The sequence below is a fragment of the Bos taurus genome, chromosome 29, assembly GCF_002263795.3.
Source record: "Bos taurus isolate L1 Dominette 01449 registration number 42190680 breed Hereford chromosome 29, ARS-UCD2.0, whole genome shotgun sequence".
NCBI lineage: Eukaryota > Metazoa > Chordata > Mammalia > Artiodactyla > Bovidae > Bos > Bos taurus.
This window is the reverse complement of record NC_037356.1, coordinates 1,380,820-1,669,177: the sequence shown is the minus strand read 5'-3', so window position 1 is coordinate 1,669,177 and position 288,358 is coordinate 1,380,820. Positions and strand designations below refer to the sequence as shown.

General features: G+C 40.7%; 1 protein-coding gene, 1 non-coding gene and 1 pseudogene across 7 annotated transcripts; 2 read left to right on the top strand and 1 right to left on the bottom strand.

The window, feature by feature from the left end:
- Positions 1-72,643: 72,643 nt before the first annotated feature.
- TRNAG-GCC (transfer RNA glycine (anticodon GCC)) lies at positions 72,644-72,716 on the bottom strand. Its single transcript has one exon. It is a non-coding gene; the product is annotated as a tRNA-Gly (tRNA).
- Positions 72,717-118,377: 45,661 nt separating this feature from the next.
- DEUP1 (deuterosome assembly protein 1) lies at positions 118,378-266,343 on the top strand. Of its 6 annotated transcripts, none has more exons than NM_001206892.2 (15): positions 118,378-118,433; positions 120,365-120,438; positions 153,978-154,149; positions 156,431-156,526; positions 169,381-169,515; positions 175,982-176,095; positions 179,946-180,188; positions 190,765-190,910; positions 198,289-198,394; positions 205,381-205,578; positions 207,462-207,548; positions 230,468-230,491; positions 234,031-234,182; positions 239,886-240,000; positions 265,378-265,554. In NM_001206892.2, the coding sequence occupies exons 2-15, from the start codon at positions 120,392-120,394 to the stop codon at positions 265,552-265,554; spliced, it is 1,812 nt and encodes a 603-aa protein (NP_001193821.2). In that variant the 5' UTR covers positions 118,378-118,433; positions 120,365-120,391. The 6 variants fall into 6 exon arrangements, with proteins under 6 accessions (NP_001193821.2, XP_015316585.2, XP_015316583.2 ...); XM_015461097.3 differs by lacking the exon at positions 118,378-118,433 and adding an exon at positions 119,185-119,297 and having other exon boundaries at positions 265,378-266,343; XM_059882983.1 differs by lacking the exons at positions 118,378-118,433; positions 120,365-120,438 and adding exons at positions 139,874-139,955; positions 261,840-261,891 and having other exon boundaries at positions 265,378-266,343.
- LOC784357 (GTP-binding nuclear protein Ran-like) lies at positions 209,725-211,503 on the top strand (annotated as a pseudogene).
- Positions 266,344-288,358: the final 22,015 nt, after the last annotated feature.

Below are 288,358 nucleotides of genomic sequence, written 5' to 3'. Positions count from 1 at the left end.
GTAATAGGCTCTAGGTTCATCCACCTCATTAGAACTGATTCAAGTGTGTTTGTTTTTATGGCTGAGTCATATTCCACTGTATACATGGACCACAGTTTTTTTATCCATTCATCTGATGATGGACATCTAGATTTCTCCCATGTCTTAGCTATTGTAAATCATGCTGCAATGAACATTCGGGTACATGTGTCTTTACCAATTTTGGTTTCCTCAGGGTATATTCCAAGCAGTGGGATTGCTGGGTCATATGGTGGTTCTACTCCCAGTTTTTTGAGGAATCTCCAAACCGTCTTCCATAGTGGCTGTCTCAATTTATATTCCCACCAACAGTGCAAGAGTGTTCCCTTTTCTCCACAGTCTCTCCAAAATTTATTGTTCGTGGATTTTTATGATGGCCATTCTGAGCGGTGTGAAGTGATATATCTCATTGTAGTTTTGATTTGCATTTCTCTAATAATGAGAGATTTAACACTTGTAATTATTCACAAGTCCTTTTTAAGGAGACTTTTCACTATGATCCCATTCAAGGATAGAGTTATTAACAATAGCTATAATAATGCATTCATTGATCAGCTGCTACATTCTAGGCAGTTTGATAAGTTAATGCAACAATGCTATGAGGTTGACATTATTATTCCCTAGCCAAGGTCTAGTTCCAGTGTCATCCACGTGGACAGAAATGAAAATCAAGAAACTTACAATTTATTCTATAAATTACAACCAAAGCAATTGATAGATTTAGAATAGGAAGATACTCCCTGCATACAAATTCCTATCCTAAATCAATAGCACGCATCATTTTTTATGGTCGAATACTGCAGGTATTCTGCAAATGGTAGGAGGAAGACAAGCCAGCCACCACTGTAATTATTTAATCTCATCCTAGAAGTTTTACACTATAAAATAAGAATATTTAAAAGATTAAATAAATAAATAAAAATCATGATTGTCTACCCACAAAAGGTTTTCAAATGAATTATTGCTAGCTCTAATAAAAGATTTTACCTATATATCCAGAAGAATAACCACTAGAAATTCCTAGCTGAGTGTTACAGGGGAGTTTTATTTTCTTCTTTTTCTTGCGCTACAGTTGACATGCTAGGGATTTGAAGGGGCCCAAAAGAATTATCCTGAGGCGCCCTTACGAGCAGTAACTTTCCTCAGTGTTACTGAGTGCAGTTCATTTAAGAAGGGTAATACAGTAAGTCCCCCACACATAAAACTTAAGCTGTGAACTTTCAAAGACGTGAACGTCCCCTGTATGCCAGCTGTTGAAGGACTCTATAATTATGCCAGGAGTCAACTACGTGGTCCCCAGCGAATGTGCTCACTGGGGTGTGTGTGCCCAGCCTGGCTGCCACTCTGCAGTGGCTGCTCCTTCTCGTGGTTCCGCCTGACCTTCTGGGATCAGGCTCCTGGTAAAACCTAGGAACCTCAGCTTTTCTCTCCTGGAGACATTGTTTGCTAATTCTTGGGTTTACATTGTAGGGAAGAACTGCATCAAATATATATTAGCAAATACATATATGCACTTTCAGCTTCTCTGATGGCTCAGCAGGTAAAGAATCTCCCTGCAATGCAGAAGACACAGGCTTTGATCCCTGGGTTGGGAAGATCTCCTGGAAAGGGGAATGGCTACTCATTCTAGTATTCTTGCCTGGAGAATCCCATGGACCAAAGGGACTGGTGCGCTATAATCCAAAGGGTCTCAAAGAGTCAGACATAACTGAATGACTACGCACGCACACATGTGTGCACTCATGTACGTGTTTACATGTATTTACAGAGAAGATACACGTACCTGTATTTTTAAACCTTCATCTAAAAACATGCCATTTCCATAGAAAGAGTACACTGAATTTTCCCAAGGCACATCAGTCTGTGTGTACTAATAAGGCTATTTTCTCATTAACTGCCAGTTTTCTCTGGCTCATTTCCCCACATTCCAATATCCACTAGCCTCTAAGAACCAACAGGAGACGTTCATATATTAACAGACTCTGCTATCTGAGCCACCTTTAGCTGATTTGTCAGGAGCCGACATATCTTCTGTGACTGCCGAGCACAGCGGTTCTCTCTGGGTGCCAAAGCTGCACAGCGTTGAAAACTGATAACTGTAGTTACAGTGGGTCCCTGTGGGGAACAAGTGGGAGGGAAAACTTACTTTTTTAACTGTATGCCCTGTTGTGCCTTTTGAAACTTTGTCTATACTTACAATTCTTTCAGATAGAGATCAAGTCCAAAAAATTAAATAGCTGTGCAGGTGCTGTATAGGAGACAGCTAGAATGGCTCTCTGGTTTCTGATAGAAAAAATCCAAAGCAAGCCTGCTTGTGCATCAGTGTGTTCCAGAACAGCCCTGGTATTTTAATTCTCAGTCCTTTCTCTGCTTGGGCCCAAGACCAGCAGGTAGGAGTCATTTAAGGGACAGTCAAAGGGCAGCCACTGGCCCCAATTCCCTCTTCCGGCTGATGCTTAAGGCTTTGTGCTGTGGTGAGTCAAACTCATTCTGTTTGGCTTCTTAGAAGACTCCACTGAGTCACTTAGAAATTCACCTCCACTCCCCAGACGGGCCACCAGCAGGGGACCCAGCCAAGGGTTAACAATCCAACCAAGGGAAAAAAGGTTTACAAAAAAGAAGACAAATGCTCTGAGAAACACCAGTTATAATTGAAATTGTTTATACAATCTTGTAAAGCGCTCTTGACTAAGCTGTAAAATGCTTAACCAAACTCCTCCTCTCCCAGGCAGCGTACTTAAACTGTGAGGACGTGTTTATGTAGTTAGCGCTATGGTTACAGGAGCAGCTTGGGAAAGGCTTAGCTCTTCATTAAAGGAGGGACTTTCTGTCCCTGAGAAGCCTTAGGAAGTAGAGCTGTCTCAAGGGCTCCGGAGCCTTGTAACAACACTCGACATGTAGCAAATGCTTAATAAATGTTAGCTTTTAAAATTATTGTTGTAGTTGTTTCCATAAATTCAAGTGACTTAGAGTGTCAAAAGCTAAAATTCATTTTTTAAAAATCTGGAGTTTAGCTCTCTCAAGAGACCAACCGTGACATCTCAAAGCCATGTATCATCGTTTTAGCAGTAATTACTCCCTCCAGAATGGCAGGATCTTCTTCCAGACGATTCTCAAACCTAGTTGTTGGGGGAAACAATGATTGAGGTAATACCACGGGCTCTGCTGTCACCTAGTGGAAAATTAGATTATTATAACCTGTTCTCAATTACAAGCTCAGTGTGAGAATAGCCAACTAGCTACCATTGACTTGCACTATATAGTTCTTCACAATTCCAAACTACGAACAGAGTCCGTGTCTGTGTTGACATGCTTTTTTTCTTATCCTCCTTGAAATCTGGAATATTCCCTGATATCAAGAAACAAGGATGTCACAGCAATTGCAACTCTCCAATATGAGCAGGTGAGCATGAGGGAATTCAGAAAGGAAAGGAATACCTACCATCGAGCAGTTGCAGGTCTGATCCCTGGATTGGGAAGATCCCTGGATTGGGACAATCCTCTGCCAAAGGAACTGGCAACCCACCCCAGTATTCTTGCCTGGGATATCCCATGGACAGAGGAGCCTGGTGGGCTACCGTCCGCAGGGTTGCACAGAGTCGGACACAACTTAGCAATTCCCTGCAGGCAATTTACTACAGTGAGCCCTGAGGAAACTCAGGACGTGAAAACACAGGACACTGGCCCCAGCTAGCTGAGGTGCAGGTCAGAGAAATGGTTTTAGTGAGTTTTTCCCATCTCCCCACACATTTTGTGCTTGTTGTTGTTGAGTTGCTAAGTTGTGTTGTCCCACTCTGCGACCCAATGGACTCTAGGCTCCTGTTAAAAACACTGAACTCCTTAACTTGGGATACCTGGCTTTCTTTAACAATCATCTCTTGATATTCAGACTACCTGCCCTTTGCTGTAAAACTTCTATATAACCTAGCCCTCCCTCCTTGCCTCCTCAGAGCAGTCCTCTCAGGGTTACTTGAGATGCTGCCTCCTGAGCTTAAGTCCTAAAAATTCCCACTGAATAAAATGTAACTCTGAACTTTTAGGCTGTGAATATTTTTCATATTTTAAGTATATTTTTCGTATTTTAAGTTTACACCCCAAAAAAGCAAAGGCACATGATCCTGTGTGAAGCTGCCCAGTCAGAAACCAGTGGCTGTAGAGAATGTTCTTGACAACTTCCGGGTCTCCTGGTCACTGGAACATTGCTGGATCCTGAGAGAAGAGGGTCGGGCACAAGGTGAGCCTTTGATAAATAACTGCGGGATGAATCTTTGCCACAATAATAACAAATAGACCAAAACGAGCAAACACATATACACACATCAAAAAATTAAAAGTGGAAGATGCTTAATTACATTTCCTTTAGAGTTTTTAAAGTGTCTTCATATATTAAGTTATTCTCAGAAAAACCTATGAAATAGAGTATATTTTCCCATTTTAAAGATGAGGAAATTGCTGCTTTGGAAGGATAACACAGTATGTCAAGCCAAAAAAACAAAAACAAAGCTGTCTTCTGACTCCAAATTCTGAGTCCTACCCATATCAGTCCTCTGCTTTGCGGGATCCTGTGAGGCTGTGGGTGGCTCATCAGGGGAGATATTAGGGAAGAATGGAATGCTCTGGTTTTATTTTGAGAGAGGAGAGGAAAACCCTATAGAAGAGAAAGGGCACCCAGGACAGAAGGCAAGACTCTGAGGACCACAGGCAACTGCGAGGAAGAGATACCCTTCTCACCTCCTCAGGGCTGACTCTGCCACCGTGCTGAGCTCCCCTGCCTGTGCATTCCTCTGTGTGAGCGACCCTGTGGTGCCTGCCAGGCTCCTATGTCCACGAAAGTCTCCAGGCAGCAATACTGGAGTGGGTTGCCATGCCCTCCTCCAGGAGATCTTCCTGACCCACGGATTGAACCTGTGTCTCCTGGTCTCCTGCCCTGGCAAGTGGGTTCTTAACTGCTAGCGTCACCTGGGAAGCCCGTGGATTCCTCTGGGCTGTTGCTAATCTAGGAATCCCTCTGTGTCAGTTCTCCAACCCTCCACTCTCCATAGGCAAATCCCTTCCAGCTTTAAAAACCAACAATATCAATCTGCCTTTACCCAATGGTCACTAAGATTCTCTAGCATTGCTCTCCTAGTCTTCAAAGTAGGCTTAGCAGAATTATAGACTCAGTAATTTCATCCCCACAATGACTCTTCATGGCACCCGACCATGGTTTTGACACCAACCCCACTGTCGCCCCCCTCCAGAAACTGCTTTGCCCAGGTCCCCTGGGACCACCTGCTTGTCAAATGTGGTCAACTTTTCAGATGTCTGCTTTACTCCTCTGAGCATTCACACTGTTGGCCATGGCCTCCATAACTGAAATTCTATCCTTCCAAACCTGAGACGTGGCGTTCCTGGGTTTGCCCTTCATGGGTGTCACTTCTTAGTCTTCTTCATTGTGATACTCTTATTCCCCAAGTTCCCCTAAGAAAAACTCCCAAAGGAGTGTCACCACCTGACACTTGATTCATGTCTCAGCCTAAACATCTCCTCTGAGTCTCATTGGATATCCCAGAGATGCTGCAAATGCACTGAATCAAAATTGTGCCCTTCACCTTCTCTCCACTTGTACAAGCCAGAGGAAGAAGAGTTATCAACAGAAAAGCGCAGCAGTAAAAAGGATTAATGGAAGACCTCTGGCTTAAAGGGGAAATGATTTTCTATTTCATCTAGTTGGGGAGAGAACTTCACCTAAAGACAAAAAAAAAATTGTTTCACCTTTTTCTTTTGCCAAAGTTTTAAGTTTTTAGAAAAATTGAAAAATTAGAGCAATAAATTATCATAAATCTTTGACTAAAATTCCCCAATTGCTAATACTTTGCCACATTTGCTTTCTCTCTCTCCATATATTTGTATATATATTGTTATTTTATTGATGAACCATTTGAGAGCAAATTGCAGACACTGCAACTGTCTACTCCTAAATACTTTAACATCTATCTTTGAGGAAAGAGACATTGTTTTACATGGACGAATAATGATTTAGAATTATATGATAATTCTATGATATAATACTATTTACTAGGCACTCAGATAAAAATGTTTAGCAGTTATGCCAATTATCTGGAGATCTTCATGCCAACGTGGAGATGTTTTCCTAATTGTCTGTCCATGAGAGAACCAATCATGCCTCGTGTTTAGTTGTCATAGTTCTTTTAACGTCCTTTCATCTGGAATGGTTCCCCAGCCTTTCTTTGTCTCTTCTGACATTGATATTTTTGAAAAGCATAAACCACTTGCTTGTGGATTTTCCTTGTATTTAGATTTCGCTGATAGATTTCTCATGATTAAATTCTGGTTATACACTTTTGGCAGGCATGTTACCTAAATGATGTTGTGTCCTTCAGCTCATCTAATCAGGAAACGTGTGATACCAGCTTATCCCATTGACTATGGTTATTTAGCTGTAGTGTTGCTTACTGTTAAAGCACATTTTTTTTTCTTATAGTTAATAAGCTCTGAGGAGAAATTTACTCAACAAACTTCCACCTAGTGGTTTTAACATTCCTTGGTAATTCTTATCTAAACCAAATATTAGTATGATGATTTAAAAACAGTGATTTTCTATTATTCCTTCCATATTTACTAGTTGATGTTCTATAGTACTATAAAGAAAGGCTTCTTGTTATCCTTATTATTTATTTCTTTTTCTTTTTTTTAGTATCATTAAGGACTCCTGGATTCCTGGCTGATTTTTTCCCCAATGTATTATAATCCATTACTGTCATTATTCTTTATTACTATTTTGTTCAAATTGTCAATGATTTGCCCAGTAGAAATCCATTCGTGCTTCTTCCTCTTCTTTTTCACATGTCCCATTTTGGGGTACATTTTAAAACTGAAGTTTAAAATAGTTGACTTATACAGTGTCGTGTTAGTTCAGGTGAACAGTGAAGTGATTCAGTCTATATATGTATTCTTTTCAGGTTCTTTTCCATTTAACTTATTACAAGATATTGAATATAGTTCCCCATGCTATACAGTAGGTCTTGTTATCTATCTGTTTTATAGGTAGCAGGGTGTATCTGTTAACCCCAAACTTCTAATTTACCCCTCCCACCTATCCCCCGTATTAAGCCATAAGATTGTTTGCTATGTCTGTGAGTCTTTCTGTTTTGTAAATAAGTTCATTTCTATCATTTAAAAAAAAATTCTACATGAGTGATTATCATATGATATTTGTCTTTCTCTGTTTGACTTACTTCACCTAGTATGATAATCTCTAGGGCCATCCATGTTGCTGCAAATGGCATTCAGTTCAGTTCAGTTCAGTCGCTCAGTCATGTCCGACTCTGTGCAACCGCATGGACCGCAGCACACCAGGCCTCCCTGTCCATCACCAACTCCCGGAGTTTACCCAAACTCATGTCCATCAAATCAGTAATGCCATCCAACCATCTCATCCTCTGTTGTCCCCTTCTCCTCCCACCTTCAATCTTTCCCAGCATCAGGGTCTTTTCAAATGAGTCAGTTCTTCACATAAAGTGGCCAAAGTATTGGAGTTTCAGCTTCAGCATCAGTCCTTCCAATGAATACTCAGGACTGATCTCCTTTAGGATGGGCTGGTTGGATCTCCTTGCAGTCCAAGGGACTCTCAAGAGTCTTCTCCAGCACCACAGTTTGAAAGCATCAATTCTCTGGCATTCAGCATTCTTTATGATCCAACTCTCACATCTATACATGACTACTGGAAAAACTGTAGCCTTGATTATGTAGTGATGTCTCTGCTTTTTAAAACACTGTCTAGGTTTTTCATAGCTATTCTTCCAAGAAGTAAGGATCTTTTCTTTCAATTTCGTGACTATAGGCACCATCTGCATTGATTTTGGAGCTCAATTGCTAGTGTTAGGTCTGTTCATTACCACTAGGGCAGCATTACTTCTCAGCTTTTTCAGCAAACTCAGCTGGGAAATGTGTATGTGTATCACAGAGGGTGAGATGGCTGGATGGCATCACTGACTCAATGGACGTGATTTGAGTGAACTCCGGGAGATGGTGATGGACAGGGAGGCCTGGCATGCTGCAATTCATGGGGTCGCAAAGAGTCGGACACGACTGAGCAACTGAACTGAACTGAACTGATAGATATATATATGTATATATTTAATTTTTAAAAGTAATGATTCCATACTTATATTTCTAGTTTTAAGCAAATAGCATAGGTTCTCCCTTACCTTCGGAGAAGGCTATGGCACCCCACTCCAGTACTTTTGCCTGGAAAATCCCATGGACAGAGATGCCTGGTGGGCTGCAGTCCATGGGGTCGCTAGAGTCAGACACGACAGAGTGACTTCACTTACACTTTTCACTTTCATGCATTGGAGAAGGAAATGGCAACCCACTCCAGTGTTCTTGCATTATCTCCTTTTCCCTATGTGGAAAATCTGGCCCTCCAAAAGCATCACTATATTTACTCATTTGCTGAGTCCTAAACTGCACACCACTCCAGTGTTCTTGCCTGGAGAATCCCAGGGATGGGGGAGCCTGGTGGGCTGCCATCTATGGGGTCACACAGAGTCGGACAAGACTGAAGCGACTTAGCAGCAGCAGCAGCAGCAAACTGCACACAAAATAGTTTCCGGATTGCTATACCCACATCACTATCAAAACAATGTACATTTGTATTTCTGTTTGTCTTTTGACTGAGGGTATATATCTAAGTACTGTGTTCCAAGCGATTTGGGTTCATTCTTTTTGCCCTCTTCCATATAGCTCTGTCATCCATTTATTCTTAATAATTTAATCCATCTAGCCATACTGTTAATTTAATTTATTTCTCTTTTTATTCAATTCTAGGATACTCTCCACAAACTTTTAAATTTAATTTTAAATATGAAAAATAGCATGCTTCCAAAAATGAAAGCTGTACACACACACACAAAACACTAGTATGCCCGAGAAGAGTGACAGGATCTCCTGTCCTTTCTACCCGACTCTAGGTAAACAATTCTCTTTGTTAGTTTCTGGTTTGTCTCTCCTAAGTTTCTTTTTGGCAATCAATGAAGTTAGATGTATATATTATTTCTTCTTCTTTCTTACAGAACAGGCAATATATTAAATATATTGTTATCTGCCTGCGGAATTTGATCAAGGAAGGCTCTGTAAAAAATGCAATTTGAAGCTTCTACATTTTCTTAAGGATGGGAAGCCAAGATCAATGGTTTTCATGTTAAGGAAAAAACCTTAATGATACTTTCTTAAATAGAAAAAAAAAAATGGTCTAGACCAATGATTCTCAGAGTCTGATCCTTGGGGCAGCTTCACGCAACACCTGGGAATTTGTTAGAAGTATGGATTCTCCAACCCCGTTCCACACCTACTGAATCAGAAACTCTGGAGTCAGGCCCACTATATAATTCTGTTGTATGCTAAAGAACTGATGATCTAGGAATCATCTAGGAAGGAGGAAGTTGAGAAAATAACCACTATCTTTCGCTGAGTGCTTGCTTGGTACCAAGCACAGGTATAAGCATCTGACTATACACTCCTTGTATGGGCTTCCCTACTGGCTCAGATGGTAAAGAATCTGCCCGCAATTCGGGAGATCCAGGTTTGATTCCTGGGTCAGAAAGATTCCCTGGAGAAGGGAATGGCTACCCATTCCTGTGTTCTTGCCTAGAGAATTCCATGGACTGAGGAGCCTGGCAGGCTATAGTCCACAGACTCACTGAGTCTGACATGACTGAGCAACTTTTGCAGCTGAAACAGAGGGATGGGAGGACAGTCTGAAAAGCTGAGCATTTTCCTGGTGATTCTGAGCGTTGCCTGATGGAGACTCATTCAAACTATTGGACTGAAAGGAGTTTTAAAATATTGGACATTTAGTTAATGCTCCCACCAACTAGAATTGGGGGTTTAATGGCCAAGATAGAAACTATAGACGATATGAAGCATTTCCCTTCTTTTCTTTATACTTAGCGTGAGTTAAGTTTTGTGTAATTGTTTAAATCCCACTTCCCTGTCTAAACTGTAAGCTCCTGAGGGCAGGGACCGTCTGTTTCACCCCCTTGCTCGAGCCCACGTGTATGAGAGCAGGAACCTGTTTGCTTTCATCTCTAGTATCTCCAGCAGCTGGAACCATTCCTGGCACATCATAGGCACTAAATAAATATTTTTTGTTGCTAGACTTTGCTCATAACTATTGTTTCAATGATCTGATTAGAAGGAAATGAAAGAAAGAAGGAAAAGGGCACAGGTTTGTCATTCCTTGGATTTTGTGGGTGACAGGCAGAGACAGCAAGGATTCCACAGCACGAAAGCACATTTTTAAATTGCCATTTCGTACATTTTTCAGACACGTAGGACTTAATGAGACTAATACTCTGTATGTGTATAGTGCATTAAAGTTTACAAACGACAGTCAATATATGTCCTGTTAGACAGGTAGAGTATTTTCATGTTTATTTTACAGATGAGTTAACTAAGGTTCAAATCCATTAATCAGCTAACCTGGGGTTAGATGATGGAATGACCCGAGCTGGGGTTAGAACCCAGGGATCCTGGCTCCCCGTGCCTCAGGCCACCCAGCGGTGGTCTGGGGGACTGGCCAGGAGACTCCATGAGGAAGAAGCTAGCACATTATTCCTTCCAGGGATGCTGATAAGAGCTTAACCATATTTAAAGCCCCCTGCAGAGGAGAGAGGTCTCCCCTGGTGGTTCAGTGTAAAGAATAGGCCCGCAATGCAGAAGCCACATGAGATGCGGGTTCCAAATACCTGGGTTGGGAAGATTCCCTGGAGGAGGGCATGGCAACACATTCCAGTAATCTTGCCTGGAGAATCCCATGGACAGAGGAGTCTGGCAGGCTACAGTCCATGGGGTCACAAGGAGTGGGACACGCCTGAGCATGCATGCACAGGTCCTGAGATAGGGCTTTCCTGGTGGCTCCGTGGTAAAGACTCTGCCTGCCACTGCAGGAGGCGTGGGTTTGATCTCTGGGTCAGGAAGATCCCCTGGAGAAGGGAATGGCAACCCACTCCAGTATTCTTGCCTGGGAAATCCCATGAACAGAGGAGTGGTGGGCTGCAGTCCATGGAGTCGCAAAAAAGTCAGACACGACTTAGTGGCTACAGAACAACAGGTCCTGCGGTGGGACTGCGCACCAGCGCCACCTTAACCCAAGACGGCTGCGCTCCTCCTCAGTCCGCGTGCTGGGGCCCTAGTCCCCGGTGTGATGATCTTTGTTGGTGGGGCCTTGGGAGATGATTCTGTCCTGTGGGTGGAGCCCTCAGGAGAGGCATCAGTGCTCTTAGAAGAGGAGACCTAGAAGAGGTCATCTCTCTCTCCATGCGAGGACACAGCAGGAAGGCAGCCAGCTGCAAACCAGGAAGCGGGTTCTGACCTGACTCTGACTGTCGTGGTTCCCTGATTTCAGATTTCCAGCCTTGGGAGCCGTGAGAAACACGTGTCTGTTGTTTAAGCGACCCTGTGCTTGACTTCTGGTCAAACCAACTTGAATTGAGTCAGTGGTCAACAAGGGGCTCTTCTGGGCCGTGGAAGGGGCGGGACGTACATATGAGGAGGGATGCGATTGCTTCTCTGTGTAGCCCAAGCTGCGCCGTGAGAACGCAGCTCCACTTACTCACCGGGCTGCCGGCCTCCCGGCACTGCGCGCCCGCGCCCTGCGGGAGGGCAGGTGGCTGCCCGCGGGTGGGGGCGCGGGGGACGAGGACCGGGCTTCCTGACTCCACCGGCCAGTCCGTCCCGCCCGCGCTTACAGCCCGGCGAGGGCCGTGCCGCGCTCCAGGGCCCGCCCGCCCCGGCACTGCGCGCCGCGGCCGCACAGCGGCAGCGCAGCCTCAGTTAGCGGAAGCTTCTCACCCGCTGCAGGAAGGGGCCTCTCCGGGCACTTAGCTAGGACGCCTCATCAGCCTGGGCCCTTTCCAGATAAACACCAGCACTTCTCTTATATACTGTGATTAATACTCCAGCCATTCTTTATTCACTCATTCATTTAAATCATCGATTTATTCCTTTTTCTTTTTTTCCCGTGTAGCTGTCATGCATTGAAACCCGACTATTTGGGCTTCCTTGGTGGCTCAGTGGATAAGAATCCGCCTGCCAAGGCAGGAGACGCAGGTTCAGTCCCTGAGCTGGGAGGATCCCATGTGCTGGGGAGCAGCTAAGCCCATGCGCGCAGAGCCCATGATCTGCAGCGACCGAAGCCCTGGTGACCCAGGGCCTGTGCTTCACAGCAAGAGAAGTCCCCACAGTGAGAAGCCTGCGTACCACAGCTGGAGAAAGCACGTGTGCAACAAAGAAGACCCAGCACGGCCAAAGATAAAAGCAGAGACAAAATCATATATATGTACATATATGAAATGACGTGAAGTCGCTCAGTCGTGTCCGAGTCTTTGCGACCCCATGGACTGTAGCCTACCAGGCTCCTCCGTCCACGGGATTTTCCAGGTAAGACTACTGGAGTGGGTTGCCATTTCCTTCTCCAGGGGAAATTCCCGACCCAGGGATCAAACCCAAGTCTCCCGCATTGTAGGCAGACGCTGTACCGTCTATACACACATATATAATGTTTACTACTTGCAAGGGCTGTTTTTTTAAAAACAATTTTACATCATGCTCTAAGACCTGCAGGAGCTCAATACTGAGTGAGAGATTTGAAAATGGCGAATACCCTGTGACTGTAGTGAGTGCTTAATATGGTAATGGTAGAATGTCGAATTGTGTAATGTAGGTCAGAACCCTTCAGGCCTCTGCTTCAGTGTGGCTTTTGCAGGCATGCCTTCCCAGGCACCCGGACCAGGTTACAGAGCCCCAGTCTGTGGTGTCTGGGAGCCTGTATCGGCTCTATTGTAACACTCTGCACACCGCAGTGTTATTCCTTGTTTGTCTTTCCTGATTGATGGAACCAGCTTCTCAGGGACAGAGACCATTGCAGCCCCAATGTAGTGAGAAACAAGTGCTTTGGTATCCTAAAGCAGGTTCACATTCCCCGTAGGTGCTCAATAAGTGCTTATTGAATGAGAACTTATCCAACTACAATTGTTCCATGACACCCAAATGCAAGAAACATTACATCTTTATAGTTCTTTGTTTAATTTTTATTTTATATTGGAGTATAGTTCGGGCGTGGGGTAGTTCTTCCCGGCTGCCGTCTCTGGCCTCGGGCGGGTATAGCTCCTCCCAGCCGCCTCTCCTGACCTCAGACGTGGGGTAGCTCCTCTCCGCTGTTCCTGCACTGTCGCAGCCTGAAACTCTCAGCCGCCGCCCCTGACGTCGGACGCCGGGTAGCTCGCGTCAAGGAGTAAGTCAAGGCTGTATATTGTCACCCTGCTTATTTAACTTATATGCAGAGTACATCATGAGAAACGCTGGGCTGGAAGAAGCACAAGCTGAAATCAAGATTGCCGGGAGAAATATTAATAACCTCAGATACACAGATGACACCACCCTTATGGCAGAAAGTGAAGAGGAACTAAAAAGCCTCTTGATGAAAGTGAAAGTGGAGAGTAAAAAGTTGGCTTAAAGCTCAACATTCAGAAAACTAAGATCATGGCATCCGGTCCCATCACTTCATGGGAAATAGATGGGGAAACAGTGGAAACAGTGTCAGACTTTATTTTTTTGGGCTCCAAAATCACTGTAGACGGTGACTGCAGCCATGAAATTAAAAGTCGCTTACTCCTTGGAAGAAAAGTTATGACCAATCTAGATAGCATATTCAAAAGCAAAGACATTACTTTGCCAACAAAGGTCTGTCTAGTCAAGGCTGTGGTTTTTCCAGTGGTCATGTATGGATGTGAAAGTTGGACTGTGAAGAAAGCTAAGCGCCGAAGAATTGATGCTTTTGAACCGTGGTGTTGGAGAAGACTCTTGAGAGTCCCTTGGACTGCAAGGAGATCCAACCAGTCCATCCTAAAGGATATCAGTCCTGGGATTTCTTTGGAAGGAATGATGCTAAAGCTGAAACTCCAGTACTTTGGCCACCTCATGTGAAGAGTTGACTCATTGGCAAAGACTCTGATGCTGGGAGGGATTGGGGGCAGGAGGAGAAGGGGACGACAGAGGATGAGATGGCTGAATGGCATCACTGACTCGATGGACGTGAGTCTGAGTGAACTCCGGGAGTTGGTGATGGACAGGGAGGCCTGGCATGCTGCATTTCATGGGGTCGCAAAGAGTCGGACACGACTGAGTGACTAAACTGAACTGAAATGAACTGGGGCCCCTGCTCTGGAAGGGTTATGCTAAACTCCTCACCCGCATCATTCTGATCCCTGCTAGAGGCATCCCCATCTAAGCCCTACCCTTCTCCACCATTTCCTGTGAGTGGTGCACAAGTACATGGTGAGGCCCAGGACACACACACCCTCCCCAGCCCCTGAGAAACCTTCTTGAGGGTGGGACCACTGCCTACGTTCCCTCCCCTCCCCACTCAAATAGACAGCAAGAGCAACTTTGTGGCTCTCCATGCTATGGTCTTGGGAGGGGAAAAGAAAAATACTTCCCAGATGAATACTGACAAATTTACAGCTTCAAGAAGACAAGATACCAATCAACTCCAACTCTTCCTGTTACCAAATAAATGAATGTATATTTTTGTGGAGCTATGTTTTATAAAGGCATTCCACATTTCTGTGTTCAGGCAACTGTGCACCCATAAGTCAACAAGCATCCATTTCTTCTGGGCTAGTAATTTCTTTTGACATCAGGAAAGTATACCTACTTCTGGTGAGGATTAATGAAGATAATGTCTTTGAAAGCACTTTGGGAACCAAAAGTACTATACAAATGTAGAAGAATGTTGGTATTAACTAGTGATTTCTGTATTTTGCAGTCTGAGAAGAGATTACAGGATAAATTATCTCTTTGGGGTCCTTTTCAATTCTCCCATGATAGTTTTTTTGCTAAAAACTGTCCTGCAGTGATCCATTATTCTAAAACAGCCTGTATTTCCTTAAAAAATAAAAGTAAAAAACCTGTGCTTCAGTGTTTACTTCTCTTTCTTTCTTTCTCACTGGCTCTTAATGCAAACTTGACATTCTGAGGTACTTAAGTTGAAACCACTTGTGAGGGGAATAGACAAAGGGACTTCTGGGGCCCATTTTATTTTTATTTTTTAAATTAATTTTTATTGGAATATAGTTGCTTTAGAATGTTGTATTAGTTTCCACTCTATACAGCAAGATGAATTAGTCACGTATATACATATATCCCCTCCCTTTTGGACTTCCTTCCCATTCAGGTCAAGGCAATATTGGGTCTCATTTAAATCTAACAGTCCATGATTTATCAAAATGCCTATATGCAAATGATAGAAAAAGTCTGATTTTTTTTTTTTACTTCTTTCCTTCATTCCTACATTCCTTTGAATAATATTTATTTAGCACTTGCTCTGTTTATACTCTTGCCTGGAAAATCCCATGGACGGACGAGCCTGGTAGGCTGCAGTCCATAATGTCACTAAGAGTCAGACGTGACTGAGCGACTTCCTTTTCACTTTTCACTTTCATGCATTGGAGAAGGAAAGGGCAACCCACTCCAGTGTTCTTGCCTGGAGAATCCCAGGGACAGGGGAGCCTGGTGGGCTGCCGTCTATGGGGTCGCACAGAGTCGGACACGACTGAAGTGACTTAGCAGCAGCAGCGGCAAGCATTCCTTAGATTTATAATTGGCCACGAACATACCTGTGTAATATTCTGATAACACCTGAAATTTGGCAGCTGACTTCAGCTCTCAGTTCTCTCCCCACGCCACAATCCCCACCATGTTCATTCTTCATTCGGAGCCCAGCTCACAGCTACGTCGTGCTTTTCTCTGCTCTATCTCCGCGTCCTTGGATGTCTTGCTGTTAATGTGCCTCCACTTCTATATCAAGTTTCTTGACTGTTAAACTGTTTACTGTGTTTATATCAGTTGTTGGAGAACATTCAGAAACTCTGAGATAAAACAGAAGCAGAGCATTGAAAGAAAAACCACAGGGGAAAAAAAACCCAGTGTGATACAAAATAAAAGTGTTGTTCTCATGGAGTGGGATCTGTTATTTTTTTTTTTTCCTAACCACAGAAATATAAATTTTGACTTGACTAAATACACAGTTAAATCTGGGACAGATACTGAGGTTTAATGTACACTTTGGCATTGTGTGTAGAGAAGGATGGTTTAATTTTGAGTAAAGGTGGCCCATCAATGGGCTATTTATACCGTACTCTTAACATTATCTCCCAAGTTATTCCTTACTTCTGTTGTTTTGGAAACTGACTTGTTCCCCTGTTTTTGAATTATGACCCCTAATTTGCATAGTTTGGGCTTCCCTGGTGGCTCAGTGGTAAAGAATCTGCCCACAATGCAGGAGACACAGGTTCCATCACTGGGTTGGGAAGATTCCCTGGAGAAGGAAATGGCAACCCATTCTAGTATTCTTGCCTGGGAAATCCCATGGACAGAGGAGCGAGCTTTCTACAGTCCATGGGGTCGCAAAGAGTCAGACACGACTGAGCAACCAAACAACAATTTATATAATTTGGTGTGAGTGGCCATTTTTTACAATGTGACTCTGTTTTCTAGTCACAGCTTTCATGTCCAAGGAAGATGTTTCCTGTGGGAACTTCAGAGCTTGGATTGGGAGGGAAAGGTTGGTGTCTCCCTGCATTCCAGTAAAACTCGGGAGTGCTGGTCATATGGATTGTGAAAGCAAAACACGGTGCTGATGGAGTAGTAACTGTGACTAATGTGTGCTGAGTTCCCTCCAGGGAACAGGCATGGATGGGAGTGCTTGACAAGTACCATACTCTGACTTTTTATGTGCATTTCCTGAATAAAGGTCCTGAAGCACAGAGAGTTTCAGTAACCTGCCCAAGGTGAAGCAGAAACTAGTGGATCTGGGATATCAACCCCAGGATTCTGGCTCACAGATCCATGTACAAACACACACACACACACACACACACACACACACGTGCGCAGAGTCTTGCAGCTACTTAAGAAAACAACACTCCCAGCCCAGGACTTTCCTGATAAGGAACAGAAGTGGGATTCACACAAAATCTTGGCAATGCAGCAAATATTCAACTTTTGTTAAGAAAAACTCTTTTTAGTTAAAAAACAGTACCCAAATCATAAATTTATAGCTTAGTGAATTATCGCAAAATGAACCTAGCTATGAAACTAGGTCTTGGTATAGAATGTTACCAACACCTAAAAGTCCCCCTGCCCTCCTCCAATTGCTGTCCTTCCTTCCTGCCCTAAAGCAAACCACTTCAAAAGTCTGCATTAGCTTTGCCTAGTGCTGAACTTTATATAAAAGGAATCATACCTTGTGCATTTTTGTGTCTCTGGCTTTTTTTGCTTGTTATTAGCTTGTGAGATTTATTCAATTTGCTTTTATGTAGTTTGATTTGCTACTTTCAAGAATATAGAGAACCCTGTCATATGAATAGACCACAATCTGTTTATCTGTTCTACTGCTGATGAACATTTGGGCTGTTTTTAGCTTGAACCTATTATGAGTAGTACCACTATAAATATTCTCTACATGTCTTTTGGTTAAAAAGAGTGAATAATTTGTGTTGGGTATATGCCTAGCATGTAAAAGGAAACTTTTTAACACAGAGAGCAGGGATTTGATGGCTCTAATACATGAGATATATTCGATAATGAGATCACTGCTGCTGCTGCTAAGTCGCTTCAGTCGTGTCCGACTCTGTGCGACCCCATAGACGGCAGCCCACCAGGCTCCGCCATCCCTGGGATTCTCCAGGCAAGAACACTGGAGTGGGTTGCCCTTTCCTTCTTCAATGCATGAAAGTGAAAAGTGAAAGTGAAGTCACTCAGTCATGTCCCACTCTTAGCAACCCCATGGACTGCAGCCTACCAGGCTCCTCCGTCCATGGGATTTTCCAGGCAAGAGTACTGGAGTGGGTTGCCATTGCCTTCTCTGAATGAGATCACAGGAAAAACAATTTCTGGCCAATCAGGATATCTTCAACCCATAATTCCTAAAAAAATATTATTTTTTCATTTGAATTCAAGAAAGCCAAAAAAGCCCTCTTCTTGGAGAACAGGATATTTTGTAGAAGGTGTTCAGGTGCAGAGAGCACTTTTTTCAGAATGCATTCATACTTGAGGGACACTAAGCCTACGTTATGTGGGTTTCTACCATTGTAACAACGGACGGGACTAAAGGAATACACCTACATGTGATGGAATGTGTGTAGTTACATTGCCAAAGTCTGAGGTTTCAGCCACCACAGGCACAAAGTCTGGGAACTCTGGAAAACTGGCTGGATTTTAGGAAGCAATTCCCTGCAAGCAGGCTGGTGTGGACTGAGATAGATGAGGGCTTACAGTGGAAGGCAGGAACAAAATCTACCAGCAGGGTGCGAGAGAACAAGCCCCAGACCGGAAGCCGTGCAGGCAGGACGCTAGGCACCTGGCTGCGGCTTTCACGGAGTTTCTCCTAGAGTGCAAGCTCCTTGAGGGCAGGGAGAAGAAAACGCAGGCAGGAGAAACGGAGAGGAGTGCTCAAGACGTGCTGTGTGATATCCTGGGGAAAGCGGTGCTGGGATCCAGCCGTGCCTGAGCCAGACAGATCCTGACTTGGAACAATACAGTTTCAGCTAGGTTTTCCAATGCTCGCATCCCAGAGGCTCTTCACTAACATCAAGAGATCGCTGACTTGCGGAAGTCAGAGCAGACAGCCAGGAGCCCATGCTCTGACTTCCCATGCTGCACTGCAGGATGGGGCCGATCTGGAGATGAATTGGGTGAAATATGTAAGATTAGAATTAATAAAAATAAAACAGACTTAAGAAGCAGAGCAGTGTTCAGTGTTTGTGATGAATCCTAGGCAAATAACGGCTGTGAGAGAAATAAAAGGGAAAGTAACCTTAAACAAATATACTAGATTCATTCCTTCTGGGGATCTGTGTACCTTTGCTTCAGATGCTTTGTATCTGGCGTTGCAAGATCTGTGTCCCTTTAAATTTTTGTGCGTGAATTTCTCAGCATAGAGACCACTGTAAAGACATTACTATGATGAAGTGATATAAATCAATGATTCTCAACCTGGGTACCACAGATGTATGCAGAGAGGACTTAGAAATATTGCCTGGGGTCCATGAACACATAGTCATGCTGGCTGCTGCTGCTAAGTCGCTTCAGTCGTGTCTGACTCTGTGCGACCCCATAAACAGCAGCCCACCAGGCTCCTCTGTCCCTGGGATTCTCCAGGCAAGAATACTGGAGTGGGTTGCCATTTCCTTCTCCAATGCATGAAAGTGAAAAGTCAAAGTGAAGTCACTCAGTCGTGCCTGACTCTTAGCGACCCCATGGACTGTAGCCTGCCAGGCTCCTCTGTCCATGGGATTTCCCAGACAAGAATACTGGAGTGAGTTGCCATTTTCTTCTTCAAGAGATCTTTCCAACTCAGGGATTGAATCCACGTCTCCTACGTCTCCTGCGTCTCCTACATTGGCAGGCAGATTCTTTACCAATGAGCCACCTGGGAAGCCCAGTCATAGTCTCGTCTCAAGCTAGAAGTAGATCTCAATAAGGCTTTGTGAATGAATGAATATGACATAAAGAATTACCAATGAAATTACACATGAAATATTTGACTCATGCAAATATATTCAACTCTTTCACAGATAGATGCTGCTGTGATTAATAAAATAAAAATTTACTAAAAGGTTTTATTGATTTAATAAAAGCTTCTTACCTCCCCTTAACAGCTACAAAAATGCCTAATTCCTGAGGCTGGAAATTTCTTTATATTAAAAATGTACCATTACACTTGGAAAGGTTGGAGACCCCTGTACATATATAAATTTCTTGAAGGTAGAAATCTGTCCCCTTGCATGAGTACATGCAGAGCACTCAAAATTATGTAATGAATAGAATACAATGCTGACAATAAATCATATTCATGAGAATAGGAGAGTAAAATAATACTCTCCTCATCATTTTAAATTTGTGATTTAAAACCATTTTATTGTCAACTGTAATCTACATTCATACAAGTGCAAACATATACATTTTCCCAAATATTTATACAGCGAACACCCTGTATTCACCTGCAAAATGAGAAACAGGACTTTGCCAGCCTTCCAGACCTCTTCTCCCTCCGATGCGTCATGTCCTGATCACAAACACCCCTCTTTCCCCAAAGATAAACTTGTCCAAGCTGTAATGATAATCACATCATCACTTCTAAAACAGCTCTTCCTTCTATGTGTGCATCCCTAAACCAGGTAATTTAACGTTGCCTGATTTTGAACTCTGTTTAAATGGAGTGTATCGTATGCATCCTTTGTGTTTCATTTCTTGCTCAGTGTTAAGTCTGCATGATTCATCCATGCTGTTGTCTAGCTGCAGGTTTCTAAAATAGTTTTCCCTTTATTTTTTGAAGTGTAATATTCCATACTGTGTCTATTCTATTGCTATCCATGCTATTACAGATGACATTTAAATAGTTTCTAATGTGGCATAATACAAGTTTAACAAAAGCATTTAGTTAACATATCTATTTCATGTGATTACTGATAATGTTTGGATTTAAATTTACCACCTTATTTTGTGCTTCTATTTGTCCTACCAGTCCTCTTTATTATTATCCCCTTTTTTGGACTTTTTTGGATTGAATATTTTTCATCTTTCTATTTTTATTTCTATAAGTTTAGAATATGTACCTTCTGTTTCCATTCTTCTAGTGGTATCCTAAATATTACAACATTTACATTTAAATTGTAAAACTCTAAAATTGCTTTAGACTTTGCTCCCTTCATATTATAACATTAAAACCTTAGAAAAATTTTAATCCATTTTTCTCACCAACACAACTTACATGTTATCATCATGTATTTTCATTCTTTCTTTGCTTTTCACTTAATGCATTATTGCGGTTTATACTCATTTATCACTTTCGTTGCTCTTGATCTCTTCTTGCTTCTCAGACCTTCCATTTAGGAATATTTTTCTTCTAGTTGAAGTATATTATTTAGCATTTCCTTTAGTTAGGGTCTGCTCAGAGTAAACTCTGTCTGATGTCCTTGAGCCAAAAATATTTCTTTTTTTCCTTATTTTTGAAATAAAATTAAGTGGCTATAATATACTTGATCAGCAGTCATTTTCAGCACAATTCAGATATTCTGTGTTCCATTTTGTGGCTGAGAAGTCAGCTTTGGGGCCAACTGTTGCTCTTTTAAAAGTAGTATTTTATTTGTGTCAGTTTTTAAGATTTTTCTCTGTACTCTGTGATTTCACTTTGATTTCTCTATGATTTATTTTTTCCTATTTTTCCTTCTTAAGATTGTCTATGCTTCTTGAAACCATGTGTTGTTTTCTTTAGTTTTGGAAAATTCTTAGCTATTATTTTCAGCCCACTTTCTTGACCCTCTTTTTTCTGAAACTCCGACTAATGTATGTTTGACCTTTCTTTTTTGAGATATAATTAATGTATCATTTTATTCTTCATGTTTCTTAATTCCTCTTCCATATTTTCATCTTTTTATCCATATGTGATTCATTCCTTTTCATTTCTTCAGGTGTATCTCCCAGTTTACTAATTTTATCTTTAGCTCTTTCCATCTTCTAAGTTCCTACACTGAGTTTCTAATATCAAATATATGTATACACATATATACACATATGTGCAATTTCTAGAAGTTCTCTTTAGGTCTTTTTCAAATGTGTCAGGTCACTTTTCATAGTTTCTATCTTTTATTTCTTTTAGAAAGGTCAGCATACACATTGCTACATATGAAATATATAACTAATAAGAACCTACTATGTAGCACAGAGAACTCTACTCAGTACTCTGTAATGACCTATATGACCAAAGAATCTAAAAAAGAGTGGATATACATATATGCGCATGTATGTATAATATATATATATATATATATCTGATTCACCTTGCTGTACTGCAGAAACATAACATTGTAAATCAACTACACTCCAATACAAATTAATAAAAATAAAAAAATAGAAAGGTCAGTATAGTTGCTTAATTATCCCTGTTTGGTAATTTCAATATTTGAACTCCCTGTGGGTTTCTTCCCCCCCTGCTCCAGTCACAGTGTGCCTATAGGTAAAATTTAGTTAAAATGAACAATATTGGTGTCGTTTTTCAAAGGAATTAAATAGGAAACAGCAAGCTGGAGTTAGGAATAATGTAGCCTGTGGCTATCACAGATGGACAACTGATGGACTGATAGGGTTAGCTGGAAAAGCAGGGAGGTTCTCCTGCCCATAAAAGTTTCTGAATTTTTGATTCTGACCCTAATTACATTTTATCTTCTAGCCTCTCCACCTCCCTTCCTCCCCAAAAAGTGACATCTAGAACAATCCCTCTGTTTTTCTCTGCTCTACAGAGCAATTGCTGCTATGGCTGTAAGATTAAGCCTGATCACAGCCCTGCAATTATTCATAGCTCTGAAAGTGGCCACTGTTAGGGGCTCAGGTTTCTTTCCTCTACTTTCCCATCCAGAGCTTCTTGGCACAACTGTACCTTGGACCTGGGGGCCATTCCATAGCTGCTCTCCGATGACTTAAGGGGCTCCTGCTTCCTCTCCATCAGTGCAGGATACTGTCAGCATCAGTGACTTTAAGGTCTATAAAGGTCTAGTTAGGTTAAAGGGAAGTCTTCATGGTGCTTAAGATAAAAATACAAAACAGCCTTTCTGGAACTTTCTTATGGGAGAAAGGGCACTTGAACAGCATTTTTCTGATCCTAATATAAAAAGGAAATCACAGTGGAATCCATGGTGAGCCATGAACCTTTGTAGGCAGCTATCTGTATAACGGCAACATCTATTCAACATCAAAACACTGTATTACAGCGTGATTTTGCCCATATGATGTCAGGCAACTGTCTGAATGAGGAAGATAAAGGCTGTGCTTGTTTGTAAAGATTTCTGCCTTTTAGATATTTCCAGGTTTCATTAGGCACCTATGATCTCAACAGCAGCATGTATTTTTGAAGGGCTTAACAATGGGGAGACCCGGTTCGATCCCCGGGTCAGGAAGATGCTCTGGAGAAGGAAATGGCAACACACTCCATTACTCTTGCCTGGAAAATCCCATGGATGGAGGAACCTGGTAGGCTACAGTCCACAGGGTCGCAAAGATTCGGACACGACTGAGCAACTTCACTTCACTTAACATTGAGAAAGAGACAAAGGTCATTTCCAAGGCTTATTTTCCTTGGCTCTATAAAAGAGAATTATGGGGCACCTGTCAGAGGAAACTATTCTCAGTCTCATCCCTGAATTACAAAGATGCAGATTTTGCACTTACAAATTATATGTTAAATCCAGGCTTCCCAGGTGGCGCTAGTGGTAAAGAACCCACCAGCCAATGCAGGAGACATAAGATACTTGGGTTTGATCCCTGAGTTAGGAAGATTCCCTGGAGGAGGGCATGGCAACCCACTTTAGTATTCTTGCTTGAAGAATCCCATGGACAGAGGAGCCTGGCGGGTTACCCTCCAGAGGGTCAGAGAGTCAAACATGACGGAAGCGACTTAGCACACATACACACATGTTAAATCTAGACTGATAGGGGCTTCTCTAGTGGCTCAGTAGTAAAGAACCTGCTTGCCAATGCAAGGGACACAGGTTCGATCCCTGATTCGGGAAGGTCCCACATACCGTGGAGCAACTAAATCTGTGTACCATAACTATTGAGCCTGTGCTCTAGAGCCTGGAAGCTGCAGCTACTGAACCCACATACAGCAACTGCTGAAGACTGTGTGCCCTAGGGCTTCCACTCTGCAACAGGAGAAGCTGCTGCGATGAGAAACCTGCGCGCTGCAACTAGAGACTAGCTCCCGCTTGCCACAACTAGATAAAAGCCCACACGGCAACAAAGACCCAGCACAGTCAAATAAATAAAGAAAATCATTTTTTAAAATCTTGATGATATCTTGAGGCCTGTTTTATGTGTGACTCATTTAAACAACCAGTGCTGATCACATCAACCTCTTCAAGGTAGCCTCAGTGAAGGAAGCCAGTCAAGGACATTGTTACCAGTCAGTAAAGCTCAAAGCATGAGCTATGAAAACAGTTCTAGAGTCAGATATACTAGCCCTCTCCCTCACCCCTACAACTGCTCCCCAGGATATTTCATATATTTCTCTTACAGTGTCACACAAACATTTCTCTCATAAAATCAGAAGCTCTGCCAACCCAAGAGCTTAGTTTCCATTTGGCAACAACTGACCGGTGTGGAGGGGCTGTCCCCTCCTTAGACGGGACACGCACTTTCTAGCTGTCCTGGCCTCAAGCACTCTCTGTTGCCTCGCTTACTTGGAAGCACAGCGTCTGAGGCTTCCCTTTTTCTTGCTCTACCACTTGCCTCGTCTCTGTTGCCTGCGGCCTCTCTGCTCATCATCCTCTGTGTCTCCGTCTAGACATTTAACTGGCACGTGGAGTGGAACCGTGGCCGGAGTTTGGCATCCGCAGCTCCTCACCCCTCAGGCTGCCTGTTGCCCGTTTGCACCCCTTTCCCTTCGGTTTCCTCTCAAAGCTAAAACTGTGTTCCTTTTATCCAATTTCGATGGCACCAATGTTTGGCTGTTGGGAAGCCCACAAACTGTCATTTACCCTGAGACCTATACCTTCTGGAGAGAGCACCATGGTCTTTTTATGAATTTCAGGGATTTATATTATCCTTTGCACAGGCTAAGGAAGTTACCTCGGTTTGGTAGTTACCTTCCTGCAATATAGGAAACTGAGAGATTTTTATTTCTTTTATTAACCTTGGTGTTTATTTCATGTGATCTTTATTTGAAACATTATCACTCCAGGTAATTCTGTTTAAAAAAGTCTGACTTTGACCCCCTGCTTATTCCTTAACCATTGATAAATCAGAAGAGGTGGGTTCAGCTTGTCAATGTTACTATTTTAGAACTGAGAGACAATTTCTTAAGTCTCCATCTGGTGTATTGTTGGGCAAGACAGCCAGTCATCACAAAACAGTCCTCTGACCTCCAGCTTTGAAACTGTGTACACAACGCTGAGGAAGCCAGAGTTCTTTTCCTCTGCCTTGATGTATGCAAGTTGAATCATGCTGTTATAGGCTATTTTAAGTACATGCTGCGGTTGATCTATTATTTCCCAGTTAATTCAAGTTGCTTCATCTGTGCATGCTTTATGTGCATGCTTTATTTCCCTCCTGTGGCTAGTGGCTACTTATTGGAGAGTGCATTTCTAGGCCATTGATTTTACTTGGGTTCGAGTGAAAGATTGAAAGTAAGAGAAACTTAAGGGAAGGTCCCTGGTGGAGACAATCGCAGTGGTCTAGGTGTGAGGGATCTTAATGACTTAGACCAGGCTGAGACCAGTGGGAATGGAAAGCAAGGCATACGTTCCTTACGCGATTGAAGAGCAATCAATTAGAAAAATCCTTGAAAGCTGGAGGCCAAGATAAATCTCTTTAAGCATTAAAGAGCTCCGGCCAAAGTTTGTTCTCCAGAGTTCTAGTTGCATGGACCATTAAAAGAAGAAAAGTTTTAGGTACGCAGACATTAGGAAACAATGTGTTATCCTGCCAGTCATCTCAGAGATTTAAATATGTTACTGCGCTTTCTGAGCCTGCAAGAGCAGCATAAGGTAGGCCACACTTCGTCAACTTGTTGGATTGTGGAATTCTTTTTGATGGACACCTCTTAGTATTATTCTGTAGGACAAGTTTTGAGAAAAGGAAAGCAGCCAGGATACTCACCACATGCTAATAAGGTACTAGCGGGAGAAGCTAGCACGAACGGACCAAAGGGCACAGGTGAGCTGAATGATGGGGTCATGTAGACTCCTGTGCCAGCCCCACTGCGGCGCTGGCACCTCTTCCTCAGCTCTGCTAAGATGGGTCATGCCAGACCCATCTTAGGGTCTGTTCTTATACTATAGGAGCAAGAAGGAATGTGTTTAGCATCTAGACACACCACTGCAGTGTCCCTTGTTACTGTCTTCTCTAATTTTAACGGTAGTCACGGCCTAAGAATTGCATGGTGACTAGCAGCTCAGACCGCCAGGCCATAACGGACCTGCTGATGAAAGACGAGATGGAATGAATTGGTTTGTTGGTGAGCCAGCTAATACGTCAGTGAGACTGAAACTAGGCTGCTATGCACGGCAGCCCCAGTCAAGAACGGCGCAAAAGGCAACAGAGAAGGGAAATTCTCCCCAAGAGCAAAGTTTCGGAAAACGTGTCTGATCAGACACTTCGTGTAGAAAGACAAAGGTCCTGAGATCCATGTGTGTGTGTGTGTGTGTGTGTGTGTGTGTGTGTCTGTACAAACTCACGGTCAGGGGCTTAGAAGGAGAAAGATTAAAAGGTCGCAGCCCAGGAGGACTGGGAAAAGGCGTTCACGTCCATGTACCTGGGGAGGGGATGAAAAGCTTGAAGGTTTTTGTTTGACGTACTAATCCGCACTGAAGACTTCCGCCATGAAAGAGGCGCTGAACCGCCACGCAGATAGAGTGACTCAGCAGCACAGGAGCGGCTCAGTGAGTGCTTGAGAGGAGGAGCCGTGTCCTCACAGATACAGGCTACACGCGGGCCGTACAACACGGGTTCCCACCCTCCAAGACCAGCACAACCACGACTGCTGTGAAGCGTCTAACCTGTTCACAACAGAGGCCAGGATTGAGCTCTTGATGTTACACCATTCCTAGGAGAGACTAACCTGCCATTTGATGTCAAAATGATTAAATGAGATCACTTCAACCCTGGCACTTCATCTTGACTAGAATCAATGAATATTCTGGGTGTGGGTTTGCCTTTCCTACCTGCATATCTTCAGCCAGCACTACTATCTGAAGGTTCACGGATTACCTGATCTGCTTACATGGGATCCCGCATAATGTGGAGACCTGATTCACGGCACAGGGACTCGTTCCATGAGATCCAATGGTCCTCTTCCACATTGCACCACCCAGAAGATGCTGGCCTGATAGAACAATGCAACAGCTCTTTGAAGGCACAGTTGAGACACCAGACTGGTGATGATGCTTTCTGAGTATGGTGTACTATTCTTTAAGGCCCAGTATATATGCTAAAGGTATTCACCCGTAGCTCAGTGGTAAAGAATACACCTACAATACAGGGGACGCAGAGACACAGACCCGTGGGTTGGATCCCTGGGTCAGGAAGATCCCCTGGAAGAGAAAATGGCAAACCTCTCCAGTATTCTTGCCTGGAGAATTCCATGGACAGAGGAGCCTTGGCGGGTTACAGTCCATGGGGTCCCGAAAGAGTCGGACATGACTTAGTGACTAATCAGCAACCACACGTGTGCTTAACCAATGATCGGGAGAAGGTACTGGACCCATTGTGTAGACTGCACAGTTCCAGGAAGGAGGATCCGTAGAAGTGGTCCCAGTTATCATCACCCCCAGGGGCCCATTGGAGTAATTTATTCTTTTATCTTCACAGCTCTAGGTTCTACATGTATAGACGTTCGTATTCCCAGCTATAGAATGCTTTCACCAGGTGATAAGTAGGGGTCCCATTGAATTTTAAGTTATGTGTGTCATCCAATTTCTTTGGGGTTTTGCGAGATCCAGAAGACAAGGAAAGGAGTCACCAGCCTGCCAGGAATAATTGACCCTTATCATCAGGAGGAGAGAGAGCTGTTCTTATGCAATAGGAGCGAGAAAGAATATGTGTAGCACCCAGATGGACCACTGAAGTGTCCCTTGTTACTGTCTTATCTAATTTTAATTAGTAGCCATGGCCTAAGAATTGCATGTTAACTAGGGGTTCACATCCCATGGGAATGAGAGTCCGAATTGCCCCACTAGGTCAGACACCAGGCCAGCAGAGGTGCTAGCTGGGGTGCGGGGAATTTGGAATGGGAGGTAGAGGAGGGAGCATCACTTGAACTATTATGACCATAAGCTGCAGGGGCTTATAGTTCAGCCCAGTAGCTTTCCTTTTGTGACTTTCCCCAAGGAAACAGACCAACAAGGATCTTCAGGTTGTTGTTCCAAGATGGGTAAATTTGTAAGAAGCAAATGGATCCATATAGCCCAGGAGATGGACTCTTGTGGATGCGCTGATATTCTCCACAGACCCCTTTTTCAGGACTGAGTACTTATCCTCTCGACTGCCAAGAGGCCCTCCTCATGAATCACCTCTGGTCAGAGGGAGCTGACTCACTCAAGCCTACACCCCTTCCCAAGGGCTGCATGTATCCTGTAACGAGTCAGTATGGAGGACAAAGGTCTTAGCCCCTTGCTGAGTTCAGGACATCTCTGAAGGTTCATCTCAGTGTCGGAGTCACCCAGGAATTCAGCTGCGGTCTCCCTTGCAACTGTACTGTGGTTCAACTTCTCTTGTTCAATTCTCCTTTCCTCACTCTGTGACAGCTATGGTAACTGAAAGTCCTCCCAATAAAACACAGGCACATAAATCTTGGTATCAGAGTCTTTTTCCTATGACAGATATGAAAAAGGGTTCTCTCTAGAGCTTAGGCAGCCTGACGTAGATCAGAATCCTGATCACACTCTGATGACTACGTGACACTCAATCAGCCTAGAATTAATGGACACTCTGTGTCCTTATCAATTTCCTACTAATGTGGTTGGAACCCCCAGATGTCCCTACAGTGTGGCAGAATAGCTTTGGGCTTCAGTGGCTAAGGGAATATACTGTGAATAAGAAGAGGTTTTGGAGAAATAGAGGAGACCGAGATCATGGTCCTAAGGTGGTGATCTAAGAAGGATGATTGCTTATTGAATATCAAGGAACCTCTGTTAGTTGATCACTCTTAACTGAGAGTAGGAAAGGTGTGTTGGACCCCTGGGTAAAAAAGTATTTGAGATGAGTAGGTACCAAAAAATACCAAAGCAAAAATTTTAATTGTTTCTTCCAATGGAATATAGGCTTTTTAGGAAAAAAATGTCTAAGTCCTTCATATTTTTTAATGATTATGTTGATTCACTGCCTTTAAACCATACGTGGCTGAAAATTACACTATATTTTGATGACCTTCAACATGTAGAACTTCACAGTAAGAAATTCCCGTGACGCAGTAACTCCATCTTCAGTAAATACTCCAGTAAACACTCTTGTACCTACAAAAGGATGTTTACAGCAGCACTACTTGCAGCATCAAAATTTTGAAGCAGGGCTTCCCTGGTGGTACTGCAGATAAGAGTCCACCTGCCAACGCAGGGGACATGGGTTCCATCCTTGGCCAGGGAACAATCCACATGACACAGAGCAACTAAGCCCATGTACCACGACTACTGAACCCACGCTCCAGAGCCCACAGACCGCAGCTACCGAGTCTGTGTGCCTCAGCTCCTGAAGACTGCATGCCTGGAGCCTGTGCTCTGCAACAGAGAAGCCACCTCAATGGGAAGCCTGTGCTCCTCAACAAAGAATGCTCCTGCTCACTGCAAGGAGAGAAAGCCTTACACAGCAAGAAAGACCCAGCACAGTCAAAAATAATTTTTAAAACATTTTTGAACCAGTCCAAATGTCGTTTAAGAGAAAAATGGATGAATATTCACATAATGGATATTGTCATATTCAGCAATAGAATACAACAGTTGAAATGAACTACAGTGAAATTTAAAAATATGGATGAATCTAGTAATGGGATATTCAGTGAAAAAAGTAAGAAGCAAATGTTGCATTGAGTTTGATTGTATTTTTATAGCAATACAGAAATTACTAAAATTTCTAAAAAGGCATTTTGTAATCATGCATACAGATGCAATAAAATGTGAAATTCAGGGTGATGAGTTCCTAGAATATGGGAGTATCAGGGGATATTTGGTTACAAGTAGGTTATTGTCAAGGACCTAGCTTTTATTTTGGTGGTGGGTGGGTCTGTGATGTTTGTTATTCTACTAAGAAATTTGGGGTCCATACATACATCACTGATATAAGAGTGTCATAAAACAAAGATTGTGATAAATACTATTCCAGTCCTGAAAGGGGAAAAATAAACCCCACAGATGGTCATATCTGATTTTCACCTTCAACTTTACTCCAGTTTTCGATATTATACAACCACATACCCATGGTTAGTACCCTAAATTGGCTCGTTCAACTCCCATTTCAGTTCCCCTTTAACATGCAGAATTCAGAAAGCTAAAAACCACACTTCTCAGACCTCCTTGCAGCTAGGGCTTCACGTAAGTGGAGTCAAATGAGACTTGATTCATAACCAAGCCATATGGGAAGAGAGAAAAGTTGGCACACCCCTTGGCTGGTATGGACAGTAGCATTGGTAGAGAGGCAGTGTGTCCAGGGGCAGGCAGCTAGGGTATCAGCTTCCTGAAAATGCATGAAGTCTCTTGACCAATGCAGAAGCAACTGCTCTGTTGACCCAGTTCCATATTTTCATCTTGGGAGTTGACCTTGGAAGTTCAGCCCTCAAAAAAGAGAGCAGCTGTTTTGGCCTCCCAATGGTACAGTAAACCACAAAAATTCCTTTCTCTTAAACTTGTTGAAGAGATTCTGCTCTTCAGAACTTAATCATGGCTGATACAATATCCATTACAGAACCTTTCCTACTTCTAGAAGTAAGATTTTACTTACTTCTAGAAGTAAGATTTTATGAAATGGAAAAAAAAAAAAAAAACTGTCACTGATTGGTTCTTTTCTGCTTGAGGCTTTCTTCTTATCAAGAAGGACCGTAAGCTTTCCTGTCCTTTAATTTAAATACAAGTGACACTTATAAATGGAAAATATGACAGATGAAAATTTTGTATCTCATAGTTGTTCATCTTATTTCAGATAGATAATATATGTCTTAGTAATACCAAATTGTTATGCACCTATCATACTTCTTTATAGTGAAACAATACTGTGCTTTTTGAGTATTAAAATTCTACAAAGGTAGAAAGGTGTGTGACACTGAAAATTTCTATTAAAGTCATATCTACTCAGATGTCCCTAATACATTACCATTAATGAAGAAGGCTTTTTTCAATCCTAAAGTGATAGGAAGTGTATGCGATATGAATACTTACTCATATAGGTCACTCATCCAGCAAAAATGGGACTTAGCAGGATATCTGTAAATCTTCAGAGAATGGTTTAGTCTCAAGGCAGGAGTCCTGCTTGATTAAGAAATGTGGCTCTTCATGGATGCCTAGATTAGACATAGTCGCTGCAAGTGGCCTTTCCTGGGGAGGAAACGTCCATGTGCTGCTGCTGCTGCTAAGTCGCTTCAGTTGTGTCCGACTCTGTGTGACCCCATAGACGGCAGCCCACCAGGCTCCCCCATCCCTGGGATTCTCCAGGCAAGAACACTGGAGTGGGTTGCCATTTCCTTCTCCAATGCATGAAAGTGAAAAAATAAAGTGAAGTTGCTCAGTCATGTCCAACTCCTAGTGACCCCATGGACTGTAGCCCACCAGGCCCCTCCGTCCATGGGATTTTCCAGGCAAGAGTACTAGAGTGGGTTGCCATTGCCTTCTCTGTCCATGTGCTGAGTAGGTGCAAAATGTCAATCAGGGAATGAGAATGTATAATAGCATAATTATAGTAGACCACTACTTACTACTAGGCTCATTTTTCCTGTAACTGTTTTCTGCTGTGTGTATAATTGAGTTATATTAAAACTGCACAATAGAAGACATGTCATTAGCTGCCCCAACACAGCTTGAGGGAGGGCCAGCCATACAAAATATGGGGGTTGAAGGGCATGCAAGAGTGTGGAGGGAAGAAGGAGAGGGGAAAGATTAGCTACAGCTGATTGGATGTATGGTGAACACCTGACTAGAAGCTGCTGTAGCAGAAAATTTGAACTCAGATCTGCAAAAAGCCAACATCACTGGTATGTATATCTGATGCTGAGTTGGGCTAGGGACTGTTGAGCTATGTGCAAGAGCTCAGCAAGTAAAAGAAGTTTGTGGAAAAAACTCTTTTCAGTCACTCAGTCATGTCCGACTCTTTGCGACCCCACAGACTGCAGCACACCAGGCCTCCCTGTCCATCACCAACTCCCGGAGCTTACTCAAACTCATGTCCATCAAGTCAGTGACGCCATCCAAACATCTCATCCTGTCGTCCCCTTCTCCTCCCGCCTTCAATCTTTCCCAGTGTCAGGGTCTTTTCCAATGAGTCATAAGGTGGCTAAAGTATTGGAACTTCAGCTTCAGCGTCAGTTTTCCAATGAGTGGAAAGAGCTAGAGTGAAGCAAACAGGAAAAAAGAAGCACAGAAGTAAAGAGGCTACACAGTCTCAATTTTCATTCTGCTAAGAGAATATAATCTAAGAAAAGCCTCAAAACCGTTTATAAGCACACATCAAAAACCTTCACCAAGGCATCTCCTCAGATACTGGTCATTCACCATGTTGAGCAGATCATTAATCCCATGGCCCTGTTTGATTTTCATGGGAAGTAGGCACTTGGGCCTTTGTGGGTCTTTTCTTCTATAAAAAAATAAATGGGACCCATGATATAAATATATATGTGTGTATATTATATATAATATATATATTTATGAATTATATTTATGACTATATTAGAATAAAGGCAAATATAATCCATGCTGGATTGATTATTATATATATGTTATTATTATTATATGTATAATATATGTATATAATGTATTTTATTATGTCATTTTTCTTCAGCTTTTAAAGAAAATTAAAATTGAGATATTTTCATGGGCCCTGAAAGTATCATGCATCAAAGCTTTTGGATACAGCAGCCCCAAGAATTTCTAATATTTCTAAGGATTAGGTATAGGGAATTCTGAAGGGCCTAGGTCATAATATCAATCATCACCATTCCTCTTAAGACCTCTTCAATTTTTCTTTTAAGGTGGACTTTAAATTCTCCATGTACATTGTTTAAAAATGCACGACTTACTTGTCAGCAGATACTTTGCTTCCGTGTACATCTGTGAGTTGGTAATTTGGCTGTCGGGTTTTAAGTGGCTGTCATTCTCATTCTAGAAATTGATGCCTTTACTTCTCTGCCTTACTTCAGGAAGCACATGACTTTGAACTGAGTCCCCTTAAGGACATGATTAGCTTGCAAAATTGGGACTATTTCCTCAGAGCACTAACTGAAGAGGAGTATTAAAAGAAGAAATGAATTCATGAGTGGTGGTGTGGTTTAGTCACTAAGTCGTGTCTGACTTGCAGTCCCATGGACTATAGCCCACCAGGCCCCTCTGTCCCTGGAATTTTCCAGGCAAGAACACTGGAGTGGATTGTCATTTCCTTCTCCAGGGAAACTTTCAGATTCAGGGATCAAGCCCGTGTCTCCCGCATACAGGAAATCTCCTGTACTGCAGGCAGATTCTTTACTGCCAGAGTCACCAGGGAAGGCCTGAATTCATCAAGGAGATTGCAAAAAGACTGAATACAAACCTCACAGACAAAAATGGAATACATATGAACAACTTGTTCCAGAATAAATTTTGATAAAGGGACTCAGCCTTTTTTCTGATGTCCTATAGAAGCCAAGTTTCCTTGTGAATCTCATTCAAGGGCCTGGAATAAAACAAGCAATGCCACTTAGCACTGTTTATAGGGAGGATAAGTAGTAAATATCAATATCACTTGCAGGAATCTGGTATATTAATAATTATAATTTTTATTTATTAAAGAATATTGTTAATGTTGATTTTAAGTTATATTAATATTTAGTTATTTAGCTCTTCTTTCTTACTCTGACAGATCAAGATGGAGAAAACTTTCTTAATGTTTTGAGTGTCAGATTCCTTTGAGGACTTGAAAAACCCATGAGTTTTCTCCTTAAAAAAAGTGCACATACATCTCCTGAGGCTCATCCATGGATCACCCATTTAAAAAAACAATACAGAGAAGAGAAATGTTTTAATTGTGAGGTAATGAAATAAATGTATATGTAGAATTCTACACCTAAGAAAATTAAAATACTGCACTTTTCTTTTTCATGTGCTCAGAGGATTATTTACAGAAATTGATTATATAGGAAACCACAAAATAACTCTCTATAAATAAACTGAGAATTTACCATTAATCTCCTGTGGTCAACATGCAATAGAAATAGAAATTATTAATGGAAATATGAACCAAAAGAATGCACCTTCCTGAAAATAAACTCTCCACAAAACTTAGAGCAAAGGAGAAATCAAGCTGTAATTATAGACTACTTAGAAAACAGCAATCATAACACTACACATCAAACACTTGCAATATGTCCAAATTTATGCTCAGAGGTAAATTGGTATTTTTTAATTCTTTCATTATTAAGTAATAATGAATGAGCACACTAACATCCACGTTATATGGGTCCCTGAAAGAAAAGAGAGTGAGAGAGGAATAAAAAATGTATTTGATGAAATTGTGTCTGAAAACTTTCTGAATCTGAAGAAGGAAACAGATATTCAAGTCCAGGAAGCACAGAGTTCCAAACAAGATGAACACGAAGAGACCCACACCAAGATACAGCATAATAAACATTGCAAAGTTAGAGATAAAGAAAGAATTCCAAAGGTTAAAAGAGAAAAATGAAGAATCATACAAGGGAACCCCCAAAAGCAGAAAAGTTGCAGGCCAGTAGGGAGTGGTATGATATGTTTAGGATGCTAAAAGGCAAAAGACCTACAATCTAGGATACTCTACCCAGAAATGCTAGTATTCTTAATTAAAGGAGAGATAAAAGACTTCTTAAATAAGCAAAAACTAAGAGTTCACCAATGCTTTACTGACACTAAAAGACACAATAAAGGGTCTTCTCTGAGTGAAAAAAAGTGAAAAATAAGAGTCTACAATAAGAAATAAGAAATTATAGGAAGGAAAAACTCCCCCAGATAAAGGCAAATATATACTAAAGGCATTGGATCAACCACCTAAATAAGCTAATACAAAGGTTAAAAGACAAAAATTGTAAAATCAACTAAAATAACAATAAACAGCTAAAGGATAGACATGAAGATATAAAATATAGTGACAAAACACAAAGTGTGGTTGAGGAATGAAATGTAGGGCCTTTAGAACTTGTTTGAACTTAAATAACTATCAGTTTTATACAAGTAGTAGATACAGTAATCGGAGAAGGTGATGGCCCCCCACTCTAGTACTCTTGCCTGGAAAATCCCATGGACAGAGGAGCCTGGTGGGCTGCAGTCCATGGGGTCGCTAAGAGTCAGACACGACTGAGCGACTTCCCTTTCACTTTTCACTTTCGTGCATTGGAGAAGGAAATGGCAACCCACTCCAGTGTTCTTGCCTGGAGAATCCCAGGGATGGGGGAGCCTGGTGAGCTGCCGTCTATAGGGTTGCACAGAGTCAGACACGACTGAACCAACTCAGCAGATACAGTAATAGGTCAATTTGTATGAACTCCATCAAAACCACACATGGAAACCTATAATAGATATGCAATAACTAAAGAGAAAGGAATACAAGCATATTTGATATTATGTTTATCAATTAAACCACAAGGGAAGAGACTAAAACAAGATAAATAGAAACAGAAAATAGAAATGTAGTTCAGTGTTGGTGAGTGAGGTCACTCAGTCATGTCTGACTCTTTGCAACCACGTGGATTGTAGCCTGCCAGGCTCCTCCATCCATGGAATTTTCCTGGCAAGGATACTGGAGTGGGTTGCCATTTCCTTCTCCAGGGGATCTTCCCAAACCAGGAATCTAACCCAGATCTCCCGTGCTGCAGGCAGATTCTTTACCATTTGAGCCACTAGGGAAGCCTACGGTGTTGGCAGGAATGTAAATTGGTACAATCACTCTGGAAAACAATACACGGGTTCCTCAAAAAATTAAAAATAGAAGTGCCATATGATCCAGCAAATCCACTCCTGAGTGTATACCCTAAGAAAACAAAACCACTAATTCTAAAAGATATATACACCCCAATGTTTATGGCAGCACTTTTTATAATAGTCAAGATATGGAGGCAACCTAAGTGTCTATCAACAGATGAACGGATAAAGAAGATGAGATACACAGCCACACACATACACAAACAATGGAATATTACTCAAAGGTAACAAAGAATGAAATTTTGCCGTTTTCATCAACATGGGTAGACCTGGAGGGCATTATGCTAAGTGAAATGAGTCAGACAGAGAAAGACAAATACTGTGTCTTCACTTATATGTGGAATGTAAAAAATAAAACAAATGAATGAATATAACAAAACTATAGACACAGAGAACAAACTAGGGGTTACCAGTTGGGAGAAGACTGGGGAGAGCGGCAAAGTAGGGACAGAGGTAAAGACCACCAGGTGCAAAGTCAGTGACACACAGGCATGTAACGTGCAGCACAGGGGTGTAGCCAGTACTTTACAATAACGCTAAGGAGAGTGTAATACACAAAAAAACGGAATCACTATGTTTTACACTGGAAACTGACATTTTAAGCCAACTCTACTCCAACAACAAAATAATAATAATGAATGAAAATAGATCAGTTAGGTGCTCAACCCAAGGAATTAGAGAAAGAGAACCACAAAACAGGGCTTAAGGAAAACATAGGAATGGAATTAATACTGATAAAAAAGAAATTGATTAATTAAAAAGAAATTAGAATCCCAGGGATGGGAGAGCCTGGTGGGCTGCCGTCTGTGGGGTCGCACAGAGTTGGACATGACTGAAGTGACTTAGCAGCAGCAGCAGCAGAATGAATAATTAAATTAACTAATTTATGTGCATTCAGTGAACATTAGTGAATCGTGTGTTCTCATCCTTTACGGTTTCTTTGTCTTTGGTTATGTTAGTATTGAGTACAATTATGCTTAGATTTTGAAACTAATAAAAATACTAACTAATGTTTATAAACAGTTTAGTGGCTTATAAAATTATTTTATACACATTATATCTCTTAAGACATAACAACTCTGGCAGGTAGGGATAGGGATTACTATTAACCCTGTGTTATAGTGAGAAAATTGAATCTTAGAGAGCTAGCATACTTATTTAGAGTATTTCTTTAAATTTCATTTGTAGTTATCTAACCCTCAAGCCTTTGACTGTGTGGATCACAATAAACTGTGGAAAATTCTGAAAGAGATGGGAATACCAGACCACCTGACCTGCCTCTTGAGAAACCTATATGCAGGTCAAGAAGCAAAGGTTAGAACTGGACATGGAACAACAGATTGGTTTCAAATAGGAAAAGGAGTACATTAAGACTGTATATTGTCAGCCTGCTTATTGAACTTATATGCAGAGTACATCATGAGAAACGCTGGGCTGGAAAAGCACAAGCTGGAATCAAGATTGCCGGGAGAAATATCAATAACCTCAGATACACAAATGACACCACCCTTATGGCAGAAAGTGAAGAGGAACTAAAAAGGCTCTTGATGAAAGTGAAAGAGGAGAGTGAAAAAGTTGGCTTAAAGCTCAACATTCAGAAAACGAAGACCATGGTATCTGGTCCCGTCACTTCATGAGAAATAGATGGGGAAACAGTGGAAACAGTATCAGACTTTATTTTTGGGGGCTCCAAAATCACTGCAGATGGTGATTACAGCCATGAAATTAAAATACGCTTACTCCTTAGAAGGAAAGTTATGACCAACCTAGATAGCATATTAAAAAGCAGAGACATTACTTTGCCAACAAAGGTCCGTCTAGTCAAGGCTGTGGTTTTTCCTGTGGTCATGTATGGATGTGAGAGTTGGACTGTGAAGAAAGCTGAGCACCCAAGAATTGATGCTTTTAAACTGTGGTGTTGGGGAAGACTCTTGAGAGTCCCTTGGACTGCAAGGAGATCCAACCAGTCCATTCTAAAGGAGATCAGTCCTGGGTGTTCATTGGAAGGACTGATGCTAAAGCTGAAACTCCAATACTTTGGCCACCTGATGCGAAGAGTTGACTCATTGGAAAAGACTCTGATGCTGGGAGGGATTGGGGGCAGGAGGAGAAGGGGACGACAGAGGATGAGATGGTTGGATGGCATCACCAACTCAATGCACATGAGTTTGAGTGAACTCTGGGAGTTGGTGATGGACAGGGAGGCCTGGTGTGCTGCAATTCATGGGGTCAAAAAGAGTCGGACATGAGTGAGCAACTGAACTGAACTGAACCTTGAAGAATGTGAAAAGGCAAAACAGATAGCACTCTATGTTTGGGAATTTTTCTATTCCTGACATTATTTTATACATTACCTCTGAAAAGAGAAATAAAATGCATGTGAATATGTTTAAAATTCAGGCAGTAAGTATGTTTGGGCTTAAAACTCTGTTAAGATTCAGGTACCTTAAGTCATCCAGGAGACGGTATGCTTCATTAACCCTGTCTTCCTGAACAGATAAAAACTGTGAGCCAATGAAAATCAGACCCTTGCTCTTCTGACTGGGTTTGAGGAGAAATAAACCAATGAGAAGCATGCCTCCGTGTCTGATGTTGCCAAGGTGGGCGGGGGGACCTGTGGAAGGTCACCCAGCATCTGGTGGCAACGTCTGGGGTGGCGTGACGGGAGACGAGCTCCACAGAAGCTCCGCAGTCATTCCTGCCACGTCCATGTCGTCAGGACAAACCCTGAGACCCAGGCCTGCCTACTTTCACAGCGCTTGTGGGTTAGGAAAAGTGGGATTCAACTAGCCCTGGAAAAATCGTGACATGCATTTCTGTTCATCACAGAAATGAAAATGCCTCCTCCCTAGGAGGGCAGGTACCCTAGTGCCAGGGGTAGGAATACACGTCACTGAACAATCAATATCATTTCTATTCTCTTACACCCATATCACCCAAATTACGAGAATACCTTCTTTCCTTGATTTTTAAGTGTTTTCGCTACACAGTGCTTGATTAGATGACAGTATATGGGTTTGTAGGCAAATTTTTAAAACATTATCTAAGAATGACTTGCTCTAGACTAGAAGACATTTGGTCCACCTGCCAAAGATCATACAGTTAACAAAAGGATGTTTTGATTCTGAATCTGACATTTTTTCCCACTTTTCTCCTATTCTGCTATGTGAACAATTTACCTCAAATTCAAAGTCAATTGTGATCAGAATCCCTGGTTTCTGCTTTTCCCATCAAATTTCTCATGACTGGTGCTACATCCTTTACACTAAAGAGGCTTCCTGGGCTTCCCTGGTGATCCAGTGGTTGAGAATCTGCCTACCAACGCAGGGGACTCGGTTTCGACCCCTGTTCTGGGGAGACCCCACATGCTACGGGGCAGCTAAGCCTATGCACTGCAACTGCTGAGCCCTTGTGGTGCAGCTGCTGAGCCTAGAGCTGTGCTGTGTGGCAGGAGAACACACACCACGGCCAGAGGAGGCCTCTGAGCAGCCGCAGAGCCCAGCACGGCCAGAACACAAGACACATAAATAATAAACCTTAAAGAAAGGCTTCCTGTTCCCCAAAGACCTTCCCCATTTGCTTTCCAAAGTGCCAAATGAGTCATTTAGATGAATTAAATGGAGTATAATCTTTTACCCTTGAAGCAATGGAAAATTTTATGGTAGAGAAGACAGATCCAGTGAAAAACAAGTAAAATGTACAATAAAAAAAAAATAAGAGAAAGAAAGCAGAGAAAGAACGTGGAAATATTTTTAATAAAACGATAGACACAAAGAAGAATAAGGTTTGCTCTAAAGCTGGTGGGATAGTTAATATAGGTCATCAGACTATTGTCATTTTTGAAGATAACCTACCCATATGTACTAAGATCCATCATATAGTCAAAATAACAACTGACATTAGTTTAGGTTCTCAACACCATAGCACAGAGAAGTGAAGGAACCTGTCTCAACTCACACAGCCAGGAAGTAAGACAGCTGGGACTTGATCCCACGTGGTCTGCTCCATAGTCTCTGCTCAGTGTCTACACTCCAATATGACCTAATAATCCCACTCTTAAACATTTATTCAAAGAAACAAACTCAAAACTTAAAGAAGTGCAAAAAAATGTTTGCATTAGCATATTTGAAACAAACAGAAAAAAAACTAGTACTAAACTAGATGTTGGAGAAGGCAATGGCACCCCACTCCAGTACTCTTGCCTCGAAAATCCCACGGACTGAGGAGCCTAGAAGGTTGCAGTCCATGGGGTCGCTGAGGGTTGGACATGACTGAGCGACTTCACTTTCACTTTTCACTTTCATGCATTGGAGAAGGAAATAGCAACCCACTCCAGTGTTCTTGCCTGGAGAATCCCAAGAACAGAGGAGCCTGGTGGGCTGCCGTCTATGGGGTCACACAGAGTCGGACACAACTGAAGCGACTTAGCAGCAGCAAACTAGATGTAAAAGAGCGTTAGTAATTTACTGAGCACACATCCTTCCCAGATGGTGCTAGTGGTAAAGAATTGCCTGCCAGTGCAGGAGACCCAAGAGACACGGTCTGACCCCTGGGTCAGAAAGATCCCCTGGAGTAGGAAGTGGCAAACTTTTCCAGGATTCTTGCCTGGAAAATTCCATGGACAGGGGACCTTGGCGGGCTACAGTCCATGAGGCTGCATAGAGTCAAACATGACTGAGCACACACATGGATGCCTTACATACCAGGCATGGTCCTTATGGACATCAGTGTGTTTTATCCTCACAGCAGAGAGGTGGTCCCCACGTTGTCACTGAAGAAACCGAGGCTTAGGAAGGTTAAGTCACCTGCGCAGGTTCATAGAGCAAGAAGTGACAGCGTAAGGATTCAAATGCCGGCTGGGTGATTCCAGATCCCCTGCTTTCCACCTCTGCTGAGGAGCGATTGCATCTTTCCCAGCCTGGCCCTGACCTTAACTAACTAAAAGTGCCTTCAGCAGCGAGGTGCAGGCAGGCAGGGCTTTGGGGAAAGCAGAATTACAGTCAGGGCAGGCAGGGCCTCTCCACTCCCAGCGGCAGAGTGCCGGGCACTTCCATGTCCCGTGGGACTTCCAGCCGCCATTGCTGAAAGATCATAGACGGGAATTTGCTCTGTCAGCAAGTGTGAAGGACAATGTCTGCGGTGAAAGTACCAGGCAGAGGGGGCAGGGCTGAATGCAGCAATCTAGAAGAGAAGAGAAGGGCATCATCTTTCTAAGCCCAAAGGAAAGCTATGTTTTCCCAATCTCTGCACTACTCTGCATATAGGGGGAGAACTGGACATTGAGTTGCCAGATACAGCAATTAAAAATGCACGATGCCCAGCTAAACCTGAAATTCGGATGAATAACAAATGATTGCATGAACCATGCAGTATGTTACCTGGCAACCTTAACTGGGCAGCATGTTTTTCTTTGTAAGAATGGGACTGCCACTTTCAAAGACCATGTGTACACACAATACTGCCTTGCCATGTTTAGCCTTCAAGCCTCACTCCCTCACCGTAGGGACAGTGCTGAGGTCTTCTTTGACCCAAACTCTGTGCCTACCTGAATGCCTGGAACACAGGAAGCATTCACTAAATTCATCTCAACCCTAAATGCATATTGATATGGATGAATGGAAGAGGAGTTGACAATTTATAATTATGAAGTTAATATTTAGAAATAGACCACCTATGGCATCAACATCTCTCTGAAAAAAGTGACCTCCTCTGTGAAGCCTTTCCAGATATGCATCTGTATTAGAGTTTCCAGAAAAAAAAAAAAAAGGACCAATAGGATGTGTATATAGAGACAGAGATAGAGAGAGATTGACTGATTATGAGAAATCAGTTCATACAACTATGGAGACTGATGAGTTCAAGGTTTACAGTCAGTAGCTGGAGACCCGGAGAGATGATGGTGTAGTTCTAGCCTAAAGGCCAGCAGGCTTGAATCAATGTCTCAGACAGAGCAAGAGGGCGAGAAAAAAGATCAATGTTCCAGCTCAAAGCTGTCAAAGAGGAGGAATTCTGCCTTATCCTGGGGAAGGTCCCCTTTTTTGTTCTATTCTAGCCTTCAGTTAATTTGGATAGGGTCCATCCACATTAGTGAGGGCAATCTGCTTTACTCAATCTATTAATTGAAGTGTTAAACTCATCCTAAAACATCTTCGTGGACACATTCAAAATACTTCAGTTCACTTCAGTTCAGTCACTCAGTCGTGTCTGACTCTTCACGACCCCATGGACTGCAGCAAGCCAGGCCTCCCTGTCCATCACCAACTCCTGGAGTTTACTGAAACTCATGCCCATTGAGTCAGTGATGCCATCCAAACATCTATCTGAGCACCCTATGGTTGGATCAAATTGATACATAAAAGTAGATACTGCACCATCCTCAAGCAGAATTAGCTGTCCCCTACAGGCTCATATAACACTATGATGGACAGGCATCTTTAAGGAAAGGTACAAGGCATAGCAACAGGCGCTTTAAAGTTGTTAGTAGCACCACGTATGCTTGCGTGCTAAGTTGCTTCAGTCATTCCAACTCTTTGCAACTCTATGGAAGGTAGCCCTCTGTCCGTGGGATTTCCCAGGCAAGAATACCAGGATGGGTTGCCACGCCTTCCTCCAGAGGATCTTCTGGACTGAGGGACTGAACCCAAGTCTCCTGTATTGCAGGCTGATTTTTTTTTTCACTGCTGAGCCACCAAGGAAGGCAATAACACTGTAACACTGGCTATGCTTGCTCCTACTAAAAGACTCTTCTAGTATTTTAGAAACTTTACCCATGTTCCTGTGATGGCTCTATGTCTATGCCCAGCTCATTGTGAGTTCTTTCAGAACAGAAACTTAGTGCCTGACACAAAATAAAGTCTCAACTGAGATTTATTTTTTCTTTTAAATCTGTTACCCTCTTCTCAGAGTACTGCTTCCATCAACAAGGAGCATTCGGTTCAGGTGTCCTCAGTTAGGAAGGCATCCTTCTAAAAACTCACACCAGCGCTTCTATTAGACTTGCTATCAATAGCCTCATCTTACAAACTAAGAAACAGAAACTGTATTAAGTTCCCAATGCTGCTCTTAGAAATTACCACAGGTCTAGTGCCTCAAAGGGTTCCTTGGTGGCTCCATGGTAAAGAATTCACCTGCCAATGTAGGAGATGCAAATTTGATCCCTGGGTCAGGAAGATTCCCTGGAGCAGGAAATGGCAACCCACTGCAATCTTTACCTGCAGAACCTCATGGACAGAGGAGCCTTGTGGGCTACTTGCAAAGAGTCAGACATGACTTAGTGACTAAACGACAACTAGGGGCTTAAAACAATGCAATTTGTTTTCCTACAATTCTGGAGGCCAGAAATCTAAAATTAGCTTTATGAGACTAAAATCAATCCGAAGGGCTGGTTCTTTCTGGAGGCTCCAAGGGAGTCTTTCCCTTTTCCCTTCCAGGTTCTAGAGACTTCTCGGCTTATGGCTGCACCACTCCCATCTCTGTTTCCATCTCCACATTGCCTTCTCCCACTTTATTTTCAAGCCACACTCTCACAAAGGGTTCCTGTGATTACACTGGGCACACCGAGATCATCAGTGTCATCTCCCTATCTCAAGATCCTAATGTAATCACCTCTGCCAAATCCCTTTTGCCCTTCAAGGTAAAAGTCAAGTGTTCCAGGGGTCAGGAAGTGGACGTCTTTGGGAGGTGTTATTTGACCTACCACAGGCACTAAATGACTTGCTGAGATTCATAACTGGTGAAGGCAGAGCAAGGGTGCAAACCAAAGACGTTGGTTTTCAAGCTGAAATCACCAGTGTTGTGTACTGACACGTTATTGAGCGTCAGTTCTTCAGATCAGCTTCAAGTGGGAACTTGGATTGACTGGACTGTTTGCATAAAGAAAGGCTATGGATGTGCAGGTGGAAAGCCACAGTGAGGACCCTCAGCTGCTGAGATGCAGAGGGCATTTAGAAGGATGGGGGAATGAAGGACCCCCCAAAACTTTGGCTAAACTGGAGCAGAGCTTAGATGTAATGCCACTGGTGTATGGAACTTTTGTATTTACTAGATGTGAGCCTTCTTCCAACTCCGAGTTGGAGTTCTTATGTATACTAAGGACTAAGGATTTGCTCAGTCATGTCCGACTCTTTGAGACCCCGTGGACTGTAGCCCACCAGGCTCCTCCATCCATGGGATTCTCCAGGCAAGAGTACTGGAGTGGGTTGCCATTTCCTTCTCCTTATGTATACCAAGGAGTATACAAAAGGGTTTATAGTCTGCCTATTCAAACTGTGGGCTCAGACCAACAGCACTTTGTTAGAAAGCAGAACCTCATTCCCCCTCCAGAGCAACTGAGTCAGAATCCATATTTCTCAGATAACTTGCATGCACATTAAATTTTGAGAAGCATCAGATTTTATCACAGCCTATCACCTCCATGTACATGGGATAGTGGAGATATTGATACATTTCAGACCCAGGGCCTCATTATGATCTGAAACTGGTCATTCTTAAAGAGAAGCTGTAAACTATACAAGCTGACTAATGTAAAACACAGAGGAAAGCTCTGAGTCACAATACCCTCAAGGTTATCTACTGTAGAATTAGGATAGATCCTAGGTTCATTAAAAGAAACAACCCAAAGCCAAGAAGGACAGGAGTCAAGGACATCCATTGAACATGGCCTCTATTCAATTCAAGAAATCTGGAAAACACTCAAGTATGATCTTAGAGCTATAGTCAGGCAATGCTAAAAGCTACTACTGGGTCAGAATAAGCTGAAAAGAAATGTAAATGTCACCTGAATATAATATAAGAATGTATGTCATCCAAAGGTTAGCACATTAATAGAAGACGTAAAATACGAGAAGTCATTATGAAATTTTATTCAGTTATTTTTAGAAAAAAATCAATTACTTGAAAAAACTATATATGAATTGTGTTCTAATTTAGTTAAGCCAGACATGGATACATTTATTCATTCAACTGGTAAAACATTTGTTGAATCCCTCCTATGTGCCAGGTACAGGTACAGTGATTATAAGGTAAATAAGACACAGTGTATTAACTCTCAAGAAATTCACAGAAGAGGTACATAGGCTTTTTTCTTTTAAAAAAGTGCAACACGAAGTAATAAGTGCAGGGCAGTCAATGTGGATAGTAAGTGCAGGGTAACAAATGCAGGACCGTAGGCACAGGGTATTAAGGCACAATCTATGACAGAAGTAAAGAGAAACAACAATGTTGTTGAGTAAAGTAGAAGCAATAGAAAATGTAGCAAAGACAAAAAGCAGGGAATAAAAATAAAAAGCATATATCGTCCCACTGCCATTTACCCTGTGCACGTACATGAGAAATATTTACTTCTGATTTATATTGGGATTGGGATTGCTCCTTCTGAAAGCTAAAATTGATTGACTATTGGCAACTTCAGATGGTTCAACCTAACACTTTAAAAATGTCCAAGGATAACTTATTATAGTAAGGCATATAAAACAGGTCATTTTTTTTAAGTAAGAATAAAAGGTACTTGAAACAGCAGCTATATAAATTTTCCAGCTTCTGAGATCCACCAGTTACTGCCTTTGTGCTTTATACTGTGAGTTTCCTGGCAGCTATGAAAAGGCAGAAAACTCGTTCTGTTATTAAATTTCTCTTTATAATTAGGGGAAGCATAAGTTATTCGCCTGGAAAAAATGAACTTTTCCTCCCAGTGAAACAAAATGAATTTTTTATTTCAAATTATAGTCCTTTACATGACTCTCTCCATTAGAGCAAAAACTATAATATTAAATCTTCACTCTACGGTGGCCTGATTTAATGCTGGGAGAGAGTTTCAAGGAGCTGAAGGGTCGAAAAACTAGCAACACCCTCAGACTCAGGCTCAGAAACTGCTTTAAGGAAGCTTTTAACAGGTCTCAATTCATGGTCCAATTAGTTCTTAAATTCTCTTGAAGTGCTGGTCGTCTGCATCATTAGTTAAAGAGGACTCCATGTGTTTTAGGTGCCAGTTACCTTTCTTAGGAAGCTTAGTGCTGCCCAAGCAGGAGACCATTTCTGTGTCACTCCTGTGCTCAGGGGCAAGGGCGGAGATGTGCGGAGTGACTTCTTTGAGTTAATGTCGCACCATCAGGTCTAACAAAAGCTAGAATGCTGACTATCTTTTGGTGCCTTTTTTTTTAACTATGGAAGAAAAACTGACAAACCTAGACAGTGTATTAAAGAGCAGACATCACTTTTCCAACAAAGGTCCATCTCGTCAAAGCTATGGTTTTTCCAGTGGTCATGTTTGGATGTGAGAGTTGGACCGTAAAGAAAGCTGAGCGACGAAGAATTGATGCTTTTGAACTGTGGTGTTGGAGAAGACTCTTGAGAGTCCCTTGGGCTGCAAGGAGATCCAACCAGTCCATCCTAAAGGAGACCAGTCCTGAATATTCGTTAGAAGGACTGATGCTGAAGCTGAAGCTCCAATACTTTGGCCACCTGATGGGAAGAGCCAACTCATTGGAAAAGATCCTGATGCTGGGAAAGATTGAAGGCAGGAGAAGAAGGGGGAGACAGAGAATGAGATGGTTGGAAGGCATCACTAAATCAATGGACATGAGTTTGAGCAAACTCAGGCAGATAGTGAAGGACAGGGAAGCCTGGTGTGCTGCAGTCCATGGGGTCACCAAGAGTCAGTCACAACTTAGCAACCAAACAACAACAATTTGTTTAATTTTCCTTTTTTAATTTTTGTTTTATATTGGAGCATAGTTGACTAAAAATGTTGTGTTAGTTTCAGATATACAGTAAAGTGATCCAGTTATACATATACACGCTCTATTCTTTTTCAAATTCTTATCACCTTTAGGCTATTACAGAATATCGAGCTGAGTTCCCTGTGCTATATAGTAGGTACTTGTTGGTTATATGTTTTAAACAAAGCAGTGAGTACATGCCCATCCGAAACTCCTGATCTATCCTATCCCCCACCCATCCCCACTGGTAACCATAAATTTGTTCTCTAGAGCTACCATATGACTCAGGAATCCCACTCCTGGGCATGTATCTGGAGAAAAACATGATTTGAAAAGATACATGCACCACAATGACCATTGCAGCACTCTTTACAGTAACCAAGATATGGAAGCAACCTAAATGTCCATCAACAGATGAATGGATAAAGAAGACATGGTATTTATACAGGGGAATATTACTCAGCCATTTAAAATGATATAATGGCATTTCATCTATATGGATGGACTTGGAAATTGTCATACTAGGTGAAGTATATAGAAAGACAAATTAAAAAAATGATACAAATGAACTTATTTTAGGGTCAATTAGGAGAAGACAATGGCAACCCACTCCAGTACTCTTGCCTGGAGAATCTCATGGACAGAGGAGCCTGGTAGGATGCAATCCATGGGGTCTCGAAGAGTCAGACACGACTGACGCAACTTAGCAGCAGCAGCAGCAGCAGCAGTGTGTCCAGCATTTCTGTGACCTTGCTTTAGCACTAATGACATAGTCATCATCTCAATCTTCCTGGTTTTGGCTAATGCCCAGTCTCCTAAGCCTTTTCTCTCTATTTTTACTTCTTTTATATTTCTGTTGCTTCCATATTCTCTCCCTAAAAATGTCACATTCAACACACCCTCCAGTGAGAGAGGATTGGATTGAGTAGAGTCATCCAATATGGAGTGCCCCTGCTGAGCAGACTCAGCTGAGCACTTGGGCTACGGGTGAGGAGTCATGTCTCCAGCATCAGGCAAACAGAAAGAGACTGAGTTCAAGCCCAGAAGCCCCACTTACCAGCCTGTGACATTGGGCCAGTTACTATGCCTCTGTGATGATGTGGGCTGCTCATGAGACATGTAGTCAAAGCTGGATGGTTATTGACAACATTCTGAATCCTGTCAGGGTATCTCTGTAACTATGTGTATTATTATTAAGATGAATTTGATAATATTTCAGCCAATCTCATAGGACTTGTGAAGATTAAATAAAACAATCCAGTGGAGGCCTCAGTGTAGCGCTTGACTCACAGACGCATTAAATATTTAGTTCTCATTCCTGTGCTCAGCTCTTGACAATTACTTTTGACCCTGATTTCTGGTTCAGTCCATTTTGGCCAAGTAACAGGGTCACATGACACTAATTCAGGTAGCTTTGGGGACAAGGAAACTTTTTTTCCCTGAAAGGGACAATGGCCATGGCATTTGCTTAGTTTTACACGTTGTTTGGGAAATGGGACGCATTTAGCATCAGAAGCCTGGAAGATATAGTTTGGGCTTTAAAAAATTACAGACATTATTACAAACTGTCCTTCCTGACCATAAAAGGAAAGAACCAGGAAAACAACCTCCTGAGGGAGTGTCCAGGATTTGTGTACTTTATTTCATAATTATTTCCTAGACAGAAATCTTGATGCCACGGTTAGATTGGGAACTTGGGAACAGAAAACCATACTTTTAAATTTCTTTTTATTTCCCAAGTTCCTAGGCGAATAAATAATAGATTCTCAATAAGCACTTGTGACCTGTCTTATTGAAGATAATTAAACACAAATAACCTGCATCTATCTTTTTCCCTCTCTCCCTCTCTCTCCTTTCTTTCCCCAACTTAAAAAAGTACCCACGTGAGAGCTGTGATTTGTTTTATTTGGGGCAAAATGAAGACTGCATCCTGGTAGACAGCACCTCAGATAGCTCTGAGGAACCACTCCATATATATATATATATATATATATATATATATATATATATATATATTGTTGTTGTTGTTGTTGTTACAAAAGATTTCTGCTAGTCTCATGAAGGTTACTACTAGTCATGAAAATCACCATGCAGGATTTTAGTGCTTTTCTAGATATGAGGAGATACAAGGATTGGGCTTATAAAATCATCTCCTGAAAACATCTAACTATATGAAGACCTGTCCTGCCGGTTCCCTCTCTCCCCGGAGCACAGAGTGCCCCATTTCTGCTCTCCACCCTGAACTTTCATCGGGTACTGAAAGTCAGCAGCTGCAGGAGCTCAAGTTTAATCCTTGTGGGTAGATGGTAAGTGCCAATGGCAAGTGCCAATTTGTAGTTGACACTTTATTTCTTTTTTATCACTTTCAAGGAGCAGAAATTCTCTTGGCGTCCTTTGAAAATGCCATTCCTTCCTAGCCTGAGGTGCCCTTTTCCACCACTTTTATCACAGCAACTTAACAAACCTTAATGATTACTTAGAAAACAATAGAGGCCCTGGCCACTTCCATTTTTTTGTGCATTAAAACGATTCTAAGTCAAAAGAAGACTATAAAACACAAAAGCAATGCAATATAACTCTATTATTTCTAAGATGATTCAAAATATATACAAATATTAATGAATGAAGGAAGTATAACAAAAATAATATAGTTGTCAGTTTATAGCATTTCTAGAGTTTATTCTCAAAATTATAAAAAGAAAAGGAGAAAATAGATAAGATAAATACATTAACTGACAGATTAACTACAGATGGCATGGTCTGGCAGTGAGATACATATATTTAAGTGGTATGACTTTTGACAACTTCTTTCAATCTTTTTAGGGTGTCTCTGCAACTCTGTATTATTATTTGTAATCAGTCTTAAGCTCCCTCCCTGACTCCCGGCCAAGTATGACAGTTTCATCAATCGCTGTGATTCGTGTCCACTCGTAGGTGCCCAGAATTTGAAGGCCGTTGGGAGTCGTCTTGCCTGTCTCCATTCTCCCATTCAGCTTTCCTCTCCTTCTTCCTCCCGCCCCCACTCTGCTACATCTGCTTTTAATATTTGAAGAAAATGAGCCCACATTTTTGATAATCAGAAAAATTTAGATTCAAAGTCTCTAAATTTTCTAAAGGTTGTAATCTGGCTCCTCCTTGCATTCTAAAAACTTCTCACTGCTGAAGGGCTATTCTATGACCAGCAGAAAAGAATATATAGACCCACGCAAAACTCGGTAGGACAAAGGAACTAGGGGGAAAAACAGGAGTGTTAGTAAGACTGGACCTGCCCTCGGCAGGTGGGGGAACTGAAGCAGGGGTCTGATCCCCACATCAGGGCAATTGTTTGAGTCAGAGGAGAAATATTTAAGGCTGAGAGTGAAACAGCTGACCTGTGGCAGCCTAAATGGAATGAGAATCAGACAGTCCTTGCCACAGCCATACATACCCCAGACAGGGACACAGGTCCCGTGGAAGGCACAGTGGCTGGGAGCTGGAGTTTAGGGATTGTGGGGCAATCCCAAAGCAAGGGCTGGTGTTGACTGCAGAGAGACGGATCCAGGGGATATGAGGGAGGAGATCATGGTGGGAAATGCGGGTGGAGGAAAGCCAGGCAGCCATGGAAGCAAAGTGATACTGCTGAGTCACATGTAGTGGGTGGAGCCATCACCATGGCCTCTCTCCCACCACAGACCAGCATCAGCAGCTGGACAATAGAGGGGCTGGCCCATCAAGCGCCTGATGCACTGAACTACAGAATAGGACCCCAGCCAGGGGGCCCCTCTATGTGCCTGACACACTAAACTACAGAGAAGGACCCTAGGCAAAGGAGCCCTCTAAGTGCCTGAACGAGTGGAGCTATGGAGAAAGACTAGCCAAAGAGGCCTTCTGATCGCCAACTACAAGAGGCTGGAAAAAAGACTAATTGGGCCATAGCTCCTGTGATGGAGGCAGTCCGTGTGCCTGCACACTTGGTGCCTCCAGGGTCCCCACAAGCCAAGCAGCTGTGCCACCTTCACACTCAACCCTCACTGGGTCAGAGCTGCCACAGGCCAAAAAAAAAAGTCTTGCGTCTATGCGCGCAGGGTGGTCTCCGACCTTGGTGATCTCTGACTCTTTGCAACCCTGTGGATGTGGCCTGCCAAGCATCTCTGTCAGAGAGAGGGTTCTCCAGGCAAGAATACTGGAGTATATTGGCCAATACTGGTTGCCATACTCTTCTAGAGCACTGTATTTCCTGCCACTGCCAACCCCTCTGAGTACCTGGTGCTGCCAGAACCCCTGTGACCCAAGCAGCTGCACCACCTCCTTCACTGGGGCAGACCCAGTTCTCCAGAGCTGCCTCAGGAGCAAACCCTAGTGGATGACCTACATGCAGAGGTGGAAATAAATCCACAATTGAAACTCAGGGGCAGTGTGGCTAAGGAAGAAGAACCAAAACCTTTGCACCAGCTGTACAATTTACAGATTAAATTCACATGATCAACTAGGCACTCTGTGTTTATGGAATAAATAAAAGTCTATTGAGAGCTCTGACAAAAGAAAACTCACTAGCTCTGATAGCTGTGGACATTGGAGGTAAGAACACACAGGAGTAGGACCAGATTAGAATCTGAGCCACCCCCACAGCAGGTCCAGAGACCAGTTCAGTGTTGGAGGGCATCCTAGGGAGGTGAGATGGACTGTGACTCCCAGCAAGGGAAAGGACTCTGACAGCAGTGACTCAAGAAAAACATTTATGACTCATGTTTTGACTTGTTCCGTAGATTCCTTTGGATTATTTTTCTCTTTTTTTCCCTTTTGTCTCCCCTCTGTTGTACTTGTTGATTTTATTGGCACTAAGAAATCCAATTAAGCTTTTGAGGTTTTTTTTTCTCAGTCACAATTTTTATTGTTGTCATAAACCTCTGCCTCTACATTGGCTTTTGCAGTTCTATGGAGATTTCCTCTTTTTTCTTTTTATCTCTTTTTTTAATTAAAAAAAATTTTAACCTATTATTATTTTTTCTGCATTTATTCCTTTGTTCACTTTTCCTACTGTTCTTTTCCCCTTGCAGTTAATCTTTAACATATATAAATCTTCTTTATGTATGTGAAGAAGGCTGAGCGCGGAAGAATTGATGCTTTTGAACTGTGGTGTTGGAGAAGACTCTTGAGAGTACCTTGGACTGCAAGGAGATCCAACCAGTCCATTCTGAAAGAGATCAGCTCTGGGATTTCTCTGGAAGGAATGATGCTAAAGTTGAAACTCCAGTACTTTGGCCACCTCATGCGAAGAGTTGACTCATTGGCAAAGACTCTGATGCTGGGAGGGATTGGGGGCAGGAGAAAAAGGGGACGACAGAGGATGAGATGGCTGGATGGCATCACTGACTCAATGGACGTGAGTCTCAGTGAACTCCAGGAGTTGGTGATGGACAGGGAGGCCTGGTGTGCTGAGATTCATGGGGTCGCAAAGAGTCAGACACGACTGAGCGACTGATCTGATCTGATCTGATTTAACTTTACATATCTATTCTTTCTTTTCTTTCTCTCCTTTGCTCTTAACATATTTGTTAGTCTTATTTTCATTGCTTTATTCCCCAATTGGCACCTTGATTTAGTTTTGTTTTCCAGTTTGTGCTTTAATTAGTTTTGTTCTTGTAGATAATTTTTGGTTTTGTTTGTTTGCTGGGTCAGTCTACTGTACTTTATTTTTGTTGGACTGTTTTGATTTTGTTTATGCGTGTATGTGTATATGTGTATATTCAGTCACACTTTCTATTGTTGTTTTAAACCTCTGCCTCTACATTGGGTTTTGACAGTTCTGTGTTTTCCTTTATTTTTCCCTTTTTTCTTTCCTCTTCTATTTTTTTTCTCTTTTTTATAATTTTAATTTTTAATTTTTTAACCTATTATATTTTTCTACATTTATTCTTTTGACTGCCTTTCCTACTGTTCTTTTCCCCTTGCAGTTAATCTTTAATGTATATAAATCTTTTTCATCTACCTCTATTTAACTTTGCATATCTATTCTTTCTTTCTTTTCCTCTCAACATATTTGTTAGTTTTGTTTTCATTGCTTTATTCCTCATTTGGCACCTTGCTTTAATTTTGTTTTTCCAGTTTGTGCTTAAATTAGCTTTGTTCTTAAGTGGTAAATAAAATTTTTTATTTCCTTTGTTCACCAGGGCAGTCTACTGTACTTTATTTTCACTGGACTCTTTTCACTTTGCTCATGGGTGTATATGTTTATGTGTATATTCCATTATTTTAATTATTATTTGCCTGATTTTGTAACTGCCATTTGTCTGGGGTTCATCTTTGGTTTTGCATTTTGGGATACTTGTTTTAATCTCACTTAAGGCCATAGCAAACCACTTGTGGACTCTTTGTTCCTGATCAGAGATCAAGCCCTGAGCCTTTGGAGTAGGAGCACTGACTCCAAGACCCTAGACTGCCGGAGAACTAACTCTAAAGAGTATCAAATAGTGAGAACTCACACAAAAGAAACCACTTGAATACAAGACCCTGTATCACCCAGCCACCAGTAGCACCCTGTGTAGGATGCCTCATCTAAACAACAAACAAAACATCTTCAGACAAATACAAACCCAATCATCAGCAGACAGGAGAACCACTTCACTCAGCCTTGCTCATCAAAGGAAAAACAAACAAACAAAAACTCAGCACAAATCTCACCCTATGTGAAGCTAACCCAAACCACTGGACCAATGCTAGGAGGCAAGAAGCCAAAAGGAAGAAGGAATTCAACCTTCTTAAAGGAAAGAATTCAACTTTCCTTGTAGCCTGGGAAAGGAGACCTCAAACACAGTAACTTAAAAAAAAAAATTAAAAGGCAGAGAAATACTGCACAAATAAAGGAACAAACTAGAAACACAGATGTCTAAACAAATGAAGAGGAAATAGGCAAGCTATCCGAAAAAGAATTCAGTATAATGATGGTAAACATGATCAAAAACCTTGAAAACAAAATGGAGAAAATGCAACAATCAATTAAGAAAGACATAGAAGAATTAAAGAATAAACATACAGGGAAAAGCAACACAATTACTGAAATTTAAAATACTTTAGAATAAATCAATAGCAGAATATCTGAAGCAGAAGAATGAATCAGTGAGCTGAAAGATAAAATGGTGGAAATAACTTCTGAAGAGCAGAATAAAGTAAAAAGAATGAAAAGAGCTGAGGACAGTCTCAGAGACCTCTGGGACCATATCAAACACACCAACATTTGGATTATAGGGGTCCCAGAAGAAGAAGAGAAAAAGAAAGGATATAAGAAAACTTTTAAAGAGATTATAGTTGAAAATTTCACCAACATGGAAAAGGAAATAGTCAATAGAGTCCAAGAGGCACAAAGAGTCCCATACAGGATAAACTCGAGGAGAAACATGCCAAGACACACACTAATCAAACTAACAAAGACTAAACACAAAGAAAGAATATTAAAAGCAGCAAGGGAAAGCAACAGGTAACATACAAGGGAAACCCCATACGCTTAACACCTGATCTTTCAGCAGAAACTCTGCAGGCCAGAAGGGAATGGCAGGATATATTTAAAGTACTGAAAGGGAAAAATCTACAACCAGGATTACTGTACCCAGCAAGGATCTCATTCAAAATCAATGGAGAAATTAAAAGCTTTTCAGACAAGTAAAAGTTAAGAGACCACAAAACCAGCTTTACAACAAATTTTAAAGGGACTTGTATAGTCAAGAAATACAAGAGAAGTAAAAATATCTACAAAATCAGCTGCAAACAATTAAGAAAATTGCAATAGGAACATATATATCAATAATTACTTTAAATGTAAATGCGCTATGTGCTCCAACAAAAAGACACAGACGGATTGGTTGAATGGATACAAAAACAAGACTTATATATATGCTGTCTATAAGAAACCCACTTCAGAACTCAAGAAATATATAGGTTGAAAGTGAGAGAACGGAAAATATATTCCATGCAAACAGGAATCAAGAGAAAGCTGGAGTAGCAATCCTCATATCAGACAAAATAGACCCTAAAGTAAAGAAGATTACAAGAGATAAGGAAGGACATTACATAATGATCAAGGGATCAGTCCAGGAGGAAGATATAACAATTGTAAATATCTGTGCACCAAACATAGGAGCAATTCAATACATAAGACAAACACAAACAGACAAAAGGAGAATTCACAGTAACACAATAATAGTAGGAGACTTTAAAACCCCACTCACACCAATGGACAGATCATCAAAACATAAAATTAATAAGGAAACATAACTCTTAAATGATACATTAGATGAGATGGATCTCATTGATATCTTCAGGCCATTCCATCCAAATACACCTTTTTCTCAAGTGCACACAGAACATTCTCCAGGATAGACCACATCTTGGGTCACAGATTGAACCTCAGTCAATTTAAGAAAATTTAAATTGTATCAAGCATCTTCTCTGACCACAGTGCTATGAGACAAGATATCAATTACAAGAAAAAAAGTGTAAAAAACACCAACACATAGAGACTAAACAACATGTTTCTAAATAACCAACTTGTTACTGAAGAAATCAAAAGGGGAAATAAAAAATTTTTTGAAACAAATGACAATGAAAACATGGCAACTCAAAACTTATGGGATGCAGCAAAAGCAGTTCTAAGAGGGAAGTTTATAACAATACCTCAAGAAACAAGAAAATATCAAATAGACAACCTAATTTTACACCTAAAACAACTGGAAAAAGAAGGGAAAAAATCCCAAAATTAGTAGAAGGAAAGAAATCATACAGATCTGAGCAGAAATAAGTGAAAAAGAAATGAAAGAAACAATAGTAAAGATTAATAAAACTAAAAGCTGGTTCTTTGAGAAGATAAACAAAATTGACAAACCTTTAGCCAGACTCATCAAGAAAAAAGAGAGTAGAATCAAATCAACAAAATTAGAAGTGCAAAAGGAGAGGTTACAATAGACAATGCAGAAATACAAAGAATTCTAAGAGACTATTATGAACAACATTATGACAATAAAATGGATAACCTGGAAGAAATGGACAGATTCTTAGAAAAGTTCAATCTTCCAAGACTGAACCAGGAAGAAATAGAAATTATGAACAACCCAATTACAAGTCTTGTAATTGAAGCTGTGATCAAAAATCTCCCCAAAAACAAAAGCCCAGGATCATTTGGCTTCACAGGAGAATTCTATCAAACATTTACAGAAGAGCTAATGTCTATCCTTCTAAAACTCTTTCAAAAAATTGCAGAGGAAGGAACTTCCAAACTCATTCTATGAGGCCCATCACCCTTATACAAAAAAACAGAAAAAGACAACACAAAAAAAGAAAACTACAGGCCAATATCACTGATGAACATAGATGCAAAAGTCATCAACAAAATTTTAGCAAACAGAATTCAGCAACACATCAAAAAGCTGATACACCATGATCAAGCTGGGTTTATTCCAGGGATGCAAGTATTCTTCAATATATGGAAATCAATCAGTGTGATATACCATATTAACAAATTGAAAGATAAAAACCATATGATCATCTCAATAGAAGTAGAAAAAGCCTTTGACAAAATTCAGCACCCATTTATGATTAAAACTTTTCAAAAAATGGGCATAGAAGGAACCTACCTCAACATAGTAAAGGTCATATATGATAAGCCTACAGCAAACATTCTCAGTGGTGAAAAGCTGAAAGCATTCCCCCTAAGATCAGGAACAAGACAAGGATGCCCAAGTTCACTACTGTTATTCAACATAGTTCTGGAAGTCCTAGCTACACCAATCAGAGAAGAAAAAGAAATAAAAGGAATCCAGACTGGAAAAGAAGAAGTAAAGCTCTCACTGTTTGCAGATGACATGACACTGTACATAGAAAACCCTAAAAATATTATCAGAAAATTACTAGAGCTAATCAGTAAATTTAGCAAAGTTGCAGGATACAAAATCAATACACAGAAATCACTTGCATTTCTATATACTAACAATGAAAAATCAGAAAGAGAAATTAAGGAATCAATCCCATTCACCATTGCAACAAAAAGAATTAAATATCTAGGAGCAAACCTACCTAAGGGGACAAAAGAATTTTACATAGAAAGACACTAATGAAAGAAATCAAAGATGACATAAATAGATGGAGGGATATTCCATGTTCCTGTGTAGGAAGAATCAATATCGTGAAAATGACTATCCTGCCAAGAGCAATCTACAGATTCAATGCGATCCCTATCAAATTACCAATGGCATTTTTCACAGAACTAGAACAAAAAAATTCACAATTCATACGGAAACACAAAAGACCCCAAATAGCCAAAGCAGTCTTGAGAAAGAAGAATGGAGCTGGAGGAATCAACCTTCCTGGTTTCAGATTATACCACAAAGCTAGTCATCAAGATAGTATAGCACTGGCACAAAAACAGAATTATAGACCAATGGAACAAGATAGAAAGCCCAGAAATAAGCCCATGCACCTATGGGTGCCTTATTTTTGACAAAGGAGGCAAGAATATGCAATGGGGCAAAAATAGCCTCTTCAATAAATAGTGCTGGGAAAACTGGACAGCTACATGCAAAAGAATGAAATTATAACACTTTCTAACACCATACATAAAAATAAACTCAAAATGGATTAAAGACCTAAATTTGAGACCAGAAACTATAAAACTCTTAGAGGAAAACATAAGTGGAATACTCGATGGCTTTAATCAAAGCAAGATACTCTATGACCTACCCACCTCTTCAGTTCAGTTCAGTTCAGTTCAGTCTCTCAGTCGTGTCTGACTCTTTGTGACCCCATGAATCACAGCATGTCAGGCCTCTTAGAGTAATGGAAATAAAAACAAAAGTAAACAAGTGACACCTGATTAAACTTAAAAGCTTTTGCACAGCAAAGGAAACTATAAGCAAGGTGAAAAGACAACCCTCAGAATGGGAGAAAATAATAGCAAATGAAACAACTGACAAAGGATTAATTTCCAAAATATACAAGCAGCTCATACAATTCACTACCAGAAAAATAAACAACCCAATCAAAAAGTGGGGAAAAGACCTAAACAGACATTTGTCCAAAGAAGACATACAGATGGCTAACAAACACATGAAAAGATGCTCAACATCGCTCATTATTAGAGAAGTGCAAACCACAACTGCAATGAGAGATCACCTCACACCAGTCAGAATGGCCGTCATCAAAATGTCTATGCCGGAGAGGGTGTGGAGAAAAGGGAATGCTCTTGCACTGTTTGTGGGAATGTAAATTGATTCAGCTGCTATGGAAGACGGTATGGAGATTCCTTACAAAACTAGGAATAAAAACACCATATGACCCAGCAATCCCACACTTGGGCATGTACCCTGAGGAAACCAAAATTGAAAGAGACACATGTATCCCATTGTTCATTGCAGCACTATTTACAATACCTAGAACATGGAAGCAACCTAGATGTCCATAGACAGATGAATAAAGAAGTTGTGGTACATATACACAATGGAATATTACTCAGCCATAAAAAGGAATGCATTTGAATCAGTTCTGATGAGGTGGATGAACCTAGAACCTATTATACAGAGTGAAGTGAGTCAGAAAGAGAAAGATAAATACAGTATTCTAACACATATATATAGAATCTAGAAAAATCATACTGAAAAATTTATTTACAGGGCAACAGTGGAGAAACAGTAATAGAGAATAGACTTATGGACTTGGAGAGAGGGGAGGAGAGGGTGAGATGTATGGAAAGAGTAACATAGAAACTTACATTACCATATGTAAAATAGGTAGCCAATGGGAGTTTGCTGTATGGCTCAGGAAACTCAAACAGGGGCTCTGTATCAACCTAGAGGGGTGGGGATGGGGAGAGAGATGGGAGGGAGTTTCAAAAGGGACAGGTGTGTGTATACCTATGGCTGATTTATGCTGAGATTTGACAGAAAAACAGCAAAATTCTGTAAAGCAATTATCCTTCAGTAAAAAATAAATTAATTAAAAAAATTATCCAGCTCCAATCTTTTCCCTTAACTTACTTATACATATCTTTTCCTCCCTCCCTTCCTCCCTCCCTCCCTCCCTTCCTTCCTTTCTTCCTTCCTTCCTTCATCTGGCTTGTATTTAAAAGGTCCGCCAAAGTCTGGACCCATCTTACCAGACGTCCCACTGGCCTCCAATTTGAAAACTCTCCTCCAGTTAATTCATTAATCCACCCACAGAAGCAGTATTTTGGAGGGCTCACGCCTTGGCCCACAGCATGGAGAGGGGAAGCAGATGGGTAAACAATCCGTTACAGTGTGGTGTGGTGAGTGCTGCATCAGAGCACCCACACCTGTACAGAGGGCCGTGGGAGCGCAAAAGAAGGAGTGGCTGACTCTTGCCCACGTGCCAAAGGAGATGGAGAAGCCTCCGGGGAAGGAAGTCAGCTTTGAACGAGACCTTGAAGAGGGATTCAGCCAGGCAGAAAAGTAGGGGGAAAATATTCTAGGCAGTGTGAGCAGCCCATGAATAACTTCATGACGCCTGTAATTTCTTATATGTCACAGGAGGTACATGTGTGTATTTCACATGAGGTGGAATGCTGTGTGTCTGGATCCTGGGAGTCTGCAGGCAGGAGTGACTTCCAAAATGATGCAATTTCAAGTTCTGTTCTGTCTATTAAGTCTTCCTGGTACCTGGTGATCTCTCCTTTCTTGTACATCTATTGCCCAAGTATTTGGCACTCAATTATTTCTTTCATTATTTCCTTATATGACCCCAACTGGTTTGCATCCTTCTTAAGAGCAAAGGATATGCCTTACCTTTGTTTCTCTAGTAGCCGTTCCCTAGTATTCACACCACTGGTGGCCCAGGGTAAAGAATCCACCTGCCACGCAAGAGACACAAGTTTAATCCCTGGGTCGGGAAGATCTTCTGGAGAAGAAAATGACAACCCTCTTCAGTATTCTTGCCTTGAAAATTCCATGGACAGAGGAGCCTGGCGGGCTACAATCTATGGGGTCACAAAAGAGTCGGACATGATTTAGCAACTAAAACAACAAAAAGAAGTTATTAAAGCTCCTCGCTGACTGATGGGTGGCCTTTAGCTTCTGTGTTTTGGGCTACAAGGCTGTATGAATAGCCACATGGAGATGGTTAATCCTGAAGGTGACTCCTGGCACATTTTGATATACCACTGAAATAAGTACTGATGCGCAATCACCCTAGACCATCTTTTGAATCTTCTCTTACAGCAAAAAGGACAGATGCATCACTGGTGCAGAACCAGAGTTTCTATAAATAAGCCCTGCTGTGGCCCCATCAGACCTTTCAGTACCGACTGGAGAGTTTGCTATGTTTACTAAACTCCTGAGATCACTAAAGTCTGAAGTAATCTCTCATGCCTCATTAATCTCCAATGTTTGAAGTAATCGCTGATGTATAATAAATCTCTAGTCTCTGAAGGTTTAAACCACACAGATGTGTTATTTCAGATGAATAATGACAAATATGATTTTGCCATTCAGCCAGCCATTCAATGCACGCATAGGGAATAGTTAAGCCCTGCATTGGGCTCTTTCCCTGTGACCCATGCTTCTGTGTTCTCATTGCTCTAAGTCATAGTGTCTCATAATGTCTCACACAAAAACATATGATGGACTGGAAGGTCTGTGCATGCAACGTGAGGAATATATTAGTGTTCAAGTAGATTAAGGACATTTTTCCCGTTAGTTTAAGGATAAGGGCTTAGAGATTCCTTCCATCCTTCCTTCCTTCCTTCCCCCCGCCCCCTCCCTTCCTTCCACAAATGTTTATAAAGAACCTATGATGTATCAGATACTTACTTGAAATCACACATATGATGATAAAGAAGGGACATATGGAAGTACGAATTGCCAGTTATATAAAATAAATGTCAGGGAGATGTAATGTACAGCATGGCAACTGTAGTTAATAAATACTGTACTGTATATTTGAAAGTTGTTAAAAAAGTAAATTTTCAAAGTAATCACAAGAAATAAGTTTTTTAGCTATGTGTGGTGACGAATACTGACTAGACTTATAATGGCAAGGTGCTAGGTATGTTCAGTATGTACAAGTTTGACTCATTACATTGCATACCTGAAACTAATATAGTTACATATCAATTATATCTCAATTTAATAAAAAGAGATGCCCATATAGAGCAGAAATACCTGGTGCATAGTATGCAGCATCATCTACAGCTTTACAATTACCATCTGTCACTGGATATTGATTGTATGCCAGCCATTAATATGTATAAAATATGCTGAGTGAATTATGTATGGCCATTAGCCTAAAATGTGTCTTTTATATAGATAATAATAATGTGTGTCTAGAACAAAGGATTTGGAGTTAAATGACTTAAGTTCTATTCTGTCTTATAGTAAGTTTGAGAGCTAAGAAAGTCATTTCCTTCTTTGTGATAAGTTTCCTTATCTATAAAATTTCAAAAGTGGCAAATACCTAATTCCTGGGGGTTTGGGACAGCCTCAGTGATAACTCTCTGTACCTTTTTACTTGCTTTTCTCATTCCCTGCATTGTCTTTCCCGTCTCCCCATTTCTTCTGCTTATAAAATTCTTCTTACCTTTGAAATCCTGGCTTTAGTGTCACTTCATGTAAGAAGTCTTCTTCATTCCTTCCCTGGTGGTCTGAGCACTCTCCTCCCAGCCATCATTGTGCCCATCCAGGCTTTTATGCTGCGGCTACCACATGGCATCACCATGCTAAAGGGCAGAGTCTACATCTTATTCACATGTTCCGTATTTAGCAAAGCGCCTTGCCCACAACTGGTGCTTTAAAGTCAGCTGAATAAATGAATAAAAAATGTGTTAAGAAAGTACTTCATGAATTTCAAAGTATTAAACAAAAGGAAGATATTATCATTATGTTTGCCATTTAACTAGGACTCCATTCACTTTTACAAAATACAAATTTATTTGAGTTTAATTCTGCTGTGTATTGGAGGTGGGCATTATACTGCTAACACACCAAAGCACCACTCTTTCTGGCCACGTAGGAGAATTATACTTACCTGTGCGCTCCACCCCCACCCTCCCTGGAACATAGGAATAAACGCGTGATTTGCTTCAGCCCATGAAATGTGCGGCATGCGTCACTTGCATGTGGAACCAACTAGTCGCTCTTGCTTGAGGGTCCAGGCCTTCTTTCCCCATGTGGTGGTCCTGGAGGCGCCTGCTGACATGGTGGTGCCCTGAGATTGACCCAGCCCAACAACCTAACCTTGTACCATGTGGTGAACATCTGTCCACAGGGCTGTCCAGACCAAAAGGAGACTTGGCATGACCGAAAAATAAACATGCATTCCATCAATCTTCTGAGATTTTGCCATTTTTTATTACCATGGCATAAGCAAGGAGAACAAACCCCTGAAAGGACTAATGCTGAAGCTGAATACTTTGGCCTGATGTGAGGAGCAGACTCATTGGCGAAGACCCTGATGCTAGGAAAGATTGACAGCAGAAGAAGAGGGCATCAGAGGATGAAACGGTTGGATGGCATCACTGATTCAATGGATATGAACTTGGGCAAACTCCAGGAGGTGGTGAGGGACAGGCAGGCCTGACGTGCTGCAGTCCATAGGGTTGCAAAGAGTCAGACACGACTTGGCTACTGAACAACAACAACAATCTATAACTTATCCTGAGTGATAAAATCACCAACTCATTTCTGGGAAAAAACATGGCAATTATTGGGAATAACATGGTAATAATCAAAACCAAAACCATGAACAATAGCAACAGAACATGGACAATAACACACAGGGACAGTAGCAACACAACATGAACAATAGCAGCACGATCTGAAAACTACACACCTGAGAATCCAACCACACTGCAGAGCATCTAGTTTACTTCATAGGGACGTTAAATCTGCCCTGTGTCTCCTCAAAACCTAGAGAAATTTCTCTTCTACTTGGCACTGAAGCAGGGGCCGAATCTTGTACTTCTGTACCTACATCAGAACGGAATTACACCCAACAAAAATATTTTTTAAGCAAAGCACTTGCTATAAGTTGTTTTAAACAGATGCGCTTAAGATCTTCCATCAGCATGATCACTGTAACCTGTTCTGTTCACTGTACCGTTTACCTAACTGAACGGTAATGAGGACTGCCTCATGATTTTCCACTCTGTGAGTGCAAAAGAAGGAAACACCTTTTCAAAATTAATTTAGTTATGTTTCATTTTTTGTTTTACTGTGAAATATATACATACACACACACAAAGTAGAGGAAACATATATTTACAGTTTAACAACAACAAAAAAACACTATATAAAGTGAAACTGATATAGCTACTACTCAGGCCAAGAAATAGAACATTGCCAAGATACTAGACATTTCCCTCCCTACCCTCTTTATATTCATCTAGCTGGAGAAAATTACTGGCCTGACTTTGGAGATAACCCTTTTCTTACTTTTCCTTGTAGTTTTAACACTGTGTTTAGTTTAATATTTGCTATATAAATGGTGGCATAATTTATGTGTAACAATATCAGCATTGGAGAAGGAAATGGCAACCTACTCCAGTATTCGTGCCTGGAGAACCCCATAGATGAGGAGCCTGAGCTACAGTCCATGGTGTCTCAAAAAGTTGGACATGACTGAAGTGACTTAGCACGTATACACCATATAAAGAATACAGCTTAGTGAGTTTTGCACATATGTGTACCTATGTTATCACGACCCCAATCAAGACATAGAATTTCCATCACTTCAAGTCTCCTTGTGTCCTCTTGCAATAAATGCCCCCAGTCCTAACCCCAGGCTGCCACAGACCTGCTTTGTATCTCGATAGATTAGTTTAGCATCCAACAGACTTTTATGTAAGTGGAACCATACTGGTTTCTTTCATTAATATAATCTATGTCTGATTTTGAACTGTATATGAATAGAATCATAATGTACATTATGATTCTTTTGAATCTTGCTTTTTGTTCAATGTTATATTTGTAAAATACATCCATAAATGTGTATGCCTATACTTTATTCCTTTTTATTGCTGTATATAAAGCATTATATGAGTATAGTATAATTTATCCATTCTTTTATTACTGACTATGGTATAATTTATCCATTCTATAATTTCACTGCTGTCATGTGTTGACTTTTTTCATAATTTTTATTTATTTATCTATTGCTGACTGTGCTGGGTCTTCGCTGCTGCTCGGGCTTTTCTCCAGTTCCACGAGTGGCTGCTGCTGCTCTCCAGTTGCAGGGCGCAGGCTTCTCCTTGCCGTGACTTCTCTTGTGGAGCACGGGCTCCAGGGCTTTCAGGCTTCAGTAGCTGTAGCTCCCAGGCTCTAGAGCGCAGGCTCAGTAGTTGTGGTACAAGGACTTACTGCTCCTCAGCATGTGGGATCCTCCCAGATCAGAGGTCAAATCTGTGTCTCCTGCTTTGGCAGGCGGATTCTTTACCACTGAGCCACCAGGGAGGCCCTGTCATGTACTGATTTTGTAAGTTGATTATTACATTCAGCTGTGTTGATAATCTTTCTTATTGATATTAACAACTCCTCTGTAGATTCTTTTGGATTTTCAGTGCAGGTACTCATATCTCTGTGAATGCTGACGATTTTCAATCCTTAAACTCTCTATAACTTGTTCATTTTTTTTATTTGTTTAGCTCCTTTCACAAGGACCTCCAGTACAAAGTTAGACAAAGTGTTGATAGAAGCGTATTATTTCTGATCTCAAAGGAAAATCTCTTTATTTGTTGTTGTTGTTTTAGTGGCTAAATCACATCCAACTCTTTTATGACCCCATGGACTGTAGCCCACTAGGCTCCTCTGTCCATGGGATTTCCCAGGCAAGAATATGGGAGTGGGTTGCCATTTCCTCCTCCAGGAGATCTTCTCAACCCAGGGATTGAGCTCATATGAGTCTCCTGAGTTCGCAGGCAGATTCTTTACCCCTGACCCACTGGGGAAGCCTTTACCCCTGAGCTACCGGGAAAGCCTTTTTTTAACTATTAGGTCTGATTACTAGGTATGATGTTTACTAAAAATTTTTGTGGGTTTTTTAAAATGAGAATATTTTTTACCAAAATGAAATTCTCTTTTAATCTCAAAAGTTTGGGGGGTGGATTATAAATGATGTAAATAAGAGTTTCAACATGACTGGTAAATGAATTTTCTCATATGTTTTTTCTGCAACTGTTGAGATGATCATATGAATAGTTATTCTATTATTAAATAGGTATTTAATAATATTTTTAGCAATATGAAAACTCAATATGAACTGAATATTTTTAGCAATATAAAAGTACCCCCTATTATTAAAGTAATTGTCCATTCTTTTTTTTTGTCCATTCTTGATCTAAACCAATTGGTAATAATATCTTCTTCATTATATATTTCGTTCATTTTTAATTATATCCAAGTTCGTATGTGAATTGGCCTGTAATATTCTTTTCTGATTCTCTCCTTGTCAAGTTTTGGTTTCAAAGTTTTGCTAATTTCATAAAAGCATAGGGGAGTATACCCTCTTCTAAAATTTAACCTTGCAAAAGATTGGACTTACTTTTTCCTTAAATGTTTGGTAGAAACATATCAGTTTTCATGGCTTCACTCACTAAATAAACCATCTGGGACAGCAGTTTGTGAAAAAACCTTCTTTGGGAAAAACTTTTGATCACACATCAAAATTCAGGCTTTTGACTTCTCTTCCTTTTTGAGTAAGTTTAGTAACATTTTTCTAAGAGTTGTTCTAATTTTTTCAATTTATTGATATTCTTCATTAAAATTCCTAAACAGTTAATATCTGTGTTCTGTATACCTTAAGTCGTTTGCTCACTGTGTCTATAAATATTCTGTATTCTTACCTTTTATGTTTTTTTTGTTTATTTGCTTATTTACTGACAGAAATGGATTAAAACCAGCCACTCTGATAGGACTTCAGTGTTTCTCTCTTTGTAGTGCTCTGGTGTTAGCTTTATGTCTTTAAATAATGTGCTGAATTAGTGCACATTAATTTATAATTATTATATACTCTAAAGAACTGAATATTTTTAGCAATATGAAATTACCCCCTATCTTTGGTAGTTGTTTTGCCATAAAGTCTATTTTTTCTAATATTAATGTAGCTACACCAGCTTTCTTTAGTGGATAATTTTGCAAGGTATATATTTCCCCAAGCTTTTGCCTTCAAATGTTCTATATTTGCCTTCAAATGTTCTTGTCCATGACAAGAATACTGGAGTGGATTGCCCTTGAATATTATAATTGCTACATTTTAAAATTCACTTGGCAGTATTATTATAGTTTTATGTAGTCAATATTCTTAACATATGGGGCTTCCTTGATGGCTCGGCAGTAAAGAATTCGCCTGCAGTGCAGGAGATGCAGTTTTGATCCCTGGGTTGGGAAGATCCAGGGAGAAGCGCATGGCAACCCACTCCAGTATTCTTGCCTGGAGAAACCCAAGGACAAAGGAGCCTGTTGGGCTACAGCCCGTGGGGTCACAAAGAGTTGGATGTGACTGAGCACACAACACACGTTGAGATACACAAAACATAAAAGTCACATTAAAAAAGTGATTTACCATACACGCATCCCTAGTATATGAATACCCCTCTAGCCTCAAGCCATATAAACAATGTAGCCAGTAAAAGCCCCAAATAAGAAGTTTGACAGAGGAGCAGGACTAAAAAGAGACCACAATCTTACCTGTTTACACTTAAAATATCTTACTTTTGCAAATTTTACAAACACACATGATCATGTTGTCAAAGGATGAAACCACCACTCAACATTTGAAAGAGAGCCTGCACAGAGGCTTGTATGTGCTCACGTGCGTGCGTGTACACACACACTAAATTTATTGCCTACTATAACCAGGCACATCCTCTCTGAGCGGGGCAGACAGATGATCTATATAGGGCTTTGATAAGGGTAGAGTTCTGGTACTGGTGATTTTCAGGGGATAAGGGGACTGAGATCATCTGTGGAGATGGTTACTGGGTAAGATTCTAGTTGCTTAGTTGACATTCAGAGGCATGGTCACTGGAGGGAGTCCCTGGTGGGCTGACTTTCAAGAGTAAGTGACTGACACCAGTGACTGACTTTCACTGAGACAAATGTCCTTGATCTATGGAACAGGGGTTCAAAGCCAGTTCTGATGGCTTCTTGCTACAAAGACTGCAGAACAACCAGTTTTTAGGTAGGAGTATGGGAACCTTTCTTTGTTCTCAATTTGAAACATATCCAAGGCTTTCTTAGAAGAGGCTGATATTAAAGAGAGGCTTCCAAGCTTAAATTTCATTAGCCTCTGAGGCCAGGATCATGACATTTTCACCTTGAGCCCATGGGTGTAGCCCTCTGGCTTATATGTGTGGGGATAACCTTCAGGCTGCCTGCCTCCAGCAGAAGACATGGAATTTGGTCCCCACTGGAATGCAAAGCTATCAGAACTGAGGCTCATTTTTAACGTCTTGTTTCTTCTGAATCAATAAAAATAATCTGGGTGAAAGTGACTTGAAGTTCTCCCTGAGTTTAAACTTGTCTTAGATTTTGACTTAGTAAAGACTTTTTATGAGTGACTGCTTTTTTATGCCTTTAAGAAGGTTATTTTTAATCTGGCATTTAAAATTCAAAGAGGAATAAGCTACAGCAGTCTTCTCTTATTCACAAGGAATACATTCCAAGAGCGTCAGTGAATGCCTCAAACTGTGGATAGTACCAAACTCTCTAAATATTGTTTTACCCTATACTTACTTACCTATGACAAAGTTTAATTTATAAATTAGGTGCAGTAAGAGATTAACAATAGGACTTTCCTCGTGGTCCAGTGCTTAACAATCTGTTGCCAATGCAGGGGACACAAATTTGATCTCTGGTCTGGGAAGATTCTACATGCTATGGGGTAACTAAGCCCACTCACCACAACTACTGAAGCCCATGAGCCCTGGAGCCTGCGCTCCACAAAGAGGGAAGCGGCCGCAATAAGAAGCCTTCAAACTGCAGTTAGAGAGTAGTAGTCTCTGCTCTCTGCAACTAGAGAAATTCCACACACAGCAATCAAGACACAGCACAGCCAAAAATAAATACATAATTACTGTTAAAGAAAGACGTTAACAGTCATTATTAACAAATAAAACAATTATAACAATATAAACAATTTTAACAATAAAAAAATGTGAATGTGGTCTCCCCTCCCCTCAATATCTTATACAAAGTTAATGACTTTTCCATCTTAACTAGGCACTTATCACATACTCTGGCCATAACTTTTGCAGTATGAGTTGCAACAGAAAAACTAGCATGAATTTCTTTTTCCTTCTTTACAATTTCACAAATAGAATATGTGCCTTTGCCATAGATCATAGCAACTTCCGCATGTAATTCTTTATCTTTCCTTGTAAGTCAAGAATGTTCACCTTTTCACTTAAAAAAAGCACTTTGCAGCTTCTCTTTGGCATATCTGAATTGCAAGCACCACTATTCACTTCGGAGCCACTGTTAAGTAATGGAATACCTTGACTATTGATTTGAAAACCAAGACAACAGTTAAGTGATTAAGGGCGGAATACACTGGACAAAGAGATGATTCACGTCCAGGGTGGGACTGAGAAGGACAGCACAAGATGTCATCATGCTGTTCAGAATAGCGCGAAATTTAAAATTTAGAAATTGTTTATTTCTGGAATTTTTCATTTGACTTTTTCCAACCTGGTTGTCCTCAGGTAAATGAAGCCTCAGAAAGCAACATCGCACATAAGGGGAGGGGACTACTGTACCATTTCATGCCCATTAGAATGCCTGCTATCAAAAAGCAAAATAACAAGGTGGCAAGGATCTGAAGAAATTGGAACCTTGGACACTGTTTAGTAGGAACGCAAAATTGTGCAGCTATAGTGTAAAAAATTATGGCGACTCTTCAAAAACCTAAAAATAGAACTATCACATGATCCAGAATTCTACTTCTGGGTATATATCCAAAATAATTGAAAGCAGGGTCTCAAAGAGATATCTGCATTTCTTCATGTCTAGCAGCATTATTCATAACAGCCAGAAGGTAGAAGCAACCCAGGTGCTCACTGACATAATGAATAGCTAAACAAAATGTGGTTTGTACATAGAATGGAATGTTGTTCAGTTTTAAAGAGGAAAGATACTGTGACATATGCTACAAAATGGATGAATCTTGAAGACATTGTGCCAAGTGAAATAAATCAGTCAAAAAGGACAAAAACTGTGTGATTCCATTTATATGAAGCACTTAGAATATTCAGATTCACACTTTCTACAGAAAGCAGAATGGTGATTGTCAGCAGCTAGGGGGAGAAGGAATGGGGAGTTGATGTTCAATGTGCAAATAACTCTAGTTTTGCTGGATAAAAAAGTTCTGGAAAGCCAACATCCATCATATAAAAACTCTCAGTAAACCAGGAACAGAGGGAAACCTCAAACTGACTGAGGCTATCTACAACTAACATCATGCTTAGTGATGAGAGACCTGAAGCTTTCCCATTAAGATTATGTAGAAGGTGAGGATATTGCCTCTCATTATTACTTTTCAACATCATACTGGAAGTAATTGCTAACTCAGTAAGATAAGAAAAGGAAACAAAAGGTACACAGACTGGAAAGAAAGATATAAAACTGTCCTCATTTGCAGATGACATGGTTGTCCATATGGGAATCCCCAAATAATGAACAAATCCAACAAACAAAAAACTCCTGGAACTAATAAGTGATTATGGCAATGTTGCAAGTTGCAAGATTATCATACAAAAGTCAATTGCTTTCCTACACAGCACAATGAACAAGTAGAATTTGAAATTAAAAATATGATACTATGTACATTATTATCCCTAAAAGTTAAATCAGTTCAGTTCAGTCACTCAGTCGTGTCCAACTCTTTGCAACCCCATGGACTGCAGCACGCCAGGTCTCCCTGTCCATCACCAACTCCCGGAGTTTACTCAAACTCATGTCCATTGACTTGGTGACACCATCTAACCATCTCATCCTCTGTTGTCCCCTTCTCCTCTTGCCTTCAATCTTTCCCAGCATCAGGGTCTTTTCAAATGAGTCAGTTCTTGGCATCAGGTGGCCAAAGTTTGGAGTTTCAACTTCAACATCAGTCCTTCCAATGAGCACTCAGGACCAATTTCCTTTAGGATGGACTGGTTGAATCTCTTTGCAGTCCAAGGGACTCTCAAGAGTCTTCTCCAACAACACAGTTCAAAAGCATCAATTCTTTGGTGTTCATCTTTCTTTATAGTTCAACTCTCACATCCATACATGACTACTGGAAAAAACAGCCTTGATGAGATGGACCTTTGTTGGCAAAGTAATGTCTCAGCTTTTTAATATGCTGTCTAGGTTGGTCATAGCCTTTCTTCCAAGGAGCAAGAGTCTTTTTATTTCATGGCTGCAGTTTCCATCTGCAGTAGATTTTGTAGCCCCCCAAAATAAAGTCTGCCACCGTTTCCACTGTTTCTCCATCTATTTGCCATGAAGTGATGGGACCAGATGCCGTGATCTTAGTTTTCTGAATGTTGAGCTTTAAGCCAACTTTTTCACTCTCCTCTTTCAATTTCATCAAGAGGTTCTTTAGTTCTTCTTTACTTTCTGCCATAAGGGTGGTGCCATCTGCATATCTGAGGTTATTGATATTTCTCCTGGAAATCTTTATTCCAGCTTGTGCTTCATCCAGCCCAGTGTTTCTCATGATGTACTCTGCATATAAGTTAAATAAGCAGGGTGACAATATACAGCCTTGACAAACTCCTTTTCCTATTTGGAACCAGTCTGTTGTTCCATGTCCAGTTCTAACTGTTGCTTCCTGACCTGCACAGATTTCTCAAGAGGCAGGTCAGGTGGTCTGGTATTCCCATCTCTTTCAGAATTTTCCACAGTTCATTGCAATCCATATAGTCAAAGGCTTTGGAGCAGTCAATAAAGCAGAAATAGATGATTTTTGGAACTCTCTTGCTTTTTCAGTGATCCAGAAGACGTTGGCAATTTGATCTCTGGTTCTTCTGCCTTTTCTAAAACCAACTTGAACATCTGGAAGTTCATGGTTCACGTATTGTTTAAGCCTGGCTTGGAGAATTTTGTGCATTACTTTGCTAGCGTGTGAGATGAGTGCAATAGTTTGAGCATTCTTTGGCATTGACTTTCTTAGGGATTGGAATGAAAACTGACCTTTCCCAGTCCTATGGCCTCTGCTGAGTTTTCCAAATGTGCTGGCCTATTGAGTGCAGCACTTTCACAGAATCATCTTTCAGGATTTGAAATAGCTCCACTGGAATTACATCACTTAAGTATAAACCTAACAAAATATTTGTAAGATCTATATGAGGAAATACGGTACTGTAGTGTTTTTATGAAAAATTAAAAGATAACAAAATAAATGGAGAAATATTCCATGTTCATGGATAGGAATACTTAATATTGTCAGGATGTCAGATCTTCCCAACTTGATTTATGGATCCAGTGTGATTTGCAATCAAAATCCCAGCAGATTATTTTATGGATATTGACAAACTAATTCTAAAGTTTATATGGAGAGGCAGAAGACCCAGAATAGCTAATACAAAACTGAAGGAGAAAAATTAAATTGGAGAGAACTTTCTCTACCCTTGCTATAAAGCTACAGTAAAAAAAAAAAAAAGAGAGAGAGAGTGAGTGACATTGATGAAATAATAGACAAATAGATCAACAGCACAGAGTAGAGGGCTCAGAAATAGATCCCCATAATGGTCAACTTATATTTGACCAAGGAGGAAAGGCAATATAATGGAGCCAAAATAGTCTCTTCAACAAATGGTGCTAAAACAACTGGACATCCACATGCAAAACAATGGATCTAGACACACACCTTATACCCTTCACAAAAATTAACTCAAAAATGGATAGCAGAGAGACCTAAATGTAAAATGCAAAAATATAAAACTCCTAGAAAAAATATAGGAGAAAACCTATATGATCTTGTGTATGGTGATATCTTTTTAGATTCAACACCAAAGACATGCTCAATGGAATAATTGATAAGCTTAACTTAGTTAAATTGTAAAACTTTTGGTCTGTTAAATTGTAAAACTTTTGGTCTATGAAAGACAATATCAAGAACAGAAGACAAGACATAGCAGGGAGAAAATATTTGCAAAAGACACATCTGATAAAGGCAATTACACAAAAAATTCTTAAAGCTCAATAATAAGAGAACAGACAAACCAATTTAAAAATGAATCAAACACCTTAACAGACGTCTCAGTGAAGAAGATGACAAATAAGCATATGAAAAGATGCTCCACACATGTCATCAGGGAAATGCAAATTAAAGCTAGACACCACCACACACCTATTAGAATAGCTGAAATCCACAACACTGAAAACACCAAATGGCAAAGATGTGAAGTAAAAGGAACTCTCATTTATTGCTAATGGCACAGCCACTTGGGTGGAATGTTTGGAGGTTTCTTATAAAACTGAACATACTCTTACACATGGTCCAGCAATCATGCTCCTTGGTATTTACCTCAAGTAGCTGAAAACTTACATTCACATAAAACCATGCACGTTGATATTTATAGAAGTTTATTCATAATTGTGAAAACTGGGAAGCAACCAAGATACCCTCGGTAGATAAATGGATAAACTGTGATGTGTCTAGATATTGGAATATTACTTAATGCTAAAAAGATATGAGTTAATTGAGACATAAAAAGACACAGAGAAATCTTAAATACACGTTACTAAGTGAAAGAAGCCAATCTAAGAAAGCAACACACTGTGTTATTCAAACTACATGACATTCTCGAAAAGCCAAAACACTGGAGACAGTAAAAAGGTCTGTGGTTGCAGAGCGGGTGAGGGGCAGAGGTGGGTGAAGGGAAGAGATGATAAGCAGAGCACAGAGGACTTCTTAGGGTAGTGAAAACACTCTGTATAGTATAATGGTGGATATATGTAGTGATATATTTGTCCAAACCCATAGAATATACAACACAAGAGTGAATCCTAAGGTAAACCCTAAGAGCTTTGGAGGTAATGTAGCTTCATCCTTGGTAAGAAATGTACCATTCTGGTGAGTGATGCTGATAATGGGAGAGACTATGCATGTATGTGGGCAGGAAGTTTACAAGAAATCTCTGCACCTTCCTTTCAAGTTTATTATAAACCTAAAATTTCTCTAAAATATAATAGTACTTTTTCACTGTGCCACATGCATGCAAGGTCTTAGTTCCCCAACCAGGGATTGAACCTGTGTCCCCTGCATTGGCAGCGCAGAGTCTTAACCACTGGACCACCAGGGACATCCCTAAAAACAATAGAATTTTAAAGTTAGAAAAAAAGAATTCTGGAAATGGATGATGGTGATGATTATACAATGACGTGAATATACTTAATACCACTGAAATATATATACATTTAAAAATGCTTTAGATGGTAAGTTTTACATGATATGTATTTTACCGCATTGAAAAAAATTCTAGGAGGAGGATTGGTCCTAAGAAACTCATTGATTATTACTGGAAATGGAAGTCGTGAACTCAAATTTATACTTAATACCTGCTCTGTGCCAAGAATGATGTCATGTGTCTTGCATTATTACTTCACATAATTAGTAATGATTTAAGTAAGAGCTACTTGTCTATTTGGGAAGCAGTCACTGAGCACTTTTAACGTGGGCATTGTGCTACGATCTCAACAGCAAACAGCCCTAGCTCGGTCCATGCCTGGAAGGGCTAACAGGTCCAGGTTCTAGTGCAGGATGCTGACTCCTCCCAGCACAAAATGGGGAGAACAGAAGAGGAGTATCTACTTCTGGGCCCTTCCAGGTCCTGTTAAACATTTACATACATTATATGTATAATCCCCCAGCAATCTCAAAGTTTGGAACTATTATCTGCATTTTACAAAGGATGACCTTGAATCTCAGATCTAACTTACCTAAGATTATACAACTGCTAAGTAAGTGGTAGAGCTGCAATGCAAAGACCAAGTTTATTAACAAAGCCTATGTCGTCTACATACATGAGTTCTGTGGATCAAGCTGCCTCAAGACAAAATTTTCCCATTGGGCTTCCCAGGTGGCTCACTGGTAAAGAACCTGCCTGCCAATGCAGGAGTGCCAATCCAGGAGTGCCAGTGCAGTCATCTCACACACTAGCAAAGTAATGCTCAAAATTCTCCAAGCCAGCCTTCAACAACACATGAACCATGAACTTCCAGATGTTCAAGCTGGATTTAGAAAAGGCAGAGGAACCAGAGATCAAATTGCCAACATCTGTTGGATCATCAAGAAAGCAAGAGAGGTCTAGAAAAACATCTATTTCTTTTCTATTGACTATGACAAAGCCTTTGACTGTGTAGATCACAACGAACTGTGGAAAATTCTTCAAGGTATGTAAATACCAGACCACCCGACCTGCCTCCTGAGAAATCTGTATGCAGGTCAGGAAGCAACAGTTAGAATTGGACATGGAACAACCGACTGGTTCCAAATAGGAAAAGGAGTTCGTCAAGGCTGTATATTGTCAACCTGCTTATTTAACTTATATGCAGAGTACATTATGCAAAATGCCAGGCTGGATAAAGCACAAGCTGGAATCAAGATTGCCAGGAGAAACCTCAATAACCTCAGATACGCAGATGACACCACTTTCTTATGGCAGAAAGTGAAGAGGAACTAAAGAACCTCTTGATGAAAGTGAAAGAAGAGAGTGAAAAAGTTGATTTAAAACTCAACATTCAGAAAACTAAGATCATGGCATCTGGTCCCATCACTTCATGGCAAATAGATGGGGAAACACTGGAAACAGTGAAAGACTTTATTTTGGGGGGCTCCAAATCTACTGCAGATGGTGATTGCAGCCATGAAATTAAAAGACTCTTGCTCCTTGGAAGAAAAGCTATGACCAGCCTAGACAGCACATTAAGAAACAGAGACATTACTTTGCCAACAAAGGTCCTTCTCATCAAGGCTATGGTTTTTCCAGCAGTCATGTATGGTTGTGAGAGTTGGACTGTAAAGAAAGCTGAGCGCCAAAGAATTGGTACTTTTGAACTGTGATGTTGGAGAAGACTCTTGAGAGTCCCTTGGACTGCAAGGAGATCCAACCAGTCCATCCTAAAGGAGATCAGTCCTGGATGTTCATTGGAAGGACTGATGCTGAAGCTGAAACTCCAATACTTTGGCCACGACATGCGAAGAGTTGACTCATTGGAAAAGACCCTGATGCTGAGAGGGATTGGGGACAGGAGGAGAAGGGGACAACAGAGAATGAGATGGTTGGATGGCATCACCGATTCAATGGACATGAGTTTGAGTGAACTCCAGGAGTTGGTGATGGACAGGGAGGCCTGATGTGCTGCGATTCATGGGGTCGCAAAGAGTTGGACACAACTGAGTGACTGAACTAAACTGAATGCAGGAGACCCAGGTTCAGTCCCTGGGTCGGGAAGATCCCCTGGAGAAGGGAATGGTAACACATTCCAGTGTTCTTACCTGGAGAATTCCATGAACAAAGGAGACTGGTGGGTTATAGTCCATGGGATTGCATAGTCCATGGGATCGCAAAGAGTCAGACATGATTTAGCAATTAAACAACAACAAAGATAAGAAAACAATAAAGACAATACGGTGACTTATCTATTAAAAAAACTTTATTCCATTCATAAGCTATTCTATGCACTATAATTTGTCCCCTTTTACCTTTTAGAACCAAATGTTTTATTTTTGTCTTATGAACTGATGGGGATAATAAATGGGAGTTGTCTCTCTCTTTTAGGATCCTAATAACCAAATCTTATTCCTATATTTGGAAAATCCTGTACTTTACGGAGCTCAGTAGGAACCTCTGCCTACCTCCAGCCCTGGAAGCTCACTTCGCCATTCTTCCTTGTAGTGAGGAAACAAGCCCCTGAACTTTGCTTCACGAATGGTAAGTTCACACCAGTCTTTGAACCGGAAGAGCATTATGAAGCAAGGACTGCCCAGCATCAGCAGAGGCTGTATCTGCTTCTAACCACGTGTCAGTTCTTGGACCTCCCCGCCGCAGCACTGGTGATCTTCGTGATTAAGCTATGGTATCTACTCCTTAAAGGGGCTGCAGGGGCTCTGGGGTCTTCATCACATCACAGATTTGAACTATGTTCTCAATAACTTGGCTCTAAGAATCCAGCCCTCCTTGAGATTCTGTGAACCCCACACAACTCTCATCATAAATTCTTTCCTCCTTAAGCCTGGCAGAATTAGCTTCTATTGCTTGCAGCTAAGAATCCTTGCTGTGTGAGTAGTTATTTGTTTGTTCTAATACACATTTCTGACAGCCTAAAAGGGAGCACATTAAGCAGTTCCCCCAATATTTGAAAAAAAAACATTGGTTTATGGCATAAAAAATATTTAGGCATCACCCTTATATACAATGAATTCTAAGTTGTGCATTCAAAACATTATCTAATGAACAATGAAAACAACTGAAACAGAATTGATATCATCTTGGACTTACGTGACTAAACAGAACTCTGGATAACCATATGGTCTGTATTATTCAGTTGTTAATATGGCCAAAGTAACCAGACTGACTTAATAAACAAACCAGATTGACTATGTGTCTACATAATTGCTTTCTCAGCTGCTGTGAAATGTTTGATCCAGTTAACAATATAGATAAGTTTCTCTTTTTTAAAGGTTAAAACAGCATGTAATTAATTAACTAATTACTGTACTGATTTATTATATTTACTTACTGAGTACAGCTACGGGTTTTTCACTAAGCCAGATGCCTGGCATGCAGCAAAGACACAAAGCTTATGATCTCAATTATCAACCATTCTTTCCATCTCCTCTGCAACCACCATTAGTGGCCAACCGCTATGACTTTTCATCTGGGCTTTTGTATTGCTCCCTGGCTAATTTCCTCTTTTTCTGCTCTTGTTCTCCTGAAATCCATTTTCCACTGATGAACAAGGGCATTCTTTTAAAACTTTAATTGGGTCATATTATCACTCTGCTATAATTTCTTGCAAAAAATTTCCAATATCCTTAGCTTTATGTCCAAAGTTCCTAACACAACGAGGAAAGACCCGTGTCATCAGGTTATGCATGCACACACGCCAAGTCGCTTCAGTCATGTCCGACTCTTTCGACCCGATGGACTGGAGCCGCCCAGACTCCTCTGTCCGTGGAATTCTTCTGGCAAGAATACTGGAGTGGGTTGCCATGCCCTCCTCCAGGTGATCTTCCCGACCCAGGGATCGAATCCACGTCTCTTGCAGCTCCTGCATTGCAGGCAGATTCTTTACCATTGAGCCACCAGTGAAGTCCTGTGATCAGATAATATTTCTAACATAAATTCACTCCTGCCATCTGCACCCTGCCGCAATGTCCCAAACATACTGTCCTCTCAGTTCCTAAGGTGCTTTCATCTCTTGCTGACTCAAAGTCTTTAAACATATGGTTCCTTGTGCCTGGAATGTTTTTTCTCCCCCTGTTCACCCGGCTAGCCCCTACTTAGACCTCTTATTTCAGATTTCACTTCCTCCGGGACACCTTCTTTGACCACTCAGCTTAAGACAGACCACTGATTTACTCTCTCAGTACACCTAAAAGCTTTCTTTCATAGCTTTGATGGCAGCCTGCAGTTCTATATTTACATGTTGTTTATGAGTTTAATGTCTGTTTCCTCCACGGTAGTCTGAAAGCTTTAAGAAGACAGGGACCATGCCTGTCTTGTTCACCACCTGGCATCCAACAAAGCATGTTGTACGGACTCCTTAAACATCTGTTGAAGGAATGAATTAGCAGATGAATCTCAGGCTTATATAATGTTGTCCAGAACAGGAAGTGCTGGAAATTACAGGAAAAAAGGAAACTCAGAGGAGCCTGGAAAGCTAAGGAAAGACTTCTGGGGGAGGTGGCCCTTTAGGGAGACCCCAGAGGATGGGTAAAATGTGAATAGTCTCTGAAGAGACCTGTGGGGAGAAGCTTCATTTCTCAAGGAAAAGGAAAATCTAGGAGAAGTGTGGCCACTTGGCAGGAGAGAGTGAGGGGTCCCACCTGGGTGTCACCTGGCTCTGGAGCTCATTCTTGGATGGCAGTGAGCAGTTGGCTTCCAAGTGCAGGGTGAAGCCATGAAGCAATTTCTTATGAACCCTATATCTTGAGCAGACACATTTATGCAGTGAAACTACTCAGGACACAGACTACCAGGCAGGTGGTGAAGGCACAGTGGCAGATACAGCAAGCTGGTTTCCTCGATTCCATGCCGACACCTGACAGGAGTGTGCTTGCCTCACGCGGGAACCTAGGAAAACTAAGACGACACGCCCAGGCTCCCTTGATCTAGAGACTCCCAGCAAACGGCCCCTGCCGGATTTGGGAGCAAGTGACATGATGATGCATAAGAGGCCACACTTTGCTGCTTTTTGCAAGCACCATTGTCAAAGCACTTGCTTTTTTGTGGCAGCTATAGCAAAGGTCCTAGAGTCCGGTCACTAGCTTCCTGGACATTGAGGGCATAGCGCAGAAGGTCCCTTTTGCTCATGCAGATTGTGGCCCATGTAAAGTGGTTCCAGGATGAAAACTCTTGGAGAACATGATTTGGAGAACTTCCCTTAACTCATACAAGGTTCAAAAGTCACTTTAGAATGCAAAAATGTGTCAATTCAGTCATTTAAAATATTCACCAGGGACTTCCCTGGTGGTCCAGTGGTTAAGAATTGACCAGGTCCGCTCACCTGCCAGTGCAAGGGATACAGGTTTGACCCCTGCTCCGGGACGATCCCACATGCCTCTGGGCAACTAAACCTGGGATGCACAGCTATTGAGCCCACCGGCCAAAACTCCTGAAGCCAGCGTGTCCTAGCGCCCAGGCTCTGCAACAAGAGCAGCCGGGCAGTGAGAAGACCACATGCCGCAACTGAAGAGCGGTCCGCCACCCCAGACACAGCTAGAGAGACCCTTGTGCAGCAGTGAAGACCCAGGGCAGCCAAAATTAATTAATCAATAAATTAAAAAATACAGCGTCCTCTAAACGTGATTTAAAGTCAACAAAGCCAGGTCCTGCTGTGGGCTGGCCACTTGCAGGGGACTCCATATATGGCCCTTCTTTCTTTCCTTGTTCTTTATCCAGTTTGTTTTCCAGTGTACGATCTCTTTGGAGAGTGGGTATTACAGAGGCTAGACAGGAAGGGGGAGAGGAGAGTTCTCATTTGACCAGCACTTTATAACACGGCTTCACACTTTCTGCATCTGGCTGATGTTTCAAGTTTACTTGCTGTTGGAGATTCCTTACAGACCTTGACATCACAATAGTTGTTGACCTGCAGTTTCTCCTATCTGGGCAAACATGTGCAGACATTTCTGCAAACATTTCTGCAACTCCTTCCTCTGCAAACTCTAGGGAATGGTGATCCACCTCAGTATCATTTCCGTTAAGGTCTCTTTGTTCCTCTGCTGATCCTAATGGAAAGCATCAAACGTGGCTCTCCCCCTGACTCTCAAGTTCACACACAGAGCCCCCATCCCAGCCACAGGAAGCATTCATACATTTCCTATCCCCCAAACACTGTGAGCGCAGGTTTATCATAGCATAGCAGCAACCCTCCTTCTCTCTGCCACCTGCACAGTTTGCCAGCCCATCTCCAGCCTTCGGATTTCCAGGAGGAGTCAAGCAATAGCCATACTGATTCTCTAACTGCAAGGGAAACAGTATGCTACCCAAATGAGTTCCTTGAGGCCCTTCTTAGTCTGTGTTAGGTATTGACAAAAAAAGAAAGAAAAAACCCACACAACCTATTTATTCTGAGACCTTACTGAGGACTATCCCCGGGGGATAAGCTTTCAGACAGATCTGAGGAACTATTCCAAAGAGGTTATGGAGAGAAGCCAGGAAATATAGGAGTTTTTGCAGGGAAAAAAAATGTAGTTGAACATCAAAAGATTACTTCTAACCACAAAAACGGATATCTCAAGTTAATAATTTTAGTGCTTTTCTAAGTATAGGAAAATTCAAGAGCCTAGGCTCATTGAAATTATTCTTTTGATATGCATCTTAATTATCTAAGGATAATATGCATATTTCACCATCAGAATTCCCTCCAGGGCACACCGTGGGGTGAGGGGGTGGTATCCCAGCAAAGTTTGACAGCTTGATGTCAGGCAACCTTCTTTGTTAACTGAAGTGCAGGTGCCACTCTTTCTACCCAGAGGAGGAGACACTCTTCCCCCTTAGGATGGGGACTCGAGACTCATAACACAGGAGCATCTCTTAAAAATCCTTCGCGCTAAATCCCCTCTCAATATCAACCCTCTCACCGTTTAAGTCCTCGATAGGAGTGACTCATCTAATCAGTTCACTGCCACTTCTGCCACCTACATTATCGTTTCTGCCGAGTAATCAGTCTTGCAATTCATGATTGTACTGCTGCCTCGGTTGATAATGCATTTTTAACATCTTTTGCACCAGAATTCATCTCTCCCCTCCTCTAACTTCTCCCACTCCTAGAACATTGCTTTCAGGGGTTTGCAGGGAGGTATTCATCCCTTCATCCCATCTTTAGTTCCTGACATGGATCCTGGTTAGTATAATCCACTCTTAGTATTTTTACCCTCTTATCAATGATTGAAATAGGAATTAAGGTTTGAGCTAATCAGGAAAATATTCTGGTCTTATTATCTCATATTAAACTTACATCCTAAATTGGCCCAGTTATATCAAAAGACAAAGAGTTTCCCTCTCTATTTCACCTGCTTGGTATGAGAAAGGAAGTGTGTTGTGGTAGTTGCTACTGGCAGCCCTGTTGTGATCATGAGGAAAAACATCCTGAGGACAATATCAACCTGTGGAAGAGGTGAAGCTGAGACTTGGAACCCTTATCATGATACAGCTGGGATTGCTCTCCTTTTAGACTTCTTGTTTCAAGAGAAAATAATTGCCCTTATTATTGATATTTTAGCCAATTTCAGTTAGAGTTTTTGTTAACAACGAAAGTCAGTGATCTTCTATAGATTCCCTGTTTCAATTCAGTTCATGAGTGCTAAACCATCCCCTGTAGAAATGGAAACATATGGTGATGGAAAACAATAATTAGGATAGCAAAGGTCACCTGTTTCTTCCAAGCGACTTTCAAGAGCTAAAGGACTGCTGCATACTTGGGGAAAGAGGAAGAGGTAAAAAAAATACCAGAGAGGCAGACACTCTACAGAAACTAAGAGACAAAAGCATTTGAAAGTAACTTCTAAAATAATTTTCCATTATAAGTCCAATTTTAATGTCCCAATTGTCTGCACCCTGTTAGCAGCACCTGAGCAATTAAAATTACTTGAGATAATTGCTTCAGATGAATTGCAGAAACCCACTATGCTTGATTATTTCCTTCCCAACAAAACAGTTAACCTATATTTTATTAATTTATGAGACAAGTATTTTGAAAAAATGCAAATGTATTTTATAGAAAGATACCAAATCCACACATGAACTTATAAACTTCATTTTTAATTAAATAAATGTCTTTATGGGAAATTGCTATTTCCAGCCAACAAGGCTCTTTAGTTAACCATTTTGTTTTTATCCTATTAGAGTATCCAGTGCTATCCTTTTGGTAAATTACCTATGCACTCTCTATTTCTGGGAAGCTCAGGATGTCTGTGTGAGTATTTTGATGTGCTCAATGTGAAGAAATATGATCATGCTATAAGCAATGCCACTTTGTATCTGGCTACCTATAGCAATAATGATAAAAATAGACAGGAGTGAGACACTTAGGATAGCATCATCTGTGTTATGGTTGGAGAAATGATCAATAACCTCCTGAATGTTTCTTGTCTCTTCCCCCTCCACCACTTTAGTTCAGACTTTCATTATCTTGCTGGATTACCACAAAGCCACTGAAGTGGTATCATTTTAATCTCCTGTCTTTCCTGTCTCCGGTCCAGTCTTCACACTGTTTCCAGATACATCCTACAGGTACACAGCTCCCATCACATCACTGTCTCACTCAAGAGCCTTTAGGGACCTTTACCACCAGCCAAAATCAATGGTATTCAGGGCCCTGTTGTTTAAGGGCTTAGTTCTAATGTGACCCGAATACATTTTCCAAACTTTTCTCCGTATCTTTGGCTTCATGCACTGTATGACATAACCCACTGGACTGTTTGCTGTTCCCCAGTGAGCCTTCCTGCTTCCACTTCTCTGAGCCTCGGCTGTGATCCTTCTCCTGTGATGACTGTTGTCTTAGTTCGTTTGGGATACTGTAACAAAAGTATCAGAGACTGGGTGGCTTCAACAACAAACTTTGATTTCTCACAGTTCTGAAGTCTGAGAAGTCCTCGATCAAGGCACTGGCAGACTTGGTGTCTGGTGAGGACCCACTTCCTATTACAGACAGCTATCTTCCTGCTCTGTTCTCACACAGGCTTCCCAGGGGGCGTGCAGGAGATGTAAGAGATGCTGTTTCGATCCCTGAGTTGGGAAGATCCCAGGAGGAGGAAATGGCAACCCACTCCAGTATTCTTCTTGGAGAATCCCATGGACAGCAGAGTCTGATGCAGTACAGTCCGTGGGGTCACACAGAGTCAGACTCAACTGAAGCCACTTAACACAAAGCCACATGGGTAGTACTTTAGAAAGGTTGTGTGAGAAGAGAAGTCCATTGGTGTGGAGAAAGTTAAGAGTCTACAGTGTGGGGTGGATGAGGGCAACGAACCTCAGAGGCAAGGATGGTAGGAGAGGTGATAAGTCTCTGGGTCAGAGAGCTCCAAAGGGCCATAGCAGCTTGGGATTTTTTTTTAATGTATTTATTTCTAACTGGAGGATAATTGCTTTATCCCATTACTTCCCATCACTTCATGGCAAATAGATGGGGAAACAACGGAAATCGTGACAGACTTTATTTTCTTGGGCTCCCAAATCACTGCGGACAGTGACTGCAGCCATGAAATTAAAAGACAAGGCTTGCTCCTTGGAAGAAAAGCTATGACAAACCCAGACAGTGCATTAAAAAGCAGAGACATCACTTTACCAATTAAGGTCCATAGAGTAAAAGCTATGGTTTTTCTAGTAGTCATGTGCGGATGTGAGAGTTGGACTATAATGAAGGCTGAGTGCCAAGGAGTTGATGTTTTGAACTGTGGTGTTGGAGAAGACTTTTAAGAGTCTCTTGGACTGCAAGGAGATAAAATCAGTCAATCCTAAAGGGAATCAACCCTGGATATTCATTCGAAGGACTGTTGCTGAAGCTGAAGCTCCAATCCTTTGGCCACCTTATGCAAAGAACTGACTTACTGGAAAAGACCCTGATGCTGGGAAAGATTGAAGGTAGGAAGAGAAGGGAATGACAGAAGATGAGATGGTTGAATGGCATCACTGACTTTATAGTAGATGTGAGTTTGAGCAAACTCCAGGAGATAGTGAAGGACAGGGAAGCCTGGCACGCTGCCGTCCATGGGGTCACAAAGAATCGGACACAATTGAGCGACTGAACAAGGAACAAAAATTGCTTTACAATGTTGTATTGGTTGTATTTGTTTACATGTTGACTCATTGGTCAACAAGAATCAGCCTCAGGTACACATGCTCCGTCCCTCCTGAGCCTCCCTCCTACCTCCTACCCCATCCTGCCCCTCTAGGTTGTTGCAGACTACCGGGTTGAGCTCCCCATGTTATACAGCAACTTCCCGTTAGCCATCCATTTTACATATGGTAATGCATGTATTTCAATGCTTCTCTCTCAGTTTTTCCTGCTCTCTTCTGCTGCAGCTTGTGATCTTATAACCACTGGGCTCTAGCTTATCATGACACCAGATGTTGGGTTAGGTATCACAGGGTGTACAAAGCAATCAGGTTTTAAAAGGCTAAAAATCTGCTTGGTGGTTTTTTAGTCACTAAGTCGTGTCCAACTCTCGTAACCCCATGGACTATAGCCTGCCTCCTCGGCCCATGGCACTTCCCAGGCAACAATACTGGAGTGGGCTGCCATTTCCTTCTCCAGGGGGTCTTCCCGACCCAGGGATCGAACCCGGGTCTCCTGCATTACAGGCAGATTCTATACTGACTGAGCTGCAAGGGAAGCCCAAAAATCTGCTTACTGGGGCTATTTTTAAAATAACTGGGTTTATAAAATTTTGAGTGTGATGCTAGTAAGCTTTTTAACTAATAGATATCAACCTGCAGTGAAGTGATAAACACCCCATGGGTCAATACACGAGGACCATCTTTTATAACATGTTTATATAATTCATTTTCATTTACATAACATATGCAGCAATAGCAAGCCGTCAGTGCCACAGCAACCATTTAAAAACTAAATTAAGTATTAAATATTCACGTTAGGAAGAATCCAGCAAGTGACAATATGAAACTGATTTGATTAGCGGTGACAGTAGTTAGGAATGGCGAACGGAAGTCCCACTGTGTTTTTACTTAGAGGGAGCTCGTTACTTAGCTCTCTCCCTTTTATCCCAAATAAACCCATGGGAACTCTCCAGAGTTCCACCCAAGACACCCATATTAAGGTGTTGCTCCGTATGATGGAGCACAGGTTTCCGATGCTATGACACACAAATGGTGTCCCGTCGTGGCTGCTGTGTAAGCTGTTTTCATGAAAGGGACTTCCCTTCCCAATGATAGAGATGAAAATGTTAGATAAAATTCTTCCATGGGGTGATGTAATCACAATTCAAAATGTCCAACAATTATGTTATTCCCCCGAAGAGTACATTTTTTTGAGGGGGGTGTGTTTCAATACAGAAAGCTCCTACAGTTTGGACTCATTTTCTAGTTTTGAGTTGATAAATACTTCAATTATCTGTTTGCATGTAAGTCTACAAGCACAATTAAAGACTCCTGCTCCTTAGAAGGAAAGCTATGACAAAGCTAGACAGTGTATTAAAAAGCAGAGACATCACTTTGCCAACAAAGGTCCATATAGTGAAAGCTATGGTTTTTCCAGTAGTCATATACGGATGTGAGAGTTGAACCAAAATTGAACCATAATGAAGGCTGAGCACCAAAGAATTGATGCTTTCAATTCATGGTGCTGGAGAAGACTCTTGAGAGTCCCTTGGACTGCAAGGAGATCAAACCAGTCCATCCTAAAGAAAATCAACCCTGAATATTCATTGGAAGGTCTGTAGCTGAAGTTCTAGTACTTTGGCCACCTGATTTGAAGAGCTGACTCACTGGAAAAGACCCTGATGCTGGGAAAGATTGAAGGCAGGAGGAGAAGGGGACAGCAGAGGATTAGATGGTTGGATGGCATCACTGACTCAACGGACATGAACTTGAGCAAACTCCGGGAGATAGTAGAGGAGGAGCCTGACATGCTACCATCCATGGGGTCGCAAACAGTTGGACAGGATTTAAAGGCTGAACAACAACAACAACCACAAGCACAAACAAAATTATTTAAAAACTGAGAAGTTAGCATATTAGAATTTCACCCTTAAGAAGTTTATGGGAAATGAGTCATAAGTATAAGATTTTAATTACTGCTTAAAACTCCCTGTGATGTTTCCTAAGTTAGCTTGAAGAGATAGTTTAATAATGTGACCCTTGAATCTCTTTTTTATTCAACAAATATTTACCGAATACTTGCTATGTGTCGGGCACTGAGACAGGAAATGGAGACTGGGCAGTAAACCAGTTCAACGTGATTGCTGCCCCAGTGGTGTGGGGAACAATGCAGTGGTCATAAAGCTGCCCAAACATTTGCCCCTGAAAGTGAAGATTCTGAAAAGGTAAGACAAAACTAAGGACTTCTGTTTTATTTCCTTCTAGTCTGGGCTTCCCTGAGGCTAGAACTGATTGACTCTGGTTGTAGATCCTGCTGGAGAGAAAGTGCTTTTTTTTTTATTTTTTTAAAAAAGGGAACTGATGGCCGTGTTAGTGTGTCGGTGGTCTGGGGACTTGAGGTTAAGCTCTGATTTGCTTCATCAAGTCCCTGATCAACCTTAAGAAGCCCAGTTCATAAAACCCACACTCTGGCTTTTCAAAATATTCACTTGACCTTGAAACCATTCTTGTGGATGTCATGCAGCTAGCAAATAATGTATTTGAACAAAATGTTTGCATCAGTGACTCCAAATTGACACAAGCTCTGTAGGTTGCCTAAGACGAGAAACCTCTCAAAAGCTTATTTTATTTAGCACCTGCAGGGTTTTGTGATTCTCTGTGCTAAAGATGACAAGCAGCGTGTTAATTACAGAACTGACATCCGTCAATTTACTCTTTTCTCACTACTCGCAATATTCTTCCTTCTCCCCCAGTTGCCATCCCCACTTCTGCCGTTCCCCCAAAAAAAACTGCAAATGAAAGGTCTCACAGTCCTCGTGTGAATAATTTGGGGGCCGATACAGTTCTCCTCATCAACCACTTTACAGCACAGTCAAATTGTATGCCCTGTTATGTTAAATTCTGATCTTTTTAACACAAGAAAAAATCATTTTGATAAAGGTTAATGCCTCCTTAATATTTATACACTTGAATCATGTTGAAAATGCATTTTGAAATTCTGAAATCTTGAATTAATATGACAAGGTGCAGAGACTGTGTGACACCACTTGTAATTCATTAGCACATACTTTACAATGTATTAGCATCAAATGCGGAAGGCTGTCATGGTCCTGGCAAGCCTGTGAGTTTCATCCTGGTTTAGTCTCTAGCACTTTAAGGGTTTGACACGGAGGTCCAGAGACAATTCCAAACGATTCTTGCAGATCAGGAATAAATTAATTTATCCAGCAACCTGCTGGATAACGAGCCTGAGAAACACGAAGCCATCCAGCATATGTTTGTCTGGCTGAGAGCAGATTTTGAGCACCAGGCTGCCGTAATGGGAATGAACTGTGACAGGAGCCTGGTAAATTGGAGACTGCATCTGCTGCTCTGCACCTGGCTTGTGTCTTCCTCACAAAGCGAGTCTGCAAATGATTAACAGTCCCAACGAGTCATATCATTTTGAAACAGAGCCTGGATAACCAAATGTGTCTCAGTAGTAAAGAATCTGCCTGCAATGCAGGAGAGGCAGGTTCGATCCCTGAGTGGGAGAAGATCCCCTGGAGAAGAAAATGGCAACCCCCTCCACTGGCGCCTGAGTCATCAAGTTATGTTCTAGGCAGCAGGTTGATGGAAGGAGTCCAAGAAGGGTAGAGTGTGCACTCCACTTAGTTCCACTTATGTCTTGTCCAAAATGACCTCATTTGTCCACACCTAGCTGCAAAACAGACTGTAAAATGTATATTTGAGTGGCAGCAGTGTTTCCTGCTAAAATTCAGCATGATACTACTGCTGCTGCTGCTGCTAAGTCGCTTCAGTCATGTCCGACTCTGTGCGACCCCATAGACAGCAGCCCACCAGGCTCCCCCATCCCTGGGATTCTCTAGGCAAGAATACTGGGGTGGGTTGCCATTTCCGTCTCCAATGCATGCCAAGTGAAAAGTGAACGTGAAGTCGCTCAGTCTAGGATGGGATAAAAGGGGCTTTGGGAAGCGATTTGCAGTGCTGACCCAGGCCTCTAGGGGGTGTAGCAATGTGACAGGGATGGAGCTGAGTGCAAAGACTCCTGTCATTGCTAAAAGGAGTAAGCAAGAAGAGGTTGACTTGTGCAACCAACAGTGATCACAAGGACAAGCCCATACTCACGCATTCACTAGTACATTTGCTTTGTTACATAAAGATCTGTACACGTACACATGTGTGTACATACATGTACACACACATGCTTACATGCACACACTACACAATGGATCAAAAATATTGTACACAGTTCCAAGTAGGTTGGTCACAGAGATTAATAATAAACATGAAGCAATCCTGTCAATTCCAAAATCCAGATGATTCAACTTTCTTTTTAATAATAATAAAACCAGAAACAGATTCAGAAATATTTTTTAGCATAAACTCCAGACTGTATTCCTTACAAAGGTTTTCAAGACCAAGGGAACACTGAATATTCTACTATGCCAAAGGGTTTTGAGGGATTTGGAAATTTTTAAGAGCTAAGATTTCAATATTTGAGGTAATAGCCAACTAAGGATAGCCATTAAATCACTGTTTTAGACACTGTGTATCTGTCAGTCAGAGACTGGTTTTCAAACTCCCAAGAGAACAAGCCATTAAAATAAATAGTCCAGCGGGTTCTTAGCATCAGCAAAGAACCAACTTATGAAATCTATGACACCATTAAATTTCCATCTGCTCCAGGAGCTGTTGATGATACACGTGAGGTTTTTGCTGTTTTTTAGTTCCTAAGTTGCGTCCAACTCATTCTGCAACTCTGTGGACTTTAGCCCACCCAGCTCTTCTGTCCATGAGATTTCCCAGGCAAGAACATCCTCCACTGGTCCCACGAGGCCTGTGCTGCTAGAAAGTACTCTCCTCACTTTAAATACATGCTCAGATGTGTCTGACTCTTTGTGACCCCATGGACTGTAACTTGCCAGGCTCCTCTGGCCATGGGATTTCCCAGGCAAGAATGCCAGAGCGGGTTGCCATTTCCTACTCTAGGGGATCTTCCTGACCCAGGGACTGAACCCTCATCTCCTACATTTCCTGCATTGATGAGTGTTTTGTTTACCACTAGTGCCACCTGGGAGTCCCATTCCACTTTAAGTAATCTAATCCCAATTCCTAGTTGCCTAGGTTACAGACCCTCAATGCTTTAAAAATCATATTAGAATTTTATAGCCTACTGTTTATTTTTTTAATGCTTTATCTTCTTCATCTTGAGTATTTTGGGGGTAAAAATGGAGTAGGAGTAAAAATAAGTACACTTTGTATTTAATTACTTGTCATAATGGCTACTGAGTGTTTAGCATCTTATAGTGGCAACTTAGTGGTGTGTACTTTCCATGCTTTGTTCTATTTAATTATTTTTTTGCCATAACCCGTTAGTTAGTATTGTGTTCAAATTCCTTTAGTTGTAAATAATAGGAACACAGTCATACTAATTTAAGCAAAAGAAATTTCCTGGCTCAATTAGCCAAGAGATCTGAAGGTAATGGTTCAGCTGGATCTAGGGCTCTAATGTGCCGTCAAGGTGCTATTCCCACCCCTATCTGTAACCTCATCTTTGTCCCTGTCCCTACCTCCAACTCTGACCCTATCCCTACTTCTAACTGTGATCCCATCCCCAACGCTACTCCTCTCCTCACTTGTGTCTCTATTCTCACCTCTGTCTTGATCCTTATCTATCTTCCTGTCCTATCTCTGAGCTTCCCAGGTGTTACAGTGGTAAAGAATCCACCTGCCAATGCAGAAGACATGAATTCCCTGGGTTGGGAAGATCTCCTAGAGGAGGAAATGGCAACCCACCCCAGTATTCCTGCCTAGAAAATTCCATGGACAGAGGCGTCTGGCAGGCTGCAGCCCATGGGGTCACAAAGAGTTGGACAGGATTGAGCATGCACACATGCACCATCCTTTTCTCTACCTCTCTCTCCAAAAGCCTCTTTCTAGAGCAAGAATGCTGGGCATTGATAGACTCAACTTACATTCTGTCTTTTTAGTAACCCACAAAGACAGGAAGCATCTTCTCCACAGCTTTTTCGGTAAACTCCCAGGGAGTTTTCTGATGGGTTGCCTTGGGTGTTCTGCCTCTCCCTGATGTTGGGATTGGTGAGTGAGATGGGTACTGTGGTTGCCACCCCTAGGGCATATCCTCCCGTGTGAATCGGGCAGAATGGGTTCAGCCTTTACTGAACTAACCACATGGAGTGAGTGTTCTCAGGAAAGAGGGGTTCCAAAAGAAGGGGGGAAATGCCTGGTAGGCAAAAATGGAAGATTTCTGTTCCCTCCTTACAGATGAGCAAACTGAGCTCAGGGAGATTACTTCATTTCCCCAAGGACACATGGGAAGTAATAGAACTGGAATTTAAATCCAGTTTCTGACTCCAGAGTCTTTGTCTTCTGACCACTCTGCTGAATTATGTTCCTTTATACAGTACTAAAACATAAACACTAGACCTTCAAAATTTAACGGATGATAAATCAGAAATGAAGAAAAATAGTTAATTTGCCCAAATTTGTGAGATACAGCTAAGGCTGTGACTTGACTGCACGTCCTCCATGTCCTACCAAACCAAGTCTCCTTATCAAAAAAAGGTTACTATTCCTCTCTACACATTGTCCCCAAACAACTAAAAACATATATGAGTCACTTACTGCCTTGAGGGAGTTTAGTTTTCATTTTTCTTGAAGCTTTGTTCTTCCTATCCATTCAGTTCAGTCGCTCAGTCGTGTCTGACTCTTCGCGACCCCATGAATCACAGTACGCCAGGCCTCCCTGTCCATCACCAACTCCCGGAGTTCACTCAGACTCATGTCCATCGAATCAGTGATGCCATCCAGCCATCTCATCCTCTGTCATCCCCTTCTCCTCCTGCCCCCCAATCCCTCCCAGCATCAGGGTCTTTTCCAATGAGTCAGCTCTTCGCATGAGGTGGCCAAAGTACTGGAGTTTCAGCTTTAGCATCATTCCTTCCAAAGAAATCCCAGGGCTGATCTCCTTTAGGATGGACTGGTTGGATCTCCTTGCAGTCCAAGGGACTCTCAAGAGTCTTCTCCAACACCACAGTTCAAAAGCATCAATTCTTCACTGCTCAGCTTTCTTTATAGTCCAACTCTCATATCCACACATGACTACTGGAAAAACCATAGCCTTGACTAGGCAGACTTTTGCCGACAAAGATATATATGTTTCATATATATATATGTCGGCAGAAAGTAACACCTGGCAAAAACTAAAAAAAAGATGCCCTTTTCATTATAGGGGACTGAAATATGAAAGTAGGAAGTCAAGAGATACCTGGAGTAATAGGCAAATTTGGCCTTGGAGTACAAAATGAAGCAGGTCAAAGGTTAACAGCGTTTTGCCAAGAGAATGCACTGGTCATAGCAAACACCTTCTTCCAACAACAGAAGAGAAGACTCTACACATAGACATCACCATATGGTCAATACCGAAATCAGATTGATAGTTTTCTTTGCAGCCAAAGAGAAGCTCTATACAGTCAGCAAAAACAAGACCAGGAGCTGACTGTGGCTCAGATCATGAATCTTTATTGCCAAATTCATACTCAAATTGAAGAAAATAAGGAAAACCACTAGACCATTCAGGTATGACCTAAATCAAATCCCTTATGATTATTCAGTGGAAGTGACAAATAGATTCAAGGGATTAGATCTGATAGACAGAGTGCCTGAAGAATTATGGAAGGAGATTCCTGACATTGTAGAGGAGGCTGTGTATAGGAGACCATCCCCAAGAAAAAGAAATGCAAAAAGACAAAATGATGTCTGAGGAGGCCTTACAAATAGCTGAGAAAAGAAGAGAAGTGAAAGGCAAAGGAGAAGAGGAAAGATATACCCATTTGAATGCAGAGTTCCAAAGAATAACAAGGAGAGATAAGAAAACCTTTGTCCATAATCATTGCAAAGAAATAGAGGAAAGCAATAGAATGGGAAAGACTAGAGATCTTCTCAAGAAAATTAGAGATACCAAGGGAACATTTCATGTAAAGATGGGCACAATAAAGGACAGAAATGGTATGGACATAACAGAAACAGAAGATATTAAGAAGAGGTGGCAAGAATAAACAGAAAAATTATTTTAAAAAGATCTTCGTGACCCAGATAATCACAATGATGTGATCACTCACCTAGAGCCAGACATCCTAGAATTCGATGTCAACTGGGCCTTAGAAAGCATCACTATGAACAAAGATAGTGGAGGTGATGGAATTCCAGTTGAGCTATTTCAAATTCTAAAAGATGATGCTCTGGGAAAGTGTTGCACTCAATATGCCAGCAAATTTGGAAAACTCAGTGGTGGCCACAGGACTGCGAAAAAGTCAGTTTTCATTCCAATCCCAAAGAAAGGCAACACCAAAGAATGTTCAAACTACCGAAGAGTTGCACTCATCTCACACGTAGCAGAGTAATACTCAAACTTCTCCAAGCCAGGCTTCAACAGTACATGAACCATGAACATCCAGATGTTCAAAATGGATTTATAAAAGGCAGAGGAACCAGAGATCAAATTGCCAACATCTGTTGGATCATCGAAATGCAACAGAGTTCCGGAAAAACATATACTTCTGTTATTGACTACACCTAAGCCTATCACTGTGTGGATCACAATAAACTGTGGAAAATTCTTCAACAGATGGGAATACCAGAACACCTGACCTGACTCTTGAGAAACCTATATGCAGGTCAGGAAGCAACAGTTAGAACTGGACATGGAACAAGAGACTGGTTCCCAATCAGGAAAGGAGAACATCAAGGCTGTATACTGTCACCCTGCTTATTTAACTTCTATGCAGAATACATCATGAGAAACCCTGGGCTGCATGAAACACAAGCTGGAATCAAGATTGCCAGGAAAAATAGCAATAACTTCAAATATGCAGATAACACCACCCTTACGGTAGAAAGTGAAGAAGAACTAAAAAGCCTCTTGATGAAAGTGAAAGAGGAGAGTGAAAAAGTTGGCTTAAAGCTCAACATTGAGAAAACTAAGATCATAGCATCCAGTCCCATCACTTCATGGCAAATAGATGGGGAAACAATGGAAACAATGACAACAATGACAAACTATTTTGGGGGGCTACAAAATCACTGTTGATGGTGATTGCAGCCATGAAATTAAAAGATGCTTGCTCCTTGGAAGAAAAGTTATGACCAAACTAGACAGCATATTAAAAAGAAGAGACATTACTTTGCCAACAAAGATCCATCTAGTCAAGGCTATGGTTTTTCCAGCAGTCATATATGGATGTGAGAGTTGGACTACAAAGAAAGCTGAGTGCTGAACAATTGATGCTTTTAGTTTATTTTTTTTTTCAATTGATGCTTTTAAACTGTGGTGTTGGAGAAGACTCCTGAGAGTCCCTTGGACTGAAAGGAGATCCAATAAGTCCATCCTCAGTCAGTTCAGTTGCTCAGTCATGTCTGACTCTTTGCGACCCCATGAATCCCAGCACACCAGGCTTCCCTGTCCATCACCAACTCCCGGAGTTTACCCAAACTCATGTCCATTGATTCGGTGATGCCATCCAGCCATCTCATTCTCTGTCATCCCCTTCTCCTCCTGCCCTCAAACCCTCCCAGCATCAGGATCTTTTCCAATGAGTCAACTCTTCACATGAGGTGGCCAAAGTATTGGAGTTTCAGCTTCAGCATCATTCCTTCCAAAGAAATCCCAGGGCCAATCTCCTTCAGAATGGACTGGTTGGATCTCTTTGCAGTCCAAGGGACTCTCAAGAGTCTTCCCCAACACCACAGTTCAAAAGCATCAATTCTTCGGCACTCAGCCTTCTTCACAGTCCAACTCTCACATCCATACATGACCACAGGAAAAACCATAGCCTTGACTAGACAGACCTTTGTTGGCAAAGTAATGTCTCTGCTTTTGAATATGCTATCTAGGTTGGTCATAACTTTCCTTCCAAGGAGTAAGCGTCTTTTAATTTCATGGCTGCAGTCACCATCTGCAGTCATTTTGGAGCCCCCAAAAATTAAGTCTGACACTGTTTCCCCATCTATTTCCCATGAAGTGATGGGACCAGATGCCATGATCTTTGTTTTCTGAATGTTGAGCTTTAAGCCAACTTTTTCACTCTCCACTTTCACTTTCATCAAGAGGCTTTTGAGTTCCTCTTCACTTTCTGCCATAAGGGTGATGTCATCTGCATATCTGAGGTTATTGATATTTCTCCCAGCAATCTTGATTCCAGCTTGTGCTTCTTCCAGCCCAGCGTTTCTCATGATGTACTCTGCATAGAAGTTAAATAAGCAGGGTGACAATATACAGCCTTGACGGACTCCTTTTCCTATTTGGAACCAGTCTCTTGTTTCATGTCTAGTTCTAGCTGTTGCTTCCTGACCTGCATACAGGTTTATCAAGAGACAGGTCAGGTGGTCTGGTATTCCCATCTCTTGAATAATTTTCCACAGTTTATTGTGATCCACACAGTCAAAGGCTTTGGCATAGTCAATAAAGGAGAAATAGATATTTTTCTGGAACTCTTTTGCTTTTTCAATGATCCCACGGATGTTGGCAATTTGATCTCTGGTTCCTCTGCCTTTTCTAAAACCAGCTGGAACATCTGGAAGTTCAGGGTTCACATATTGCTGAAGCCTAGCCTGGAGAATTTTAAACATTACTTTACTAGCATGTGAGATGAGTGCAACTGTGCGGTAGTTTGAGCATTCCTTGGAATTGCCTTTCTTTGGGATTGGAGTGAAAACCGACCTTTTCCAGTCCTGTGGCCACTGCTGAGTTTCCCAAATTTGCTGGCATATTGAGTGCAGCACTTTCACAGCATCATCTTTTAGGATTTGAAATAGCTCAACTGGAATTCCGTCACCTCCACTAACTTTGTTTGTAGTGATGCTTTCTAAGGCCCACTTGACTTCACATTCCAGGATGTCTGGCTCTAGGTCAGTGATCTCACCATCATGATTATCTGGGTTGTGAAGATCTTTTTTGTATAGTTCTTCTGTGTATTCTTGCCACCTCTTCTTAATATCTTCTGCTTCTGTTAGGTCCATACCATTTCTGTCCTTTATTGAGCCCATCTTTGCCTGAAATGTTCCCTTGGTATTTCTAATTTTCTTGAAGAGATCGCTAGTCTTTCCCATTCTGTTGCTTTCCTCTATTTCTTTGCATTGATCGCTAAGGAAGGCTTTTTTATCTCTCCTTGCTATTCTTTGGAACTCTGCACCCAGATGCTTACATCTTTCCTTTTCTCCTTTGCTTTGCTTCTCTTCTTTTCACAGCTATTTGTAAGGCCTCCCCAGACAGTCATTTTGCTTTTTTGCATTTCTTTTCCATGGGGATGGTCTTGATCCCTGTCTCTGTACAATGTCACGAATCTCAGTCCATAGTTCATCAGGCACTCTGTCTATCAGATCTAGCCCCTTAAATCTATTTCTCACTGCCACTGCATAACCATAAGGGTTAGGTCATACCTGAATGGTCTAGTGGTTTACCCTACTTTCTTCAATTTAAGTCTGAATTTGGCAATAGGGAGTTTATGATCTGAGCCACAGTCAGCTCCCGGTCTTGTTTTTGCTAACTGTATAGAGCTTCTTCATCTTTGGCTGCAAAGAATATAATCAATCTGATTTCGGTGTTGACCATCTGGTGATGTCCATGTGTAGAGTCTTCTCTTGTGTTGTTGGAAAAGGATGTTTGCTATGACCAGTGTGTTCTCTTGGCAAAACTCTTTTAGCCTTTGCCCTGCTTCATTCTGTATTCCAAGGTCAATGTGCCTGTTACTCCAGGTGTTTCTTGACTTTCTACTTTTGCATTCCAGTCCCCTATAATGAAAAGAACATCTTTTTTGGGTGTTAGTTCTAAAAGGTCTTGTAATCTTCATAGAAGCATTCAACTTCAGCTTCTTCAGAGTTACTGGTTGGGGCATAGGCTTGGTTTACTGTGATTTTGAATGGCTTGCCATGGAAACGAACAGAGATCATTCTGTCAATTTTGAGATTGCATCCAAGTACTGCATTTCGGACTCTTTTGTTGACCATGATGGCTATTCATTTCTACTAAGGGATTCCTGCCCACAGTAGTAGATATAATGGTCATCTGAGTTTAATTCACCCATTCCAGTCCATTTTAGTTTGCTGATTCCTAGAATGTCGACGTTCACTTTTGCCAATCTCCTGTTTGACCACTTCCAATTTGCCTTGATTCATGGACCTGACATTCCAGGTTCCTATGCAATATTGCTTTTTGCAGCATCGGACCTTGCTTCTCTCACCAGTCACATCCACAACTGGGTATTGTTTTTGCTTTGGCTCCATCCCTTCATTCTTTCTGGAGTTATTTCTCCACTGATCTCCAGTAGCATATTGGGCACCTACCAACCTGGGGAATTCCTCTTTCAGTATCCTATCATTTTGCCTTTTCATACTGTTCATGGGGTTCTCAAGGCAAGAATATTGAAGTGGTTTGCCATTCCCATCTCCATTGGACCACATTCTGTCAGACCTCTCTACCATGACCCGTCAGTCTTGGGTGACCCCACATGGCATGGCTTAATTTCATTGAGTTAGACAAGGCTGTGGTCCATGTGATCAGATTGGCTAGTTTCCTGTGAGTATGGTTTCTGCCCTCTGATGCCCTCATAGTAGGTAGTAACACCTACTGTCTTTCTTGGGTTTCTCTTACCTTGGATGTGAGGTATCTCTTCACAGCTGCTCCAGCAAAGCACAGCCGCTGCTCCTTACCTTGGACGAGTCACCCCTCCTGACCTTGAACATGGAGTAGCTCCTCTCAGCCCTCCTGAGCCCATGCAGCTGCCACTCCTTTGACATGGTGTTGCTCCTCTCGGCCGCCGCCCCTGACCTCAGATGTGGTGTAGCTCCTCTTGGCTGCCGCACCTGACCTCGGACGTTGGGTAGCTCCTCTCAGCCACCGCTGAGTCCATCGTAAAGGAAATCAGTCCTGAATATTAATTGGAAGGACTGATGCTGAAGCTGAAGCTCCAATAGTTTGACCACCTGATAGGAAGAACTGACTCAAATGAAAAGACCCTGATGCTGAGAAAGATTGAAGGCGGGAGGAGAAGGGGATGATAGAGGATGAGATGGACATGAGTTTGAGTAATCTCCATGAGTTGGTGATGGACAGGGAAGCCTGGCATGCTGCAATGTATGGGGCTTCAAAAAGTCAGACATGACTGAGCAACTGGACTGAACTGAACTGAACTGATATATATATGAAAAGATATATGCACCCCTGTATTTATTACAGGGCTTCCCTGCAGTGGCTCAGTGGTAAAGAATCAGCCTGCCAATGCAGGAGTCACAGATTTGATCCCTGGGTCAGGAAAATCTCCTGGAGAAGGAAATAGCAACCCACTCCAGTGTTCTTGCCTGAGAAATTCCATGGATAGAGGAGCCTGGTGGGCAGCAGTCCATGGTTTCACAAAAGTATCAGACATGACTCAGTGACTAAATGACAGTATTCACTGCAGCATTATTTACAAAAGCCAAGATATGGAAGCGACTGAAATGCCCATGGATAGATGAACAGACAGAGAAAACCTTATACACACACATACATATACAATGGACTACTTCTCAGCAGGAAGAAAAGAATAAAATTTTGCCATTTGTGACAACATAGAGGCAATTAGAGGTATTATGCTAAGTGTAGTGAGTCAGATAAAGACAAATATTTTATAATTTCACCTAAATGTGGAATCTAAAATGCAAAACAAATGCACAAACAAAACAGAAATGGACCTACATATACAAAAAACAAATAGGTGGTTGCCAGTAGGAAGGGATTGGAGAGCTGTCCACCCTAAAGCTGTTTTGGAAGTGATTTTTTTTCATCTATTTCTCTCTACATAAAGCAGTAGTACAAACTAGAAACTGTAGGCAGGGTTATTAGATCTCTAATTAGTTCTAAATTGTTCTACATTGCCTGAAAAGGTTGGAAATAAATCCAGTTCAACATTTTCTTTAATGCCAGGAGATTTTAACAGATGCTGTGCTTGATGGATTTAAGTATGCTTCTTGAATCTTGTACTGAAACTCATATTCATTATAGAGCAACGTGTAGTCATAGGAATGAAAGAAAGGAAGAAAGAAAACCATGATAAAAGACGGACAATAAGTCCTTGCAAATGAAGGTTACAGACTGTCCAGGCAATTCCAGTATTCTCTTTTTCTATCACAAAGCATTTCTGTTCTCTTCCTTTTAATAATTCCTTTCCTGAAGGTGCTCAAACCTCATTAAATTGTCATGTTGTCATGGTAGCCTCATCTCCAAATGTGAATCAACTACATGTTGACTCAAAACGACGTGGTTTTCTTAAAAATGCTACGCCAATGCTGCTAGTGAAGCGATTAAGCTCCTTTGAAAACTCTCAGGTAATAAAATTCTATTAATCATAGAGCTATAAAACTTCAAAGTATATCTTCATGTTAATGTTCGGAAACCTAAATGACTTCTATCAACTGTAGCAATTTCACTGGAATAATAGAGTTCTGTAGTGCTGCCTTGTAGTCTTTAATTATGGTATTTGTCAAAGTTAGGCGTACCAGCATATAAGTTCTAAATCTGTGTACCATAAAACGTATTCTGGGTTTTGCTTTCACTCAAGTTCAGAATGCAAGTTTAGGCCTATACCAGATTGAGCATTTCCTCTTAGGCCAACAATGGCAAAGAGTTTTCAACTGAAGACCTAACTCCAATATACATGGAAATAGGTATTGAGAAGGACTATGAATCTGTTTCCAGGCTCTAGAGGAAATGAGAGCTCTTATTAGTTAGCGGTGTCTCCTACAGACAGAAAAAGGAGAGGAAACACTCTGTGGTACAGTGCCTTTATACTCTCCAAAAGATAGTTCTTTACTGTCTTTTGCTCTCTTTTGTTTCAGTTTTAATTTTTATCAAACTTACATAGCTGTATTGCTGCTGCTGCTGCTAAGTCACTTCAGTCGTGTCCAACCCTGTGCGACCCCAGAGACGGCAGCCCGCCAGGCTTCCCCGTCCCTGGGATTCTCCAGGCAAGAACACTGGAGTGGGTTGCCATTTCCTTCCGCAGTGCATGAAAGCAAAAAGTGAAAGTGAAAGCGTGCAGTCGTGTCTGACTCTTAGCGACCCATGGACTGCAGCCTACCAGGCTCCTCCGTCCCTGGGATTTTCCAGGCAAGAGTACTTGAGTGGGGTGCCATTGCCTTCTCCAAGCTATATAGCTAGAAAGTCAAATAGTCATGGTTTAAAAGCCCAAGAGAAAGACCAAGTCTTATAATGAAAAACACTAGTTTCCTGATCAACCACTTGCCATCCTTGATTTTCACTCCCAGAGGGAACCATCTGAAGCTCTTTAGCTGTTCTTTAGCCTCTGTAGTTTTGAGTGTGGTTATGTAATTGCAAGCCGCAGACTAACTCCAGATGTTACTTAGTTCACAGGGATGCTAAGCTTCCAGGAACAATGTTTAAACCACACAGCAGCCTGCCCTGAAGAAAGAAACACTTTCCCCCACCGCATGCTCCACAGATGCCAGTTCCGCCCTGGAACTCAGTCTGGGGGTCACCCTCCCAAGCTGGCTGACTACGCCGCAGCCCTCACCAGCCAACTCTTCCTGTATGGGACAAGCTTCCTCAGGTCACACACTTCTAAGTCAAAATCTCATGTGAGTGAGTCGGCTGGCGGAGCCTAAAGGACACTGGAGGAGATTTTGAGTTTATTTTGGGGATACAGAGTTCATATGGAAGTGAATTCCCCAAATAAAAGAATATGCTGTTCAAAAGGACCTGCACAGCATGAAAAGAAATGGCAAATGTCAACCACAGCTTGCTTGCTTTCTTTTTTGGAAGACTAAGTCAGGAAATTTTTTTTTTTAGATTTATTTTATTTTTTGGCTTTGATGGATCTCTGTTGCTGCACACGGGCTTTCTCTACGCACGGTAAGTGGGGGCTTCTCACTGCAGCGGCTTCTCTCTTTGCAGAGCATGGGTTCTAGGCGCAGGAGCTTCATTTCCTCTTAACATGTGAAATCTTACTACAGTAGGGATCGAACCTGTGTCCTTGGCACTGGCAGGCAGTTTCTTAACCACTGAACCCTATCACAGCTTTCTAATGCACAAGTTTATTCTACTATTTATTCATTTTGTATTTTAGATAATTTCTAGGCTTTCCCCACCTGTTGAAGATATATCATAATTCCTACGGACAGTACTCAGACTCCTCCTTCATCTACCCATTACTTTAGCTGTATCATATCTTAAAATAGATCAGTATTTGGGTTTGCAAATACTGATTTGTCTACGTGGACATTATTTTTATCTTAGCCGGATACATTGTTATATTTTTCCTTATATAATGTTATGTTTTCCCTGGAATTAATAGTTAAACTTTTTCATTTGGTATCTTTCTATATGTATGCATGCATGCTAAGTCACTTCAGTCATGTCCTACAGTTTGTTACGCTATGGACTGTAGCCCTGGGGGCTCCTCTGTCCCTGGGATTCTCCAGGCAAGAGTACTGGAGTGGGTTGCCATGCCCTCCCCCAGGGGATCTTCCTGACCCAGGGATCAAACCTCTGTCTCTTGTGTTTCCTGCATTGGCGGGCAGTTCTTTACCACTGAGCCACCTGGGAAGCCCCACCTTCCTATATACCTACCATGAATGCATTCTAAACTTTATTCCAAAATTGTAATTTACTCTTTTAAAATTAATTTTAAAATTTTAATTGGAGGCTAATTACTCTACAATATTGTGGTGGTTTTGGTACATAGTGACATGAATCAGCCACAGGTGTACATGTGGCCCCCCATCCTGAACCCCCCTCACCTTCCTCCCCATCCCATCCCTCAGGGTTGTCCCAGTGCATTGGCTGTGAGCACCCTGTTTCATGCATCGAACTTGGACTGGTGATCTATCTCACATACGGTAATGTACATGTTTTAATGCTATTCTCTCAAATCATCCCACCCTTGCCTTCTCCCAGAGTCCAAAAGCCTGTTGTTTGTATCTGTGTCCCTTTTGCCATCTTGCATATAGGATCATCATTACCATCTTTCTAAATTCCATATATGTGTGTTAATATACTGTACTGGTGTTTTTCTTTCTGACTTACTTCACTCTGTATAATAGGCTCCAGTTTCATCCACCTAATCAGAACTGACTCAAATATGTTCTTTTAAATAGCTGAGTAATATTCCATTGTGTATATGTACCAAAACTTTCTTATCCATTCATCTGCCAATGGACATCTAGGTTGCTTCCACGTCCTAGCTATTGTAAACAGCGCTGTGATGAACTTTGGGGTACATGTGTCTCTTTCAATTCTGGTGTCCTCCGTGTGTATGCCCAGCAATGGGATTGCTGGGTCATATGGCAGTTCTATTTCCAGGTTTTTAAGGAACCTCCACACTGTTCTCCATAGTGGCTGTACTAGTTTGCATTCCCACCAATAGTGTAAGAGGGTTCCCTTTTCTCCACACCCTCTTCAGCATTTATTGTTTGTAGACTTTTTGATAGCAGCCATTCTGACCCGTGTGAGATGGTATCTCATTGTGGTTTTGATTTGCATTTCTCTGATAATGAGCGATGTTGAGCATCTTTTCATGTGTTTGTTAGCCATCTGTATGTCTTCTTTGGAATTACAATTTCTTGTAAAATATTTTAAAATTTCTAAGAGGTCTACCTTATTTTCTAAATGTTCTTTTTATAATGTTTGTGTGCATATGTCATGGATGTAATGCAAGGATGTATTCATCCCTGGAGATAATTGAAGTGTTTTTGTTTTTTCTGCTACCTATATTGTTTGTTTCATCTGTGCTACCTTTTTCTATTTGTTTTAGTCTCTCTGATGTTCAAAGTTTTTTCCCAAATCTCTTGTCATTTTTATTTTGCTTATATTTAAGAAAAAGGCCTCAAAATTGTGAGATAAAGAGTCAGTTTATTAAAGACTGGACTTCACTGAAGGATAACTGAGAAGAATACAGCATTTCATTAGGTATCTCCCAAGTGGAAATAGTTTATTTTCCTCATTTTCCTCTCTGGCTGATCACTTTTAATTATACCTCTTTTTCAATGTAATATGTAAAACTTACTCCCCTTCAGTCTACTAGGCTCATTTCAAACCACCTACTATACCTCTGTATGCATTATCAACATTTTGATCTGTAGGATTCTAGAAATCTTTATGTTTATACATACATATGCAAGGTTAGTTTTTACTTGTTCCCAAATGATCATGTTATACAGACCATTGCTGTGTGTGTGTGTATTAGGTGTCTTCAGTCACGTCCGACTCTTTGTGACCCTATGGACTGTAGCCCGCCAGGCTCCTCTGTCCATGGGACTATCCAGGCAAGAATACTGGAGTTACCATTTCCTCCTTTGGGGGATCTTCTTGGCCCAGGGATCGAACTCATATCTCCTGTGTCTCCTGTGTTGGCAGGTGGATTCTCTACCACTGAGCCACCTGGGAAACCCAGTCTCATGAGAGACCCTGAGCCAAAGCCACCCAGGAAGTTGCTTCCTGATTCTTGACCTGCAGCAACTGTGATGTAATAAATGGTTGTGATAAGCTGCTTATGTTAAGGAGTAATTTGTTGCACAGCAGTGAATAACTGATACTGATTCTGATACCTGAAAGTAGGGTGCTACCATAATAAGTACCTACAAATGTGGAAATGACTTTGAAACTGGGTAGCGGGTAAAGGCTATAGAGGCTTTAAGGAAGAGTGTCAGAAATTGTTAATAGAAGCTTGATTGCAATAGGGAGGCTGTGGTGAGATCTTAGAGAAGAGTGACGGAAAACTTTAGGGAAACTGGGCAAAAGGAGATCCTTGATACACGGTGGCAGAGAGTTTAGTGGGCTGCCCCTGTGGTGATGTGCAAAGTAGAGGAGATACCTGATGGGCCAGGTGGGCCAGCTCAGTACATGTCCAGGCGCTGACAGTGCCCCCTGGTTTCCTCTTGCTGGTGGTAATAACATGTGAGAGGTGGGATGGGGCGGGAGATGAGAGGGTGGTTCAGGAGGGAGGGGATGTGTGTGTACCTGTGGCCAACTCATGTTGATGTATGGTAGGAACCAGCACAATATTGTAAAGCAATTATCTTCCAATTAAAAAAAAATAGGATCTAGTCAAACTAAAGAGCTTTGCACAGCAAAAAAAAAAAAAAAAAAAGAAAGAAAGAAAAGAAAAAGAAACCATCAACAAAACAGAAAGGCAACCTAATGAACAGGAAAAGATATTTGCAAATAGCATGTCCAATAAGAAGTTAATATCCAAAACATATAAAGAACTCATACAACTCAGTAGCAAGAAAACAAGCAACCTGATTTTAAAAATGGGAAGACCTGAATAGACATTTTTCCAAAGAAGACATACAGAAGGCCAACACATGAATAAATATTAAACATCAGCATCCCTAATAATCAAACAAATGCAAATGAAAACCACAAGGATAGCTCACCTACAACCCATCAGAACGGCTATTGTGAAAGATAACAACTAGTGTTGGGGCGGATATGGAGAAAAGGGAACCAGTGTGTTCTGCATGTTTTCACTAATATGTGGAATCTAATAAAAGAAACAAATATAACAAAATAGAAACAGGCTCACAGACACAGAGAAGAAAGTTGTGATTACCAAGGGAAGATGGGTGGGAGAGGCCCAAAAAAGGTCAATGGGATTAAGAGGTACAAATTGCCTCTTATTTATAAGATAAATAAGTCATAGGATGTCGTGAAGAGAACAGGGAATATAGTCAATATTTTATAACAAATCTGTATGGGTTTATATGGGGAAACAGTGGAAACAGTGTCAGACTTTATTTTCCTGGGCTCCAAAATCACTGCAGATGGTGACTGCAGCCATGAAATTAAAAGATGCTTACTTCTTGGAAGGAAAGTTATGACCAACCTAGATAGCATATTCAAAAGCAGAGACATTAGTTTGCCAACAAAGGTCCGTCTAATCAAGTCTATGGTTTTTCCTGTGGTCATGTATGGATGTGAGAGTTGGACTGTGAAGAAGGCTGAGTGCCGAAGAATTGATGCTTTTGAACTGTGGTGTTGGAGAAGACTCTTGAGAGTCCCTTGGACTGCAAGGAGATCCAACCAGTCCATTGTGAAGGAGATCAGCCCTGGGATTTCTTTGGAGGGAATGATGCTAAAGCTGAAACTCGAGTACTTTGGCCACCTCATGCGAAGAGTTGACTCATTGGCAAAGACTCTGATGCTGGGAGGGATTAGGGGCAGGAGGAAAAGGGGATGACAGAGGATGAGATGCTGGATGGCATCACTGACTCGATGGACATGAGTCTGAGTGAACTCTGGGAGTTGGTGATGGACAGGGAGGCCTGGCGTGCTGCGATTCATGGGGTCACAAAGAGTTGGACACGACTGAGCGACTGATCTGATCTGATATGATCTGATAATCTATAAAACTATTTAATCAATATTATCACTATGTTTTATACCTAAAACTAATGTAAGTCAGTAGTACTTAAATAAATTAAGAAAAATAGGGGGGAAAAATGAGAGGAAAGAGATAAACCAAAGGAAAGATTGTTAAATATGAAGAAGCCAAAATTAGGTGGTTTTAAAAATATCCAATTTTTCCAGATGGCACATAAAACTAAAATTAAGAAACAGATTTGCAGCAAAGATCAATTCCAGGCCACTGGCAAGGAAGCCAGGTCTAGAGATAAGGCCAAGCATCGCTGTAAAATACCATATGCTCTCAGAAAGAGCTAAGATGGAGCCTCAGAGAACTGCTCAAACAACAGCGCTTTAAAGAAACTTAGGATACTGTCCCATATCAGCAGAAGCTCGAGGTAGAGAAGAATTTACCTTGAAGAGATTTGTGGGTATGGCTTTTCCCTAATGAAGTGAACCGTGATAAGGTTCATAGAAGGCCCACCAACTTTCTGAAAGTAATTATAATTACAGAAATAACAGCAACTGAAGGAAATAGATAGTACACAATGAAAACAGGCATTTGGAATTACTAAATTTTATTGGGAAAACTACACAGCTCTAAAATAGGTTCACTTTTTTTTATTTTAGAGGCTAATTACTTTGCAATATTGTATTGATTTTGCCATACATCAACATGAATCTGCCATGGGTGTACACTTTTAAGAGAAAGAAAGAATGAATCAGAAAAGAAGAATGAATCACAAAAGGAGACCAAGAACCCAGAGATAGGTTGAAGCCAAGAGCAATGGAAAATCATTCCCAGGCAGGAGTAGGAATATATTTGAATCAAGAAACCTGACATGTAGCTGAGTGGATTCAGAATTGCTATAGAACAGTGACTACTTTGGGCATTCCATTTTTCCTCTTTTAGAACAAGAATGTCTAGACTGGTTATCCTGTGCCTGTCCCATGTACATGTGTGCGTGTGTGTGTGGTTGGCCAAAAAGTTCATACTTAAGGAATGACATCTGAGAAGCTGAAGCCTGACCTGGATCTGATTAAGCTGATATGTTTCTGGACTTTAAGCTGATGCTGTAAATGGTTGAAACGGGGTTGGTGGAGGAGTGTTGGAAGGGAATGAGCGTATTTTTTATGTGAAAGTATTTTTAATCTGTAGCCAGAAAACAAGTTAAATAGTTGTAAAAATAGGTTTAAAAATTATCCAACACCCTTCCCTCCAAAAATTCACTAAAAAGGCTAATTCACTTTCCCTTGAGCTTAGACTGGATTTGGTGACTTGGCACTAATGAATAGAATAATATAGAAGCCATGATGTGTAATCTCCAAGACTAGTTCATAAAAGGCACTGCAGCTTCCTTCTTGCTCTCTTTTAGACCATTTTCCCTGAGCGAAGCCAGCTGCCATGTCACGAGGATGCGCAAGCAACTCCTGGGAAAGGTCATGTAGTCCATGCAGAGACTGAGATTCTCTGCCAATAAACACAAGTGAGTCATCTTGGAAGCAGAGGAGTCCAGTCAAGCTTTCAAAGACTCCAGTCCTGGTCAACATCTTGACTGTAATTTTATGAGAAACCCTGAGCCAAAACCACCCAACTAAGCCAAAAACCAAATTCATGACCCTTAATGAAATGTGAGATAATAGATATTTGTTGTTTTCAGGTAATAATTTGGGGGATAATTTGTTACATGGCAATATGTACCTAATACAGGCATAAGCAATTCTGTTGCTTCCCCCTAGCCTTTTTGCTATTATAAACGATGCTACAACAAAACTTCTTTGTATGTATATCTTTAAGTCCTCATGATATTATTTTTGTAGGATAAATACTAAAAATTGGAACTTCAGGCTTGCACATTTTAAATTTAGGTAGATTTTGTCAAATTTGCTCCCCAAATAATTGCAATAATTTATACCCAAACAGTGTATGAGAGTTCTCTTTATCTTTGCCAATTCTAACTGTTGTTCAGTTCAGTTCAGTTCAGTCACTCAGTCGTGTCCGACTCTTTGTGACCCCATGAATTGCAGCACGCCAGGCGTCCCTGTCTATCACCAACTCCCGGAGTTCACTCAAACTCATGTCCATCGAGTCGGTGATGTCATCCAGCCATCTCATCCTCTGTCATCCCCTTTTCCTCCTGCCCCCAATCCCTCCCAGCATCAGAGTCTTTTCCAATGAGTCAACTCTTTGCATGAGCTGGCCAAAGTACTCGAGTTTCAGCATCATTCCTTCCAAAGAAATCCCAGGGCTGATCTCCTTCAGAATGGACTGGTTGGATCTCCTTGCAGTCCAAGGGACTCTCAAGAGTCTTCTCCAAAACCACAGTTCAAAAGCATCAATTCTTTGGCACTTAGCCTTCTTCACAGTCCAACTCTCACATCCATACATGACCACAGGAAAAACCATAGATTGACTAGACGGACCTTTGTTGGCAAACTAATGTCTCTGCTTTTGAATATGCTATCTAGGTTGGTCATAACTTTCCTTCCAAGGAGTAAGCGTCTTTTAATTTCAGACGCTTAATTTCTTTTAAGATGGTGGCTGCAGTCACCATCTGCAGTGATTTTGGAGCCCCCCAAAATAAAGTCTGACACTGTTTTCACTGTTTCCCCATCTATTTCCCATGAAGTGATGGGACCAGATGCCATGATCTTCGTTTTTTGAATGTTGAGCTTTAGGCCAACTTTTTCAGTCTCCTCCTTCACTTTCAGGGTCTTTCTAATTTTTCTCAATCTTTTGGATAGTTTTATTAACTTGTATTCTTTTTTGGCGAGGATGAGCATATATACCTTTCTGTATATTTGTTATTTAGAAAAAGCACCTTTCTTATTTCAGATGAAGTTTTCTTTGCATGTTCCTATCCCTTGATCTGCCTTCTTCCACAACGACTGGCACACAGTTTACCTTATATAGATGTGCTGTTTTTAAATGGATAGTTGAGGGAACAGTAAATGAAACTCTGACACAGTCTTTTTTTAACCCCATGGGACTGACTTTTAATTGGGAAAAATTACCTTAGCAACCAATTAATTTATTGTTCCCTTTACCTTTATCAATATTTAATTATCATTCAAGTGTTCTCTAAGCTCTTTATTTTAACATGTTCAAGCTAATTTGCCTCTAAAAATATACTTTTCTTCTCTGAATATTTAAAACATAGCAGAATAGTTATATAACAATAATATTATTATAATAAAAACAACAATATAATGATGCTGATTCCAATATTTTTGGGTACCTACTGAGTGACAGCCCTGTAAATATTGTTATTTCCCACTACAGAAATGGGGAAACTAACATTCAATGAGATTAAATATGACAGCTATGGTCATACAGCTATTAAATGATAGAGTTGGGATTCAAACTCTTGTCTGTCTGAATTCAAAGTCAATCCTCTTTCTAAACGCTCAGCTGAATTTCTCAGATATAAAATCATTTGAGTAGTTGTATTCTCATATTGTATGTCCAAAGAAAAATGAGGGCTGAAGAGAAGAATTCCACAATTTTAAATGATGAACACTGAAATTATACTTTTCTCTTCCTGAAGGGAAAAATTCTCTTTTAAGAACAATGAATTTTTCTTTTCTTCATTGTTAAAAAAATAATTCAGCCATTAATGGGTAAGTGACTTAGACCCAGTTAAAGTGAGAAATATAATTGAAACGTTTATAATGATGAAAGAGAAGAAAAGAAAATGTGCCTTCTTCTCACAAAGATCATCAGTCTCTACCATCTAAGGATTTACAACAGGCTGAGAAAATTCTCTCAGTCAGTTGAGAAATAGAGAACTGCATAACGAATTTCAACACACCAAGATAATGGGATTGATGGCTTCTTTACAAAGCAATTCAAAAACTTTCAGAGATAATTTGGGTTTCTGGATGCTGAGCTTGGAGAAGGAAATGGCAACCCACACCAGGTTGGGTTTTTCTTGCCTGAAAAATCTCATGGACAGAGGAAACTGGCGGGCTACAAAGCAAAGAGTCACAAAGAGTTGGACACGACTGAGTGATTAAGCACACACGAAGGCGAGTATATTTTTCAGATAACATTCCAAAATGTTCCATCAGAATGATGCAAATGTATTTCTTAGAGATGGCCACTCCCCAAGTTGCCAAAAGTTGTTTTCTAACAAGCCTCCTGTAGAATCAAGCGCTGTAGAATGCAAGCAGGTGGGGGTAAGTGACTCTGTGCACAAGGGCACTAGGAATTAGGTTCCATGGTACACATTTCTCTGCTGCCTTTCCTGAGACATATCTAAGAGGTTTCATCATTTTTGTCAGGAAAAAGAAAAGAAAAAATGTTTTAGTTTTCTTTTTTCCTATTGAATGTGGAAAACTCATGCTCTCTCAATGCTGAACTCAGATGCCTCCTGGAATAGCGTTTTATTATAGGCATAACAACTCATATTCAGTGGCAACAGTGGCAGAGCTAACATGCTTTATACCAGGAACAAAAAGAGGCATGATGGTGGCAACATGATAAGTAGTCTTGCAGCACAAGCCTAAGAAATGAGGGCCCTGGGAGTCGTTTTTCTTCAACCTACGTGTTGTTTCACATGCTCATCGAAGGGTGAAACTAAAATCGATAAAACACTGGTATCTCTCTAAAACAGGTGCTGCAGTCTCTCATGGTAATGACAGAATGTTTATTCATTAAAATTTGTTTCTTCATGTTAACTCAGTTTAATTCAGCCAACTGCCCATTAACCACTGTTTATAGGATAACTAGGAAACATGACACTCAGAAATGCACAGAAAGTCATTCTCAATTCATAGAAGTCATTTCAATAAAATTAAATAAAAACAATTGAATTTCCTAATATAAAATCCTGTGTTCTAAATATATTTTAAAGACATATTCTCTTACTTTATAAATGGCTATTGTATTCTTTAATTTATCACTCACAACACTCTTTATAACAGATGTGGACTGATACTGGAGCATTATTTATTTAATCTATCCATAATTTTTACTTTTTCTGTTTCTAAAAATAAAGAGCTGAAGAAACATAAATAACATTTATATATAATGGAATATGAAAAAACTTAAAATAATGTAAAAATGACTTTCATTTCAGGCAGCATGTTTTATTAGGTATACTGAACAATACTCCTTATCAAAACAAAATATCACATAAAATATAAATATATTGTTGAATTGGAAAGACAGAATGGAATGAGTAGATTTATAAACCTGAGCAAAAACAAGACCTCTAACAAGGGAGTGAATGCTAAAAGCAGCTTTGCCCTGCGTGTTTCTTCTTCCAGTAGAACAGCTATGGGCAGAAGAACAATGGGATATAAGCCCAGCACCAGTCAAGGTAAGGATTCCATTAGAAGACCTCTGCATTAAACTGGGATCCCCAAAAGCTATTCTCATAACAGAAGTAAATGAGAGACAGAAAGTGAACCTTAATGCATATAAATTTCTAAAAAGTGCAACCTAGATGTCAATCAGCAGATGAATGGATAAGAAAGCTGTGGTAAATATACACAATGGAGTATTACGCAGCCATTGAAAAGAATACATTTGAATCAGTTCTAATGAGGTGGATGAATTGCTATTGCTAAGTCACTTCAGTCGTGTCCAACTCTGTGTGACCCCATAGATGGCAGCCCACCAGGCTTCCCCATCCCTGGGATTCTCCAGGCAAGAGTACTAGAGTGGGGTGCCATTGCCTTCTCTGGAGGTGGATGAAACTGGAGCCTATTATACAGAGTGAAGTAAGCCAGAAAGAAAAACACCAATACAGTATACTAACACATATATATGGAATTTATAAAGATGGTAATGATAACTTTGTATGAGAGACAGCAAAGGAGACACAGATATATAGAACAGTCTTATGGACTCTGTGGGAGAGGGAGAGAGTGGGAGGATTTGGGAGAATGGCATTGAAACATGTATAATATCATATATGAAACGAATCGCCAGTCCAGGTTCGATGCGTGATACTGGATGCTTGGGGCTGGTGCATTGAGACGACCCAGAGGGATGGTATGAGGAGGGAGGAGGGAGGGGGGTTCAGGATGGGGAACACGTGTACACCTGTCACAGATTCATGTTGATGTACGGCAAAATCAATACAATATTGTAAAGTAATTAACCTCCAATTAAAATAAATAAAAAATAAAACAAAATAAACAAAAAAGTGATTTAGAAGGTTAAAGGATCCCAGGATGGAATGCAGAATGTGACAAAAGCACATAAGTGTATTACAAATGTATGAAGAGATACGAGGAGAAGGCACTGCTCTATCTTTGAATGTGAATAGAATCTGTAAAGACAAAGGTTAAAATTAACTGTCATAAGTAAAGTACACTAAGTCCATAAAGTTAACTGTCATAAGCACTGTACAGTAATAGATAAAGTTGCTTTTCAGAGGGTACAAGCTAACACTTTTAATACTGTCATACCTATATACTAATGCAGTTGGATAATTAAGTAAATATAAGTTGGATAGTGGCAGCCAGTTTTTTCCTGTTGGAGTAGATGTTTACACATAAGCAAGGGGAGCAGGTCAGAATGATTCACCTGAGTAATGGATTAGAGCTGGTGATTACAACGGGAACTCACGTTTAGCCTAATAAAGAAACAAATGGTTACATAGAGAAATATTTATAGATACTTACAGATATAGATATTTATAGATACAGATGAGCCTGGGACATCTCATAATGCCAGAAAGTAATGAAGTGCTCCAAAACAAAGTTGACTAAAGCCCACAATGATGAGGGTATGTCAAAGGGACACAGAAGTTAAAGAATTCTCAATTTGAGAATCAAAATAAATAAACAAAATGGCTTTGGATTATAGTTCAAAGCATAAAATAAATATCCATGAGTCCATACTGATATAAATAAGTGGGCGAGATGGGATTCAATTCTTCCATACAGAAGAATCTCAAATAACTTATATAGTTACTCTGCCCTTAAGGAGGTGCTGGAGCAAAGCTCCTTGCTCCTTAAGTGTGGATTGTACACCATGACTTCCATGTAAAGAGAACAGAATGCGAAAGGAGAGAAGAGTAGCTTTACAGGGGAAACCTGCCAAACACTGTCTAAACCAGATGACCAAAAGCAACTCCACAGCCATAAGCTGTGCTGATAGTATGTATCCTGATACCACGTGAGGAAAATGGCAGTTTACTTCTGAGGTCTTCTTCCCTCAAACCCGTGAACTCAGTCTAAGGCATGAGAAAAACACAAGGCAAATTCCAGCTGAAGGATATTCTACAAAATACCTGACCAGCACTTCTCAAAATTGCCTAGATCATCAAAAACAAGGAAATTCTTAGAAAGTGTCATATCCAAGAGATGCCTAAGGAGACATGATAACTAAAGGTAATGTGTTATCCTGGATGAGATGTTGCAACAGGAAGAAAAAAGATGTTAGGTAAAAACTAAGGAAATCTGAGTAAAGAACAAACTGTAGCTAACAATAATATATCAGCATTTGTTTACTAACTGCAACATATGGACCATACTAATATGAGATGTCAATAATAAGGGCTACTGTGTGGGGGGTATATGGAAACTCTCCATATTATCTTCACAATTTTCATGTAAATCTAAAACTATTCTAAAATAAAAGACATTTATTTTTGAAGTCACAAAAATGGAACAGCAGAACACATACCTATCTCAAGTTTGACCCTGATTTAAGGAAAATTCTCTCTCTGGAAATCTGTATCATAAGTTATCCCTATACTTCTTTTTCATTCATTCATAGCACCTGTATTGTCTGGAAAAGCTCCTATCAAAAATTTAATTTAAGGTAATTTGGGATTGGTTATGCCCTAAGGCAACTCTCAGAAACAAATGCAAATCTTCTAGAAGAATTTAACCTCAATTCTACCCTTGGAAGAAAAGTTATGACCAACCTAGACAGCATATTAAAAAGCAGAGACATTACTTTGCCGACAAAGGTCTGTCTAGTCAAAGCTATAGTTTTTCCAGTGGTCATGTGTGGATGTGAGAGTTGGACTATAAAGAAATGTGAGCAACAAAGAACTGATGCTTTGACCTGTGGTGTTGGAGAACACTCTTGAGAGTCCCTTGAACTGCAAGGAGATCCAAGCAGTCTAAACTAAAGGAAATCAGTCCTGAATATTCATTGGAAGGATTGATCCTGAAGCTGAAACTCTAATCCTTTGGCCACCTGATGTGAAGAACTGACTCATTTGAAAAGACCATGATGCTGGGAAAGATTAAAGGTGGTAGGAGAAGGGGACAACAGAGGATGAGATGGTTGGATGGCATCACCGAGTTGATGGACATGAGTTTGAGCAAGCTACGTGAGTTGGTGTTGGACAGGGAAGCCTGATGTGCATGGGGTTGCAGAGTCGGACACACTGAGTGACTGAACTGAACTACGCTCAAAGATGTCTCAGAAATAAATTCCCCCTCCAAATTATCTTATAGTAAAAAACCATAAAACACACACAAAAATAAGATAATATGATAAGAGTAATAGCTCCCAAAATTTCAGAGATTGAAATTACAAGACACAAGATAGGAAATGACTATGATTAGTCACAATAGTAAATGACTAAAATTAAAAGAGAAACCTTAATAATTTATCAAAGTAATTGAAGTTATAAAAAATGACAAAGATGATTTGTGAAAAAACCAAATTAACTTTTCTATAATTTCAAATTCAACAAATACTTCTTGAGTGACCACTATACGCAAAGGCATGTAGTAGATACTTTCATATATATTAGCAAGTTTAATTTTCAAAACAATAAATAATTATGTTAATAAGTAAAAATGTTATAAACCATCATAAAATGTTTTCCAATATTTTGTGTTTTCCTTACTTCTTGAAAATTTCTTCTGATATGTTTTCCATTTCACAAATTCTCTCTGTATCTATATTAAATTTAATGTTACACACAACTTCTATGTTCTTAAATTTCATTTTTGTTTTTAGTTTTAGAATTTCTATTTGATTCTTTTTCAAAAATGCTAAGTCACTTTTTACATGTAGTGTTCTCTACAGATTTTTTTCAATCTTATTATTTCTTTAAACATATTATCCATATTTTGGAAATCTCTGTCTGATTCCAATATATAAATCTTCTGTGGTCCTATTTCTGTGGTCATTACTTTCTACTGGTTTTCCCTAATGGTATCTAGCTTCATGATTCTAGATTATATTTCAGTGTGTTCTGATCATTGTATTTGAGAAGTTCTCCTTAGGAAGATTTTGGGACTAAATGATTTTAATCTTCAACAGAGAAAAATTTTGCTTCCTTCCTCCAGCTATCTTAATCTACCAGCCCAGCACTGCCTCATCCATGCACAAAGACTGAGACTGTCCTGAATTACCTCGGTGATCCAAACGTGGGCGGCAAGTCAGTGAGAGCACTGATTTATTTCCACATCACTATTTTCCTGAGAACAAAGCTCTATGGGGTTCCAGCTTAAGGCAGAGGTATTTATTGAATCCTTACCTGGCATGAGCCCAGGCTTTGTATTTTGGCCCCTTTGCTTTGCAAGATTACCAGAACTGCTGCTCAGTTTTGTGGTTACTCCTCCAGAGCATTAAATGCCTTCCAAGCAAAAGCAGCATGGAGGTCAGGGCATGCTTCTGTAGATTCTTGCCTTTTATAGATTTTAACCCAATCAGTTCAGTTCAGTCACTCAGTTGTGTTCGACTCTTTTAGACCCCGTGGACTGCAGTACGCCAGGCTTCCTTGTCCATCACCAACTCCCGGGGCTTGCTGAAACTCATGTCCATTAACACAGTGATGCCATCCAACCATCTGTCCTCTGCTGTCCCCTTCTCCTCCTGCGTTCAATCTTTTCCAGCATCAGGGGCTTTTCCAGTGAGTCAGTTCTTTGCATGAGGCGGCCAAAGTACTGGAGTTTCAGCTTCAGCATCATTCACTCCAAAGAAATCCCAGGGCTGATCTCCTTCAGAATGGAATGGTTGGATCTCCTTGCAGTCCAAGGGACTCTCAAGAGTCTTCTCCAACACCACAGTTCAAAAGCATCAATTCTTCGGCGCTCAGCTTTCTTCACAGTCCAACTCTCACATCCATACATGACCACTGGAAAAACCATAGCCTTGACTAGATGGACCTTTTTTGGCAAAGTAATGTCTCTGCTTTTGAATATGCTATCTAGGTTGGTCATAACTTTCCTTCCAAGGAGTAAGCATCTTTTAATTTCATGGCTGCAGTCACCATCTGCAGTCATTTTGGAGCCCCCAAAAATTAAGTCTGACACTGTTTCCCCATCTATTTCCCATGAAGTGATGGGACCAGATCTTCGTTTTCTAAATATTGAGCTTTAAGCCAACTTTTTCACTCTCCACTTTCACTTTCATCAAGAGGCTTTTGAGTTCCTCTTCACTTTCTGCCATAAGGGTGGTGTCATCTGCATATCTGAGGTTATTGATATTTCTCCTGGCAATCTTGATTCCAGCTTGTGTTTCTTCCAGCCCAGCGTTTCTCATGATGTACTCTGCATATAAGTTAAATAAGCAGGGTGACAATATACAGCCTTGACGTACTCCTTTTCCTATTTGGAACCAGTCTGTTGTTCCATGTCCAGTTCTAACTGTTGCTTCCTGACCTGCATATAGGTTTTTTCAGGAGGCAGGTCAGGTGCTCTGGTATGCCCATCTCTTGAAGAATTTTCCACAGTTTATTGTGATCCACACAGTCAAAGGCTTTGGCATAGTCAATAAAGCAGAAATAGATGTTTTTCTGGAACTCTCTTGCTTTTTTGACAAAATCTTTGGTTCCCCTTATTATCCAAGATGGGGCTTCCAGCTGCACTATCCAGCTGGGGCAGTGGTAAAGAATCTGCATGCCAATGCAGGAGACACAAGAGACATAAGTTCAATCCTGGAGTTGGGAAGATCCCCTGGAGAAGGAAATAGCAATCATGGAGCCTAGCGGGCTACAGTCCATGGGGCTACAGTCCAAGGGGTCACTCACAAGAATGAAGTGAGTGAGCACAGAACTTATAATATCCAAGAGAAGATGATGCTTTCACAACTACAAAGCAAAAAACTATGGACCTCTAAGAAGGAAAAGTATAGGGAAAAAAACATGATACCATTTTCTAGAGAATTCAGTTTTGTTTACTGAACCTAAAATGACTTCTGGTGTTCCTAATTTCCATCAGGATGATAGGCGTCCATGGGCCACTGGCCAGATGATAATAAGAAGTAAAGCCCTCCCCTCAAATCTGAATCTTCTAAATTGTCTTTGGAAAAGCAGCCCGAATGGAAGAATTGACAGGACTGTGAGTCATGATGCAGTCAAATGCTTCACTCTGCCTGGGTATGGGGCCCAGTTATGCTTTTCTCTAACCCCTTTCCCATCAGAGAAGGTTAATAAGGATTTTGAGGGAAGAGACTCTCATAGTCCCTTTCGAATCATACCCAAATTACTTAGAATCCTCTTCATTGTATGACCCTTCACACTTAACAAAAGGCTTTATTACATTGACCAAGCACCCAAATTTCAGGCCTATGCTGTCCAGTATGGTAGCCACCAGTCATGTGTTGCTATTGAGCACTTGAATATGACTCTATGAACTAATTGTGCTGAAAGTCTAAACCACAGACCAGATTTTGAAGACTTGGTATAAAAGAAAAGAATGTAAAGTATCTCAATTTTTTATGCTAACTGTATGTTGAAAACATATTTTGGATATATTGGGTTAAATAAACTATTAAAATTAACTTCACTAGTTTACTTTTTAAATTTGACTACTAGAATATTTTAAATTACATAGGTGGATAGGTGGTATGTATTATATTTCTGTGGGACAATGCTATCTCTAGGATGGTGTTGGTTCTAAAGACTGAATCTCCTTTTCCTGAATGGCTATTTTCTCAACTGGAATATGCATTGAACCATCTCCAGAGAACTCCCTCAACCTGCTTCTACTTATAGAAGTGGAAACATACAATAAGGAAAAAAAAACCTGAATTCCAATCTCTATTTTTGTCATTGGGCTTCCCGGACGGCACAATGGTAAAGAATCCACCTACCAATGCAGGAGACACAAGAAATGCGGATTCAGTCCCTGGGTCAGGAAGATCTCCTGGAGAAGGAAATGGCAACCCACTCCAATATTCTTGCCTGAAGAATTCCATGGACAGAGGAGTCTGCAGGCTATGGTCCACAAGGTCGCAAAGTCAGACACTACTGAAGCAACTGAGCACACACACCCACATTACACATCTTGGCATGAAAACTGTGTTAATGAGGGATTTTCAATTTTAAAGTTCAGTCTATGGCAATTTTCTTCCATAGACTATCCCTCGATCCTCTCCTCATCCTTTTCAAAACAGTGTCACCTGAAAAGATATAATAAAGGTACATTTCAGGGTAAATTCAAGTTTTTGAAATTCTTACTTGATAGCAGGGAGTCATGGAGTGGTGAGGAAGGGAGTGTTTAGGTCTTTGCACTTTAAGCCTTAAGTCTCACCTTAAAATGAAAACTTTATTCCTATTAAATTGAACAGGGTATTTCTAAACTATATTGAAATTTTCTTAGACTCTGTCACAGTATGTGAACTCTCATATACCTATGATTCGCAAGTCCTGCTCACATTCATTCATTCTTGTGAAAATATGGCTTTTAAATACATCTACAGTTACCTATGCAAGATTCTGACTGCTAAAGAAACCCACTCAACCTTAATTTTTGGATCGAATTTCAAGAGCACTAGACTTGAAGTATGGAGAAGACAATGGCACCCCACTCCAGTACTCTTGCCTGTAAAATCCCATGGATGGAGGAGCCTGGTAGGCTGCAGTCCATGGGGTCGCTAAGAGTTGGACATGACTGACTTCACTTTCACTTTTCACTTTCATGCATTGGAGAAGGAAATGGCAACCCACTCCAGTGTTCTTGCCTGGAGAATCCCAGGGACGGGGGAGCCTGGTGGTCTGCCTTCTATGGGGTCACACAGAGTCAGACACGACTGAAGCGACTTAGCAGCAGCAGCAGACTTTAAGTAACATGATCTTGGTTCATAACTTAGCTGCACTTGAACTGAACCAGATGCATCTTCTTGGACATATTTTTTTTTTTTATTCTAAGCCTTTGGTTCCTAATCTGCTAAAAGGAACTGTAATAACACCTGTTACACTTGTGTCACTTGGTACACCTGAGCAGATAAGGAAACAATGATCCTGAAAATACTTACCAATTTTTTACCAATGGTAACAAATTTCAGTGTGAGTGATATTAGGCATCCTGAAACTTCATTAAATTTCATTCCTAGTTTTATTCTCCCCTTCCTTGGGTCAGAATAAAACATTGACCTGTTCAGTTTAGACAAGAATAGAGAATATGACTAAGATTTACAGAATAACGGAAGGTTTCAAGTTAAGATAAAATGATCACTTTCTTCATTCAATCATAATGAGAGCTATGAAACACTTATTAGAGTTAATAACCTGAGTTACCTTACACAGTTCATTTATGAAGCTCAATTTGTGAAGAAACAGCAAATGGTTTTTTGAAATTCAGGTGGAATTGGATGGAGGAATTTGGGTCAGTATTAAATTCACGGCAATATTAAAATATTGGGCTCAGTGGTAAAGAATCTATCTGCCAGTGTAGGAGATGAGGGTTCAATCCCTGAGTTGGGAAGTTTCCTGGAGGAGAAACTGGCAACCTACTCCAGTGTTCTTGCCTGGGAAATCCCATGGACAGAGGAGCCTGGCAGGCTACAGTCCATGGGGTTGTAAAAGAGTGGGACACAACTTAGCAACTAAACAACAATATTAAAGTAGCCAATTAATGTTAATATTATGAAAGTGGAGTGCAAATAAAAACTTTAAGGATTAGAGATTAATCAACTGAAAGAACTGGGAAGGAATTCTGTCCTTAAAATAGATGCTAGAATATTTTTTTAAACATAAAATTTAAGTGCTTAAAATATCACTCATGGTAAATCAGTAGGAAAAATGTGTATATATGTGTATATGTACGTACAATATATATGTGTGTATTCTTTCCTATCATTTCTTTGACATCAGAACCATGTGACAGAGCTACTGCTGTCAACTTTAAAGAATAATCACAACCTTAAAACTTGAGAGTTATGTTTTATTTGGTGAGAATTTTTAGGACTTCAAGCCTGGGTGACAGCATCTTAAATGAACATCAAGAGATTTTGTTGTTGTTGTTGCTAAGTCACGTCTGACTCTTTTGCGATTCCATGGACCGTAGCCTGCCAGGCTCCTCTGTCCATGGGATTTCCCAGGCAAGTATCCTGGAGTGGGTTGCCATTTCTTCCTCCAGGGGATATTTCCCACCCAGGGATCGAATGAGTCTCTTACGTCTCCTGAATTGGCGGGCAGATTATCTACCACTGAGCCACCAGGGAAGCCCCTATCAAGAGATTATTGTTAATGAAAGGAAACCGTATTTCCCAAGTTAAGGAATTTAGTGCTTTCCTATGTAGGGGAAGATATAACAGTCTGGGCTCACTGAGCTCATTTCTTTCATATGCATCTCAGCTATCTGGGCCCAGTATTGTGTGTGTGTGTGTGTGTGTGTGTGTGTGTGTGTGTGTTTGCTCAGTGCTCATCTTAGGGAGTGGCTGCAGCACCCCACTCCAGTACTCTCGCCTGAAAAATCCCACGGATGGAGGAGCCTGGTGGGCTGCAGTCCATGGGGTCGCAAAGAGTCGGACAGGACTGAGCGACTTCCCTTTCACTTTTCACTTTCCTGCATTGGAGAAGGAAATGGCAACCCACTCCAGTGTTCTTGCCTGGAGAATCCCAGGGATGGGGGAGCCTGGTGGGCTGCCGTCTATGGGGTCGCACAGAGTCGGACACAACTGAAGCGACTTAGCAGCAGCAGCAGCAGCAGCAGCAGCCTAATGGCTGCAGTATTATATGTATTGTTTCCCTTCCTGGTTGCCCTTAGGGCTCAGAAATTCACAGGTTCATGACTGTGACATCCTTGTTTACTAATATGGCAGGAATGTTCCATTTCTCAGTCATCAATTATTCTCAGAATTTAGTGAACAAAAGAATTTAGAATCAATCACTCAGAGTTCTGTTTGGGTTTCCCCACTTCGGAGCTATTTCCTTCTCCCTCAAAGAGAGGTAACACTGTCTACTCCGGCTTATTTGAAGTTGTCGGAGGGACCAATGTGCTCCACCGGAAAGACAGATGCAGTTGCTTCTGTTAGAGCGACCAGAGTAGCTGAGCACTGAGCAATGCAGTTAAAGTAAATCCAGCTCTTTCCAGCTGGAGGACACGTCGGCGACTAGAAAGGCAACTCTCTTTGTCCTAAGTCTATTTCTGGTCATCTTAAAAGTGGTTAAGAGGGGGGAAAAGAAGTGAAGTGAAAGTCGCTCAGTCGTGTCCAAGTCTTTGCGACCCCATGGACTGTAAAGTCCATGGAATTCTCCAGGCCAGAATACTGGAGTGGGTAGCTGTTCCTTCCTCCTGGGGATCTTCTCAACCCAGGGATGGAACCTGGGTTCTTTACCAGCTGAGCCACAAGGGAAGCCCAAGGGGGTGAGGGGGCAGGGCAGAGGCCAGAGGCATTTAAGGAGGTTGGATGCAGAACCCCTCTGCCCGCAGCTGTTTAAACTTTGCTCCTCTGATCGTTGGTTCATTCATCCATCCGACAAGCCCTCCTTGTGCGCCTGTCGGGCAGTGCAGTCCACGGAGAGGAAATGACCGAGAGGGCGGCCCCGGGGAGCCCCGCGGCTACTGAGCCGGCACCAAACCAGGACTGCGGGCGGCGCGGGCTCCCCCAGTCCGTCCCCTCCCCCTTCCGCTCCCCGCCCCGCGCCCCCGAGCCCCTCCCCCCCGCGGCGGTTCGCGGCCGCGTCTCCATGGCGACCGCGGGCGGCGGGCTGCAGGCGGGCCCGGCGGCGGGTGCGGGCCCTCGCGGCTGCCAGAGGCCCGGGCGCTGCCACTCTAGGGGCCTCGGACCCGGAGAGCGCGGCACAGCGCAGGTAATCCCCCCGGAGCCCGGCCCGTCCCGGCTTGTCCCGGGGCCCTAACGGGCTGGCCGAGCTTGAGGTGTGGGCGCGAGCGCGGGGCGGGTGGAGACAGGCTTGGTCCGATTTTGCGAGTTCAGGACAGGTTCGCTCTAAATTGGAAGGTCTAGGTTCTAGGTGTGTGACTTTGGGCGAGTCACCTGGCTCGTCTATCCTGACTTTCCCTGATGTTAAAGTGAAGGATTTCAGAACCTAGAAAATCAACTCATTCCACCTGAACGGGTCAAATTTCTGTTCCCATTTCTGCTCCTTGCCCTTCCGCTCCCTCGCAGTTTTGGATCTCTCTTAAATTCCTTTCAGGGTGGCTTAAGCCTGCAAGTTTTCTCTTTCTACCACCTTGAATGCGGTTTAACGTTCATTCAGAGAAGTTGAAGTGGATTTCAGTACTTGACTATTTATCCTCATAGGTTATGTTTTAATTAAAACTTTGTTACTGGGAAAAAACTCTTTTCTTTCACTTTAGGCAAGTACGAACATCCTTATTTTGTTAAAAGGGTGAGCAGTGCCTACAAAGCCACTGAGGAACTGGAAGATTTCAGTCTGTGAGCAGTTCTTAACCTTTTTGTCCTAAATCTCACGGTATACTCACTGTAACCGAACCCAGACAGGGACAAAGAAAGAGTCTATTCAAACAATGGCAAACCTTTAGAGGACCCACAAGGAAGGAAATCTTGAGTACGTTCAGCTGAGAGTGGCCTGGAGCAGGAATTGGTTTTACTTACCTCATGTGCTGGCTCTTTGCGGAATACCTGGCACCAAGCTGTTGTTCAGTAGATAGTAAATGAATGTTCATCTAAGTCAGTAGGATCTATTTCAACTCACCACTAAGCCAGTATCATAAATACATGTGACACACACACCTGCACACACATGTGCAAGTTTCTACATTTTGTTGGAACCAAGAGCTACTACACTCAGAAAAACTCATAGAACAACATGGTTTGCCAGTAGCAAAATTTTCTTGTTTTAGAGGTTAATAATGTGAGCGTTTAAGGAATCTAGATCATTTTCCCCCCTCACAGGTTTAAAAATCAAGAAATACAAACCAGATGCAGCAGTTTCTTGACATGGAGAACCAAACCCATAATACATTGGGGTAAGTGCTGAGACATTTCTTTTGAATGAGTTGGTGCTTAACAATGCCAAAATCTCCCTGATGGCATGTGAACTTGGAAATCTAGTATTAATGGAGGATGTAGCAATTATTTTTGGTGAGGAGGCTGAGAGAAATAATTAAGAATCTATAGTTTGAGTCTTTCCAGTTTTGACTATGGATCTGTACTCAGAAATCACCATTTTCCATCTTTTAGTGAATGTCTCCAGTGTTTTGGGGTGATGGGTACCCACATGGGCCTCACATGCTCTTGCGTTTCCACAATGCAACAGCTCCCGGCTGGCTTGCTCCTTTTCTGCTGTACTGAGTGTCCAGGCACCCTCTAGGCTTGCTCTTGACAAAGTGAAAGTGAAAGTCACTGTCGTGTCTGATTCTTTGTGACTCCATGGAATTCTCCAGGTCAGAACACTGGAGTAGGTAGCCTTTCCCCTCTCCAGGGGTTCTTTCCAACCCAGGTCTCCCACATTGCAGGGAGATTCTTTATCAGCTGAGCCACAAGGGAAGTTTGCCTTTGAAATGGGACTCAAAACACACAGCTTCCAGACAGATTTGTGTGTGTGTTAGTCACTCAGTTGTGTTGGACTCTGTGATCTCATGGGGCAGGCTCCTCTGTCTACGGGATTCTCCAGGCAAGAATACTCAAGTGGGTTAGCATGCCCTTCTCCAGGGGATCTTCCTGACCCCGGGACTGAACCTAGGTCTTCTGCATCGCAGGCAAATTCTTTACCAACTAAGCCACCAGGAAGCTCCTCAAAACTGCAGCATGAACTGGTATTTTCTCAAAAGTTTCAGGAAGCAATAAGGAATAGAGTTTGTATGACATCTGCCATTGTAAAAAAGTAAATTCTTTTTGACAAATGTCTGTCCTGACCCCTTCCCTGCCACCAGCATCATAAAGATTCCTCTTTCTACTGTTTCATTAGCCAATTGACCACCAGTTGAGCCCCCAGAACTTGGAGGGTGGGGGGAGCAGAGAAAGTGAGGGCTGGATCGTGGTTACCATATGCTTGATATCGACTGTGACCACGACACTAGTCAAACCACTCCAGGTATCTCACTTTCAGTTATTCTGCTCAGACTGTGACTTTGACAACAGGCTAAAGCAAAGCTGCACAAGTCTGGATAATAAGCTATGCCTTATAAACTTCTACAGCATACTCCTCCTCAGAACAGCCCTCATTCTACAATAGAATTGAGTGTATTAGAGGTTGGTATAGTCTTAAGTTCTTGTTGACAAAGAGACCCCCAAATACAGGGTTTTAAAAAAGACTGAGGAGTATTTCTGTTTCATATACAAAGTCAGAGATGAACAGACCAGGGCTGGTAGGGCAGCTCTGCCCACCTCACTACATGATTTCCAACTCTGGGCCCAAAATGATTGCTTTAGGTCCCACCATCATGACCGTGCTCCTGCCGGAGGGAAGGGGGAAGAGCAGGAGGAGAGAGGAAGACCAGTCCTCCTAGAAGTATGACCTGGAAGTGGCAAGCCTCACTTCTGTTCACTTCCCATTGACCAGAGCTTAGCCCTGGGCAAGACCTAGCTGCAAGGAAGGCTGAGAAATGTGGTCTCTAACTGGGCACCCGTGTAGTCCGTTAAAGTTTAGAGGAAGTATAATGAAAGGAGTGAGAGATGGCAACCCACTCCAGTATTCTTGCCTAGAAAATTCCATGCACAGAGGAGCCTGGCAGGCTATAGTCCATGGGGCTGCAAAGAGCTGAATGCTACTGAGCAACTGAGCACACACACACTCAATGAAAGGAAGAAGAATGGATATTAGTGGACAGCTAGCAGCCTCTGTCACACTGAATTTAGAAAGGTAGAAAGAAAGAGAAATAAAGCAGGAACTTGCCCTAGAATACACAGCTGGGTTACTGAAGGAGGTAGGATTTGATTTCAGATAAGTCCGGCTCCAATCCCAGCATTCCTCGCTGCACTGTAAGTGGATGGCAGAAAGACGTGGGGAGTGGCCTGCCTGGTGTCCGTAGCACAGCCAAAGTAGGATTCTGGATTGAGAGGGGGTAGACCCCTGGTATGACAATGGCACTGAAGGCTCAGATGCAGACCGAAGGTCTTAAACCTCGGCTGGGTATCAGATAGCACTTCACTCCTGCAAATCTGAGGCCATGGAGACTGCTATTTCTCATCATTCATTCTTTTGGGAAAAGGTATGGAAGACTGACCATATGCCAGGCACAACACTAAGCTCTCTGACTCATACAAAGGCCTTTAAGGAACTCAAAACTTAGTAGGAAACCATAGAGCTTGTCTGGGTACAGTGTAATTGCAAACCAGAAGTGAATGAGAATTACTGCAGGTTTCCATGTGGAAGCCACAGCTCACCACAGCAGACATGGGAGCAGACCTCCTTGAGCATAGTCTCCAAAGAATGGACAACCAGGTCGGCTTTGCCTCTGTCCCGTGCACTATTGAGAAATATGTAAAAATTTAGATCATGAAGATAATGAAACCTCATTCATCAGGGATGTAGAATGTGCATATCAAACGGTGTCACCTACATAACAGTAGGTGTTTCATGGGGCAACCTTCATTTGACAAACATGTGTCTAAAGTCTTTGATGAGCCAGTCACTGGTCTAAGCACCAGAAAGACAGTGGTGAACAAAGCAGAGACCACTCCTTCAAGGGCTTTGTACGTTCGTGGGAAATAGAAACATGTTTCATGGGGCCATCAGATCAGATCAGTTGCTCAGTCGTGTCTGACTCTGCGACCCCATGAATCGCAGCACGCCAGGCCTCCCTGTCCATCACCAACTCCCGGAGTTCACTCAGACTCACATCTATCGAGTCAGTGATGCCATCCAGCCATCTCATCCTCTGTCGTCCCCTTCTCCTCCTGCCCCCAATCCCTCCCAGCATCAGAGTCTTTGCCAATGAGTCAACACTTTACATGAGGTGGCCAAAGTACTGGAGTTTCAGCTTTAGCATCATTCCTTCCAAAGAAAATCCCAGGGCTGATCTCCTCCAGAATGGACTGGTTGGATCTCCTTGCAGTCCAAGGGACTCTCAAGAGTCTTCTCCAACACCACAGTTAAAAAGTATCAATTCTTCGGCGCTCGGCCTTCTTCACAGTCCAACTCTCACATCCATACATGACCACAGGAAAAACCATAGCCTTGACTAGACGAGCCTTTGTTGGCAAAGTAATGTCTCTTCTTTTGAATATGCTATCTAGGTTGGTCATAACTTTCCTTCCAAGGAGTAAGTGTCTTTTAATTTCATGGCTGCAGTCACCATCTGTAGTGATTTTGGAGCCCAGAAAAATAAAGTCTGACACTGTTTCCACTGTTTCCCCATCTATTTCCCGTGAAGTGATGGGACCAGATGCCATGATCTTCATTTTCTGAATGTTGAGCTTTAAGCCAACTTTTTCACTCTCCACTTTCACTTTCATCAAGAGGCTTTTGAGTTCCTCTTCACTTTCTGCCATAAGGGTGGTGTCATCTGCATATCTGAGGTTATTGATATTTCTCCCGGCAATCTTGATTCCAGCTTGTGTTTCTTCCAGTCCAGCGTTTCTCATGATGTACTCTGCATACAAGTTAAATAAACAGGGTGACAATATAGGAGGAAGAATAAACAGGCTGAGGACGGAGAAATGGACGGTGAATGGGGTGGTCACTCACGGATTCCCTGGTAAGGTGGCGTTTGAGCAGAGCTTTATGTCTGTGAGAAGAAAGTTCCCAACAGGAGGAACAGAAAATGCAAAGGCCTCAGGTGGCAGCTTTTACACAGAGCATTTATGACGTGGGTGAGCCATTATTCTGTGACCTCTGGCTTATAATAGGGTTTGGTTTTTGTTTATCCAAGATTTCCTCCCCAGTATAGGTGTTTGTGTCATAATAATCAACTTGAACTCCTTCTAAATGAAACGATCACATTTAAGTTTGCCCTTCTTGTTTTTTGAGTGGTGTGCCCAGGACATAAATAATTATAGAATGAGTAAAAAATCTGATTTTTATAAGAGAACCATGTCTACATTCTTCTTTTTTTCTATTATTCCTGAATTTCTACTCTTGTTACTTTGTCATTTTATGTTTTATTTTACTTATCTTGCTCTGATTTCTGAGTTGAAAATATGATTCAGTTATTTTCATGATTTCTGGTTTTCATGATTTCTTTGAATAACATAAGCATTTAAAGCTGGAGTTCCTCTTGGGCTCAGCTTTGCTGCAGGCCATAGGATTAGTGTACCCACTTTCATTTTCTTAAATTGTCTATTATTTCAAGTTTGACTTCCTCTTTGACTCAGTAGATATTTGGGAGATATAATTTCCAGATATAACTTCAGGTTTTAATTATTTTTTTATTCATTACTTTTTAACCCCCCTACATCTATGGTCATAGAATATGACCTTTATGATATTTTGGTTTCATAAAGATTATTCTTATGATCTATTGTGTGATCAACTTTCATAAATGTCCTTTAGGCATTGAAAGCAAATATATATTCTCTTTTGCTTAAGAAAAAAGGTTTTAAAAGTTTTAGATATATAATCAAACTGTTTAATTGTTACATTCAAATTGTGTGCCTTTCAAATTCATTATTACCTTTTTGTCTATTTGAGCTGTCACATTTTAAGAAAGATCTTTACTATAATTGTGATTTTTGTCCAATTCTTCTTGTATTTCAGATAGTTTTTATTTTATGTATTTCCGTATTCTGTTGCTCAATATATTGAGGTTCACGGATGTTATATCTTCTTGGTGTATTGTATGATTTAGCCGTATAGAATATCTCACAAATATAAGTGAATGGTTTTTATTTGAATTTTACTTTTTTGTTGCTGATATTGCCATCTCTGTTTTCTTTTTAACTTGCTTTAGCCTGTAATAGCCTTGTTCATCCCTTTTATAAAGGACAAAATTCCATCTTCTCCTCCCTTTGTGGGGAAAAACCTCAGTTCTTCCCTGCTGTGTCTGTCTTCCCTGTGTGCCTCCTTTACCTTCATAGAAACACTTCACCTCTGACACTTGTGGTCACCATATATATGGATGTTTCTGGCCCAGCCAAGCAATTCTCTGGAACACAAGCTGGGAGTCCTATAATTCAACTTGATTCTGACACTGTCTATGCAGAAATAGCATTAGACCCAGCAGGCTGAGGGCTTGATCCTACACGACTTCCTGCCGCCCTCTTCAAACTCCAGTTGCAAGTCCAGGTTGTCATCTGTGCCTCTGACCAAACAGTTATAGATGACCCCCTCCCTGGATTTGATTAATTCGCTAGAATAGCTCACTAACTCGGGGAAACACTTAACTTTAAAATCTTACTTTCATCCAGTTTATTAAAGGATGCAGACGAGCATCCAGATGGAAAGGGTGCATAGGATAAGGTATGTGGAAAGGGGTGTACTGCTGTCCCAGCACCTACACCTGCTCACCGACCCAGGAGTTCAGTTCAGTTCAGTTGCTCAGTTGTGTCTGACTCTTTGTGAGTCCGTGGACTGCAGCACACCAGGCTTCCCTATCCATCACCAACTATGGAGTTTGCTCAAACTCATGTCCATGGAGTCAGTGATGCCATCCAATCATCTCATCCTCTCATCCCCTTCTCCTCCTGCCTTTGATCTTTTCCAGCATCAGGGTCTTTTCCAAGGAGTCAGTTCTTCACGTCAGGTGGCCAAAGTATTGGAGTTTCAGCTTCAGCATCAGTCCTTCCAATGAATATTCAGGACTGATTTCCTTTAGGATGGACTGGTTGGCTCTCCTTGCAGTCCAAGGGACTCTCAAGAGTCTTCTCCAACACCACAGTTCAAAAGCATCAGGTCTTCAGTACTCAACCTTCTTTATAGTCCAGTTCTCACATCCATACATGACTACTGGAAAAACCGTAGCTTTGACTAGGTGGACCTTTGTCAGCAAAGAAATGTCTCAGCTTTTTAATATGCTAAGTTGGTCATAGCTTTTCTTCCAAGTAGCAAGCATCTTTTAATTTCATGGCTGCAGTCACCATCTGCAGTGATTTTGGAGTCCCCCAAAATAAGGTCTGTCACTATTTCCACTGTTTCCCCATCTATTTGCCATGAAGTGATGGGACCAGATGCCATGATCTTCGTTTTTTGAATGTTGAGTTTTAAGCCAACATTTTCACTCTTGTCTTTCACTTTTATCAAGAGGCTCTTTAGTTCTTCTTTGCTTTCTGCCATAAGGGTGGTGTCATCTGCATATCTGAGGTTATTGATATTTCTCCCGGAAATCTTGATTCCAGCTTGTGCTTCATCCAGCCTGGTATTTCTCATGATGTACCCTGCATATAAGTTAAATAAACAGGGTGACAATATACATCCTTTACATACTCCTTACCCAATTTGGAACCAGTCCGTTGTTCCATGTCCAATTCTAACTGTTGCTTCTAAACCCTATACTTTGGAGATTTTCATAGAGGCTTCATCATGTAACCAGGATTGATTAGTAATTCCTTTTTCAGCCCATCTCCCTGTTCAAGAGAATGGAGCGGGTAGAGGTGGGACTAAAAATTCCAAACCTCTCATAGTGACTTGGTCTTTCAGGTGACCAGCCGTAATCCAGGAATCATCTAGGAGCCTGCCCAGAGTTGCCTCATCAGATCAAAAGAAACTCCTGTCACCCAGAAAATTACTTGGGTGTCAAGAACCAAGGTCTAAGACCAATATTAGAGCAAAGGATGCCCCTAGTGTTCTTATCACTTAGGAAACTGCAAGGGTTTTAGGAGCTCTGTGCTGGAATCGGGTATAGAGACTAATATATATTTTCTATTATCTCATACCCTCATTTTCAATCATTTTTTTTAATATTATATGTGTTTCTTATAAGTAGCATATGGTTAGATTAATGCATGTATACACCTCAGTTGGAAGGTCTTTGCAATTAAAGAGAGGATTTTTTTTTAATTTATTTATTTTAATTGGAGGCTAATTACTTTACAATATTGTAGTGGTTTTTGCCATACATTGACATGAATCAGCCATGGATGTAAATGTGTTCCCCATCCTGAATCCCCCTCCAACCTCCCTCCCCATTAAAGAGAGGGTTTTATAATCATTAATATATTAACATTGGATCCATTTTGCTTTCCCAATATTTACTAGTCTTATCTAGCTTTCTTCTTTTTCTCTTACAAGTTCTATATCCTAGTTTACACATTGTTAATTTACATTTTTTTACAAACATTTAAAATTGGATTCCTCTTCTGGCTTCCCGAATTTTAATTGTAACTTTGACCTCTCTCAACCCTGGTAAGACTTCACCTTTAGTACTGTTTTTGCTTCTGCATTTGCTTATTCCACCTCCAAGAAATAATCTGGATTTCTAGTCCTGATGACTATTAACTTATATATAAATGATTACATATAGGATAATGTTAATTATTTTATTCCTCTTTTAAGAATTCTCTTTAGCAGCTATAAATTTGATTGCATTGATTATTACTATTTTATAGAATCTTCCTTGTTCTTAATTTAAACTTTTTAAAATTCATTTTTAATTTGACTAAAGTACTTCCTTAATAAAGTACTACTTTAATAAAAATGACCAGAGGTGGTATACCTCTTAATTTTTTTCATGTCCAGATGTCTTCTTGTTCCTCTCATACAGGAACTCTGTAAGAGTTATTAGTCCCATGGTCTTGAAGTGTAAAGTGTTACATGGAAAGTCCAATACCAGTCTCATTTTCTCTTGGGGTTTTTTTTTTTTCCCTTTCTTTCTTTTTTAGCATCTTGATAATTATTGGATTTCTGTTTATCCTTGGAATCTACAAATTTACCAGGATAACTTTCTAGGTATAGATCCATTTCAATCCCTTCAAAGCATTTGGTGAGCACTTTTATTATTAAAGATTCAAAGTTTTTCAGCACAGTGAATTTTTCTTCTGTTTCTTTGGTTAATAATTCTCCCCATCTTGTTTCATTCTCATCTCCTAGAACACCTATATCTTTTTCCTTTTTTTCATAATTTCCATCATTTTATCGTTTGCTCTATGTTCTGGGGGGATTTCTTCCATTTTCTCATTTTTATTTCAGCAATGATTGCATTCGTTTTTTTTGTTTGTTTTTTGTTTGTTTTTTTTGCTTCTCTTGAGATTTTGAGTATTGACAATAATGTTTTTATTTCCAATATTTCTTTTTTGTATGTTTATTTCATTGTTCCTTTTACTTAGTAAATTGCTTTTCTTTATTAATATAATACACCATTGACTCATTAAAAATACAAGTAGAAGTGTTTGAAGTGATCTCTTCTTATATTAACTCCTTTATAGTCAGTCATTCTGTGGGGTGTAACTCTGGTATATTTCTCTACATCCTGCAATTTGTCTCTTTCCAAACCCCAACTGCTCCCAGCCCAGCCTTTCTCCCAACCTCTGCTACTCTCAAAGAGAAATCAATTAGGTTTTCCCAAGAAATCAGTCCGCCAATTACAGTGCAGCTACAACTTGCTGAGGGCTCAGCGTAACCACGTCCAATGTGCTGTGTAGTCTAATATATTTAAGATTATTAAATCTTGTGTTTAATAAACTTATCTCTAAAGGTAATTTCTAGATAGGAATTCTACAAATGCATTGAGCAACGCTAAGGTCAATAAAAACACATACGTAGAGTCTCCAAATGTCTGAATTCTAGAGTGACGTTTTTGAAAAATGTCATTTCCTTGTATAAGTGAATGCACATATGATGGATTTTTTTCTTTAAAATACCTTTTCTAACTGAAAAACACTTAGCTAGATTTTTCCTTTACTTAGTTATTCATGTGTGTAATTTAAAAACCATTCGGTTTCCACTGTCACCAAGAAGGAAAGAGTGCCGTCCCCTGTCCCTGCCCCCGTTCTCCACTCCCCAGGGGCAGCCACTTTCAGTTCTTTGGCTGATTCTTTTGATATTTATTCCATATCTCTAAATAACAACTTTACGTTGCTACTTCTTGATATTTCAGTTTCGATCAGTATCTGTTGACATCCACAATGCTTATTTTTCATAATCTTACCTGCTGCGTGTGTGAACATGGGCATATGTGCACATACAGACACACACTCATTTCCCATTCCTCATTCTACCAATACACTGTCGTTTTGGTTGGGTCAGTATTCGGTTTCCCTTGTTATGACTTTATAAATACCTCTAGCTTTGTAAATACTCTTCGCCTCTGAGCCATATATCACAGCATACCATGATTGCTTTTCCTTTCTTGCACATTTTGTTTTTTTCCTGGAGATAAGTATCTTAATTATAAATTTTTTTGAAGTTTTCCCCTTTCTGTGTAATTTTCTTCAAATAATGTCTTTCCACTTGTGTAAGACCTCGCTGTGTGAACCGCTTTCATCAGATGCCTGTGATCTCTGACTGCTTACTCCTATTTAAGAATAATGGCATCAAAAGCTGACAAGAAGCCCAGTGCACATGAGCAGGGCTTGTTGACCAGGGTCTTTGCTGTCTGGTCATTAGGCTAGTCTCTTCTGTCTCAGGCTGCTCAGTTTCCAGAGAACATGATTCTAAATTCTTCTGCTTACAAGGTGTAAGCTGGGAAGCCAGCATTCACCCCTGACTTCCGGAAATACCTAATAGGTTGCTTCTTGGTTTTCTCCAGTACCAGCTCCTTTGTTTTGTCCTTGTAGGTCTAACCTTTTAGGTTAAAAATATTCTTTTTATTTATTTTAGTAGGATTTGGGAAGGAAGCAAAATTTGTTTGTTCCTCCATCTTCAATCAAAAGTCTCATTTTCTCTACTGAATCATTTACTTCTTTTTACTCTGTGACTTATGTCTTATTCATTGATATTGTTCATAGAATCTTGTCAAATCCTTTCTAAAAATCTAGGTGCTACACGATTTACCAAAATTTTTTATCTGCTGTGAAAGTTGTATTTTCAGAGACCAAGTCAGATGAATATTAAAGCACATTCTCACATCAGAATTCAGAAAAACCCTTCAAAAGATTGCTCTTCTACATGAACAACTTTCTAAACCTTCAGAGTGTCCTTTCCCTCTGAGAGATATTCATAATCACAACTTTACTTGCCTGTTTCCTATGAGTTAAATACAGTTTTGATTAGTTTGTAAAAATTCTAATATTAGTCAGTATATACTTGTAGTTGAGTAAATTGTAATGTATTATTTTTGCACACTGAAAATTCTTTCTAATTTGATTGACTCTCATGGTATCTTATTCTCCCTACATCATACTTTATTTCCCACAAAATACACATATTCCTTTCCAGAGTAATCACATTTAACAAGTTCTTGTTTCTTATTTCTCTGAAGAAGCAAAGCAAAGTGGTGAAAAAGTGAAAGTGTTAGTCAGTCAGTCGTGTATGACTCTTTGCAACTCCATGAACTGTAGCTTGCCAGGCTCCTCTGTCCATGGGATTCTCCAGGCAAGAATACTGGAGTGGGTAACCATCTCCTCCAGGGGACCTTCCCAACCCAGGGATCGAACCCTGGTCTCCTGATTTCAGGCAGATTCTTTACAGTCTGAGCCACCAGGGAAGCCCAACCTAGGGTAAAATTTTGATATATCAGAGTTTGAAGTTAGATCCTGAAATGTTAGCACAGTGGTAAGTGATTGTAAGAATTCAGTGAGTGATTTTGAAAGGACAGGAAAACACTTCAGAAGGGGAGGGAAGGAAGGCGATAGAGGGAGGAAGGAAAGGGAGGGGAGAGAAAGATTCCTCTGAGAGACTTGTTAAGCTCCTGTTAAGGCAAAGGTTAAAAATTACCTCTCTGTGAGATAGTACTTTTTATAGGACAGTGTTTACAAAACGTTAGTTGTATTAGTTACAAGTTACATTTTTTTTTTAAAAAAAGGACAAAGCCATGATATGTGTAAACCTAGGCATATCTATGGGAGAAGGCAATGGCACCCCACTCCAGTACTCTTGCCTGGCAAATCCCATGGACGGAGGAGCCTGGTAGGCTGCAGTCCATGGGGTCGCTAAGAGTCAGACACGACTGAGTGACTTCACTTTCACTTTCCACTTTCATGCATTGGTGAAGGAAATGGCAACCCACTCCAGTGTTCTTGCCTGGAGAATCCCATGGACGGAGAAGCCTGGTAGGCTGCAGTCCATGGGCTCGCACAGAGTCGGACACGACTGAAGAGACTTGGCAGCGGCAGGCATATCTATGAGGACCCAGGCACACTCAGCCTGACCTGACATTCCAGGCATTTGGGGGTCTGGCACTTTGGAATGCTTGCAAACCTCTTGTCAGAGAATTGGTGAAACAGAGAGGTGCCAGAACATGAAGGGGGTGGAAACAGAAGCTTGTCAGTTCTCTTCCCTGGCAGGGGTGTGGGGGGAGGAAGTGGTTTCATTAGACGGCATTCATGTAAAAGCTATGCACAAAAAGAGCTTAACAGAGCCAGCTGCCTTATAGAATCATGCAGGGAAATGGCTTCCAGTTTTTCTCTAATAAAAGAGAAATAAATGCAAATATCTTATGCCAATCTTATGGTTTTCAAGTTATAGACTACTTTTTAAAAGTTCAAGAATATGAAAAATGGGTGGATCAGCAAAATAGCTGACTCGTAAGGACAGTCCGAGTACAGACGTAGTCTGTCCCCATCATGTGAGAAGCTGCAGAGTAGGGTGCTGTGACCCCAGAGCCCTGGACGCCCACATCGGATCTCAGCTCATGGACAGTCCCAGGGGAGATCTGCATCGTTGCACACACTTACAATGGCAAGGAAAAGCAGGACCCTCTGAGGGGTGAATGCTAACAAGGCTGCCCACCTTCTGCAGTGTCCCTGGGGCCATGGAGGCACACCTGCCGTCCGCTGTGGCGGTGTTGGCCCCTGGCCAGTGGGCCGCCTGAATCCCACCACCCAGCAGTGACGCGAGTCCCATCCCCAAGTAGCAGCAGAGGCGCAGGCATGGGTGTGGGGTTCCCCGTCTGGCAGTGATGAGGTAGTACCCACTCCTCTGCCGGAGCCTTCTCAGAAAAGGCATTAAACACAGCATTCAAATAAGACCCAGAGTCTTAGAACACAGTACCCAAACACATTAGGGTTTTATCTTTCTGGAGGTTGGCAGTTCATAGCTACGCTGTGGCTGTAGGGTACCATCAGGGATTTGTGCAGCTGACGATGGAGCAGGGGGACAGATTATCACACATCAAAGAGGATATATTCTATCAGGGGGTGGTGATGACGGCTCTGAGGAAAAGTTCCACATGTCATGGGGCTAGAGAGTTACAGAGCAAACCTGGTAAGGTGACATTTGAAGAGAACTGTCTTTGTATGGACATCCTGGGGGTGGCCTTCCAGACAGAGGGAACAGCAAAAGCAAAGGTTCTGGGGCAGGAGCATGCTTAGTATTTTGAAGGAACAACAACAAAAAAAGGCCAGCGTGTTTAGAGGAGAAAGCCAGGAGGAACATCAGAGAGGCAAATACGGCTTTGCAGACCTAGTAAAGACTTTAGATTTCACTGTGTGGGATGGGAAGTCCTTGGAAGACTTCGAGTAAAGCAGTGACATTTTCTGACTTAATGTTTTGAAAGGCTTGTTCTGGTTGCTATGTTAAGACTAGGCCATTGCAAAGCAAGGGCAGGAGAAAAAGACAAGCTGGACTAATTCAGTGGGAGATAGCAGTGATTTGGATCAGGTTGGTAGAAATAGTGACAAATGGGGAGGTTGTGACAGAAAAGCTGATAATATTTAGAAATCATAGACTAGATATGGGGTGAGCAGGAAGAAAATGAGATAGTGGACTTCTGGCCCATCAATTGGAATAATAAGATTGTCATTTATTAAAATAAGGGAGACTGGAGAAAATGCAAGCTTGGTTGGAGATGCCTGTTAAATATCCAAATGAAGCTCAGATAATTGGCTGTATGTTCAGGTCTAGATGTACCTTCCCGCTTTATTACCCTCAGTGTGCTTTATTGTCTGGCATCACCTTATGATTGCAAGATGGTTGAACCACCTCCAGCAGCACATCTGCCTCGAGGAAGGGAGCAGAGGAAGGGTGGTGAGTAAATGCACAACAGCGCTGCCAGCATTTTATTTGGAGCTCCTATGGAAGCCAAAGCGCTGAAATAAAGATGTGGATACAAGTTGTTTATTTGGCAGATGAAAGTATGGACTATTAGTTTCCTATGACTGCTGTATCACAAACTTGGTGGTTTAAAACAATCAAAACTTATTCACTCACAATTCTGTGGTCCAAAGATCTGAAATCAGTATCACTGGGCTAAAATCATGGTGTCAGCAGGACTACATTCCCTCTGAGTGCTCTAGGGAGAATCTGTTCCTTGCTTCCCAAGCTTCTGGTGACTGCCGGCATTCCTTGGCTTGTGGCTGCATCACTCTGATCATTAAGGCCACAGCCTTCACCTCTCTCTCTGGTTCATCTTCATATCCCCTTCTATTGTGTGTGTCAGATTTCCCTCTGCCTCTTTCTTAGGGCCCACCCAGATAAAGTAGGATAATCTCCTCATCTCAAGACACTTAATTTAGACAAAGAACTTTCTTCCAAATAAAATAACATTTATAGGTTTCAGGGATTCAGATCTGATATCTTGGGGGCCATTTTTCAGCCTGTCACCTACAGGATTGAGGAATTGAAACAAGGAAGGGCAAGTTATCAAACCAAGTTATGGCTGAGGGTGACTGGGGCAAAACCCTGATGGGGAAATTCTGAAGCACTGTATAAGTCACACCCCTTAGAGTTATTCCATCCAATAAGCAAGTGGGAGTTTATACACCAGTAGCCAACAGTTATTGGTTGAAGGTTGCTCCCAGAAGGGCTTCAATTCCCCATCACTTCTGACCTGTCTATCACACAGGAGTCAAAGAGGAAGAGAACCACTCAGGCAAAGAAATGCAGGTTCTGTCCACTGGAAATCAGGCTTAGTGTCCGGAAGTGGTGAGCATGAGAGATGAGTGGGACATCGACAGCAACTGCTGTGGCCTTCCTTTCAACAGCTTCATGATAACTTCCACTTAGATTTCATAGGCCAGCTTTTGTTACATGGCCAAGCACAGCTTCAGGGGAGACTGGGAGATGTAGCCATGTCCTCAGCCAGACACAGTTCCATACTGAATAACACACTGGAGCTCTGTTAGCATGGGGGAAAGGGAGGAGGGATGTTGAGGAAACAGCCAGCCACGTAGGCGATAAGGATCGAGGCAGACACGTGGTAAGGATGACTCAGACTAGGGTTTTATCACTGGATATGGTGAGAAGTGGTCAGAATTTAGAATACTGGAGGCGGTGCCGATAGACTGTTGTTCTGGGGTTTGGGGAAAACACAAATCCGGGATCATGAAGGGTTTTATCTGGAGCAGCTGTAGCAGTGGTGCCCATTAAGGAGATGGACGGACTGGAGTGGGAGCAGGCTTGTGGCACAGAGTAGCAGTGGTGCCCATTAAAGAGATGGACGGACTGGAGTGGGAGCAGGTTTGTGGCACAGAGTAGCAGTGGTGCCCATTAAGGAGATGGACGGACTGGAGTGGGAGCAGGCTTGTGGCACAGTCTCTCACTCTGTTTTGAACTTGTAAAGACTGCCATGCGTATAGATGTCCTGTGGGAAAGTCAGTGTTGACTAGGTAGTTGGATAGTTCAGCAGCTCAAGCTGCAGACACCGATTAGGAAGTTACAGGAACAAGCTGGCACTCAAGTTTCATTAGAAATTTTCACTATTTAGGAAACGGTGTATTTCTTAGTTTTCTAGCACTGGAAAAACAGATTTTATCAGTGTTTGCCTAATACTCTACTGTTAGGATCTAGTGAAATAGCTGGCTGTATTTTTAAATTGAAAAAGAGTAAAATGACTGTCCTCATATGGTACTAACTCTACAGTCTTTCATTAAATAGACCTTTTGGCAGGAGGGAATTTTAATTATCTTAGAGATTGGCTTATGGAATCCAAGCTATGGTTATTGGTGGAAATCAATGATTAAATGTTTAAGTAATCAAAAAAAGTACCAAGGGTAATTTTAGATTTTGAAAATGGGATAACAGTATACTTTAGATACAAATTAGATTTGGAGTTTATTCTTTTTCAGTGGCTTAATAAAGTGTCCAGATATACTTTATTTTCAGCCTCTCCCATAGGCTTAAGAAAGGAAATATAAAAAACAAAAAGGAATCTAAGCTAATGCATGTGTAAGCATTTATTTACTATTAATTGCACCATATGTTTCTATATATTAACCTGAAATTATTTTTCAGATAATTATTTAAACTTTAAATAGCAAAATTTGAACCACGTCTTCTAAGTGCCATTCTTCACAAATCTATTTAGAATCAAGCTTAAAAATCACCACCAGCAAATCATTTTCATAGCCTATATGGCAACTGAACATTCTGCTATTTAATTTTTCAGCACTGCTTTATTATAAGACATAGGTTGCAAAAAATAATAAGCTATTTGTATTTTAAGCTGAAAAGAATGAGAATCATAGAGTAGATCTGCAGTAATCTCTTCTGAGGATGGCAAGAAAAATAGACATTTCAGCTGTGCCTTTAGATTCGCAATCAGGTTGATGGAAACAGATAGCCCCAGGTCATTCACCTTAAAACCTAAGTAAAGAAACAAACAGTCGGCCAACCAGAGGTGTAGAATTGGTATAGAATTTAAAGGCTCAAGAGACAGTTTTCTATGACAGTTAACCTGGGGTATCTTCTAATGCACATTAATGAAGTCTCCTTTATGTACAGTTGGGAAGGTCCCCTGGAGGAGGAAATGGCAACCCACTCCAGTATTTTTGCCTAGAGGAGCCTGGGGGGCTACAGTCCATGGAGTCGCAAAAAGTCGGACGCAGCTGAGCAACTAATATTTACTTTTTATTTAAACTTTTAGATGATTATAGAGATCATGCTGAAGAAAGAGGGTTAGTGCTTGCTAACATTTCACTGTCTGTTTACCTCATTTGATCTGTGAACCAAGATGTTACTTAGAATGTGAATAATTATAGAGAAGTTTCTAGAAAAACTTTATCTGTAATGAAGGCTTTTTAACAGAACTTCCATTCTCTTAATTCCACTCATGGCTTTTATATTCATCATATCATTTAATCCCCACAACTTAATCCCTGTGCTACAGGTCAGAAAATGGAGTTTCAGAAGGTGAAATAGATTATCCACAATCTTATGCCTGGTGGAAAGCAGGATCCAGGGAATTCAAAGTGTTTTTTGTTCCCCATCATCACAACTCCCCTTATTTCCACGCACATGCTTTCACCAGGGTCTCTGGTCACATTTGCTTCTGACTCTATAATAACAATGAAGATAAAGAAATAACAATAGTCGCTAAACTTTTTTGAGAGGTATGTCCCCCCTTGCTCTCTCATTCTTATTTAATCACCACAAAAATCCCATGAAATATATTGTCCTCATTTCACAGAGGAGGATCACCAAGTTCACAAAACTGGAAATTGGCGAGTCCAGCATAAGAAAAAAAAAAAAAAAGAAAAGCATGTTTTCAAAAAAAAAAAAATGAGAATTAGACTTAAAAAAACATTGAGACTTGAAAGTTGTGACATTGCATTTTATTTCTGTAAACTTCTTTCTTTGATTATTATGATGAAGGCTTTAGGATAAGGCCATTATAGGTACATCTAAGCATGCTTTATTGGAATAGGGGATATGTACTTTCTTCACATCCTAACACTAAGCTTATCACAAATGAGAGTGAAGAATGGACTGAATATGAGCCCCCACCTCAGGTATAGAGTAAAAGCAGGCACAGCAACGCCTCTATGTCAGCAAACCTCATGGTGACAATAAATTACAGTTTTTGGACAACAAAAAAAGTGCTTGAGAAAAAGTTGCTTTAACTATAATATAATAATTAATTTGGAACAAGGGCAACCATGAAGCTATGGCCTGAAGATCATGAGGTGATAAATTTTTCCTTTACGTTTGAGGAGAGACGATTGGCTAAAGAACAGACTGACATCACAGACACGTCTGTGAAAGTGGGTTCTGGGACCTCTCCTGGAGCCTCTCCCTTGGGCTTTAATCATGTTTCTGCTGAGCACTGTGTGATGTGCACGTGGGGACTGTGAGCCACCAGAGGAGAGCTAAATTCTGTTTGTTATTATTTTTACCCATTTCTCCTAACCTCTGGCAGCCACCAGTCTGCTATCCGTATCTATGAACCCAATTTTATATATATATATATCTACATTCCTGGGTCAGGACGATCCGGTGGAGAAGGGAGAGGCTACCCACTCCAGTGTTCTTGGGCTTCCCTGGTGGCTCAGCTGGTAAAGAATCTGCCTGCAATGCAGGAGACCTGCGTTTGATCCCTGGGTTGGGAAGATCCCCTGGAGAAGGGAATGGCTACCCATTCCAGTATTCTGGCCTGGAGAATTCCATGGACTGTATAGTCCATGGGGCCACAAAGAGTTGGACCTGACTGAGTGACTTACACTTTCATTTTCGTATCTGTATCTTAGATTCCACATATAAGAGAATATATATAGTATTTGTGTTCCAGTGCCTGACTTATTTCACTTAACATAATACCCTCAAGTTTCATCCAGATTGTTGTAAATGGCAGGATATCATTCTTTTTTGTAACTGAGTAATATTCCATTGTGTGTATGTATGTGAACATACATACATGTATACCTCATTTTCTTTATCTGTATATCCACCAATGGACATTTAGGTTTTTCCATAACTCGGCTATTGTAAATAATGTTTTCATAAATGAGGATGTGTGTATCTTTTCAAGTTAGTATTTTTATTTTCCTCAGATAAATGCCCAGAAATAGAATTGCTAGATTGTATGATAGTTCTACTTTTAATTTTTTGAGGAAACATCATACTGTATTCCATAGAAACTGTACCAATTTACATTTCCACCAGCAGTGTACAAGGGTTCTTTTTTCCATATCCTTTCCTTGTCAATACTTTTTATTTCTAGTCTTTTTGAAATTAGCAATTCTAGCACATGAGGTGATTATCTCATTATGTTTTTAATTTCATTATGTTTAATGATTAATGAGGTAGAGCATCTTTTCATGTGTCTTTGGGCATCTGTATGTCTTTTTTGGAAAAGTGTCTATTCAGATCTTCTCATTTTTTAATCACTTTTTGTGTATTAAGTTGTATGAGTTCTTGATTTATTTTGGGTATTTGCAAATATTTCCTCCCTTTTTCTTTTGTTGATGATTTCCTTTGCTATACAGAAACTTTTTAGTTCATTGTAGTCCCACTTGTTTATTTTTGCATTTGGTGTGAGATTCCAAAAATCACCATCAAGGCATATGTCAAGGAGCTTTACCACCTATGTTTTCTTTTAGGAATTTTATGGTTTCAGGTGTTACACCCAAGTCTTTAATTCATTTTAAGTTAATTTTTGTGCATGGTGTTACAATGTTGGTCCAGTTTCAATCTTTTGCATGTGGCTGTCCAATTTTCCCAACACCATTTATTGAAAAGACTGTTCTTTCCCCATTATTTGACCGTATATATGTGGATTTATTTCTGGGCTCTCTATTTTGTTCCATTGATCTGTGTGTCTGCTTTTCTGTGAATATCATACTGTTTAAATTATTATAGCTTATAACATAGTTTGAAATTTGAGAGTGTGATGCCTTCAACTTTATTCTTTCTCAAGACTGATTTTTAAGCTATTTAAGGGGTCTCTTATGGTTCTATATAAATTTTAAGATTATTTGTCCTATTTATGTGAAAAATCCCATTGGTATAGGGATTTTGATAGGGATTGCATTGCATCTGTAGATTGATTTGGGTGGTATGGACATTTTAACAATATTCATCCTTCCAATTTGTGAGCATGGGATATCTGTCCATTTCTTTGTATTGTTTTCAATTTCTTTAATGTTTTATAGTTTAAAATATACAGATCTTCCACCTCCTTGATAAATTTATTGCTAGGTATTCTTTTTGATGTAATCATAAATGGAATTGTTTACTTAACTTCTCTTTCTAATATTTCATTATTAGTTTATTTAAATAAGCAAGTTCTTGTGTATTGATGTTGTATCCTGCAACTTTACCAATTGTTAGTTTTTGATGTAGTCTTTAGGGTTTTATATATATATAATATATACACACACATATACATATTATGTCATCTGGGTATATTAATAGTTTTACTTCTTCCTTTCCAATTTGGATGCCTTTTATTTCTCTTTCTTGCCTAATTGCTCTGGCTAGGACTTCCAATACTATATTTAATGAAATTGGCAAGAATAGGTATCCTTATTCCTGGTCTTAGAGGAAAAGATTTCGGGTTTTCACCATTGAGTATGATGTAGGCTTATCATATGTGGCCTTTACTATGTTGAAGTACGTTCCCTCTATACCCACTTTGTTGAGGGATTTTGTCATAAATGGATGTTGAATTTTGTCAAATGCTTTTTCTGCATCTGTGTATTGAGATGATCACATGATTTTTTCCCTTTATTTTGTCTCTGTGACATGTCACAATGACTGGTATGTGGCTGTTGAACCATCCTTGCATCTCACTTGATCACAGTGTATGCCTGTTGAATTTAATGTTTTGTTGAGGATTTTTGCATCTGTGTTCACCAGGTAATTTTCTTTTCTTGTGGCATTCTTACCTGGTTTCAGTATCAGAGTAATGCTGGCTTCATAAATGAGTTTGGAAGAGTTCCATCCTTTTTTTTTTTTTTTTTTTTTTAAGAGTTTGAGAATGATGGTATTTTTGACTGTTTGGTAAACGTCACCAGTGAAGCAATCTGGTTCCAGACTCTTGTTTGTTGGGAGGTTTTGAATTACTGATCCAATCTCCTTATTAGCAGTCAGTCTGTTTAGCTTTTTTATTTCATTATGATTCAGTCTTGGTAGATTGTATGTCTCTAGGAATTTATCTATTTCTTCTAGGTTGTCCAATTTGCTAATTTATAATTGTTCATAGTAGTCTCATGATCTGTTTGTTTCTGTGTAATATGTGTTGTTGGGCTTCCCTTGTGGCTCAGCTGGGAAAGAATCTGGCTGCAATGTGGGAGAGCTGAGTTCGATCTCTAAGTTGGGAAGATCCCCTGGAGAAGGGAAATGCTACCCACTCCAGTATTCTGGCCTGGAGAACTCCATAGACTATAGAGTCCATGGGATCACAAAGAGGCAGACATGACTGAGCGCCTTTCACTAACTTCACTTCACAATATCTGTTGTAATTTCTGTTGTAATAGCTCCTCTTTCATTTCTGATTTTATTTGAGTCCCCTCTCCTTTTTGTCGGTGAATCTAGCTAGAGGTTTGTCAATTTTATTTATCTTTTCAAAGAACCAGCTCTTAGTTTCATTGATCTTATTTACTTACTCTCTTTTAACCCTTATTTTACTTATTTCTGCTCAAATCTTTTTATTCTATTTCTTCTAGTTTTTTTTTTTTCCTCTATTTCCGTGAGGTGTAAAGTTAGATTATTTATTTGAGCCTTTTTGTTTCTTGAAGCTAAGTATCTATCATGGTAAACTTCCCTCTTAGAACTACTTTTGCTGCATCCCATAAAGTTTGGTGTGTTACATATCCATTTTCGTTTGTCTCAAGGTATTTTTTTTGTTTCTCTTTTTATGTCTTCTTTGAACCTTTGGCTGTCCAGTAGCATCTTGTATAATGTCCACATATTTGTGAATTTTCCGGTTTTCCTTGTGTAATAAATTTCGAGTTTCATACCATTGTGGTCAGAAAAGCTGCTTGATGTGATTTCAGCCTCTTTAAATGTAGTAAGCTTGTTCTGTGGCCTAACATATAATATAGCTTGGGAAATATTGAGAAGAATGCATTTCTGTTGCTTTTGGATCGAGTGTTTTATAAATATTTGTGATCTCAAATGTTGTTAAAGGCTGATGTGTTTTAGTTGATTATCTGTCCTGTGTATCCATTGATGTAAATGTAGAGTATTATAGTCTCCTGCTGTTGTTGTATTGCTGTCAATTTCCCCTTTAGGTCTGTTGATATTTGCTTTAGTTAGATGCTCCTCTGTGGGCTGTGTAAATATTTGCAAACATTACATCTTCTTGTTGGATCGACTTCTTTATCATTGTATAATGCCCTTCTTTGTCTCTTGTTACAATCTTTGTTTTAAAGTCTATTTTGTCTGATAAAAATATAGCTATTCCAACTTTTTTTTTTGTAGTTTCCATTTGCACGAGATCTCTTTTTCCATCCCTTCACTTTCAGTCTATATGTGTCCTTACATCCAAAGTGAGTCTCTTGTAGGCAGCATATAGATGGGTCTTATTTTCTTATCTATTCATCCACTCTGTGTCTTTTTTTCTTCACTCTGTGTCTTTTTTTCTTCACGCTGTGTCTTTGGATTAGAGAATTTAGTCCATTTGCATTTAAAGTGATTATTGATAGCTGTGCACGTACTGTACTGTCATTTTGTTAATAGTTTTCTGGCTGTTTTTGTGTTTCCTGTCTGTTCCTTTCTTCTTCTTTTGCTCTCTTCCTTTTTTGAGTTGATGACTTTCTTTCAGTTCAGTTCAGTTCAGTCGCTCAATCCTGTCCGACTCTTTGCAACCCCATGAACTGCAGCCGCCAGGCCTCCCTGTCCATCACCAACTCCCGGAGTTCACTCAGACTCACGTCCATTGACTCAGTGATGCCATCCAGCCATCTCATCCTCTGTCGTCCCCTTCTCCTCCTGCCCCCAATCCCTCCCAGCATCAGAGTCTTTTCCAATGAGTCAACTCTTCGCATGAGGTGGCCAGAGTACTGGAGTTTCAGCTTTAGCATCATTCCTTCCAAAGAAATCCCAGGGCTGATCTCCTTCAGAATGGACTGGTTGGATCTCCTTGCAGTCCAAGGGACTCTCAAGAGTCTTCTCCAACACCACAGTTCAAAAGCATCAATTCTTTGGCACTCAGCTTTCTTCACAGTCCAACTCTCGCATCCATACATGACCACTGGAAAAACCAGAACCTTTACTAGAAGGACCTTTGTTGGCAAAGTGATGTCTCTGCTTTTGAATATGCTATCTAGGTTTGCCAGTATGCTTATATTTCTTTACCTTTTATATATTTACTGGAGTTTTTTTGCTTTGTGGTTATCATGAGGTTTGCATATTAACAATTTATATCTATAACAATTGATATAAAGTTGTAAATAACTTAAGTTTGATACCACTGTAAAGCTTAACCTTCATACTCTTCCCTCTGCTGCATTTCATGTTTTTGATGTCACAGTTTACATTTTTTCATCTTGTCTATCCCTTAATTAGGAGAAGGCAATGGCACCCCACTCCAGTACTCTTGCCTGGAAAATCCATGGACGGAGGAGCCTGGTAGGCTGCCGTCCATGGGGTCGCTAGGATTCCGACATGACTGAGCGACTTCACTTTCACTTTCTTTTTTTTTTTTTTTATTCTATTTTAATTAAAAAAAATTATACATGTGTTCCCCATCCTGAACCCTCCTCCCTCCTCCCTCCCCATACCATCCCTCTGGGTCGTCCCAGTGCACCAGCCCCAAGCATCCAGCATCGTGCATTGAACCTGGACTGGCATCTCGTTTCATACATGACATTTCACATGTTTCAATGCCATTCTCCCAAATCTTCCCACCCTCTCCCTCTCCCACAGAGTCCATAAGCCTGTTCTATACATCAGTGTCTCTTTTGCTGTCTCGTATACAGGGTTATCGTTACCATCTTTCTAAATTCCATATATATGCCTTAGTATACTGTATTGGTGTTTGTCCTTCTGGCTTACTTCACTCTGTATAATAGGCTCCAGTTTCATCCACCTCATTAGAACTGATTCAAATGTATTCTTTTTAATGGCTGAGTAATACTCCATTGTGTATATGTACCACTGCTTTCTTATCCATTCATCTGCTGATGGACATCTAGGTTGTTTCCATGTCCTGGCTATTATAAACAGTGCTGCGCTGAACATTGGGGTACAAGTGTCTCTTTCCCTTCTGGTTTCCTCAGTGTGTATGCCCAGCAGTGGGATTGCTGGATCATAAGGCAGTTCTATTTCCAGTTTTTTAAGGAATCTCCACACTGTTCTCCATAGTGGCTGTACTAGTTTGCATTCCCACCAACAGTGTAAGAGGGTTCCCTTTTCTCCACACCCTCTCCAGCATTTATTATTTGTAGACTTTTGGATCGCAGCCATTCTGACTGGTGTGAAATGGTATCTCATAGTGGTTTTGATTTGCATTTCTCTGATAATGAGTGATGTTGAGCATCTTTTCATGTTAGCCATCTGTATGTCTTCTTTGGAGAAATGTCTATTTAGATCTTTGGCCCATTTTTTGATTGGGTCATTTATTTTTCTAGAGTTGAGCTGTAGGAGTTGCTTGTATATTTTTGAGATTAGTTGTTTGTTGGTTGCTTCATTTGCTATTATTTTCTCCCATTCTGAAGGCTGTCTTTTCACCTTGCTAATAGTTTCCTTTGATGTGCAGAAGCTTTTAATTTTAATTAGGTCCCATTTGTTTATTTTTGCTTTTATTTCCAATATTCTGGGAGGTGGGTCATAGAGGATCCTGCTGTGATGTATGTCAGAGAGTGTTTTGCCTATGTTCTCCTCTAGGAGTTTTATAGTTTCTGGTCTTACGTTGAGATCTTTAATCCATTTTGAGTTTATTTTTGTATATGGTGTTAGAAAGTGTTCTAGTTTCATTCTTTTACAAGTGGTTGACCAGATTTCCCAGCACCACTTGTTAAAGAGATTGTCTTTAATCCATTGTATATTCTTGCCTCCTTTGTCAAAGATAAGGTGTCCATATGTGCGTGGATTTATCTCTGGGCTTTCTATTTTGTTCCATGGATCTATATTTCTGTCTTTGTGCCAGTACCATACTGTCTTGATAACTGTGGCATTGTAGTAGAGCCTGCAGTCAGGTAGGTTGATTCCTCCAGTTCCATTTTTCTTTCTCAAGATTGCTTTGGCTATTCGAGGTTTTTTGTATTTCCATACAAATTGTGAAATTATTTGTTCTAGCTCTGTGAAGAATACTGTTGGTAGCTTGATAGGGATTGCATTGAATCTATAAATTGCTTTGGGTAGTATACTCATTTTCACAATATTGATTCTTCCAATCCATGAACATGGTATATTTCTCCATCTATTAGTGTCCTCTTTGATTTCTTTCACCAGTGTTTTATAACTTTCTGTATATAGGTCTTTAGTTTCTTTAGGTAGATATATTCCTAAGTATTTTATTCTTTTCGTTGCAATGGTGAATGGAATTGTTTCCTTAATTTCTCTTTCTGTTTTCTCATTATTAGTGTATAGGAATACAAGGGATTTCTGTGTGTTGATTTTATATCCTGCAACTTTACTATAATCATTGATTAGTTCTAGTAATTTTCTGGTGGAGTCTTTAGGGTTTTCTATGTAGAGGATCATGTCATCTGCAAATAGTGAGAGTTTTACTTCTTCTTTTCCAATTTGGATTCCTTTTATTTCTTTTTCTGCTCTGATTGCTGTGGCCAAAACTTCCAAAACTATGTTGAATAGTAATGGTGAAAGTGGGCACCCTTGTCTTGTTCCTGACTTTAGAGGAAATGCTTTCAATTTTTCACCATTGAGGATAATGTTTGCTGTGGGTTTGTCATAGATAGCTTTTATTATGTTGAGGTATGTTCCTTCTATTCCTGCTTTCTGGAGAGTTTTTATCATAAATGGGTGTTGAATTTTGTCAAAGGCTTTCTCTGCATCTATTGAGATAATCATATGGTTTTTGTTTTTCAATTTGTTAATGTGGTGTATTACATTGATTGATTTGCGGATATTGAAGAATCCTTGCATCCCTGGGATAAAGCCCACTTGGTCATGGTGTATGATCTTTTTAATGTGTTGTTGGATTCTGATTGCTAGAATTTTGTTTAGGATTTTTGCATCTATGTTCATCAGTGATATTGGCCTGTAGTTTTCTTTTTTTGTGGGATCTTTGTCAGGTTTTGGTATTAGGGTGATGGTGGCCTCATAGAATGAGTTTGGAAGTTTACCTCCCTCTGCAATTTTCTGGAAGAGTTTGAGCAGGATAGGTGTTAGCTCTTCTCTAAATTTTTGGTAGAATTCAGCTGTGAAGCCGTCTGGACCTGGGCTTTTGTTTGCTGGAAGATTTTTGATTACAGTTTCAATTTCCATGCTTGTGACGGGTCTGTTAAGGTTTTCTATTTCTTCCTGGTCGAGTTTTGGAAAGTTGTACTTTTCTAAGAATTTGTCCATTTCTTCCTCGTTGTCCATTTTATTGGCATATAATTGTTGATAATAGTCTCTTATGATCCTTTGTATTTCTGTGTTGTCTGTTGTGATCTCTCCATTTTCGTTTCTAATTTTATTGATTTGATTTTTCTCCCTTTGTTTCTTGATGAGTCTGGCTAATGGTTTATCAATTTTATTTATCCTTTCAAAGAACCAGCTTTTGGCTTTGTTGATTTTTGCTATGGTCTCTTTTGTTTCTTTTGCATTTATTTCTGCTCTAATTTTTAAGATTTCTTTCCTTCTACTAACCCTGGGGTTCTTCATTTCTTCCTTTTCTACTTGCTTTAGGTGTAGAGTTAGGTTATTTATTTGACTTTTTTCTTGTTTCTTGAGGTGTGCCTGTATTGCTATGAACTTTCCCCTTAGGACTGCTTTTACTGTGTCCCACAGGTTTTGGGTTGTTGTGTTTTCATTTTCATTCGTTTCTATGCAAATTTTGATTTCTTTTTTGATTTCTTCTGTGATTTGTTGGTTATTCAGCAGGGTGTTGTTCATCCTCCATATGTTGGAATTTTTAATAGTTTTTCTCCTGTAATTGAGATCTAATCTTACTGCATTGTGGTCAGAAAAGATGCTTGGAATGATTTCTATTTTTTTGAATTTACCAAGGCTAGCTTTATGGCCCAGGATGTGATCTATCCTGGAGAAGGTTCCATGTGCGCTTGAGAAAAAGGTGAAATTCATTGTTTTGGGATGAAATGTCCTATAGATATCAATTAGGTCTAACTGGTCTATTGTATCGTTTAAAGTTTGTGTTTCCTTGTTAATTTTCTGTTTAGTTGATCTATCCATAGGTGTGAGTGGGGTATTAAAGTCTCCCACTATTATTGTGTTATTGTTAATTTCTCCTTTCATACTTGTTAGCATTTGTCTTACATACTGCGGTGCTCCTGTGTTGGGTGCATATATATTTATAATTGTTATATCTTCTTCTTGGATTGATCCTTTGATCATTATGTAGTGACCTTCTTTGTCTCTTTTCAGAGCCTTTGTTTTAAAGTCTGTTTTATCTGATATGAGTATTGCTACCTGCTTTCTTTTGGTCCCTATTTGCATGAAAAATCTTTTTCTAGCCCTTCACTTTCAGTCTGTATGTGTCCCCTGTTTTGAGGTGGGTCTCCTGTAAACAACATATGTAGGGGTCTTGTTTTTGTATCCATTCAGCCAGTCTTTGTCTTTTGGTTGGGGCAATCAACCCATTTACGTTTAAGGTAATTACTGATAAGTATGATCCCGTTGCCATTTACTTTATTTTTTGGGGTTCGAATTTATACACCATTTTTGTGTTTCCTGTCTAGAGAATATCCTTTAGTATTTGTTGGAGAGCTGGTTTGGTGGTGCAGAATTCTCTCAGCTTTTGCTTGTCTGAGAAGCTTTTGATTTCTCCTTCATACTTGAATGAAATCCTTGCTGGGTACAATAATCTGGGCTGTAGGTTATTTTCTTTCATCATTTTAAGTATGTCTTGTCATTCCCTCCTGGCTTGAAGAGTTTCTATTGAAAGATCAGCTGTTATCCTTATGGGAATTCCCTTGTGTGTTATTTGTTGTTTTTCCCTTGCTGCTTTTAATATTTGTTCTTTGTGTTTGATCTTTGTTAATTTGATTAATATGTGTCTTGGGGTGTTTCTCCTTGGGTTTATCCTGTTTGGGACTCTCTGGGTTTCTTGGACTTGGGTGATTATTTCCTTCCCCAGTTTAGGGAAGTTTTCAACTATTATCTCCTCAAGTATTTTCTCATGGTCTTTCTTTTTGTCTTCTTCTTCTGGAACCCCTATGATTCGAATGTTGTAGCGTTTAATATTGTCCTGGAGGTCTCTGAAATTGTCCTCATTTCTTTTAATTCGTTTTTCTTTTATTCTCTCTGATTCATTTATTTCTACCATTCTATCTTCTAATTCACTAATCCTATCTTCTGCCTCTGTTATTCTACTATTTGTTGCCTCCAGAGTGTTTTTAATTTCATTTATTGCATTATCCATTATATATTGACTCTTTTTTATTTCTTCTACGTCCTTGTTAAACCTTTCTTGCATCTTCTCAGTCCTTGTCTCCAAGCTATTTATCTGTGATTCCATTTTAATTTCAAGATTTTGGATCAATTTCACTATCATTATTCGGAATTCTTTATCAGGTAGATTCCCTATCTCTTCCTCTTTTGTTTGGTTTGGTGGGCATTTATCCTGTTCCTTTATCTGCTGGCTATTCCTCTGTCTCTTCATCTTGTTTAAATTGCTGAGTTTGGGGTGTCCTTTCTGTATTCTGGCAGTTTGTGGAGTTCTCTTTATTGTGGCGTTTCCTCGCTGTGTGTGGGTATGTAGAGGTGGCTTGTCAAGGTTTCCTGGTTAGGGAAGCTTGTGTCGGTGTTCTGGTGGGTGGAGTTGTATTTCTTCTCTTTGTTCAGTCGCGCTGTGGGGAGGGAGGGAGGGATGCTGCAAACAAATAACACTGGCGTGCGCTCGCAGTGCTTCAGCCACACTGGGTCTGCCCCCGCTCACCGCGGCGTGTAGCCTCCCTGCCCACACTGCTCGGGCTCTAGGTTGTTCCGCCGGGAACAATCCGAGGCTGGCCCTGGGTTGCATGCACCTCCCAGGTCCAAGCCGCTCAGGTTCAGGCACTCGGGTAGTCCTCAGAGGCGCAGACTCAGTTGGGCCTGAGTTTTGTGCTCTTCCCAGGTCTGAGCAGCTCAAGTGATGAGGTGTTTGGCGAGCGCCAATGCTGCGACTTATCGCCTCCCCGCCACTCGGTTATCTGGGTGTAAAACCAGCGCACCTTCTCAGGCAGATGTTAACCGTCCAGACCCCCAAAAAGTTTTAGTTAGCAAAGAAGCCTGCTTACAGTTTTATAGATAATGTCTCTCTGGGGCTGCGATTGCCCCCTTCCGGCTCTGGCTGCCTGTCACCGGAGGGGGAAGGTCTGCAGCCGGCTATCTCTGTTCAATTCTTTGTTCCGTGCGCGGGCCTGGCGGTGTCTTAGGTTGGGGCTGGCTTTTCGCGTGGTAGATATCCCACAGTCTGGTTTGCTAGCCCAAATTATTTCGCTCAGATAGTGCTCAGGGTATTCAGTCCAGATTCTTACTCTAAGCGATGCAGCCCACGCCGCGCCTCCCTGCCCAGCCCCCGCTTGCTAATGGCGCGTGCAGGCGTCTGCGCTGCTTCTCCGCTGGGGGAGTTACCCTAGGACTCGCAATCTTCGAGTTTTAATTGTTTATTTTTTTTTTCTTCCTGATATGTTGCCCTCTGTGCTTCCAAAGCTCGGCACAGATTCGGCAGTGAGAAGGTTTCCTGGTGTTTGGAAACCTCTCTCTTTTTAAGACTCCCTTCCCGGGACCGAACTCCGTCCCTCCCTCTTTTGTCTCTTTTTTTGTCTTTTATATTTTTTCCTACCTCCTTTCGAAGAGTTGGATTGCTTTTCTGGGTGCCTGATGTCCTCTGCCGGCATTCAGAAGTTGTTTTGTGGAATTTACTCGACGTTTAAATGCTCTTTTGATGAATTTGTGGGGGAGAAAGTGTTCTCCCCGTCCTACTCCTCCGCCATCTTGGCTCCTCCCTCACTTTCACTTTTTACTTTCATGCATTGGAGAAGGAAATGGCAACCCACTCCAGTGTTCTTGCCTGGAGAATCCCAGGGATGGGGGAGCCTGGTGGGCTGCTGTCTATGGGGTCGCACAGAGTCGGATACGACTGAGGCGACTTAGCAGCAGTAGCAGCAGCATCCCTTAATTATTGAAATCATATTTTTGTGGTTTGTGTTTTTAAATCTTCATGCTAGCTTTATAAGTGATTAACCCACTACCTTTACTATATATTTACCTTTCCAGCGAGATTTATTATTTCAAACGTGTACTTGTTAGTGATCAGTGCCCTTTCTTTTCAGCTTAGAGAATTTCCTTTAACATTTCTTGTCAGGTCAGTTTAGTGGTGATGAATTCCTTTAGCTTTTCTGGAAAACTCTGTATCTTTTCTCAATGATAACTCTGCCAGTTGGTTTTCTTTATTGAAAAATTTTTCCTTTACTACTTTGAATATATTGTGCCATTATATATTTAGTACAGCTAAATAATAGTAATATACCTAAGACAAATAATATGTTAATACAGTTTAAAAATGAGTTTTATTGAAACATTTTGGAAAGGTTAAAATCTGATAAGATTGCTCATCAGTTTTTTCGAAACTCATTTTCTTAGGCTTATCCACGGTGCATGAAGCAGTCTCCTCTTTATTCCTTCTCCGTGCTTCCTTTCCCCTCTCTCCTTTCTCCATGGTGACTTCTATATTTGTCTTTTAAGCCAAATCCCCTCTTCTCTTTCCCAAGCTAAAGATCCATTTCTGTCAGATATCTCTCATGTCCTGAACTAAGCTCACTCTTTTTTTAAATAAACAACCTGATATCCACTTCTGTTTTCCCAATTGTTGATGGATGGACTGGCCCTACATTTCAGTTTGCCTAGAACTGTCACTGTTTGTATCTGTTGTCCTGAAATAATAATTAATAGTTACCCTTTCACTTTTAAAATTATCCTGGGTTAATAACAAATCATATGTCACCATAGCTATCTGTCTGATTAAGTTCTGCCTTTTAAGAACCATCCCTTCAGCCACTGTTAAAGGACTTTGGAGTGGCAGGCATGTCCATGAGTCTTACCCCAGCTCCTGTTTCTCTCTCCACATCCATCCCCCTGCCGTTCCTCCCTGACACACTTGCCCCTACTTCCTCCGTTTATATCATCAGCTTTCTATTTTGCTGTCCATCTCCAAGTAATGATGTCCTGATTGTTTTAACTCTAGGATCCTCAGACTGGTATGTTACCCTACGAGTTTCAGTGTGCCCCTCCCTTTCTGGCTTAATGCCTTTAGACCTCTAGCCTTCCTCAGAACCCTGCACTTGTGAATCGCTCCCACGGATAAGCCCAATAGTTAGGGCAGGGTTTACCTGCCTTACGCAGTGTATTAGACACAGTCCACCCAGTCTCCAGTGCTGAAAGCCTTAGAGAAATGACTTTTTTCTCATTCAGCTCCTCAGTCAACTTTTATAAAGTTGGAATAAGATCTGCTTTATGGGATATTGTGAGGATTCATGAGAGGAAGTACAGCAGAGTAATTAGCATAGTGTTAGCATTTAGCTAAAGAAAGAAATGAAAATATAAATGTTAGTGTCCAGACAATGAAGGAGGCTAAACTAGTCCTTTGTCTTTTATTTTAAAGTTCACTAGATTTAGGAGCAAATATTGATACTGAGGGGGCTTCCCTGGTGGCTTAATGTTAACAAATCTGCCTGCAATGCTGGAGACGTCCTGCAATGAGGGTGACAGGGGTCTGATCTCTGGGTGGGGAAGATCCCCTAAAGAAGGAAATGGCAACCCACTCCAGTATTCTTGCCTGGGAAATCCCATGGACAGAGGAGCCTGATGGGCTACAGTCCATGGGGTCGCCAGAGTCGGACACGACTTAGTGGCTAACCAACACCGAACGGCACGTACTTGATGCCTTTGTTACCAATGCAGAACCTGGTGTCTGTCCTAGACTTGCTGAATCTGATCAGTGGGGGTGTGATAGACGATTCTCTCCAATCTGTGCAAGGTGTGCAAACACCGAGTGGGTAGTTGAACTAGATGGCTTGTAAAAGTCCTCCCACCCTGAAGTCTAATATTCTTACTTTTGTATAGCATAGTCATACCCAGGAAATAAACCCTTCATTCATTTATTTCACAGTATTGGTTGAGTGGCTCATAGCAATGCCACTTTCTTCTTTAGGCCTGTGTTTTACTCCCACAGGCATGGCTCCCTCCTAGATGCCCGGGAGATAGTAATGGAGAACACTTGTTTGTTGACTCAGAGATTCGCTGAGCGCCTGCCATGTACTGCGGCGCTGTGCCCAGCCTTGGTGAGGTGGTGATGAGCAAGACTGACAGAGCCCTTCCCTTCAGAGTTTACACCAGCGGAAAAAATAAACCAATTGTGTTTACAGTAAAGGGGACACGTGCTGTTACGAAAAAGAAAATGGTGTGAAAACCATTCTTTTTGTTCTGTTGTTTTTCCCCACATCAGGATTCCAATTAAAATCCAGTCACATTATTCATAGAGAAATTAGTAATTCCTCTCCTCAGACTGGCTTTAGGTTTTAAGTAAAAACTGAGAGCCTTTGGGCCCTAGCCCAGGAATACTGGAAGACTCAGGATGCATTTTTGTACTTCAAACCGCTCTGGTGTCACAACTGGTATGAAGGCTGTTGAATAAGCCAGTCAAAGGTACATCCCTTGTTCAGGTTGACTCTGGGTATTTTAGAAAGGGATTCCGGAAGTTCTGAGTCCTTTGAGTTCATGTACCCGTTTCAAACCTTATCGCAACAGAGCTCATTTGTACTACATTTTTCAAGGAAGTTCTTATTCAAAACATGAAGATGTTGTTAATGTAGACCCTGCAGTAACTGCAATAGTAACAAAAAAGTCCACCAACTCTGCTATCAGTGTTCCTTATCACCACTGTCCTCAGCACTTTAATAGAGAAAATGAAAATTTTCAACTTTGCATGTTACATTACAAACAAAACCATAACTAAACAGAGAGAGGAAGAAGAAAAAACACCCTGTCTTTTGCTGTGGATACAGGAAGGCACTTAATTTAGAAGCAGCTGTCTAGGATCTAGTTCTGGCTGTTCCATTAATCAGTGTGTGACCTCGATGGGTCTGGGCTTCAGTTTTTTAAAATGCTAAATGATCCTTAATTAGCCCTAAAATTCTCATTCAGTGAAACTAGATGGAGGAAATGGTGTCATTTTATACTTGCCTCTCCTGCCTTCCTCCCAGCTACACAGATACGTCAGAAGCCCCATCACCACTGAACAGATGGATACTGAAGCAACTTGCTTCTCTAACCTGGACGTTTGTGCATGCCTTAAGCTGAAGCCTGAGACCTCGATGTCCACCTGCTTATCTGGACTGAATGAGTGAACTGACACCAGGTCCTTGGGGAGTGCTGCACTTCTCCCTGCCCCGGGAGCACTCACAACCTCAGCAACTCTCAGCCTCAGTAATGCTAGTTCGCAGCAAGGGTCCTGTTTCAAACACCGTAGACCTTCCTAGGACCAACTATTCCTACGTTTCTGACTAATAATATCTGCACTGTCTAAAATCTTACATTACCCTGCCCACATCTGCCCAGTCAGCTTTCTTCCAGCAGACATCACCGGCCAGATGGCATCAAGCTTCTGTCCTGAAGGAGCAGCAGTGTAGCCCAGGTGCCTGTGAACCTGGTCCTGCCTCGCCTGGGTCTGTTCCTCTGCCCCTGGCAGGCCTTGTGAAGCCCCAGTTACCTGCCATCAAACCTCCTTAGGTTATGATAACCACATAGGCATATGTAAGAGGTACATGTAAGAGGATGGAATTATTTTCTAAATATTTATGTATTTATTTGTTTTTGGCTGCATTAGGTCTTAGTTGCAGCATGAGGTCTCAGTAGTTGTGATTCATGGGCTTTAGTAGCCCTGCTGTATGTGAGATCTTAGTTCCCAGACCAGGGATCGAACTCTCATCCCCTGCATTGCAAGATGGATTCTTAACCACTGGACCATGAGCGAATTCCCTGGGATTATTTGTTAGAATTCTCCTCGAATTAGCCCACTCTAAAATTTATTATTTTTCAGTTCAGTTCAGTTCAGTAGCTCAGTCGTGTCTGACTCTTTGCGACCCCATGAATCTCAGCACGCCAGGCCTCCCTGTCTATCACCAACTCCCGGAGTTCACCCAAATTCATGTGCATCGAGTCGGTGATGCCATACAGCCATCTCATCCTCTGTCGTCCCCTTCTCCTCCTGGCCCCAATCCCTCCCAACATCAGGGTCTTTTCCAATGAGTCAACTCTTCACATGAGGTGGCCAAAGTATTGGAGTTTCAGCCTCAGCATCAGTCCTTCCAGTGAACACCCAGGACTGGTCTCCTTTAGGATGGACTGGTTGGATCTCCTTGCAGTCCAAGGGACTCACAAAGGTCTTTTCCAACACCACAGTTTAAAAGCATCAATTCTTCAAATTAACTTTATTTACTGTGGCCTTATTTCTGATGTAATCCAGCGGTACATAGGAAGAGAAATGCAGATTATAACTATCAATATATTAACTTTATCAATATATTGCATTAAATTATGGCACAGCTGTACTTCTTAAAATGCCAGTGAAAAGTATATACTCTGTTAGCTCTGAAATTAGCTTTTAGTTTTAATTTAAAATGTTAACCTCTAATTTTCAGAATTCTTCCTATTTAAATAATTGAAAATTTTGAGAAAATAATGATCAAGATATTTAAAGCAAAATCATAAGTTTTCTTGTTCTCACATTTCAGTCTTTTAAAATATATTTCACTTTTCTACAATTGCCAGAGCTTCTCCTTGTGAGGCAGAGCTTCAGGAATTAATGGAGCAAATTGACATCATGGTAAACAACAAAAAATTGGATTGGGAAAGGAAGATGCGGGCTCTGGAGACACGATTAGATCTTCGGGATCAAGAGTTGGCAAATGCACAGACGTGTCTGGAACAGAAAGGTCAAGAGGTACTGTGTAGCTGTGTTAATAAATTGTTCATTCCTCAGACTGTTACAAATAGTGCTAGTTCCGTCAGAATGCATTTTTCATTACACATACTTTGTATAGGCATCAGCAATAGCTTGAAATGCCCTGAAATTCTGTCACAATGTGCTAAATGTATGTGTTCTATCAAATAAGTGGCAAGCAGAGCCTAAACCTATAGAAATTTGCCGATGCAGACAGACAGAGTCCAGTAGATGCCATCTAGGAAAGTAAACATTTGACATGTATGTGAATACTGTTTTCAAGCAAGGATGTCATTGCTTTTGTTGCTACAGAAACAAAGTAGCCATCAGAGCTGTGCCTTTGGAGCAGGCAGAGTTCAGGAGCATTTGCCTTTTCTCATCTGCTAGAAAAGTCTTTCCTAAAAGAAGTGAAAGATAAAGCCTTGATTGTAGATCAAGAGAGAAGAGAGTTCGGTGAGGGGGGTATATGTATGCCTGGGTGCCCACATGGCTCAGTGATACAGAACCTGCCTGCCAATGCACGAGACACAAGAGACGCAGGTTTGATCCCTGGGTTGGGGGGATCTCCTGGAATAGAAAATGGCAACCCACTCCAGTATTCTTGCCTGGAGAATCCCATGGACAGAGGAGCCTGGTGGGCTACATACACTCCATAGAGTTGCAAAGAGTCAGACCTGACTGAGTGACTGAGCACGTGCACCGCTTAGGAGGAGTGTCCTGGGCCCGGGGAGCCTGCTTGCAGCCAAGCTAGTGAAGCTAGAGGGATGTCTGAGTGCTCTCGGGCCTGCTGCGGAGTTCAGCAAAGTCATACGCTTCACCTAACGTGGACTTTCATGTCTGAATTTTCTTTGGGACCAGGCGTAAGGCAGGTTTACTCATCATATGCTAATAACTAAAACGTCAGCAGTCAACTTGTTCCGCAGCTGTTTTTCTACCTCTGCTGGACTCAGTAGAACTTAACTTTTTGTCTTGGTTGACTATGTTATTGTTTGGCCCAGTTAACGTGGTTATCAGTAGAGGCGGGTCATGAGATTGCACATGCAAGGGACTACTTTCTGACTTTTGGTCCTGTCACAACCCAGATGTGCAAAGAAGCCTCACGTGCTGTTTAAGCAGACAAATTCTGTGAGCCAAATCCCTATGAACTCCTCTTAGACATTTTTTCTTTTTATGTTTTTTACTCTGCTGGGTCTTTTTGGCTGCTCCGGTGCTTTTTCTAGCTGTGGCGAGCCGGGGCTACTCTTGACTGCACCAGCTCCTCATTGTGGTGTCTGCTCCTGTTGCAGGGCACAGCCCCTGGGCCCATGGGCTTCAGTAACTGCAGCATGAGGCTCTGCAGTTGCTCATTGCGGTGTCTGCTCCTGTTGCAGGGCACAGCCCCTAGGCCCACGGGCTTCAGTAACTGCAGCATGAGGCTCTGCAGTTGCTCATTGCAGTGTCTGCTCCTGTTGCAGGGCACAGCCCCTAGGCCCACGGGCTTCAGTAACTGCAGCATGAGGCTCTGCAGTTGCTCATTGCAGTGTCTGCTCCTGTTGCATCGCACAGCCCCTAGGCGCACAGGCTTCAGTAACTGCAGCATGAGGCTCTGCAGTTGCTCATTGCGGTGTCTGCTCCTGTTGCATGGCATAGCCCCTAGGCGCACAGGCTTCAGTAACTGCAGCATGAGGCTCTGCAGTTGCTCATTGCAGTGTCTGCTCCTGTTGCAGGGCACAGCCCCTAGGCGCACAGGCTTCAGTAACTGCAGCATGAGGCTCTGCAGTTGCAGAGCCCGGGGTCTCGAGCGTGGGCTCGGTAGTTGTGGTGCAGGGGTTTAGTTGCTCTGCAGCACATGGAATTTTTCCAGACCAGGAGTTGAACTCATGTTCCCTGCATTGTCTGGTGGATTCTTACCCACCGCACCACCAGGGAAGTCCTATTTTTCTTTTCACTTTGTTAGTTTTTAATTTAAAAAAAAAAAAGGTAACAATTATTCCATAACACCACTACAACAGAGCTCCCGTTGAAGGCAGCAGAGCCTGAAATAAAGGCTGAAATGTGTTGGCAGGAGTTCTGCTGCAAGAGTGATAACATAATGCTCCCAAAAAGACAATGTGAAGTAGATTTTGAATCTTGCTTTAATGTGCAGTAAGAAGACTCAAGATCTATACCATACTGTGCTAATGTGTACCCAGTGGAATAGCCCTAGCAACATCTGGTTTTTGTGAATTTAATTATTAATGACTATTCTAAGATTTTGCCAGGCAAGATTTAGAAAAATTAAAATTTTTTATTCTTAATGCAGGTGGGTTTACTTAGACAGAAGTTGGACAGTTTGGAAAAATGTAACTTAGCAATGACTCAGAATTACGAAGGACAACTACAAACCCTGAAAGCTCAAGTAAGGAAACTTATTACAATTTAGTATCATGTTTTGATATGTGTTTTGACCTATAAAGTGTTGTTAATTTTGCTAAAGACCTCTGGATGAAAGTGAAAGAGGAGAGTGAAAAAGTTGGCTTAAAGCTCAACATTCAGAAAACGAAGATCATGGCATCTGGTCCCATCACTTCATGGCAAATAGATGGGGAAACAGTGGAAACAGTGTCAGACTTTATTTTTTTGGGCTCCAAAATCACCGCAGATGGTGACTGCAACCATGAAATTAAAAGACACTTACTCCTTGGAAGGAAAGTTATGACCAACCTAGATAGCATATTCAAAAGCAGAGATATTACTTTGCCAACAAAGGTCCGTCTAGTTAAGGCTATGGTTTTTCCAGTGGTCATGTATGGATGTGAGAGTTGGTCTGTGAAGAAAGCTGAGCGCTGAAGAATTGATGCTTTTGTTTAATTTTCTTTTTTTTTTTAATTTATTTTAATTGGAGGCTAATTACTTTACAATATTGTATTGGTTTTGCCATATATCAACATGAATCCGCCATGGGTGTACACGTGTTCCCCATCCTGAACCCCCCTCCCATCTCCCTCCCTGTACCATACCTCTGGGTCATCCCAGTGTACCAGCCCCAAGCATCCTGTATCCTGCATTGAACCTGGACTGGCAATTCGTTTCTTATATAATATTATACATGTTTCAATGCCATTCTCCCAAATCATCCCACCCTCTCCCTCTCCCACAGAGTCCAAAAGACTGTTCTATACATCTGTGTCTCTTTTGCTGTCTCTCATACAGGGTTATGGTTACCATCTTTCTAAATTCCATATATATGCGTTAGTATACTGTATTGGTGTTTTTCTTTCTGGCTTACTTCACTCTGTATAATAGGCTCCAGTTTCATCCACCTCATTAGAACTGATTCAAATGTATTCTTTTTAATGGCTGTGTAATACTCCATTGTGTATATGTACCACAGCTTTCTTATCCATTCATCTGCTGATGGACACCTAGGTTGCTTCCATGTCCTGGCTATTATAAACAGTGCTGCAATGAACATTGGGGTACACGTGTCTCTTTCAATTCTGTTTTCCTTGGTGTGTATGTCCAGCAGTGGGATTGCTGGGTCATAAGGCAGTTCTATTTCCAGTTTTTTAAGGAATCTCCACACTGTTCTCCATAGTGGCTGTACTAGTTTGCATTCCCGCCAACAGTGTAAGAGGGTTCCCTTTTCTCCACACCCTCTCCAGCATTTATTGCTTGTAGACTTTTGGATCGCAGCCATCTGACTGGCGTGAAATGGTACCTCATTGTGGTTTTGATTTGCATTTCTCTGATAATGAGTGATGTTGAGTACCTTTTCATGTGTTTGTTAGCCATCTGTATGTCTTCTTTGGAGAAATGTCTATTTAGTTCTTTGGCCCACTTTTTGATTGGGTCATTTATTTTTCTGGAATTGAGCTGTAGGAGTTGCTTGTATATTTTTGATATTAGTTGTTTGTCAGTTGCTTCATTTGCTATTATTTTCTCCCATTCTGAAGGCTGTCTTTTCACCTTGCTTATAGTTTCCTTTGTTATGCAGAAGCTTTTAATTTTAATTAGGTCCCATTTGTTTATTTTTGCTTTTATTTCCAATATTCTGGAGGATCCTGCTGTGATGTATGTCGGAGAGTGTTTTGCCTATGTTCTCCTCTAGGAGTTTTATAGTTTCTGGTCTTACGTTTAAATCTTTAATCCATTTAGAGTTTATTTTTGTGTATGGTGTTAGAAAGTGTTCTAGTTTCATTCTTTTACAAGTGCTTGACCAGTTTTCCCAGCACCACTTGTTAAAGAGCTTGTCTTTTCTTCATTGTATATGCTTGCCTCCTTTGTCAAAGATAAGGTGTCCATAGGTGTATGGATTTATCTCTGGGCTTTCTATTTTGTTCCATTGGTCTATATTTCTGTCTTGTGCCAGTATCATACTGTCCTGATGACTGTGGCTTTGTAGTAGAGCCTGAAGTCAGGCAGATTGATTCCTCCAGTTCCATTCTTCTTTTTCAAGATCGCTTTGGCTATTCGAGGTTTTCTGTATTTCCATACAAATTGTGAAATTATTTGTTCTAGCTGTTGTGAAAAATACCGTTGGTAGCCTGATAGGGATTGCGTTTAATCTATAGATTGCTTTGGGTAGTATACTCATTTTCACTATATTGATTCTTCCGACCTATGAACATGGTATACTTCTCCATCTATTAGTGTCCTCTCTGATTTCTTTCACCAGTGTTTTATAATTTTCTGTATATAGATCTTTAGTTTTTTTAGGTAGATATATTCCTAAGTATTTTACTCTTTTCATTGCAATGGTGAATGGAATTGTTTCCTTAATTTCTCTTTCTATTTTCTCATTATTAGTGTATAGGAATGCAAGGGATTTCTGTGTGTTCATTTTATATCCTGCAACTTTACTATATTCATTGATTAGCTCTAGTAATTTTCTAGTGGAGTCTTTAGGGTTTTCTATGTAGAGGATCATGTCATCTGCAAACAGTGAGAGTTTTACTTCTTCTTTTCCAATTTGGATTCCTTTTATTTCTTTTTCTGCTCTGATTGCTGTGGCCAAAACTTCCAAAACTATATTGAATAGTAGTGGTGAGAGTGGGCACCCTTGTCTTATTCCTGACTTTAGGGGAAATGCTTTCAATTTTTCACCATTGAAGATAATGTTTGCTGAGGGTTTGTCACATATAGCTTTTATTATGTTGAGGTATGTTCCTTCTATTCCTGCTTTCTGGAGAGTTTTTATCATAAATGGGTGTTGAATTTTGTCAAAGGCTTTCTCTGCATCCGTTGAGATAGTCATGTGGCTTTTATTTTTCAATTTGTTAATGTGGTGTATTACGTTGATTGATTTGCAGATACTGAAGAATCCTTGCATCCCTGAGGTAAAGCCCACTTGGTCATGGTGTATGATCTTTTAATGTGTTGTTGGATTCTGCTTTCTAGAATTTTGTTAAGGATTTTTGCATCTATGTTCATCAGTGATATTGGCATGTAGTTTTCTTTTTGTGTGGGATCTTTGTCAGGTTTTGGTATTAGGGTGATGGTGGCCTCATAGAATGAGTTTGGAAGTTTACCCTCCTCTGCAATTTTCTGGAAGAGTTTGAGTAGGATAGGCATTAGCTCTTCTCTAAATTTTTGGTAGAATTCAGCTGTGAAGCCATCTGGACCTGGGCTTTTGTTTGCTGGAAGATTTCTGATTACAGTTTCAATTTCCATGCTTGTGACGGGTCTGTTAAGATTTTCTATTTCTTCCTGGTTCAGTTTTGGAAAGTTGTACTTTTCTAAGAATTTGTCCATTTCTTCCACATTGTCCATTTTATTGGCATATAATTGCTGATAGTAGTCTCTTATGATCCTTTGTATTTCTGTGTTGTCTGTTGTGATCTCTCCATTTTCATTTCTAATTTTATTGATTTGACTTTTCTCCCTTTGTTTCTTGATGAATCTGGCTAATGGTTTGTCAATTTTATTTATCCTTTCAAAGAACCAGCTTTTGGCTTTGTTGATTTTTGCTATAGTCTCTTTTGTTTCTTTTGCATTTATTTCTGCCCTAATTTTTAATATTTCTTTCCTTCTACTAACCCTGGGGTTCTTCATTTCTTCCTTTTCTACTTGCTTTAGGTGTAGAGTTAGGTTATTTATTTGACTTTTTTCTTGTTTCTTGAGGTGTGCCTGTATTGCTATGAACTTTCCCCTTAGCACTGCTTTTACAGTGTCCCACAGGTTTTGGAAAATTCTGAAAGAGATGGGAATACCAGACGACCTGATCTGCCTCTTGAGAAATTTGTATGCAGGTCAGGAAGCAACAGTTAGAACTGGACATGGAACAACAGACTGGTTCCAAATAGGAAAAGAAGTACGTCAAGGCTGTATACTGTCACCCTGCTTGTTTAACTTATATGCAGAGTACATCATGAGAAACACTGGGCTGCAAGAAACGCAAGCTGGAATCAAGATTGCCGGGAGAAATATCAATAACCTCAGATATGCAGATGACACCACCCTTATGGCAGAAAGTGAAGAGGAACTCAAAAGCCTCTTGATGAAAGTGAAAGTGGAGAGTGAAAAATTTGGGTTAAAGCTCAACATTCAGAAAACGAAGATCATGGCATCTGGTCCCATCACTTCATGGGAAACAGATGGGGAAACAGTGGCAGACTTTATTTTTGGGGGCTCCAAAATCACTGCAGAAGGTGATTGTAGCCATGAAATTAAAAGACGCTTACTCCTTGGAAGGAAAGTTATGACTAACCTAGAGAGCATATTCAAAACAGAGACGTTACTTTGCCAACAAAGGTTCGTCTAGTCAAGGCTATAGTTTTTCCAGAGGTTATGTATGGATGTGAGAGTTGGACTGTGAAGAAGGCTGAGCACCAAAGAATTGATGCCTTTGAACTGTGGTGTTGGAGAAGACTCTTGAGAGTCCCTTGGACTGCAAGGAGATCCAACCAGTCCATTCTGAAGGAGATCAGCCCTGGGATTTCTTTAGAAGGAATGATGCTAAAGCTGAAACTCCAGTACTTTGGCCACCTCATGCAAAGAGTTGACTCATTGGAAAAGACTCTGATGCTGGGAGGGATTGGGGGCAGGAAGAGAAGGGGACGACAGAGGATGAGATGGCTGGATGGCATCACTGAATCAATGGACGTGAGTCTGAGTGAACTCTGGGGACAGGGTGGATGGACAGGGAAGCCTGGCATGCTGTGATTCATGGGGTCGCAGAGAGTCGGACACAGCTGAGCCACTGAACTGAACTGAACAGGTTTTGGGTTGTTGTGTTTTCATTTTCTTTTGCTTCTATGCATATTTTGATTTCTTTTTTTATTTCTTCTGTGATTTGTTGGTTATTCAGCAGCGTGTTGTTCAGCATCCATATATTGGAAGTTTTAATAGTTTTTCTCCTGTAATCATGCTTGGAATGATTTCAATTTTTTTGAGTTTACCAAGGCTGGATTTATGGCCCAGGATGTGTTCTATCCTGGAGAAGGATCCATGTGCACTTGAGAAAAAGGTGAAATTCATTGTTTTGGGATAAAATGTCCTATAGATATCAGTTAGGTCTAATTGGTCTATTGTATCATTTAAAGTTTGTGTTTCCTTGTTAATTTTCTGTTTAGTTGATCTATCCATAGGTGTGAGTGGGGTATTAAAGTCTCCCACTATTATTGTGTTATTGTTAATTTCCCCTTTCATACTTGTTAGCATTTGTCACATTGCGGTGCTCCTATGTTGGGTGCATATATATTTATAATTGTTATATCTTCTTCTTGGACTGATCCTTTGATCATTATGTAGTGTCCTTCTTTGTCTCTTTTCACAGCCTTTGTTTTAAAGTCTATTTTATCTGTTATGAGTATTGCTACTCCTGCTTTCTTTTGGTCTCTTTTTGCATGGAATATTTTTTTCCAGCCCTTCACTTTCAGTCTGTATGTGTCCCCTGTTTTGAGGTGGGTCTCTTGTAGACAACATATATAGGGGTCTTGTTTTTGTATCCATTCAGCCAGTCTTTGTCTTTTGGTTGAGGCATTCAACCCATTTACGTTTAAGGTAATTATTGATAAGTATGATCCCATTGCCATTTAATTTATTGTTTTGGGTTTGAGTTCATACACCTTTTTTGTGTTTCCTGTCTAGAGAAGATCCTTTAGCATTTGTTGAAGAGCTGGTTTTGTGTGCTGAATTCTCTCAGCTTTTGCTTGTCTGTAAAGCTTGATTTCTCCTTCATATTTGAATGAGATCCTTGTTGGGTACAGTAATCTGGGCTGTAGGTTATTTTCTTTCATCACTTTAAGTATGTCTTGCCATTCCCTCCTGGCCTGAAGAGTTTCTATTGAAAGATCAGCTGTTATCCTTATGGGAATCCCCTTGTGTGTTATTTGTTGTTTTTCCCTTGCTACTTTTAATATTTGTTCTTTGTGTTTGATCTTTGTTAATTTGATGAATATGTGTCTTAGGGTGTTTTGCCTTGGGTTTATCCTGTTTGGGGACTCTGTGGGTTTCTTGGACTTGGGTGATTATTTCCTTCCCCATTTTAGGGAAGTTTTCAACTATTATCTCCTCAAGTATTTTCTCATGGTCTTTCTTTTTGTCTTCTTCTTCTGGGACTCCTATGATTCGAATGTTGGGGCATTTAGTATTGTCCTGGAGGTCTCTGAGATTGTCCTCATTTCTTTTAATTCGTTTTTCTTTTTTCCTGATTCATTTATTTCTGCCATTCTATCTTCTAATTCACTAATCCTATCTTCTGCCTCTGTTATTCTACTATTTGTTGCCTCCAGAGTATTTTTGATCTCATTTATTGCATTATTCATTATATATTGACTCTTTTTTATTTCTTCTAGGTCCTTGTTAAACCTTTCTTGCATCTTCTCAATCCTTATCTCCAGGCTATTTATCTGTGATTCCATTTTGATTTCAAGATTTTGGATCATTTTCACTATCATTATTTGGAATTCTTTATCAGGTAGATTCCCTGTCTCTTCCTCTTTTGTTGGTTTGGTGGGCATTTATCCTGTTCCTTTACCTGCTGGGTATTCCTCTGTCTCTTCATCTTGTTTATATTGCTGAGTTTGGGGTGTCCTTTCTGTGTTCTGGCAGTTTGTGGAGTTCTCTTTATTGTGGAGTTTCCTCGCTGTGGGTGGGGTTGTATGGGTGGCTTGTCAAGGTTTCTTAATTAGGGAAGCTTGTGTCAGTGTTCTGGTGGGTGGAGCTGGATTTCTTCTCTCTGGAGTGCAATGAAGTGTCCAGTAATGAGTTATGAGATGTCAGTGGTTTTGGAGTAACTTTGGGCAGCCTGTATATTGAAGCTCAGGGCTGTGTTCCTGTGTTGCTGGAGAATTTGCATGGTATGTCTTGCTCTGGAACTTGTTGGCCTTTGGGTGGTGCTTGGTTTTAGTGTAGGTATGTTGGCGTTTGATGAGCTCCTGTCAATTAATGTTCCCTGGAGTCAGGAGTTCTCTGGTATCCTCAGGATTTGGACTTAAGCCTCCTGCTTCTGGTTTTCAGTCTTATTTTTACAGTAGTCCCAAGACTTCTCCTCCTATACAGCACCGTTGATAAAACATCTAGTTAAAGATGAAAAGTTTCTCCACGGTGAAGGACACCCAGAGAGGTTCACAGAATTACATGGAGAAGAGAAGAGGGAGGAGGGAGTTAGAGGTGACCCGAATGAGATGAGGTGGAATCAAAAGAAGAGAGAGCAAGCTAGCCAGTAATCATTTCCTTATGTGTGCTCCACAGTCTGGACTGCTCAGAGATGTTCACGGAATTATACAGAGAAAAGAAGAGGGAGGAAGGAGACAGAGGTGCCCAGGAGGATAAAAGTGGGGAATGAAAAGGAGAGAGACAAATCCAGCCAGTAATCAGTTCCTTAAGTGTTCTCCACCATCTGGAACACACAGAGATTCACAGAGTTGGGTAGAGAAGAGAAGGGGGAGGAAGGAGACAGAGTTGACCTTGTGGAGAAAAAGGAGAGTCCAAAGAGGGAGAGAGCAGTCAAGCCAGTAATCTCGCTCCCAAGTAAAAATGGGTACTGAAGATTGGGTTCTTAAAGGTACAAAATTGATAACAAATACCAAAAAGCAAAGATTAAAAATCTAGAGTAGAGGTTGGGTTTTCAAAAATACAATATTAAATAAAAGAAGAAAAAAAAGTCAAAAATTATAAAAGAAATATATATATATATGAAGTTTGCTTTAAAAAATAGGGCCTTTTTTTTGCTAAGTAATAGTAGGTTACAAAAATGAAAATTAAAAGAGTAATAGAGGACTTAAAAATTTTTTTTAATTAAAGAAAAGAATGATCGTAAAAATAGTAAAAATATATCTAGGACTTTCTCTGGTGTTGTTGTGGGCAGTGTGGGGTCAGTTCATTTTTGGATAGTTCTTTGGTCCGGGTTATATTTCTCAAGATCTATAGGCTCCTTCCTATGTAGTTGGTACTAACTACAGGGTTGTAATCTGTTTACCTGTCACTTCCAAGGCGGTTCCCTCTGTTTTAGCGTCTTCTGTTTGCTGGTTCTTCAGTGTCTGATTTCCGCCCTGACACAAGGGGGTGGTGGTGGACACTTTTTTAGGCTCACTTTTTCAGTCGTGCTGTGGGGAGGGAGGGACGCTGCAAACAAATAACACTGGCGTGTGCTTGCAGTGCCTCAGCCACACTGGGCCTGCCCCCGCTCACGGCACATGTGTCCTCCCTGCCCACACTGCTCAGGCTCTAGGTGCTCTGCCGGGAACTGTCCGAGGCCGGCCCTGGGCTGCCTGCACCTCCCAGTTCTAAGCCGCTCAGGTTCAGGCACTGGGTAGTCCTAAGAGGCGCAGACTCCATTGGGCCTGTGTTTGGTGCCCTTCCCAGGTCCGAGCAGCTCAGGTGATGAGGTGTTTGGTGAGCATGGTCGCTGCAACTTATCGCCTCCCCTGTCCTTGCCGCTCGGTTTCCTGGGTGTACTACTGGTGCACCTTCTCAGAAGGATGTTGACCGTCAAGAACCCCAAGAGTCTTAGTCAGCAAAGAAGCCTGCTTGCAGTTTGGTAGATAATGTCTCTCTGGGGCTGCGATTGCCCCCTTCTGGCTCTGGCTGTCTGTCACCGGAGGGGGATGGTCTGCAGCTGCCTATCTCTGTTCAGTCCTTTGTTCTGTGAGTGGGCCTGGCGATGTCTTAGGTTAGGGCTTTTCGCGTGGTAGCTATCCCACAGTCTGGTTTGCTAGCCCAAGTTAGTTCGCTCAGATTTCCCTCGGGGCATTCAGGCCCAGTCCTTACTCTAAGCAATGCAGCCCACACCTTCCTGCCCAGCCCCCGCTTGCTAGTGCAGGCGTCTGCGCTGCTTCTCTGCTGGGGGAGTTATCGTTGAGCTCGTGGGGAGTTACCGTTGGGCTCATAATCTGTGGGGTTTAATTATTTATTTATTTTTCCTCCCTGTTACGTTGCCCTCTGTGGTTCCAAGTCTCACCACAGACTTGGCAGTGAGAGTGTTTCCTGGTGTTTGGAAACTTCTTTTTAAGACTCCCTTCCTGGGACAGAGCTCCGTCCCTACCTCTTTTGTCTCTTTTTTTGTCTTTTATATTTTTTCCTACCTCCTTTCGAAGACAATGGGTTGCTTTTCTGGGTGCCTGATGTCCTCTGCCAGCATTCAGTAGTTGTTTTGTGGAATTTACTCAGTGTTTAAATGTTCTTTTGATGAATTTGTGGGGGAGAAAGTGGTCTCCCCGTCCTATTCCTCCACCATCTTAGGACTGCCCCCCGAATTGATGCTTTTGAACTGTGGTGTTGGAGAAGACTCTTGAGAGTCCCTTGGACTGCAAGGAGATCTAACCAGTCCATCCTAAGGGAGATCAGTCCTGGGTGTTCATTGGAAGAACTGATGCTAAAGCTGAAACTCTAATACTTTGGCCACCTCATGCGAAGAGTTGATTCATTGGAAAAGACTCTGATGCTGGGAGGGATTGGGGGAAGGAGGAGAAGGGGACGACAGAGGATGAGATGGCTGGATGGCATCACCGACTTGATGGACATGAGTTTGAGTAAACTCTGGGAGTTGGTGATGGACAGGGAGGCCTGGCGTGCTGTGATTCATGGGGTCCCAAAGAGTCAGACACAACTGAGCTACTGAACTGAACTGATGTCATTTTTTCTAACCAGAAAATGATACCTTGTGGCAAACGTGCTTTTGTTGCTGCTAGTTCACTCTACTGCTTCCTTCTTTGAAATTCTTCATTTATTTATTCTCTTCACAACCTTATTTTCCTAAAATACCTTAAGGATATGTTTTACAACATTTTGCCTTAAAAAACTGGCAAAACTTTCTTTTGAAATTGCTTCCTTTTTTAAAATGGTGCGTTTTCTTTTCCTTCTAAAATTAAAAACTATAATTATATATGTATATATATTATATGCATTTGAGATTTATTCTTCTGGAAAGGTGAGTCAATGTACTTTCCCCTATTCCTCCTGCTAAATGCAACTAGAAATCCTGGACATCATTTATAAAACAACATAAGACTGAGAAGTGGAGAGGAAAGACAGACCAACTAGGACCTTGGGTCCCAAGGCAAACATGGTGTTGAATTCCTGGAATTTCTTTTTGCCTCTCATATCATAGACTGGATAACAGAGAAGCCTGCAGGCCTGACTCTCCAGTGGGCACAAACAAACCAAAAGAGGAAGAAGGCCTCTTCCTTGCAACTGAAAGACCTGAAGAAAGACAGCCAACAAGATTAAACGCTTTTTGATAATAACTGCTTGACTCTAGCCAAAGGGCACAGAAGAGGACTACAGCTGCAAACCAACTTCACCAGCAGATCCAGTAGACAGCCTCAGTTCCACCCTTGCCTTCTGTAATGAGGTAGTCCAGGCCCCAGCCTCAGGGGAGTCAGAGCAGACTGAGTGGAAACGCAGTCCGTGGTGTCAGGGGCAACCGTAGCAGAACCTGGGCTTCTCTGTGCCTCTGCTGGTGGTGCAGCATCCTTCTCTCTGCAGTGGCGTCTAGGGAAGCCTAACGAGGGTCTGGACACTCACCGCCTCTGTGGTAACAGGGCTCCTTCCCTCACCACAGTACCGCTGAAGGCCATGCGAGAGGCAGTCATGTGGCATCTGTGCCCCTTTGGTCAACGTGGTGCCAGTGAAAGATGTGCAGATCCTGAGCTCCCACTCCCACTCAGCAGTAACGAGGAACACTGACCTCCTCCCAGTTACGAGCTGAGGCCAAGTGAAGACCTGGACTTTCAGTACCACAAGCAGCAATGAGGTGCCGTTCCACGTTTTCCTGCTGGAGCATTGCCAGAAGAAGAATGCTAAAACACAGGATTTCTATAAACTGTGGATTCACATCACAGTACCCCAAAATGGTTTCAGTTTAAAAAAACTCACTCATCATAGCAAAAACAAGGAAGATCTCATGTGGAATGAGAAAAATCAATTAAGAGACACCAACACTGAGTTGATATAGATGTTAGAATTACCTGACAAGGAGTTTAAAGTAGCTGTTATAAAAATGCTTCCATGAGCCATTACAAACATGCTTGAAACAAATTAGAATGTTTTAGCAAAGAAAACTATAAAGAACAAGCAGCTAGAAATTTTATAACTTAAAAATACAATAACCAAACTAAAAAATTCAATAGATGGGTTCAAAAGCAGAATAGAGAGGATAGAAGACATACACAATGAGTGAACTTGAACATAGCACAATAGAAATTACCCAATCTGAACAGCATATTAAAAAGCAACCAAGACAAGCTAGACAGCATATTGAAAAGCAGAAACATTACTTTACCAACAAAGGTCTGTCTAGTCAAGGCTATGGTTTTTCCAGTAGTCATGTATGGATGTGAAAGTTGGACTACAAAGAAAGCTGAGCACTGAAGAATTGATGCTTTTGAACTGTGGTGTTGGAGAAGACTCTTGTGAGTCCCTTGGACTGCAGGGAAATCTGACCAATCCATCCTAAAGGAAATTAACCCTGAATATTCATTGGAAGGATTGATACTGCAGCTGAAGCTCCAATACTTAGGCCACCTGATGCAAAGAGCTGACTCATTGGAGAAGATGCTGATGCTGGGAAAGACTGAGGGCAAGAGGAGAAGGGGGCAACAGGGGATGAGATGGTTGGATGACATCACTGACTTAATGGATATGAGTTTGAGCAAACTCAAGGAGATAGTGAAGGACAGGGAAGCCTGGTGTGCTGCAGTTCATGGAGTCGTAAAGAGTCAGATATGACTTAGCAACTGGACAACAACAAAGACGTTTTGTTACCAATACATCTACCCTAAAAGAATAGCTAAAAGAATTTCTCCTTGGTAAAAAGGAAATGATAAGAAAAAGTTGGAAATGTGAAAGCATGGATAAATGCAGTAGATTTTACTTCTCTTGAGTTTTCTAAATTTTTTTACAACTGAAGCAAAACTTATAATAGTAGTTAAAGTAGTTTTTAATGTACACTGAGAAAATAGTTAAGATAATAATGTCAGAAATGGGTCTTGGCAAAGAGAAGTAAGATTCTAAACTTCACTTGAACTGGTAAAATGTCAACACCAGGAGACTGTAATAAGCTATGTATGTATAATATTATACCTAGAGCAATAACTAAAAAAGCTAAACAAATAAATACATTCAAAAATACTCAGTTCGGTTCAGTTCAGTCGCTCAGTAATATCTTTGCAGCTTCTTGTGAATCTATAATTATTTCAAAAGAAAAACAAATTTTGTAAACAGTTATTTAGAAATATCCTAACAGATGTTGATAGACTATGCTGCTTTTAATCTATTATTTGAAGGTAGAACGAGAAAAAAATTATAGTCTAAGTTATAACAAGAATTACTTATAGGAGAAAGATTATACCAAGCTTTATATTTAATTTTATTTAAACTTACATCGATGTAAGTGTGTTTGTATTTTTTCTGTTAAGTCCTCCGTTTCCTTAAAAAGAAGTGTAAGTTGGTCATTTTGTAGATTGAGTTATTGAAATTAAAATTGTCAACACAAGATGGCACTAAATAAAAGAAAAAAAACTTGGTTGTTTTCAATTGTGAGCTTTTCTATATATGGTTAAGATAAAACTGAACAAAACATTTTATCAAGTGAATTGTTGTTAAACTGTGCAGTCAATGAAGTTCCAAATTTACTTGAAAACGGAATTGTGTTCGGCTTCAACAATTTAGTTTTAATAACTGGTTCTATCTTCTCTAATTGGAACATTTAAGCTTTATTGCATTTCCTAATCATGACTTCAATTTTGAAAGAGGTATGCAAGAGAACTATCATGAAATCAAGTTAGAAATAACCAGTAGTAAAATGTTAGCATTCTCTATTATTTACAGTTTTCCAAACTAACTAACAGCTTTGAAAAACTGAGATTACACCAGCTGAAACAAAATAAATTTCGACGAAAAGAAGTACCACACCTCAAAGAAGAAATGCCCTTTGAACTGAACAGTTTGAACCAGAAATTAGAGGTAAGCTGTACTGTCTTAGTTTATCCCTATATGTATTAAGATTGGTTTTGTTGTTGTTGTTGAGGGCTATTTGTCTGCAGAATGCACAGTGGCATGTACCACTGAGGTAACAAAGCACCATTAGAAACCTGCTTCCCATTGAAGGTATTTCCTTAGTGCACCTTCCTTCAGGCACTTAGTGAATTAAAACATCACTTTGATTTATACATCTTTTATACATATCAGCATTTTGGAGAGCAAAAAAATGTTCAAAGAAACTGCAGCTGTTGAGTGAAATTGAAGGACATCCCTGGGGTCAGTTAAAGTGAGTGTCTAATAAATCTTTTAATGGCTATTTAACTATTAGGTACTTAAGTCCTGATGAGGCCTCATAGCAATTTTCAGAACAGAGCTTGGAGTTTCAGGACTTTTCTTTAAAGAGGTAGTTTCACTCCAATATAGCGACCCTGTGTCACCCAGAACTCCTAAAATCTCAGTCCCTAAAAAGGTTAACCATGTCATAGAAACACTTATTTCAATCCCCTTAACTTTCCAACCTTGGAAAAAATAAATAAGCTATTTTTCTTCCCTGTGCCCTTGTGCATTCCTGCTACTGGCCACGTAACAGCAAATAGAGTCTACTGTGAATTCCTTTTCTAACCTTAGCTAAATTCCCACTGTGGCTCAATTATTGTTTTCTAATTGACCTCAAATTGACCCCTATCATGTTATCCCACTCATTTTTTCCCCCCTCCACTGTTCTCAAGCCCTAAACAATGGTTTCTCCCCACAGCCAGCCAATGATTTCAGTTTTTTCTGCTTTGTTCATAGTTCATGGCTCTCTATGTCCCTGATAGCTCATCTGGTAAAGAATCTGCCTGCAGTGCAGGAGACCCGGTTCAGTTCCTGGGTCAGGAAGATCCACTAGAGAAGGGATAGGCTACCCACTCCAGTATTCTTGGCCTCCCTGGTGGCTCAGATGGTAAAGGATCAACCTGCAATGCAGGAGACCTGGGTTCAGTCCCTGGGTTGGGAAGATCCCCTGGAGAAGGGAAAAGCGACCCACTCCAGTATTCTGGCCTGGAGAATTCCACGGGCTCGCAGAGTCAGACATGACTGAGCGACTTTGACTTCACTGACTGTGCGTCCCAATCACCCAGGTAGAAACCTCTTAGGAATCTTTGATCTGTTCCTTTCTTACTCCTATTCCAGCCCAGATTTGCCCCTTTTCTGTGTCTAATGCCTCTTATCTCTGTCTTCCTCCTGTCATTGTCCTGTTTTATACTTCTTCATCTTTGTCATCTAACTCTTCAATTAACAGCCCTTCTCAAAATTTTCCTCCAAAATATTTTTCAGAGCAGGAAAAAAAAAAAAAAAACTGGAACCACAGCCCTAAAACCAGCCTATTGCAAGAATTTTGTTGGAAGTGTTTGGTTTTAGTTTTTAAATTCCTGTAAATTTTATATTGTACTACATAAGGAACATACATGTTTAAAAATATAAAGTTACTACCACTAAGTAAGGATGGCCCTCTAGGAAAATGCACTATGTATAACTCCCTACCTCTTGCAATGGTGTAACTAGACTAATTTTTAGAATATTCTGGTCTCATAGAAAATGCCCAAAGTTTGTGATATAATATACACAGGCTTTCACTGAAAATGCAGTTAAATCACTGACTCTTCATTAGATTGACTTCTCATGGGAATTAGTGGGAGAACTACATTCATATAAATTGTTCAAACAAAGAAAAAGCCTTAAATTAGTATCAAGTACTTTGTGCACATTTTACATTTAGAGATCTAAATATGTAAAATGTACCTCTGAAATTATAGGGGAAATTAGTAGCAAATATGTGATATATTTGTATTTATACAAAATTTTTTAAGCATAATATGTCAATACAGTTTCATCTATATCATAAAGGAAACACTTCATGTACCTGTCTTTGTTTAGAGGCAGCTGAAAAATTAATGTGTAGGAGATGGACTGTTCCAGTTTTAGCCTACATCTAAGCATGTTTCTCCTTTGGGACAAACATTTAATACACTGATACAGTGATTGAACAGTGGGAAACAGCTTGCTCCAGTGAAATAACTTGACAGTTTACAACTTAAAATAGGGCCTGCTTGTCTCGCTTATTTGCCCTGTGACTGTTGGACTAGCTGATGACCTCACAGAGATTACATTTTTCACCAATAAATGGGGGCTAAGATTATCTTATAAGTGACATTGTGGTTATGGAAGAGGAAAATATGTTTGTGTATGTGTGTTTAGGCGCTCTCTGAAGTATCTGGGGTAAAAACACATGAGGTCTGAAAGTTGCCTTAAAATACTCCAGTGAAAAAGGTAGAGATGAGATACAGATGGTCTGACTTGACAGGAGTTAAACTGGGTGAAGGGTACATGGGAGTTTGTTTTACTCTCTGCTTTTATATAAGTATGAAAATTTTCATAAGAAAAAGTTAAAACTATCTTTCAAATGAAGGTTCATAGAGTCCTTGACCTATAGTAATCACTAAAGAAATGTTCATTCCACCTCTCAAGATTTAGTAGAGGGATTAAAATATATTTTTAACAATGTAACTTCTGCTATAAACTGATTTTAATGCCTCTGATCCACTCTCAACCATAAAGACCCAGAAAACGTTTCTAGCCATGGAGAACTTAATCTGGAGGGTTAGACAAGTGTACAGACGTGCCAGAACTGGACCCTGAGCTGACATCTCCAGTCTCTACAAAATTCTTACAGTCTCTTTCTCAGTCTCTGCATGGCCCCATAACTACTGGGTAGTGTGTGGTTGAAACCAATACATCTAAGACCAAGAAAGCCAGGACTATTATAAGTACCAGCTGACATGTTCATGATACACATTTTTATCCCTGTTTGGCCTCATTCTTGGCCTCATTTCTACCTGTTGTAGAATTTGTAAGGGAGAGATTGATGTTCCTGCCTTCTCCTATAGCATGCTGGGAAATGTGTATTTTCAAGATTGAGGTTGTTGGGTGTATGTATTAGTATTATTGCATTTATATCTATAAGTATTAGTATTATTGCACAGTTCATATATTATTGCAAGATATGAACTGTGCAAATCAACCTTAGCCACATTTTGACTTCTGACTCCAAAAACTCCTTCCTAAATTAAACATTTTTAATAATCCACCTTGTATTGATTTGCGATGTTAACCTATTTTTTTTATTAGAGCCTAGTTTTGTAAATTTGTCACTATTTCTGAAGACCGTGTTTTCATGTACCTTATTTAAAACTGTCAAATGTCAGAATCAAAGTCAGTTACTTTCAATGAACTGTCTCCATTTATCTTAATACATATAGTCTATTTATCAGGGTATTATTATACATTTAAAACAGGGTCTGTCTATAGTTCTCCAACTTTATTACCCCCACTCAATTTCAGGTCACTTCTAATTACTATAAAAGCCTACTCATTTAGTAGTGAAGTCTTCCCTCACTGATTATTTGGGAGCTTGTGGATTTATAAAATGAAGATTTCCCCCCAAATTCTTTAAAATCATTACTCTGTAGAAAATGTGAAATGCCATATTCTCATTTTAAACAAGATATAGCTTTCATTCTCTACATTAGTCTATGTATTTTCCTGCATGGCCAATCCAGTCATTTCAGCCATCTTTGAAACACCACCAGTCTCTCAAAATAGTTCAAATGAACTGTTTTCTAATTTGATGTATCATTGGAGACGGCTGAGAGATTCGTGGCGTCATCTGTATGGCTTTTATGTGGCGCTGTTATTGTACTAACACTGTAAAATCATTTGTTTACATGTACATTTCCCTACTTTATTATGTGCACGTGTGCTCAGTCGTGTCTGACTCTTTGTGACCCCATGGACTGTAGCCCTCCAGGCTCCTCTGTCCATGGGATTCTCCAGGCAAGACTACTGGAGTAGGTTGCCAGCGCCCTCCTCCAGGGAGTCTTCCTGACCCAGAGATCAAACCCGCATCTCCTGGGTCTCCTGTATCGGCAGGCAGATTCTCTACCACTGAGCTACCTGGGAAACCCTTGGTCCTTGTTTTTTGCTTTTTTTTTTTCTTTCAAAAATTTGTTTCTTTTAAACATGTATTATTTTTAAATCCTCCTCTTTCCACAGTACCTGCTGGACACTAGATGCTTAATACTACTGAATTGATGATTGGAAACATCCATATGTTCATGCCATGTATCTACATTCAGTAATATCTCATATGGACTCAGTAGCTATAGAGTTTGTTTCCAGCCATGTTATTTTCTTTGCAAAATTTAGTGAGAAATGTTTATATTTCTGGAAATACTAATACTGTGCTTTTCTTTGTACATTCAAGAAATGTAAGTGGTGCCTGGCACTTTGTCAGGCACTGTGAGCAATATAAAAGTAATGAAATCTGTAGTACTTAGTCTTAAGTTGCTTACAGCCTGAACAGAAAGAGAAGATATAATGGCCAGCCCTAGGCACAATAGAGAAAATGGAAGTTGCTCGTTCGTGTCCAACTCTTTGCAACCCCATGGACTATACAGTCCATGGAATTCTCCAGACAAGAATCCTGGAGTGGGTAGCCATTCCCTTCTCCAGGGGACCTTCCCAACCCAGGGACTGAACCCACGTCTCCCACACTGCAGGCTGATTCTTTACTAGCTGAGCCACCAGGGAAGCCCAAAGCTGTGAAGTTTTCTTCAGGGTCCCCAAAGCCACATCCTTTTGTCTTGTAAATCTGTGAACAGATAATCATTCTCCATGAAGACACAACCTGAGCAAAAGTGTGAAGAACTGAGTGTCGCTTCTTTCCCAGCTCAGCCCAGTTGGTTCCGCCTAAGTAATGCTTAAAATTATCCAAGCCAGGCTTCAGCAATACATGAACTGTGAGCTTGCAGATGTTCAAGCTGGTTTTAGAAAAGGCAGAGGAACCAGAGATCAAATTGCTAACATCCCCTGGATCATCAAAAAAGCAAGAGAGTTCCAGAAAAACATCTATTTCTGCTTTGTTGACTATGCCAAAGCCTTTGACTGTGTGGATCACAATAAACTGTGGAAAATTCTGAAAGAGATGGGCATGCCAGACCACCTGACCTGCCTCTTGAGAAACCTGTATGCAGGTCAGGAAGCAACAGTTAGAACTGGACATGGAACAACAGACTGGTTCCAAATAGGAAAAAGAGTACGTCAAGGCTGTATATTGTCAGCCTGCTTATTTAACTTATATGCAGAGTACATCATGAGAAACGCTGGGCTGGAAGAAGCACAAGCTGGAATCAAGATTGCTGGGAGAAATATCAATAACCTCAGACATGCAGATGATACCATTGTTATGACAGAAAGTGAAGAACTAAAGAGCCTCTTGATGAAAGTGAACGAGGATAGTGAGAAAGTTGGCTTAAAGCTCAACATTCAGAAAACGAAGATCATGGCATCCAGTCCCATATCTTCATGGCAAATAGATGGGGAAACAGTGGAAATAGTGGCTGACTTTATTTTGGGGGGCTCCTAAATCACTGCAGATGGTGACTGCAGCCGTGAAATTAAAAGACACTTACTTCTTGGAAGGAAAGTTATGACCAACCTAGATAGCATATTGGAAAAGCAGAGACAATATTTTGCCAACAAAGGTCCATCTAGTCAAGGCTATGGTTTTTCCAGTAGTCATGTATGGATGTGAGAATTGGACTATAAAGAAAGCTGAGCACTGAAGAATTGATGCTTTTGAACTGTGGTGCTGGAGAAGATTTTTAAGAGTCCCTTGGACTGCAAGGACATCCAACCAGTCCATTCTAAAGGAGATCAGTCCTGAATATTCATTGGAAGGACTGATGCTAAAGCTGAAACTCCAATACTTTGGCCACCTGATGCAAAGAGCTGACTCATTTGAAAAGACCCTGATGCTGGGAAAGATTGAGGGCAGGAGGAGAGGGAGACAACAGGATGAGATGGTTGGATGGCATCACGAACTCAATGGACATGGGTTTGGGTAGACTCCAGGAGTTGGTGATGGACAGGGAGGCCTGGAATGCTGCGGTTCAAGGGGTCACAAAGAGTTGGACATGACTGAGCAACTGAACTGAACTGAACTGAAGGGAGGCCTGAGACGGTGGTGGCTCCGTTCTTGAGAACAGATTGCTCTTGGCTTCCCCTGAAAGCCACAGGGGACAAAGTCACTAAATTAGCCCAGGCCCCACCCCTCACAAACAAGGTAGCAGGTTTGGTGACTGAGTATAAAGAAAGGAAAAAAAACTTCTGGTGTCAGCTTAGGAAATACAAGGAAGTACTGGTTGATGCAAAGAATTGTGTGAAACTCCATTATCAGTAACCAGTATTTGTTACAAGAAAAAAATTCTTAACAAAATCCTTATTTTTTAAAAAAATGCAGATTAAGTTCCATACTTTTTTCTCAGAACAAAGGTGCAAATGAAAGGTCTTATGTATTGTGCTTTAAAATGAATCATTTTTTTAGCTTCTATTTCTCTCTCTATTAAAGGAATTTAGAGCAAAGTCAAGAGAATGGGACAAGCAGGAGATACTGTATCAGACTCATCTAGTTTCTTTAGATGCTCAACAGAAAATATTATCTGAGAAATGTAATCAATTTCAGGTACGTTTTCTAATACTGTCTAATACTAAATTAGAATAAATTAGAGGTTAAACACTATTACTCTCTTTACCGTTCAGCATGTAATCTTTCTACAGATAGAAATACCAAGCAACGGAAGATAACCAGAGTAGGTCCAACGCTAGGTAGAGTTAAAGGGGCATGAAATATAGTTAATGACTTTATATGTCCCAGAAGGTGGTGTATTAAAAGTCTCCATTGTTATTATGTCATTATATAGCATGTTTTTGCATGCCTGTGGTGTTGGAGAAGACTCTTGAGAGTCCCTTGGACTGCAAGGAGATCCAACCAGTCCATTCTGAAGGAGATCAGCCCTGGGATTTCTTTGGAAGGAATGATGCTAAAGCTGAAACTCCAGTACTTTGGCCACCTCATGTGAAGAGTTGACTCACTGGAAAAGACTCTGATGCTGGGAGGGATTGGGGGCAGGAGGAGAAGGGGACGACAGAGGATGAGATGGCTGGATGGCATCGCTGACTCAATGGACATGAGTCTCAGTGAACTCCGGGAGTTGGTAATGGACAGGGAGGCCTGGCATGCTGCGATTCATGGGGTCGCAAAGAGTTGGACATGACTGAGCGACTGATCTGATCTGATCTGATGGGCAAGTCATTTACGTTTAAGAAGGCTTGGTCCCTGCCCCCTAGTACTTTACAGTCTAGACACAGAGATAATACAGGTACAGGTCGACAGATAATGACAAGTGAATGGAAAGGATTCAGATCCTTTCAGCGGTCACAGGAATGAGAGAAAAATTTGAACTGAGATAGTCAGGAAACATCCTCCAATAGGAGTGGAATGAGGCGTGGACCTTGAAAAAGGGAGGTATTTTGAGACAGAAGAGAGTGTATTCGGGGTAGTGGAAATAACGAAAGCAAAGTCACTGAGGCATGAGAGCAGAAGGCAAGTGCCCAGAATAGGGGGTGGGCCGGCTGGGTGGAGGGCGCGTGGGAGGCGGGGCGACGGCGGGAGGCGGGGCCTGGGGGCTGGTGCGGGTGGTAACCGAAAGCTTACCTAGGAAGTTGGAACAAAATAGAAAGCCCAGAGATAAATCCATGCACATATGGACACCTTATCTTCGACAAAGGAGGCAAGAATATACAATGGATTAAAGACAATCTCTTTAACAAGTGGTGCTGGGAAATCTGGTCAACCACTTGTAAAAGAATGAAACTAGAACACTTTCTAACACCATATACAAAAATAAACTCAAAATGGATTACAGATCTAAACGTAAGACCAGAAACTATAAAACTCCTAGAGGAGAACATAGGCAAAACACTCTCTGACATACATCACAGCAGGATCCTCTGTGACCCACCTCCCAGAATATTGGAAATAAAAGCAAAAATAAACAAATGGGATCTAATTAAACTTAAATGCTTCTGCACAACAAAGGAAACTATAAGCAAGGTGAAAAGACAGCCTTCAGAATGAGAGAAAATAATAGCAAATGAAGCAACTGACAAACAACTAATCTCAAAAATATACAAGCAACTCCTACAGCTCAATTCCAGAAAAATAAAATGACCCAATCAAAAAGTGGGCCAAAGAACTAAATAGACATTTATCCAAAGAAGACATACAGATGGCTAACAAACACATGAAAAGATGCTCAACATCACTCATTATCAGAGAAATGCAAATCAAAACCACTATGAGGTACCATTTCACACCAGTCGGAATGGCTGCTATCCAGAAGTCTACAAGTAATAAATGCTGGAGAGGGTGTCGAGAAAAGGGAACCCTCTCACTGTTGGTGGGAATGCAAACTAGTACAGCCACTATGGAGAACAGTGTGGAGATTCCTTAAAAAACTGGAACTAGAACTGCCATATGACCCAGCAATCCCACTGCTGGGCATACACACTGAGGAAACCAGAATTGAAAGAGACACGTGTACCCCAATGTTCATCGCAGCACTGTTTATAATAGCCAGGACATGGAAGCAACCTAGATGTCCATCAGCAGATGAATGGATAAGAAAGCTGTGGTACATATACACAATGGAGTATTACTCAGCCATTAAAAAGAATACATTTGAATCAGTTCTAATGAGGTGGATGAAACTGGAGCCTATTATACAGAGTGAAGTAAGCCAGAAAGAAAAACACCAATACAGTATACTAACACCAATACAGTATACTAACTTTCTATATATGGAATTTAGAAAGATGGTAACAATAACCTGTATACAAGACAGCAAAAGAGATACTGATGTATAGAACAGTCTTTTGAACTCTGTGGGAGAGGGAGAGGGTGGGATGATTTGGGAGAATGGAATTGAAATATGTATAATATCATATATGAAACGAGTCGCCAGTCCAGGTTCGATGCACGATACTGGATGCTTGGGGCTGGTGCACTGGGACGAACCAGAGGGATGGTACGGGGAGGGTGGACGGAGAGGGGTTCAGGATGGGGAACAAATGTATGCCTGTGGCGGATTCATTTCAATATATGGCAAACCAATACAATATTGTAAAGTTTAAAAATAAAATAAAATTAAAAAAAAATATTAGTACTGTAAAAAAAAACAAAGTTTATTCACGCTAGTAAGATGCCCTTTTGTTTGTTTCTTATATACTTCTTTTTCATTCTTTCTTTAAGTTACTTGAATATGTTATACGTGTTCCCTGAATTTACCAGCACAAAATAATCTGACAAAAGTGCTAACCTCATCCTCTACTCCATTCTTATCCATTTAATACAAACACTAAACAGCTAGGTGTTTATCTTCACATAATTTTTCTTTTGTTTGTACACATATGAAAATCTTTTTGGATGGAAATTATATATGTTTCTTTTTAAAAATTCGCCTTTTTACTTAATAAGCTATGGATAGCCTTTTGAGTTATTGCTTAATTATATTTCAGAGTATTTAGTATATATATGTGTGTGTATATACATATATATATACCATATACACCATAGTATATAGTAGATATACCATAATTCTTTCAAACATTTATTAATGAACACTCAGGTTGTTCCCAGTTTTCTGCTGTTACACAGTATTGTAACAAATGTCCTTGTATAAACATCTTTAAATACCAATACTCTCATTTTGTTAAATAAAAATCTTGGAAATGTTTGTTGAGCTGAAGGGTATGTTCATTCAAGTTTATAATAAATATTAGATTGTTTTATTTAAAAAATTATAGCAATTTACAATTCATGAACAGCCAAAGACGACTACTGTCCTGCCACCATGGAATATCAGTCTTTTGATTTTCACCAGCTTGAGAAAATGATAGTTATGTTGGCTTGCTTTGCTTTATGTTTCTCTGGCTGCTTGTAAGGTTGAGCATCTCTTTATGTGTTTCTTAGCCGTTTTCATTTCCTGTTCTGTGAATTGCCTGTGCACAAACTTTGCCCACTTTTCTTTTCTGGTATTTGTCTTTTTCTTATGATGTATAGAAGTTTTTGTACTTCGGGAATTACATGTGTTATATGTGTTGACAACTTTTTTCTACAATCCAGATTTGTTTATTTTGTTTATTTTTGGTCATATAGACATTTTCAACTATTGTTAAATTAAATCCATACTTTTTTCCTCTTTTTCATATCTTCTATATTTTATTTTTTGCTGAATAAGAATTTTCTACCCTACTCTGCATCTTTGCTCTGAGATTATAGAAATATGACTTCTCTTTACACCATCTGAAATTGAGGTTTTAGAATAAATACAAGTCTGAATTATGAAGGACAGAGCGTCATTATTTAATAATATATTTAAAGATTTTTTTCTAAATTTTTTCTGTCACTCTTGAACTTTATCTATAAGCTTAGATATTCCCCGCTTCACTGACACAGGTTTCAAATTTCTCAGAAACAGGCACAAAGTTACCACACTCAGCTAAATGGTAAGAAACAAAGCATAGAAGACAGCAGCCCTGAAATTCCGCGGCTGGTATGTGAACCGGATTCGACTTGCGAAACCAGTGAAAGAGATGAATTCATTATTGAAAAATTAAAGTCAGCTGTGAGTGAAATAGCACTAAGCAGGAATAAGTTACAAGATGAAAATCAGAAGCTCTTACAAGAACTGAAAATGTACCAAAGACAGTGCCAGGTAAAAATTTATTTATTTTTCAACTGATACTGCCCTGGGTTATACAAATGATGACTCAATAGGTATATGGATTAAAAAGGTAATTTTTTTATTACACATGTAAATTCAGTTCACATTTCCTCTTAATAAGTAATTCTTACTTGATGAGTGAATTTAGTGATCCTGTGCGTACTGTCCCCCACTAGGTGCTCTTGGGATCTTCAGCAATGCAGTAGGAATTACCAGCACAGTAGGTCAGGAGTCTCTCACAGACCTCTGTTCCTAAACACCGTGGCTCTTTAGGCACTCCACACCCTCTGAACCCACTGTTCATTCTGTGACCCTTGTGCCTCTGACTCTCAGGAAACCATTAAGGGTTTGACCCTCTAATCACCTCGGTGAAAGGCATGCAGATCATTCCCTGTGATTTATCACTGTTAGGTTTATCATCAGTTCAGTTCAGTTCAGTTGCTCAGTCGTGTCCAACTCTTTGTGACCCCATGAATTGCAGCATGCCAGGCCTCCCTGTCCATCACCAACTCCTGGAGTTCACTCAGACTCACATCTATCGAGTCAGTGATGCCATCCAGCCATCTCATCCTCTGTCGTCCCCTTCTCCTCCTGCCCCCAATCCCTCCCACCATCAGAGTCTTTTCCAATGAGTCAGCTCTTCGCATGAGGTGGCCAAAGTACTGGAGTTTCAGCTTTAGCATCATTCCTTCCAAAGAAATCCCAGGGCTGATCTCCTTCACAATGGACTGGTTGGATCTCCTTGCAGTCCAAGGGACTCTCAAGAGTCTTCTCCAACACCACAGTTCAAAAGCATCAGTTCTTTGGCGCTCAGCCTTCTTCACAGTCCAACTCTCACATCCATACATGACCACAGGAAAAACCATAGCCTTGACTAGACGAACCTTTGTTGGCAAAGTAATGTCTCTGCTTTTGAATATGCTATCTAGGTTGGACATAACTTTCCTTCCAAGGAGTAAGCGTCTTTTAATTTCATGGCTGCAGTCACCATCTGCAGTGATTTTGGAGCCCAAAAAAATAAAGTCTGACACTGTTTCTACTGTTTCCCCATCTATTTCCCATGAAGTGGTGGGACCGGATGCCATGATCTTCATTTTCTGAATGTTGAGCTTTATGGATATGATCAATGGTTTTTCCAAGGATTAATTTTTTTAACTCAAACATCTTTCTTTTTTTATTTTTGTCTCTCTCCTGGAACCACTAAGGTTATGTAGCATTCGTTAAAATTGTTCATCACCAACTTCTTGCCTAAGTGTGTGCTTGATATTCGTGGCTGTCCCAGTCACTTGAGATGTTCCATGGTTTTCTCTCTCAGTCTCCATCAGATCTCCCGCCTGCAAACCTTTGGCCTCTTTCTACCGATTCCTCCGTGTCAGCCCATTTCTGAGTCCCACTCTCTTCCCCCTCAGGTGGAGATCATGGCTCCCGGTCACCGCCTGAGCACTTCTCTAAGATACTCCACCTCAGGCTCTTCTTCCAGGGCCATTTCTCAGTGTTTGGTCGACTGCCTCCCTCCTCCTGCCGCACTGTCTGTGAGATGACACATGGGCCTCATCCTAGCCCTTCTTTCTCCACATCCATCTTCTATGTCCCCCGTCCCCAGGCTGGCAAGGAGTCGAACACAGACTCCCAGCTTCTCCTGCCCTGTGGCATTTCTCAGAGATGCTCCCCACCCCAAAATCCGGCTCCATTGGAGGAGGGGGTGTTATTCTAATGCACAGGAGAAAGCAGATGTAAACAAGCAAGCCCAGCTAAACCACAAATACTAAATGCTGAGGAACTCATACAGTTTCTAGAAACAGAAAAGACATTGATGCTGTTTTCTCTGGCTTCTCTAGAAGGTAAATGAGACAAGCACCTCCTCTTCTGCTCTAGAGCTCGTCTGGTGTTCAGCTCACTGTCAGCCTCACAGTGCTGGCGGAGCTGGGTTTGCGGTTCAGGCAGTTCTCACGGGCTTCCCTTCACCTGGGGCCTGCTTCCCCTTTGTCTCCCGGGATAGGAGCCACCGGTCACGCCTCTGGCTCTGCATTAAAGGCAACTTATATTTACATCTTTGTAGCTGTCTTTGTCAGAGAAGGCAATGGCACCCCACTCCAGTACTCTTGCCCGGAAAATCCCATGGATGGAGGAGCCTGGTGGGCTACAGCCCATGGGGTTGCTAAGAGTCTGACACGACTGAACAACTTCACTTTCACTTTTCACTTTCATGCACTGGAGAAGGAAATGGCAACCCACTCCAGTGTTCTTTCCTGGAGAATCCCAGGGACACGGGAGCCTGACAGGCTGCCGTCTATGGGGTCGCACAGAGTCGGACACAACTGAAGGGACTCAGCAGCAGCAGCAGCAGCTGCCTTTGTACTGGTTGGATCCTGCACCAGGGTCACAGTCAATAAATGAAATTGGTTTTCTGGGTATTACCTGAATATTCTCCCCTTGTTCTCAGACTGAGGACTTCTCTTTGCCGCTTCTTGAGGTCTTTTTGGCTCTGGTCCCTAGGAATCTGTTTTCTGCTCCGACCTATTTTGTTCTGTTTTCATTGGTTTGCCTGAAACATATTTCTTCTGTAGCTCTAGTTATGAAGCTTGGTTCTACTTTTTAGTGAGATCCTGATTCTTCAAGAACATTAATTCCTTTTAATCTCTCCAAAAAGAGTTCTGTTTGAATTTATTACAGCCCAAGAACATTGTCTTTTATAGACAGAGATTCAGCTTTTGGTTCTTGGCTCACATGTGGAATAGAAATCTCTATTCCTGCCCAGTGTTCTAGGAAGAGGTTCTGTTCCCCTTTCATGGCAGCGTGACTGACTTTCTCTATAATGCTTTCCTTCATCAACCCCACTTTTCTCCTTCTCAGAACTTCATCTTTTATACTTTTCCAAGAAGTACACTGGAGAATCTTGTTAAAAGAAAGAAGGCTGCAAATGGAGGAAGTGTGTGCATTGAGAAGCATTAATAAATTAACATTCCCGGTCCAGATCACAACCCCTGCTGTCTCTGCATGAGCACCGTAAGCCTGTGCTGCTCACCCTGTCACACTCGGGCTCCTGTGCACAAGTGAGAAAGTGCAGCCTGAGAGTGAATGCATTGCCGGAAGGTAGAGGACGTCACCTCCTGATGGCCAACGCCATGGTATCCATCCTTTAGCACAATTGTCATATTGATTGACCCTTCTAATGCATGATATGACTCATCCCTCACCCACGATTTTTACAGACTTGCAGGGTGGGAGTGGGGAGCTTACCTGTACTCCTGAGAAGGCTCTGTAGGTTGTCTGGGCTAAGGAAGGTCCATGTTAGCAGGAATAGAGACACAGATGTAGAGAACAAACTCCTGGACCCTGCAGGGGAAAGGGAGGGTGGGATAAACTGGGAGAGGAATGTTGCCGTATATACATTACCATGTGTAAGATAAACAGCTGGTGGGAAGCTGCTGTGTAGCTCACGGAGCTCAGCTTGGTGCTGTGATGATCTGGACGGATAGGATGGGTGTGGTGGGGAGAGAGGCTCAAGAGGGAGGGGCTCCAGTATACATATAGCTGGTTCACATTGTTATACAGCAGAAACTAACAGCCTTGTAAAGCAATTATATTCCAATAATAAAATTTCTTAAAAAATGAAAGTTCATGTCACCCACTTTGACTTTTCCTTATAAATATTTATTAATGTACTTAATTTATTAACATTCCTAAATATATACCAACAGAATAAAAACCCAACTACTCATAGAAGTCAAAATAATTATAAAATATTTTGATTGATACTTATACTAAAGTTTATAAATATAACTATCTTAATTTCCTAACTGTTCTGAAAGAAAGGTGTTAGTTGCTCAGTCCTGTTTGCCTCTTTGAGATCCCGTGGACTGTAGCCCGCCAGGCTCCTCTGTCCATGGGATTCTCTAGGCAAGAATACTAGAATGGGTTGCCATTCCCTTCTCCAGGGGATCTTCCTGACCCTGGAATCGAACCCAGGTCTCCTGCATTGCAGGAAGATTCTTAACCATCTCAGCCATGAGCCACCAGGGAAGCTGATGTTCCTTTAAATCAGTGATTCTCTACTGAGGTGATTTTGCTTCCCCAGTGACACTTGGCAATACTTGTCATATGTTAGTGCTCCACAATACAGTCTTTGGTTATCACTACAGGGAAGAGGGGTGTTATTGGCATTTAGTGGGTAGAGGTTTGGGTTGCTGCTAAACATCTAAAACAATCTCACAATGTACGAGACAAACCCCACAACAAAGAATTATACAGACCAAATTGTAAATTTTGCTGAGGCTGAGAAACCTTGCTTTAAATTTTGAAATGTTATTTTTCTCATAGACTTCACCAGTAATTCTCTAAGTGTACTTGTGATGTTTTCCAGAGTTAATGATAAATTTTGCTGTGACTGGGTTTTATTTATTTATAATCCACCAATTTCTATGAGAAAGTTTCCCAAAATTAGTTTTACAGATTTTTGTTCATGTAAAAACTAATTTATTTATCCTTGGATCTAAGAGCATTAGTAAATTTAAACATCTCCATTTTATACTTTACAAGGGATTGACTTGTTTAAAAAAAGCAATTCAAATTATTCTGGATTAAGTTTCACACACCAAAAAGTGTTATAGTTCTAATGAAAAGACTTTTGAGAAATAATTTGCTTCAAAACCTTCAAGATGTCTAAAAATTTTATAACTAAACAGATGGGCCTTAAACTTGTTTTACAAAAATTATGTTTTACCAAATGGGAATAATTAGAGGTGAATGATCACTATAACCAGTGCGTGTTTTTAGAAACAAGTTTCTCGTCTCTTTTTGAGAAACTGTCATGTGTTAGTGCTCCGCATCTTGCACATACATTTAAAAAGACAACCGTTTCAGCCCGCAGTACTGTCACTTACTGTATATAAAATTCTCTTTCGTTTACAACGCACTTTAATGCCAGCTGCATCTGAATTTCCACAGAATCACATCTTCTCACTTGTCTTTCTACAACCTTGAAATGTGTCAGCAGACACATCTATTCCATTACATGTATTTATTTTCTGTGCTGCACTACACTCACATTTTGAAAGTGTGCAATATTTCCCATTGGTAGTCAATGACAGAAATAAATTGTTCTGTATTTTTTCTAATATCTATGCCAAAAAATATGACCTTTCTTTGCTTGTTAATGTGTCATTAAGCTATTAGAGCCGCACAGTCCTATAGAAATATAATACACAAATGTAACTTAAACTTTACTAGGAGAAGGCAATGGCACCCAACTCCAGTACTCCTGCCTGGAAAATCCCACGGACGGAGGAGCCTGGTGGGCTACAGTCCATGGGGTCGCTAGGAGTCAGACACGACTAAGCGACTTCACTTTCACTTTTCACTTTCATGCATTGGAGAAGGAAATGGCAACCCACTCCAGTACTCTTGCCTGGAAAATCTTATGGACGGAGGAGCCTGGTGGGCTGCAGTCCATGGGGTCGCTAAGAGCCAGACACGACTGAGCAACTTCACTTTGACTTTTCACTTTCATGCATTGGAGAAGGAAATGGCAACCCATTCCAGTGTTCTTGCCTGGAGAATCCCATGGACAGGGGAGCCCTGATGGGGTGCCATGTATGGGGTCGCACAGAGTTGGGCATGACTGAAGCGACTTAGCAGCAGCAGTAGCCACATTAAAAAACGTCATAAGAAATGGGTAAAATTAATATATAATAGTAATAAATTTTATTCAGCACAACACATATCCAAAGTGTTATCATTTCAACATAAAATCAATGTCAAAAAATTATTAATGAGATATTTTACATTTCTTTTCATAATTAGCCTTCAAAATCCAGTGTATATGTTACACTTGCAGCACATCTCAATTTGGATATTAAGTATCACCAGGAATACCTGATCTGTATTTAGATTTTATAAAATTTACAGTTAAAATTTTAGACTTGCATACACACACAAGTTGTTCCAAGTAAACTTGACAGTGTTCCAATAACTGAATCAAGTACCAAAGAATCATTTTCCTGAATATTTGCATCCACATTGGCAAATAATTGATTTGACTTTTTATACAAAAGCATGCTAATTTTAAAACTACATCTAAGTTAAATCCCCAATTCTTGTGTCAACCCAGTACTATTGACTTTGAATTCAAAGGGATATTACGTAAGTCAAAAAAGCAACTCAATTTATCAATAGCAATAAAGCTTCTTTTCTTATACTCTATAGTAAATTTACATAAGGCTGTCAATTAAAAACTTTCACATATTCCTACATGTTAGAAAAACGTGTCGAATCATTATTTATTGTAAGTTTCAGGTTTAACTTCTCTTTTCTGTGTCTCTGGACACAGAAATAAGCCTTTTATCCCTTAATGATATCTCCAAATGTGACGCTTTTAGGTATTATTGTCTAATGACAGTACATAAATGACTCATTATTATCAGATTTTATAGAATTTTTGTCAGTTGTCACCCATGGTGATACTACATTTTGCTGGTCTGGAGTTAGAGCCCTCTTGTGACCCCTCTTCCCCAAGGAAGGCAGGCCCACTCCTCTACATGCAGTTTCACGTTCGATTGCTCCCTGGTGGCAAATTTGCAATGCAGGGAGCCCAGAGAATACCTTCTTAAATTGAGTAAAGTAATGCATGACATCCACATAAAGTTTATTTCAGTTCAGTTCAGTTCAGTTCAGTCAGTCAGTCGTGTCCGACTCTTTGTGACCCCATGGACTGCAGGACACCAGGCCTCCCTGTCCATCACCAACTCCCGGAGTCCACCCAAACCCATGTCCATTGAGTCAGTGATGCCATCCAACCATCTCATCCTCTGTCGTCCCCTTATCCTTCTGCCCTCAATCTTTCCCAACATCAGGGTCTTTTCAAATGAGTCAGTTCTTCGCATCAGGTGGCCAAAGTACTGGAGATTTAGCATCAACATCAGTCCTTACAATGAACACCCAGGACTGATCTCCTTTAAGATGGACTGGTTGGATCTCCGTGCAGTCTCAAGGGACTCTCAAGAGTCTTCTCCAACACCACAGTTCAAAAGCAGCAATTTTTCGGCACTCAGCTTTCTTTATAGTCCAGCTCTCACATCCATACATGACCACTGGAAAAACCATAGCCTTTGTTGGCAAAGTAATGTCTCTGCTTTTTAATATGCTCTCTAGGTTGGTCATAACTTTCCTTCCAAGGAGTAAATGTCTTTATTAGCAGTGCCCTAAGAGCAGCCCTGCCCTCATCTTTACCAATAAGCTGCAGGTTTGTTTTAATTATTTTTCATGAAAAAATTATTTTTGAGTCTTAAATGTTCTACCTAGACTAGTAGACAAAAGATTTTAATTTTTCCATTGCAGAATCTGCCACTTATGAGCTGTGTAACTTTGGGCCAACCCTGGCCCTCAATTTGCTCATCTGTAAAAATGGAAATTTTTACAATTGTTGACCATTACCAGATGGTCAACACTGAAATCAGATTGATTATATTCTTTGCAGCCAAAGATGGAGAAGCTCTATACAGTCAGCAAAAAGAAGACTGGGAGTAGACTGGCTCAGATCATGAACTTACTGCCAAATTCAGACTTAAATTGAAGAAAGTAAGGAAACCCACTAGAGCATTCAGGTATGACCTGAATCAAATCCCTTATGATTATACAGTAGAAGTGAGAAGTAGATTTAAGGGATTAGATATGATAGAGTGCCTGATGAACTATGGACGGAGGTTCGTGACATTGTACAGGAGACAGGGATCAAGACCATCCCCATGGAAAAGATGCAAAAAAGCAAAATGGCTGCCTGGGGAGGCCTTATAAATAGCTGTGAAAAGAAGAGAAGTGAAAAGCAAAGGAGAAAAGGAAAGATATAAGCATCTGAATGCAGAGTTCCAAAGAATAGCAGGAAGAGATAAGAAAACCTTCCTCAGCGATCAATGCAAAGAAATAGAGGAAAACAACAGAATGGGAAAGACTAGAGATCTCTTCAAGAAAATTAGAGATAACAAGGGAACATTTCATGCAAAGATGGGCTCAATAAAGGACAGAAATGGTAGGGACCTAACAGAAGCAGAAGATATTAAGAAGAGGTGGCAAAAATACACAGAAGAACTGTACAAAAAAGATCTTCATGACCCAGATAATCATGATAGTGTGATCACTGACCTAGAGCTAGACATCCTGGAATGTGAAGTCAAGTGGGCCTTAGGAAGCATCACTACGAATAAAGCTAGTGGAGATGATGGAATTCCAGTTGAGCTATTTCAAATCCTGAAAGATGATGCTGTGAAAGTGCTGCACCCAATATGCCAGCCAATTTGGAAAACTCAGCAGTGGCCACAGGACTGGAAAAGGTCAGTTTTCATTCCAATCCCAAAGAAAGGCAATGCCAAAGAATGCTCAAACTACTGCACAGTTGCACTCATCTCACACGCTAGTAAAGTAATGCTCAAAAAAGCCAGGCTTCAGCAATACGTGAACCGTGAACTTCCAGATATTCAAGCTGGTTTTAGAAAAAGCAGAGGAACCAGAGATCAAATTGACAACATCTGCTGGATCACGGAAAACTCAAGAGAGTTCCAGAAAAACATCTATTTCTGCTTTATTGACTATGCCAAAGCCTTTGACTGTGTGGATCACAATAAACTGTGGAAAATTCTGAAAGAGATGGGAATACCAGACCACCTGACCTGGCCCTTGAGAAACCTATATGCAGGTCAGGAAGCAAGAGTCAGAACTGGACATGGAACAACAGACTGGTTCCAAATAGGAAAAGGAGTACATCAAGGCTGTGTATTGTCACCCTGCTTATTTAACTTATATGCAGAGTACATCATTAGAAACGCTGGGCTGGAAGAAGCACAAGCTAGAATCAAGATTGCTGGGAGAACTATGAATAACCTCAGATATTCAGATGACACCACCCTTATGGCAGAAAGTGAAGAAGAACTAAAAAGCCTCTTGATGAAAGTGAAAGAGGAGAATGAAGAAGTTGGCTTAAAGCTCAATGTTCAGAAAACTAAGATCATGGCATCCGGTCCCATCACTTCATGGGAAATAGATGGGGAAACAGTGGAAACAGTGTCAGACTTTATTTTTCTGGGCTCCAAAATCACTGCAGATGGTGATTGTAGCCATGAAATTAAAAGACACTTACTCCTTGGAAGGAAAGTTATGACCAACCTAAATAGCATATTGAAAAGCAGAGATATTACTTTGCCAACAAAGGTCCATCTAGTCAAGGCTATGATTTTTCCAGTGGTCATGTATGGATGTGAGAGCTGGACTATGAAGAAAGCTGAGTGCCGAAAAATTGGTGCTTTTGAACTGTGGTGTTGGAGAAGACTCTTGCGAGTCCCTTGGACTGCAAGGAGATCCAACCAGTCCATCCTAAAAGAAATCAGTCCTGTGTGTTCATTGGAAGGACTGATGTTGACACTGAAACTCCAGTGCTTTGGCCACCTGATGCACAGAGTTGACTCACTGGAAAAGACTCTGATGTTTGGAGGGATTAGGGGCAGGAGGAGAAGGGGACGACAGAGGATGAGATGTCTGGATGGCATCACTGACTCGATGGACATGAGTTTGAGTAAACTCCTGGAGTTGGCGATGGACAGGGAGGCCTGGCGTGCTGTGATTCATGGGGTCCCAAAGAGTCAGACACAACTGAGCTACTAAACTAAACTGAACTGAAAAATGGCAGTAGATTTGATGACTGATTCACTGCAGGCCATCTCGAACCTTCTCCACTCTCAGAAATTCCCTTTTCAAGGCCCACTTCCACCTCTCCTTCCACTGGCATTGCCTTTGTCCTTCACAAGGAAAATACAAGCCAACAGATGTCCGCCCTCCTACCCCTCCTTCCAAATGCGTGTGTCTCCATTCCATCTTCCTCCCTTCTTTCCTGTTGACATCTTCCTCCCTTCTTTCCTGTTGAAAGGGCAGCGGGACTCTCTTCTCCTTTAGGCAACTCTTTCACTTGTGCTTTGGGACCCACCTCACCCACCTTCTCTGGACCGTGACAGCATCAGTGTTAACCCTTCTCTGTCCCAGCTGGATCCTTCCCAACAGCTTCTAAACTTGCTCAAGCCTCTGCTATTATCCAAATAAAACATGGGGCTCACAGGATTGCTGGTGTTTCTAGTTACCAGCTAAAGTAGGGCTACTGTTGGGCAATAATGGAACCATAAACCACAGTTTATAATTCACGTTGTTGGCCAGCTTTGAAATTAGGTTTTTCTTGGCCATTCACAATTATTTGCATTAATCCAAATTTTAGGCATTGGTACTCATGCTTTTATGTTTCCCTCTTTCATATAGTATGGCCATATGTGGATGATTCTTTGTCTTTATTACTAGACTGTGAGCTTGTGAGGACAGATCCTGTGTCTGTATCCTCAGTGCTGAGCAGAGTTAAGAGTTCAGTAAGTATTTGTTGAATAAATGAATGAAATTCTGTAAAGCTAAGCCAGCAAAGGACTAGGTATCAGGTCATTTGAAATTAGGATGCTTCATATATATTAAATATTTTAAAATGTATTGCATACATCATGATATCCAAATGTGAGCATTGAAAAATTTTGATGTTTTTATTTAGGCCATGGAAGCAGGACTCTCAGAAGTGAAAAGTGAGTTACAGTCACGTGATGATCTCTTGAGAATTATAGAAATGGAACGATTGCAGTTGCACAGAGAACTGTTAAAACTAGGAGAGTCCCAAAGTACTCAAGAAAATAAGAAAAGGTATTTTTATATTCAGCAACCTGAGAAGAACTGTTCAAAACATGATGCTTAAATATTTTTAAGAGTTTTATGTTTGAAATTGGAATTAAAAGTCTGTTTTGTATTGTTATGCTATTAATTATAAGGTATTATTAGATATTAAAAATAAAGGTAGTGATTATTTTATCTTCAAAATCTATGTCTTTACTTACCTGGAATATTATAGCATGTTCTGATATTATGGATACTTATGAAGTCAAAGACTTTCTTAGAACATTTATTCTTCAGAATATTGTATGAACAATAGTATCAGTTCAGTTCAGTTCAGTCACTCTGTCATGTCCGACTCTTTGCGACCCCATGAATCGCAGCATGCCAGGCCTCCCTGTCCATCACCAACTCCCGGAGTTCACTGAGACTCACGTCCATCAAATCAGTAATGCCATCCAGCCATCTCATCCTCTGTCGTCCCCTTCTCCTCCTGCCCCCAATCCCTCCCAGCATCAGAGTCTTTTCCAATGAGTCAACTCTTCCCATAAGGTGGCCAAAGTACTGGAGTTTCAGCTTCAGCATCATTCCCTCCAAAGAAATTCCAGGGCTGATCTCCTTCAGAATGGACTGGTTGGATCTCCTTGCAGTCCAAGGGACTCTCAAGAGTCTTCTCCAACACCACAGTTCAAAAGCATCAATTCTTCGGCGCTCAGCCTTCTTCACAGTCCCAACTCTCACATCCATACATGACCTCTGGAAAAACCATAGCCTTGACTAGACGGACCTTTGTTGGCAAAGTAATGTCTCTGCTTTTGAATATGCTATTTAGGTTAGTCATAACTTTCCTTCCAAGGAGTAAGTGTCTTTTAATTTCATGGCTGCAATCACCATCTGCAGTGATTTTGGAGCCCCAAAAAATAAAGTCTGACACTGTTTCCACTGTTTCCCCATCTATTTCCCATGAAGTGATGGGACCGGATGCCATGATCTTTGTTTTCTGAATGTTGAGCTTTAAACCATCTTTTTCACTCTCCACTTTCACTTTCATCAAGAGGCTTTTGAGTTCCTCTTCACTTTCTGCCATAAGGGTGGTGTCATCTGCATATCTGAGGTTATTGATATTTCTCCCGGCAATCTTGATTCCAGCTTGTGTTTCTTCCAGTCCAGCGTTTCTCATGATGTACTCTGCATAGAAGTTAAACAGGGTGAAAATATACAGCCTTGACATACTCCTTTTCCTATTTGGAACCAGTCTGTTGTCCCATGTCCAGTTCTAACTGTTGCTTCCTGACCTGCATACAGATTTCTCAAGAGGCAGGTCGGGTGGTCTGGTATTCCCATCTCTTTCAGAATTTTCCACAGTTTATTGTGATCCACACAGTCAAAGTCTTTGGCATAGTCAATAAAGCAGAAATAGATGTTTTTTCTGGAACTCTCTTGCTTTTTCCATGATCCAGGGGATGTTGGCAATTTGATCTCTGGTTCCTCTGCCTTTTCTAAAACCAGCTTGAACATCAGGAAGTTCACGGTTCACGTATTACTGAAGCCTGGCTTGGAGGATTTTGAGCATTACTTTACTAGCATGTGAGATGAGTGCAATTGTGTGGTAGTTTGAGCATTCTTTGTCATTGCCTTTCTTTGGGATTGGAATGAAAACTGACCTTTTCCAGTCCTTTGGCCACTACTGAGTTTTCCCAAGTTCTAGCATATTGAGTGCAGCACTTTCACAGCATCATCTTTCAGGATTTGGAATAGCTCAACTGGAATTCCATCACCTCCACTAGCTTTGTTCGTAGTGAGGCTTTCTAAGGCCCACTTGACTTCACATTCCAGGATGTCTGGCTCTAGGTCAGTGATCACACCATCGTGATTATCTGGGTCGTGAAGATCTTTTTTGTACAGTTCTTCTGTGTATTCTTGCCATCTCTTCTTAATATCTTCTGCTTCTGTTAGGTCCATACCATTTCTGTCCTTTATCGAGCCCATCTTTGCATGAATGTTCCCTTGTTATCTCTAATTTTCTTGAAGAGATCTCTAGTCTTTCCCATTCTGTTGTTTTCCTCTATTTCTTTGCATTGATCGCTGAAGAAGGCTTTCTTATCTCTTCTTGCTATTCTTTGGAACTCTGCATTCAGATGCTTGTATCTTTCCTTTTCTCCTTTGCTTTTCACTTCTCTTCTTTTCACAGCTATTTGTAAGGCCTCCCCAGGCAGCCATTTTGCTTTTTTGCATTTCTTTTCCATGGGGATGGTCTTGATCCCTGTCTCCTGTACAGTATCACAAACCTCATTCCATAGTCCATCAGGCAGTCTATCTATCAGATCTAGGCCCTTAAATCTATTTCTTACTTCCACTGTATAATCATAAGGGATTTAATTTAGGTCATAACTGAATGGTCTAGTGGTTTTCCCTACTTTCTTCAACGTAAGTCTGAATTTGATAATAAGGAGTTCATGATCTGAGCCACAGTCAGCTCCCGGTCTTGTTTTGTTGACTGTATAGAGCTTCTCCATCTTTGGCTGCAAAGAATATAATCAATCTGATTTCGGTGTTGACCATCTGGTGATGTCCATGTGTAGAGTCTTCTCTTGTGTTGTTGGAAGAGGGTGTTTGCTATGACCAGTGCATTTTCTTGGCAAAACTCTATTAGTCTTTGCCCTGCTTCATTCCGTATTCCAAGGCCAAATTTGCCTGTTACTTCAGGTGTTTCTTGACTTCCTACTTTTGCATTCCAGTCCCCTATAATGAAAAGGACATCTTTTTTGGGTGTTAGTTCTAAAAGGTCTTGTAGGTCTTCATATAATTAAATATTAGCTCCATACTATAAACAATCAGTGTTTATAAATAAGATTTACTACATGTTTTTCAAATGTTTTTATGTTGATGGTCTTAAGCATCAACTTTTCACTCATAAATGTTTTATTTATTTTGGCCTCCAAACTCATCACCTTGTCAGTTCCATTAAGAGTTTTGTTAGGGCAGATGTTTTATCCTCTTTTAAAGTCAGGAATTGTGTAGCATATAACCACAAAGGAAATGGCACTGCTGAGGATTATTAAATGTCTATATTTGTGAATAAGACTGTTCTAACTATTCCCTGCTGTTCCAATTCTCAGTAGACCTTGAGTCCTTCTCACATCTGAAGGCTAATGCCAGATCAGTGATAGGACTTTAGAAACTGAATGGCCAAAAGAGGATGGATATTTATTGAAAGATGATTACATTGTTTTAAAGTGTTAGTTGCTCAGTCATGTCTAACTCCTTGTGACCCCATAGACTGTAGCCCACCATGCTCCTCTGACCATGGGATTCTCCAGGCAAGAGTACTGGTGTGGGTTACTATGCCCTCCTCCAGGGGATCTCCCTGACCCAGGGATCGAACTGGGGTCTCCTGCACTGCAGGCAGGTTCTTTACTATCTGAGCCACCAAGGGAAGCATTATTTTTTCAAAGCTGTAGGACCTGCTAGCATTCCTTTGAGGTCTTCAAATGGCAAATTAATATTCCCCAGAGTAACCTCTTGTCCATCTAACCAAGAGTGGTAGAATGCCTATTAGCCAGTACGAGCTTTAGAGTGGTCAGATATACAAGCTATATGTCATCACCACTGATCATTAATAAATCCACTGGAAATATATTATGTGCAAGACACTGTTCCGGTGTGGTGAGTTGGTGAAAAATGTCTTCACATATGGAATGTATATGCCTAAGAAATTTCCTATAAACATAAGAAATTTCCAAGAATAGCAAACCATTCAGCCCATGTCTAGCTTTGGTTTATGAAGAGCATTATAGGTATTTTCTCTGGAGCTGTATCTCACACAGTCAATTTTTAATTCCAGACATGGCCAACTTTCCTTGAATATATGATTTAATCTAAAACCTTACAGTTATTTGCATATTTGGCCAATACAACTCTTCTGTTATGCCTGCTTACATTTTCTATTTAAGCTGGTATATATTTTGGTCTCCAAATTACAGCCTTCTCATTTGGAGGATAGTCTTCAGTTCTAGTATTCTGAGATTCGATGAAAAATAGGTATTTAACTTTTCACAGCTTCTGTTGTATTTTAGACTTCGGGCATAGTCTTCTCAGCCTTCATCTTTCCCATTGAAAATTTCTAATCCTTTTAGTTTGTGTTCATTTGAACATGATTCTGTCCTCTTTATCGTTTTTTTTTTTGTTTGAATTCTGTTTGTTTTTTACAGTTGTATTAGGGTGAAGCAGCCAAGGCTACTGAGTGTAAACACACAATAGTTTTATCACAGTAGCCTTGTAGTGTTTTTATTTATTTTCAAAACTTTTTTCATTAATGCCAAGATTTTGTTAGCTTTTTCTTTTCTTTACTTATAGAAGCATCTTGGGATGACATGTTCTGAGAGTTATTAAAAATAATTCCTACATTCCCTTCTTACATGATAAATGATAGTTCCTTTGTGTCTTTATGTTAACATGATTATTATTTTCTTCTTGAACTTGTCCACATTAAAGCTTGATGTTTATTCCACTCACTCACTGAAATTTATAAGATCATTATGAGGTTTTTACCATTCAGTGCAGCATTCCACTCCCTGAATTGCTTGGAAAGAATTAACAATAGGAAATTTCATTTTTCACCATTTTAAAATCATAGCAAAGAAGACAAATTTAAGATTGATCCTAAAATAATGTTTTAGAATACTGGATAAAATGCTCACAATATATTACTGAGGGGAAACAAAAGGGGCCTGAAAAGCAGTGTGTACAGTACATGCTAATTGTATGGGAAACATGTGTTTATACACATATGCATAGACAAAAAAGACAGTATACACAAAAATGCTGACAGTGGTTTTCCCTAGATGACATCTTATCGCAGTATATGTACTGTGATAAACTATGTTTTCTACAGAGTTAATATGTATATTTGATGACCAAAAAAAGTAGTCCAGTCCAGACACATGCACCTCAAGGATATCACTATTAATTTATACCTTTTATTTTTTTAACTTTTTGTTTTATATCGGAGTATAGCCAGTTAACAATATTGTGATAGTTTCAGCTGGACAGGAAAGGGACTCAGCCATACATAAACATGTATCCATATACACTCTGCTATATTAAAATGGATAGCCAACGAGATCCTACTGTATAGGACAGGGAACTCTACCTGAATGGGAGAGGAGTACAGGGGAGAATGGATACATGTATAATTTATACATTTTAAAAGAGCCCTTTATTTTCCATCTTTTCATTAGTTATTTCTCTCGTCTCTCAGATTTTGTTTTGTTTGTATGTGTGGCTTAAGTTTCTGATTTGTGGAACTATTTTAAAAGCTGTTTGGAAATGTAAAATCATGCTCAGTTACAGGTAGGTACATTCCTCAAAACCCCAGACACTATCAGGTTAGCCCAGCAATAGTGGAAAGCATGCTGTGTTTCTTGCATGGTTATCTTTATTTTTTTTTAAGTTTTTTTTAAATTAATTATTTTAATTGGAGGCTAATTACTTTACAATATTGCATTGGTTTTTGCCAAACATTGACATGAATCAATCACAGGTGTACATGTGTTCCCCATCCAGAACCCCACTCCCACCTCCCTCCCCATTCCATCCATCAGGGTCATCCCAGTGCACCAGCCCTGAGCACCCTGTCTCACGCATCGAACCTGGACCGGTGATCTGCTTCACATATGATAATATACACATTTCAATGCTACCCTCTCAAATCATCCCACCCTCGCCTTCTCCCACAGATTCCAAGAGACTGTTCTGTACATCTGTGTGTCTTTTGCTGTCTCACATACAGGGTTATCGTTACCATATTTCTAAATTCCATGTATATGCGTTAGTATACTGCATTGGTGTTTTTCTTTCTAACTTATTTCACTCTGTATAATAGGCTCCAGTTTCCTCCACCTCATCAGAACTTGATTCAAATGCATTCTTTTTAATGGCTGAGTAATATTCCATTGTGTATATGTAGCACAGCTTTCTTATCCATTCATCTGCCAGTGGACATCTAGGTTGCTTCCATGTCCTGGCTATTGTAAACAATGTTGCAATGAACATTGGCGTACACATGTCTCTTTCAATTCTGGTTTCCTCGGTGTGTATGCCCAGCAGTGGGATTGCTGGGTCATATGGCAGTTCTATTTCCAATTTTTTAAGGGATCTCCACACTGTTCTCCATAGTGGCTGTACTAGTTTGCATTCCCACCAACAGTGTAAGAGGGTTCCTTTTCCTCCGCACCCTCTCCAGCGTTTATTGTTTGTAGACTTTTTGATAGCAGCTATTCTGACCAGCGTGAGATGGTACCTCATTGTGCTTTTGATTTGCACTTCTCTGATAATGAGTGATGATGAGCATCTTTTCATGTGTTTGTTAGCCATCTGCATGTCTTCTTTGGAGAAATGTCTGTTTAGTTCTTTGGCAGCATGGTTATCTTTATTTTTCATGTTTCAACGATTTTTTATTTTACCAATCTCCCTGATGTGGAAGTGAACATTACCTGTTTCTAGTTCTCCAAATTTCCTGTGGAAATTGTACTTTTCATACTAGTTCCTGCCTTTCCTCTCTAGTGCCCATGCTGCTGCTGCTGCTGCATCACTTCAGTCGTGTCCAACTCTGTGTGACCCCATAGATGGCAGCCCACGAGGCTCCCCTGTCTCTGGGATTCTCCAGGCACGAACACTGGAGTGGGTTGCCATTTCCTTCTCCAATGAATGAAAGTGAAAAGTGAATCCTTCTCCAGTGAATGAAAGTGAAAAGTGAAAGTGAAGTCACTCAGTTGTGTCCGACCCTCAGCGACCCCATGGACTGCAGCCCACCAGGCTCCTCCGTCCATGGGGTTTTCCAGGCAGGAGCACTGGAGTGGAGTGCCATTGCCTTCTCTGTCTAGTGCCCATATGTGGTTGCTATTCCATTTTATAAATTGAGCAGCTGAAGAATAGACTATTTGAGCTTTCTCTGGGCAGGCTGTCAGATTTAATCATTTTGGATCACTTTTATGGAGTAGTTGCTCCCCTTGGACATATCCTGACATAGTTCCTTTCCACAATGTAGAAGCAGGTCAGGTGTATTTCCTTTTTTAAACTGGCTCCCAAGCTATTTTATTATATGAAACAATCGTTTTCTTCTTATCCAAAAATCTTATCTACATGTGCAAATTGGGTATTCAGCCAATTTTTAATGTATAATTGAAATTCCATATTAATTACTGTGTTTTATTTTCACTAACACTATTATTTGCACTCAGTTAAATATGTAAATACTTATGGGACCTGAATGTATTAGAACTTTTCATGTGTGTAACTAGAAATGTCTCCAGCAGATTAATAATCTGTCTCTGCAGCCTAGTATGGCCTAAATTAACAATGTAATCATAACAATTTATCAAGTTTAACTTTTATTCATTTTAATTTGTAGACTTGAATTATCTTATTCATCGTCTATTAAAGAAACAGAAAAAAAAAGGAAAGAGCTATTTTCAGTGACCCCAGATCAACCAGATCATGAAAAAGAGTTGAACAAGGTATGGTAAATAAGGAGCTCCATTCTTCCAGGCAGATCTGAAATCTTTGAATACAAAGGGAAAAAAAATCTTCCCTCTCACTCCCTTCTTCCTCCTGCTATTGATGTATTTTCTCCTAAGACAATAACCTACCAAGCTGTAATTTTGACACTTCTCAGTGTGAAGCTATAGGGAACACAAACTTCAGGTCATCACTCTACTGCTGGGACACTGCTCGTGACAGGTAGAGGGCCTCGGGCTCCGTGAAAGGCAGTTGATGGCAAGAGTGAGAGCTCAGCCAGGCACTCAGCCACATGCCAGGTGCATAAATGAGGAAGTTGCCTGTGCCAGTTGCTCAAAGTCCTGTTTCCAGGATGGGGCTGGGCTAATTAGTCCTACCTCATAAGGTCATGGGGCTTCCCTTGTGGCTCAGCCGGTAAAGAATCCACCTGCAACGCAGGAAACCTGCCTTCGATTCCTGGGTTGAGAAGATCCCCTGGAGAAGGGAAAGACTACCCACTCCAGTGTTCTGGCCTGGAGAATTCCATGGACTGTATAGTCCATGGGGTTGCAAAGAGTCAGACATGACTCAGCGACTTTGATTTCACTTCAGTTCACTTCATAAGGTCATGATGAGTAAACGAGCTAATACTAGCTGCTACTTAAACAACTCTTGGGCTTCCCTGGTGGCTCAGACGTAAAGAATCTGCCTGCAATGCAGGTGACCCCGGTTCGATCCCTGGGTCAGGAAGATCACCTGAAGCAGGGAATGGCTATCTACTCCAGGATTCTTGCCTGGAGAATCCCATGGAGTGAGGAGCCTGGGGAGCCCCGGTCCATGGAGTTGCAAAGAGCTGGACACAACTGAGCAACTAACATTAAATTGCTCTTGCCATGTGCCAGAAGCTGTTCTAAGGGCTTAGCAAAACCTGATTCTTATATTCCTCACAACCGTCTGATAAAGTGAAAGTCGCTCAGTCATGTCCGACTTTTTGCAAGCCCATGGACTACACAGTGCATGGAATTCCCCAGGCCAGAGTACTGGAGTGGGTAGCCATTCCCTTCTCCAGGGGATCTTCCCAACCCAGGAATCGAACTTGGATCTTCTGCATTGCAGGCAGATTATTTACCAACTGAGCTACCAGGGAAGCCCTCCCATCTGATAAAGTAGGTACTAATACTATCTTCTTTTATATTTGAGGAAACTAAACCACAGAGAAGGTCAGTAATTTCCACCAATATTATAGCTATTAAGTGGCAGAGGCCAGATCTGAATCCAGGCAATCTGGCTCTAGAGTTCATACTCTTCCTTTAAATCCAGAAAATAATGCAAGTAAAGTGCTTAGAACAGGGCCTCCCTAGCTCAGGAGAAGCACCTAATAGATGTTCGCTGCTGTTACTGTTGGTTACACCAAACATGTAGCAAGTACTTTGCCAGCAGCTGGGAACAGGAGTATGAATAAGACCTGGACACTGCCATGGAAGACCCTGTGGGTTTCAACTCTCCTACAAAAAAATACCTCTGTTCTTCCTCTAGTAAAATTCCATTGTGGGGTTTTTTTTCCCATAAGTTTATCCTGGCTGCTACTCACTTTCCTATTCTTTAGGTTTAAGGATTACACAGCATATTCATTAATGTATAGTCTAAACAATTGTTAAAAGTAGGAAAAACCTGGGCATGGCTTTGAATTATCATCCATTGCCCAGAACAGTGCTGAACACAATGAGGGGAAAGAAATATTTAGCGGCCAAATCAATATTAATGCTGAGGTCTCCCATAATTGTATAGGGTCATAAGTTCAACAAACATTTATTGAGTATCTAGTAGGATCCCTGGTGGTGCAGCTGGTAAAGAATCCACCTGCAATGTGGGAGACCTGGGTTTGATCCCTGGGTTGGTAGAATACCCTGGAGAAGGCTGCCGTCTCCAGTATTCTGGCCTGGAGAATTCCATGGACTGTAGTCCATGGGCTCAAAAAGAGCCAGACATGACTGAGTGACTTTCACTTCACTTCAGGACTAGTGCTATTCTGCTTATTTCTGAGGAAATACAATAATGTAAAAGACAAGTCCCATCTCCTGAAAAATTGACTATGAGGCAACTATTAAGTGTAGAAAAAGTTGTTATGAATTAATGAACATTTTTCTTATGTTTTTCACATAATCTCCTGAAACTAATTTTACTGATATTTTAAAATATAATTTGTAAAACTATTCTTTACTGAAAACCCCAGTGAATACCTTATGATGAAAGGTTGATTAAAGACTCCCAAAGTATAGTTATACTGTTCTTAACCTTATAGATTTAGGTAGAGTAATACAACTTAGTGACAGACGGAATCTACTGGTTCTGCCTAGTTTTGATATGGAGGGAGAGAATGCCAGGCACAAATCTCTGCACAGGCTCTGGGAGGCCTCTAGATGACACACTGCTGTGCAGAAAAGCTAGCAAATAAATTGTGTATAAATAGCTAGAGTTTCCAGGAAGTGTTTGGAGAGAGCATTTCATTCTGTAATAAAACCAACAAGAGCCATATATTATGACTCTTGCAAGTATTTTATTTTTCTCTTTTTTCAATATAGAATGATTTTTAGTCACTAATTTTGTGATAAAATTGACATTTTTAATAAACCCAAAAGTCATTTAGAGCTAGGTAAATTAAGCTCATTTAAAGAGTTTTGAAGTATAGCATGCTTTAATATCTAAATGTTGAGAAAATAATAAAAAATAACTTACTCCTTCTTCATGACAGTATATTCATTTTTTCCCACATTTTAGAAGTACTATTTTAAGAACATGTTAAGCTACATCAGTCCAGTTCAGTCTCTCAGTCGTGTCTGACTCTTTGTGACCCCATGGACTGCAGTACGCCAGGCTTCCCTGTCCATAAACATCTCCTGGAGCTTGCTCAAACTCATGTGCATGGAATCAGTGATGCCATCCAACTGTTTCATCCTATGTCATCCCCTTCTCCTCCTGCTTTCAATCTTCTCAGCATCAGGGTCTTTTCTAAGGAGTCAATTCTTCGCATCAGGTAGTCAAAGTATTGGCGTTTCAGCTTCAACATCAGTCCTTCCAATGAATATTCAGGACTAATTTCCTTTAGGACAGACTGGTTGGATCTCCTTGCAGTCCAAGGGACTCTCAAGAGTCTTCTCCAACACCACAATTCCAAAGCATCAGTTCTTCAGTGCTCAGCTTTCTTTATAGTCCAACTCTCACATCCATACATGACTACTGGAAAAACCGTAGCTTTGACTAGATGAACCTTTGTCAGCAAAGTAATGTCTCTGCTTTTTAATATACTATCTAAGTTGGTCATAGCTTTTCTTCCAATGAGTAAGCATCTTTTAATTTCATGGCTTCAGTCACCATCTGCAGTGATTTGGAGCCCAAAAAATAAAGTCTGTCACTGTTTCCATTGTTTCCCCATCTATTTGCCATGAAATGCTGGGACCAGATACCATAATCTTAGTTTTCTGAATGTTGAGTTTTAAGCCTACTTTTTCACTCTCCTCATTCTCTTTCATCAAGAGGCTCTTTATTTCTTCTTCACTTTGTGCCATAAAGGTGGTGTCATCTGTGTATCTGAGATTACTGATATTTCTCCTGGCAATCTTGATTCCAGCTTGTGCTTCATCCAACCTGACATTTTACATGATGCACTCTGCATATAAGTTAAATAAACAGGGTGACAATATACAGCCTTGATGTACTTCTTTACCAATTTGAAACCAGTCTGTTGTTCCATGTCCGGTTCTAACTGTTGCTTCTTGACCTGCATACAGATTTCTCAGGAGGTAGGTAAGGTGGTCTGGTATTCCCGTTATTTTAAGAATTTTCCACAGTTTGTTATAATCCACACAGTCAAAGGCTTTGGCATAGTCAATAAAGCAGAAGTAAATGTTTTTCTGTAACACTCTAGCTTTTTTGATGATCCAACGGATGTTGGCAATTTGATCTCTGGTTCCTCTGCCTTTTCTAAATCCAGCTTGAACATCTAGAGGTTCACTGTTCATGTACTGTTGAAGCCTGGCTTGGAGAATTTTGAGCATTACTTTGCTAGCGTGTGAGATGAGTGCAATTGTGCAGTAGTTTGAACATTCTTGCATTGCCTTTCTTTGGGATTAAAATGAAAACTGACCTTTTCTAGTCCTGTGGCCACTGCTAAGTTTTCCATATTTGCTGCCATATTGAGTGCAGCATTTTAACAGCATCATCTTTTAGGATTTGAAATAGCTCAACTGGAATTCCATTACCTCCACTAGCTTTGTTTGTAGTGATGCTTCCTAAGGCCCACTTGACTTCACAATCTAGGATGTCTGGCTCTAGGTGAGTGATCACACCATCGTAGTTATCTGGGTCATGAAGATCTTTTTTGTACAGTTCTGTATATTCTACATCAGAGGGATGCAATCATAAAATCCAAATTGAGACACATTATAGAACAACCGCAGTGTTCATCAGATAAATTATAAGGAAAAAAATTGGAGAGAGGAGATGGGAGACAAAAGGAGATGTGTAATACTGTGCTGGGCAAATGCGCTTGTACTCCAGCCTCCTACTCTATGCTTCTGCTCTTACGACTGGGTAATTTAGACCCAGCCAGTTCCTTCCCTGAGAGTCTTTTTTTTTTTTTTTTTTTCATTTATATTTTTAAATGATGGAGTTAGACCACGTGATTTCCAAGGTTACATCCAACTCTGAAATTCTAAAAATGTTAGTATAAAGAATAGATCCAGGTAAGGGATTGGTGGGATGAAGCCTGAAGCTGGACCACCTGCCTTCCTGACCTGAGTATTTTCCATGTTAGGTCATCCCACTCTGGCTTTTTTCCAATGTGGGAACCACATTCCAGGGCTTTGCTCAGACAGGTTACACAGCAGAGTGTAATCAGACTGCCTGTTACCAGGAATGTGATTTATGAACAATTGCATATCTTACTTTTCTATCTAATCTGGAAAATAGAGATTGTGGGGATTAAATAAGATGATGTATGTAGAGTATTTAGAGAACACACACATGCATGCAGGCACAAAGAGAGGCTTTAAAAATATAGGAGCTGGTCTCAATGCATGCACCACATTTAAATCTCTATTCAAACAAATAAATTTAAAAAACATTCATCACACCTCTGATACAAATATAAATTTGATACTGCCTGGGTATTATATGATATTGAGGAATTGTTAGTATTTTTAAGACATTATTCTGGTTACATTTGAAGAGAGAGAGCACACTCATAATCTTTTAGAGATTATGTCTTGAAATTTTTAAAGAAGAAATGAAAAAAAGTTTTCGAAGTAAGTTCCCTGGTGTAAATTCATATAAATCTCTTTGTGCATGGCCCCTGCTTAACCTCCAGCCTTACTTCTCACAGCGCACTGAGTCCAGCCTCGTCAGGCTGCTTGTGGCTCACTGAGCGTGCCCCTCCCTCTGACCCCTTTCCTTTGCTGCACTCGTTGCCTGGGAGCCCATCCCCGTCTCTCTCTCCCCTCAGGCTTCTGTTCATCCCTGTGTCAGTCCCAGGCCCCTTCCTCTGGGACCTGTCCTGATACCCACAGGCTGGAGTAAGCGCTGCTCCACCATGTGCTGCTGGCACTGGTTGCTGCACTCTGTTGTAACTGTGTATTTTCCCACTTCCTCTGATGGACTGTGATTTTCTTTTTCTGAGAACAGTAATTATGTACTTTATCTCAGAACCTCAAGAATCAGAGACAGTGAATTAGAAATGGTGAATGATTTCTAAGGGCCTCCCAGATGGCTCAGTGGTAAGAATCTGCCTGCAATGCAGGAGACACAAGAGACATGGATTTGATCCCTGGGTTGGGAAGACCCCCTGGAGAAGGAAATGGGAACCCGCTCCAGTGTTCTTGCCTGGGAAATCCCATGGACAAAGGAGCTGGAGGGCTGTGGTCCACAAGAGTGCAGATGATTTCTAGGAAGATGAGAGGAGGCTGAACCAAGACGGAGGTAGTGGGAATGGAGAGCAGAGGCAGGACTCAGGAGAGGCTGAAACAGAAGGACCATGGTTTCCTACCTGACTTGATTTGGGAGGGTGAGGGTGGGGAGGAGTCCAGGGTGACCCAGCAGTTTCTACCATGGGAGGTTTAGTGAATGTTAAGAATATGAGATTCCACAGGCTAAGAAAAGTGGGTGATGCTTTTTCATGAACACATGAAGTTTGAAATTTATTATAACATGATTCTGAAAAACACAGTGTTCAGTCACAAATAGTACAGCACAATTTAGTCCCCCAAAAAGCACGGAATTTAGAGCCAACAGTCCTAAGTTCTGTACCTCGTCCTTCCAGTTCATAGTTTATGACTTTGAGCAAGTCCCTTCTCTGAGCCAACTCTTTTCTCCCTAAAAACTGGTTCGTCAGTCTCTTGGTGGTAGGGCCAGCACTCGTCCATGGCACCAATCCCAGAGTGGTGGTTTGATGGGTATAAAGTAAGTTCCGCATCTGCTGTACAACCCAGTGCAACAGTCAACAGTACGGTATTGTGCGGATAAAGATTTGTTAGAAAGGCAGAAGAGTGTTCTTACCATACACACAAAATTATTAATAAAACCACAAAGGGACACAGAGAAACTTTTAAAGACAACTATAATGGTTATTATGTCTGTGTCCAAACTCACCAGATTTTATCCATGAGCTGTGTGCAGTTTTCCGTATACCAAGTATACGTCAGTGAAGCTGGGGGAAGTGCTAGATAATACATTCCCCACCTTCCCGTCAAAGTAGTCACTGAAGTGGTATCAGTAGTTGGTGATGACTTGCACACAGTAAGAAGTAGAAGTGAAAAAGAACTTTTGAAAGTGGAAGGAAAAAGTAAATGAATCATTATTGTATCTTTTTAATTCAACATTGATCAGAAAAGGGGGGTTAGGTGGGGTCTGCCTAAGTTTAAGGTAGGACAGAAAGACAGCACATGGTCAGTGAACCCTTTCAGCTGCCTCTCTGAAGGATTTGTTGCTGTTTTCTGGAAAATATCTGCTGCAGATAAGAAGTCATCTCTATCAGGAGGAAGAGTACCATAGCTCTGAGCAGGAAAGAATGAGGAATGAAATCTCTGACCTAACACAGGAGCTTCATCAGAAGGAGATCACTATATCAACTGTCATGAAGAAAGCTGCCCTTCTGGAAAGACAGTTAAAAATGGAGCTAGAGATAAAAGAGAAAATGCTGTCGAAACAACAGGTATGCGAGGGGCAGGAGCGCCTGTCCAGGTCACCCTTGTTCAGTGCAGAGTCACCTTGCTTACTGACTGGGGGAAGTGTTCTCTTTCTTCTACGGTTTCTGAGTCTAGCAGCACAGAAATGCCTAGTGGAGTCACATAACACCTGGGTGAGATAACGCAAAGTGTCATCAACCAAAAACCGGGGAAGCAAGGGGCAGCACAGGACGATTTCTGTAAATCTCACGCTGTCGTCTTCTGGCGACCCAGGTGATCGCCCCCACAGCAACAGCACGCGGTGGTCACAGATTGCTTCCTGGATTTGTTTTCCTTAGTTCGTCGATTAACATTTTTAACTTAAGAAGAGCTTTTACTCCAGCTTTTCGTGGACATTTCTCACTCCCATTTCATATATTTATTTTAGAATTTTGAAAAATGGATATTGAAAATGAAGATTAGCTCATATGCACTGAATATTCACCTAATGCATAGCATGGTTCATGGAAAAAAACAGCGATTATAACATTCTACTGTTCAGATACTGCAAGTGACTTCTAAGTCTTCCCTTCCTTCTTCCCTCCCCTCCTATTTATTTTGAAATTCCCTCAATCCTTTGGTGGTGGTGGTGGTTTAGTCACTTGGTTGTGTCCGACTCTTTGCAACCCCATGCGCTGTAGCCCACCAGGCTCCTCTGTCCGTGGAATTCTCCAGGCACGAATACTGGAGTGGGTTGCCATTTCTTTCACCACCTCAATCCTGTACTCATTATCAAATTGGTGACCTGCTACTGAAAGTGTAGGGTTTCTCTGCATTATTACCCCAAATATAGTTTTTGAGAGCACCATTCAATAATTTTCTAGATCTGTGATGGTTACTGGGGCTTCCCTGTTGGCTCAGATGATAAAGAGTCTGCCTGGAATGCGAGAGACCCAGGTTTGATCCCTGGGTTGGGAAGATCCCCTGGAGAAGGGGATGGCAACCCACTCCAGTATTCTTGCCTTGAGAATTCCATGGACAGAGGAACCTGGTGGGCTACAGTCCATGCAAAAAGTCAATAACAGGGCTACTTAAATCCTGTGTATTGTAAAAATAAGAAAATATTCTGGCTTTGCCCTAGTATAAGCCTTAAACTGTGATTAACCTGTAAAATACACATGAAAACTACAAAAATGAGATGATAGCATTGGCTGCACTGTATAGGAATTGATATTTTACAGGTGTTAACACTGATCTAGGTAGTTGGATTAAGAATGGTTTTCATTTTAACCTTTATACTTTTCTATATTTTTAGACTTTTGTCAAGGAGAATATATTTTATAATTTACAAAAGTAAATCTTTTTAAGGAAAGTGCTTTATGTAGAAAAGAGCCCTAGACAAATAAAAGGTCAGATGCCATGTCTAAATACTGTCAAGTAGAAGAAATTAGGGAGAAAATAAATTAGGAGACAAAATGAAGTAGTCACAAAAAAAGAAGGAAATTTGGCAGGAAGAACAAAACTTAACATGAAATCATATTTGCATGTTGTAAAAATTAATCAGGTAATGAAGAAACTTAATGGACTGTTATTCAAGCATGTTTTTAAAATTGTGATTTTTTTTTTTCTGGTGATAATTTGCATACCATAAAAAAACAGAAGTGAGAAATGGAATTTGGGAATGGGAAAGGGTAATCAATCAGTATAGTTTGTTTTTAATTTGGCAGCAATCAGGAAAGGAGGGTACAGTGGGGCCTGCCGAAGATCAGAGAACTGAATGAGAATACCTGATTACGATGAGCCTGCCTAAGTGTCTCCCTTTGCTACTCTTAGAAAACATTTATATTAACAAAGTAAAATTAATTTTCATAGAATTGTGGGCTCTTATTACGAATTTCACATTCACTTTTAACTACTAATCTCCTTTCAGATGTTGGATACGAGGTACAAAGCTGTCAGGACTGAAAACACACACCTGAAAGGCATGATGGGAGACTTGGACCCTGGACGGTACATGGTAATGTGCTGACGCCACTCAGTAGCTTGAACAGAGAGCTTGCCTCCTTGGCCAGATACTGTTTACTGAACGCCTCCCGCCTGTCAGGCGTGCAGGAGTCAGGCTGACAAAGTATCTCGTACTTGGATGGAATTTACTTTTATCTGCAGGCTGGAACATTTGAATTTCTGGTTTTCTCCTTGTTCTTTTCTTGAATTGGGCTCAATTCAAATTATTTCCTCAAACATATATTACTGTCCTTGCCTTTGCGTCTGGACTCCTACACCCTGCACGGCCCGACTCCTGTCAGTTCCACTTGATGACCTGCCCCTGAGACTCCAGTCAGAACAGGTAGTTCCAGCTGCACTTGGGCCGATTTGTCTCATAGCTTGTCACTCTCCCCCACATGGGGAACAAGGGCCGAGTGGTGCCTTATTAACGTGTCACCAATACTTCCCAACGTCAGGGGGAAAGTCTTCAGTGAATGCTGGTTGAATAAAAAGAAGAATGGATCAGTGAACGATTGAGATCTGGCCTTGTGGTTTTAACTGGTGCCTTTACAGGCTCACACAAGACAGCTTAAACAGGCTACATGCCTTTCTTTTCAGTTGTTTCATAGAACAGTTGAGGTTTGCTTTTTTACATGTGAAATAGGAGAACGTTTATTTATTGAACTAATAAAATATCATAGTTACTTGTTTATCATTTATTTGCTTTGAGTAAATATTCTGAGATAAAATAATTTACTGCCAGTGCAGGGAATGCAGGGGATCCGAGTAAGGCGATTGCTTAACTTGGCCTCAGATTCCTCACTGTAAAGTGATAAAGTTGGATCACGCATTCTCCATAGTCCTTTCTTAAGTCAGGATTCTGTATTTCTTTCTTTGTCAGTATTTTTATTTTTGAATTTTTAATTGAAGTATAGTTGGTTTACAATATTATGTAAGTTACAGGTATACTACTTAGTGATTCACAATTTTTAAGGTTATTCTCTATTTATAGTTATTACAGAATATTGGCTATATTCCCTGTGTTATACAATATATCCTCATAATTTATTTTATACATAATAATTTGTGCCTCTTAATTCCCTCCTGCTCTCTATCTGCGACTGTCTTTTTTGTTATATTCACTATTTGTTTTATTTTTTGTATTATACATAGGAGTGGTGTCACACAGTGTTTGTCTTTCTCTGACTTATTCCACTTGGCCTCATACCCTTCCAGTCCATCCATGTTGTTGCACATGGCAAAATCTCACTCTTTTTATAGCCAAGTAGTATTCCATTGTGTGTGTGTGTGTGTGCGAACCACGCCATCTTTATCTATTCACCTGTTGATGGACACTTAGGTTACTTCCATATCTTGACAATTTTGCTGTGAACATTGGGGTATATGTATCTTTTTGAACCATGTTTTTGTTTTTTTCAGATATTTATATACCCATGAGTGAAATTACTGGGTCGTAAGATAGTTCTATCTTTAGTGTTTTGAGAAACTTCTTTACTGTTTTCCACAGTGGCTGCACCAGTTTGCATTCCCATCAACAGTGTATGAGGGCTTCCTTTTCTCCATGTTCTCACCAACACTTGTTATTTGTATTCTTTTTGATGATAGCCATTCTGACAAGTGTGAGGTGATAACCTCATTGTGGTTTCAATTTGCATTTCTCTGATGATTAAGAATGTTGAGCAATGTTTCTTGTGCCTGTTATCCATCTGAATGTTCTCCTTGGAAAACTATTCAGTTTTTCTATTTTTTAACTGGGTAGTTTGTTTTGTTGATGTTGAGTGTATGAGATGTTTACATACTTTTGATATTAACCCTTGTTGATCATATCATATTTTCTTGCATTCAGTCAGTCAGTTCAGTCAGTTCAGTCACTCAGTCGTGTCCGACTCTTTGCGACCCCATAAACTGCAGCACGCCAGGCCTCCCTGTCCATCACCAACACCCAGAGTTCACTCAGACTCATGTCCATTGAGTCGGTGATGCCATCCAGCCATCTCACCCTCTTGTCCCCTTCTTCTCCTGCCCCCAATCCCTCCCAGCATCAAGAGTCTTTTCCAATGTGTCAACTCTTTGCATGAGGTGGCCAAAGTATTGGAGTTTCAGCTTTAGCATCAGTCCTTCCAAAGAACACCCAGGACTGATCTCCTTTAGAATGGACTGGTTGGATCTCCTTGCAGTCCAAGGGACTCTCAAGAGTCTTTTCCGGCTTCCACCATCTTTCCAGCCCTCAGTCAGATGGGCGCAGAGACGCTTCTGGAAGTAACATCACGATGGCTGCCCAAGGAGAACCCCAAGTTCAGTTCAAACTTGTTTTGGTTGGTGATGGTGGTACTGGAAAAACTACATTTGTGACGCATCATCTGACTGGTGAATTTGAGAAGAAGTATGTAGCTACCTTGGGTGTTGAGGTCCATCCTCTTGTGTTCCATACCAACAGAGGACCTATTAAGTTCAATGTATGGGATACAGCTGGTCAGGAGAAATTTGGTGGACTGAGAGATGGTTATTATATACAAGGTTAGTGTGCCATTATAATGTTTGACGTAACATCAAGAGTTACTTACAAGAATGTGCCTAACTGGCATAGAGATCTGGTTCGAGTGTGTGAGAACATCCCAATTGTGTTGTGTGGCAACAAAGTGGATATTAAGGACAGAAAGGTTAAGGCAAAGTCAACTGTCTTCCACCGAAGGAAGAATCTTCAGTACTATGACACTTCTGCCAAAAGTAACTACAGCTTTGAAAAGCCCTTCCCTGGCTTGCTAGAAAACTGATGGAGACCCTAACTTGGAGTTTGTCGCCGTGCCTGCTCTTGCCCCGCCAGAGGCGGTCATGGACCCAGCCTTGGCAGCACCGCATGAGCACGATTTAGAGGTTGCTCAGACAACTGCTGTCCCGGATGAAGATGATGACCTGTGAGAAAGCGAAGCTGGGGCCCAGCGTCAGAAGTCTAGTTTTATAGGCAACTGCCCTGTGATGTCAGTGGTATAGTGTGTTTGCCACTTTATTATACAGCTAAGCAGAACATGTGCTTAATCTTTGGATGCTGAAGGAGATGGATGGGCTTTGGAGTGAATGTGGCAGTTTAAAAAAAAAAAAACCTTCATTTTTTGGACCTGCATATTTAGGTGTTTTGGAATACAGTTGTTTCCTCCTTGAGTTTCAAATATAAGACTGCTGTAGTCACATGACAATATTGAGAGGTGGAATCTTGTTTGTTACTGTCATTCCTATTCTTTTTCATTTAGAATCAGAATAAAGTTGTATTTCAAATATCTAAAAAAAAAAGGGGGGGTCTTTTCCAACACCACAGTTCAAAAGCATCAATTTTTCAGTGGTCAGCTCTCTTCACAGTCCAACTCTCACATCCATACATGACTACTGGAAAAACCATAGCCTTAACTAGACGGACCTTTGTTGGCAAACTAATGTCTCTGCTTTTGAATATGCTATCTAGGTTGGTCATAACTTTCCTTCCAAGGAGTAAGCGTCTTTTAATTTCATGGCTGCAGTCACCATCTGCATTGATTTTGGAGCCCCAAAAAATAAAGTCTGACACTGTTTCCACTGTTTCCCCATCTATCTCCCATAAAGTGATGTGACCAGATGCCATGATCTTTGTTTTCTGAATGTTGAGCTTTAAGCCAACTTTTTCACTCTCCTCTTTCACTTTCATCAAGAGGCTTTCGAGTTCCTCTTCACTTTCTGCCATAAGGGTGGTGTCATCTGCGTATCTGAGGTTATTGATATTTCTCCCGGCAATCTTGATTCCAGCTTGTGCTTCTTCCAGCCCAGCGTTTCTCATGATGTACTCTGCATATAAGTTAAATAAGCAGGGTGACAGTATACAGCCTTGACGAACTCCTTTTCCTATTTGGAACCAGTCTGTTGTTCCATGTCCAGTTCTAACTATTGCTTCCTGACCTGCATACAGGTTTCTCAAGAGGCAGGTCAGGTGGTCTGGTATGCCCATCTCTTGAAGAATTTTCCACAGTTTATTGTGATCCACATAGTCAAAGGCTTTGGCATAGTCAATAAAGCAGAAACAGATGTTTTTCTGGAACTCTCTTGCTTTTTCCTTGATCCAGTGGATGTTGGCAATTTGATCTCTGGTTCCTCTGCCTTTTCTAAAACCAGCTTGAACATCTGGAAGTTCACGGTTCACATATTGTTGGAACCTGGCTTGGAGAATTTTGAGCATTACTTTATTAGCATGTGAGATGAGTGCAATTGTGTGGTAGTTTGAGCATTCTTTGGCATTGCCTTTCTTTGGGATTGGAATGAAAACTAACCTTTTCCAGTCCTGTGGCCACTGCTGAGTTTTCCAAATTTGCTGGCAGTAGGTTGTCTTTTCAATTTGCCATTAGTTTCCCTTTAATTAAAAGAAATGGTGGCCCACTCCAGTGCTCTTGCCTGGAGAATCCCGGGGAGCCTGGTGCTGGCAGTAGGTTGTCTTTTCAATTTGCCATTAGTTTCCCTTTAATTAAAAGAAATGGTGGCCCACTCCAGTGCTCTTGCCTGGAGAATCCCAGGGAGCCTGGTGGGCTGCCATCTATGGGGTCTCACAGAGTCGCACATGACTGAAGCGACTTAGCAGCAGCAGCATTTGTTTATTTTTGCTTCTGTTTGCTTTGTTTCAGGAGATAGATGCCAAAAAATATTGCTACCATTTGCATCAGAGTGTTCTGTGATGATACTGTATTTCTGTGAGAGTATGTCCTTAATTCTCCTAGTAGTCCACAATCTAGCCTCAAAGAATAGAATCACTCTGGACGCTTTCTGCATTCTTCTTTGCACCTCGTTATGGATCCTGTGATTGGAGTATGTGCTGTGCTATGCTTAGTCACTCAGCTGTGTCTGACTCTTTGGACCCCATGGACTGTAGCTCACCAGTCCATGGGGATTCTCCAGGCAGGAATACTGGAGTGGGTTGCCATGCCCTCCTCCAGGGGATCTTCCCAACTCAGGGATCAAACCCAGGTTTCCCTCATTGCAGGCAGATTCTTTACCGTCTGAGCCACGAGGGAAACCCCAATGGAGTATAGATAAAAATAAGGTATATGTGATTTCCCTGTCTGTTACAGAAAGTCTTGTGACACAAGGACTGTTTTTCCTAACTTGTATACACGAAAAAATTAAATTGGATCCTGCCTTCATCTATGGCTTTCTTCTCTCTCTCTCTCAAAAAAGTAGTTTTTGTGTTATTTTTCAGAATCTCAGTCTGAATGTCTGTAGTTGTGTGTTCTGCTTCATTACAGCCCCCACTAAGCCACTTCATTTTGACTCCTGTCGGCATTTGGCTCTGTTTGCTTTTTTGTTTTCAAATTTTCAAGAAATAAAACACAGAAAGATGTGTAAATAAGCAGCTAATTACCCCCGTGTCCATCCCCAATCCCAGTTTGGACTCCAGAGATACTCAATGCTAACCAACTACTGTACTTCATTCTATAAAACATTTTCCTTGCTTGTGCAAACACTTAGATGGGATGAGTTGAATGTTCTTTTACAGAAATACATGTATAACATTTACATTGGGCCTTCCCTGGTGGCTCAGTGGTAAAGAATCCGCCTGCCAGTGCAGGAGATGTAGGAGACTCAGGTCTGATCTCTGGGTTGGGAAGATCCCCTGGAGGAGGGCATGGCACCTACTCCAGTATTCTTGTAAAAAATAATAACAATTCAAACTTTATTATTATTATTATTATTTACAATATTGTATTGGTTTTGCCATACATCAACATGAATCTGCCACGGGTGTACACGTGTTCCTCATCCTGAACCCCCCTCCCAACTCCCTCCCCATACCATCCCTCTGGGTCATCCCAGTGCACCAGCCCCGAGCATCCTGTATCATGCATCGAACCTGGACTGGCCATTCGTTTCACATATGATATTATACGTGTTTCAAATCTCCCAAATCATCCCACTCTCGCCCTCCCCCACTCCAGTATTCTTGCCTGGAGAATCCCATGGACAGAGGAGCCTCGCAGGCTACAGTCCATGGGGTCGCAAAAAAGACCAAGTGATTAGATGATGACAGTAATGTTAGATGATGACAGTAACACACGACTAAGTGATTAGATTACAATAACAACAATATATACATTATTCTAAACTGCCTTTTGACTATATATCATGGATATTTCTACAAGTCAGTAGAGAAACATCTTTTAATTTTTCTTAATTTTTCAGAAAAAAAATATATACTCATGTAAAATACATATACGTTTTAGTGAATTGAAGCATAACTCATATACCAGTGATTTTAGTGAGTGTTGTAACTCTTTTTCTCGTTTCTCCCCTTCCCTCCATTTCTCCAGCCACCTCATAACCGATCCATTAGATAACATGTTAACTCTTCGGTATGCATCATTTTATGTTTTTTCGTGTGTGTGTGTGTGTGTGTGTGTGTGTAGTCATATACCTATTCAGGGGTTTTAACTTTTTTTAAAAATGGATTGCATTTTGTACACTTATCTGTGTCTTTTATCCTTTGTTAATCCTTCTAAGTCAGCAAGTTTAGGTTTTATCGGATTATATAGTAGCTTAAGAATATCTCATGATTTTCATGAAAAAATTCAGCTGTTTTTCCAGAATTACAGTTGGGGTTAGGGGTACTGACTCCATGCAGTCCAAAGTCTGCAGCTAACTTTACAGCCAGCCTTCCTCCATATCTGAGGATTCAACCAATTGCAGATGTGTAGTGCTGTAATGCATATTTAGGAAAAATGAAAAAATCCATGTACAAATCCACACAGTTGAAACTCATGTTGTTCAGGGGTTAACTGTAATTCATTCATAATTAACAACTCTATCTCTAGATTTTTACACAGAAACACAATACTATGAAAAACATCCTTGTCCATACGTCTTGGAATAGCTTCCTGAGAATGCAATTGCTGATTCAAAGGATATGTATCTTTTAATTTTAAAATATTTGTTGTCAAATCATATTTCTACCCTCTCTATAAGAGAGTAACCTTTTATTTCATCCTTACTGGCAATAGGTGTTATTGCTCTTTTAAATTTTTGCTGGTCTGATGGGTATAAAGTGATTTCTCAATAGTCTTTTAATTTACATTTTCCTGACTGCAGAGGGCATATTTTTGCATATTTATTGGCAATATACTATGACCTAGTTATATTTTTTGATCATTTTCCTTGGGCAAAGCTGAAACTCATTTTCTTTGGGCTTTCTTTTTTTCTTGTCAGTTTATAACAGCATTTTTCTAATTTGTTGTTTCTAACTTTTATATCTTTTGTCATATGAAATGTTTTAAACTTTTATTTGTCAAACATGTACAACTTTTTGTTTATAGCTTCTGAATTTCCTTCCTTGTGTAACATGGTTCTTCTAACTTCTGGACAATATGTATAATTTCTTCAAAGATTTTTATATTTTTCATCTAAATTTTTAATTCATTTGAATTACACTTTTGCATGTAGTATAAAATAGGAATCCAATTAAAGATTTTTTATGATAAATGTTAAGCTCAATTAATTCAGTTTCTCCTGATAATTTCCTGTTGGATTTTACTTGGAATTGAATTAAGCTTATGTATTATCTTTGAAAGAATTGGCATTTCTATAAAAGTAAATTTCCCTATCCAGTAATATGGCATGGCTCTCTATTTCTTCATCTCTTATTTTATGCTTTTCAATAAGACCTTACAGTTTTCTTCATATAGTTTCTGTACCTTTTAAAACTTATTCTCTTTTAAAACTTATTTTCTTTCTTTTTAAACTTATTCTCAAGTATTTTATAGTTCTTGTCACTATTGTAAGTGGAATATTTTCCATTTTCCATATCCAAAAACTTACGGTAAATATAGAAAAAAAAAGTCAAACTACCTTTTAATTGTAGTAGGCTTTTTACTAGAGGTTCTTAAGTGTTTTGACATATGTAGTTGTATCAACAAAAATAGTTGTATCTCTTCTAGTGTTCATGACAGTAATTTTTGTCATATTGAACTTGCTGAAACTTCCAAGAGAATATTAAGTAATCATAGTGATCATTGGCAAATTTGTCTAATTTCTGACTTTAGGTGAAACCATTTTAGAGTTTTACTATTTAGGATAATATTCTTGATTTATGGTCTTTATTATGTCTTTCTATTCCTGAAATTACTTAGAGTTTTTAAGATTTGCTTCTGTTTTATCAAATGCCCATTCAACATACATGACATCATGTAGTTTTTATCCATTAGTTTTTTGATGTGTAATACACTGTGATTGATAGATTTCCTGATATTGATCCACCTTTAAATCCATGGAATAAACCTTTTTGATCATTCTATTCATTTTTGAGTGGTGTCATAACAGACTGCCACAAACTGAGTATCTGAAGACAATAGAAACTTACTGTTGTATAGTTCTGGAAGCTAGAAGTCTAAACTCAAGGTGTCGATAAAACTATGAAAAGAAAAAGATAGTGAAGTAGCTTAGTCATGTCCAGTTCTTTGCGACCCCACAGACTGTAGCCTACCACACTCCTCCATCCATGGTATTTTCCAGGCAAGAGTTCTGGAGTGGGTTGCCTTTTCCTTCTCCAGAGGATCTTCCCGACCCAGGGATCAAACCCGGGTCTCCTGCATTGTAGGCAGATGCTTTACCCTCTGAGCCACCGGGGAAGTCTCCGTAGGACTGTGCTCCCTCTGAAGTCTTTGGGAGGGATTCGCCCTTGCCTCTCTGTAGCCTCTAGTGATTTGCCGACAGTCTGTCAGTCCTTGGCATGTCCATGCATTGCCCCAGTGCCCTGTCTTCACACGGCCATCTTTCTCTCTTTCTTTTTGTTTCTTCATACCATCTTCCCTCTATGTATGTCTGTTCTGGTGTCCAAATTTCCCCTTTTTGTAGAATCCCTGTCATGTTGGATTAGAGTCCACCTTAATGACCTCATTCTTTATTTGGTTACCTCTGTAAAGATCCTATTTACAAATAAGATCACATTCTAAGGTATTAGTAATGGCTTGGACTTCAACATATAACAGTCATACTCTTAACAGTTTTAATATATTACTGGCTTCTATGTGGTAATATTTTATTTAGAAATAAAGATTTTGTATATAAATGAGATTTGTGTATAGTTCTCTTTTTTCCAGCTTGTTATATAGTTATGTTGGCTTTATAACATAAATAGAGAGTTTTCCATATTTATGAGTGGTCTGCCATAGTTTAAATAATATTGGAATTACAGGTCTTTAAAGGTTAGAAGGAACTTAGCTATGAAACCATCTTGATATTGAACCAGTGAAGATAAACCAAAATGGAAAAGAATATAAAGGAGAATGTGTATATATAGATAGATAGATACCACTCCAAGATGGCGGAATAGAAGGACATGTGCTCATCTTCTTTACAACTCACTTTTGAACAACAATCGACAGGAGAATCTTGGACCCCACCAAAAAAAGATACCCCACATCCAAGGGCAAAGGAGAAGTACCAGAAAGATGGTTGGAGGGGTGAAATCAAGTATACAATCAAACTCCAACCCACCACAGATGCTCAGAAGGCTCACCATAAGACATCACAGAGACTGAGCCAGACCTGCCATTGAGTGGCATTTGAATGTCTCCTGCAGAGGTATGGATTGTCAATGGCCTGCCACAGGGGCAGGGTCTCTGTGTGCAGCAGACCTGGGTGTGGCATAAGCCCTCTTGGAGGAGGTCACCAATAACCCCACCACAGAGCCGCCAGAACTTACACAGGACTGGGGAAACAGACTCTTGCAGGGCACAAACAAAACTTTGTGCAAACCAGGACCCAGGAGAGAGGAGCAGTGACCCCACAGGAGACTGACCCAGACTTGCCTGTGAGTGTCCAGGAGTCTCGGGCAGAGGCATAGGTCGGTGGCCTGCTGCAGGGTCTGGGGCACCAAGTGTAGCAGTGTGTGAGGAGGTTGCCATTTTCTTCATTACCTCCACCATAGTTTGGTCTCAGGTCAAACAACAGGGAGGGAACACAGTCCCAGCCATCAACAGAAAATTAGATTAAAGGTTTACTGAGCATGGCCCTGCCCATCAGGACAAGACCAAGTTTCCCCCTCAGTCAGTCTCTCCCATCAAGAAGGTTCCATAAGCCTCTTATCCTTCTCCATCAGAGGAAGACAGAATGAAAACCACAATCACAGAAAACTAATCAATCTGATCACATGGACCACAGCCTTGTCCAACTCAATGAAACTGTGACCCATGCCATGTAGGGTCACTCCAGACAAATGGGTCATGGTGGAGAGTTCTGACAAAACGTGATCCACTGGAGAAGGGAATGGCAAACCACTTCAGTATTCTTGCCTTGAGAACCCCATGAACAGTATGAAAAGGCAAAAAGATATGACACTGAAATATGAGCTCCCCAGGTCGGGAGGTGCCCAATAAATTACTGGAGAAGAGAGGAGATATAACTCCAGAAAGAATGAAGAGAAAGACCCAAAGCAAAAACAACACCAAGTTGTTGATGTGGAAGTTGGTGATGGAAGTAAAGTCCAATGCTATAAAGAGCAATATTGCATGGGAACCTGAAATGTTAGGTTCCTGGATCAAGGTAAATTGGAAGAGGTCAAACAGGAGATGCCAAGAGTGAACATCAACATTTTAGGAATCAGTGAACTAAAACAGACTGGAATGGGTGAATTTAACTCAGATGACCATTATATCTACTACTGTGGCCAAGAATCCCTTAGAAGAAATGGAGTTGGCAGCATAGTCAACAAAAGAGTCCAAATGCAGTACTTGGATGCAGTCTCAAAAACGACAGAATGATCTCTGTTCGCTTAGAAGGCAAACCATTCAATATCACAGATCCAAATCTAGGCCCCGACCAGTAATGCTGAAGAAGCTGAAGTTGAACAGTTCTGTGAAGACCTACGAGACCTTCTAGAACTAACACCCCAAAAATCTGTCCTTTTCATTATAGGGGATTGGAATGCAAAAGTAGGAAGTCAAGAGATACTTGGAGTAACAAGCATATTTGGCCTTGGAGTACAGAATGAAGCAGGTCAAAGGCTAATAGAGTTTTGCCAAGAGAATGCACTGGTCATAGAAAACACCCTCTTCCAACAACACAAGAGAAGACTCTACACACAGACATCACCAGGTGGTCAATGTCGAAATCAGACTGATTATATTCTTTTTGTAGCCAGAGATGGAGAAGCTCTATACAGTCAGCAAAAACAAGACCAGGAGCTGACTGTGGCTCAGATCATGAACCAAACTCAGACTGAAATTGAAGAAAGTAGGGAAAACCACTAGACCATTCAGGTATGACCTGAATCAAATCCCTTATGATTATACAGTGGAAGTGACAAATAGATTCAGTGCTTTAGATCTTATAAGAGTGCCTGAAGAACTATGGACAGAGATTCATAACATTGTATAGGAGGTGGTGATAAAAACCATCCCCAAGAAGAAAAAAGGCAAAATGGTTTTCTGAGGAGGCCTTACAAATAGCTGAAAAAAGAAGAGAAGCAAAAGACAAAGGAGTAAAGGAAAGATATACTTATTTGAATGCAGAGTTCCAAAGAATAGCAAGGAGGATAAGAAAGCCTTCCTCAGTGATCAATGCAAAGAAATAGAGGAAAACAATAGAGTGGGAAAGACTAGAGATCTCTTCAAGAAAATTAGAGATACCAAGGGAACATTTCATGCAAAGATGGGCTCAATAAAGGACAGAAATGGTATGGACCTAAGAGAAGCAGAGGATATTAAGAAGAGGTAGCAACAAAACACAGAAGAACTGTACAAAAAAGATCTTCATGACCCAGATAACCACAAGGGTGTGATCACTCACCTAGAGCCCGACATCCTGGAATGTGAAGTTAATGCCTCCTTAGGAAGCATCACTACAAACAAAGCTAGTGGCGGTGATGAATTCCAGTTGAACTATTTCAAATCCTAAAAGTTGATGCAGTTAAAGTGCTGCACTCAATAAGCCAGCAAATTTGGAAAACTCAGCAGTGGCCACAGGACTGGAAAAAGTCTGTTTTCATTGCAATCCCAAAGAAAAGCAATGCCAAAGAATGTTCAAACTACTGCACAATTGCACTCATCTCACATGCTAGCAAAGTAATGCTCAAAGTTCTCCAAGCAAGGCTTCAATAGTACATCAACAGTGAACTTCCAGATGTTCAAGCTGGATTTAGAAAAGGCAGAGGAACCAGAGATCAAATTGCCAACATATGCTGGATCATGCAAAAGCAAGAGAGTTCCAGAAAAACATCTATTTCTGCTTTATTGACTATGCCAACGCCTTTGACTGTGTGGATCACAATAAACTGTGGAAAATTCTGAAAGAGATGGGCATACCAGACCACCTGACCTGCCTCTTGAGAAACCTGTATGCAGGTCAGGAAACAACAGTTAGAACTGGACATGGAACAACAGACTGGTTCCAAATTGGGAAAGGAGTACGTCAAGGCTGTATACTGTCACCCTGCTTATTTAACTTATATGCAGAGTACATCACGTGAAATGCTGGGCTGCATGAAGCACAAGCTGCAATTAATACTGCTGGGAGAAATATCAATAACCTCAGAAATGCAGATGAAACCACCCTAATGGCAGAAAGTGAAGAAGAATTAAAGAGTCTCTTGATGGAAGTGAAAGAGGAGAGAGTGAAAAAGTTGTCTTAAACTCAACGTTCAGAAAACTAAGATCATGGCATCCAGTCCCATCACTTCGTGGCAAATAGATGTGGAAACTTGGAAATAGTGACAGACTTTATTTTTGGGGTTCCAAAATCACTACAGATGGTGACTGCAGCCATGAAATTAAAAGACGCTTGCTCCTTGGAAGAAAAGCTATGACCAACCTAGACAGCATATTAAAAAGCAGAGACATTACTTTGCCAACAGAGGTCCATCTAGTCAAAGCTATGATTTTTCCAGTAGTCATGTATGGATGTGAGATTTGGACAATAAAGAAGGCTGAGTACTAAAGAATTGATGCTTTTGAACTGTGGTGTTGGAGAAGACTCTTGAGAGTCCCTTGGACAGGAAGGAGACCCAGCCAGTCCATCCTAAAGGAAATCAGACCTGAATATTCACTGGAAGGACTGATGATGAAGCTGAAACTCCAATACTTTGGCCACCTGTTGGGAAGAACTATCTCATTGGAAAAGCTCCTAATGTTGGGAAAGATTGAAGGCAGGAGAAGGGGATGACAGAAGATGAGATGGTTGGATGGCATCACTGACTCAATGGGCACTGAGTTTGAGCAAACTCCAGCAGTTGGTGATGGACAGGGAGGCCTGGCGTGCTGCAGTCCATGGGATTGCAGAGTCGGACACGACTGAGTGAACCGAACTGAGCTGTGTACATGTGTGTATAGCTGAAGTTTCAGTGAGGCAGATCTCAGTTACCTTTCCCTTCTCTTTTATGGTACTTGGTATATTCAGATTTCCCTTCTTCTTAGGTTGTTTTGGTGATTACCCATTCCAATATGTTTCTTGTTACCAAAGTTAGGAATATCCTAGAGTTCTTTGCATCTTTCCAGATCCTGGATTTATGTTTTCTTTCTTGTTTCTAAACATGTATAGTTTAGCTCTCTCTCTTTTTTTAAGTCTGGCACACAAAGGCATTGCTTATTAGTATTTAAAAGTATTGACTTTATTATTTCCTCTTTCCTAATTTAATTATTGCTGTCTTTTATTAATTTCCTCTTCCTGGTTTATTTTGTTGCACTTTGTCTGATACCTTTTTAAAAATTGTGCATGTGTTTATCTGTTTTTCCGCTGCTCTGGGCCTCTGTCGCTGTCTGCGGGCTTTCTCTGGTTGTGGCAAGTTGGGGCTGTTCCCCAGTTGTAGTGCGTGGCTGTGGTGGCTTTTTTCATCTTATGAATGAAAGTTGGTATTTTTTTATTCAATCTCTGCTCATTCCATTCCCCAACCCCCGACCCAGACTGCCCGTGACAACCACCATTCTACCTTCTGTTTCTGTCAGTTTGACTTTTTTTAAAATTCCACATATAAGTGCAAACATACAGTATTTGCTTTTCTCTGTCTGGATTATGTCACTTAACCTAATGTCCTCCGGGTTCATCCATGTTATCTTAAATGGCAGGATTTCCTTCTTTTATGGCTGAGTAGGATTATGTGGAATTTTCTCCATCCATTCATCCACTAATGGACACTTTCCATGTCTTGGCTATTGTGAACTGCAGTGAACATACTGGAGTGCGGACATGTCTTTGAAACATTGGTTCCCTTTCCTTTAGATACATACCCAGACGCGAGATCTGGGTCAGCACGGTGGTTCTGTTTTCAATTTCTTCAGCAGCCCGCATGCCGTTTCCCACAGTGGCTTCTCCAACTTCATTCCCATCAGTGGTGTGTGAGAGCTCGCTTTTCTCCAGATTCTCACCAACACCTGTTATGTTTTGCCATTTTGATGCAGACCGTCCTGTCGGGTCTTAGGTGGTACCTCACTGTGGTTTCAGTCTGCATTTCCTTGATGATTAGTGACGTCAGCAGCTTTCTCACGTGTCTGTGGCCATCTGTATGTCTTCTTTAGAAAAATATCTGTTTAGGCCCTTTGCCCAATTTTTAATTGTGTTGTTTGTATTTTTGCTGTTATGTTGTATGTGTTTGTTATATAATGTGGAAATTAACCCCTTATTAGATATATAGTTGACAAAATATTTTCTCGCATTCCATAGATTGCCTCTTCACTCTGTTAATTGGCTTCCTTTGCTGTGAAAGAAACTCTTTAGTTTGATGTAGTCCCACTGGTCTGTTTTTGCTTTTGTTGCCTGTGCTTTGGTGTTATATCCAAAAAATCATTGCGAGGGGCAATGCGAAGTAGCTATTTCCCCATGTTTTCTTCTGGGAGTTTGACAGTTTCAGGTCTTCCATTTAAGCCTTAATCTATTTTGAGTTAGTTTTTGAGTAGTCTAGGATAGAGGTCTGTTTTACTTGTTTTCTTGTGAATATCTAGTTCTCCAACAACAGTTATTAAAGACACCACCCATTCCCCATTGTTTTTGGTGCCCTTTTTAAAGATTAGTTGACCTACACGTGTGGGTTTATTTCTAGGTTCTCTTTTCTGCACTTATCACATGCCCCAGTCAGCACAGAATGTTTTCATTCACTCTATAATTATTTACTGAATGTCTGATATATGTCTAGCAGAATGCTAGGATTATGAGACTAGATCCTTGAACTCATGGAGATTAATGTTAGTGTCTATAAACATACATTAGTGGATATAAACAATTAACTGGATGGTTATGCTAGAGTGATAGGAGATTGTGGAGTGCAGGGGCTGTGTGGGGGCTACCTGATGCTGTACTAGGATCAGAAAAGGCTTCTTAGGAATAGTTAGCCAGACACACAGTGGTGGGAACTCATGATAAGGTGATATAATGCAGGTGCTGCAGTGGTAAGGACTCCACCTGCCAGGGCAGGAGACCCAAGAGATGTGGGTTCCGTTCCTGGGTTAGGAAGATCCCCTGGGGAAGGAAATGGCAACCCACTCCAGTATTCTTGCATGGAAAACTGCATGGACGGAGGAGCCTGGCAGATTACAGTTCATTGGGTCGCAGAGAGTCAGACATGACTGAGTGGCTGAGCACACAACGTAATATAATGTGCAGAGACAAGACAGAAAGTCAAGGAGACTGGTAGAATTTCGTCACAACAAAGAGCTGCTGGTCATCGCATGCGTACTGTATGCCTTGCTGTCTGCCGAGTACTTTCCGTACATTAACGTCTACGTCCTTATACTGTGTGGGGCGGCCAGGGAGGGGGGTGGGGCTGGGATAGGGACTATTATCCCCACAGAAAAAGAAATGAGATCTTTCAGTTTTAGAGTAACTTGCCCAAGATCATACAGCTTGTGACTGGCTTGGATAGCTCCAGGTGCGTAGTGTTGACTGTCAGACCCCATGGTCCTGCCCCTTCTGTTCTTGTCACTGATCCTGCCCTTGCATCTCTGCCCCTACTCAGCCCCTGCATTTCGTCCTTGGTTCTCTACTCTGGCTGTGTGCTTCCCCTTGAAGGGTAGAGGCACCTTCAGCTTCTCTCTTCTGCATCATACAACGGCTTCAGGTTCTCTCTTCAGAATGGCTTCCAAGTTGTCCATTTTCCACGCCAGGTATGCTTTCCTAATGTTGCCTTTCCTGGTGGAACATGTGCTCAGTTTCCCACAGGAAGCCAGAACCCTTCACGTCCCAGGCTTCCTTAACCTGGGTCACCTGCTCTGTTTCCCTGTGGAGACGGGCACAAAGCCTCCACTACAGTAGAACAGCTTATTCTCATCTGTGTATGTGATTCTCATTCTCATGCTCTTTCTTACTTCCTGACCTTGGCACATGCTTTTCCTTCTACCAAAAAATCCCCCTTCCCTCCTTCACATGGCCATGTCCTTTTAATGTTTCAAGTTTATCTGCATAAATTTTAAGCTATACCAAAATCTCCTCTGATTTTCCTGTTAAGTGTCACTCCTCGAAGCCATCATAGCATCCTTTCCTTAGCATCTGTCCTACCACAGTCTTACAATTGCCTGTTTTTCGTAAGCTGCCCATCCCCTTACCAGTAGGCTCAGTGCTCATGGCCCTAGTTTGCCACCGAACTCAACACTTAATGTAGTGCCTGAATATGGAAGGCACTGAAAAGTGTTTTGTTTGATGAGTAAATGAACAAAGGAATCAGTGAATGATGAATGGATCAATCTATTATATGTTTTCCACCTGAGTGCTTTTCCTTTACCAAAGTAAAGAAATTCCTTTTTCTTTACTAAATCCTACCAGTCCCTTAAGGGACTAGATTAAATTTTATCTCCTCCTTGAATTCATCTACCATTACTCTGGGGCCCAGTTAGTTTTCCTTTCTTTGACTTTCTTTAGCAGTTTTGAATTGTCTTCTTTTATTTTTTATTATGGGTATGTTTTGTCTCAGTCATATTTTTTGTGGGAGAAAGGGCTTATATTTCATGTTTTTTCTTCATATAAGATTTGGTATAGTATATGACTCATTGAAAGCTTCCCTGGTGGCTCAGACAGTAAAGAATCTGCCTGCAATGCAGGAGACCTGGGTTCCATCCCTGGGTCAGGAATATACCCTAGAGTAGGAAACGGTGACCCATTCCAGTGTTTTTGCCTGAAAAATTCCATGCACAGAGGAGCCTAGTGGGCTACAGTCCATGGGATCACAAAGAGTCAGACATGACTGGGCAACTGAGCACTCACACACATACGCAAGGCTCAGTGAATACCTGTGGATTTGTGGGACTTACCTGCTGTCTGAGAGACATGAATAAGTTATCAAGGAAACCACTGCTAATTAAAAGGTTAACCAAAGCTTTGTCTTATCGCACTTCCTACATGATCTGTCTCAGTAGTTGTTGACATTGATTGATTCAAAAAACATTTGGGTTCCTACTTGGTGCAGTATAATTTAACACATAAATTACATCATATCTATATTATTTACTATTTTTCATGCATGTTACTTTAGTCTACTCAGTTTTATTGTATTTTCAATAAAGGCAGAGTCACTTTTTGGTATTTGATTATCTCTGCAGAGCTTTTACATTAGCAAACACATATACATACATAATATATATGTCTAAAGGTTGCTTAATGGGCTGTCATAAAATAGAATGCCATTTGTTATAGCCTTCAACATGATGCTTATTAAAATAGCACTTAATCATTTATATTTTATGAGGATTATCCTTCATATAGGAAGGTTTTTTAAAAAAATTTTAATGTGGTTTTACGTATTTATTTTGGCAGTGCTGGGTCTTCATCACTGTGCAGGCTCTTTCTCTAGTTGTGGTGAGCCCACATCTCACTGCAGCATCCCCTGTTGCAGCACATGGGCTCAGGGCTCAGGGCACGCGGGCTCGGTAGCTGTGGCTCCCGGGCTCTAGGGCACAGACTCGGTAGTTGTGGCGCACAGGTTTAGTTGCCCTGGGGCACGTGGGATTTTCCCAGATCGGGGATCAAACCCGTATCACCTGTATTGGCAGGTGGACTCTCTATTGCTGAGCCACCAGAGAAGCCTAGGAAGGTTTTTTTTTTTAATTGAAATTTACTTGGCATAAAATACTATGTTGGTTTCAGGTGTACCTCATAGTGATTTAACATTTGTGTGTATTACAAAATGATCACCACATTAGTTTAGTAACCATCTGTCCCATATAAAGTTATTTCAGTTTTATTGACCGTATTCCATATGCTGTATAGTACATATGATTGCTTATTTATTTTCTACCTGGAGGTTTGTACCTCTAAATCCCCTTCACTTGTTTTACCTACCCCCAACACCCTCTCCTCCGGCAACTATCAGTTTGTCCTCTGTATCCTTGAGTCTGTTTAGTTTTGTTTTTCAGATTCCACATATAAGTGAGAATATATGATATTTGTCCTCCTCAGTCTGACTAATTTCACATAGCATAATAGCCTCTGGATTCATCCATGTTGCCCCAAATAGCAAGATTTCATTTTTTTATTGTGGCTGAGTAATATTCCATTGTATATATACACCGTATCATTTTTTTATTCATTTGTCTTTTGATGGACACTTAGGTTGTTTCCGTATCTCGGCTGTTGAAAATAATGCTTCAGTGAATGTTGGGATATATGTATCTTTTCAAGTTAGTCTTTGTGTTTCCTTTAGATAAATACACAGATGTGAAATTGCTAAATCATGTGACAGTTCTATTTTTAATTTTTTGAGGAAACTGCATGGTTTTTCCCATAGAAACTGTACCACTTCTATTCCCACCAATAGGTCACAAGCACTGCTTTTCTCCACATCTTCACCAACAGTTGTAATTATTGTCTTTTCTATGATAGCCTTTCTAACAAGTATAAAATGGTCACATTATGGTTTTGATTTACTTTTCTCTGATTAGTGTTGAGCATCTTTTCATGTCTTTTGGTCATCTGTATGTCTTCACTGGAAAAATGTCTGTTCATATCCTCTATTCATTTTTAATGAGATTTATTTTATGTTGAGTTGTATCAGTTCTTTATATATTTTGGATATTAAGCCCTCATCAGAAGTATCATTTGCAAGTATCTTCTCCCATTCATTAAGCTGCCTTTTTATTTTGTTTATAGTTTCCATCCCTGTGCAAACACTTTTTAGTTTGATACAAGCATATTTGTTTATTTTTGCTTTTTTATTCTTACCTGAGGAGACAGATCCAAAAAAAATATTACTAAGACCAGTGTTGATAAGTATATTGTGTTTTCTTCTAGGAGTTCTTCAGCTTCAGGTCTTACATTTAAGTCTTTTTTTAAGGTTTATTTATTTATATTTGGCTGTGCTAGGTCTTCATTGCTGCACATGGGTTTTCTCTAGTTGTGGCAGGCGGGGGCTCCTCCTTAGTAGTGGCGTGTGGGCTTCTTTTGCTGCAGAGCATGGCCTCTAGGTGTGCAGGCTCAGTCATTGTGGCCCACAGGCTTTGTTGTCCCAAGATTTGTGGGGCATCTGGGAATCTTCCCAGACCAGGGATCAAACCCGTGTCCCCTGCATTGGCAGGTGGACATGCCATTTTTAGCCACTGGACCACCAGGGAACCCTTACCTGTAAGTCTTTAATCCATGCTGTGTTTAGTGTGTGCATGGTGTGAGAGGAGTCCAGTTTGATTCTTCTGCATGTAGCTGTCCACTTTCCCAACACTGTTTACTGAAGAGGCTGTCTTTTTCTCATTGTATATTCTTGCCTCCTTTGTCATAAATTAATTGACCATCTAAGTGTGGATTTATTTCTGGATGCTCTAGTCTGTCCCGTTGGTAAATGTACTGTTTTTGCCCCAGTACCATACTGTTTCGATTACAGTAGCTTTGTTCTTGTTGTCATGTCTGACTCTTTGCAACCTCACAGACTGTAGCAAGCCAGGGTCCTCCGTCTTCCACTGTCTCCTGGAGTTTGCTCAGATTCATGTCCACTGGATTGACAGTACTATCTAACCATCTCTTCCTCTGCCGCCCACTCTTCCTTTTGCTTTGTAGAACAGTCTAAACTCAGGGAGGCATGAAATATCCAGCTTTGTTCTCCTTTCTCAATATTTGGTTATTCAAGGTCTTTTGTGTTTTTGAACAAAATTTAGAATTATTTCTGCTAGTTCTAAGAAAAATACAATTGATATTTTGATAAGGATTGCATTGAGTGTGCAGATTGCCTTGGGAGTATGGTCAGTTTTAAAATATTAATTCTCCTAATTTATAAGTACAGCATATCTTTCCATTTGTTTGTGATATCTTCAATTTCTTTCATCAGTGTCTTATAATTTTCCAAGTATATGTCTTTTACCTCCTTATGTAGATTTATTCCTAGGCATTTTATTATTTTAATGTGATTGTAAATAGGGTTGTTTTCCTAATTTTCTCTTTCTAGTTCATTGTTAGCATATAGGAATGTAAAAGATTTCTGTATATTAATTTTGTATCCCTCAACTTTACTGAAATAATTTATTATGTCTAATAGTTTTTTGGTGGCATCTTGAGGATTTTCTATATAGTTTCATGTCATCTACAAACATTGATCATTTTACTTCTTCCTTTCCAGTTTGAAATCTCTTTATTTCTTTTTCTTGTCTCATTACTGTGGCTAGGACTTCTAGTACTGTTAAATAAGTGGCAAGAGTGAGTATCCTTGTCTTGATCCTAATCTTAGAGAAACTATTTTCAGCTTTTCACTGTTGACTCTGATGTTGGCTATGTGTTTGTCATATAGGGTCTCTATTATGTTGAGACATGTTCCCTCTATGCCCACTTTCTGGAGAGCTTTTATCACAAATGGATGTTACATTTTGTCAAAACCTTTATCTATATCTATTGTGATGATCATATAACTTTTATTCTTCAATTTTTTAATGTGGTATGTCACATTGATTTATTTGTGGCTATTGAACCATGCATATATCCCGGGGATAAATCCCACGTAATCACAGTGTATAATCTTTTTAATGTATTATTAAACTTGATTTGCTGATATTTTGTTGAGACCTTCTGCATCTATGTTCAGCAGTGATACTGACCTGTTACTTTTTTTTGTAGTGTCTTTGTCTGGTTTTTGCATCATGCTGATACTGGTCTCCTAGAATGAGTTCAGAAGCATTCCATCCTCTTCAGTATTTTGGAATAGTTTGAAAAGGATCAGCATGAACTCTTCTTGGGTAATTTCCACTACTCTATCTTCCAGTTCACTGGTCTGTTCTTTTCTATCATATAATCTACTGTTTATTCTTTGTAGTGTATTTTTTTTATTTCAGTTGTTGTATTATTAAGCTCTTTTTTGGTTCTTCTTTGTGTTTTCTCTTTGTTAAACTTATTGTTGTATTCATCCATTTTTCTCCTGAGTCCATTGAACATCTTTAACATCATTACCTCTAACTCTTTACTGGGTGAATTGCTTATCCTACATCTTCTTCATGTGGATTTATACCTCTCTCACCTCATTTTGCCCAATTTTCTTTTTTATTTCTTCATACTAAGTAGGCTGGTTATGATTCCTGATTTTGGAGAAGTGGCCTCATGTTGGAGATGTCCTATGGGGCTCAGCAGGGCACTCCCTGTGTTCACTGGAGTCATATGCTCTTGGGTTGCCTCATGTTTGGGCTGTGTGAACCCTTCTCTTGTGGCATGGCCAGCTACTGTGGGCATGCTGGTTGGCAGGGCTGGCCCCTTGCAAAGGTGGCTGCCAGCCACTGCCTCATGTATTGGCTGCTTTCCCACTGGTGGGTGGGGCTGGATCCCAGCATAGCTGATCATGGGGCCTGTGAAGCCCAAGGCTGGTGCCAACCCTCTAATGGGTGGGGCCAGATCCTGGCACAGCTGAGTGTGCAGTCCATGAAGTCCTGGGACTGGTGCCAACCAGCTGGTAACCTCCAGCACAAAGAGGTTAAAGGGAGCTCTCCAAAATGGTGTTTGTCAGTGCTGGTGTCCACATGGTGGAATAAGCTCCCGAGAATGGTTGCCACCGGTACCTCCATCCCCAGGGGAGTCCTAGTTGCCACTCCCCTCTCCCAGAGGCTCTCCATGATGAGCAAGTAGATCTGACCCAGGCTCCTTTCAAACTGCTGAGACTCAGAGCATGAGAGATTTTGTGTGTGTTCTTTAAGAGCAGAGTCTTTGTTCCCTGTATCCCTCTGGCTTTCTCAAAGGTAAGGCCTGCTAGTTTTCAAAGCCAGACATCCTAGAGGCTCATCTTCCCAGTACAACACCCCCAAGCTAGGGAACCTGATGTGTGGTTCAGATCCCTTTGTGCTAGAGAAGGACCTCTGCAATTGTGATATTCTTTCAGTTTGAGAGTTGCTGATCCAGGGATGTGATTCTGACTACACCCTTCTTAGTCCATCCCTTCTACTCAATTTTATTATGGTTCCTTCTTTATATCTTTAGACATATAAAATCTTCTCTGCTAGTCTTCAGGTTGTTCCCATAGGTAGTTGCTATGTAAGGAGTTATTATGGTTTACCCCTGGAACAGGTGAGTTCAGGGTGTTCCTACTGTGCTATGCTATGCCATCTTGAACACACTCCCCCCTTTTAGGAAGCTGATTTTATAACTGCTCTCCATTTTTTATATGTGAAGATTTGGAATTAACTTTGCTAATTGACATAGTCAAGCCATTGCCCAAAGAGAAAAATCTCAAGTGTCTACTGAATAATCAAAAAAGAGTTCCGTATGACTCTTGTCTCTTTTAAGCTTTTATAATCTATTATGTCATTTATTTACCACTTATTAGTTTAAAGATTTCATAAAGAAAATTCATATCTGTTATGTGTTAAAATCCAATAATTAGTTAATTCTCTCTAAAATAATTGGAATGAATAAGTAAACATATAATTAAATAATTTGTGCTGAAATTTTACCTCGGGCAATAAAAACCATAATATTTACATCATTATTTTTAAGTCTTCTAAAATGTGTGGTATTTCTATAATATTAAAATAACAATTATTTTTTCCTTCCTAGACAAGTGGAATTACTGATATAAAGGTAGGTCATTTCTGAATTACTAGAGCTTTGATAACTTTTCTGCTTAAGTATGAAGCTTCCTGATCATTTACACTTAGGGGAAAAAGGTTGAAAGTTCATACCCACCCAGTAGTAGAAACAGCAGTCTTGCACTCAGTCCTTTACCTATTGCATACCCGGGGCTGTGACAACCCCCATTTTCCTTTGGAGAATTTACTAATGGGACTAACCACCTGGCATGTAAGTTTTTCTCTGGTCTCAGTGACATACTTAAGACCAGAATTAGCAAGAGGTTTTTGGTTTATTTGGATATTTTTTGGTGTGTGTTTGTTGCTTTGAAAAAGATGTTTTCCATGGATTTGTGCAAAAGCTTGACTATATAGAGAAAAGTGAGGGGTTTATCTTTATTCTGCTCCTGGGTAATTAACGAAGGATCAAGTTTATCATGATAGGCTTTTTTGTGACTCCATATTTACTTAGACTTATATTTGTATTTGTTAAATTTTCTTTCACTTAGGGAAGGTGTTATAAAATTAGATTTAGTCAGAACTCAGAACTTACAGTAATTTTTAAGACTAATTGGCCTTTCACTATCCATACAGTTTGCTAAATAAAATAACAGCATAAAAATTAGTACCCTCATAAGCATCTAAAGGGCTTCCCTAGTGACTCAGTTGGTAAAGAATCTGCCTGCAATGCAGGAGACCCAGGTTTGATCCCTGGGTCAGGAAGATCCCCTGGAGAAGGGAATGGCTACCCCCTCTAGTACTCTTGCCTGGAGAATCCCCATGGACAGAGGAGCCTGTCAGGCTACAGTCCTTGGGATCACAGAGTCGGACTTGACTATGTGACTAACTTTAAGCATCTAAAACATTCATTTACATGCTATAAATTAATATACTAACCTTAAAACATGACTAAAGTCAGCCCTTCTATAGAAATACTTTGTTAGTCTAACTATTATTTAAGAGAAAAAGTACTTTTATAAAATACTATCATTCAGACAGTTCAGTAACCCAACTGTGTGCTCAAGTAAACAGGCGCCATGAGGTTTCACCATTTCAAGAAGAAAAGTCAGTTAAAACTATGAAACCTTAAAATTTGGAGGGTGGGGGTAGGGAATAAGAAATTGATTGGGCCTGTAAAAAGAACCCATCAACAATACATAGGTAAAGTTTAATCAGTGCCTGTTTTCACATGATAACCATCTACTGGAGAATATATTTTTAAAATCATTGAAAAGTATTTAGGAAAAAATGAAATGAGAGAGCACCAAAAATGCTATCCAGAAAAATGGAAAATGTTTTAAAATACAAATTGTATAAATCCATTACCCGTGTAATTCTTTCAGGTCATACTTACAATACTTATTTAATTATGGTACATTTAGAAAATTGTGTTTTTTTTTTTAAAAATCATTACTATCATTCTTAAATACTTTAAATCAACACTGGGCAGAAAAGTCACAGGTGAAATCTAATTTTATGGAAAAATTTTGAATGAAATCATAACAGAGCAGCAGACTATCAAGAATTATATATTTTGACTAGGTGATGTCTTTTTAGGAGAAAATTTTGAATCTTTTCCAAGATTGTTTTTCAAACAGATCTGCCCATGAGTGTTCTCCTTTGGAGAGAAAAATTGTATTAGGTCTACCTTCTTTATATTTATCACAAATGGGCTCGAATTTTAGAATAAGCAAACCTGTCTCCTTTAAAGCAGATTATAGATTACTTTTTTATCTGTACTAGTATATCTCAGGAGAAGGCAATGGCACCCCACTCCAGTACTGTTGCCTGGAAAATCCCATGGATGGCGGAGCCTGGTAGGCTGCAGTCCATGGGGTCGCACAGAGTCGGACACATCTCAAGCGACTTAGCAGCAGCAGCAGCGAGTATATCTCAAATGAGCAAAGTTAACATATACTAAAGGCAAGGGCCTAACAAGCAGAGAAATACCTTGAATGACCCTTCTTTCCCAAAGGTCACATTGGCCAATATTGTTTTGAGAACGTTTGACCTCCTGGAGCATTTTTTTCCATTCAAAAGTAGACCTTTCTAAAGATTTTTAAACTTCTATAAAAGGATAGTGTAGGTGGCGCTCAGACAGTAAAGAATCTTCCCATAATGTGGGAGACCTAGTTTCGATCCCTGGGTTGGAAAGATACCCTGGAGAAGGGAATGGGAACCCACTCCAGTATTCTTGCCTGGAGAATTCCATGGACAGTGGAGCCTGGTGGGATATACTCCATGGGATCTCAAAGAGTCGGACACTACTGAGCAACTAACACATATACATAATAATTAGGCAGTAAACAGAAGTTTTAATGAACAGATTTGGCCTTTGAAGCAAAACATAAAACAGGTAAGCCTTTTTTTTTTTTTTCAGGTAAGCATTTTTAATGCTTTAATATATACATTTCTATTCCTATTTATCAATATTGATATTAATATAGTAAATGAATAATTTAAAATGTGCAATTAATCAAAAATTTTTTGAGTGACTTTATCACATGCCAGCCCATATGCAATGGCAGTCAAAGCCTTAAATTTAGAAACTTAAAAATGACAATTCTAAGCCATAATCATCTATAGTCTTACGAGCTTTTAAACATCGAAAATTGGAGCTTCAAAAAGATATTTTACTCATGTTATGCTTTTTGTACTAAAATATTACTCTTCTGTAAGCAGAGAACTATTGTTTAATCAGCATAATTCATGGGTATTCAAATCATAGTTCTATTATAAAGGACTTCATGGGGTTATTTAAAGCATTTTCATGAGTTTTCATGTCAGAATATATCCTGTTTTTTAAAATTTTGTGAGAAAAAAAGTTTAGACTTTCCCTAAGAAACTTCTTACAGCATTTAATTAACATAGCATCAGAAATCTTTAATCTTGCTCTAAATTTTTCATGTTGTGATTTAAATATGTTTTTTATTCTTTTATGACATTAACCATTGGGTTGCCCATACCAGACAATAAAACTTTTTCATGATGCTGCATTGCTCAAGACTGTGTTATTGGCACAGTCTCATCCAGGATCTAGTGATCTTGGTATAGAATGGCCCAGAATCAGACTGCCATCATATTGATTTAATATATAATTTTTCATACCACCCTACAGTGAGGGGTTGATATGTGATTTTCTATAATGACATATATTGTTTTAATGTGGAAAACAAATCTTTTAAAATTAAAAGATATGTTAATTCTGGTTCCATTACTAGTCAGCACTAGAAGGCATACCCTATTACACAGAAAGTCTTAAAACTAACAATTTGTTCTAGCTACAGAGAACAGTAATGCATGCAGTGAGCCTTTTCTGTACTGGAGCATGGGCATCCCCTTCACTGTGATGTGTTAAGTGGCAGCTGTCACTGAGGACCTGTGTTGTGAGAAGGTGGGAGGTGAAGAGAGACATTTAGGAGGTACACAGGAGTAAAGTCACATGAGTCAACTTACAGGAAAGGGTCTTTCCAACATGTGTCCAAATGCACAGAAAATATGCATCTCTTGTATGTAACAATTTTTTCAATGATAGTTTATTTTATTCTCTAGAGTGTAGACTTCACTAACAGGGAACATTCAAGGCATACATCTATTAACAAACTGGAATACGAGAATGAAAGGCTCCGAAATGATCTTGCAAAACTTCATGCCAGTGGAAAATCAACATGGGCTAATGTAAATACCTATGAAGAAGCAGGAAGGTATGCCTATCAAAGCCAAATAAAAATGGGGTAAAAATGAAGATGGGTATGCCAGCTCCACTTACATAAGGATATAAACATACAAACATTCAAGTGAAATTTGTTTTTAAATAATCAAATTGTAATTTTATACACTTTCTCTTCAGCTGCTTAAAATTTGTTTATGGGGACAATTCAATAGTCTAGATATACATGAAATTCTATGGTCTCAGTAGCTTTCCAAGGGTAACAGTGAAATGAGTAGACTGTTAAATGAATTTTTGTCAGTTCCGAACTTTCTTAGAACCTGATGTGGCATACAGAATATACAAAAGTAATCTTTTTTTTTTTTTTATGTCAGAGTACAGGAACGGCTACCTACTCCAGTATTCTGGCCTGGAGAACTCCATGGACTGTATAGTCCATGGGGTCACAAAGAGTCGGACACGACTGAGCGACTTTCACTCACTCATTCACAGGCAGATAGCATGTCTGGCTTAACTTCAGATACATGTACACTTTGTACTGATGCTCCATCAGTGGAGACAGACTGTGGTCTTTTCACAGGAGAGAACCTGGGGGTGTGTGAGAGGGGTCTTCTGTGAGTGAAGAGAAGCATGTGGAAAATCAATACCTGCTGCCTACATTATCCCCAGGCTCTTTAAAATGTCTTACTTCAAAATTTAAGTAAATATATCAGCCTTAACATTTGACTAATTTCTTCAACTTTAATAAAATATGTTTGGAGTCAGAACTGTCTCTGGAGTTCTTTCACCATTTTCCAGCACTGGGAAAATGCTCAGCAAAACAAACAAGTTTCTTTTCTACAGGATTTTGCAAAGCCATTAATGTGGTAATTACTTTGTGAGTTTCCAGGAACAGGTATGGTGTGCAGTATTCCCCAAACTTGTTTGATACGAGGTTTATTAACATTCCATGGTGCTGAGAAATGGTGAATCAATAGGTCCAGACCTAACATCAGTACAACTTTTGTTTAAAAGCTCATAATACTTAGCATGAAAACTTCACATACAGATAATTAATATTTGCAGCTTTGGGGAATTCAAATATTTAACCTTTATTTTCCCATCTGACAAGTAGGGATAATAATTATAAGGGTTTTCTGAGGATTATAGGAGAAAACCTATTTCTTTGTAAAATGTATAATTCCCTAAATGTTAGACATTATCATTGATACTATTATTCTAACAAAATTGTTAATATTTACAATAATATTGATACTTCTCCAACTCCCAGTACCTAAAAAGTATATTTTGGTGGATAAACAATGACTGAATCTGACATTTCCTCTAAAGATAGTGCTGTTGGGGAAGGGTGATGCCCGGCTCCCTAAGTAGCCCAGTGCTACAGGTACAGTCCTTAAGTCCAGGGGCTGTACTTGACACATCTGCTCAGCATCCTCGTGCGTGTAGTACATCCTTTCCCACTCTCACCACCCTGACCCTGTGTGTGCCGGAAGGATATGTTCTAACCCAGTGTTAGAAACAGCAAGCACTCAGAAGTGCTGAACTAATAGCTGTTCAGGTGGTCATGGGAGGGAATGAGAGAAGCCTGCTGCTGCTCCACAGGGGCGCTTCTTCGGTCGGTAGGGTGGTATGTTCCGGGCAGTGCAGCGAGAGTCCAAAAGGGATGTGGAGAGGATGAGGGGCGTGCACCCCAGCCAGAGGGCAGCTCCCTGCTGAGTATCCCCATGTTGACTGGCCAGGGTAACTGCAAATCTGTCCAGAAAACCTAACCTTGATCTGGGGGTAAGAATATAATTTCTAATATAGAATAAACCCTTTACAACGCACTTCTCTCCCCATGGATACATTTCTCCATGGGTCACATCCCCACCCCCTGTATGCGGTTTTCTCTCTCTAAGAGAAAATCAGCACCCCAGTGATGTTATGAAGGGTCTTCACCGCGTCTTCTCCAGCCACTGGTCTGTATTGCACCCCTGTTAATGCAGAACATTGTTTCCTATTCTTGCTTGTTGGGAATAACTTGGAAAGCCTCAGGTGAAGGTACTAGATGTTCTTCTTTAAACAAAAAGACAGCTCCTCTGCCTTTTCCTGTCTTTAATCAGTGTTTTTATTGTTTGGATTGCTTGGGCAGTACGGAATGTGTTAAGAGTGCCTAACGGAAACAAGGCGGCAGGGGGCACGGAGCAGTGTAAGAGGTAACATGCTCAGCGGGAGACTGTCTTAATAAGCAGCTTGGGCGACTGTTCCTACTGCAGAGCCCTGTGTCCTGCCAGTCTCATTTGTTCAAAGTTTCATTAAGTTTGTTTTAATGGCTTGTCTGATTTCAATGTTCTCCAGTGACCTGATTTTTAAAAGAAACAGCATTTCAAATGTTCTGAATAAATTAGTACCATGTAAAACCCACTATGGGGAAAGAATTGTTGAGAGGCAAGGACACTGTGAACTCACTGGTGGAGAACTGTAAAGCACATATCTATTAATTTTAGCAAGTGAAAAAAGGCAATGTCCTTTCCTTCCCTCACAACACAGCTCAGTGAAGTCAAATACTAAAAGCTGTATGTATTTATTAGGAAGAAAATAATCAAAAAACACACAGTCATATTTACATATCAATGGCTAATACAATAAGGTCTTATTAAAGTATTTTAGAAAGGAAAAAGCTTTTAGATAAAGGTATGGGAACATAATGTTCCACAACATTTTAAAGTCTGTAGTCTAATTTTTAACCCCTTCTTGCTTTTGACTGAGGAAGATTTGTATAATATATTATTAAAATAAGCTTTTGTCTACTTGGAAGTTAACTCGGTTTTTATTGCTTTTCACTCCTGTTAGAAGTGATAAGATGTTTGTGTTCATCCACTTAAAAAGTGAAGCATTTTAGGATATTTCAAAGGATTTCTTTTCCAATAAAAAGTTATTCAGCACTTTAAAAAACTTAATGGAGTTCCTTGGTGGCCTAATGGTCAGGATTCCAGGCTTTCACTGCTGTGGTCCCTGGTCAGGGAGCTGAGATCCTCAAGCAGTGTGATGGCCTAATGGTCAGGATTCCAGGCTTTCACTGCTGTGGCCCAGCAGGGAGCTGAGATCCTCAAGCAGTGTGATGGGACCAGAAACACACAAACAAGATTAATGAATGAGATGAGACTGAATCTGGCAATGGAAGTAGTCAATGTTTTCAGCGTTTTTAGAATTAAGTTAGAGTTTTGAAGTTTAAGGATCATTTGCAAGCTAACTTAGAATAGTGGTGTCCAGAACTATTAATATATAACTAATTTTAATGGCAAATCAGTTTTGTAGTGTATGATGGAGTTTTATCTCTATATACAGTTCATACTTAAAACTGAATATATGGCTTTAAGAATTATATCATGTGCTGGAAAGATATTGGTAATCACAAGCTAATCAATAAAATTGCTTCAGATCTGGTCAGGAAATTAAAAGTTTCTAATACTAAAACACCACAAAGTCAGGTTTGTCATAATCACTCTACAGGATCTCTTGTCAAGGAATGAATAGTTATTTATCTAGAAGCAAAAAAGTAAGCTGAGTCAGTTTTGCACCAGGGTCTTGCTCAGGAGAGAAAAACACAGTAGCCTGAAGAGTTCCAGGCTCGGAAATAATGGAATCAGGCGTGTTATGTGGAGTGTTAGAAGGGGAGGCCAGAAGTGGTAAATCAGCCTAGTTTGTCAAGGGATCCCCTTTCGTGCTGAAGACAGTACACTGTATGTAGCCCAGGGAGGCTTGTAAACTCAACGGAGGACCAGGGCTGTGTAGACGGACAGCTCTGTGAACTGTGCGGTTGGCTCAGCCCTCAAGCCAGCCCGAGTTGGGTAGAGCTCTCTCCAACAGGAGGGCTCCTGCCCTCCTGGCAAAGCAAGGAGAGGCCTTGCAATAGGGTCTATGGAACAGACCAGCTTGTGAGATGGTAGTAAAAGCTTTCTGAAATAATTTTTAAGATAGCTTTTAAATTGATATACTTAGCATTTTTTTTTGCAAGGTGGTTTTGGTTTTATGAAGTATTTGAATAGCTGTATTCTTGAAGAAGAACTTTTCTGTCATATAAAGATGATTTAAAGCAAAAGTGCTTTGCTTCATAATGTAACTTTCCTTTCATTCTCTGCACTTTATTGATCTTACAATAAAGAAAATGTTCATGTATAAATTTTAGTAATTAAGATCGTAAAGTTGTATCTATACATCCAAAGCAAAATGGATAATTATTTAGATAATTTAGGGCAAATAATACTTTCCCTGAAATCTCTGTATAATTGAGATTACAGAGGGATGTATATTTCTTGAACCATTTCTATAATTATCTTATTTTTTTCCACTGTGCTTTGAAGTATAGATGGACTCATTCAGATTAAAAGGTTCAACTGAAGATTCTATGCAGATGTACAAGGCAATTGTTATAATTCTATTTGAATTGTGGGATGTTTCATTTTATTTTGCACATCATAAACCATGTTATTTTAGTTTAATTTGCTGTTCTGTTTCCATGGTAATTATGGTTTGGAAGAATGGATTAAAAACAATCCATTTCAAGATAAATAAAAATGGAAACCACGTTTTGTTTTTATGTACTAGTTTACAGATGCCTCACTTAACTTTTATTGCTATTTGTATGCATAGCTTTGAAAACGTTTGCATAATAAAAGAAGTCTATATAGATAGATAGTCTTTGGATAAGAACAGAGAAAAATAATGTAAATTTTTAAAACTGTGTAAAGTTAAAATATGAAGACTTTGAAAATGGTTAATCAATACCTGTAGAGAATTTGAATTGTTAGTAAAAATAAATAACTTTAAATTGAAAGGATTTTTATGTTTCCATGGTCTTTGATGATTTTGATTAAACCCCATTTTCATGAATTAATATTCAGAGAAGATACTTATTTAGTTCCAAACAGCCCATACTGTTAGGACCTTTTTGTGTAAAATTTTAGGGTAAGTTGGTTTGTTTATTTTATTATTCATTTGTTTAGTCAGCACACCAAAATTTAAAATCCCACTGGTATTTTATTCAGTCTAATCTTCTACCCTATATTTTGGCACAAACAACCAATTCTATACTGTGCTTTTCATCAAACTGTGGAGTTCAATTCTCATAACAACCCTTTTTTATAAATGAAAAAATTAAAGTTACAGGTAAATATAGTTACCTGTTGCTCAAGGTCATACAACTAAGTGTGGAGGAGTTTAGGAGATAATGTAAATTGAAAACATACTATAAATTATTAAGCTCGACATAAATTATAATTATTATTATTGTACGGAGACTTATTCTAGTGTGAAAAAAAAAAGAGAACAATTATGTTAAGAAAGCCAGTGAGGTTAAGTAAAATGAGAATAGGAAAAGGGTGTCTGTTTAGAATTGTCAAGGGTAGCCGTGTTAGCTGTTTAAAAATTTTTTCTCATACTGGTTTAATGTCATTTAATTAAATAGCAAAGAGACAAAACAGTAAAACACAGAAAGAGAAACAATATAGGCAATAAGAATGGCAGAATATTTTTAGCAATTATGAAAGTTTCCTGCTTCATTATTAATTGTTCTAAGTCTTTTAAGTGGAATAGAAATTGTCAGCAAAATTATTTTCAAAGACATACCCAGATAACAACTCCAAATATTTTATTGTGCTTTCCCCACAGTTAGAAATCAGAGAAATTTAAATTCTTAGCTCCATAAATAAGCAGGTGACCTTGGTATCAATAATGACAACCAGTCCTTCTCTTTTAGATTTAACCACGATCGTGAGCCAAACAGAAGCACAACACCTCCATTGCCGTCTTCGCCATTTCAAACCAAAGAAATAACCAGTCCTTTGGTTAGTGATGAGGAAGTATTCCCCATGGTGAGTTGCTGACTATTGGTTACTATTTTCTCCTTTATGGAGTGAATACTCTTACACTGATACTGATATTACTGATATGTACAGAGTAGTTTAAAAAAATATATTGCTCTTTAAATAAGACTCCAAGATGGGTCTGCAAGTAATTCAGCAGTGACTATCTATAGAAGGAAAAGCATCCATAATGTTTCGTGAAGTATTTCACCTCAAGTACAGGCTGAAATTACTGGTGACTTTTAAATATGCAAGTCACTTCTGGACATTCCATGAGCCTTAAAGATCTGTATATTTTAAAGAGCTACAACTGATCTTTTGTGACTGTTTTAAAAAAAAAATCTCTTTTACTGACTCTGACATACATACAGAAAGATGCACAAATCAGAATTGGACAGCTTGATGAATTATTGAAAAGGCAACAGAGCAGTGCAGCTGCCACCCAGGTAATAAACAGAGCATTAGTAGCTTTCCAGAGGCCCCCTTCCCACGCCCTTCCAGTCACTCCAGCCTACTCCCAAGATAACCACTGTCCTGACCTTTTAAGTCATAACTTGGTTGTAGCCATTTGTAAATTTTAGATAAATCGTATCATGCTGCGTGTGTTCTTTTGTATGGATTCTTTCTCCCACTGTTGTTTGAACATTGTTTGATGAGAGTCATTATCCATATTGTTGGCTGTAGTTTATCCACTTTTGTTTCTCTATTAGTATTACATTATATATAAATACCATATATAATGATATGATTATCCATGATACAATTTATCCATTCCACTATTGACATCAGATCAGATCAGATCAGTCGCTCAGTTGTGTCCGACTCTCTGCGACCCCATGAATCGCAGCACACCAGGCCTCCCTGTCCGTCACCAACTCCCGGAGTTCACTCAGACTCACGTCCATGGAGTCAGTGATGCCATCCAGCCATCTCATCCTCTGTTGTCCCCTTCTCCTCCTGCCCCCAATCCCTCCCAGCATCAGAGTCTTTTCCAATGAGTCAACTCTTTACATGAGGTGGCCAAAGTACTGGAGTTTCAGCTTTAGCATCATTCCTTCCAAAGAAATCCCAGGGCTGATCTCCTTCACAATGGACTGGTTGGATCTCCTTGCAGTCCAAGGGACTCTAAAGAGTCTTCTCCAACACCACAGTTCAAAAGCATCAATTCTTTGGCGCTCAGCCTTCTTCACAGTCCAACTCTCACATCCATACATGACTAAAGGAAAAACCATAGCCTTGACTAGACGAACCTTTGTTGGCAAAGTAATGTCTCTGCTTTTGAACATGCTATCTAGGTTGGTCATAACTTTCCTTCCAAGGAGTAAGCGTCTTTTAATTTCATGGCTGCAGTCACCATCTATAGTGATTTTGGAGCCCCCAAAAATAAAGTCTGACACTGTTTCCACTGTTTCCCCATCTATTTCCCACGACGTGGTGGGACCAGATGTCATGATCTTCGTTTTCTGAATGTTGAGCTTTAAGCCAACTTTTTCAGTCTCCACTTTGACTTTTATCAAGAGGCTTTTGAGTTCCTCTTCACTTTCTGCCATAAGGGTGGTGTCATCTGCATATCTGAGGTTATTGATATTTCTCCCGGCAATCTTGATTTCAGTTTGTGTTTCTTCCAATCCAGCGTTTCTCATAATGTACTCTGCATATAAGTTAAATAAACAGGGTGACAATATACAGCCTTGATGAACTCCTTTTCTATTTGGAACCAGTCTGTTGTTCCATGTCCAGTTCTAACTGTTGCTTCCTGACCTGCATACAACTTTCTCAAGAGGCAGATCAGGTGGTCTGGTATGCCCATCTCTTTCAGAATTTTCCACAGTTTATTGTGATCCACACAGTCAAAGGCTTTGGCATAGTCAATAAAGCAGAAACAGATGTTTTTCTGGAACTCTCTTGCTTTTTCGATGATCCAGCCGACGTTGGCAATTTGGATCTCTGGTTCCTCTGCCTTTTCTAAAACCAGCTTGAACATCTGGAAGTTCACGGTTCACATATTGCTGAAGCCTGGCTTGGAGAATTTTGAGCATTACTTTACTAGCGTGTGAGATGAGTACAATTGTGTGGTAGTTTGAGCATTCTTTGGAATTTCCTTTCTTTGGGATTGGAATGAAAACTGACCTTTTCCAGTCCTGTGGCCACTGCTGAGTTTTCCAAATTTGCTGGCATATTGAGTGCAGCACTTTCACAGCATCATCTTTCAGGATTTGGAATAGCTCAACTGGAATTCCATCACCTCCACTAGCTTTGTTCATAGTGATGCTTTCTAAAGCCCACTTGACCTCACATTCCAGGATGTCTGGCTCTAGGTCAGTGATCACACCATTGTGATTATCTTGGTCATGAAGATCTTTTTTGTACAGTTCTTCTGTGTATTCTTGCCATCTCTTCTTAATATCTTCTCCTTCTGTTAGGTCTGTACCATTTCTGTCCTTTATCGAGCTCATCTTTGCATGCAATGTTCCTTTGGTATCTCTGATTTTCTTGAAGAGATCCCTAGTCTTTCCCATTCTGTTGTTTTCCTCTATTTCTTTGCATTGATCGCTGAAGAAGGCTTTCTTATCTCTTCTTGCTACTCTTTGGAACTCTGCATTCAGATGTTTATATCTTTCCTTTTCTCCTTTGCTTTTCACTTCTCTTCTTTTCACAGCTATTTGTAAGGCCTCCCCAGACAGCCATTTTGCTTTTTTGCATTTCTTTTCCATGGGGATGGTCTTGATCCCTGTCTCCTGTACAGTGTCACGAACCTCATTCCATAGTTCATCAGGCACTCTATCTATCAGATCTAGGCCCTTAAATCTATTTCTCACTTCCACTGTATAATCATAAGGGATTTCATTTAGGTCATACCTGAATGGTCTAGTGGTTTTCCCTACTTTCTTCAATTTAAGTCTGAATTTGGCAATAAGGAGTTCATGTCTGAGCCACAGTCAGCTCCTGGTCTTGTTTTTGCTGATTGTATAGAGCTTCTCCATCTTTGGCTGCAAAGAATATAATCAATCTGATTTCGGTGTTGACCATCTGGTGATGTCCATGTATAGAGTCTTCTCTTGTGTTGTTGGAAGAGGGTGTTTGTTATGACCAGTGCATTTTCTACATTTGAATTATTTCCTGTTCAGAGGTGATTACAAATACTTTTCCTAAAAACATCCTTGTAAGTGTCCTTTGGTGCACATGTGTACACGTTTCCGTTGGATCTATACCTAAGAACGAAATATTGTTGTTGTTGAGTTGCTAAGTTGTGTCTTTGCAAGTCTGTGGACTGTAGCCTGCCAGGCTCTTCTGTCCATGGGATTTCCCAGGCTAGAATACTGGAGTGGGTTGCCATTTCCTTCACCAAGGGATCTTCCTGACCCAGGGATCAAACCAATGTCTCCTACATTGGCAAATGGATTCTTTACCACTGAGCCACCTCACTCAGAGTTGCTAGGTCACAGAATATGTACAAGGTCAGCTTTAGCATGTACTGTCAAGCTCTCTTCCTGTTTGAGTCAGTTCACAGCCCTATAAGTAGTGTGTGAGTATTCTCCTTTTCTCTATTCTTTCCAGCAGTTTTTAACTGTTATTGGTCTTAATTTTAACTCTCATGGTCAGTGGGTGCATGCATGCATGCTCAGTCGCTCAGTCATGTCTGACTCTTTGTGACCCCATGGACTGTAGCCCACGAGGCTCCTCTGTCCACAGGATTCTCCAGGCAAGAACACTGGAGTGGGTTGCCATGCCCTCCTCCAGGGGGTCTTCCTGACCCAGGGATGGAACGGGGGTCTCTTATGTCTCCTGCATTTGACAGGCAGGTTCTTTACCACTAGTGCCATCTGGGAAGCCCATGGTCAGTGGGTAGTAACATCTTCTTGTGACTTTAATTCTTACTTCCTGGAGACTAATGAGGTGAGTGCCTCTCATAAATGTATTGACTATTTTGATATTTGATATCTATTTGATTTGCTTATCTAATTTTCTATTGAATTGTCTTATTGATTTATAGAAGTTCTTTGTATATTCTAGATTTAAACCCTTTGGTGGTTATAGGTATTACAAATATCTTCTCCCATTCATACTTGCCTTCTCACTTAATAGAATGTTTTGATAATCAGAAGTTCCTAATTTTAATGTGTTCATACTTATAAATTTTTTTTATGCTTGATATTTTTGGTGTCTTATTTATAACTTTTGCTTGTCCCAAAGTTATAAAAAATATTATCTATTTATCTTTTAGAAGCTTTGGCTCTTTTTTTTTTTTTTTTTTTTTTTACTTAAGTATAGACCTGGAATCAATTTTTGCATATGGTGCAAGGAACAACCTCAGTCCCATTTCCCATGGAAATATTCAATTTGATTTATATATGGTTTCCAATTCTATAGATTCTTTTGGATTGTCTATATTTAGAATCAAAATTCCCTGGTGGCTTGGACGGTAAAGAATCCACCTGCAATGCAGGAGACCTGAGTTCGATCCCTGGGTCAAGGAGATCCCCTGGAGGAGGGCATGGCAACCCACTCCAGTATTCTTGTCTGGAGAATCCCCATGGATAAAGGAGCCTGGCGGGCTACAATCCATAAGAATGCAAAGAGTCAGCCACAACTGAGTGACTAAGCACACAGTGTTTTCCAGTTCTAGAGATTCCTTTGGATTTTCTATACTCAGAATCAAAATAATGATAGCTAGACTTCCTACTTTCAGAGAAGGCAATGGCACCCCACTCCAGTACTCTTGCCTGGAAAATCCCATGGATGGAGGAGCCTGGTAGGCTGCAGTCCATGGGGTCGTTAAGAGTCGGACACAACTGAGCGACTTACTTTCACTTTTCACTTTCATGCATTGGAGAAGGAAATGGAAACCCACTCCAGTGTTCTTGCCTGGAGAATCCCAGGGACAGGGGAGCCTGGCAGGCTGCCGTCTATGGGGTCGCACAGAGTCGGACACGACTGAAGCGACTTAGCAGCAGCAGCAGCAGACTTCCTACTTTCAAATCTTTATACTTTTTTTTTGTTGTTCTTGCCTTATTGTACACAGGACCTCTAGTAAATGTAAAGCAGTAGAAGTGATATTGCCAGCATCTTTCTCTCATTTTCAATTGCAAAGGGAAAACATTCAGCATGCCACTATTGTGCGTAATATTTGCTATAAATATTTTGCAGGTTCCTTATTAAAAGATTAAGAAGTTCCTTTTATTCCTAGATTGCTAAATTTGTTTTCACAAATTGGTATTGAATTTATCAATTGCTTTTTCCTGTGCTGTTGAAATGACCATATAATTTCTTCTTTGATCTGTTAATGTAGCATTTTTTTTTTCCTGATGTTAGATTGTTAACCCAACCTTGGAATTCTTAGAATAAACCACACTCGATCACTGGAGTTGATCTGTTCATATTGGTTTAGAGTTTTGCTTTATGTTCATGAGAGAAATTAGCCTGTAATGTTTCGTTGTTATGCTTGTCAAGCTTTGATACTCGATTATGCTGTCCTGGTAAAACAGGTGGGAAAGGTTTTAAATTCCGCATTCCCTGTTCTCTTTCCTGTGTTGTTTTCTGTGCATAAAGAGCCACTGCTCCCAGCCTTGAGGAAGTGGCCTCATACTGTAGGTTAATTTTTTTTTTCAGTTCCTGAATTTTCATTTGATTTTTTTTTTTAAGTTTCCAGTTAAAATTTTCTACCTTGTGATTTGATTTATTGAACATAATCACAGTTTTTAAAGGTATGTAGGTTTTTTACCTCAGAAACTAGTAGTGCTCTTGCAGTTACCTTCACTTGTATTCAAAGTGTATTATGTAATTTTTCACTGCCTGTCCATGATATACCAATATTGGGTACAGTGATAAAAATAAACAACAATAACAAACAAACAAACAAAAGACAGAAAATGTTTGAGCTGGTCGAGGCATGTCATGAACACTTCTCTGCCTTTCTGGAATCTGTCAGCTGCTTTGGGAGAGGCTGGTAGTAAGATTTAAGCTGTTGTGGAAGAGGAAGACTTAAAACCATCAACTCTGGAAGTTTTAGAGATCTCAACCAGTCCATCCTAAAGGAGATCAGTCCTGAGTGTTCATTGGAAGGACTGATGTTGAAGCTGAAACTCCAATACTTTGGTCACCCAATGCAAAGAGCTGACTTATTTGAAAAGACCCTGATGCTGGAAAAGACCGAAGGCAGGAGGAGAAGGGGACGACAGAGGGTGAGATGGTTGGATGGCATCACTGACTCAATGGACATGGGTTTGGGTGGACTCTGGGAGTTGGTGATAGACAGGGAGGCCTGGTGTGCTGCGGTTCGTGGGGTCGCGAAGAGTCGGACCCGACTGAGCGACTGAACTGAACTGAAAGCCCAGCAATGCTCTTTTGTTTCATCTCAACATAAAATGTCAAAATTATCTGAACAGAATAAAATTCCATAACAATAAAGTAAATAAACTTCCTCATTTAAGCTAAGGGAACCTCCAAGAGGACTTAGCAAGTTCTGTATCAACAAAACTTCTCGCTTTAAGGACTCCAAAGTAAACACATAATCCAACCCAGCAAGAGGGGGAAAAAAAGTGATAAATTGCCAAAGGCTTCATTGCAACTCACTTCAGTATTCTTGCCTGAAAAATTCCCTGGACAGAAGAGCCAGGTGGGCTACAGACCATGGGGTCACGAAGAGTCGGACATGACAGCATGCACATGACGTGACTTCACTGTTCTAATATCAGGTGACTTTAGGATGATTAGTTTCTGCTTAAATATCACCTCATCAGAAACACCTGAGGAACAGTAGCACCTCCCTCATCATATTCTATTTTTTGTTTTATCCATAGTACTTTATTATAACATATTTTGTTTGCCTCCTTCCTCTAGAATTTAAGCTCCATTAAAGTAGGATTTTTTCTGTTTTTGCTTGCTGTTTTAACCCTAGCACCAAAAATAATGCCTGGCACTAGTAGGCATTTAAAAGACATGCAAGAGTGTCTATTGTATAACTTAATGAACGCTGGATTTCTTTCCACCTCTAAAATTCTACATTGTTACTTGAGGAGCTCATAACTAGAGAGTCATCCAGGAAAGAAAATTATCTATTGTTGTAGGTCTGGGCACGGGGAACGTTGGCTGTGATGGCAGCCCTGGAGGCTCCTGAAAGACACGGCCCAGACCGCCATTCTGAGTCCAGTGACTTCATCCACTGTTGCATTCTTTATTCCACATCAGTGCTGTTCCTGCTCAGACCACCAATGACATCCTCACTGTTAAGTAAATAGACAGTTTAAAGAACTCATCTTCCTTAATCTTTTTCTCTTGATATCATGTTCTCTGACTTCTAAGACACTACTCTCCACTGATTCTCCTGTTGCCTTTCTGATCACTCCTTCCCAGTCTGCTTCCAAAGTTCTCCCTCGGTATACCTGTCCCTTAACTACTAGTGTTTCTCATTCACTCAGTCACTGATGGAGTAAACATGTATTGAGCACTCACTATATGGCAGGTTCTGTTCTAAACACTCATTGATGAGATAGACAAGTCTACACTCTGGTGAAAAAAGAGGGGAACTCCATCAGTGGGTGAATGGATAAACGAAGAGTGGTGTGTATACACAGTGGAATACTATTCAGTTATGAAAAGGAGAGAAGTGCTGATACATGCTATAACATGGATGGACCTGGATAATATCATGCTACCTGAAGGAAACAAGACACAAAAGGTTATATATTGTATAAAAATGCCCATAATAGGTGAATCTGATTAAAACAGATTGCAGGTTGGTGGTTGCCAGGAGTATAAGGGGATGGGAAAGCCAGGGAGCAAGGCTTGATGGGTACAGCTTCCTTTGGGGATGATGAAAATGCTTTGAAACTAGATATTTAATACACTGTGACTATACTAAATCCACACCAAATTGTTCATTTTGAGATGGTTAGTCTTACTTTATATAAATTTTATCTCAAAAGAGAGAGAACAGTTAATGACTACAAACAAATTAAAAAATCAAAAAGTTATAAATACTATAAAAATTGATGAAAAGATAGCAAATGATGTGATAGGAACTGATGACAGAGTGGGGGATGACTTTAAGTGGCTAGGAAAATGATTACTGAGAGGGGGACATTTAGGTTGAAACTTAAATAACAAAAAAGGATCCAGCCTTACAAAAACCTGGAAGTAGAGAGTTTTGGGCAGATGGAATGACCGGGTCAAATCTGTTTGGCAAAACAAAGTTTGTTAAGTTTGAGAACCAGAAAAGGGGAAGTGTGTGGTGTGGAGCTAAGAAGTGTGTAATGAAATAGGGACAGAAAAATAGGCAGGAGAACTCCAGGTCTGTAGAGACAGTGGCCATGGGAAGCAGTTGGGAGTTTATTTTAAAGCAGTGGGAAGCCATGAGAAAGTTGCAAATGGTAGAAAATATAATCTGTTTTAAAAATCTTTTGAAGATCCATTTGACTGCCAAATAAATTATAGATGGGCAGAGGTAGAAGTGGAGAGAACAACTGTCAGGCTATTTCAATAGGCAAAGCAAGAGATGGTGCTGCTGGCTTTGGAACAGTTGCGGCGGAGCCAGGAGGTGTTGGATCCAGGAAATATTTTGGAGAGCAAATGAGACTTGACAGTGGATTGGCGGTGGAAAGAAAAGACTCAGAGATGACTCGTAGGTTCTCCGCTTGAGCCTCAGGTACATAGTAGCACCACTCTCTGACACGGAAGACTAGGAAGGAGCAGTGTTAGTGGAGAAAATTCATTATTTCCAGGTTAGACATTTAAACTTAAGTGTTTACTGAACATGCAAATTAAACAAGCAATAGGATATGTGAATCTGGTGTTCAAGGAATAGACCAGAGCTGGAAATAAAAAAGGAGCATTTTAATTAGCATGAGGCTGATACTTAAATCTATCAGACTAGATGATAATACTTCAGTTCAGTTCAGTTCAGTCGCTCAGTTGTGTCCGACTCTTTGTGACCCCATGAATTGCAGCATGCCAGGCCTCCCTGTCCTTCACCAACTCCCGGAGTTCACTCAGACTCATGTCCATCGAGTCAGTGATGCCATCCAGCCATCTCATCCTCTGTCGTCCCCTTCTCCTCCTGCCCCCAATCCCTCCCAGCATCAGAGTCTTTTCCAATGAGTCAACTCTTTGCATGAGGTGGCCAAAGTACTGGAGTTTCAGCTTTAGCATCATTCCTTCCAAAGAAATCCCAGGGCTGATCTCCTTCAGAATGGACTGGTTGGATCTCCTTGCAGTCCAAGGGACTCTCAAGAGTCTTCTGCAACACCACAGTTCAAAAGCATCAATTCTTCGGCACTCAGCCTTCTTCACAGTCCAACTCTCACATCCATATATGACCTCTGGAAAAACCATAGCCTTGACTAGACGGACCTTTGTTGGCAAGATAATGTCTCTGCTTTTGAATATGCTATCTAGGTTGGTCATAACTTTCCTTCCAAGGAGTAAGTGTCTTTTAATTTCATGGCTGCAGTCACCATCTGCAGTGATTTTGGAGCCCCCAAAAATAAAGTCTGACACTGTTTCCCCTGTTTCCCCATCTATTTCCCATGAAGCGATGGGACCGGATGCCATGATCTTCGTTTTCTGAATGTTGAGCTTTAACCCAACTTTTTCACTCTCCACTTTCACTTTCATCAAGAGGCTTTTTAGTTCCTCTTCACTTTCTGCCATAAGAGTGGTGTGTAAATGGAGATGCTGTCCCAAGACAAAGCCTTAGACCATAATGTTTAGTGCTCCAATGGGAATCTTCAAAGAGAGGAGGAACATCTGGTGGTGAAAGAGGTGGAGTGGGATCCAAGGGGTAAGGTTTATTTGTAGAAGCAAGGTCATTAAGAAGGTAAGACGGAATAGAATCCACAGTGTAGGTAGAAGGAAGGGTCTCTGAAACAGTGTGGCCTAAAATACGGCTCTAAGTGTGAGTGGCACGGAGGAATGGAGGTCCTGAGAAAGAGGCAAGGCTGTGTGGCCGTGATTAAGAAAGTGAGTATACTAGGGAAGGGCAGGAGAATGGCCAGGCGGTGCTCACTAACCATGTGAATTTGTGCTCATGAATTTTAAGTGAAACTAGTCCCTGTGTGATGTAATTTCTCCTCCATTCACTTGCCCAGCATTCAACCGCTCAGGTACATGCTTGGTGCAAGCAGTTTTAATTTGGCCTGAGTTTTACCATGTGTCTAGCATGGAGCTAGGATAAAGGAAGGGACACGTTGCTAAATGGCTATCATGATGGATATGGAATGTGAGCAGAATTAGAAAAGAGAGATATGAGAGAGTTAGATATGAGAGAGTGGGAATACTAGACTAAGTCAGTTGGAAGCATACTAGGTGGGTTACATAAAATCTCCATTAGTAAGTAATGCAGTTATCATGACGATAGTGTCAAGAATGTGACCGTGGGAGTGGGTGCCTAAAGTGAAGTGTTCCCCAGGATTCCATTTTTCCATTTCTTCCTCTTCTTTTATTTTCAGGTCTGGATGATTTCAATCAGAGTCACAGCTTTAATTATTACCTATAACTTTCAAATATACCTCTCTGGTCCACACCTGTCTTCTGAAATCAGGACTGATATATCCCACTGTCTACTTCACAATCTGTGTCCCAAGTCACCTCTAACTCAGCATTATTCAGACTTGAATATATTCCTTCATTAATATATTATTTCAAAAAATTATCGAAAGCATACCTGTGCTAGAATCTGGGGGATCAAAACTAACTAAGACATTACCCTTAATGGGCCTCTTTACTGTCTTTCCTTTCTCCCTCCATAACTAGCATTGATGTCATCCAGTCACTCGAGCCAGAATCTAGGAAGTGATGAGTCTGAAGTCAGGTTTCCTAGAGCCTGAGATGAAGATTCTTGTAAAAGTGATTTACTAAGGTAGTATTCTCAGCAGAAGGAATGAGGGAAGCAGGCTAGGGGAGGGGAGGAAGGCTAGATAAGGATGAGATCTTAGTTAGAGATTAGTATAGTCTGGTCTCACCAGGAGCTTGGAACATGGATTGTACAAAAGAGTTGGTTCCCCTGGAGATAAGAAGCTTGGCCAGTGTGGGTTTGTTTGTTTTCTATTGACGTATATTTATTTACATTGTTTGCAGTGAACAGCAGAGTGATTCAGTTATATATGCATGTCTATTTTTTTTAGATTCTTTTCCTAGGTTATTACAAGATATTGAATATAGTTCCCTGTGCTAAACAGCAGGTCCTTGTTGATTTTATACAAGTAGTCTTTATCTGTTAATCCCAAATTTCCAATTTGTCCCTCCCCCACTTTTCTTTGATAACCGTAAGTTTGTTTTCTATGAGTCTATTTCTGCTCTGAATGAATTCATGTCATTTTTTTTAGATTCCAGTAATAAGTGATACTGTGACATCTGTCTTTGTCTGACTTACATCATTTAGTATGATAATCTCTAGATCCATCCATGTTGCTACAAATTGAATTATTTCATTCTTTTTATGCCTGAGTAATCTTCCATTGTGTGTGTTGTGTGTGTTATGTGTGTATGTATATAGATACATGACGTATATTCTTTATCTAGTCATTATTTAGGTTGCTTCCATGCATTGACTGTGGCAAACTGTGTTATAGTGCTGCCATAAACACTGGGGTGCATATATCTGTATAAATTAGAGTTTTCATCTTTTCCAGATATATGCCCAAGAATAGGATTGCTGGATCAGATAGTAACCCTGTTTTTAGTTTTTTTAAGGAACCTCGATGCTATTGTCCGCAGTGGCTGCACCATTACATTGCCACCAACACTGTAGGAGGGTTCCCTTTTCTCCACACCCCCTCCAGCATTTATATTTATAGACTTTTTGTTGATGGCCTTTATGACCTGTGTGAGGTAGATCTCGTTGTAGTTTTGATTTGTATTTCTCTAATAATTACCAGTGCAGTCTATGGGGTCACAAAATGATGGACATGACCTAACAACTGAACGACAACAAATAATTAGCTATATTGAGCATCTCTTCACGTGCTTGTTGACCATCTGTATGTCTTCTTTGGAGAAATGTCTGTTTAGGTCTTCTACTCATTTTTTGCTTTGATTTTTTGTTTGGTCATTGAGCTGTATAAATAGTTTGCATATTTTAGAAATTAGGCCTTTGTTGGTCACATTGCTTGCAAATATCTTCCCCCATTCTGTAGGTTGTATTTCCATTTTCTTTATTGTTTCCTTTCCTGAGAAAGCTTTTAAGGCTTATTAGGTCCCACTTATTTATTTTTTCTTTTGTTCCATTGCTTTAGGAGATATATCCAAAAAGATATTGTTGCAATTTATGTCGTAGAATATTCTGCCTATGGTTTCCTATAGGAGTTTTATAGTATCTGGGTTTACATTTAGATCTTTAAACCATTTATATATTTTTTCTTTTTTTAATTTTATTTTATTTTTTAACTTTACAATATTGTATTGGTTTTGCCATATATCAAAATGAATTTGCCACAGGTATACATGTGTTCCCCATCCTGAACCCTCCTCCCTCCTCCCTCCCCGTACCATCCCTCTGGGTCATCCCAGTGCACCAGCCCCAAGCATCCAGTATTGTGCACCGAACCTGGACTGGCAACTCGTTTCATATATGATATTATACATGTTTCAATGCCATTCTCCCAAATCATCCCACCCTCGCCTTCTCACACAGAGTCCAAAAGACTGTTCTATACATCAGTGTCTCTTTTGCTGTCTCATATACACGGTTATTGTTACCATCTTTCTAAATTCCATATATATGCGTTAGTATACTGTATTGGTGTTTTTCTTTCTGGCTTACTTCACTCTGTATAATAGGCTCCAGTTTCATCCACCTCATTAGAACTGATTCAAATGTATTCTTTTTAATGGCTGAGTAATACTCCATTGTGTATATGTACCACTGCTTTCTTATCCATTCATCTGCTGATGGACATCTAGGTTGCTTCCATGTCCTGGCTATTATAAACAGTGCTGCGATGAACATTGGGGTACACGTGTCTTTTTCAATTCTGGTTTCCTCAGTGTGTATGCCCACCAGTGGGATTGCTGGGTCATAAGGCAGTTCTATTTCCAGTTTTTAAAGGAATCTCCACACTGTTCTCCATAGTGGCTGTACTAGTTTGCATTCCCACCGACAGTGTAAGAGGGTTCCCTTTTCTCCACACCCTCTCCAGAATTTATTGCTTGTAGACTTTTGGATCACAGCCATTCTGACTGGCGTGAAATGGTACCTCATCGTGGTTTTGATTTGCATTTCTCTGATAATGAGTGATGTTGAGTATCTTTTCATGTGTTTGTTAGCCATCTGTATGTCTTCTTTGGAGAAATGTCTATTTAGTTCTTTGGCCCATTTTTTGATTGGGTAATTTATTTTTCTGGAGTTGGGCTGTAGGAGTTGCTTGTATATTTTTGAGATTAGTTGTTTGTCTGTTGCTTCATTTGCTATTATTTTCTCCCATTCTGAAGGCTGTCTTTTCACCTTGATTATAGTTTCCTTTGTTGTGCAGAAACTATTAATTTTAATTAGGTCCCATTTGTTTATTTTTGCTTTTATTTCCAATATTCTGGGAGGTGGGTCATAGAGGATCCTGCTGTGATGTATGTCGGAGAGTGTTTTGCCTATGTTCTCCTCTAGGAGTTTTGTGGTTTCTGGTCTTACGTTTAGATCTTTAATCCATTTTGAGTTTATTTTTGTGTATGGTGTTAGAAAGTGTTCTAGTTTCATTCTTTTACAAGTGGTTGACCAGTTTTCCCAGCACCACTTGTTAAAGAGATTGTCTTTAATCCATTGTATATTCTTGCCTCCTTTGTCAAAGATAAGGTGTCCATAGGTGCGTGGATTTATCTCTGGGCTTTCTATTTTGTTCCATTGATCTATATTTCTGTCTTTGTGCCAGTACCATACTGTCTTGATGACTGTGGCTTTGTAGTAGAGCCTGAAGTCAGGCAGGTTGATTCCTCCAGTTCCATTCTTCTTTCTCAAGATTGCTTTGGCTATTCGAGGTTTTTTGTATTTCCACACAAATTGTGAAATTATTTGTTCTAGCTCTGTGAAGAATACCGTTGGTAGCTTGATAGGGATTGCATTGAATCTATAAATTGCTTTGGATAGTATACTCATTTTCACTATATTGATTCTCCCAATCCACGAACATGGTATATTTCTCCATCTATTAGTGTCCTCTCTGATTTCTTTCACCAGTGTTTTATAGTTTTCTATATATAGGTCTTTCGGAGAAGGCAATAGCACCCCACTCCACTACTCTTGCCTGGAAAATCGCATGGACGGAGGAGCCTGGTAGGCTGCAGTCCATGGGGTCGCGAAGAGTCCGACACGACTGAGCGACTTCATTTTCATTTTTCACTTTCCTGCATTGGAGAAGGAAATGGCAACCCACTCCAGTGTTCTTGCCTGGAGAATCCCAGGGACGGGGAAGCCTAGTGGGCTGCCGTCTATGGAGTCACACAGAGTCGGACATGACTGAAGTGACTTAGCATAGCATAGCATATATAGGTCTTTAGTTTCTTTAGGTAGATGTATTCGTAAGTATTTTATTCTTTTTGTTGCAATGCTGAATGGAATTGTTTCCTTAATTTCTCTTTCTATTTTCTCATTATTAGTGTATAGGAATGCAAGGGATTTCTGTGTGTTGATTTTATATCCTGCAACTTTACTATATTCATTGATTAGTTCTGGTAATTTTCTGGTGGAGTCTTTAGGGTTTTCTATGTAGAGGATCATGTCACCTGCAGCCACCATCACCTAATACCAAAACCTGACAAAGATGCCACAAAAAAATAAAACTACAGGCCAATATCACTGATGAACATAGATACAAAAATCCTTAACAAAATTCTAGCAATCAGAATCCAACAACGCATTAAAAAGATCATACACCATGACCAAGTGGGCTTTATCCCAGGGATGCAAGGATTCTTCAATACCTGCAAATCAATCAATGTAATACACCACATTAACAAATTGAAAAATAAAAACCATATGATTCTCTCAATAGATGCAGAGAAAGCCTTTGACAAAATTCAACATCCATTTATGATAAAAACTCTCCAGAAAGCAGGAATAGAAGGAACATACCTCAACATAATAAAAGCTATCTATGACAAACCCACAGCAAACATTATCCTCAATGGTGAAAAATTGAAAGCATTTCCCCTAAAGTCAGGAACAAGACAGGGGCGCCCACTCTCACCATTACTATTCAACATGGTTTTGGAAGTTCTGGCCACAGCAATCAGAGCAGAAAAAGAAATAAAAGGAATCCAAATTGGAAAAGAAGTAAACCATTTTTAATTTTTGTACATAGTGATAGAGAATCTTCTAATTTCGGTCTTTTACCTGTAGCTGTCTAGTTTTCCTAGCACCATTTATTGAAGAGGCTATCTTTTATCCATTGTATATTACTGCCCCCTTTGCCATAGATTCACTGATCATAAATGTATGGGTTTATTTCTGGGCTTCCTATCGTTCCACTGATTTATGTGTCTGATTTTGTGCCGGTTCCATACTGCCTTAATTACAGTAGCTTCATAGGGAGTATGATTCCTCCAGCCCCATTCTTCTTTCTCAAGATTGTTTTGGCTCTTTGGAGACTTTTGTGTTTCCATGCAAATTTAAAAATTCTTTGTTCTAGTTCTGTCAAAACACTATTAGTAACTTGATAGGAATTGCATTGAATTGGTAGATTGCCTTGGGTAATATGGTAATTTTAACAATGTTCATTCTTCCAATCTAAGAACATGGTATATCTCTCATCTGTTTGTGTGATCTTCAATTCTTTCAATATTGTCCTATAGTTTTTGAAGTATAGTTCTTTTGCCTCCTTAGGTAGGTTTATTCCTAGGTATTTTATTCTTTTTGATGTAATAGTAAATATGATTGTTTCCTTAATTTTTTTTCTTACATTTCATTGTTAGTGTATAGAAATGCAACAGATTTCTGTATATTAATTTCATATCCTGAAACTTTACCAGATTCATTGATGAGCTCTAGTTTACTGGTAGCATGTTTAGGATTTCCTATGTATAGCATCATGTCATCTACAAACAGTGACTATTTTACTTCTTTCCAATTTGGAATCTTTTATTTCTTTTTTTTTTTTCTGATTGCTGTGGCTAGGACTTCTAAAACTGTGTTGAATAAATGTGACAAGAGTGAGCATCCTTGTCTTGTTTCTGATCTTAGAGGGAATGCTTCCAGCTTTTCACCATTTAGTATGATGTTAGATGGGGGGTTGTCATGTATGCCCCTTATGCCACTGAGGTTTCTTTCACTTTCTGGAAAGTTTTTATCATAGATGAATGTTGAATTTTATCAAAAGCTCCTTCTGCATCTATTGGGATGATCATATGGTTTTTATTCTTCAATGTGTTAATGTGGTATATCACGTTGATTGATTTGAATGTATTGAAAAATTCTTGTATCCTTGGTATAAATCTTACTTGATGGTGGAATATTGTTGGAGCTGGTTTGCTAGTACTTTGTTGAGGATTTTTGCATACAAGTTCATCAGTGATATTGGCCTGTAGTTTTGGTTTTTTTGTGATATCTTTGGTTTTGTTATCAGGGTGATGGTGGCCTCATAGAATGAGTTCAGAAGTGTTCCTTCCTCTGTAATTTTTTGGAACAGTTTCAGAAGGATAGGTCTTAACTCTTCCCTAAATGTTTGGTAGAATTTACTGGTGAAGCCATTTGGTCCTGGACTTTGATTTATTGGAAGCTTTAAAATTACTGATTTAATTTCAGTACTTGTAATTGGTCTATTCATGCCTTCTGTTTCTTCCTCATTCAGTCTTGAGAGATGGTACCTTTCTAAGAATATTTTCTAGGTTTTCCATTTTATTTGCATATCAGTTCAGTTCAGTTCAGTTGCTCAGTCGTGTCCGACTCTTCACGACCCCATGAATCGCAGCATGCCAGGCCTCCCTGTCCATCACCAACTCCCGGAGTTCACTCAGACCCACGTCCATCGAGTCAGTGATGCCATCCAGCCATCTCATCCTCTGTCGTCCCCTTCTCCTCCTGCCCCCAATCCCTCCCACCATCAGAGTCTTTTCCAATGAGTCAACTGTTCGCATGAGGTAGCCAAAGTACTGGAGTTTCAGCTTTAGCATCATTCCCTCCAAAGAAATCCCAGGGCTGATCTCCTTCAGAATGGACTGGTTGGATCTCCTTGCAGCCCAAGGGACTCTCAAGAGTCTTCTCCAACACCACAGTTCAAAAGCATCAATTCTTTGGCACTCAGCTTACTTTATAGTCCAACTCTACATCCATACATGACTACTGGAAAAATCATAGCCTTGACGAGATGAATCTTTGTTGGCAAAGTAATGTCTCTGCTTTTTAATATGCTATCTAGGTTGGTCATAACTTTCCTTCCAAGGAGTAAGCGTCTTTTAATTTCATGGCTGCAGCACCATCTGCAGTAATTTTGGAGCCCAAAATAATAAAGTCTGACACTGTTTCCCCATCTATTTCCCATGAAGTGATGGGACCAGATGCCATGATCTTCATTTTCTGAATGTTGAGCTTTAAACCAACTTTTTCACTCTCCACTTTCATTTTCATCAAAAGGCTCTTTAGTTCTTCTTCACGTTCTGCCATAAGGGTGGTGTCATCTGCATATCTGAGGTTATTGATATTTCTCCCAGCAATCTTGATTCCAGCTTGTGCTTCTTCCAGCCCAGCGTTTCTCATGATGTACTCTGCATATAAGTTAAATAAGCAGGCTGACAATATACAGCCTTGATGTGCTCCTTTTCCTATTTGGAACCAGTCTGTTGTTCCATGTCCAGTTCTAACTGTTGCTTCCTGACCTGCATACAGGTTTCTCAAGAGGCAGGTCAGGTGATCTGGTATGCCCATCTCTTTCAGAATTTTCCAGAGTTTGTTGTGATCCACACAGTCAAAGGCTTTGGCATAGTCAATAAAGCAGAAATAGATGTTTTTCTGGAACTCTCTTGCTTTTTGAATGATCCAGCATATGTTGGCAATTTGATCTCTGGTTCCTCTGCCTTTTCTAAAACCAGCTTGAACATCTGGAAGTTCACGTATTGCTGAAGCCTGGCTTGGAGAATTTTGAGCGGTAGTCTGAGCATTCTTTGGCATTGCCTTTCTTTGGGATTGGAATGAAAACTGACCTTTTCCAGCCCTGTGGCCACTGCTGAGTTTTCCAACTTTTCTGACATATTGAGTACAGCACTTTCACATCATCATCTTTCAGGATTTGAAATAGCTCAACTGGAATTCCATGACCTCCACTAGCTTTGTTCGTAGTGATGCTTCCTAAGACCCACTTGACTTCACATTCCAGGATGTCTGGCTCTAGGTGAGTGTGAGTGATCACACCATCGTGATTATCTGGGTTGTGAAGATCTTTTTTGTATAGTTCTTCTGTGTATTCTTGCCACCTTTTCTTAATATCTTCTGCCTCTGTTAGGTCCATACCATTTCTGTCCTTTATTGAGCCCATCTTTGCATGAAATATTCCCTTGGTATCTCTAATTTTCTTGCAGAGATCTCTAGTCCTTCCCATTCTATTGTTTTCCTCTAATTCTTTGCATTGATGCTGAGGAAGGCTTTCTTATCTCTCCTTGCTATTGTTTGGAACTCTGCATTCAAATGGGTATATCTTTCCTTTTCTCCTTTGCTTTTCACTTCCCTTCTTTTCACAGCTATTTGTAAGGCCTCCTCAGACAGCCATTTTGCTTTTTTGCATTTCTTTTTCTTGGGGACAATCTTGATTCATGTCTCCTGTACAATGTCACGAACCTCTGTCCATAGTTCATCAGGCACTGTATCATATCTAGTCCCTTAAATCTATTTCTCACTTCCACTGTATAATCATAAGAGATTTTATTTAGGTCTAGTGGTTTTCCATACTTTCTTCAATTTAAGTCTGAATTTGGCAATAAGGAGGTCATGATCTGAGCCACAGTCAGCTCCCGGTCTTGTTTATGCCGACTATATAGAGCTTCTCCATCTTTGGCTGCAAAGAATATAATCAGTATGATTTCGATGTTGACCATCTGGTGATGTCCATGTGTAGAGTCTTCTTTTGTGTTGTTGGAAGATTGTATTACTGTCAATTTCTCCTTTTATGTCTGTTAACATCTGCCTTATATATTGAGATGCTTCTATGTTGGGTGCATATGTATTAACAGTTGTTACATCTTCTTTGATTAATCCTTTGATCATTATGTAGTGTCCTTTGTCTCTTGTAACAGTCTTTATTTTAAAGTCTATTTTGTCTGATAAAAGTATTGCAACTCTGGCTTACTTTTGAGTTCCTTTTGCATTGAATATCTTTTTCCATCCCCCCACTTTTAGTCTGTATGTGTCTCCAGATCCGAAATGGGTCTCTTATAGGCAGCAGTATGCCAGTCTTTTGATCTTGGATCTTTTGATCCATTCAGACAGTCTGTGTGTTTTGGTTGGAACATTTAGTTCATTTATATTTAAGGTGATTATTGATATTGATATTTATATTGATACTCACTGCCATTTTGTTAGTTGTTTGGATTTGTTTTTATAGGTCTTTTATTTCCTTTATTTTTTGTGATTTGATGATTATCTTTACTGGTATGACTGGATTCCTTTTTCTTTTTTGTGTGTATTGTTATCATAGATTTTTCATTTGTAGTTACAATGAGGTTTTAATATAGCAGTCTATATATATATAGTTATATATATATATATATATATATACACATATATAGCAGTCCTTACATATAGTTATCTATATATAAATGTTTTAAGTTGCTAATCTCTAATTTGAAACACATTTAAAATGCCTTGCATTTGTACTCTCCTTCCCTCACAGTTACCATATTTTTAATATAATTTTTATATCTAATTGTTTTGTGTATCTCTTAACTGCTTATTGTAGAAATATATGATTTTACTACTTTTGTCCTTTAACCTCCCTGATTTCCTACCTTTACTTTATCTTTTCCTTTACTAGTGAGATTTTTCTTTCCATAATTTTCTTGTTTCTAGTTGTGGCCTTTTTCGCCTAAGGAAGTTCCTTTAATATTTGTAAAGCTGCTTTGGTGGTACTGAATTCTCTTAGCTTCTGTTTGTCTACAAAGTTTTTTATCTCTCCATCAAATCTGAATGAGAGCCTTGCTGGGCAAAGTATTCTTGGTTGTAGGTTTTTCCCTTTCATTACTTTAAATATATCTTGCCACTCCCTTCTGAACTGCAGAGTTTCTGCTGCAAAATCAGCTCATAACCCTTTGGCAGTTTCCTTGCATTTTATTTGTTGCTTTTCCCTTACTGATTTTAGTGTTCTCTCTTTAATTTTTTCATTTTGATTACTATCTGTCTTAGTGTGTTACTATGTGGGTTAATCCTGTTTGGGAGTCTCTGTACTTCCTGGACATGGGTAGCTATTTCCTTTCCCAGGTTTGGGAGGTTTTCAGCTATTATCTCTTCAGACATCTTCTTGGGTCCCTTTTGTCTCTTCTCCTTCTGGGACTTAAGGCAAATATTAGTGTACTTGATATTGTCCCAGAAGTCTGTTAAACTGTCCTCATTTCTTTTAATTCTGTTTTCTGTTCAACAGCAGTGATTTCCATTACTCTGTCTTCCAGGTCAGTGATCCATTCTTCTGAATCATTTATTCTGTTGTTGATTGCTTGTAGTGTATTTTTTCATTTGAGTTATTGTATTACTCATCTCTGCTTGGTTGTTACTTATAGTTTCTAACTCTTAATTTCTAATTTCTCACTCTGTGTATCCATTCTTCTCCAGAGTTCTTTGAGCATCTTTATGATCATTACTCTTAACTCTTTCTTGGGTAGATTGCCTATCTCCACATCACTTAGTTCTTCTTATAAAGATTTATCTTGTTCCTTCATTTGGAATATACTCCTCTGCCAGCTCATTTTGTCTAAGTTGCTATCTGTATTTTTATGCATACAGTAGGTCAGTTAACATTGCTTGACCTTGGAGAAGACGTCGTATTGCGTCTGAGCAGTACACTCCCCTGTTGTCACCCCAGCTAGAGGCTCCCCCTGAGAGGGCTGCTTGCGTCCTTCTCTTGTGGCAGGGTGTGTAGGTGTCCAGGAAGCTTGGTCAGTCCCTAGTCTGGTTGGTTGCCAGACCCTGTCTTGTGTAGACTTTGCTGGCTGCTGTTCAATGGGGCATGGTCATGAAGTGCCTGGTTATGGAATCCTAGGGAGGCTGGGGCTAGTGCTGGCTCACTGGTGGGCAGGATCAGGGTCCCAAAGACTGAGGCTTTTGCCCACTCACTGGCAGGTAAAGCCAGATCCTGGGGTTACTGCCTGCCTACTCTCAGGCAGACGTGGTTCCTGGAGTCTGGCTGCAGGGCCCAGGGATCCCAGAGCTCATTTCAGATCATTGTCAGGGAGGCAGTTCATGATACTGTTGGGTATGGGGACTAAGGTGTCTGGAGGTTGTGTTAACCTCCTAGTTGTCAGGGCCAGGGCCAGCTAGTCCCAGGAAGGTCTGGCGTGCCTTACAGGATTATAGTTTTCTTGCTTCTGGTGTCTGCTCCCTGGTGGGTGAGGCTGGTCTAGAGGTTTGTGCAGGCTCTCTAGAAAGAGAGGCTGATGCCTGCCCACTGGTAGGTAGAGCTGGGTCTTGGCCCTCTGGTGGTCCAGGCCCTGTCTAGGTGTATCCACAGGTGGCTGTGTGTCCTTTAGTCTTTAGGAAGCTTGTCTGCTGACGGGTAGGGCTGTGTTTCCCCCCAGTTAGTTGTTTGGCCTGAAGTGTCCCAGCACTGCCACATTCAGGCTGTTAGGTGGGGCCAGGTCTTGACGCTAATGATCCAAGATGTCAGCTTCCAAGAGCATTCGTGCAGTTGAATGTTTCCCAATATGTCTGACACCAATGTCTTTGTTCCCAGGGTGAGCTGCAGCCATTCCCTGCCTCTCCAGGAGACTCTCCAAGGCCAACAGGTAGATCTGGCCCAGGCTCCTATCAAATTACTGCTCTTGCCCTGGGTCCTTGTACACATGAGATTTTGTGTGAGCCCTTTAAGAGTGAAGTCTTTTTCCCCTAGTCTTGTGGGGCTCCTGCAGTTAAGCCCTGATGGCCTTCAAAGCCGAATGCTCTGGAGGCTCCTCTTCCCAGTGCTGGAGCTCGGTGTGGCATTCAGGACTCTCTCTGCTGTGGGAGAACCTCTGCAGTTTAATTATTCTCCCATGTGTGAGCCACCTCCCTGGGGGGTGTGAGATTTCACTATATCATGGATCCACTCTTCCTACCTGTCTTGTTGTGGTTCCTTCTTCTGTCGTTCATTGTAGATCTTTCCTGATAGATTCCAGTCTTTTTCTGTGATGGTTGCTCTGCAGATAGCTGTGATTCTGATATGCCTGTGAGAGGAGGTGAGCTCAGGGCCTGTCTACACCACCATCTTCCCCACTGGTGTTTTGTACCCCCATGTCGATCAGTCACTGCCCCTGACAAGAGGGGGGATTGCAACTTCCCAGGCGAGGCAGGAGGCTCCAGTTCAGCCACGGGCAGATCTGCAGAGAAGGGGCCACCTGTGAGCTGTTAGCAGCCAAAACCCAGGGCAGCTGGAAGGTAGACATGCCAGCCTGGTGACAGGTGTGGGTAGGCATGGGCAGCATCCATTATGGCCCCTGCTTGAACCACTCAGATCCATGTTCTCTTCACATTGTTCATGCCATTCAGGCCTAGCTTCTCCAAGATTCTGACTGGTCATAATTTCTGGGAAAACTTACGGGAGGAGGGTCACTGGAACAACCTGTAGCCCTTGGTGCCATCTGAGGCCTTAACTGACGCTCACAGTCTCCTCACCCACTCTAGGTTCCCTCCCCTTGGCCGACACTCCCGTTGGTCCTGATGGCTGGCCTTGGGGGGTAAGCCCTGGTTCCTGTGCCCTTAGCAGGGTGTGGTTTGGCGCCTGTACTTAAAACTGGGCGTGAGAGCACCGAGAGAGCCCCTCCGTGGATTACCTGAGTCCCAGACGTATTCTTCGCTGCCCCCGTGTAGTAACGGTCTCACCCCTGATGATGCTCGGGGTCAGGTGCCTCTGCCAGTATCGCACCTCTTTTCTGTGCCTCCGACTTGTCAGCATGGAGAGTCCTGTGACTAGATGCTGCCAAAGCTTTAAGTTTGCGGAGACTCCACGGTCTCACTTGGTGAGACGCTTTCCTTCTCTGACACCAAAGACCTGTCGACCAACAGAGCCTAAAGACAGAGAGAGAAGGTACAAATTCTCCAAGAGGGTGAACAGAGAGTGAAGCCGTTCCTACGTCCTCCCTTCTGTTCCCAGATCACTGTTACAGACACAGTAGCCTGTGACAGCCATTGGTTTAAAGTCCACACCAAATCCTGAAGAATGGCTGCCATGCTCACAGGATATGGTTCACAAGCTGATGCCTCAGCTGTGCCTTCAGGAAGCCTATCAGGTTAGCACCCTCTGCAGACAAATATGTCGTATGTGGTAGAACCAATGGACACCTGATCATGCCCTCACTGCCATACTTCTCTGCTGTAAAGTAGGTTTATTATTAATCAGGATCTCAGGTCAATCAATCAGTTACTCTGTGAGCCCTTAGACAGTGGTGCTGGCCAAGGCCCTGCAGGCAGGAGATGCAGACTGTAGGATACACGTCAGTTCTGGTAAGGATGGCATATTGCCCTTTCTGCCCTTTCCAAGGATTGAGGGACCTGATGTAATCTGTTTGCCACAAAGAGTTTGGTTGATCTCCTTGAGGGATGGTGCCATATCAGGAGCTCAGCTTTGGTCTCTATTGCAAGCAGATCAGACATTCAACAGGAACAGTAGCTAGATGAACCTGGGTAAAGGGAGGTAGAGGACCCATGCATAATTCTATTGGAATAGCCAAGTCAGAGACTAGGTCAGGTCATCCTGTCTGCTTCTTAGATGCTCTGTCTCAATCAGGACTCACGAGCATGACAGGAACTGTCTTGCAAATAGTATACAGTGTTCTGCTGCAGATGGCATGGCTTAAGGGATTGTAATACAGCTTTCCCTTTGAAATTTGCCAGAGGCTTCACAAAGAGCCTACCATAATTTTTCTCTACCACAACTTCTTCTAGTATAAAATCTGCTAAGTCATTTCACCCGAGTAGCAAGACAGCTTGTGCCCCACTCCCAACTGACTGCAGAGCCCTTTCTTGCTCTGGGCCCTTCTTAAAAACAAACAAAACAGCCGTCTGTGTCACATAATAAATGATTCAGATTATTCCTCCCCAGAGTGGAACATTCTGCCTCCGAAACTTGAAGAGACCTACCAAGCCTTATGCTTCTTTCATAGTGATAAGAAGTACAAGGTACATTAGTTTGTGCTTAAAAAGATGTCCTGACATGCTCCATATCTCCAGACACCTACATAGTGTCAAGCCCTGAATTGCTTCTGGGGTTTCCCTCTTAACTCTCTGAAGTACCTCTGTCTTTCCAAGCCTTCAGCCTGCTTACCAATTCTTGCTCATCATATCTTAGCACAATGCTCGTGTTACTGTATCTGCAGTCTTTGGAATGTCCAACTGATCCAGGCTCCTCCAGAGTGTGTTATGACAGCACTGTTAGCATAAAACATCATGTTGGGGCGAGAACATGGATGTTGTCTGTCCCAGAAGAATGCTAGCTACTTCTGACCTTCCTCCTTACTGAGTATTAAAAAGAATATATTTGCCAGATCAACAGCAGCGTCCCATGCCCCCCAGACCGTCATATTCTCTTTGAGTGAAGACGTGGTACCTGGCCCGGAAGCTGCGCTGGGGCTGCCCCGTGAGCTGGCTGCACGCCCCCGCCCCCGCCCCAGTCCATACGCCCCTGCCAAAGACCAGGCTTGCGGACAGTGTTCCGATCGTGGACTCTTCTTAGGCTTTATAAAAATCCCATTCTTCCAATAAAACAAAAGTTGAAGAAGAGTCTGGGGGTGCTGCAGAACTAAAAACCAAAAGTAAAAATTTCCCCAACTTATTTTTTTAATTAACCTAAAACATTAATTTTGAACGAAGCACTGTAAAATTATCTATCATTGCTCTTTATTCCTCAGTCACACATTTGTGTGTGTGTAAATAAGCACTAGACAGGTCACAGGTAACTGAGCACTTCCACACCACATGAAGGGTGCAGCCCGGCACTCATCACTGAGGTGATCTCAGCTGCAACTGGACAGACAATATTTACCCTCCTACCAAACATCATGCTTTTATCCCGCCTCACCTGGCTCACTGCATGCAGCCGTGAGCCCCTTTTTAAGCCAGTTTTTGAATTTGTTCCTTGAGGACTTCATTAGCAGTGACTACATCACACTGGTGTGGAGAGCTCAGCTTAAGATATGTTTTTCATTAAGAGCTGCAGTGTTTGACAGTTTGTTTACCAAGAAACACGAAGATTGTAAAAGACCTTGTGTTCCTCATCTAACTTTTTCTTCTTTCTTTAGTCTCCCCCAGATATATCCTTCCCGGCTTCTTTGGCCACGCAGCATTTCCTTCTGGAGGAGGAGAAGCGAGCAAAAGAACTTGAAAAACTTCTAAATACACATATTGATGAACTGCAAAGACACACAGAATTTACTCTTAATAAATACACCAAGCTAAAACAAGATAGACATATATGAGCTTTTAAACGTTTTTATTTGCTTCCCCCACCCCAGGAAAACAAAGCTCTGGCAAAATATTTACAAAGCTGATTAATGAAACTGAGAAATTTTGTTCTGTTTTCTTGAGTAAATCATTTCTGTAAGGCAGCTAGAAAATAGTAAGTATTTTGTTTGATAAAGCTCTTTGGTATTTCTGTATTAACATAATAAATTGTTCAGCTACAGAGTTACTATAAAATAAACATGACTACTTCAAAAGAGACTTGTTCCCTCCAGTTTAAGGAATTGTTTGGAATTAAACATGCAGCTTTTTCCCACTTTAATGTGTACGGAAACCCATTTCCTCTGTAACAACACATGATGAGGGAAAGGGCTGCACTATATTCTAAGAATAAACACATGAAGTGCAGCTCCATTGTACTAGGTTTGAAAGTTCAAGGATTTTTTTTAAATGAAAAATATTAAGTATTTTAAACTATGTAAATATCCTAAAATTTCTTTTAGAAAAAAAAACCGTAGAGCTTACTGTTTCTGCATTCATCTTTGTAATGTCTTTCTGTTTTAACGCAAAAAGATGTGGAACATACTGTGTGCATGCTTAAAACATGTGCCAGATTAATGCTTCATGTACTAATTACTTCATGGATATAAAATAGAAAGCATCGTTGTTACTTTCTCCTTTGTAATACCTCTGTTTTAAATATAATAAAGAAATGAGACATTCTTTGGACTTAAAATGCAAATGCCAAGTCTGTATAGAAGAGTAATAGCATGGTAGTGAACAATAAAACTCAAGTTACAAATAAACAAGAGTGATAATCCATTTTTCTTTCTTTAAAAATGACATTTATATAAAGATTATGAAAAATCCCTGTGTCATTATTCCAGGTAAGCCCTACAGCTTTTATAGTATTATTTTTCTCTTTGAAGAAACTGAATCTCCACATGCAGACAGATAAGTCACGATGTCCTTTAGATGAGTGTCATTGCCATGGGAAATGAAGAGCCCTGTTCACTTCAGTGACACAGCCACGTGGATTTGTAGAACTCTTGATATTTGCAAAAAGGCTTCACAGAGAATTATTTATTTCTACCCAGAACAAGCCTGGGAAGTCAGCATGGCTAGTATCCTTGTTCCTAGGACTCAAGCTGTTAAGAACTTACTAGAATCATGGTGAGTAAGAGAGAAACGCCAGCCTCTGATTACCGGCTCTGGCTTTTACCACTTTCCAGCGTTGCCTCTTGTGAGCACGCAGGTGGTGAGTAGCACTGTGGCCACAGAAACCACGTTTCATGACAGAACATCGGTGGGGACAAAGTTCCACGTGAGGAAAACAACCCAAGTTGTCATTCCTTAAACTACTTAGTGATTTCTATCCTGGACACAAAGGATATTTTTCAGTGTTATCTTTAGAAGATGGGAAACATTATCTTTAGAAGATGCAAAGAAAATTTGTGTTTAGAAAAAGAACAGTCCATGGACAAATTCTAAAACCTTTATATCCCTAATGCAAATACAAACAATGCAAAAATTTAAAATATGCTACATCTGAATGCCACTTTATTCTCTTCAGGGTTAACACATGATTGGAAATTGCATGTGGAAACAAAGATCTAGATGACAATTATCTTAAAATTTAACCGAGTCAAGGGGCTTCCAGTGTGGCTCAGTGGTAAAAAATCTGCCGGCAGTGCAGGAGTCTCAGGATTTGATCCCTGGGTTGGAAAGATCCCCTGGAGAAGGAAACAGCAACCTGCTCTAGCAATCTTGCCTGGGAAGCCCCATGGACAGAGGAGCCCACAGTCTAGGGGGTCACAAGAGAGTTGGACACTACTGAGCGCACACACACACACGCAACAGTCAAGAGAGCGTGAACGTGGAGTATGTCCAGGACTGACAGTGCACTTGCCTCTCCGGATCATTTTGTCAAGTCCGCAAACTTCTTTTCTTTGCCTTTGTTTTTTGTTTGTTCTTTATTGAAGTATAGTTGCTTTGCAAAGCAAGCTTCTTTTAAATCACTATTTCAGCTTTCCTTTTCATACCCAGTTTCTTACAACAGTGGTTTTCAATGGGTTTTGCTCAACAGGAGGATTCAACATTCAAAAGAAATCATAGGCTGAGGCCCAACACATATATGGTTGAGATAAAAAGCAAGCAGCTCTGGTTGAACATTGAAAGGAGAGGAGTGAGGCCTGCCTGCTGCTCCTCCCCTCCCCTCCCCTTCCCTCTCCCTCCCCGCCTCCCCAGATCCAGGAGGCCACACACAATTGCCCCAGGTGTTGCTGTGGGAGGGAGTGAACAAAAAGCAGAGGTCCTGTTATTACATCAGCAAAGAGTGGTTATAACCTCCTTTGTAGGACACTGACAAAATTCTGTAAAGCAATTATCCTTCAATTAAAAAATTAAAAAAGGAAAAGGCTAAACCAATATAAAAATTAAAAAGTCTATTTAGCCCATGATTGAGCTACAACATGATGCAGGGAGGAGGAGGAGGGCCACAGCTCATCTGAAGAAGACCCATCAGGCCATCTAACGCTGGGAATCACTTCCAAGAGGAGGTGGGACTTGAGTTAACTTTGGCCTGGTAATGGCCCAGATATATATTTTTATGTGACTCATGTCAGACTCTTTGTGACCCCATGGACTGTAGCCCGTCAGGCTCTTGCGTCCATGGGATTCTCCAGGCAAGGATACTGGAGTGGGTTGCCACTTCCTTCTCCAGGGGACCTTCCCGACCCAGGAATCAAACCTGTGTCTCCTGCATTGCAGGTGGATTCTTTACCACTGAGCCACCTGGGAAGCCCTTACTTTTAATTATCCAGGAGCAAACTGGTTTGAGAATTGAGCAAATTTGAGGGAGTGGGGGCTGCTGGGAAAACACAGATAACACCCACGTTTCCGTTAACATGATAGCCGTCTCTGGATCATGTCCGCAGCACTGCTCCGGCTCAGCAGAGGACACGGACCTGAGACGCTGCCGTCCGCTGTGGGAGATCGTCTCTCGGCACCTCGCTCCCAAAACAGAGGCCTGCCCTGCGGTGGGTTTGTCTGGATCCCTGCACTGTCTCAGCCGTGGTTAACCTGACTCCCTGCTGTGGGGTTATCCTCTCCCCATCCCATTCGCTGTGGGGTTATCCTCTCCCCATCCCATTCTCTCGGGGAATGTACATTTCCTCCTTACACATGTGCCTCCAGTCTCTCCAACTGGCCTGAAAGCTCCTGGAAAAGAGGAGTAAAGGGCTTCTCTGCCTCCTCTGTGCACCCAGCACAGGTCTTGGTCATGGCAGGTATTTGAGAAGTAGTGATTAATGGGTGCAATGAATCCAGACATGGGAATGCAAAGGCAAAAAGCAGAGGAAGTTTGAGGCAGTTTAGATACAAGACAAACTCCTAGCCACATCAGACTGTCAGCTACAGAAAAGAGCACAACACTGTGAATTTGTCTGAATGCTGGTGGGTGTGGGAGATTTGACTCATACCCGCCCTCACGCAGGACCAGCTGAGCATCTACATACTCATTTTACATGTGTTAACTAATGTCTAATAGGAATCCAATGAAGAACAAAAGGAACCATTAGAATCCCGGGAATGCAAGAGGGATTTGGGCCCAGCTAGCACCTGCAACTGTCTCACTCTCTAACCCGTAGCCTGGAGCACCACCCAGAGCTGAACCCTAAAGGATAAACCATTCCAAACTGATGAAAGGCTCTTCCACAGAGAGGATGCACTGTGGCCTAAGGATGGTAATGGATGGATGATGGGCTGAGGGAAAAGCCTGAGGAAACGTGAACTTCAGGGACTCCCAAGGCAGGCGTGAGGCAGAAGCACTGGCCTGAGTCGCAGAAACCCAGTGAGCAGTGTTGAGAGGCTCCCCGCCACACATCACCATCCTCCAACACGAGTCACGAGGGGTCACAGCGGCTCATACAGCTCAGCAGCAACAACAAACCACAAACAGCCCAATCAAAAACAAGCAGAAGACCTAAATAGAATTTCTCCAAAGAAGACATACAAATGACCAACAGGCACGTGAAAAGATGCTCAACATCACAGATTATTAGAGAAATGCAAATCAAAACCACGATGAGGTATCACCTCACACCTGTCAGAATGGCCATCATTTAAAAATCTACAAATAATCAATACTGGAGAAGCGGTGGAGAAACAGAACACCTCCTAAACTGTTAGTGGGAGGGTAAATTGGTGCGGCCACTACACAGAAAAGTATGGAGGCTCCTTAAAAAACGAAAAATAGAGTTATCATATGATTCGGCAGCCTTCCTCCTGGGCATATATACAGAAAAGACAAGACAAAAACTCTTAATTCAGAAAGATATAAGCACCCCAGTGTTCATAGCAGCACTGTAATAGCAAAGACATGGAAGCAACCTAAATGTTCATCAAAAATGAATGGACAAAAAGATGTGTTTTATACACACACACACACATACACACACATATACACACAATGGAATACTACTCAGTCATAAAAAAGAAAGAATGCCATTTGCAGTAACATGTTTGAACCTAGAGATTATCATAGTAAGTGAAGTAAGTCAGAGAAAGACAAATACCGTATCATTTTTATGTGGAACCTAAAAATATGATACAAATAAACTTATTTACAAAACAAAAAAGACTCACAGACATGGAAAACAAACACATGGTTACCAAAAGGGAAGGCAGTGGAGGGATACATTAGTTTGGGATTAACAGATACGCACTATTATAAATAAACAGGAACCGACTGTATATCATAGGGAACTGAATTCAGTATCTTGCAATAACCTAGGGAAGAATCTGAAACTAAGATAACATTGTAAATCAGCTATGTGTGTGTGTGTGTGCTCAGTCACTCAGTTGGGTCTGACTCTCTGCAACCCTAGGGGCTGCAGCCCACCAAAATCAACTGTACTTCACTAAAAACAGAATTTGACAGCTCGTAAAGAGGGGTCATAGTCACAGTCTTGTGACGAGGAGAAACATGAGTCAGAGCCAGTCAGCCAATTACTGTTATGGTGAGCAACAATCTCATTGCAGAGCAGAACTGCCAGGTAACCTGGAAAAGCAGGCCTCAAACAGCTACGGTTTCAGCAGGACCGAGTATAGAACAAAGAAGATGCTCCGAACCACCTAGCCAGCCCCACAAGCAGACTAGGAATTCTTAGGTCTTAAAGGGTCCCGGGACGTTTGGCCAGGTTAGATCTGCTGGACACAGGGGATTCGCCATGTCACAACCCCATGACCTTAATGAACCTTCCATTTCCTTTCCTGTAGAACAGGCATCATACTACCACCTGTGTCAGAGAACTGTTATGAGATTAATTCTTAAAGAAGGCCGGTAGCACAGAGTCTGGAAGAGTGAGTGTTAGTCAGTCGTGTCCAACTCTCTGCGACCCCATGGACTGTAGCCCTCCAGGCTCCTCTGTCCATGGGATTCTCCAGGCTACAAGGGTGAGTACTCAGTAAATGCTAGTTGTCAGCATTTACCATCCTTGGCCTCTTGGGGCATCAGCTCTGAGCTCAGAAGATGAAATACATCCTGAAAGAATAAGACTATCATTTATTGAGGACCATGTGCCAACCTGTCTAATATAAGCTCATTTTACTCATTACCAGTTCTATTAATAATTTACATACCATAAAATTCATCCATTTCAAGGCTACAACTCAATGATTTTCACTAAATTTATGAAGTTGTGCAAACATCACCACAACCCAGTGTTAGAACATTCCCAACATCTCTCAGAAGCTCTCTAGTGCCCACATGCCGTCACTCCTTCCAGGCCCAGCCCAGGCAGCCACTAAACTACTTTCTGTCTGTATGATTTACCTGGACATTTCATATAAATGCACTCAGATACTCTGTGGGTTTTTACATCTGGTTTCTTTCATTTGGTATATTTTTGTGGTTCATATGGTATTGGTATTTTGTCCTTTTCATTGTCGTTGAGGAGTTGTATTCTGTTGTATTAACAAACCATGTTTTCTTTAACCACTGTTTCACTAGCTGATGGCCATTTGAGTTGTTTCCAGTTTGGGGCTGTTATGAACGAAGCTATTAAGAACATTTACATACAGGCCTGTGTGAGAGTATGTCTTGTTTTTATTGAGTACATTCCTATGAGTAGAATTTCTGATTCACATGGTAAATGTATATTTAACTTTTAAGAGAAATTCTATCAAACTATTTCCCTAAGTAGCTACACCATTTTCTTACCAGCAAGTCTAAGGGTTCCAATTTCTCCTATCCTCTCTCATATTCTCTATCTTTTTGGTGACAGCCATTTCACAAGTGTGTGAAGTAGTATTTCAGGCTAGTTTTAATTTGCATTTCCCTATGACTAACCATGTGAGCATCTTTTGTGGGTTTATTGAGCATTCATATATCTTTTTTGGTGACACATCTTTTCAAACCTTTTGCCAAATTATAATCAATTCTCCTTTTACTGAGTTATAAGAATTCTTTATATATTTTGGATACAAGTCCTTTATCACATATATGATTTGCATATATTTTTTCCTAGTCTGTGGCTTCTGTTTTCATTTTCTTAACGGTGTCCTTTGAAGCACATAAGTTCTTAATTTTGATGTAGTACAATTCATCAATTTTTTCCATAAAGGATTGTGTTTTTGGTATCATATCTAAGAAATATTTGCCCCTCTCAACATCACAAATATTTTCTCCTGCATTTTCTTCTAAAGGTTTTATAGTTTTAGGTTTTACACCAGGTTTATGATCCATTTTGATTAAACATTTTTGTATAGTGTAAGGGTCTAGATTCATTTTTTTATACATGCAGATGGATATCCCACTGTCTCAGCACCATTCTTTTCCCTATTGAATTGTCTTGGTACATTTTGCTGAAAAATCAACTGAATATAAAAATAAGGCCTTATTTCTAGACTCTTCTTTTCCATTGATCTATGTGTTTATTCTTATGCCAGCACCACATAGTCTTAATTATTGTTTTGTAGTATGTTTTGACATTGGGAAGTGTAAATCCTCCAGCTTATAAGATTGCTTTTGCTATTTTGGGCCTTCTGTATTTCCAGGTAAGTTTTAGGATTAGCTTGCCAGCTTTTTAGTTTTTACCCCCTGCCTCCCCCGAAAAAAAAAATCCTGCTGGAATTTTTGATAGGGATTAAAATGACAGTTCTCTCCAAATCAACCAGTATTGAATCTCAGTTTATGGAGAATTACCAGCTTAATAACTGAGTCATCCAATCAATTAGTGAACATAAAATACCTCTCCATTTATTTCCATGCTGACTCAGTTGTGTCCCACTCTTTGTGACCCTATGGCTGTAGCCCGCCAGGCTCCTCTGTCCATGGGATTTCCCAGGCAAGAATACTGGAGTGGGTTGCCACTTCCTCCTCCAGGGGAATCTTCCTGCCCAGGAATCAAACTTGCTTCTCCTGCGTCTCCTGCATTGGCAGGTAGATTCTTAACCGCTGGATCAGATCTTCTTTAGTTTCTCTTAGAAATACTGTACAGCTTTCAAGGTGTAAATCTTGAGTTCTTTTCTTTTTTTTATATCTAATTATTTATTATTATTATTTTTTTTTACTTTACAATATTGTATTGGTTTTGCCATACATCAACATGCATCTGCCATGGGTATACACATGTTCCCCATCCTGAACCCCCTCCAACCTCCCTCCCCATACCATCCCTCTGGGTCATCTCAGTGCACCAGCCCCAAGCTTCCTGTATCCTGCATCGAACCTGGACTGGCGATTCGTTTCTTATATGATATTATACATGTTTTAATGCCATTCTCCCAAATCATCCCCCTCCCCTCTCCCACAGAGTCCAAAAGACTGTTCTGTACATCTGTGTCTCTTTTGCTGTCTCACATACAGGGTTGTCGTTACCATCTTTCTAAATTCCATATATATGCGTTAGTATACTGTATTGGTGTTTTTCTTTCTGAGTTCTTTTCTTAAATTTATTCCTAAGCACTTTATTCTCTCTGATACTATTGTGAATGAAATTGTTTTAATTCTGTTATTGTATCATTCATTGCTATTGCATAGAAATACAGTCGATTTCTGTGCATTAATTTTACCATCTGTGACCCTGCTGAGCTTACTTACTCTGAGAGTGGTTTCTTAAAATTTTCTACATAAGCAGCTTATTGTCTTTAAATAAAGATAGCTTGTACTTCTTCCTTTCCACTCTGGATGCATTTTCTTTCTTTTTCTTACCTGATTGCCCTCGCTAGAAACTCCAGTACTCCAGCTTAAAGTAGTGAAAGCAAATTGTTTGCCTTGTTCCTGAGCTTATGAAAAACATTTCAGCCTTTTACCATTAACCATGATGTTAGCTGTAGGGTTTTTTCTTGTTTTTTTGTATATGCTTTTTATTAGGTTAAGGAAGTTCCCATCTATTCCTGGTTTGTTGAAAGCTTTTATGATTGGACATTAGATTTTGTCAAATGCTTTTTTTGTGTGTGTCTATTGAGGTGATCATGTGGTTTTTGTTCTTTATTAATATAGTATACTGGGCTTCCCTAGTGGCTCAGTTGGTAAAGAATCTGCCTGCACTGTAGGAGACCTGGGTTCAATCCCTAGGTCGGGAAGATCCCCTGGAGAAGGGAAAGGCTACCCACTGCAGTATTCTGGCCTAGAGAATTCCATGGGCTGTATATGTTGTATTTAAGGTGCACACAACAGATCTCTATCAGAAAATTTTATACATTAAAGCAGTAAAACAGAAAAGAACTGAGTAACATTCTTCCCATTTTGGTATGATTTCTTTGTTGTTGTTGTTTGTTTCTGAAAACAAGAACAGCTTTGAAATTCTTCATAGTCATCAGCTTTAGGAAAATCTTTCAAAAGTCAGTCCTGTTTGATTTCAAACCATTACAAATCCCAAACGTATCTCTTGACTGAGATAAATTATTTGATGAGTCATTCCCGAATGACTTTGATAAATAAAAGTAACCAAACTAAAACAGCTCTTTGGCTTCAGTTGCTCCATAAAAAGTTTAGTTTAGAACCAAAAGTTTTTATATTAACAAGAGTTGCACCCAATAAAATCTTGGGAGAATAAACATGTATACATATGTGTGTGTACATGTATGTATATGTAAGCAACATATACATACTTACATATACACACAGGAAGCTCTGAAAATAATAATAAACAGAGAGGGAGAACACTTTTAGAGGTGACAGAAATATTAATGGCATAGGTGGTTTCACAGATGTATCATTGCTGTTGTTTGTTGCTATTTAGTCACTAAGTCATAATGTCTGACTCTTTGTGACCCCATGGACTGTAGCCCACCAGGCTCCTCTGTCCATGGAATTTTCCAGGCAAGAATAGTGGAGTGGGTTGCTGTTTCCTTCTCCAGGGGATCTTCCCGACCTAGGGATCGGACCCACATTTCCTGCACTGGCAGGAAGGTTTTTTACCACTGAGCCACTTGGGAAACCCTCACAGGTGTATACATATCTCCAAATGCATCCGGTTGTATACATTAAACATACACAGTTTTTATATGTCAATCATATTTCAGTACAGTGGTTTACAAAAATGAATGTGTCAAGAACAGTCTCAGAGCTTAGAAAATTTAGTCACTATTATGAATATTAAAAACATGAGTATTTAAGGAAATAAAGGACTTAATGGCCAAACATAACAGCTTCATTTTGGAGGAAAAGCACTTACTTCATTGAAGACACTATGCTAGATGTGTAAGGCACTCCAGATTTGGGGTCTGCTGTTTCAGCCGCCCAGTTAACAACACTTTGGTACAGGAGCCCAGGCGAACACTTAACTTGGAGCTGAAAAAACTGACAACCTCGGAAGAGCAAAGGGCCCAAACAAGCAAACAAAAAAACCACCAGAGCCTGTTCTGTCTACACAGAAGACAAAGCAAGGGGCAGCAGAGCAAAGCAGAAACCTTTTAGACAACAACACTCACTCAGTCAAACACCACGAACCGTAGCCCTCCCCAGCCACACCAGCAAAGGTGGACAGAGCACCTAGATTTCCAGCCTCAACCCAAATCCTGCAGCAACGTGGAGTCCAGAAGGCTGAGTAGGGCAGCAAGACAGCAGCACTTTCATCCCTGCCAGGAGAGGAGGAGGCATCAGCCCAGCAGTCCCAGTGGGGAGTCTAACGCGTGGAAAGCAGAGGAGGCAACAAGGCATCCCTTCCCCTCTCCACTGCGGCCTCAGTGAGGTCTAGTGGAGAGGCGGGATATTAACCACAGCTGAGGGGTAATGAGGTCCTCCTCCTTTGCCCCACAGTGGGGATCGAGTCTATGGAGGAAACAGTAATGGGGCACCCCACCCCTCTCAGCCAGGGTGGTATCAGTACTGGGGGCCAGAACTACCCCCATCCAGCAGTAATGAGGAGCCCCTTCTCCAGGCATCAGCAAAAGCTGAGTCAAGAACCGGGGTTTCCACTACCATCTGCGGGAATTCTGCTACACCCCATCTGACATTGCCAGTATAGGCCTTCCAAAACATAAAATTTAGATAAGATCCAGAATCTCAGACTAAATTGCCCCAAATATTCAAACTCATTTGTCATACCAAGAACCAGGAAGACCTCAGCTTGAATGAGGAAATACAGTCCGTGCAGGACACTGAGATGACATGGATGTCAGAATGAGCCCACAAAGGTTTCAAGCTGCCATCATAAAATGATTCAGCAAGCAATCAGAAACATAATGGGGGGAAATGAAAATATGGAAAGTTTCAGCAAAGAAATAGAAGATGCAAAGTAAAACTGAGTGGAAATCTCAGAATTGAAAAATACAATATCAAATCAAAACTCAGTGGAGGAGCTCAAGCAGAATGGAGGAGACAGAAGAAACAATCAGTGAACAGCAAAGACTACCCAGCTTGAACTGGGCTTCCCAGGCGGCACTGGGGCAAGGAACCCAACACAGGAGACACAGAGATGCAGGTTCCATCCCTGGGTCAGGAAGATCCCCTGGAGAAGGAAATGGCAGCCCACTCCAGGATTCTTGCCTGGGAAATTGCATGGACAGAGGAGCCTGGCGGGCTATGTGACCATGGGGGTCGCAAAGGGTCACTGAGCACTACTACCATTAACCTGAAAAACAGAAAAAATAGAATGATAATTAAAGTCTACCAGATAAAATAAATAAATAAAATGGAAAGAGTGACGTGGAAACTTACATTACCATATGTAAAATAGATAGCCAATGGGAATTTGCTGTATGGCTCAGGAAACTCAAACAGGGGCTCTGTATCAACCTAGAGGGGTAGGATGGGGAGGGAGAGGAGAGGGAGGTACCAGAGGGAGGGGATATATGTATACCTAGGGCTGATTCATATTGAAATTTGATAGAAAACAACAAAATTCTGTAAAACAATTATCCTTCCATAAAAAAATTTAAAAAAAATTAACAAATGAAACCTAAATAAATTCAAAAGCCTTTTGCACAGCTAAGGAAACCATACACAAAATGAAAAGACAACCCAGAGACTGAGAGGAAATATTTGCAAATGATTTGAACAACAAGGGATTAGTCTCCAAAATTTACAAACAGCCCATGTGGCTCTATACATGAAAAAACAAACAACCCAATCAAAAAATGGGCAGAAGACCTAAGTAGACATAGATTCAAGGAAGACATCAGATGGCCAAAAAGTACATGAAAAGATGCTTAGCAACACTAAAAATTAGAAAGATGCAAATCAAAACTATATTGAGATATTATCTCACACCAGCCAAAATGTCTGTCATCAATGCTGGAGAGGGTATAGAGAAAAGGGAATTGGTGGTGGCAATGTAAATTGCTGCGGCCACTATGAAAAAAATGATGGAAGTTCCTTAAGAAACTAAAAATAGAGCTGCTGTATAATCAGCACTCTCACTCCTGGGCATATATCTGGAGAAAAACATAGTTTGAAAGGATGCATGCATCCCAGTGTTCATTTCGGTGCTGTTTACAATGACCAAGACATGGAAGCAACCTAAATGTCCATTGACGAATGGGTAAAGAAGATGTGGTACATACATACAATGGAATATTACTCAGCCATTAAAAATAAACAATGCCTTTTCAGCAACATGGATGAACCTGGAGATAATCATACTAAGTGAAGTAAGTCAGACAGAGAAAGACAAATATCATATGATATTGCTTATATGTGGAATCTAAAAAAAATGATGCAAATGAACTTATTTACAAAGGGGAAACAGGCTCACAGACTTAGAGAACAAACTTGTGGTTACCAGGAAGGAAGGGTAGGTTGGGAAAGGATAGATTGTGAGTCTTGGATTGACTTGTACAAACTGCTATATTTAAAATAGATAACCAACAAGGACCTATTTTATAGCACAGGGAACTCTGCTCAATATCATGTAATAATTTAAATGTGAAAGAATTTGAAAAAAAAAAAAATAGCTACATGTGTATGTATAATTGAATCACTTTTCTGTACACCTAAAACAAACGCAAAGAGTCGGACACGACTGAGCGACTTCACTTTCCCTTTTCACTTTCATGCACTGGAGAAGGAAATGGCAACCCACTCCAGTGTTCTTGCCTGGAGAATCCCAGGGACGGGGGAGCCTCGTGGGCTGCCATCTATGGGGTCGCACAGAGTCAGACATGACTGAAGCGACTTAGCAACAGCAAAACAAATGCAACATTAATTAACTATTAATTAACATTAATTAACTATATTCCAATATAGAATAAAATTATAATAAAATTTTAAAAATCTACCAGCTCTCAGGAACATGTGACACTATAACAGGGCCCTAAGAGCTGCGTCTTTGGGCTCTGGGAAGGACAGGGGAGAGAGGGGAGTACTGGAAAGTTCTGAGATCTGCCTGTGAACCTCCCAATGATCTGAGCAAGCCCACAGGATAAACCCAAGAAATCTTATTGTTACACACAGGTTTTGCCTGCTTTTCAAAAGTTTGCTTTAAACCACTTCACTTCTATAGAAGACCTACATTAATACCTGTTTTCACTAACTGAAAGCAATCTGAAGAAAATTTTTGCTTTTATAAAAAAAAAATTGCTTCTTTGCTTTATACCATTTCAACATACAAAATGTTTCATAGGAACTCTCTACTTTTAGATAATGGGGAAAGCCTGTATTACAAACATCTGAAAACTGAAAACAAAAAAGTCTTGAAAGCAGCAATAGAAAACAACTGTAATGAGAAAACAATCTTAATTAAAGCGAATGTCTAATCAGAAACCATGGAGACCAGAAGTAAATGGCACAGTATTTTTGAGAGCTGAAAGAAAAGAACTGTTAACCAAGAATCTCATACACAGTGAAAAGGTCCTTCAGAAAATGAAGTCAAGATATTCTTGGGTGAAGGAAGACTAAGAGAATTTGTCAGGCTTTATACAATAATTATTTTGGGCAATTAAAAAATTATAAAATTAATTATACAAAAGTGGAGCATGGACTTAAATATAAAGCTATAACATTTTAGAACAAAAACATAGGGAAAATCTATGAGGGAAAAAACCCTAGACCTAGGGCTAGGCCAGGAGTTCTTTGATGTGAAGAAAAGAATGCTCCATGCAGGGGATAACTGATTAATTAGAAGTCATAAAAGATTAAAAACTTTTGATCTGCTAAGGGCCCTTAGTTTTTGTTTAGTCCCTAAGTCGTGTCTGACTCTTTTATGATCGCATGGACTGTAGCCCATCAGGCTCCTCTGTCCACAGGATTTCCCAGGCAAGAATACTGGGGTGGGTTGTCGTGTCCTTCTTTAAGAGATCTTCCCGATCCAGGGATTGAACCCAAGTCTCCTGCTTTGGGAGGCAGGTCTAACTGCTGAGCCACCTGTGAAGCCCCAAGGGCCCTTATAGGAGAATGAAAAAAGTTCCCACCAGGAGAAAATATTTGCAAACCACATATCCAGAGAAGAACTAGCATCTGGAGTGTGTACAAATAACTCAAAACTCAACAGAAAAATAGGTTAAAAAATAAACAATCCAATTAGAATATGAGTAAAAGATATGAAGACATATTCACTGAAAGGAATATACAGGTTGCAAATAAACATATAAAAATATGTTCAACATGATTAGTCATTAGTTCAGTTCAGTTCAGTCGCTCAGTCGTGCCCGACTCTTTGCGACCCCATGAATCGCAGCGTGCCAGGCTTCCCTGTCCATCACCAACTCCCCGAGTTCACTCAGACTCACATCCATTGAGTCAGTGATGCCATCCAGCCATCTGGAAAAACCATAGCCTTGACTAGATGGACCTTTGTTAGCAAAGTAATGTCTCTGCTTTTCAATATGCTATCTAGGTTGGTCATAACTTTTCTCCCAAGGGGTAAGCGTCTTTTAATTTCATGGCTGCAGTCACCATCTACAGTGATTTTGGAGCCCAAAAAAATAAAGTCTGACACTGTTTCCACTGTTTCCCCATCTATTTCCCATGAAGTGATGGGACCAGATGCCATGATCTTCCTTTTCTGAATGTTGAGCTTTAAGCCAACTTTTACACTCTCCACTTTCACTTTCATCAAGAGGCTTTTTAGTTCCTCTTCACTTTCTGCCATAAGGGTGGTGTCATCTGCGTATCTGAGGTTATTGATATTTCTCCCAGCAATCTTGATTCCAGCTTGTGCTTCTTCCAGCCCAGTGTTTCTCATGATGTACTCTGCATATAAGTTAAATAAGCAGGGTGACAATATACAGCCTTGACGTACTCCTTTTCCTATTTGGAACCAGTCTGTTGTTCCATGTCCAGTTCTAACTGTTGCTTCCTGACCTGCATATAGGTTTCTCAAGAGGCAGGTCAGGTGGTCTGGTATGCCCATCTCTTTCAGAATTTTCCACAGTTTATTGTGATCCACACAGTCAAAGGCTTTGGCATAGTCAATAAAGCAGAAATAGATGTTTTTCTGGAACTCTCTTGCTTTTTCGATGATCCAGCCGACGTTGGCAATTTGATCTCTGGTTCCTCTGCCTTTTCTAAAACCAGCTTGAACATCTGGAAGTTCACGGTTCACGTGTTGCTGAAGCCTGGCTTGGAGAATTTTGAGCATTACTTTACTAGCGTGTGAGATGAGTGCAATTGTGCGGTAGTCTGAGCATTCTTTGGCATTGCCTTTCTTTGGGATTGGAATGAAAACTGACCTTTTCCAGTCCTGTGGCCTCTGCTGAGTTTTCCAAATTTGCTGGCATATTGAGTGCAGCACTTTCACAGCATCATCTTTCAGGATTTGAAATAGCTCAACTGGAATTCCATCACCTCCACTAGCTTTGTTCCTAGTAATGCTTTCTAAGGCCCACTTGACTTCACATTCCAGGATGTCTGGCTCTAGGTGAGTGATCACACCATCATGATTATTTTGGTCATGAAGATCTTTTTTGTACAGTTCTTCTGTGTATTCCTGCCACCTCTTCTTAATATCTTCTGCTTCTGTTAGGTCCGTACCATTTCTGTCCCTTATTGAGCCCATCTTTGCATGAAATGTTCCCTTGGTATCTCTAATTTTCTTGAAGAGATCTCTAGTCTTTCCCATTCTATTGTTTTCCTCTATTTCTTTGCATTGATCACTGAGGAAGGCTTTCTTATCTCTCCTTGCTATTCTTTGGAACTCTGCATTCAGATGCGTATATCTTTCCTTTTCTCCTATGCTTTTCGCTTCTCTTCTTTTCACAGCTATTTGTAATGCCTCCCCAGACAGCCATTTTGCTTTTTTGCATTTCTTTTCCATGGGGATGGTCTTGATCCCTGTCTCCTGTACAATGTCACGAACCTCCGACCATAGTTCATCAGGCACTCTATCTATCAGATCTAGGCCCTTAAATCTATTTCTCACTTCCATGTATAATCATAAGGGATTTCATTTAGGTCATACCTGAATGGTCTAGTGGTTTTCCCTACTTTCTTCAATTTCAGTCTGAATTTGATTAGTCATTAGGGAAATGCAAATTAAAATCACAATAAGATATCACTACAGATCTATCAGAATAGGTAGAATTTTAAAACAGCGATGACACAAAATGCTGGCAAGAACACACAGAAACTGGATCACATTGCTGGTAGGAATATAAAGTGGGACTGCGACTCTGGAGAAGAGTTTGGCAGCCACCATATGATCCAGCAATTGCACTCTTTGGTGTTTATCCCAGAGAAGGACTTATATTCTCACACAAAGAGCTATACACGAATGTGCATAGCAGCCTTATCTATAACAGCCCCAAACTGGAAACAACACAGATGTCCTTCAACATGTGAATAATTTAAAATGGGAGAGCGGGTGCAGGGTACATCTATATCATGAAATAACCACTCAGCAATTAAAAAACGAGCCAACAATTGATTCAAACACAACCTGGAGGACACTCCAAAGAATTATGCTGAGCAGAAAAGTTAACCACAAATGGCTACATTTTTGTTATATAAAAAAATAACAAATAGATGTGACAGGATCATAGAAATGGAGACCCGGTTAGCGGTTGCTATGGGACAGTGGAGGCAGTGAGGGCGAGAGGGAAGTGGGAGTCGCTAAAAGGGGACAGAGCATCCTTTGGTCTCTGTTCTGCATCTGGACCATGGCAATGTCAGTATCCCAGTTGAGCTAGGTCCTTGTTCTCCGGGTCTGAAGTCAATCCCAGGGAGGGTGAGGTAGAGGGAACACAGGATTGCTCTGCATTACTGCTCACAACTGCATTGGATCTGACATAATCTCAAAATAAAAGGCTCAATTTTTAAAAAGTAGCTATTCTTAGCTGTCCATCTGTTCAAAAACAGGTGGTAGGCTGAATTTGGCCCACAGGCTGTTGTAGTTCATACAGCTAAATGCAAACAACAAGAAACACTACACGTTCATTCAGTGGCATCTTAGATGTTAAAACTGCAGACAGATCTGGACACAATTAGAGGTCTTAAAATGTGTCTTCATTAGCTCTTATAATTACGGCAGTGCTTTTCTAGATGGCAAGTGTCCATTCCCAAAGCTAACCTGAAGGGGATAAGAGCAGCAAATATGTAACCCCTCTGGTTTTAGAATCTTCAAAATCCTCTTTCTCTTATCATTGCTTTCATATCAGTATCACGCGTTCACCTTCTCCAGGTATATGCTGCCCCTGTTTTCCTACCTCCTGGATTTTCACTGCATCATGGACACAAGAGTGTGTTTTATTCAACGCTGGTGTGGGTCATGTAAATATGATCATTCTTTAAACAGGAGTTTTGTTTGAATTGCATAGACTGGGGTTCACTTTCTCAGTCTTTCCATTTCAATCTCAGTTTTGTCCACTGTGCGGCACACACACACAATTAACACCATTAAAGCATCTGTGAGGGCTTCCCAGGTAGCTCAGTGGTAAAGAACCAGCCTGCCAATGTAGGAGACAGAAGTTCTATCCCTGGGTTGGGAAGATCCCCTAGAGGAGGAAATGACAACCCACTCCAGCAGGGTTCCTGGGAAAATTCCATAGAAAGAGGAGCCTGGCAGGCTACATACAGCCCATGGGGTTCCAAAGAGTCAGACGCAATTGAGCATGCATGCATGCACAAAGTATCTATATTCACATTCCTATTAGAAAATCTTTGCTCCAATAATCATTGTTCATTCACTGTGGTCTCAGTTTCCTTTGTATCACACTGTAATTATTTATATTGGCCTCTCTTTAAAAAAATTGTATTGTGGGGAATTCCCTGACAGTCCAGTGGTTGGGACTCGGTGCTTTCACTGCTGTGGCCCAGGTTCAATCCCTGGTCAGGGAGCTAAGATTTCCTCAAGTCATGAGGCACAGCTGGGGAAAAAAATGCATTGCAATCCTTAGCTGATTGCATTTCAGGGTAGGGTGCTAGAAAGCTCTGTGTTCATGGGTGAGGCTTCGTGGAGCTTACCGACCAAGGGCTCTACTGAAGGTTAATCCCAAGTTGATCACCCTTTGACAACATTCGTGTCCTTAGGTCTTTTCTCCCAGGTCTATTAAATTACGTGGATAAGACACTTTACTTTTCCATCTTAAGGTTATGACCTTTCTTGACATGTTCTGGGTGCTAGATATAGCAGAGGGGAAAAGCTGCTCACTTTGTCTTCATCCTGGGATGAAGTTCTTTTTTTCCTTCACTGTTGTCTTAACATCAGGAGAGAGCATGTGTTTGACTCACCATCAGTAACCAGAGGTCTTCATTTAAATCATCATCATCTGCCAACACATGAGGAATTAAAATGGCAGGAAGGGTTTAACATGACATCTGGGTTTGTCATCACTCTGTGTGTGTGTGTGTGTGTGTGTGTGTGTTAATTGCTGTCTTGGTTTGTCATCATTCTTGGCCTCCAGCCCCATAGTTATGTCAAGAACATGGACTCAAATGATCATTCTAGATATAGCTGAGATTAGTTCTCTTCACCGAAGATGGTTAGGCTAGAAGGCGGGAAGTCAAATCCTAAGCCTAACTTGAAGGAGGAAGTATTTGGATGTAGTATCTTCTTCAAAATCCTTTTTCTCCTGCTTTTTGTTTTGTCAATATTATCCCAGGATTGGAGTCCCATCCTCCCCAGCTGTACGCTCTCCTAATCGTAGATACTTCATCAGAATGGATCAGGGTGTTCCAGGAGGAGGCAGGAGATTGAACCAGTAATTTCTATAGATGGGTCTTTTGGCTCTAAGTTTCTGAAATTCAAATAGTTTTTTTGTGGGGTGGTCTGGAAATCTGACCGTCAAATACGCACCTTTATTGCTTTGTGAAAATGTGCTCTGAGTTCCATGTAGCAGCCTGACATGTCAGTACTAGGCTAAATGCCAGCACAGGGGACACACTCCCTTGGGGCAGAGCTCCAGACTCCACGTGCTGGGCGAGGGCAGCTCAGCAGGGAGTTCCTGGGGGCTCTTCAGATACGGGTGGTCCCCAGCGGAGGGCCTGGGCTTCCCCAGTGGCTCAGCAGGCAAAGAATCCACCTGCAGTGCAGGAGACACAGGAGACTCAGGTTCAGTCCCAGGGTTGGGAAGATCCCCTGCAATAGAAAATGGCAACCTGCTCCAGTGTTCTTGCCTGGAGAATCCCATGGACAGAGGAAACGGGTGGGCTACAGCCCATGGGGTCACAAAGAGTCAGACACGACAGCAGCTAAGCACACACACCCGCAGCTGTGAGCCTACGGGGGAACACGCCGTCCTGCCTGGGGCCCCCTGATGAAGGAAAGGGACAGTGAGAACCGGACCTAATGCAGCCAGTACGTCTCCACGGGGGCAGGGCTCACCTTGGATACTTGCATGAGAGGATCAGGAACAGGGAAGAACCATCCGTGTTATCTGTTCTGCTTGACATTTCGCAGAGTTGACACAGTATCTGGGTATGCATTTATATATACAAAGCAAGGATTTAGAGCATGTTATCTTTTGTGTTTTGCCAGTTTGACAGGTAAAACAGTATTCTTTTATTATTTGAACAGGAATACCTCTGTTTATAAAGATACGCCTTTCCCCTCGTGGCCTTATCGACCGTTTATATTTTTCCCTCTTGTGCACTCTGTTCTTCCATTTGTTCAGAACTGTTTACTGGTCACCTTCTCATTTCAGAGCTCATCATTTACAGGAAGCAGACAAACATACATAAATTTTGTAAATGTTTCTGGAACTTGAAAAGGCAGCCTCTGTTTTTAGAGACAGAATTTGATATAAGTCAGATTTATTTATATTTTATTACGTGGTTTGGGCTTCCCTGGTGGCTCAGATGGTAAAGCGTCTGTCTGCAATGCTGGAGACCAGGATTCGATCCCTGGGTCGGGAAGATCCCTTGGAGAAGGAAATGGCAACCCACTCCAGTACTCTTGCCTGGAAAATCCCATGGACAGAGGAGCCTGCTGGCTACAGTCCACGGGGTCACAAAGAGTCAGATATGACGCTTTACTTTTACTTTACTTGTGTGGTTTGGGTCTTCTAATCCTTATTTTTTATTTACTTGCCCTGTCATGAGCTGAAAATGGTGAACTAATTCACCATTCTCCACTTATTAATACTAAAGGCTTCTACCACCCTTTGTAGTTCCTGTAATTTTTGATGAGGAAGATGTGATTTTATACATGTCTATAATTTTGTATCTTCATTGTCAATTATACACTTCATCACCATGTGTCCTTTCTCTTAGGTTTTCGCTACCATACACCTGGAACAGTGAGGTTGTAAACACTGCCTCCGTTTTGTTTCTCTGACAATGTCATTTTTTCATGATTATAGATATAAGTATTTAAAGCTGTAAATGTTCTTCTCAGCACTCCTTGAATGGCATTATTTCCACGTGTATCATTGATACATCATACTTTTTGCCCATCAGGTGTTCTGAATCACTTCAAGGTGTATCTTTTTTTATATAGCATATACTTGGATTTTCCTTACAATCCAGTTCGAGTCTTTTTCTTTAAGTGTATCATTAAAGACCATTTACATTTACAGACATGACAGCTGTTGGGTCTTGCTTTCTTCATCATATTTTACATGACACGTGGTCTTTCCACTGATGTTTTAAAATAACTTCCTATATATGACTGTTTCCTTTGTTTATATATGTGCTATGATCATTCAAAAAAAATTTTATACTCTCTTACCTTTCAACAGCTACCTTATTTACAAATCTGAGCTTGAGATGTCTAAGTGTGGTCTTCTTTGTGTTTAATCTTGCTTTAAATTGTTATAATTCTTGAATTTCTGAGTCTCTTTTTCATTGAATTTGAAAATTTTTAAGCTAATTCTTATTTCTGTCCCATGCGTGCTCTTAAAAACTGTTTATTCTCTCTCGGATGAAAAGCTCTATATTTATCTACTAGATTAAGTTTGTTAATATTGTAATTCAAATCTGTATCTTTGTTTCTTCAGCTTTTTATCTATCCACTTAAAATCTCCAACTAAAACTGTTGATCTCTTTCTAGTCGATTGTAGTCACTTGCTTTATATATTTTGATGCTATATGGGCAGCAACATACATATCCATGATCATAATACCATTTGTTACTAATAATATATGACACTCTTTGCCCCTTACAGCATATGATCTTGTAACTGTTTTGCTAATGTTAAAATTACCACCATGGCTTTTGTTCAATCTGTTGACATGTATTTTTTCCATCTTTTTACTTGTCGGTCTTTAATATACTTTGGCTTTAAATATGTCTTTTGTGGATATTACTACATCTTTGAAAACCAAACCTGGCAGGGCATTGCAATGTCTCTGGAGAATCTAGGTGAAGGAACTAGGTGGTAAGACCTTCAAGGAAGCTGTAATACAGTTAGAGGTAGACGTAACTCCAGGTGGAGGGCCTTGCAGGAGGAGCTCATCATGGACTTCTTAATTTGTTCCAGTCCAAAGAAGGTGATGCCTTGGGAGTTGGGCCTAACCCCAGAAAGCTCACTGTGCTCTCTGAAAGAGTGGCTGTGATCCATGTAGCTAGCTGTGCTTTGTTCCAATCAGAAAAGGAACAGTCACAGGCTGGAGAGGTTTCCTTCCTGGGAGGGTTCAAAGACAGACAGCCTTCTATACAATGGGGAAGTGAGCAAAGGAAGCATAGACCCTTAACCATGGCATCACTGAGCGCCCAAGTTCCCTCTGGTCTACCTTCCTGAAGTTATTACTCAACAGCTCAGGAGATTAAAAGCTTTTTGAAAAGACTGGCTCCTTTCCACAGACCTGGCAGCTGGGGAGATAATACGGATGACCCAGCTGGAATACACTGAAGTCAGAAACATTTGCCTTGTAGAGTAATGAGCAAATACTCAGAACAACAGAGGATAGCCTGGCTACTGCAAGACACAAAGAGGCCTAACAGAGTGTGAGGCAGGACACAGGTTCACAACTGTGCCTCCCTGGTCTTTGAAGCATGGAGCAGGTGGGACAGGACTTCAGAGTACGCGCCAGCGCCTACGCAACCTAGTACAGATATTCCGGAAGGATCGGAGGAAGCTACTCATCTATTTCCTTGATCCAAAGATTCTATATCTCGTTTTTAATGTTTAAGCAAGTCTGTGGCAAATACTGTAGAGAACATAGAATTAAACTTGGTTCCTAAAAAAAAGTATTCAAAGTAAAGCAGATAGGGACTTCCCTGGAAGTCCTAAGGTTGTGACTCTGCCTTCCAGTGCCGGCGGGGCTGGGGGCCGGGGGGCGGCAGTGGTGGGGTTCGATCCCTGGTCGGGGAGCTGAGACCCCACAGACCTCACAGCCAAAATGTCCAAAACACAAAAAACAGAAGCAATATTGTAACAAATTCGATACAGACTTTCAAAATGGTCCGCATTAAAAAAATCTAAAAAAAAAGAAGCAAAACAAACATCTTCAGGTGACTAAGCATTGGGGGCATTTTTAATATGCAGCTATAAAAGATAAACATACTCATGCACACACACAAACACATACATCCACACACGTGTATGTGATGGCAGACTTCCAAAATGAAATCTAAGAGCCATAATTTCAAGAGATATCCTTCTTTCTCTGCCTCTAGCAAGTAAATAATGATGTTAAGATCCTTTCGGGGAAAGGACGACAACAACCATCTCTTTCACCGTCCTAAACAACCCTGAAGCAGGTGTTAAAAACCATCTCCATCTTACAGATGAGTCTCGCCTCCTGTTTCCTTCCTGATGGCTCATGAAGGATGCAGGAGGGAAGACGGCAAGTGCCGCTCTATCTTTGAACCAACCGGGCAGGAATTAAAGGGGCGACTTTAGAACCAGCAGATACACAGACACATCTTGGTACAACTTTCTTAAAACACATCCAGTAACACCTTTCAAACCAACGACAGTGGTCTTTGGGGGTTTATTTTGGCTGCACCACGTGGCATGTGGGATCTTAGTTCCCCGAAAAGGGACCAAATCCAAGGCCCC

Coding starts and splice junctions, on each gene's coding strand:
- DEUP1 (XM_059882982.1), top strand. CDS start 139,903: ATGCCTGTTGAATTTAATGTTTTGTTGAGGATTTTTGCATCTGTGTTC. Junction 154,150..156,430: donor TGGAACAGAAAGGTCAAGAG/GTACTGTGTAGC, acceptor TTCTTAATGCAG/GTGGGTTTACTTAGACAGAA. Junction 190,911..198,288: donor ACTCAAGAAAATAAGAAAAG/GTATTTTTATAT, acceptor TTTAATTTGTAG/ACTTGAATTATCTTATTCAT.